General features: G+C 45.2%; 4 protein-coding genes across 6 annotated transcripts; 1 reads left to right on the forward strand and 3 right to left on the reverse strand.

Annotated features, from left to right (window-relative positions):
* Positions 1–16,362: 16,362 nt before the first annotated feature.
* On the reverse strand, positions 16,363–130,988 carry RAD54B (RAD54 homolog B). 3 transcript variants are annotated; one of them, XM_068237663.1, is made up of 15 exons: positions 130,926–130,988; positions 119,440–119,573; positions 111,864–112,011; positions 54,915–55,115; positions 48,506–48,775; positions 45,586–45,748; positions 44,285–44,510; positions 43,126–43,333; positions 37,532–37,671; positions 36,095–36,385; positions 34,576–34,736; positions 33,347–33,608; positions 28,119–28,185; positions 25,549–25,749; positions 16,363–22,840 (listed from the first exon to the last, which is right to left on the reverse strand). In XM_068237663.1, exons 2-15 carry the CDS (start codon positions 119,560–119,562, stop codon positions 22,620–22,622), a joined length of 2,682 nt encoding a protein of 893 aa, XP_068093764.1. In that variant the 5' UTR covers positions 119,563–119,573; positions 130,926–130,988; the 3' UTR covers positions 16,363–22,619. The 3 variants fall into 3 exon arrangements, with proteins under 3 accessions (XP_068093764.1, XP_068093765.1, XP_068093766.1); XM_068237664.1 differs by lacking the exons at positions 111,864–112,011; positions 119,440–119,573; positions 130,926–130,988 and adding an exon at positions 58,847–59,020; XM_068237665.1 differs by lacking the exons at positions 54,915–55,115; positions 111,864–112,011; positions 119,440–119,573; positions 130,926–130,988 and adding an exon at positions 51,997–52,085.
* On the reverse strand, positions 81,664–98,849 carry FSBP (fibrinogen silencer binding protein). Its single transcript, XM_068237666.1, has 2 exons — positions 98,156–98,849; positions 81,664–83,308 (listed from the first exon to the last, which is right to left on the reverse strand). Exons 1-2 carry the CDS (start codon positions 98,533–98,535, stop codon positions 82,774–82,776), a joined length of 915 nt encoding a protein of 304 aa, XP_068093767.1. The 5' UTR covers positions 98,536–98,849; the 3' UTR covers positions 81,664–82,773.
* A 407-nt stretch (positions 130,989–131,395) lies between the features above and the next one.
* LOC137519436 (E3 ubiquitin-protein ligase NRDP1-like) lies at positions 131,396–148,362 on the forward strand. Its single transcript, XM_068238390.1, has 5 exons — positions 131,396–131,440; positions 138,994–139,104; positions 140,292–140,503; positions 145,715–145,854; positions 148,196–148,362. Exons 1-5 carry the CDS (start codon positions 131,429–131,431, stop codon positions 148,360–148,362), a joined length of 642 nt encoding a protein of 213 aa, XP_068094491.1. The 5' UTR covers positions 131,396–131,428.
* Positions 148,363–166,135: 17,773 nt separating this feature from the next.
* Positions 166,136–242,127, reverse strand: VIRMA (vir like m6A methyltransferase associated). Its single transcript, XM_068237667.1, has 24 exons — positions 242,031–242,127; positions 238,730–238,845; positions 236,491–236,577; positions 233,991–234,039; positions 232,754–232,934; positions 228,689–228,811; positions 228,204–228,479; positions 226,027–227,179; positions 208,165–208,656; positions 204,158–204,312; positions 202,739–202,821; positions 194,230–194,323; positions 192,806–193,350; positions 192,483–192,718; positions 189,172–189,421; positions 187,685–187,902; positions 187,427–187,559; positions 185,361–185,510; positions 183,259–183,419; positions 179,372–179,468; positions 178,386–178,549; positions 176,547–176,878; positions 168,612–168,752; positions 166,136–166,573 (listed from the first exon to the last, which is right to left on the reverse strand). Exons 1-24 carry the CDS (start codon positions 242,091–242,093, stop codon positions 166,419–166,421), a joined length of 5,454 nt encoding a protein of 1,817 aa, XP_068093768.1. The 5' UTR covers positions 242,094–242,127; the 3' UTR covers positions 166,136–166,418.
* Between the last annotated feature and the right edge of the window lie 46,231 nt (positions 242,128–288,358).

A 288,358-nucleotide genomic window follows, 5' to 3' on the forward strand; every position in this document is an offset into this window, starting at 1 on the left:
TTTTGAGTTGATGCAAATTTGTATGCATATTTATGCAGCTTGAAAATGAAAAAATTCTGCTGAGGTAAAATTTGATTTGTTCATTTTCAAGCTGCATACATTTGTATAAAAATTTGCATAAATTTGCATCAACAAAGTTATTTTCATCTACTTGTCCATCACTAGCAGGGGGATGGTAGAAGCCCCAAGTAAGTGAAATTCTTTATTTTTCACAGTTAAGGTTTACTTTAAGTGACGAGACTTTGTACAGCTCTACGAATGATGTTGGCACTATATAAATACTAGTCTAATAATAAGTGTATGGCTAGCATTACAATCAACCCTCCCAGGAACAGAGGCAAAGTCACACGTTCTTCCACTGAAATCTATAACCAACATTTACTGTATATTCCTGCGTATAAGACTACTTTTTAACCCTTGAAAATCTTCTGAAAAGTTGGGGGTCGTCTTATACGCCGGGTGTCATTGATGCTGGGTGATACGCCCTATCCTGTTACCGCCTCTCAGATCTCCCTGCAGAGGGAGCGCAATCTATTCTTCCATACCGCTCTGATAAACAGGTAGATAAGGAGAGCTGACCAGTCTACTTAAGGAGAGTTGACCAATGCAACAAGTCAATTGACTATATACTGTTATATACTGGGTAACACATACAGTACAGCACCAGAATTTGTTCATACACAGCACCAGTACATGATTTTTTTATTTTTATTTTAATTTGGTGTGCGTTGGAAGAGGGGTAGTCTTATACGGCGAGTATATCCCAAACTCTATATTTTAACTGGAAAAGTTGGGGGGTCGTCTTATACGCCCAGTCGTCTTATACGCCGGAATACACGGTATTTTCCCACAGATATAAAAATGTAATTCATATTTCAATCATGATACACTTAGCGCTTTCTGCAGTTTGAACTAGACTATTTTTGTTTATACCTCTTCAGAGTAGAGCGATTACTTTAGCAGCTCTTTAATAGATCACGTCCACTGTCGCAATGTCTCAGGGCCAATTACGCTCCTATTGTCACGTTACCTGAAGTCGTTTATAATACATACCTGACGTAGGACCAGTGACCTCTGCTGCCAGTGCCGTGCCCAGCGCTACGCTGCAGGGCATCTTGCTGGAAGCTGATGATTCATACCAGTAAACAGCCAGTTTCAGTAATGAGTAATGGGCAATTATCTCCCGCTTGAGATTGCGCTACTCTGTCGCTGCTTACGTTAGAGCGTGTCGTCTAAACAAAAGAAAGTCCAAGTTTACAAGGGCCTACGGAACAGCGCCTCCGGAAACTAGGTTATTATCTACATCTATACCAGGCACTTGACCCCGTTAAGATGTAGTTAACATTATAACAAGTCTCAGGCGAATACCTGTCATCTCTCAGCACAACGTTGCCGCTGGTTGGCTTCTCGTTTCCCGTCTTTCTCTGCATCTCTCCATGAATGAGATTCTTCTGGGGAAGGTTTTTTTGGCATCTGATTTTTTTTCCGTGATGTAAAATCAGTTCGGGTACAGTCTGCCTCAGTTGATCAACATTTTATTTGGAAACCAGCCATTTGCCCATTACTTGTAGTGAAGGAAATGTTCTTTTTTTATTCCAAGGAGTCTTGTAAAAAAAAAAAAAAAAAAAAAAGAAGAAAGTGTATTTGTGTACACATTTATGAGTACATGAATTAAAAATAAAAATATTAGATTTATTGGTTGGCACTGTAGCCTACTGTATGTTGTGTTTAGGAAGAAACAAGTAAATCTGACTTAATCTGTAATTCAATTATACAGTGTTAACAAATGTTGGCAGGCCCAGATTTACCTCACAGGAGCCTATAGGTACAGAAGTCCTGGCACCCTAGGCTTCACCCTCCATGAATCTACAAACCCCCACCAAACAGCACCGCAAGTGTGCTGGCTGTCCCAGCTTTCACTTATCCCTTACTTCTTTTACCTGTCATAGATAGCTACAGGTACCCTTAGCATTAGGTAGCCAGAAGTACCCTAAGTATTCAGTAGCTAGAGGTGCCCCCGACTGAAGGGAGATCTCGTCCGTGAAATACAGAGAGCAAGGTGAGTAACCTCTCATTTGCACGCTCATCAGGACTCTGCATAGGGAGGGGGAGAGGCACATGGAGAGGGGAGTGAGCCACCTTTCCCTCATAAGGCGCCTGTAGGTACATGCCTACAGTGCCTTATGGTAAACTCGGCCCTGAATGTTTGAGTTTTATCAGGTACAGGGAAGCACGAGCTTACCCAACCGCAAAGAACCTCACAGTGTAATTTCACCACCACAGCTCTACAGATTTACAGACACTATAGTTAGTGCTGGATACAAGCTGATTAAAGTGATCCTGTAACTGTAAGGGTTATTAATACTAGTAAATGGACACAGCAGTTCAAACAAAACCTGAAATAAGAGCAATATTAAGCCGTTGCTGGCTTCCTTTTAAAAATGCATATTGAAAAAAGATGATGCAAAATAAGGAAATTGATTAAAGGATACCCGAGGTGACATGTGACATGAGGAGATAGACATGTGTATGTACAGTGCCTAGCACACAAATAACTATGCTGTGTTCCTTTTTTTTTCTCTGCCTGAAAGAGTTAAATATCAGGTATGTAAGTGGCTGACTCAGTCCTGACTCAGACAGGAAGTGACTACAGTGTGACCCTCACTGATAAGAAATTCCAACTATAAAACACTTTCCTAGCAGACAATGGCTACCGAGAGCAGGAAAGAGATAAAAAGGGTCAATAGTTCATAAATTTTAGCTCTGGCATATTTCAATGAATGTGTCATTTGCAAAAACAATAAAACAGTTAAAGGAATACTATCGATACCCAAGTGTTCTAAAATGATAATGTACAAATAATGGCTAAGTAGCTGTGTAAACATTTTCCTACTTTTCATGTTAAATATCAGAGACAAAAGCTGTAGTTTATTGAGGGTAGGATTTAGCTATATTGGGACAAATAAATTGCAGAAGGGGTGTCTGCTTCAATGCACAGCCAGAGTTGCATATCAGACTACAGAAAGCAAATATCAAACATGTCAAACTCTGAAAGCAAAAACAGTATGAAAAAGCTGTGAGAATTAGTTACATTTCCTCTGCTCTCTTCAGACACTTCAGTCAGAAACACAGGACCCAGGAGCTGCAGCTGTTGGGAGCTCTCTCTCTCTCTGTCACACACAGAGCTACACATAGAGTTAACTGATCAAGTGTGAGGGAAATTTCCCCTCTCCTCATGGCTCAGTCAGCCGTCAGTTTTGGCGTCAGTAAACTTTGAATGTATTTTTTCTAACAGTAAACAAAGAAGTTGCTACTAAAATGTATACACCAGTACTTGGCAGCACTTCCCAGACAATTCCTGTGTCAATTGAAAAACATATGTGAATCGATAGTATTCCTTTAAAACTTAAAAAGTAGATTTAAACATTAGATAAAACTGTGGAATATCTTAAAAAGTCCTTTTTAGGAGATAGATACAAACGATTATTTCATTAGTTTATTTTCGCCTCGGGTGTCCTTTAAGTGAACACTTGTTGCAGGTGTGCGACTCCATCAAACGTGAAGCCAAGAGAGCTACACAACAGGCAGACAAATGGCTGTTATATGACTAGCAGATGTGTGTTTGGGGACAAGGCAAGTAAGGAAACAATGACTTGTAAGTTTGTAAAGATTGTTTTACAAGGGGCAAGAATGGGGGGTGTTATATTGCTTCAGGGAGCAACATTTTCAGAACAGGTGCACTGACGTCTTGTGCTGCCCCTCAACTTGTGCTGTTGCGCATGCGCAGTATAATTTTTTAGGTATCCGAAACAACTGATGATGATGATGAATAGCTGATTTGAAAAAAAAAAAAAAAGATAAGTAGGGAGCATTTTCTATCGAATTCTGATGCTTCTCACTTTGAGGTCTGGGCATGCACATTATTCATTATGAAAACCTATTGTAGATGGATTAATCAAATTTTTCATTTTCAAGTTGCCTAGATTTGCAGTAATAGTTGCATAATTCTGCACCAACTTGGAATGATTTGCATATCTCAAGACAAGTAGAAAGTTGGCACTTACTACGTAAATGCCTTTAGACATCCGTGACACAGGAACATGGGAGAAAAAATGCCAATAGACGCCAACAGCAGGCGGAAGTAGTTTTGTACTAAAAGCCCTTTAAAATTCTGTGGCTTATGGATGTGGAAACACAGAAACGACTAGACATCCATAGCAATCTAAGCGTTCATTTTTAAAGAGGGTCAATGAGATGCAAACAATTTTGTATGCAAATGTATGCTGCTTGAACAAGAACCAATCAAATCCTGCTGAGGTCAAATTTTATTGGTCCATTTTCAAGCTGCATACATTTGCTTACAAAATTTGCATAAGCCTGCAATAACCTGAAACTATTTGCATCTCATTGACCATCACTATTCATTTTATAAAGCCATAGAATCCAGCTTGCAGGCAGCTGATCCAGGCTGGTTTGGCCTTTGTAAGTGCAAGGTATAGATTGATACAGCTCTATGGTAGGACTTGCCAGGCTTTTCAGGGACACAAAGAACTGATTTGCATACTCACTTTCCTGAAGCAATGCATTATGGGAGCATCTTCTTGCTCCTGTAAAGCTGAACACAAATACCTTTGGTTTTAGGAAAGAAAAACTGTACTTGGCATACCTTTGTCAGTGAAAGGGTGGGGTGGGGGACTTTTTGGTTCCTTTTGGCCTGGTGTAAAAACCCTAGTGGTTCTGGTTGGCCATGGATACTCTGTTACACTGTATCTCTAAACTGCAGCAGGTTCCTGCAGGAGAGAAAAGCGTAGACTGCCAGCATATTGCCCTTTGCTTTTAAAACGTATTAAGTTCTTGAGCTGACGCCTATCCAATTACTGTGTTACATAAATAGCACATTATGTTCTGTGTAATTGTGTGCTGCATTGCTACATCAAAAAGGAATGTGTGGATATTATTTTAACCTGTAAGAGGAATTAAAGTTAATGGGAACCGTATTAAAAAAAAAAAGTCAGATACTCACCTAAGGAGAGGGAGGCTCTGGGTCCCATAGAGCATCCCCTCTCCTCTCCCGATCCCCGCTGTTGCGCTGGCTCCCCCGTAGCGGTATTCGACCGTTTCGGTCAAATACAGCTGTTTCCCCGGCGAAGGGAGGCTTCGGAAATGCTTCGGGAGCCTGAGTGCTTCTGAAAACGGGCCACTCCACACTGCGCACGTGCAAGCGCCCTCTATCGCGTCATCGCGCATACGCAGTGTGGAGCCGCCTGTCTTCGGGAGGACTCGGCTCCCAAGGTCCCCTCTGCGGTGGAAGTGACCGGGGGACCCAGTGCATCATGGAGGGCAGCTGGAGAGGAGAGGGAAGGCTCATTAGGACCGAGCCTTCCCTCTCCTTAGGTGAGTATCTGACTTTTTTTTATTGAAATAAGGGTTCCCATTAGCTTTAAAAGTGTGAAAATAATCTAGTGTTTGGCCTTCTAGTCGCAACAAAGTTACTTAAAGTGTATATGAGCCAAAGCACGGGTAAAAAATTACTTAACTAAGAAGAGGGAAGCCGCTGGATCTTGTAGAAGCTTCCCATAGCTTCCTCCGGGCTCCTGTCACAGAGCACAGACCCTCCAAAGATTACCAACAAGGGCTTGTCGGTAATCTGATCCAAGTTCCTCTTTAAGGTGGCCATACACTGGTCGATTTGCCATCAGATCGACCGATAGATCCCTCTCTGATCGAATCTGATCAGAGAGGGATGGTATGGCTGCCTTTACTGCAAACAGATTGTGAATCGATTTTAGCATGAAATCGATTCACCATCTGTGAAGCTGCCGCCGCCCCCCCTCCTGCATACATTACCTGATCCGGCCGGCGTGAGTGCCCCGGTCTCCGCTGTCTTTTTCTCCGCTCTGGGCTCCAGCTTCACTGTACTTCCTGTCCGGGGAAGTTTAAACAGTAGAGGGAGCTCTACTGTTTAAACTTCCTGTCGGGACAGGAAGTGAAGCCTGCCGGAGCCCAGTGGAAAAGGAGCAACGGGGACAGGGGATACGGACCGGCCGGATCAGGAAATGTATTGCCGCTAGCGTCGGCCTGTCGGACATTCGAACGCCGCTATCGATGCACTCCCGACCCGCCGGCGATCGAGCGAAATCTTCAGCGCGGACAGATCGATTTTGGACGGAAATCGATCGTTCGATCAACGTTTGTGCAACGATTTCACAGCAGTGTATGGGCCCCTTTAAGCACAAGTGCGGCTGTACTGCTCCTGTGTGAGAATGGCCACGCCTGCGCATAAAGCCAGCGCCACTCATGCACAAGCCGCTCTGTGCTATGGTGCAGGTGCTGCCACGCTCATGCCAGAAGAGGCGTGTGGCCCTGGTGTTAAGGAGGTCCTGGGCAGCAGCAGAGGACAGCAAGGGGAAACCTAATATTGTGGTGAACCCCCCTCTCCCACCTACAGTGTAATGTCATGACCATGGTCCTGACAGTTTGATGTCTGTGAACCTCGTTACATGGTAGGAAATAACGGCTTTTTCCAACTGCCATGCAACCAGTATCTCCCTCTGTACATAGAACTCTCAGTAATGAACATTCCGTACAGATGACCTGGCAGGACTAAAGCTGTCACCACCAGTGATACATTTCAGAATGTAAATCAGGAAGAGGAAAGATTTTACAATGGCCAAACAAAATCTAAATGATCTACAAAAGGCTCATTTACACTATGTAGGCTGCGAGTTTTGACTCACTGCACATAGTGTGCGTTTTACATGGGAACATGAAAGTCCATAGACAATTTACATGGGAACATGAAAGTCCATAGACCATTTACATGGGAACATGAAAGTCCATAGACCATTTACATGGGAACATGAAAGTCCATAGACCATTTACATGGGAACATGAAAGTCCATAGACCATTTACATGGGAACATGAAAGTCCATAGACCATTTACATGGGAACATGAAAGTCCATAGACCATTTACATGGGAACATGAAAGTCCATAGACCATTTACATGGGAACATGAAAGTCCATAGACCATTTACATGGGAACATGAAAGTCTATAGACCATTTACATGGGAACATGAAAGTCCATAGACTTTAATTTTATCATTCACACTACAACAGTGAGTTGCTGTGCAGTGCATTTCAATTCGTCGGGAGTAATTAAACTCATAGAAATGAGTGGAAATGCACAGCAACTCACAAACCAATTCATGAGCCTTTATTCATGCATTTTAATGCATCTCAACTCTCTAACTAGTGTGAATGATCAATAAATGAATATTGTAAACAAGAAGCAATTTTATTTGTTATGCTATTTTCACTACAGTTCCTCTTTAAATATGGATTGTGCTATTCAGTCAGTATTCACCTGGTTTAAATTGCTTCCTATTTTCAGCTGCTAGCAGCCCATTCTGTATCACGTAAGGCATCTTGTAACGATGGCTAAATCAGACAGATGTGGGTGTTTGGCATTAGCGATAAATACTGTGCAAGGCATAAAGGAAATATATGAATGGGAGCCACCCACAGGTACCACACAGCCTATACGAGTTCAGAATCAGCTACACAATCTCCAGGAAGAAATCTGCTGGACTCCGAAGCCTGTGACAGCTCACACAAATATACAGGGCTTGACAAATCTGCATTTTGTCAGCTCTTTGGCATTGACCTGTAGATTCTGCTTAAAAACAGTGATCAATGGACTAGGATTGTGCATCAATGCTTTCCAGCTGAGCAACGCTTGGCTGATGCACACAAGTCAGAACGTCTGTGTCTTTACCTGGCATTTCCAGTACTGTGACACAGCTCTGTACGCTGTGTACTCTGGCTTTGCCCATTTACTTCCGAGCTCTTGGAGCACTGAGGACGTATTAAATAGGGGTTGGTGCAGGCACCTGACGTCTTGCTATTCATGATGTACTCTATAAATACAAATAAAAGTCACCTAAAATGAACTATAGTGATCACGTCAAGTGACAGGATATAATCGATCAGAGACAAAGAGCCCTTACTGTCCCCTGTAAAGAGGTGGGGGAAAGGAGGAGGGGGGAGGGGCAAACAGGAGCCTCCGTATTCTACAATGGTGGCCATCACAGAACATTTTAACTAGGCATTAGCTGAAGGACCAACTGTTAAAGTGGACCCAAACTCTTGTGCAGCACACAATAAAAAGTCTTCATTCCACATACAGCTGCTGAAGAATTCACTTCTCTGCATCTTGATAAAGAGTGCCAATTTGGGGTCAAGTCAGCTGATTGTGGTTGACATCCTGTGTTGTGTAGATGCTGAGGCATTGCAGAGGGTGGAGACGTTGGCTGGCTGGAGTGCTCAGTTTGCCTGTTGGTACAGAGATGCATATTATGAGAATTGACTAGGTATGGATGGCTATTGTTGGTTGTATCAAACCTACAATAGAGTGTATTCAGCTCATTTGCAAGCTGCAGGTTATCTATCTTTCCTTTTGTAGTTGGTGATATCCTGTAGAGACTTCCATACTGTGGAAGAGTGCATTGTGGTACATTTTTCTTCAAGTCTTTTTGAGTAGTGATGGCGTTCTGCAGTTTGTATCTAGCCGCCTTGTAGAGGACTTTGTTACCTGTATGGTATGACTTTTCTTTATTGAGGCGCAACTTCCTAAGATGCAATGACAACCAAGGATTATGGTTGTTGTACCCAATGCATTTTTTGGTGAGAATGAAGGTCTCCTCACAAAAGGTAATATATGATGACACAGTGTCAGTGTATTTACTTAGATCACTGTTGGAAGCTTTAAATATATGCCAGTCTGTTGAACCAAAAGCAGCTCTGTAGTTTTTTCCACCGCTTCCCTAGTCCATTACTTAAAGAGGAACTGTAACCAAGAATTAAACTTATCCAAATCAGTAGCCGATACCCGTTTTCACACGAGAAATAGTTACCTTTTCTCTAATAGATAATGAGGGTAGCCTCTATGGCTGATATTATGGTGACACCCCTCCCACAGTGTGATGTCAGGACCTAGGTCCTGACATCACACTGTGGGAGCCTTGTTACATTGTGGGAAATAACAGCCATTTCCAACTGGCAAGCAACCAATATCTCCCTTCGTGCATATGTATATCTATAAAAAAAATAACGTTTTAGCCTATCACATTGTCTGCCAGTAGTAAAGATGATGATGTGCCGGCTGATTGTGGATCAAACAACATGAACAAATTACATGGCAAATATCAATCATTTCATGATCTCTTCTATTTTTAACTTCTTACTTTGCAATGTATTTCTTTTTTTTCCCTCCCTTTTGCTAAAGTTACACTTTAACTGTGGGTATTACAGGTTTGGCAGTTTTCGTTTTTTGTCTGTATGTTGGGATGAGCTGTATCACAGCATGATCAGAGTTCCCCAGAGCTGCTCTGCCAATGGAGTGAAATGAGTGCTTAGTCGTGGTGTAACAGTGATCAAATGTTTTACCTTCTCTCTAGTTGCGCTTGTGATGTGTTGCTTTGTTTAGGTTAGCACTGTTGAAATCCCCTAAAGTGATGGTAAAATAATCAGGGTTCCCCCCTTTCCACATGGTGATTTGATCTGTGAGTTCCTGGAGCACAGGCTGCAAGCATGTTTGTGGTGGGAAGTACACAGCAACGGGAATAAATAAAAACTCACAGGGTGAATAGTAGGGTCTGCAGTTCCAGCCCAACAGAGCATGACCTCCTAATAACAGTAACATTCACGCACCACTTATTAATACTGTATAGAAGCAGAGTCCTCCACCTTCGGTTTTGCCAGAGTTAAGTGGGTCCCGGTCATATCAATAGAATGTTAATTTGCAATGCATTGTCTGGAATAAGCTCAAGACAGCCAGGGTTCTGTGAAGAAAAGAGCGGCAGAGTCCTTCTTTTCTCCGATCAGTAGTTGAAGCTCATCTAGTTTGTTGCATATCGACCTGACATTAGAGAGTATAATTCCAGGTAGCAGTGAACGCAGTCCTCTGTGCCAATAGCGCACCTGCATCCCAGAAAGCTTGTCTTCTTCTAAACCTCACTGCCTGATTCAGCACTGTAGCTCCACCGGTTAGAATCCCAAGAGGGTCAAGAGTAGATGAAATATCCAGGGGTAGCTCAGGTACAGCCAAGTTCTGAATGCTCAGTATGTGTTTGCTGGTGAAGGTTATCCCGGTGGGGTTGCATAAGGCAATAATTAAAAAAAAAAAAAAAGAGAGAGCAACTTGCCGAGGCTGTCGCATTAGTCTTCAAACGGGCATTTATGGCTGTAAATGTAGAGTTCCATTTTTGTCTCCACTCCAAAGGACTTTCTTTCAGGAGTTTCGAGGCTTGTCTAAATAAGTACATTTGAAATCGGCGCCAGTAGACTTGGGCGCAGGATACAGCCGGTATATGGCTGATCCTGCTTCTGCACAAGTCCGGGCCGTGTTAATTACTATTCCCCTCCAGGCCACCATGGATAGTGGGGGAATTATATAATTCGGCTTCCAGCGATTGCTGGAGGCCGAATTGTGTTTTTTAAGCAACTTCGGCTCCGTCTTCTGACGGCGCCGACGTTACTCACTGAGCGCCGCTATAGACGGATTCCCATTATAGTCTATGGCGGCGCCGGCTGCGCCCAAATCTAGCAGCGCCGAAAAGCACTGCGCCATGTCTAAATACCGTTTTGCCTATTGTAAGTTGGCACTATAAAGGTTCTTTCTTGAAACTTGACAGTGCAATCCAATTTTGTTCAAGTACTTTTTTTATTGTGCATCTCGAAACAGTAACACCACTTGCTCACAGAGAAGCCTGTATTTTAGCTGAAGTGACTTGTGAGAATTTCTTGGCATCTCCACAAGTGGTCCTGGCAGTTGTGGCTGAAATCTTGGTATACCTGACTGTGGCTGGGCAACAACAGAAAAAACTAACTCTCCAATGTTTTCTTTCTTTATCAGACTTTGAACACTACTGACACGCATCTGCAGATATATTTTTATATGCTGATTTGTATAGTTCAACGACCGTTTTATACATAGCTTTTGACAGTTATTTTGCTTTCCACGTGGCTCTGTATTCAACAGTCATTACAGCTCTGAATGAATTTAAATTGACTAAGGTGGCCACATCTCAATATGTACCTATGGCATACATGTCAAACTCTGGCCCGTGGGCCAAATCTGGCCCTCAGGTGGTTTTCCCAGTTTGCATTATGTTTGGCCCACTTAGGACCACCAGAGAAGCTATATTGGAGGGTAAGCCATAGTTCACCAGAGAAGCCATATGGGGAAAGTACAAGGTACCAGGGAATTGTATAGGAGAGGGAAGGGGGCCACTAGGGAACTGTATAGGGGAGGGAGGACCACTAAACATCACGAAATAGTATCGATGAGGGAGGAGGGCCACTAGACACCAGGGAACTGTATAGGGGATGGAGGAGGGCTATTAGACACCAGGGAACTTTATAAGGGAGAGGTAGCCACTAGACATTAAGGTTAGACCACGACTTGGTCCCAGAGCTCAATTTCGGCCCACTTAGTATTTGAGTTTGACATTCCTGACCTATGGTAATCATGCATGTACTATGCTAATGTGATGCACTTGCAATTTACCAATAATAAATACAGTATATTCAATTGTGCTAGATAGCGTTGCCCCATCCGGCTCTCATGCAGCAGAAGTGGAACTTGTATTTGTGCTTAGTGGAAATGGGCCCTAATTCGGTTGCAATTTTTATGAAGCATAGATCTGAGCCAATAAAATGCAGATGCTACTGATTCCAAGTTGAATATAAATTGCAACAAAATTTCTATAAAGTCAGTAAAAAAGTAGCATGTCATTAATTATCCCTAGTAGGAAAATATCTGTAAGAACACTCAGGCATAAAGTTTATTGAATCAGGGCCTAGCTCACCAAAGCCTTGCATTATGGGAACCTGAGGTGAGTGTGATATGGAGGCCGCCATATTCATTTTCTTTAAACATTACAAGTTGCCTGGGGCAGTCCTGTTAATCTTCTGGCATCAGTATCTGAGTCGCAACCATGAAACAAGCATCAGAATCATCTTTATTTTAGTGCCCGGAAATGGTCTTGGCACAAAACAGGGCTTAAAGTGGAATGAAACCCAGCAATTCTTCTTTGCTCTAATAGATTACTTACAGCATATTATATACAACCAGCATTTTTTTTTTACTAGAACAGCATTCAAAGGGTTAAACACAGGACTTAGCAGTTCCCTGCCAGCAAAGCTGGACGCATCCAAACTTTAGATAATGTTATCTTGTATTTAATTGTACCAAGTGAGCAATGTAAATAAACACTTCTCTGACACTGGAGGCTCTGCTGAACAAAGTCAGACAATCAGAAAACATTTCTGCTTACGTTAGAACATGAATAAAGCAGTTATAAATAAAATGCAAAGTCAGCTCTCAGGGCAAAAAAAAGTGTACTTTGGGAACGTATAATTTATAAATGAATAATAATACTTATGCACAAAAGCAAATATGATAACCGTATGGCATATAAAAAGTAGGAAAACATTGTTTTTATTGAATATTATGTCAGAGTTTTATACCACTTTAAGTACAGGAAAGGACACACAATAGAGATGACAGGGATAGCATACATCAAGCAAATGCAATAATAGTTACATAACGAAAAACATCTCCACAAAAATATGTGGTTCAGCAGAGCAGACATGCTGAAAAGCACAATGCATGTGGGAAATCCAGCCAGATTTGAGTCAGAACACCTGATGTGCATGCTTGTTCAGGGTCTATGGCTAAAAAATATTAGAGGCAGAAGATTTGGGGGTCAGACTGGCAACTTGCATTGTTTAAAAGGAAATAAATATGGAAGCCTCCATATCCCTCTCACCTTGGGTCCCCTATAAGTTAGCCAGCATAAAGTATTCTCTTCACATTGTTTTTTCTAGACATGTAGTAAATTGTCAGACGTCACAGCACCGTCTCCTAGTAAAATCTTGCGATAGTAAGATCTGGAGCAAAGTGTAGCTTAGGTCACAGATCTCGCCCACACGGCAGGAATGCTAATTAACATTGCTGGCTGGTCCGTGCAGTGCACACTCCGACCCATGCCTGTATATAGTTATTCCGGCACAAAGACTGCAATTCCTAGATTTATCATTTATTGTTTTACTTGGCAACGGTGTTTGTTTTCTGGATGCACTCCTCCAGATGCTGTGTAATATTGACTCAGCGCAGTGCGCGCTTTTATTCGTGTCACCGGGATGAGCCTGGACAGCAACAAATGATGTTTAGCGGAACACTCTGGTTACGGCCCTGTTAAAATAAAACAGAGTGGCAGCAAGTAGGAGTGAAAAGACAAGCAGATCCTGCAAGATATGAAATCGGCTCTGGGCGGGGCGCAATTCTTTGCAAATGGATTCGCAGCGCCTCGGCTAACGGGAACTGCTGTAAAACATCCATTCAGATCTCCTGGCTAAAGCAAATGGAAAATAAATAGACACTTAGCCTGTTCACATTAAAACGACGGTGCGGATTTACAGTATTGCAGAGGTGGCTTCAGAGCGTTACCGGCAGGAGCAATCTTAGGTAAATGTATTTCTTATGCCTTTCACGATCTGGTAAATTATTTACAAAGGACCATACAAGCCTGTCATAAATAAGAGTGTGAGATGTAACAGAGCCACGGCCTGACACATAGCTATCGTGAGAACCAGCAGTGATGCAATAAGGCTCACCGGGGCCATTCAAGCAAACCTGAACTAAACTTCCCTCTGCATCAGCCCATCTACTGCTACATAACTTAAAGGGAACCTGAAGTGAAAACAAACTTATGATATAATGATTTGTATGCGTAGTACAGCTAAGAAATAGAACATTGGCAGCACAGATAGGAGTCTCATATTGTTTCCAGTACAGGAAGAGTTAAGAATCTTCAGTTATCTATGCAAAATAGCTTCACGAAGCATTCCGACCCAACTTGGGTCGGCTATAGTGCTGTTTTATAAAGCACTTATCGGAACCTGTCTCTCACGGTTTCTTAAAGAGGAACTCCAGTGAAAATAATGTAATAAAAAAAGTACTTCATTTTTACAATAATTATGTATAAATTAGTTGGTCAGTGTTTGCTCATTGTAAAATATTTCCTCTCCCCGATTTACATTCTGACATTTATTACATGGTGACATTTTTACTATGGGCAGGTTATGTAGCTGCTGCTAGCTGTTTTGGCAGTTGGAAATAGCTGTAAACAGCTGTTTCCCACAATGTAACAAGGTTCACAGACAAGAAACTGCCAAGAGTACCTCGGTCCTCAGAGCTTCTTGTGGGAGGGGTTTCACCACAATATCAGTCATACAGCGCCCCCTGATGGTCTTTTTGTGAAAAGCAATATATTTCTCATGTAAAAGGGGGTATCAGCTACTGAATTGGGATAAAGTTACATTCTTGGTTGGAGTTTCTCTTTAAGGTTTTACGGCCAGGAAGTTCAAAGGGTCATTAGCTATGCTCTATTTCACTATTTAAAATACAGAATGTAAATCTGTAAACTGGAAATGTTAGAGACTGATGCAATGTTATAAAACAAGCTATATAACTGAAAATAAAAATATGAAACTCTTTTCTTGGCTTCTAATATTCTATCAATTATTATTATTTAGTATTTTTATAGCGCCAACATCTTACGCAGCGCTGTACAGAGAATATGGTCTTCTCACTAACTGTCCCTCAGAGGAGCTCACAATCTAATCCCTATCATAGTCGTATGTCTATGTATGTATCGTGGTATCGTGTAGTGTATTTATTGTAGTCTAGGGCCAATTTAGAGGGAAGCCAATTAACTTATCTGTATGTTTTTTTGGAATGTGGGAGGAAACTGGAGTGCCCGGAGGAAACCCACACAGACACCGGGAGAACATACAAACTCACTGCAGATGTTGACCTGGCTGGGATTCGAACCAGGGACCCAGCGCTGCAAGGTGAGAGCACTAACCATTACGCCACCGTGCTGCCAATTATCCGTACTACACATAGAATTCATTATATAATATAATATATTTTTTTGCTTCAGTGTCACTTTAAAGACAAGTAGACTGTAATAAATTATTCAGCATACCTTACCTTAATTTTACTGGTCTCTAAATAAGAAATGCTTCTTATCTATATGATTTTGTATACTGGTAAATAGCTCCACCCTCCCTCCTAGTGATGTATAGTCTAGGGAGGCTATGATGTCATGCAGCCTTCTTCCCCAGAGCACTCAGGAAGGTCATGCAAAGTTCCTGTACACTACTTAGAGAGGTGAAACTCCACCTCCACCCCTAATTCCATAGTGATTCTCCTTGCCAGCAGTAAAGATGTTGGTACAGGATCTCCAATAAATTTAACCACTTAACGACCAGGGGATTTGGCGCAGATCTGTGCTGCGTGGGCTCTCAGCCCCACAGCACAGATCAGGAATCAGCCAGGGCGATCAGATTTTCCCTCTTTTTTTCCCCACTAGGGGGATGTCCTGCTGGGGGTGTCTGATTGCCGCCGGCTACTTGTGCCTTGCGGGGGGGGGGGCTCTTCAAAGCCCTCCTCCGCAGCGATTCCCAGCCTCCCCGTCCTTCCCTCCCTCTCCCGCAAGCTATGGGCGCCACAGGACGGAGATCCGTCCTGCGCCGCCTCTAATAGTCTTCAGCCTATCAGAATTCGACGATCCCCGGTTAATCAGAGGCCGGGGATCGCCGATCTCCTTTACAGCGCTGCTGCGCAGCAGCGCCGTATGATGTAAACAGTGGGGATTTCTTCCCCGCGTGTTTACATTTCGTCTGCGAGCCGCGATCGGAGGCTCGCAGGTAGTTCACAGAGACACCCTCCGTGAACTGACATGGAAAGGCCGCTCGAACAAGCGGCCGTTTCCATGTGAAACCACTTAACACCTAGGTCCGCCGATCGGCTGACCGTGGTCGTTAAGTGGTTAAGAATGTAAGTCTAAAAATCTAAGTATACACCAGTGGCAATGGAATGATTTAAAGCGGAATGAAACCCAGCATTTCTTCTTTGCTCTAAAAAATTATTTACAGCATATTATATACTACCACCATTTTTGTTTTCAATAGAACAGCATTCAAAGGGTTACAGAGAAATCAGTGCAGAGAAATCTGGACGCATGCAAAGTTTAGATAATGTTATCATGTGTTTACTTAATTGGATCAAGTGAGGAATGTGACACATTCTCTGACTGTGCAAAAGCTCCAGGACACAGACGGACACTCAAAGCATTCCTGCCTTCAAAACATAATTAATAAAACCAGTTATGAATACATTGCAAAGTCAGCTCTCAAAGCAAAAAAACTGTACTTTTGGGAACTTGTAATTTCTAAATGAATACTACTACTTATGCACAAATGCAAATATGATAACCGTATGGCATATAAACAGTAGGAAAACATGTCTTTATTGAATATTATGTCCGCTTTAACACGCCTAGTTCAATGATTTAGCTGGGTGTCAGAACACTTTTGGCAATATAGTATAATTTGATGCTTGGAGACTGCTGAAAATTATTTTAGAGAGAAGATGAAAAATAAGTATGATGAGATAAGTCATGAGATAAGTGAATCAGCCCCTATGAGAGTTGGTCTTTAGCCTGCAACCACAAAATGCTTCCACTGAGGCCCATTTCACATTAGCAGCCTACGATAGCTTTGCGATCAAATGATCGAATCGCAATGCTAAAAAGAAGCCTCATATACACCTACGTTGATGCGCAGTAATGTTAATTTTGGTAGCAAAGCAAATTATGAGTGCGGCTCTCTAGAGCTCATTTCCTATGGCCGAAATACAAATTGCATGGAAGTGCATTGAAAACATTTGCTTCCACGCATGCGCACCACAAAAGTTTAAAATATCTTTCATGACTTCCAGTCAACACATGTCACTGCGGATGTTGACCCATAATGCGCTAAAGCGTTTGCATCAGATGCAATACTTCCACTGCAGCGCATCAGGTATGAAATGTCCCACACACTAATTGCTTTAGCGTTAGCCTGCAGTAAAAACGGGTAACGCAACAAAAATACTAGTGTGAAAAGGGGCCTGAAACTTCTGCATTGGAACAGCCTTTACTAAGCTTGGAAGGGTAGGTCCGTTTTGTCTCGATGCTTTCTTAGTTATGCTCATCACTGAGCATTTGGATTACGAAGGAGTGCCGTATCTTAGAGGTCCACTCCAATTCTAACATGGAGTCAAAGGAACTCGCCAGCAAGGCAGGTCTCAGTAATTTTCCATCACTTGCCTCTTCTAGAATCTCATGTGCTCATAATCTAGCGACAGGCCTGCAGTATGCTTGGAAAATGGATTGTATGTATAATGGTACTGCGCTCCTTCTAATACACAGCAACACACAGATCACATAATTCATCCACAACACTGTTCAATCCATATAGGGCACTATGTGGTCTCTCGCCTGCTCACTATGCAAAATGCAACTGAACCTCGTGAACTTTTTCTATGTATTACGGACCTTTTCTCTCTTTCGTTTTACAGTTCACAAGGGATTTTCTAATCCTTTTTTAGTGGTCTTTTCTGTAGTTTATAGTTTTCATTGTATCAGCTTGACCCCATGTTCCTGACCACAGCATGGAATTAATTAATACTTCTTCCTGCAATTTGGGCAAAGTTATTTTTGATCTTCCACCTTTCAAAAATAAACAGTAAAAGTAAACATTTATTGCAAATTTTTTTGCCTAAAAACACAAAACAAAAATATTTATTTGAAACATTTTTTCAGAGCAACAAAAATTATTTACACAATACAACTTTTTTGCAGTTCTATTTATTGTATACTGAAACACCAGCTTCTGAACTACTCCTGGACCCTCAGCAGATCAGCAGGTCCTCAAAGCCCCCCTCCGCAGCATTTTCCGCCCTCCCTGGCTTTCCCTCCCCTCCTTTCCCTGGGCGGCGCAGGACGGACATACGTCCTGCGCCGGAACTGACAGGCTTCAGCCTATCATATGCCGGCGATCCCCGGCCAATCAGAGGCCGGGGATCTCCAATCTCCTTTACGGCGCATGATGTAAACAGCGGGGATTTCTTCCCCACGTGTTTACATTTAGCTTGCGATCGGCGGCTCGCAGGCTGTTCACGGAGACACCCTCTGTGAACTGGCATGGAAAGGTCCGTTTCTGGCAATGGAGCGGCCGTTTCCATGCTAAACCACTAACGACCTGCCGACGCCTATTGGCGTTAGGCGGTCGTTAAGTGGTTACGGTGCATGCAGATGCATGCAGTGATTGTGGACTCGATCCATTAAGTAACATTTTTGGGGCAAGTGGCATACAGACACGTTGCTAAGCTACAGCCTCGCCACTACTATGGAGAGGATAGCAGCGACAACAGCACGGCAGAGCACCTTCCAGCAGGTGCAATCTGGATGGGAACAATGCACTCAGCTGAGATGACCCAGCACTTTGAATCTTCGTCCACAAACCGCGGTAGCCGAATACATTCTTGATTCTTGGCAGAGATGGCCCCAAACAAGGTGGAAACTCTAGCATAATGTGTAAGCACCTTAGAGTGCACTGAGCATCCAGGATACATTTTTTTTTTTTACAATTAACCCCCCCGTAAGGGAGGTTTGTAATGCAGTGTGCTGTTTGGGAAGTGCCCTTGTTTTCCCACGGTTGGCTGCTCCTCTAGCCCATCCATGTAAATCAGATGACCTGTGGAGTTTTCTCCAAGCCACCACAATGCTTCCTGGGAAATGTAGTAAATAGCGCCCGCCCCCTCCTTCTTTACCAGCCTGCTCCTACTGGCCTACTGTCACCATCTCCCAACTAGTGACAGTTGGGCTATGGGAGCTACTTAATGAGGTAAGAGGGGGCGGGCATAATTTATGACGCCATAAACAGTTAAAGAGTAACTGTTAGGCATAAAGTATACAATTAGTTCTACATTGCAGGCTGATATATTAGTAGAAAGGATGCCAATCAGGCAATTTACAAGTTTAAAATTATCCTTACTTTTTTTTCCATGTGCAGTTTCTCTCCTCGTGCCCCCAGGCTCTAAGAGCGTACGCACGGCCACAGAAGAGAAGTGACAAGCATGCTGAATCAGCCTGATTGGCTGATGCCTCTGTCACTTACTTCTCTGCTCTTTGATTGGCCACCTTGGTCTCCCCTTCTCTCCGAAGGTCCTGCCGCTGTAAAAGCGCAGGGAGGGGGGGCCAGAGGCTATATACTGTCACTGTCCTCTGCCCCCCTCCTCCAGTAGCATGTCTGCGCCCCCCCCGCAGTCCTTCTGCCACCCACCGCCGCAGGATTCTCTCTCTTCCCCGCACTGAACAACGGGGAAGGATGAAGGCGGCGCACACAGAGTCCCTGAATAATGGTTCCAGGCACTGCAGTATCCTTCTATATTCTCTGCACTGCCTCCGGTGGTAGTGCAGAGAATACATGGGAACGGCAGCACTTGGATCCATTATTAGGTGAATCTGTTGTTGCTGCATTTATTCCTTCTCGCTGTGCACAGAAACAGTGCAGGGAGGAGGGGGATGTGGGTGGGGGGATCCAGCCAGAGCACACAAGATGGTCCCTGCCAGCAACAGGAGTAATCTAATTTAACAATAAAGAAATCACAGGATTTAAAACGTGGACACTACAATACATCTATTATGTAAGTTGAGCAAGTATTTATCTACTTACATATGTGTTTTGGGCGGGGGGACATTTTTTAGCTAATAGTTCCTCTTTAAGGCCAGGCTCTTTAAGATATTGGGCAATCTTCCTTCAATCCCCATAGAGACAAACCGTGTCACTTGGGTGTTGCCTAGCAACACTAATCTGGTATTAGGCAGCTAGAGGCTGGAAACAGCTCCTTTATAGGGCTGCATTTTCATCTTGCCCCATCGGCCAGTTTACAGGTGAATCTCAAAAAAATAGAATATTGTGCAAAAGTCCATCTATTTCAGTAATTCAGCTTAAAAAGGTGAAACCAATATATGAAATAGTCTCATTACATGCACGGCTTACAGCTTATGAGAACCCCAAAATCAAAATCTCAGACCATTAGAATATTGTGAAAATATTCAATGTTCTAGACTCAAAGTAGCTAATTAATCCAAAACGCCTGCAAAGGGTTCCTAATTCATATATTCGTTTCACCTTTTAAGTTGAATTACTGAAACAAATGGACTTGCACAACAGTCAACATTTTTGAGTTTCACCTGTAAATCTATGTGTTATTACTGGAAGCTTTTGCACAACCTACAGCTGCATGCTTTTTGTGTGTTGTGGATCCAGTACATACAAAAGTGCATGAAAATGCATAGTACCTGAGAGACAAGGGCAGGACAGCTTTTCAGTTTTAATGTATGTGTTTTTATATGCTTTTAGTTTAAAGAACAAGTGACACCTATGCTAACCTAGAAATAGAAAAAAAAACACATATACAGTATAAGTAGATAGATACTAGTTCTACTTACATAACAGATGTATTGCACTGTCCACGTTATGATTCCTGTGAATTTTATAAAGGAAAAGCAGAGAATCCTATTCTAGACAGTTTTTATCTTGGTTACCTTTGAATGAAGCTAATCCTGACATTTTCTCCCTCACTCTTTTTTTCTCCTCTTGCTAATTGTGTATTCGTTACCTGCCCTCCTCCCAGAGTCTTCAGACACTCCCACTGAGGTCTTTACTAGGATGTGCACTGTCTTATGTCATTAGAAGGAGGGGGAAATAAAGGGAAGAGGAGGAATATATTAAATTATGTATTTAAAAGCCCCCCCCCACAGCATGCAACTGTTTGCCAGCCGATGGCAATGGCAATTAAAGGGCCAGTGCTCTTAAGGACTGTGATAACTCCAAACCATAACCGCAGAAAACGTTTTGAAAGGTTTGAATGCAGGATTAGCATCTTTATCATTTAATACACTCTGGAGAGTTGCTGTTGAAATTTGATTTGTATGGTGATAATGAAAGCAGCCCTTACCAGGAGTAACACTGCCTGTCTGCGATTGGCTACAGTTGCCTTGGGGTTACATGGATCATGGCTGATGTTTATATTTGTCCTACTGAAAGGTGCTTAACTTGTTGCGGATATCCTGTTCACAGCCTCTTCTCTTAGTCAGGACTTCGCTTTCAATAACCTGGCTCTCTGCACTCCTGCTGCGATAGCGCATCCATCGCTGCTAAACTCAGCTCTCTAATGACAGCCGAGACCCATGTGCCAGTCAGGAGACAATTTAAGTGGCTCCAGACCATGTGATCGCTGTGAGCCAATCACAGGTATCACAAGAGTAAAAACTAAAAAAAATAAAGCCTCTGGTCCCTAACTACTAGCCGACCGCGTCACGCTGATGGGCGTGGCCGCGGAGGCAGCCCCAGAACCGCCTAACGCCGATCTGCGTGAAGTCTTGGGGCTCTGTTTTTGCAGGAGATCGCGCGCAAGGTGCGCGCGCATCTCCTGCTTGGTGGGCGGAGTGGAGCTCCGCCATCAGTCTCCGAGCGGTGATCGCCGCTTGGGAGACTGTTACATGTACAGCGCTGTGATCTGCAGCAGCGCTGTACTGGGGACAGCCGTGTGATAAGGCTGTCCCCTCCTGAGATCGAGAGGTGATCGGCTGTCATAGGCTGAAGCCTATGACAGCTGATCACAGGGATTGGCTGGAGAGGGTTACAGTAGTAAAAAAAACCAACTTATTTTTATAAAAAACAACAACACACAAACAAACAAACATGGGGGGGGACATCAGACCCCACCAACAGAGAGCTCTGTTGGTGTGGAGAAAAGGGGGGATCACTTGTGTGCTGTGTCGAGTGGCCCTGCAGCATGGCCTTAAAGCTGCAGTGGCCAATTTAATGCAAAATGGACTGGTATTTAGGGGGGTTTAACACTGAGGACCTCAAGAGGCTAAAGTGGACCAGATCTCAGAACTACTTTTCTACTCTAAAAGATAAGCAACTGTATAATAACCTTTAAAAAAATGTCCTTGTTACAGTTTATAGACCTCCTACAGAGATGCTGCAGTGTGGTTGCTTCCTGGTATCCTGGGAGCACAGAAAGGGTTAACCTCCTGTTTACATATTAGCTCACAATTCGGCAGAGAGCTGACAGCTCACATTACACTGGCTCATTAATTGCAGAGAAGGGAGAATAAGACAGACTGTTCTCTTTAAACAGATTTCTGTATGCTTTCCTTCTCTCCTGTGCAAGAGTTCACAACCATTTTAAAGGAAACCTGAGATATAAAAGATGCAGCATTTATACTTACCTGGGGCTTCCTCCAGCCCCATGTACTCCGTTGCCTCACTCGCCATCCTCCCGGGTGGCTCCGCTACAATCTTGCCTGGTAATATAACCAGTCGCCGTCAGTCATGCTGCAGTGCGCGTGCGCACATTCCCATAAGTGCATGGCAGGCGCTCATGTTATCAGTCATTATGAAATATCTGATCATTGCGCACATCAGATAAAGCTACAGGCAGCAAAACGGAGATGAACCACGAGATGCAAACATTCAAGATTTGTTGCAAATAGCGTGAAACTGAGCCAGTCAAATTCAGTAGGTGCAGAGTTTCATTGACTCAGTGTCAAATTACATGCTGTATGATCCACAGTCTACAGAAAACTCGTGTGTGTCTGATCTGTATGATTACAGCTCAGCATTCTCTGCTGTCTGATCTGTATGATTACAGCTCAGCATTCTCTGCTGTCTGGCTGTTTGTTGTGTTCTGAAACACAAAGGAAATACATTCTTTGGCCGGCTGCAGGAAGGGGTCACAACAGTTCTGCTCCACGGAAAAGTGTTTCCACTGCATCAGCTCAGACATGGAAACATTCTTATTAGGCCCATTAAACAGCTTGCGAAGCTGGAAATTTCTGGCCAACAGCTCCCTTTCAGTGGAAAAGCCTGAAATGAGAGAAAGATATATTCGTAACATAACGTTTTGTTTACTGCTCTGATGCATATTTTTCATTCTGATTCATGACGGTCCTCCGCCCCCCCCCCCCCCTCTCCACAGAAGAAGATGCATCACTAGGCTGTAGGCTAGCGACTTGTCTGTACAGCATCACGCCCTGAAATAATGCCCCAGGAATCAAGTCCTGGTCCCTGCTGGGTAACAGGGATCTGTAGTGTGTACGTAGCTTTAAAGAAGAATCATACTGAAAAGAAGCTTTGACTATATTGCACCCACAGCATTATAAATAGAAAATACAACAATCCTACCCAGCTCAGAAGTGGGCAAACTTTTTGACAAAGCGATCTTACATTGCACAGAGGGGCTGGACCATTGTAGGTAGCTGACACTCTCTCCTCCCCATCCCAGAAGCCAGATGCACCCCTAGTCTTAGTTTTTGTACCCAGTTCAGATGCCCGATGAACCCCCCCCCCCCCCCCCCACAGTAGGTAGGCAGGTGTTCCCCAGTATTATCAGGCCCCTCCCAGTTTAGGTTGACTGGTGTGCCCCAGTATTAGCACCCCCTCCCTAAATTGACTGAGGTGCCCCAGTATTAGTTGTACCAGGAGCACACACAATTAACAGCATTTCTCCCCAATGTACAGATAACATTTATCCACAAATATCAGTTGACCAGGTGTATAAGTCGACCCAATACTTCACCCTCTTAAGCTGAAACTTTTTAATGACTCAAATATACGTCTATCCAGCAAAGTTAATGGCTGCACTTGGGGACCAGGAGGGGTTAATAGCTGCACTGCATAAAGTATTGCAGCCATTTACCCCTCATGGCCTTTAAAGAGATCCTGTACTGAGTAAAATTATTTAAAATAAACACACGAGGTAACTTCAAATAAACATTACATAGTTACCTTGCCATCAGTTCCTCTCAGAAGCTCACCATTTTCTTCTGACAATGATCCCTTCCAGTTCTGACAACATTTTGTCAGAACTGAAATATACCAGTTGCTGCCAGTTATATATCAGTTGCTGTCAGTTACAGCTGTGAGGAGAACTGATGTGTCCATGTTTCCCTATGGCTCAAGTGGGCGATATAGCAGTTTAACAGTGTGCTGACCAGGAAGCTGTTATAGGGTAATAGCCATTTTCAAAATGGAGGACGGAGAATTCTATTGATCACAGTGGACAAACAGGATGCAGGAGAGGAAAAATAGATTGAGGAGTAGACTGCACGGGAGGCAAGTATGACTTGTGTATGTTTATTTTGACTTTTAATTTTTAGTATAGGTTTTCTTTAAGTGCAGTCATTAACTTCTCCAGGTCCACACATGCAGCCATTACCACTTTGATCTGTTCTTTCCAGTGTGACCAGAATCTGTGTCTCTCCCTCTTTCCCTTCCTTATCAGTGTGGCCAGTCCTGTGCCCCTCCTCCTCATCAGTGTGGCCAGTATTGTGCCCCTCCTCCTTACCAGTGTGGCCAGTATTGTGCCCCTCCTCATCAGTGTGGCCAGTATTGTGCCCCTCCTCATCAGTGTGGCCAGTATTGTGCCCCTCCTCCTTATCAGTGTGGCCAGTATTGTGCCTTCTCCCCCTTATCAGTGTGGCCAGTATTGTGCCCTCTCCCCCTTATCAGTGTGGCCAGTATTGTGCCCCTCCTTCTTATCAGTGTGGCCAGTATTGTGCCCCTCCTCCTTATCAGTGTGGCCAGTATTGTGCCCCTCCTCCTTATCAGTGTGGCCAGTATTGTGCCCCTCCTCCTCATCAGTGTGGCCAGTATTGTGCCCCTCCTTATCAGTGTGGCCAGTATTGTGCCCCTCCTTATCAGTGTGGCCAGTATTGTGCCCCTCCTTATCAGTGTGGCCAGTATTGTGCCCTCTCCCCCTTATCAGTGTGGCCAGTATTGTGCCCCTCCTCATCAGTGTGGCCAGTATTGTGCCCCTCCTCCTTATCAGTGTGGCCAGTATTGTGTCTCCCCTCCCTCCCCCCCCCATACTCTGTTGCCAGTTTATGCCAACTCCAAAGGGGTGTCACCACTCTCTGGCCGACCTCCGTGTGTGAAAATAATGCAACAGGTTATGTCATGTCACACCTCCGTGTGTGTGAATAACGTGGGCATAAGAAGAGAAATTTGGGTCTGACTTGAATATAGGTTTACACCTATACTTTTAAATTCTGAGTCAGACCTAAATTTCTCGACTTATAGTTGAGGATATATGGTAATTGGAAAGCAGTTTTCCGCAAAATATACATAATACAGGCAGTAGCCTTTCCCCACAAAATGAGGCAGCGTTTCCCCACAAAATAAAAACACATAATGAGACAGAGTTTTCCCCAAAATACATGGAACCATTTCTCCACATAAATACACATAATGTGGCAGTTTCCCCCAAAATACATTACACTTCAGTGTTTCCCACAAGTAAACATAATGTGGCAGCATTTCCCCCCCAAATAAGGTTGGAGAGTAAAAGATGTGTTTTGGAAGGGGATTCCAGGGAGGCTCATGAGAAATCATGTATATGTCAATGCAAGGAGGTAATTCTAGAGGACAAAAAAGGTTGTGTTAATATTAAAATGTAATGTTTATTACTGTGCAGGGCTTGATCAGTTTTTAGTTTGTCTCCACTTTAAGTGTTTGATCTCCCATTTGTGTAGTTCCACTTGTGACAGGCAGGGCTACCTGGATAAAGGGGTTACCTGTATGGTGCTTTGTCTGTGTACAGTCACACTCCAATAAGTCATGGGTGACACAGTCACTGTCTTCATGCAGGGTGAAGAGATCTCGGAGTTCATCCACAGAAAAACGGATATGATCAGACTTCTTTGCCAAATCAACCACTGCCCCAGAAAGTCCTTGTTTGCTAATCTGCCTCTGATAGATCTTTTCCTCTATAGTGCCTGTAATAAGATCACACAGAGAGAGGGTCAAATATACGTCAGGCTAGTGAGCAAATCTGCAGAATACCACTGACTGCCAACTCCCAGCCTATCCAGGAATGACACATCTTCAGATTAGATAAGTGAGCATGCCTGTCTGCCATTATCTGATGGGCAGAGCAATAACCTTATCTACACCGCCATCATGTCAGTGTACAGCACTGTGAGATTATTACAAGCATAGCAATCACATTACACACCATGAGCCACACAAGCTGCTCAGATAGGATCATGTGAAACTTAACAGCAATTTCCAATTCATCAAAAATGAAACATTTTATTTATTGTGTTTTAGACACACAGGGCCAGATTTATCAAAGCATTACAGTTTTTTCTTCTTAAACTGTTCTAACCAGCAGGGGAACTGTTCTGCATAATAATAAAAAGATTCTTAAATCCTACTTAATAGTGACAGTTTAGTGTGCATTTCTAGAGCTGCACTACAGTTAAGAAAAGTGCAAATCCATCCCTAAACTGCTGCAGATTAATAAGTGCTTAATAGCAGTTCTACAGCTTGTGCAGCAGTGCAGGCTAGGCATGATTTGTGACATGCACTGCCCCCCTGTTGCCCAGTGTCCTGTGAAGCTGTGCTGGGCATTGATGCAATGCAGCAGATGTATTGGTCACCTCAGCAACAGCCCTCACACACTGCGCTGTCTGAGAGACCTTACTAACTCCTATTTTACAACAGTTTTAGAAGGAAACTGCACTATCTAGTTATTTCTTAAGGTGCCTGAGACAGTTTTACATGGATTTCTAAAAAACTACCAAAATTTTGTCTCAAACACTCTTGATAAATGTCCGCCAGTATCTTCTAATTATTTCTTCACATAACCACCTCCCTTATTTAAGCATGTATTATATCTTTTTAGACAAGGTTCTTAATCCCTTTAGTATAGCAGAATCACACAGGGATGCTTCATGTTAATGCTGCTGAACGAACAGTCACCGGCATTCTCTAGTCATGTTACAAGTCAGTTCAGGGGGGTGGGGGGGAAGAGGTTAACTGACAGATACAAGCTTAATTACACAGAAAGAATACATTGAGTTGCAGATAAAAGCAGCTGTTACTTTTTTGAAGCCCCTCATACATATAAATCATTACAACACAAAAAAACCAGACATTTCCTGTCTGTTTTATCCTATGTCAAACTTGTCAGTCACTGCAACTTCAAAATCCGGCCTGCACAATTTGTCCAGATGCATTTCTCACAGAAGCCGGTGGTGGAAAAACATCTGCTCTGGACTCTGACCAACCAGACCACAATGCACCATCAGAGCGGACACTGCACTGTACACTCCGGACAACCTGGATCACAACGCACCATCAGAATGGACACTGCACTGTACGCTCCGGACTCCGACCAACCGGACTACAACGCACCATTGCAGCAGACACTGCACTGTACACTCCGGACCTTGACCAACCTGGACCACAACGCACCATCGGAGCGGACACTGCACTGTACACTCTGGACCTTGACCAACCTGGACCACAACGCACCATCAGAGCGGGCACTGCACTGCTCCAGACTCAGAACAACCTGGACCACAACGCACCATCGGAGCGGGCACTGCACTATAGGTTGCCCGTTGGCAATCCGACTATGTAAATGAAGCCTTAAATATTTTCCCTGAATACACTTACCATGGACCAGCTACATACATAGCAGGCAAATGCTTGTCTGGGACATGCTGGGAATTGATTTTGTAAAATGGCCAGAGGATGCCAATGTTGGCTGAAGCACAATTTCACCATCACCATCTCTTACTAGTAACAAACAGTAAGCGGTACAGTACCTAACACAGGTGGTGACATTATTATTATTGATTCATAAAGCACCAACATATTTTGTGGCGCTGCACAAAGCAAGAAACAAACGTTAGCACCTTTTCTCTGCAACCAGAAAGCTCTATGATTCTAGATACAGTCTTGACATGATGGGATGGAGAGTTATGTTTAATCCAGTTGTTTCACTATCCAATCTGAAACCAGTTTTCAAAATCTGAGGTATCTGCAAATACTTAGAAGTGTCTTCTACTGTGCAGTGTTCGTAATTGTTGTCTTGGGTTTCTTTTTAAGTGGACCTGAACTCCTGCATAGGACAGAAGGAAATGCACCCAGTATGTATTTAGAGAGTTTAGCCTGACTAATTACCCTTCATCTGTGTCTAATCACAAGTTGTAGTTTGAACAATGAGACCCCCCCCCCCACCACCCCATAAAGAATGAGTTAAAAAAAAGTAAGGCATCCTTTTGTGTGTATACTGTATGGGAGAGTAACTCAAGCAGCATTGTATACACATGCTTTACAAAAAGAGCGCTCTCACCTGTGGTCAGGAGACGGTAGATGTGGACGGTGTGCTTCTGACCATCTCTCCAAACGCGGGCCATTGCCTGAAAAAGAAATGTTATAACAGTAACATAATAATTTTAAACTATATATTTCCGTTATCAAGCAACATAATAGCCTAAACTGACACAGCGAAAACAGAATTTGGCGATTTTTGCTAATTAAAAGAGCAAACAAACAAACTGAACTGTAATTTGTGGTTAAGCCCTGGTGTATCTCATTCTACCGAGATATTTCTATAGATTACTGATTGTCGAGTATAAATGTAATAAATCCAATCGATTGGAAATATTGAGGAAAGGCAAACTGCTTCTAAGGTCTAGTAACAGAAACCAAGCAATAAGGTTGAAAATTTGCCTTTAAAGCTCGGAAACAGGATTGTGTGTAGGCGTGGTTTTTTCATGTCTTCATAAGTTATTATGTGTAGCTTTATTAAGGAAATATAATTTATTATTAATTTATGTGAGCTTAGCATGAGAGTGAAACACCACAACAAAAAGGGTGTCTAAATACCTTTTGAATGTACTATATGGTTACACTTTAATGACCCCGATAAAGAGCTACACAAACTATGCTTTCAGCTTGCTAAGACATGTGACATGGAGTAGGCCATAGAGTCATACTCTTATGTAAATAACTTAGCTATGAACAACGTGAAACTGACTGAATTGTGTAGTGAATCTACAGTGCATGCTACACAGAGAATGCAACAGCAGTGCCACCTGCTGGCTGAAGTTTATGCATGCAACCCTAGGTGTGAAACTTATGGAAGCTGCCATATTTATTTCCTTTTAAACAATACCACTTGCCTGGCAGTCCTGCTTATTTTTCTGGTCAGTAGTGTCTGAGGCACACGCCTGAAAAAGGCATGCAGCTAATCTTGTCAGATTTTTCATAGACATCTGATCTGCATGCTTGTTCAGGGTCTATGGCTTAAAGTATTAGAGACAATGGATCCGCAGGACAGGCAGGCAAGGTGTATTTGTATTATTTAAAAGGAAACAAACATGTCAGTCTCTATATCCTTCTCACCTCGGGTTTCCTTTAAAGGACAACTGAAGTGAGAAGAATATGGAAGCTGCCATGTTTAATTCCTTTTAAACAATACCAGTTTCTAGTATTCTGATCTGTGTGGCAGTGCTGTAGTAGTGTCTGAATAACACCAAAAACAAGCATCTTGTCAGATCTGACAACAATGCCAGAAACACCTGCATGCTTGTTCAGGGTTTTATGGCTAAAAGTATTAGAAGCAGAGGATCAGCAAGATAGCCAGGAAATTTGCATTGTTTAAAGAACTACTGCAGGGGGGTAGAGGGAAAAAAAAGAGTTGAACTTACTCGGGGCTTCTAATGGTCCCCTGCAGATGTATTGTGCCCGCGCAGCCACTCACTGATGCTCCGGCCCCACCTCTGGTTCACTTCCGGAATTTCCAACCTTAAAGTCAGAAAACCACTCCTCCTGCGTGGCTGTGTCGTCGCTCCCGCTAACATCACCAGGAGCGAACTGCGCAAGCGCAGACCGTAGTAGGCCTATGCAATACACTTTTGGTGACGTCAGCGGGAGGGAGGACACAGGCGCGCAGGCACAGTGGTTTTCCGACTTTAAATTCACAAATTCAGTAAGTGAATCAGAGGCAGGGACTGGACATCGGTGAGTGGCTGCGCGGGCACAGGACGTCTTTGGGGGACCATTTTTCCCCCTACAGTACTCCTTTACAAGGAACTATATATGGCAGCCTCCACATATCTCTCGCTTCAGTTGCCCTTTAAGGATTGGTTAAATAAACCAACCTTCCTTATAACAAAAAAACTTGCTCCGTTTATAACTTTGGGAACTGTGAGTACAGAGTATGGTTTTACAATAAAAAGTCTTTTTTGAAGTGTTAGTGCACATATATATATAAGTGTGGTTAAGCAACCAGGCCCATGGTTAGCTTGTTCCTAATCTTCAGTGATGAAAGTGATCTGCACAAGGCAGAGAAGGTGTACAAAGGGACAGTTTAAAAGTACAAATTGACGTTTACTATGGATATTGAGAGACTAACAGCTTTTCCTCCACAAACTGTGTGCGTCACATTACTAAAATGGGTCTAAAATCAACAATGCACTGCAAACCACTTTATTAGAATCAGAATCAATTTTATTTCGCCAAGTAAGTTTGCACCTACAAGGAATTTGTCTTGGCAGTTGCTTAACAAACGCAAACAAAAACAATACGAGGACAGACAGTGTGTATATTACAAGTCAAGGACATTATCCAAGTATAGTGGCAGTAAGCAATGTGAGAATTGTTCATTTACAGTTCTGTGCTGATTACTATCAACTACAGTATATTCACATAATTGCAGAACCCCTGTGAAAATTAACAATGTGAACATTAGTCTGTGGCTTTTAACTACTTCACCTCTAAGGGTTTTTAAAAATAATGAAAATGTATTTCATTTTTTCTATGGGAAGGTGTATAATAGGGTATTTGGATGTGGTTTTACTTTTTGGCCACAAGATGGAGATACGGAGATAGTGTGTTCTAAAAATAGAAGACAGAACCAAGTGTTTACATGTGTTTATATACCTGGACATAGATACTCCTGCTGGGAGGTTGAAGTGGGAGCACATGGTGTGTGCTAGCAAGCGCCTGCGCTCATTAACCCCTCCCCCTAACTACACTGGTATCCTCACCCGATCCTAAAAGAAGCAAGCATAACATGCGGCATTCTTACCTTGGCTTGTAAAAAAAAAAGTCTCATGCTGCATCTTAGGATGGCAACTGCTGTGCTCAGGTGCAGCGTGCCTGTCCAATGCTGATAGGAGCAGCTGACAGGCGGTGAATTCCGCCTTCAGCTGCCCATGGAAAATAGGCCTTAGGGTTTTCATAAGTAGAAGCCCACATTAACAAGGGCCAGCTATCTACTGCCTTCTTTTTCAAACCAAAAAAATGCAGGGAGGCTGTAAGGCTGTAGAGAATATAAACCCCCAAAACACCTTCAAGTGGCACTAGGGTGTGGGTACTTGTGAGCGTGACTTAAAGGACAACTGTAGCGAGAGGGAAATGGAGGCTGCCATATTTATTTCTTTTTAAACAATACCAGTTGCCTGGCTATCCTTCTGATCCTCTGCCTCTAACACTTTTAGCCACAGACCCTGAACAAGCATGCAGCAGATCAAGTGTTTCTAACAGTATTGTCAGATCTGGCAAGATTAGTTGCATGCTTGTTTCTGGTGTTACTCAGCCACTACTGCAGTCAAATAGACCAGCAGGGCTGCCAGGCAACTGGTATTGCTTAACAGGAAATAAATATGGCAGCTTCCATATACTTCTCGTTTTAGTTGTTCTTTAAGGAGTGATCCAAGCAAATTAAAAAAAAAATTCACTTACCTGGGGCTTCTTCCAGCCCGTAGCAGCCGTCCTGTGCCCTCTCCGCAGCTCCAGTGGCTCCCGGTCTTCTCCGCTGGCGCAGCCGACCTCGCCATATCTGTTTCCGGGTCGGCTTCTTCTGCGCTCCACCGCGCGGGTCACATTGTCTCTCTGGCGTCATCAGGACGGTACTGCGCAGGTGCAGTAGTTCTGTGCCTGCGCAGTACCGTCCTTATGAAGTCAGAAAGACCACGTGACCCGCTCAGTGGAGCGCAGAAGAAGCCGACCCAGAACCCGATCTGGCGAGCTCAGCTCTGCCAGCGGAGAAGACCGGGAGCCACCGGAGCTGCAGCGAGGGCACAGGACGGCTGCCACGGGCTGGAGGAAGCCCAGGTAAGTGAATCTTTTTTTTTTTAAAGCCTGGATGCATCCTTTAAAGACCTTCGGTTGCTTTTGGTGCAAGTATTGACACCAATAGATTGATGAGCGTAAAAAATACTGTATATATTTAACATATACATATGAGTAATAAATAAATCAGGCTAGGTCGACTTTCATACATGGTGAAATGATGAATAACATAGAATGTGATGTTGTCATTGTATTAACACAGCGTGGGCCAGGCCTACGGGCTGGATCCAAGGAGCGACCCGAGCGCCTGCAGGGGGAACGCATGGCTTAATGTCTTCAGGCAAACCGACAATCCTCGGCGGTAACCTGTAAGCTGCGGGACGCCGCAGCAAGGAGTTACTAGAATAAAGCTCTGGCAGGGAGGAGGTAACAACAATGTGCTATGCAAACAATAGCAGACATGTATAGCTGAGCAGATAGCCAGCATAAGTGGGAACTCTACTGTGTATTCCTAGCAAGGACTACTATAATCAGAATCTCTTGTTGAGGAGAGGTAGCTTTAAAGAGAAACTCCGACCAAGAATTAAACTTTATCCCAATCAGTAGCTGGTACCCCCTTTTACATGAGAAATCTATTCCTTTTCACAAACAGATCATCAGGGGGCGCTGTATGACTGATATTGTGGTAAAACCCCTCCCACAAGAAGCTCTGAGTACCGAGGTACTTCTGGCAGTTTCCTGTCTGTGAACCTTGTTGCATTGTGGGAAATAGCTGTTTACAACTGATTCCAACTGCCAAAAAAGCATGCAGCAGCTACATCACTTGCCAACAGTAAAAATGTCACCATGTAAGAATGTAAATCAGGGATTTAAAAGATTTTACACTGACAATCATTTATACATAATTATTGTAAAAATGAAGCACTTTTTTATTACATTATTTTCACTGGAGTTCCTCTTTAAGTGACGCAGCGAGGAGGTAAATTTGGCATTGTGAAGCTGAGCTATAGCCAGCGCTTTGGTGAACTATGACATGGGAAGAATTGGAAAATTGCTGGCATTGATCATTGGACTAACTACGGTCAGACAAATGCTATGGTTTTCAGTTGCTGAAACATCCAGCTATATGAACTGTTACACTGTGCTGCAGTACTAAACAGAATTCTTTAGTTACCTCAGGAGTAGCTGTTTATAAAGTGCCATTGACATAGTGTGAACCCTGCAACAAGCCCTATCTCATCCCATTATATGGATCGGTCAGTCCCATCTTGATGAGTGTGGTGTGTATGTGTGTGGACAATTTAGGGAGCGCTCCTTATGTGTGATTCAGTGCAGTTCTGGGGGTTTTAATAGCTAGGGGTGTTGGGGCATACCAGTGTTCTTACAGATTTTAACACAGAAAAGTGAATTTTACGGTCTTGTGAGTGGCAGTCTACTTGGTGTAAATTTAGTTTTTTGTGTATTAACACAGCAATAGGAAGTAAAACAGATCCTACATACCTGAATGTCATTGGCGGGATTCCAGTCTATGTCATACAGGATTAAATGAGATGCACCAATCAGGTTTAAGCCCACACCGCCAGCTTTGGAGCTCAGCAAGAAGATGAAGTCTGAGGTGTACCTGCTGTTAAATCCATCCACAATGTGCTGCCTTTGGTTGACTGGAGTCTGTCCATCCAGCCTGGTGCACTTGTAGTTATGCTGCTGGCACACAGCTTGCAGTAAGTTTAGTGTCTGAGTATAATTTGATACAAGGACTACCCTGTAAAGCACATTAAATACTGGTCATGTATTTACATATAGTATACAAATACAACCTAAAGTCAAAGTGTACCGTTCAGTCCTTCCCCCTCTCCCCGGGCCACTCCGGTCCCCCGCTGGATGGCCCTGTACTGTGGCTCAGTCGCTCTTCGTCGGACATACACAGCCCGGCCTCGCTCAGGCCCAGGTTGCGGTCTTGTGGTAGTACAGAGCAGACGCAGAACACTCCCGACCATGGATGAAAAGCAGCTGAGCCAATGTACCGGGCCAACCAGCGGGGGGCAGGAGCGGCCCAGGGAGACAGCAAGGGTCCGAGCGGCCTGAGGGGGGCTGGAGGAAGCCCCAAGAAAGTATAAATGCTGGGACAGTATTCGTCTCAGGTTCCCTTTAAACGTTAAATTATCATGTCCGTTTTTTCATTCAGCACTAAAGGTGCCCACACATCTACAGATTTTGCCACCCAATCGACCATCCGATTCAATAATTTTATTGAATCAGATGAAAATCGGTGCTGCAATATGTCTGCACGATCGGCGATTCTATTGTTATTGCATCGAAATTGGACGAACGCATTGATCTTGAAAGTTCTTGGTCAAAAGTTGCTTTATCCGGTGCGTATAGTGAAAAATACACTCTGTAGCATTATTTCAGAATCAAATATCTTCATCATAAATTGTGATTGGAACATAATCTAAGTTTTGTGATAAATGGAAAAAATAGCCAAACAAAATTTGTGGTTTTTACCTACAGTAGCACTTTTTATTTTTAAACTGGAATTGTTAAAACTGAGAAATGTGTTTTTTCTATTTTTTTCCTTTTTTTTTTCACTAAAATTCATAGAAAACAAAATTGTTCGAGGGGAAAAAATGGCATGCAATGAAAGCCTAGTCGAAACTGCTCTGGTCCATAAGTGGGAAACCAGGTCTGGATGCAAAGTGGTTAAATGCAGACCAGCTTTATATACCTACCTCTCAGATGGACTTTGCACTTGTATGGCTGACAACAGTTTCATTAAAACCTGAAGTTTTCCCGACTCACAAAGTTCCTCAGTATTATAATTATGTGGAAACAGATCACCTAAACCTTCATAAAAGCTTTGCTCCTGCTGGTTTGGATTCCCACTCTTCTCCTGGGGAAGAAGGAACCATGGTTACAAGTTTGCACTACTGTTAAATAATGTGAACATATTGCTGGATGTACAAGCAATCAATTTTGAATCAGAATGATACCATTTATTGGCCAACTTAGAATTAATGGAATAATCTTTTGGCTAATAAGTCTTCTTCAGTCTTTGTTCTAAAGGTACTAAATCATCACTTTGTCCAGTCCATAATTTAACCCAGAGTTCTGGTTCACCATAAGCTTGCTGGGTAATCTGTAGCTCTGGGTGTTTCAAGTCCTACCCCATAGAGCCACATTAATCCATGCCATGCACTGATGAGGATCCATCAATCTGAAACAGTCTGTATGCATGTTGGATTATTGTGGCTCTGTAATATTAACAAGCTGATACATCATTTCATTCGAGCGTATCTGGAGGTATGGCTAGCTTCCAGGGACGACAATGGATAATTTGCATATTTCAGCAGTGATGCACTGGGAGACATCTCGGAGCTCACGCCAACCTGAATTATCGCAAATACTTTCTGTTTTTAGAAAGCAAAGGGGCAGCAAGTGAAGGAGGCGCAGCAAGAGAAAATGGCAACAGCAGAGGAGCTCAGACTGAGCCCAGCGCTGACGGAGCCAAGATACTTGTGAGTACCACCACTGTGCATCTCTGCAGGGGTGGGAGAAGGGAGATAGCAACTATTGGAGGAACAAAGGAGGGTGGCCTGAGGGAGGGAAGGAAGAGAGAGATTATACTCCTCTCTGTCAGCTTCCTCTCAAGGTTGCATGATCTGCTGTCATGCTTCCTATGTTCAGGGCCGGATTTAGGCCAAGGCCACATCGGCCATGGCCTAGGGCACCACAGGAGGAAGGGCACCAAATCAGCAGGCTAAACTGGTGCAGCATTTGCCAATACTGCAATGCAGGGAGATCAGGAGAGTGCCTGACCATGGTACTCTGCTGCCAGTGGCCTGTGCAGTGGCCAGCTTGCTCTCTGTGCACGTTTGCATTGTGGTGGGCGGCTATGGACTTGGGCAGCATTGGAGACGGAAAGGAAGAGGAAGCTTCTGCACTGGAGGAGAAATAAGTGACAAAGATGGCTGCTGCGGTGTGACGGCGAGCTGGCTACCTATACTGAAAAATATGTGTGTGTGTGTGTGTGGGGGGGGGGGGGAATTAAGGGAGTTCTCTGGCTACCTATACTGGGGGGGAGGGGTCATCAGGCTACCTATACTAGAGAGAAGGGGGAGGGGGTCATCTCACTACCTATACCGAAAAGGGTCGGCTGATGACAGTGGCCTAGGGTGGTAAAGAGTACAAATCCGGCCCTGCCTAGGTTACTGGTAAGTACAATGCTTTACATACAGACACAGCACTGACCTGGATGGTCTTATACAGAAGACTTGGGTGATTACACAGCTTCTTCAGAGCACCGATGCAGACCAGGTGGGGGCTGTTCTCCCCCAGCCCTTGTAAACAGGATCTCACCAGACCTGAGCTGAGAAGCTTTCTATACAACTCCAGCTGGAACATGGACGGCCTGCAGAACACGATGCTTTCAGTCTTGGGTGGAAGGAATTTATTGATGACCTCCTGTGTTCTGCGCAGGATGAAAAGGCCTGTCAGACGGGCCAGCTCCGAAGCCCTTTCTTCTCCTAAATGTTTTTCTTCCTAAAACAAGAAATAGGACAGAATATCAGCTAACGGGAGATGAAACAGTGCACCATATTAAACAGTTTAGCTCACCAGTTTAAAACAAATTATTAGGTCACAAGAACACTATTCAATTAAGCAAGTACCATTAAAAAGGAACTCCAGCCTAAACAAACATACTGTCATTAAGTTACATTAGTTATGTTAATTAAAATAGATAGGTAATATAAGCTCTTACCCACACTGTTTTAAAAGAACAAGCAAATGTTTGTGATTTCATGAGGGCAGCCATCTTTTTGGTTGAAAGGAGTGACAGGGAGCATGAGACGCAGTTCCAACTGTCCTGTGTCCTGAGCACCTCTCCCAGTTGCTAGGCAACGTGAATAGCAACATAAATTTTTTTTCTTTGATGGGTGGAGCTTAGGTAAAAATGCAGCTAAAAATGATGGGTAAATGTAATGTTTTTGCTTTTAGTTCAGCTCTATAAATTGCAAAGGTTATCGAAAAACATCATTTCAGCATGCTTAGTTTTTTTTTCATGTACGGTACATATAAAACATAGCTATAAAAAATAAAATTCAAGTTCGCTTTAAAGTCCATTAATATCAGTCCAAAGAGAACAAGAATGAAAACGACATTTCGGCGCTGGTTCCTCATAAAATCCCTGCAATGTGTTTAACAAACGCCCATGGTACAAGAGGCACTGTCAGCACACCCCACACAGGTGCTCACTCACTGGAGTTCCAGACAGACCAAACTGTCATGTAGCGTGCGATAAATAGCCTCTCTGGTCTGAATGGCTGTCGTCAAACTGCAACTCTTGAAGTGGTTTCACAGCCCCTGCACCATGTAATGGACAGGACTCAAAAGTGCATTACCTTTTAAATGACCAGAAGCCATGTAAGTCCATGGCGACGCACTTGTTTTAAAACGACCGCCGCAAGCTTTACGTGTCGTGCATAAGCTTATTTTAGCAATACACGTCATCAATTCAGCCACAGGAAATGAGCGTCACTTCCTGCTTGGCCAGCTGCCAGACGGGGATTACCACATATTATTGCAGTAATCCCCGAAGGCTGTTTTGCAGTGTGAAACCAGCCTCAGGATTCTCTTTTCTTACATGACATTTTAGGCATTCAATGAAGTTCCCTCTTCCATACTCACTTGAGCCGCTGAAGGTTCACGAAATTTTAAAATTGGTTCTTCATATATTTTTCTGTAAGTAGACAATGAACCAAGTATTCCTGGATTCACAAAGTTTATCAAAGCAAAGAATTCCTGGAGATCATTCTGTATAGGCGTACCTGGAAGAAAGCAGAAAAACAAGGTAATTCAACTTTTGTGATAAACTGGATAAGTAACCTATAAGATTGCCACACCCTAAAACTGAGCTGCAGCATAGTGGCCAAGACCATACAACGGTTTAAAAGGACAGGTTCCACTCAAACAGGCCACGACATGGTCAGCCGAAGAAGTTGTGTCCACATGCTCAGCGGCATATCCAGAGGCTGTCTTTTGCGAGTGCTAGCAGCCTTGCTGCAGAGGTTACAAACACTGGGACTATAAACACCCCCAAAAAAGTCCTTCCTAAACAGTACTTACAGTACCTAAAATATAACTTTTATTGGTAATCTAGAAAATGGGCCATACAACCACCACCTAACATATAGAATGGGGGGAAGTTGAAGTAAACACATTAAGGACTATCGCATGTGTCGCCACTAATAAATGTACAGTGGCGCTCTCTGTATATAACTGGTAAGGATGCCAATTTTCTCAAAAGGTCATCCAAATACCGTTATCCAGAGACAAAAGGTAAAATGATATATATCTATAGTCCTTATGAATAAAATGCACAAGATTCGTCTCTACCTCAATCACGGTGAACACTTTAAAAATAGTGAAACGCAACTGAGCAAGCAGGATAGGAGGAGACCTTTGTCTCTGTGCATAACCTAAATCCCCCCATGCAGAAGAGATCACCCCTCAAAAATCAGCATGTTTTGACTATTAACATAATTTAGTCTTCATCAGGAAAAATAAAAAAAATGCAGTGCTCAACAGTGCATAGTGACAGTGATATAGAGTATAGCCCAAGTCAGAGCCCTTATAGGTATACGGACTATAGGTATATATCATTTTTCCTTTTGTCTCTGCATAACGGTATTTGGATGACCTATTGAGACAATTGGCATCCTCACCAGTTATATACAGAGTACATTTATTAGTGGCAACACATTCTATAGTCCTGATGTGTTTACTTTAACTTCCCCCTCCCCCCCCCCCCCCCCCCCATTCTATATGTTAGGTGGTGATTGTATGGCCCATTTTCTAATGATTTTTAGATTACCAATAAAAGTTATATTTTAGGTACTAGAAGTGGATCCATCTGAAAATGGCGCCTGCGAATAATGGCGCACGGTGTTGCCGCTAATCCGTTTGCCGCTTATCGCTATTTAACGTTAAAGCCTTATTGTTATTTAGCGTTAAAGCCTTATCGTTATTTAGCGTTAACACACAGAACCCTCTCTGTACCTATCCCTAACCCCCCCTGGTGGTGCCTAAACCTAACCATCCCCCTGGTGGTGCCTAACCCTAACCACCCCCCCTGGTGGTGCCTAACCCTAAGATCCCCTGGTGGTGCCTAACCCTAACCACCCCCCTGGTGGTGTCTAACCCTAAGACCCCCTGGTGGTGCCTGACCCTAAGACCCCCCCCCCCCCCCCCCAGTGGTGCCTAACCCTAACCTTGACAGTGTTACATTAAATCCATTCACCTTTTTGCAGTTAAATAACGTCTGCAGTTTGGCTTATGTAGGGCGCTATTGATAAATAACGTTACTGTGCACAATAACATCTGCTGTTTCCCAAATGAACGGCACTATTGATAAATAACGTTAGTGTGTGCCACTATTGATAAATAACGTTAGTGTATGCCGTTTTTCTTCTTTTTTCCCTGTGCGCCATTATTATGCAGTACTAACGATAAATAGCGATAAGCGTATCTTTTTAATGAGGCGCCATTTTTATGCATAGGCAGTGTGCACCATTATTCACTGACACCACTAGAAGTACTGTTTAGGAAGGGCTTTTTGGTGTGTGTTTATAGTCCCAGTGTTTGTAACCTCTGCAGCAAGGCTGCTAGCACTCGCAAAAGACAGCCTCTGGATATGACGCTGAGCATGTGGACACAACTTTTTCGGTCGACCATGTCTTGGCCTGTTTGAGTGGAACCTGTCCTGTTAAACTGCTTTACTGTTTAGGAAGGGCTTTTTAGGGTCTGTTTATAGTCCCAGTGTTTGTATATGGTCAAACCCAATCCTAGTTCTCTCTAGTGAAGTGTTTTTGCTGCAGAGGTTGAAGGGATGGGGGGGGGGGGGGGGGTCAGTAAATGTCAGTTCAGACCATACACCACACTTATTGGTCTACATGGCTGTTGTCCCAGAACAAAGCCTCTTCTAAACATAATGCACAAGAAAGCCTGCAGATTGCTGAAGACACAGACTAAGGACATGGATTACTGGAATTATGTCCTGTGGTCTGATGACACCAAAATAAATGTATTTGGTTTAGATGTGTCAAGAGTGTGTGGTGGCAACCAAGTGAGGAGTACAAGCTAAGTGTGTCTTGCCTACAGTCCAGCATTGTGGTGGCGAGGGTGTCATGGTTTAGGGCTGCATGAGTGCTGCCGACACTGAAGAGCCATTATTCATTGAGAGAACCATGAATACCAACATGTACCGTGACATACTTAGCAGGGAATAATTACCTCCCTTCGGAAACTGGGGCGCAGAGCAGTATTCCAACTTGATAAGGACTCCAAAAACACCTCCAAAACGACCACTGCCATGCTTAAGAAACTGAGGGTAAAGGTGCTGGACTGGTCCAGCAGGTCTCCGGACCTTAACCCTATTAAGCATCTGTGTGGCATCTTCAAATTGAAATTTGAAGCACTAGTGAATTCCATGTCCAAGATAGCTAAGGCAGTGCTGGAAAATAATGGCGGACACAGAAAATACTGACTTTTTTGGCACAATTTTATATTCTTCACTTAGGGCCGTACTCACTTTTGTTGACAGCGGTTAAGACATTAATGGCCGTGTGGTGATTTATTTTGATGGGACAGGAAACTTAGTGTTATACAAGCTGTGTTGTCCCATAACTATATATATATATATATATATATATATATATATATATATATATAATATATATATATATATATATATATATATATATATATATATATATATATATATATATATATATATATATATATATATATAACCACTTCGTCCACAGGTCAGTAGATATACGTCCTCTGGGACTTCATCTAAGCCACAGGTCAGTAGATATACGTCTTGTAGCAGAAGCAGTGTTGTGCAGGATTGGTCTTGCTCCTGTGCATATTTTTGGCACTATTTGATGCAGGACTAATTGGTGAATGGGAATATAAGTTTCCTGAGCTAATGAGATTGATTTTTACTATTAAAAATACTTGTATTTTCTCATTTCATAGTGAAAAACACACTTTGTAGCACTATTTCAGAATCAAATATCTTCACCATAAATTGTGACAGGAACATAATCTAAGTTTTGTGATAAGCGGTAAGAATAGCCAAACAAAATGTGTGTTTTTTATCGACAGTAGCACTTTTTATTTTTAAAGTGGAATTGGTAAAACTGAGAAATACATGTTTTTTCTATTTTTTTCTTTGTTTTCCCATTAAAATTCATAGAAAACAAAATTGTTTGAGGGAAAAAATGGCATACAATAAAAGCCTAGTTTGTCTTGAAAAAAAACAATATATATTTCATTTCTGTGTCATAAGTAGGGATAACGTTATTTCTGATTAAATAGGGACATAGCTAAACTGTCAAAACTGCTCTGGTCAATAAGTTGAAAACAAGGTCTGGATGCGAAGTGGATACATACAGTGGTGTGAAAAACTATTTGCCCCCTTCCTGATTTCTTATTCTTTTGCATGGTTGTCACACTTAAATGTTTCTGCTCATCAAAAACCATTAACTATTAGTCAAGGATAACATAATTGAACACAAAATGCAGTTTTAAATTATGGTTTTTATTATTTAGTGAGAAAAAAAACTCCAAATCTACATGGCCCTGTGTGAAAAAGTGATTGCCTCCCTTGTTAAAAAATAACTTAACTGTGGTTTATCACACCTGAGTTCAAATTCTGTAGTCACCCCCAGGCCTGATTACTGCCACACCTGTTTCAATCAAGAAATCACTTAAATAGGAGCTATCTGACACAGAGAAGTAGACCAAAAGCACCTCAAAAGCTAGACATCATGCCAAGATCCAAAGAAATTCAGGAACAAATGAGAACAAAGTACTGTAATTGAGATCTATCAGTCTGGTAAAGGTTATAAAGCCATTTCTAAAGCTTTGGGACTCCAGCGAACCACAGTGAGAGCCATTATCCACACATGGCAAAAACATGGAACAGTGATGAACCTTCCCAGGAGTGGCTGGCCGACCAAAATTACCCCAAGAGCGCATAGAAAACTCATCCGAGAGGCCACAAAAGACCCCAGGACAACAGCTAAAGAACTGCAGGCCTCACTTGCCTCAATTAAGGTCATTGTTCATGACTCCACCATAAGAAAGAGACTGGGCAAAAACGGTCTGCATGGCAGATATCCAAGGCGCAAACCACTTTTAAGCAAAAAGAACATTAAGGCTCATCTCAATTTTGCTAAAAAAAACCTCAATGATTGGCAAGACTTTTGGGAAAATACCTTGTGGACCGACGAGACAAAAGTTGAACTTTTTGGAAGGTGCGTGTCCCGTTACATCTGGCGTAGAAGTAACACAGCATTTCAGGAAAAGAACATCATACCAACAGTAAAATATGGTGGTGGTAGTGTGATGGTCTGGGGTTGTTTTGCTGCTTCAGGACCTGGAAGGCTTGCTGTGATAGATGGAACCATGAATTCTACTGTCTACCAAAAAATCCTGAAGGAGAATGTCCGGACATCTGTTTGTCAACTCAAGCTGAAGCGATCTTGGGTGCTGCAGCAGGACAATGACCCAAAACACACCAGCAAATCCACCTCTGAATGGCTGAAGAAAAACAAAATGAAGACTTTGGAGTGGCCTAGTCAAAGTCCTGACCTGAATCCTATTGAGATGTTGTGGCATGACCTTAAAAAGGTGGTTCATGCTAGAAAACCCTCAAATAAAGCTGAATTACAACAATTCTGCAAAGATGAGTGGGCCTAAATTCCTCCAGAGCGCTGTAAAAGACTAGTTGCAAGTTATCGCAAACGCTTGATTGCAGTTATTGCTGCTAAGGGTGGCCCAACCAGTTATTAAGTTCAGGGGGCAATTTCTTTTTCACACAGGGCCATGTAGGTTTTGAGTTATTTTTCTCACTAAATAATAAAAACCATCATTTAAAACCGCATTTTGTGTTCAATTATGTTATCTTTAACTAATAGTTAATGGTTTTTGATGAGCAGAAACATTTAAGTGTGACAAACATGTAAAAGAATAAGAAATCAGGAAGGGGGCAAATAGTTTTTCACACCACTGTATATCTATATATAGGATGTACTCATTTTTGTGAGATAATTGATATATTCTGAACTACAAAATTACAAAATGTCTAGTAACAATACAGTATTTCTCTCATTTAAGGTAATTTTCCTTTCCTCTCCTCGTCACAAACACAAAACAATATTTTGCTATTTTGATGGTCTTGCCAGTTTTTCTGACCGGCTGTGCATATTTACCGGAGAGAATAATTCTTTTACTGCATGACAAGTTGCTGAGTGCTGATGTTGTCTTTATGCTGCTGTTCTTCAGCCGATGCCCTTCGTCACAGATGATGAGGTCGAAGCCCAGGTTCTGAAACTGCTCCAGGGAACGTAACAGCATCTCATAGCTGATGATGAGCACCGGATAGAGGGGAGAGAGAATGAATTCTTCCACTTTGTGATCCTACGAATAATACACAGCAAGAAGACTGTGACAAAAGAGTTTCTCAAAGACAAGACAGCGTGATCAGTGCTGACAGAAACGTGCAATATACTGCAGATGTCTGAGTAGAGCAATTTTTTTTTTTACTTCAAAGGTATTCATTGAAGAAGATGAAATAAAGAGGACAAAAGATAATTACCACAACAAAGCCTTTTAATTCTAATGCTGGATGCACACCATGCTTTTCCGCGTTCGATGCGTCCGTCGATACGCATCGATTCGATTATTTCCGACATGTCCGATTCAAGCTTCGATGGATCGTCAGGTCGATTTGCCATACTTTACATGGCAATCGGCCTAAAAATCATCGAAATGCGTTCGGAAATGCTCGGAAATAATCGAATCGACGCGCATCGACGGACGCATTCGACGCGGAAATGCATGGTGTGTATCCAGCATAATGCCTGGCCAGTATAAATTCCACACCAAAGGGTTAAATGCTTACCTGATCTAACGTTATCAGGACTGAGGTGGCTCTCCTCACGGTCATGTATCCTAAGTGTGCCGGGGTTCTTTGGAAAACTCGATCTGTGTTGCTGTGGCCTGCCCCCAGCTGGGAAGCCACCAATCAGGCTGCAGCTGCTGAAGGTGCCCTGAAGCAACACAGATGGGGGTGACCAGGGCCTTGGCAGAAATTTGAAAAAAATAAACAAAATGTCACGGGTGCAGTTACGAGGGGGTGGGGCAGAGCGATCACCTGCCTGGGTACATCTGATCAGGTAAGTATTTAACCTTGAGAACCCCCCTCCCCAGTACTCTATAATTTCTTACTTTAAGTACGGTACTCTTTTAGGACCAGGAGGGTTATTAAAACTTGAGAGGGTCAAACTTTGGGGTCGACTTATAAGCAAAGTCGACGCATAGTCGAGAATATATGGTAGGCAGATTTAATTTAATGGTATTGGTCTGTACCTGATCGACTGCAAATACTCTCATCCTCTCTGTGCCCAGCCACTTCTGGAATTCCTTCCTCCAGTTCTTCACCAAGCTCCCCGGGGTAACGATCAGAGCTCTCTTTATAACAGGTCTGCCTCCATATGGACCTTGTCGCAGGAGAGTCCAGATCAGGGCAATGCACTGAAGTGTTTTACCTAAACCCATCTCATCCGCCAGGATTGCTCCATACTGACCAGGCACCCTACAGAAAAGAACATTAAGGACATATGCTGTAGCTTCTTGTTCCAAACAGTTTGCTATACATTTCGTATATAATGCATGTCACACTGATTTCTCTATATACCTGTAATAAAAACCGCCTTTGGGTCAAGTTCCTTTCCCGCTACCTGAAAGAGATCTTATTTATCCAGTAGGAGAGGGCCAGAATGACAGCACTAAGCTCTGATGGGATCAGATAGACAAGCTCCACCCAAAAAGTCTCTTGTAAGAGTAAGGGAGCCCGAACTGACCTATAGAAGGGAGACGGGTGGTGTTAGGCGTAGGGTTTACAGGAGGGCTAGATTTAGGTGTAGCATTAATGTAAGGAGGCGGTATAAGCCTTAGTACAACATCACCAGTATAGGGAATATTCTATTAGCGGGTTCACCCGTTGCCCATTTTACATGTATGCACTTTAGGGGCCCTATGTAAAACTTGTACTGGTGCACACTCCTTTGCTTCGCCATTGTATGTGTGCATTGTGTGTGCATTTCCTATTCAGAAGATTAGAAAAGTAAATGCACTTCAGTGACGGAGAAACAATCTCAGTTCAGCTTGTGTTCATGTAGTGGTCAGCTATTCTAATGGTGCCCAGACACATCGATTATTCCATTAGACTCCCTGCAGATTAGTGGTTTCATCTGCTGGGAATCAATTCTGCAAAATGTCAGTTCGATCGAATTTTTATCGACTTTGACCACATGGTTCAAAAGTATACATCAGACAGGACGGAAAATTTACGCCGATTGGGGGCAGATCGATAGCCCATAGCGCTGCACTGCATGGGACAGTGCAACGCTGCAGTTCGATTGATTTTCAATAGACTCCCTGCTGTAATGTATTGGAAATAGATGTGCAGTGTGTGTGGTAGGAATAGATTGCTTCTGTATCGATTCTTTTCAGAAAGGTGTTGATCACTTTGGAACATTGGGTGGAAACCTATAAGTGTACTGCCAGCTTTACAGCTGTGTTGTGAATTCTGCTGCTGCATAAACACAGTGGCAGCATATTGTCACATAAGATCAGTCTGGTAGAAGAAGACAGTCTGGAGTGCTTACCTCATTCCCATAATACACTCATACAGAAAGAGGATGCCTTCCTTTTGATGAGGTCTGAGGTGTACAGCCACATAGGGATCAACCACCACATCTACAATGGGTAAAGTGGACTTGTTATACATCCTCTGGTGTTGCTGGGATGGGCGGGGCATCACTATGGCGTCTTCCCAAAGACAAAGAAGAGACAAATTACTTTACAGGCATTAGATATTTAAATGTAGATACATTGAGTCGTACCTGATTAATCCCCTCCGATTTGTTATAAAATCCTTTGAGGACTACAGATGTACAGTATATTCTATATACTGGAGTGATCTATTGCACTCTGCTAGTAACGAGCAAAAAAAAATAAATTCTAACTTACACATGTACACTGATTAGCAGAGGAAAGTCTAGGGTATGGCACACATGGCATGTGCCTTTGGCTCAAGATGATTTGGTGCCCAGGGCACAAGCTATGCTCTGCCTTATAGCAGCCTGATATCGGGGTGGCTGTGTAACTGGCTGCTATAGAGGGGTGGGACTTATGTGTTCTAGCACTCCTTAACCCATCTCCACCTTGTGGCATCTAACGGCTTCCTCCGCCCAACCTCCCCCATTGTCCAATCGCTGAGGAGGTGGGCAGGAGACTGGAGGGTAGGAGATGAAGTGTGACTGACATGATTGCAGGCAGGGATGATGTCTGAACATGTAAATGCTGTCACAGGATTCTATTGTCACTGAGGGCAGTCTGCTACATTGAGTCTGTCTGTTAGCAGGGCCTGTCATGGGGTGCCGTGTGCTATAGGTGGTCTGTTATGGGCTCTACTCTGATTGACTGGAATGTGTTATAAAGGTGCTATTACTGGGGTCTGTCTGTTATTCAGAGGCCATCATAGGTGATGTCATTGGTGAGAAATGCCCGACCAGTTCTATTATTTTGAAGACATGCATCAGTATACTGGCAATGCCTCATTACAGGCACAGGCACACACACACACACACACAGACAACACACACACAACACACACACACACACACACACACACACACACACAACACACACACACACAACACACAACACACACAAACACACACAAACACACACACACACACACACACACACAAACACACACACAAACACACACACAACACACACACACAACACACACAACACACACAAACACACACACACACACACACACACACACACACACACACACACACACACACACACACACACACACACACACACACACACACACACACACACACACACACACACACACACACACACACACACACACACACACACACACACACAACACACGCACGCACGCACGCACGCACGCACGCACACACATACACACACACACACCTCTTACCCAGCACATTTTACCAAGATACACCCCTGCCAGGGAGGGAAAGTGTTTAACTACTCAAAGCTGGAAAAAAAATATAGCAATCCAATAGAAAAAAATAAAAATCCTGCAGCAATGGATATGCAAATATAGTCTAAAGCAGACTTTCTCAACCAGGGTTCCTTGGCATTTTCCCCTATCTTGGGGGAAGCATAATAGAGCACACTATAATAGGTGGTACTGTAACAGGAAGCACTAACTTGGGGTCTCAGGAGACAGTATGGGTGGCAGTGTAATAGAGAGTAGTGAAATAAACAGTTACACATACTTTTAAAGACCATGCCTCCTGCAAAATAAGTGCGGGGGTTCCTCGAGATCCAAAAGTTATTTGCAGGGTTCCTCCAGGGTAAAAAGGTTGAGAAAGGCTGGTCTAAAGTGATACAGCGCTCACCACCCCTACTAGTAAACATCCAGTGTGCAGCTAGCTGCTAAAGAGCTGCCAGACGCACTGCTATTAGCTCAATGGAAATGCAAACTCCATGGTAGGTGGGCAGGATCCAGAAATATTAATCTTTGTATTTCACAAGTAGAACATAGAGACACATGAGATGGCAGCAGAAAATACACTTTACTTGCCACCAAGTAGCTCATTTTTATATCTGCATACATAAAACATAGCATAGATATACATATAAATGCATTATCTGACAGCTCAAAAGACAGCATGGTATAGGGCTGCATGGGCAACCAGTAAATAAACACTCTTTGCGAGCCAATACTGAGGACTAGACACCAGAATACTGTGAAAATGCTGTTTATTGCAAATAGTGCTCTAGATTAAGTGAGAAAACAGCATACACGTGAAATCCACAAATACCAACACCTCTAGTATACCTAGCTAAGGGCCGGGTCACACAGTCGTTGACGGCATATCTGTTAAAAGCTTTTCTGCAAGCGTGCAGAAAAGCAGTTAGTGTCTTTCGGTGGCTTTTAGTGGCGATCGTAGTTTTTCAACCCCACGGGGTCATCAGCAGAAGCTGTCACAAGGTGAGTTATGCAGGAGAGGAGAGGTCTGGGATCGGTGCCAAAACCGATGGATCAGGTGAGCCAGTGCTACCGCTTCACATTACATGGGCAATGGAGGGGACACAAGGGGGAGCGAAGGAGGAAACGGGGGGACAAAGCAGGGGTTTCGTAAGTTGGAAACTCCCTGTCTTTTGAATATAAGACGCGGGGGCTTTTTCTCCCCATTTTTAGCCTGTATGGATGGGTGCACAATTAGCAAGCTGACCTGAACAGTGGGCTTTTGAATTTGAAAAGCTCAGTTCCAGAGGTTATGCTGGAAATTGACACTAATCAGCATGGTCACAGTGAGAACTTGCCTTGTTCAATTTTGGGTTTAGTTGGGATGAACACAATGTAATGTGAATAAAAAGGTGTCCCTAGTTCCACTGGTAACTGAGATTTTTTCATACTTCTGAAATGTGAGAAGATCCTGAAAATGTGCAACTGCTAATAAGCAATACTATGACAAATAACAAGGCTTCCTAATTATAGTGAATGGGGGTTCATTTATGTACTTTGTGCGTTGGGATCATGACGGGGTTTGCAGGTCTGTAGGTCTCTTGATGTGGTCTCCTTCGTGACATCTTTCAATGGGTTGCAGAATGGTTTCACAAGGCCAGCATCTGAAGAAGCTAGAGTGGATGACACCACTGCTGAATGGAAACATCTGCCACTGGCGTAGTTGTCTGCCGAGATATTTCCCATAACCTCAATCTCTTTCCCGCCAATCATTAATGTGTGCCCTTCTTCTAAGTTCTCCAGGTCCTTCAGCTTATATCCACTGCCTGCAAAAAGATTGCTTATAGTCAATATAGCACCATCAGGTTTCATCTGTGGCTATAAATACGCAGTAAAATAACGAGGACACAAGCTGATTTATGAAATGTATAAAGAAAATACAAAATGCAAGCACGTGTATGTTCCCTTTAAAGAATTAGAACCTCAATTGCACCCATTCAATGATCCAATGGTTTGCTTACAGAAAAACTAAAAGGCCATTATTCCATACTCATCCTTCTTGATCTGTCATCGGTGTTCGATAGTTATGACCAAACCTTACTCCTACAGATACTTTCATCTATAGCAGGGGTCTCAAACTCGCGGCCCGCGGGTCATTTGCGGCCCTCGGTACAATATTTTGTGGCCCGCGCCGGCAAAAGCAACCTTATTTTACCTTATAGTTTGCTTCAGTGCTCCCAAGTAATCCGCCGCATCCCCGCCCCTAAATGAGGGCTGCAGAGCCCCCAAATCCCCCGGGCAAACTTCCACGACTGCGCTGAGGGGCAGAGCTTCCAGCTGTAGCTCTGCCCCTCCTGACGTCAAATCACCGCCTCTCCCTGTGAAGGAAGAGTGAGAGGGGCGGGCAAAGATTGATGTCAGGAGGGGTAGAGCTGAGGTTGAAAGCTCTGCCCCTTCCAGGAAATGCCAGGGGATTGCCCCTTGGGCGATTTGGGGGCTCTGCAGCCCTCGTTTTGCGGCGGGGACACGGCGGATTACTTGTAATGGGAGCACTGAAGCAAACTATAAGGTAGGACACTTCATGTTCAGAAGAAATAATTAAAACTTAATAATGACATTTGAGGACTTTTTTTATGAAATCCCTTATGCGGCCCAGCTTCATCCTGACTTTGCCTCCTGCGGCCCCTAGGTAAATTGAGTTTGAGACCCCTGATCTATAGGTATAAAGGGCCTCATTCTCTCCTGGATATCTTCCCATCTCTCTGGAAAGGCTTTCACAGTCTCTAAAGGGGCCCATACACCGAGCCGATTAGCAGCTGATCGATCGATATGCAGCCGATTTCGATCAATTTCAATCGATCTGACATGCTGGAAAATCTAGGTCGATCTGTTGATATTGCTTATCATTTTGCATTGGACCTAATGGAAATCTGATGGCAAAAAAATGCCATCAGATCGATTTTCAATAGATTTCATACTGAAATCTATTGGAAATCTGTTCCTAGTAAAAAATGTTCCTAAACACATCAGATAGATCAGAAATCTATCTGATGATCTATCTGCTGCTAATCTAACAAGTGTATGGCCACCTTTACACAGATCAGATCTCTTCTCCACATTCGTTATCTGTGGGGGTTATTCAAGGCTCTGCCCCCTTCTCTTTTCCATCTACATGCACGGCCCTGGAAATGTAATCAACTTGTTTGGTTTTCAATACCACTTATATGCATATGATACACAACTGTAGCCCCAGAACTCAACTCCCTCCTCACACATGTTCCCGTCTGCCTGTCTGCTATATCCTCTTTCATGACCTCTCAGAACTAACTATCTTTTCACTGTCTCTGTCCACCTTTCTGCTTGATTTAACAATAAATGTTAATAACACTCCCATGACTTCAGTTCCCAAAGCATGGTGCTTAAATGTAGTATTTGACTCTCTCATTTATTCCACAGATTCGCTCCCTAACCAGCTCCTGTCATCTCCAACTCAATAACACATCTTGTATCCCACCTTTCTCACTCATGCTCTTCCACCTCTGGCCAAGTTGTACTCTTTACTATATAACTTTAGGCTGCTTGCACACCAAGACGTTACAGGCGCACGTTAGTGCGCCTGTAACGCTCCCCCAACGCACAGCAATGTAACACAAGTGGGCTGTTCACACAGCCCACGTTGCGTTACATGTAACGCTGCACGTTCTGTGCAAAGTGCAGCATGCTACGGCGTTGGAGCGGCTATAGCCGCGTTAGACTGTTTGCACATGCGCAGTGGGGGGCGGAGGAGGCGGGGAGAGCCAGCTACAGTAGCCGCGCACATGGCTACTTAATATTCACTGCACTGGCGGGCGCTGATTGGCCGGCGGGACCACGTGATGCGGAGTGTCTCGCTCCGCATCACGTGGTCCCGCTGGCCAATCAGCGCCACTCTGGGAGATATTATGGGCATCGAGCAGCCTAACGCGGCTCACTCTACCGTCGGCTTTTGCAGCACCATACGTTGTGTTAGGTGCACGTTATGCGACCTTAACGTGCCACCTAACACAACGTCTTGGTGTGCAAGAAGCCTAAAAACATAAAACTGCATAAATACTGTATATTACCTCACCTCATGTCTCCCCCCCCCCCCCCCCATTACTTTAGATTGTAAGTTCACAAGGGCAGCCCTTTTGTGTTGTGGTATTTGTTATTCATTCTGCATCTTGCAGTCTGTCTTAAATTGTATTCATCATGATACATTTGTCAGTAATTACTATGTCTACCAATTGTGCATTACGTACCAATGTCTATATTTGGTGTATACCATTGTCTGCATTATTATATACCCCGTGTTCGTTTCTTACTCTGTTCAGCACCATGGAATATGTTGGTACTTTATAAATGATTAATAATAATAATTTATAGGAACCTTGTCACTGGCTTAACTCATTACATTTTTAAACCTATAAGCAATTTTGGTTAGTTTCTGAATATAGGAAACACTGTTTACTATGAATCCCAGGCAATGGGCTACAGTTTGGGAGACATCAGCATCTAAAATGCTTCTTGTGTTGAATTTTATAATGAACTGCCCTACATGCAGCTGCTGAACTTCTGCAGTATGTACATGCAGAACACAGGTGAAAATAAATACCATCAAGTGGCCACTGGGTGGCACTGTCACCATGTTTGGTTACTGAGGACAGTCCATTCGATTCCAAGCCTGAAGCAGAAAAACAGACAGATACTCTGGGGAAGGCTCTGGGTCAGAGAGCCTTCCAGTTCCTCTTACGGTCCCCTCGGTCCAGCGGCGTCACTTTGTTACCAGTATTTGACCGATGGGTCGAGTGCTGCTCTGAACAGTCACAGTAGGCTTCGGAAACCCGAGCGCTCCTGAGCTGCCCATCTTCCTGAAGCCTTCCAAAGCCTTCTGTGGCAGCAGATTGACCGCGCTGGAACGTGGGAACCGTGAAATGAACGGGAAGGCTTTATAGGACCTAGAGCCAACCCTCTACATTGGTGAGTCATTTTTTTCACTTCAGACTCACTTTAAAGGGCCCCCGAGCACCTCTCATGGGCATGTCTTTAAGCCACATGACTTCCAACAAAGTCATGCTATGACCCCTCTGGAGGAGCCTCTAGAAATGGCCATGCGTGTCACTTCCTCTTCCTGCTTTATTCAGTTATGCACTTCTCTAACAGAGAAGACAGGGGTGACCCGGAAGTTATAACATAGCCAAGATGGCAGCCGTGATTTTTAAATTGAAACCGAACGAAAACTATTTGGTGTAGAATGACGATTCAGGCATCAAATGAAAGAGAAGAGCACAAGCTACAGAAAGGTACGCTCGTTAAGTACTTTGCAGTACTGGTCAGAGTCTTAAAGGCATGCCCATGAGAGGTGCTCAGAGTTCCTTTAGTGAGGAAGGAAATAGCTCTCTGCTATCTGGAACATTTGAATGAACAGTCTTGCTTCCTTGAAACAGAATTTGTAAGTATGTGTTCATGAACATCCATAATGCATCACTTCAGTGGGTTGGGCAATGCAAAGAATTCATTTATACCCTTTTAACCATAATTTTCAGTCATATGGCTGCCATCTTCACTTTCACTGTCACTGGCCCAGAAAGAGCATGCAGATCAGATGCTGTGACTCTGGCCAGACTCCACTGGGCTGCCTGCTTGTTGCAGGTGTGCGACTCAAAAACTGAAGCCAAAAGCTTTAAGCTATGTACACACAATCCATGTCATCCATCAGGACCAATTAATAATCAGGGATATACTGAAATCACAGGAAACCAAAAATTAGCAAAAATACTTTTTCTTTTTAATTTTCCAAAAAGTGCAGAATTTTGTATATGTTACGGCCAGAACCCGAAGTTTGGCCACTTCTAGTTCTGGCCGGCCACTTCGGGTTCTGGCCGGCCAATTCGCGAAGTGCCCGCTGCGCTGCGGCCAATGTTAGAAACGGATCGTTTACTCTGATATGAATGTATCTTCTGGCCGCAGCGCAGCGGCCAAACGTATTAATTTGTTGCAATTTTTAAGCCGGCGGCAATGTAACGATTCAAGCCGCCGGCTTTTTCATCTGCCTCATCTCTCTCCCTCTCTCTTCTTATGGCCAGCCGGCGGGGGGGTGACACGCGAGTCCCTCCGGGAGTCGTTCGTCGCAGCAGGGGCAGCAGAGCGGGGAGGCTGCAGACATTGCTTCTGCCAGCACCCGCTCTGCAAGAACGGCAGGCTTCCCTGCCGCGACGAACGACTCCGGAGGGACACGCGTGTCCCCGCCCGGCTGCCCATAAGAAGAGAGAGGGAGAGAGATGAGGCAGATGAAAAAGCCGGCGGCTTGAATCGTTACATTGCCGCCGGCTTAAAAATTGCAACAAATTAATACGTTTGGCCGCTGCGCTGCGGCCAGAAGATACATTCATATCAGAGTAAACGATCCGTTTCTAACATTGGCCGCAGCGCAGCGGGCACTTCGCGAATTGGCCGGCCAGAACCCGAAGTGGCCGGCCAGAACTAGAAGTGGCCAAACTTCGGGTTCTGGCCGTAACATATACAAGAGCTTTAATCCCGTAGTAAAGTGCATATAACTGGTTGACAAAGGCAACAACATCGATTTGTTTCGGGTCGGTGACCCTTCTTCAGGCCTTTATACATACAGTGAGCATCTGCACTATTGAATTACACAGTAGTATCTCATCTGGACAAATATAAAGCCAGGGTAGACCACCACAAGAAGTTTCAAAAGAAGAACCGCATGGGAGCAGGAGATCCGAACCGGGACTGGGACAGTCAGGGATTTACCGGGCCACACTGTGGGAGAACTGGGCAGCCCAGGAGTACAACGAGAGAGCCCACGGCCTACTGGGGCCTGGAGGTTTCCCCAGGTAAAAATAAAATGATTGCACCTGTTTCATCTCAGGTACACTTTAACACTTTCTGTGCTCCTTGCAATGTTAATCCAGTTAAAACTTTTTTTTTAGGATTTCTGTAAACTGTAATGAAGAAATGTTTTTCCCTGAAGATTATCATGCTGTGCCTAATCTTTTATGCTGGGGATACATGGTACGTTTCTGTACCGTGTATCGACCAGCTGATCCGGCCAGCTGATAATATTCAGCTGGCCCGATCATGCCGCTCGACCCCCCGCCGGCGGACAATGGCAGGGAATCGAGCAGCTGATAAGGAGCGCTGGCGGGGACGAACGGCAATCGATCCGCGCGGACGAGCGGGGATGCGCCGGCATCGCGCCGCTGGCTCGATCCGGCGCAAAAAACGAGCCGTGTATGCACGGCATTAGAGCAGAGAGAAAGTTCTGAGTTTAGATCCACTTTAAAGGGGAACTTCAGCCTAAACAAATATACTGTCATTAAGTTACATTAGTTATGTTAATTAAAATAGATAGGTAATATAATCTCTTACACACCCTGTTTTAAAAGAACAGGCAAATGTTTGTGATTTATGGGGGCTGCCATCTTTGTCATGGGGGCAGCCATCTTTTTGGTTGAAAGGAGGTGACAAGGAGCAGGAGACACAGTTCCAACTGTCCTGTGTCCTGATCACCGCTCCCAGCTGCACACGCTAGGCTTCAAATGTAAAATTCAAAATGTAAAAAAAAAAAAATGCACCAAAACAGCAGAACGAGAACAACAAAATCAGAAATCCCATCATGCTTTGCACAGCTTCAGGGGAAAAAGCCCGGGCAGTTTTCTTCTGTGCAGCTAAAAATGAGGCTTGTATAAGAGAAACAAAGTTCTGATGCTGTGAAACTGTTAAAAAAAAAAAACCAAAGCCTTTTCAGTGCTGCTGAGTCGATTTTTTAGTCCGGAGGTTCACTTTAAGTTGTAGAGGACAAAAACCATCAGGCTATGTTGTATGACATCTTGTGTCACAAAAGGAACAAATATTTACTAATTCAGAAAATGACATTTGCATCTTAATGGTTACATATTCAAATAAAAGGGGGTAAAAACCTCCTACCTTTTCCAATATCTTTGCCTTCCATGTCTTTCAGGGTCACGGATCTCCCTCTGGCAATGAGAACGGCATCTCCCTCCCATTTCTTATGCTTCTTCTTGGACGCCTTGCACCACACCACGCTGTAATACTTCACAAGGGGACTCGCCTCCTCTTCCTCCGGAGTGCTGCCACCTCCGGCTCCATTCACAGAGTGCAAAGAAGCTGCAAAAAAAAGGGAGAGTCTTATTCTAGGCTCCTGCTGAAGGACTGCAGATGATACAAAATCATCCTGAATTGTTTAGTTTATAAACAGTAAAAATCTCCACTGCTGATGACACCTTCCCACAACAAAGAGGGAGATCTTTTACTGCTAACACACTTGGGTTGGTTGCAACGGTATGAATATTCACGGTATGATAATCGTCTCACAAAATACCACAGCGTATGGTATTACACAATTATTTAGACCCGGGCCTCCCCCTTACATTTAATGTGACCCCCTCATCACAGTATGGTTGCCAGATGTGCCTCACTCCCTCAGCATACATATGATTAAGCCGCCCGGAGATTTGGGCGCAGGGTAAATCTGTACAATGGCTAACCCTGCTCCTGCAAAAGTCCCAGCGGTGTTATATACTATTCCCCCTCCCGGCCACTGTGGATAGCGGTGAAAGATATAAGATTACAGTGTTTTTATAGTAATTTGTGCTCTGTCATTTGACGGTACCCAAATTACTCACTGAGTGCCGCTATTGCGTAATTCCTATGATGGTGCCAGCTGTGCCCAAATCCCCGCCAGTGTTCTTACAGAGCTCCACTCCCTCATCCCTCTTCCCCCCCCCCCCCCGTTATGTTAGCCAGGTATAGGTGCCTCCAGTATAGCTAGTTGGGTATATAGGTGTCTCTAGTACAAGTAGCTAGGAATAGGTTCCTCAGTATAGCTAGCCAAGAATAGGTGCCCCCAGTATAGGTATCCAGTAATAGGTGCCCACAGTGTAGGTATCCAGTAATAGGTGCCCACAGTGTAGGTATCCAGTAATAGGTGCCCGCAGTGTAGGTAGGCAGGCATAGGTTCCCCAGTATAGGTATCCAGTAATAGGTGCCCACAGTGTAGGTATCCAGTAATAGGTGCCCACAGTGTAGGTAGGCAGGCATAGGTTCCCAGTATAGGTAGCAAGAAATAGGTGCCCCAGTATAGGTAGCCAGGAATAGGTGCCCCCAGTATAGGAAGCCAGGAATAGGTGCCCAGAAATACTGTAGGTGCAACCAGTATAGGAAGCCAGGAATAGGTGCCCAGAAATACTGTAGGTGCAACCAGTATAGGTAGCCAGGAATAAGTGCAGCCAGTATAGGTAGCCGGGAATAGGGGCCACAGTATAGGTAGCGAAGGAATCGGTGCCCAGGGGGCGCTGTTACAGGGAGATGGAACACAGGAAGAAGTACACAATGGACCCCGGCGGAGTATTTATGTAACCCTGCCTCTGCTCGTGCGCCCACTGCTGCGTCCCACCCCCATTGCTGCTCATCTTTGTGGTCAGTAGGGTCCAAATCCCACACCTGAAACAAGCATGTAGCTAATCTTGTCAGATTTGTCATAGACATCTGATCTGCATGCTTGTTCTGGGTCTAGTACTAGAGGCAGAGGATCAGCAGGATAGCCAGGCAATGTGCATTGTTTAAAAGGAAACATGTCAGCCTCCATATTTATTTATTTTTTATTTATTTATATAACGCAGACATATTACGCAGCGCTGTACAGAGTCTATTGTCTTGTCACTAACTGTCCCTCAGAGGAGCTCACATTCTAGTCCCTACCATAGTCATATGTCTATGTATGTATGGTGTAGTGTATGTATCGTAGTCTAGGGCCAATTTTAAGGGGAAGCCAATTAACTTATCTGTATGTTTTTGGAATGTGGGAAGCAACCGGCGTGCCTGGAGGAAACCCACACAGACACGGGGAGACCATACAAACTCCTTGCAGATGTTGCCCTGGCTGGGATTGGACCAGGGACCCAGCGCTGCAAGGCGAGAGCGCTAACCACTATGCAGCCATACTGACCTATAAATGGGAGCCTCTGGGGTTCTGAACATTTGATAAAAGTAACAGACACAAAGGCCCATCTGCAATTCACTATTTCACCTGAGTTTTCTCCTACATGATATTCTCACTATTAGTAACTACAATGCCTTCCAAACCAACAGCAAACAAGAAAATACTCAAGATAATTTTTTTGCACCTTTTCACCCTATTTGGTATTTTTTCAATTGCAAAGCGCTGAAAAATTATTTTAAAAACAAGATGAAAAATGATCTCCTAGGAGAAAACGTTAATTTCATATGGGCCAACAGGGCTGGATTTACCATAAGCCACTGTAGGCACATGCCTACAGGCGCCTGATGATGGAAAGGCGGCTCACTCCCCTCCCCAATTGCCTCCCTCCCTATTTCTTTATACAAAGAGCAGAGCGTAAATGAGAGGTTACTAACCTGGCTCTCAGCATTCCACTGATAAGATCTCCCTTCAATCAGGGGCACATCTAGCTACATAATACTTAATACTGAGGGTACCTCTGGTTAGGCCTGAAAGATAAATCGAATTGAAACCGAAATCGCGATCACCAAGATCACCATTTCGGAATCGTCAAAGCAGAAATTATCGTGATCACGTCATTTTCACATTGGGGACGTTTGAGGAAGTGGCTTAAAACTTCCCCAAAGTCCCGGTGCGTGCGGCCCGCAGCGTCAGATATACCTTTTGCACGACTCGAAACGATGTCCTTCCTCTATCGCCGCCTGCCGCCTCTTGTGTTTGGCAAAACTCTGGGTTCCTAAAAGTCACATGACATACAGGAAGTATTCCGTGCATTACAGCCAGCAGGAGGCGAAGTGGAAAGATGGGCATCGCTGGACTCGCAGAGAGAGACACAGGAGGAACAGAGCGGGTACAGAGACACAAAGGGGGTAAGAGAAAGACCCAAAGGAGGCATAAAGAGGCAAAGAGGGCACAAAGAGAGACAGAGGGGGAACAAACAGGCAAAGAGGGGGAACAAAGCTTGATTTGAAGGAAATCGTGAATCGAATCGAAATCGCAATTTCAGACAGAAATCGCTCAATTCAATTTTTTTCCTAAAATCGTTCAGGCCTACCTCTGGTTACTTAATACTAAGGGGCATCTGTAGCTACCCATTACAGGCAAAGGAAGTAAGGGAGAAGTGACACTTGCGGTGCTGGTTTGTAGGTTCATGGTGTGAAAGGACATCTGTGCCCATATCGGAGCACCTGTCTAGTTGGGAGCGCGTCGCTGTGTAGCGTCCAGTGCCGAAAATGGCAGCGCTCATATCAGCTCTCAGGCTGCTCCTCCAGTCCCACTCTTTTTCTGTTCCCGCTATCAGTGTATGTCTTGCTATGCTATGTGTGTATTATGTAAATTGTACGTGTATGCTGTAACGCTTGGTTTGTATTATGTTACTGTACGTGTATGCTGTAATGCTCTGTTTTTGCTTTGATTTTGCTTTTGTTTATACGTATGTACCTATGCTTAATTGTATACGACGCTCTGCTTAAATGTACGCACAAACTGTAATGTTGCCCTATGTATGCTTGTCCCACGTCTACGTATGTACCATGCTATTTTATGTTTTTCACCAACGACCCTGTATGCGCCAAAACCAATTCCGGGTACAATTCACCGTTGTACTTGGCGAAATAAATTCTGATTCTGATAGGCTCCTGTAATGTAAATCCAGGCCTGTGGGCCAATAAATCAACTAAGAAAATGGGTCTTCCTTGCATTTTCATAGAGATTGAGCATGCCTTGCACTTTAAAAGGAAAGTTACGTTATATCCTCTACAGCTTGGCGCCTAGTCTGTTTGGGTTGATTCAGCAGCATGTTCATATGAAGCTATCTGGAGATTTTTGAATCATGCACGTGTAGAAAAGCCCAACCTACAACTCTTTAGCTTTAGTATGTCACCATTCCTTGAGGTCCACATTAATCAAATTACCACCTCAGCTATTGCTGAAAGTGACAATCAGCCATTCAGGTAAAGCAGTATGCTCATTGGCTGCATGAAATGACCGGTGCTCACTGTACAAAGGAATATTTATTAATAAAACAGACGTGTGCAGCTTAACCTCCCACAGACGCATGTGCCTGATCTGGGTTGCTAGGCAGCGGCTGTGTGGAGATTTCAGGATTAAAAAAAAAAAAAAAAAAAAAAAAAAAAAAAAAAGATAGATTCCTTGAGAGCTAACACTTACCAGTATTAGTTATTTAACGCTGTCTTATTTGCAGTACAATGTAGTTGTGACATAAAACAGATTCCATAAAAGTCCTAGTTTGGAAAACAAGCAGAAGCATCTTAAAAATGTAACCCGCTCCAATTTAAATGGACCACAAAACAAATCCACAATGTACAGTAATTTCATAGGGAAAAACTGAGGCTGGGAACACACTAGGCAGAAACGCTAGCGTTGCGTAAAACGTGGCGTTTGTTTGTGAACGGGACGAATAGAAAAAAAGCATATATAAATGCATATATGTTTTAAAAAATATGGTTTTGTTGCATATTTTTCAAAAACGCATCAAAAACGCACATAATGAAAGTCAACTGTGACGCAATGTAATGCATTTTAGTATGCGTTTTTTATATGCGTTTTTGAAAAATAAACTATGTTTTCTGATGTATTTCCGCTTTCTGTTGACTTCCTAGTGATTTGCATAAAACGCAATAGAAAAACAAATGCAACCGCAAACACATAAAAACGCATGTGTCGGGAACAAAAACGCAACTCATAGAAAACGCATGGAAAAAACAATACCAACGCATATGCATAAAAACGCAACGTTTCCTGCACTGCTAATGCTGGGCATACACGGCTCGACGCTACTTTATCAATTGAGCCGCTGATTGCTCGATTGATAATATCTGACGTGTCCGATCACTGCGGGGATCGATTCCACGCTCGATACCCATGGTCGGACAATAGCGGCGAATCGACTGGAAGATAAGAAGCGCCGGCCGGGACAAGCGGGAATCAATCCGGGTGCACGCGGGGGCACGGCGGGAGTCGATCCAGTGGCTAATCGGCCGCCGGATTGACCCGTGTATGCCCAGCATTAGTGTGCACCCAGCCAGAGACAGTAATATGCATGGGTGTCCTTTGCCACAGTAGGCACCTTTTTTCCTGTTGATTTTGATGTGGAGATATTTTTTTTTCCCAGCTATGCCTTTGTAGGAGGAGCATTCAGAGGGTGTGCACAGTAATTACCGGTACTCGAGTACTTTTGGTATGCAAGGTATTTTCAACACATTGCTTCTTCCTTGTCAATAGACGAAAACCATCCGATTAGCAAAGACAAGACAGAGAACACTTATATTGCGCTTTTCTCCTGGCTGACTCAATGCGCCAGAGCTGCAGCCACTAGGGCTCGCTCAGCAGGCAGAAGCCATGTTGGAGAGTCTTGCCCAAGGTCTTCTTACTGAATAGGTGTTGGAAGAGCCACAATTGGAACCCTGGTCTCCTGTGGCAGTACACTACACCCAGCTACTGTCAAAAGACCTCTTACTACAGCCTAACCCTAAATCCTTTTTACTGTATAAATCTCCTTGCTGACACCTTAACTGATAAATCGAATTAATACTCTCCTTTATCATCTTTCCGACACCACACAATCCCACCATCCATCAGCTTGTAATTTCAGGATTGGCGATTGTGCTTTATCGTAGGTGAATACTGTACTGACATCCAACCCACCAACTGTTGTCAAAAAGTAAGGCTATTGGTATGTTTATTTTTGGTATACAGGAAAACCAACTTCTTCTATCCTCCACTAGAATCATCTCCTCACAATCACACACACATGACTTCTCACAAGACTCCCCATTCCTCTAGGACTCCCCTTCCACAGCATATTAGCCACTCTCCAACTTTTGAATGATTTAAAGGGATGTGAGCAGCCTTTTAAAGGGACTCTGAGCACCTCTTATGGGCATGCCTTTAAGCCTGGCGACTTCCAACAAAGTCGTGCTATGACCCCTCTGGAGGAGCCTCTTGCAATGGCCATGCATGTCACTTCCTCTTCCTGCTTCATTCAGTGATGCACCTCTCTAACAGAAAAGAAAGGGGTAACCCGGAAGTTATAAAATAGCCAAGATGGCAGCCGCGATTTTTAAATTGAATTTGGTGTAGAACGGGGATTCAGGCATCAAATGAAAGAGGAGAGCACAAGCTACAGAATGGTATGCATCTTTAAGTACTTTGCAGTACTGGTCAGAGTCTTAAAGGCATAAGAGGTGCTCGGAGTCCCTTTAAGTAAAATATATTATTATTAATAATAATGATTTATAAAAGTGCCAAAATATATATAAAATAAAGGGAAGTTCATAAATGGTGTGGGTAATTGGTGGGTAGGCAGCAGCATTAACAACCTTCAGGGAGATCGCTCCCAGAGCCCCCGCGTGTATGCGGTTCTCTACCTTTTGGTTCACTGCTGCAGTTCAAACTGCTTGCGATGATAGCACAAGCCTGGCCTCTTCCCTTCATAAGCAGCCTTAAAGTTCACCTTTTCTGTCGAGGATAAGTTAACTGAAGACACAGCTTCCCTCAAGTTCTAGCACCCGCAGAATGTTGACCCCTGTGGCATTCGATACAGAGATTGCTTACTACCTCACCTTGTGTTTCTCACCCATCACTTTAGATTGTTAACTTGCAAGGACAGGGCACCCTTTCCTACGTTTCTTGCAGCTACCGTATACTGGAGAATAGTATGTACTGTAGCAAATGTCATACTGATTATCAATATTAATAAACTTGATTAATACAATTCTACAATATTACACAGTGCTGAGAGAGGCACACTGCAGTACAGCGAGGGCATAGCACCTAATCAGACCTTCTGCATACACCTGATTCAGGGAAGCCACAAGTACAGTGGGATGCGAACGTTTGGGCAACCTTGTTAATCGTCATGATTTTACTGTATAAATTGTTGGTTGTTACAATAAAAAATGTCAGTTAAATATATTGTATAGGAGACACACACATAGTGATATTTGAGAAGTGAAATGAAGTTTATTGGATTTACAGAAAGTGTTCATTAATTGTTTAAATAAAATTAGGCAGGTACATAAATTTGGGCACCACAAAAAATAAATTAAATCAATATTTTGTAGATCCTCCTTTTGCAGACATTACAGCCTCCTAACGCTTCCTGTAGGTTCCAATGGGAGTCTGGATTCTAATTGAAGGTATTTTGGACCATTCCTCTTTACAAAACATCTCTAGTTCATTCAGGTTTGATGGCTTCTGAGCATGGACAGCTCTCTAACTCACACCACAGATTTTCAATTATAATCAGGTCTGGGGACTGAGATGGCCATTCCAGAACGTTGTACTTGTTCCTCTGCATGAATGCCTTAGTGTTGAGCAGTGTTTAGGGTCGTTGTCTTGTTGAAAGATCCAGCTCCGGCGCAGCTTTAGCTTTGTCACTGATTCCTGGACATTGGTCTCCATAATCTGCTGATGCTGAGTGGAATCCATGCATCCCTCAACTTTGACAAGATTCCCAGTCACTGCACTGGCCACACAGCCCCACAGCATGATGGAATCAGCACCATATTTTACTGTAGGTAGCAGGTGTTTTTCTTGGAATGCGGTGTTCTTTTCCCTCAATGCATAACGCCCCGTTATGCCCAAATAACTCCATTTTAGTTTCATCAGTCCACAGCACCTTATTCCAAAATGATCCTGGCTTGACCAAATGTGCTTTAGCATACCTCAAGCGGCTCTGTTTGTGCTGTAGGCAGAGAAAAGGCTTCCTCTGCATCATTCTCGCATACAGCATCTCCTTGTATAAAGTGCACCGAATGGTTGAACGATGCACAGTGACTCCATCTGCAGCAAGATGCTGTTGTAGGTCTTAGGTGCTGTTCTGTGGGTTGACTGACTGTTCTCTCGAATTTATCGCTTCTGTCTATCCAATATTTTTCTTGTTCTGCCACTTCGAGCCTTAACCTGAACTAAGCTTGTGGTCTTCCATTTCCTCAGTATGTTCCTAACTGTGAAACAGACACCTGAAATCTCTGAGACCGCTTTCGGTATTCTTCCCCTAAACCATGATGGTGAACAATCTTTGTCTTCAGGTCATTTGAGAGTTGTTTTGAGACCCCCAATGTTGCTACTCTTCAGACACAATTAAAAGAGGAGGGAAACTTAAAATTGACCCTCTTAAATACTCTTTCTCATGATTGGATTCGCCTGTGTATGGAGGTCAGGGGTCCCTGAGCTTACCAAGCCAATTTAAGTTCCAATAATTAGTTCTAAAGGTTTTGGAATCAATAAAATGACAACAGTGCCCAAATTTATGCACCTGCCGAATTTTATTTAAACAATTATTGCACACTTCCAATAAATCCAATAAACTTCCTTCCACTTCTCAAATATCACTGTGTGTCTCTCCTATATGATATATTTAACTGACCATTTTTATCGTAACAACCAACGATTTATACAGGAAAATCATGACGATTAGCAAGGTTGCCCAAACTGTTGCATCACACTGTAACAGATTAATGCCTTTTGCCTTGATTGCTAAGAGATCCTGGGCAGACTTGAAATGTTGGTACATGACTGATCTAAAGCTGGGGATACACAATGAGACTTTTCAGTCGATTTACAAAAATCATTCGACTCCAACTCCTCAGTTTATTAAACTATCGACTCCGACTCCAGGTACCCAAAATGGCTCCAACTCTGACTCCTCCACTCCGACTCCTTAGTATAATACTTACCAGAGCTGTGGATTTGGTATAAAAATCATCCGACTCCGACTCCTGACACCTCAGTTTATGAAACCAACGACTTCAACTCCGACTGGAGTACCCAAAATTTTTCCAACTCCTCAACTGACTCCAACTCTGACTCCACAGCCCTGGATTTACTGTCCGATTTTCTTATTAATTTCCATTCACTTCTATAAGAAATCGATCACAAAAACTATCAAAAATAAGATCAGATATGTCGGAAATTATCTGTCGAACCATCTATCTGCCAAAATATCTCATGGTGTATTCCCGGCATTACCTGGACAATTTATTTGGGGGGGGGGGGGGGGGGGGGGGGGAGTGCTAGATAATTTAACTATGTACAATTTAGTTAAAGGTATTACCCTGAATCAACATTTGTTGGTTTAGTGTTGGCAGATCTGCTCAACAACCAACATCGGATCACATCTCACTCACTAATAATATTCAGTGGCACTGCATCAATCTGCTTTGGGGGCAGAGGCTGGAAATGTCACATTTGAAGAATTTTCAGCAAATCCATGAAATGACATCTGACATTTTTAAATAGTGGGCAGATGTCTAGGAGTTGCTCTAATTGAAGAGATTTTAGGTATTTCATGACGCTGGAAAAATGGCTTTACCGCATGGTCTCCACTTCTGAAGTGAGAAGTGTACGGAGGCTAAAGAACAAAAATACTGGGTCTCTACCTGGATTTAAGGCCGACTGGTCTGTTTATTGCAAGTGTCACAGTGCAGAGCTCAACGTTTCGACCGCAATGGTCTTTATGAAGTGCTTCAGTGCGAATCACTTGATAAAGACCATTGCGGTCGAAACGTTGTGCTCTGCACTGTGACACTTGCAATAAACAGGCCAGTCGGCCTTAAATCCAGGTAGAGACCCAGTATTTTTGTTGTTTATGCTGAAGTAACCCTATGGTGGATGAGGGGACATGTTGGTAGACTCCCTGGTGCCTGAATGTATTGGTTTGCAGCGTTGGGATATCTTTATTGCTCAAGTGTACGGAGGCTGCCATATTTATTTCCTCTTAATCAATACTAGTTGCCTGGCCTCCCCGCTGATCTATTTGGCTGCAGTAGTGTCTGAATAACACCAGAAACAAGCATGCAGCTAATCTTGTCAGATCTGACAACAATGTCAGAAACGCCTGATCTGCTGCATGCTTGTTTAGGGTCTATGGCTAAAAGTATTAGTGGCAGAGGATCAGCAGGATAGCCAGGCAACTGGTATTGCTTAAAGGAACTCTATCAAACCATGTGTTCTAAAATGACAATGTACAAATAATGTCTAAGTAGCTGTGTAAACATTTTCCTACTTTTCATGTTAAATATCAAAAAGCAAAAGCTTTAATTCATAGCTACGTTTGGAATTTCTCATTTGCAGAGGTATGAATCTGTAAGAATATCTGCAGTCTGACATGCTAAGAACAGTGTAATATTGAAGCAGATTACCTGGCAGGCTTTTGATTTCATATATCAGGTTTCACACACACAATTACAGATGTTTATGTTGCATATAAGATACATTTCCTCTGCTCTATGTGAGAGAAAGCTCTGCCTGTCTCTGCCTGAGCTCTCTGAACACAGAGTTAATGATGTACTGTGAAGGGAATCCTCCCTCCCCTGATGGCTGAGTCTGCTGTCAGAATAACAGTAAACAGAGAGGTAAGGATTCAGATGAATACACCAACACTTAGCAGCACTTCCCAAACATTTCCTATCTCAATTGAAAAAAACATGTCAATCGATAGTGTCCCTTTAAGAGGAAATAAATATTGCATCCCCCATATATCTCTATCCTCAGGTGTCCTTTAAAGAGGAACTCCAGTGAAAATAATGTAATGAAAAAAGTGCTTAATTTTTACAATAATTATGTATAAATGATTTAGTCAGTGTTTGCCCATTGTAAAATATTAAAATATTTTAAATCCCTGATTTATATTCTGACATTATTTACATGGTGACATTTTTACTGCTGGAAGGTGATGCTGCTGCTGCTTGCTGTTTTGGCAGTTGGAAACAGCTGTAAACAGCTATTTCCCACAATGCAACAGGGTTCAGACAGGAAACTGCCAGAAGTACCTCGGTACTCAGAGCTTCACCACAATATCAGTCATACAGCGCCCCCTGATGGTCTGTTTGTGAAAATGAATAGATTTCTCATGTAAAAGGGGGTATCAGCTACTGATTGGGATAAAGTTCAATTCTTGGTCGGAGTTTCTCTTTAAGCTAATGTTGCCCAGTGATGAAAAGGATACTCTTAACTTATGCTTTGAAAGTGCTGCTACCCTTTTTCTCCTTTGATGCCGGTTAAAGTTCCTGTCCTCTGAGAATTTCAAAGTCAAAAAGCCAGAACAACACTTACTACGACTGTTCCCCCTCTTTTTTAGCCAATGCAATTACGGCTGACTTATTCATAAAAAAAAAAAAAAAAAACCTGGAGGTGACAGTTTTATAGAGGCTGCCAGTTGCCTGGCTATCCTGCTGATCCTCTGCCTCTAATGCTGGGCATAAACAGTAGGTTTTTTACTTATCAATCGAGCCGCTGATGGCTCAATTGATAATTTCCGACGTGTCCGATCACCGCGTGGATCGATTCCCGGCTCGATCCCCGCGGGCAGACAATGGGCAAAAACAAAGCGCTGATAAGGAAGTGCCCACAGGGACGAGCGGGAATCGATCCACGCGCACGAGCGGAGACGCGCCGGCATCGAGCCGCTGGCTCAATTCCGGCGCATAAACGTACCGTCTATGCCCAGCATAATACATTTAGCTATAGACCCTGAACAAGCATATACAGATCAGGTATTTCTGACAATACTGTCAGATCTGACAAGATTAGCTGCATGCTTGTTTCTGGTGTACTTCAGACACTACTGCAGCCAAACAGAATAGCAGGGCGACCAGGCAACTGGTATGGTTTAAAAGAAAACAAATATGGCAGCCTCCATATCACTCTCACATTAAGATCACTTGTGTGATTCAATTCTTAACCTAAATACTAACGCAGTGCAAACTGAATTTTTTCCTGTGCTGGCTTTTAAGTCAAATCAATGGTGACAAAGAAAATCCCACAGCAAGCATGGCGTTACGCAATTTTCTTGAGATCCAGAAATTACAAATTTTTTTTCATGCTTTTTTTCCCAGCTCTGTAGGCAACCACAAACAATCCTGCAGTGACAAGACATGTGATTGCAGTTTTAAGTGGGATACGGCCCTTGGCGCTTGTACTATTTCAGTCGTATGCCGTGAAGATAGTTAATTTTGATTACCGTACTTCATTTTTACGGTTATTGAATATTGTTTAAAAAGAAACTGTGGCCAAGAATTGAACTTCATCCCAATCAGTAGCCGATTCCCCTTTTACATGAGAAATCTATTCCTTTTCACAAACGGATCATCAGGGGGCGCTGTATTGCTGATATAATAATTGCAGTATTTGTATAGTACCTTTCTCCTGTCGAACTCAAAGTGCTTGAGAGGCAGCTACTAGAGCGCACTCAGTAGGCAGTAGCAGTGTTAAGGAGACTTGCCCAAAAACCCCTTACTGAATAGGTGCTGGGTTACTGGACAGGCAGAGCCGAGATTTGAACCCTGGTCTCCTGTGTCAGAGGCAGAGCCCTTAACCATTACACTATCCAGCCACTGATATTGTGGTGAAACCCCTCCCACAGGAAACCGTGAGGACCATGGTACTGGCAGTTTCCTGTCTGTGAACCTCGTTGCATTGTGGGAAATAGCTGTTTACAGTTGTTTCCAACTGCCAAAAAAGCAAGCAGCAGCTACTTCCACTGACATCAGCTGCCAGCAGTAAAAATGTCGCCAGGTGATAAATGTCAGAATGTAAATCAGGGAGAGGAAAGACTGGAGTTCCTCTTTAATGAATGGTCTGCCATCGGTGGAGCATGCCCTCACTAAATAGGACACCAATTTTCATGCATGTTCCTCATTCATACACCTGTGTTTCTGTACTGTCTCACTAATACACACATGCAGAAACCCCAAAACAAAGAGATACAAAAGCAGATTTTGACTGGACACATTTTGTAGTCGCTGTAGGATTGCTTCCATGTACAGATATACCCACCCCAACAATCATCCACTATTACAGCTTAGTTTCTCCAGATTCCTGAAGCATGTCCTTGATAAGGATTTACTTGCGTTTGGCACTGACCATATTTCAGCAGCGTTAAACAGAGCACATCGACCCAATCGTCATCCCTCAACAGGATAGGAGGGTTTTCAACATCAATACCTTTGCACTGTACACATTTGATGCAGGAATATTGACTGCAAAAATTAACCCCTAAATTGCCTGATTTTCCACAACTGCCAAGAGCAAGCCATACAGAGTTCAATCCTGTCCAATGTGCTATGAAAGTTTAGGTAAGCTTTTATGTCCTATGAAGGTGGTAAGATTGGACAAAATTGACAACATTGTATGGTGAATGGCCAGATTTACCATCTGCCAGATGATCTGTATGGAATGTTCGTTACCGAGAGTTATATGCACAGAGGGAGATACTGCTTGCTTGGCAGTTGTAAAAAGCGGTTATTTCCCACAATGCAATGTGCTTCACAGACTGCAAACAGTCAGGACCATGGTCATGACATCACACTGTGGGAGGGGTTTCACCACATTATCAGCTATATATACCCCCCTGAGATCTATTCGAGAAAAGGTAAAGATTCTTCAGGGGAAAAGGGGTATCAGCTACTGATTGAGATGAACTTCAATCCTGGGTTACAGTTCCTCTTTCAGCAGTTAACTGACAATACACACTGAATTTTCACCAGAATCTAAAACCACACATCCTGATTCCTTAATAATAATCCCCGTGTCTCTGCGTCCCTGTGTGTGTGTCCGTGCTTTGTGCCACTGCGCATGTGCCGCACGGACAGCCTTGACACAGGGAGCTGGACGGGCCAGGGGGCCATCCGGGCGTGTGCGGCAGGATCGTGCTCCTGCGTAGCGGTGGCCACAGGGGAGGGAGAAGAGGGCCTCCTTCCGACACAGACCTAGAGTCCATTTACATATATCACTAATATTATAAATGCGAAGGTTTGGATGTTTGCTACTCAATCACGCAACAACGGCTGAACGGATTTGAATGAAATGTGGCACTCACATAGTACATTACCTGGAATAACATATAGGATACTTCTCATCCCCATAACCAAAAAGTGGGCGGAGACAAATACAAATTTCACTGGCAAAATGTAAACTGCAGCCATTCTTACACTGTTAATGGCAGGGTTATTACACTTTGCACAGTTGGTCACTGGGTGACTGGGATTAATATTCAGAAAAGTGGGAGGAGCCTACAAAAGCCAATCAAAATTCACCAATTGATTTTCAAGGGGAATATTTAATTGCTGCCATTCTTGCACTGTTAATGGCACAAGCCTCAAACCTGGTAAAATTGGTCATTGGGTGACTGAGGTTCAAATTCAGAAAAGGGGGTGATGCCACAGCCAATCAGATTTGCTTCATTTCAATGCAAATTATTGATGCCAAAGACCGCAAAGCTCACAATCTAGGTCGCTGTGTGTTAGGGTTAGAAAAAGTGGGTGGAGCCAACACCAGCCAATGCCGGGCTATCAGCGTGCGTGCGTTTTTTTTTTTTTTTTCAAACACAAGCTTTCTGCTAGTTCCCTTCACATAAACAAGAAAGATGGTTTGGTTTGCGCGAACTTTCGTGAACCGCAACAGACTTCAATGGGGAGGCGAACTTTGAAAACCAGAGACACTTATGCTGGCCAGAAAAGTGATGGAAAAGATGTTTCAAGAGGTCTAACACCTGAAGGGGGCATGGCAGAGTGGGATAGATGCCAAAAATCCAGGGGAAAAATCTGGATTTGACGCAAAGCAGCATTTTAAGGGCAGAAATCACAGTGATTGCTAAATTGCAGGCCTAAAGTGCTTTAAAACATTTTGCATGTGTATACATCAATCAGGGAGTGTAATTAGAGTACTGCTTCACACTGACACACCAAACCAGCTGTTTGTGTAGTGACGGCCATGCTGGACTGGTGCACACCATGGCCAGAGTGCAGGCCGTGGCGGTTTTCAAGCCCATATGGTCGCCGGGCTGTGGTAGCTCAATGATAAAAAAACAGTGACTGTCAGGTAGGTATATGCAGTGATGGGTATTATAATGTGCACCTGTCACACACACAAGTAGTCACTGAATGTGCTGGGCCTGGCAGTGGCACACACACAGTAGGAATTACCAAGGCTGTCTATGCAACACAAGTGTCAGTGGGACACACGCACAAAAAAAAAAAATAGGTCACAAGAACAAGATTAGCTTTAAAAAGAGCTGTTGTGGGGTGCTCTTTTAGCAATAACAATCAGCCAGGAGCAAGCTAAGAAGCCTACAAGAGCCTAACTAAGCTTTCCCTATGAGAGTCTGCAGCAGCTATTCCTTCTCTAATTACTGCAGGCACACGAGTGAGTCCAATGCCTGACACTGCCTGCCTTTTATAAAGGGGGGTGGGGCTTCAAGAGGGAGTGTAGCGAACTGAACTTCCGGATAAGTTTGCAGTTCTCCGCGATTGCGAACCACGGAAGTTCGCCGGCGAACCATTCGGGCCATCTCTAATAAACAATTCAACACATGCCAATATTTTAAGCTACTCTGGAAAAGGTAACTTTTTCCCATGGAATTTCTGTTGTGAAGAGCTATAAATGTTACCACCAATAAGTTACTGCTTGACCTTGCTGAACCCCTCTAATATACAGTTCCTGAGGAGGCTAGAGGCAGAGATGACCATTTAGTGTCCAGTGTAAATGTTACATAAAACGAGTTGTAGAACAAAGAAAAAGTGTGTTAATTGGGCACACTGAGGGTAACGATACAAATACCTTCATTTGAAAACCATATGTATTCTTCTACGCCTGATAAAATCAATTATTGACAGGAGCCTGCATTGGTTTAACATGGAACATCCCACACTTGGTCAAAAGCCCCCAGACAGATACTCCGCATGAAAGCACAGTAATGGCAAATATTGCTGCTCTGTGTGCTGCGTTCAAGATGTCACATAGAACAATCAGCTGGCCAGCAATGCATGCCCAGTCATTGGGTCACTAAAGCCTGGTACACACTTGCAATTATTATTGGACAATCACTGACCAATTTTACCACCTCTATTTTGTATGAGGGCTTTCCTACACAACCTACATGGAAGTGGTAAATCAGTGATTGACCAATCACAATTGGTGTGTATACCAGGCTTAAAGAAAACCTGAACTGAAAATTAAAAGTCAAAATAAGCATACACAAGTCATACTTACCTTCCATGTAGTATACTCCTCAGTGTCTTTCTTCTGTCCCGTGTCCTATGTGTGTTCACTGTGATCAAAGCAATTTTCCGTCCTCCATTTTGAAAATGGCCATTACCCATAACAGCTTTCTGGTCAGCACACAGTTAAACTGTAACATCACCCTCTTGAGCCATAGGGAAACATGGACATTACCGGCCACATCAGTTTTCCTCTCAGCTATAACTGACAGCAACTGATATTTTACTGACAGCAACTGATATATTTCAGATCTGACAAAATATTGTCAGAACTGGAAGGGATTATTGTCAGAAGAAAATGGTGAGCTTCTAAAAGGAACTGATGGCAAGGTAACTATGTAATGTTCATTTGAAGTTACATCATGTGTTTATTTTAAATATTTTTACTCAGTACAGGTTCTCTTTAAGAAAGGCCAAAGCAGCTGTCACTGCCTGGCAGCAGACAGTCAGCAAAGGCGTAGCAATAGGGGTTGCAGAGGTTGGGACCGCATCGGGACCCCAAAGGGCTCTTCCTCAACTACAATATTAGCTCTCTATTGGTACTGTGCTTATAATAATCACTTCTATAGATACTTTGAATAGTTGTAATCATTAAACTGTTCCCCATCCCCTTCTTGCACCTCTGACACTGTAGTTGCCATTGGCAAGTTTTGGTGCACCGTATCAGTTATGTATAGAGCGCTTGGGGGGCCCCAATGTAAAACTTGCATTGGGGCCCACAGCTCCTTAGCTAAGCCACTGACTGTCAGCCACAATGATCACCAACCATTGTTCTGGTCATCAAAAGCTACCTTTGTACCCTGGCTTTAGTAAATCACTCTTTAGAGTGTAGAACATTCTGCTGCTCACTTTAGACAGTGCAAAAGATTAAAAGAAAAAAGCCAGAAATCTGTCCAATCGCAGAACTAGAGATTAGGGGAGGATATACGGCTTTTATGAAGCATTACATGGTCTGGATTTAACTCCTGCAGCTGTCAGCAAACAAAGCTCCCAGGGCAAGGTGTCTGCAGAGGGGTCTGAACTCTACAGAGGGCAAAAACTCTACAGTGTGCAAAAACAAAATCTCCTAAATGCAAATCTCCACTGTCTGAAGGAGAGTGCTCTAGATAATTAATCTAAACCTAATTGAAAACAAAATGATTAGAAAACAATGACATCTGTAGTCTTAATATACTAAATAACATTTTCAGGGAACGCCATATTTTTATTTTATATTTAAAAACCTTGCTTTATATTTTTGACCACCTCATTTAAAAGAAAGTCATTATTTTATTGTTTCATCGATTTAGTTTTTCTTATATTTAGTTAGCGCCCATACAGACAGATCTTGAACTGTTGAACTTTTTTTTTATCTGCGTCCTGCACGCCAAGTGTTTATGTAAGATACACAGGAGTTTTATGACCTCTAATTAGTAATCAGTGAGAGAAACTGATTTAGAGCCCTGGATTCTTAACCTCTATATCGAGAAAAAAAAAAGAAAAAATGGAACCCAGCCTAGTTCTAAGCAGGATTGTGACTTTTAGTACACATTCCTCTCATCATGTCACATCGCCTTTAACATCTGCTAGCTCAGCAGCTACTTGGCCTGACTGGCTCAACTTCAAATAAATGGAAATTGGTATGACGGTAGAATTTTCTTGCTCATGACTATTGGTGACCTGGTACAACTTAGCGCCTGATTGTAATTCCACTTGATTTTTGTCTAAAATTGATTGTCGTTACAAATCTGATTGTTTCTACAAATGTTCAGTAGTGGAGTTCGGGGGGGGGGGCAGACATGACTATAGCTGCAGGAAAAGCCTTTGTGATGTGCTGCAGCTTTCCCACTATCAGACCAAAACAAAAAAAGTGTTTTAAAATGACAATGTACAAATAATGCCTAAGTAGCTGTGTATACATTTTCCTACTTTTCATGGTAAATAGAGGTAAAAGTTCTAATTCACTGGCCCATATGCAATTCACTTTTTCACCTGAGTTTTCTCCCAGGAGATAATTTTTCATCTTCTATTTAAAATAACTTTCCAGCACTTTTCAACTAAAAAAGTACCAAAACGTAAATGAAAAAGTACTATCAAAATTATTTTGAGTATTTTCTTGTTTTCTGGTGGCTTAAAATGGATTTTATCGACAATTTTAAAAATATCACCTAAGAGAAAACTCAGGTGAAAAAGTGAATTGCATATGGGCCATTGTGTGTAGATTTTAGCTACATTTCGAATGCCTCATTTGCAAAGGTATGAATCTCTCCAGTCTGACATGCTAAGAACAGTGTAATATTGAAGCAGAGTTATATGAAATGCCTTTGGTGTCAGGTGTCACACGCTATTACAAATGTTTATGTTGCACATAAAATGTATTTCCTCTGCTTTCTGCAGACAGCTCTCAGAGAGACAGGCAGCTGCCAGTGAGAGCTTTCTCTCACACAGGGTTAACAGATGTAGTGTGAGGGAATCCCCCCTCCTCTCATGGTTCACTCAGCCGTCATATTTGGCGACACTGAAGAGTGAAAGGAATATGATAACAGTAAACAAAGAGCTAAGCATTGAAATGTATACACCCATACTTAAGAGCACTTCCCAAACTATCCCTATCTCAACTGAAAAAAACATGTTAATCGATAGTGTTCCTTTAACTAAGTTAAGCGAATATTACTCATATCTGGTGGGACTGAGCTGGGTTACCATTTTCTGGACTTTCAACTGCCCCAATCATTGTGTTCCTCTAACACAAGATATAAACTGTTATGAAGAAACTGCAATTACTTTTTCACTTTATACAAACAGCTGCCTACTGATGGCAGAATCTACCTGGTGGACAGGACTCCCATTGTGGGAGGTCATTGTCAGCCTGGGTTTTCCTATTGGTCCAGGATTTTTGCTTTTTTAGATTATAATTAAGGATATCTATGAACTGCCACTTTTTATGTAGTCTACTGTTTACAATTTTGGTTATGATTAGTTAACGCTTAAAATTAAGAGAACACTTCATTTTTGAAAATGACCTACTTAGTAGCTGCCAGGCCGCCCAGTAGGTCAAAGTAAAATAAAATACAGGGAAGGAAGGCTTTTTTTTATCAAACTACTTGAAGTACCCTGTAGTGGGTCACTTCTTTCCTATCAGAGATTAAAGAACAACTGAAGTGAGATGAATATAGAGGCTGCCATAATTATTTCCTTTTAAACAATACCAGTTTCCTGACAGCCCTGCCGATCTCATTGGCTGCAGAAGTGGTAGGTAGGTAGGTAGGTAGGTAGGCAACTCCAGAAACAAGCATGCAGCTAATCTTGTCAGATGTGACAATATTGTCAGAAACACCTGATCTGCTGCATGCTAGTTTAGGGGCTATGGCTAAAAGTATCAGAAGAAGAACATCAGCAGGACAGCCAGGCACATGGTATGGTTTAAAAATATGGAAGCCTCCATATCCCTTTTGTTACAGCTGCCCTTTAAAGTTTATAGCAGGGCTGGACAAATCCCAGGTGAAACACTCCCAAGCCCATAGGTGGCAAAGTGTCAGCGAAAAAACAGAAGATCTGATTATATGGTGATCTGCAGTATCACCAATAATACAGATACTATATCTGATTATGTGGTGATCTGCAGAATCACCGATAATACAAATATAGCTATACAAGTGGTAGAAGACGTGACTGCGGAGTCACCACTTTATTGCACTAAGTGTAATGATTGGTGCACACAGTAAGTTACTGATAGATTCTCTGCGGTAACCTCACCAGAGGAGCTGGAGGTTACAGATAGCTGCACAGAGCACACCTCACCAGTGACAAGGGCTCACTGGTGAGCGAGAGAGAAGTCAGACGGAACGGGTTAGCAACAGACCGGCAGATAAGGTACAGAATCAGTAGGCAGAATCAGAGTGAAGTTTCAGGCAAAGGTCGGCAACAAGATCAGATGGGCAAAGGTACAAGATCAGAAGGCAAAGGCAGTGTCGAGGTCGGGCCAAGGTCGGCAATGAGACAGATAAGCAGAGTACAGAATCGAGAGGCAGAAGATTGGTCAAAAGTTCAGGCAAGGTTCATACACAATAATACACAATGAAGTAATGATATAACTATCAAATAGATTCTAAGCTAAGTTTGAATTCCCGGCTCCTGCCGGTTCTAAAGCTGGCCACTAACGGTCAAATTTCTAGCGAAAAATCGTTCGAGTGATCAGAAATTCTGATCGGATTGGTTGTAAATAATCTCCATTGGTGGACACAATCGATTATGAACGAGTGAAAAAAAAATGTCGCCCGAATGAATTTTCGTCGAACGAAAATTTGGATTTTCTTGGTGGTCGTGATAGATAGGAAGCAATGATTGGTTAGTTGATGGTGTATTGAACGATTTTTCGTCCAATCAGAATTTCTGATCGCTCGAACGATTTTTCGCTAGAAATTGGACCGTTAGTGGCCAGCTTAACACACTTGGGAAGTGACTAAGGTCTGAGAGCTAACACGTAGTCTTCGCAACAAAAGACAGCGAGTTACTGCCAGCTCGAGTCTTTTAATCCTGCAGGGAACCCCCAGGACCGCCCCAGGCTGCCTGGCCAATCAGAAGAGCGGAGCGCGTTATATGACGTCAGCCGACCCGTAGGTCAGCTGACGCGCCTCCGCAATGCATAAAAGTCTCGACGATGGCCGCGCACACACGTAAGATTATGCCTGAGAGCGGGCGAGAGCCCTGCGCGCGGCAAGATTGAGCAGCGGGGATAGCGTCGGCGGGCACGCTGCTCTCCGCTAACCCGCCACTCGTTAAACAAAGTTAAAGGACGCGATTAGCAGCTTTTAGCGATAATTTGGGTGCTGATAAAATATCGGGTGGCAAACTGTTGCTACAAATAGCGAACGCTCACCATTTACATTGCTGCCAATGGCAGAGGTAAAAATAATAATGGGTAGGAGGTGTTTTAAAATTAGGCACCAGGTGGCTTTTAGGGTAAGGCACTGGGGGAGGGAGGTGTACTTTAGGTTAGGTGAGGGATGGATTAGTGGTAGACATCAAGGAGGGCTCGTGTTAGCCTAGGTTCACAGTGGTCAGTTGCATAACTCACACATTATAATGACTGTGAACTGTAATGGAGACTGGCCATAGACTTTAGTACAAAGCCTGCATGCAACGAGTAAGAATAACATGATCTGTTACTGTGAACAGGCCCACAGACTTGTATGGGCAGTGAGTTGACATGCAGAATTATACTGCAACGCAACTGACCACTGTGAACAGGGTCTTAGTGTAAGATTGGGTTAGATCATAGTAAAATATCGGTAAAGATTATTGATATTCTACTATCAGCATTAGCTAGTAGAATGTTGGTAATTTTACCAATATTCCACTAGTGGCCATCTCTGCCACCCTATTTACCGTGTGCCCTTTCCATGTCTGTGGCCTTGTCTAGGTGGTCTAGAAAATTAATGCTAAAGGAATACTGGCTCCTAATAGTTTCCTACTGATCGGGTCCTGATGCCCGTTGGGCGAAATGAATCCAGCATGTGTACAGACCTTAAAGGGGAACTGAATTAAGAGGTATACGGAGATTGCCATATTTAATTCCTTTTAATCAATACCAGTTGCCTGGCAGCCCTGCTGGTCTATTTCTCTGCAGTAGTATCTGAATAACACCAGAAACAAGCATGCAGCTAGTCTTGTCAGATCTGACTTTAAAGTCTGAAACACCTGATCTGCTGCATGCTTGTTCAGGGGCTATGGCTAATAGTATTAGAGGCAGAGGATCAGCAGGGCTGCCAGGCAACTGGTATTGCTTAAAAGGAAATAAACATGGCAGCCTCCATATACCTCTCACTTCAGTTCCCCTCTAAGGCCAGAGTTTCAGGCATATGGAAGGGAACTGGAATGCATGCAAGAAACCCACATGGGGGAGGGGGGGGGGGCAGACATAAAAACTCCATGCATATAGTGTTGGGACTGAGATTAGATCCACAGTACAGCATTATGACGGGCGTTACATTAGATGCTACAAAACATCATAAAAATTTGCATTCAAGTGCCAACAAAATCCATTCAACATTGTATTTGAAAATAAACATTAGTGTGAACGTAGCCTTAGAGAAAACATTTGCAGGGACAGCTGTAGTAGTCCTGTTGGGTTACCAAGGAAACCAGTTGCAGATGTATACAGTATTTTTGGACAAGAGGCCCTGTGGATGTAACATTTAAAGGTCAAAAAGGAGGCAGACGTTAGCTCCAGTACGGATCACAGGTAAGTGGCAAAAACCAAACAACAGGGTTCATTAACACAATGTGTGAGAAGTTGGATTTTTAAACCTGAAGAGGCTGAGTATCTACGGGCAATGACACCCTGGAGAGCGTTTTGCGGGTCTTTTTCCCTTCTTAAAAAAATGCGTCCATTCACTTACATCGAAATTGCGGCAAAATAGCTGCAATAATGATTTATTAGAAAAGTTGTGGTCGCAGCAACTTTGCAGCGATTTTAATGTAAGTAATGGAATCTTATTTTAAAAAACGAAAACGACCCGTAAAACGCTCTCAGGTGTGTAAGAGCCCTAAAAAGGGAGTTTATAATGGAGTCTGGGATTTTGTATCACATAGAGGTGGCAAAAAGCTCTCCTTTCAACCTTTATATTCTTTAAGATCAACAAGGTGGGTCTTCTGAAGGCATTTCTCCAGAAAATGCTGAGAAACACCTGCACATCTTTTCATAAATTTTCTATACAAGGATTATGTATTTATTGGCTACTTTCTTTTGGAGTAGGACAAAGGGGGCACCATGGCTGGCTGGTGTGGACCATTTGGGTAATCAAAATTGATGTTTCTATGGAGAGCTTTAGATAGTTTTTGCCTAATTCAGGTGATAAAGATAAGGCTAACTAGTTCAGCAATGGTAGGAACCAAATGTAAACATCACAAACAGAACTGAGGCTTTTGAGCAAAGCAGATGGTCCAAATGATGGTGCTATTATGGAAGAAAAGTTACCTACAGATGTAATCTTAGTAGCATTGCTGGAGACTAGATCTTATCTTTTACAAAGTTTTGAATCAGGATTATTTTCCTGATTCAAAACTTCCTGTCTTTAAAATAAAAGCTCTGATGTATTGGCTAATTCAAAAGAAAAACAGTAAGCTTTTAGCTTGTAAGCCTTCTTCAGACTCTATTCCTGTTGACTTATAATGTTAGAACATACAATCAGAAGGAAGTAGAGAGATTTTTTTTGCAAATCCAAGTGTCATCCAGAAACATGAATTACAAGGGATCTTGCAAGGATTGTGAGGTATTTATGGCAAACAGAGAAGACTCAGCCTGACATGGAGAGTTTTTTTTTTACAGACCCTTTCCGGTTCACTGTACGCTGCTAGAGCCTGGAAACAGTTAACTGTATGTTACTGTGAGTGAGGAGGGGGCACAGTGATTCCCAGGGGGGCCAGTGCCCCAGAATGCCCCAGTGTAGCATCGCCCATGTATCTATTGTTGTTCCATTGCAGCCTGCCAAGATTTTCTATAGCGATAAAATATAAAGAGAATTTCCACCTTTAGGAGAAACTGCCCGCCATGCCTTCATATTAAGGTGGCCATAGACTACTCAAACTTGGCGGACAATCGACAATCTGATTCAAAAATTATTATTGTATCAGATGAAAATCGGTGCCGCCAAGAGCATGTCTGATTGCCGTTGCGACCAGTTTCAGGCTGAAATTGGTTGCATGTATTGATCGGACATGCTGCAAGATGTTAGGCCGTCGTGGTCGATCGGGTGCACGGCAGGAATGGCGAGTAATTTCGGGATGAGCGATTAACATAATGAACCCCCCCTAGATGTACCCCCAAGCGTGCATTTATACATTACCTGTCCCGTGTCGCCCACTGCACGGTGCATCCGTCTTCCACATCCTCTTCTTCCATTTGCTCTTCACGTGCCACCGGTGTATAGCACGTGGTAAGTGTGTGGCGTCACATGCACCATGTGCTAAAGGTCGGCAGCGTGAGGTGCAAATGGAGGAGCGGGAAGCGGAAGACAAATGGGCACCGCACGGTGGGCGACATAGGACAGGTAATGTATAAATGCACACATGGGGGCACATTTATACACTTGAGTAGCAGCGGCGAGGCAGTGGATGAGGCTGTAATTGATCTGGAATCGGCCTGCAGTGTATACAACAGATCTCTCTAATAAGATTTGAGCAGAGATATCTGTCTCTTGGTCGAATATGACCATAATCTCTAGATTAGTAGAACACACACGGCCTATTCATTCAGTCTATGCTGCTGGCAGCAAAACCTGCATTCAGCATACCACAGTACGATACTCCCCCAGGTGTGTGTGTGTGTGTGTGTGTGTGTGTGTGTGTGTGTGTGTGTGTGTGTGTGTGTGTGTGTGTGTGTGTGTGTGTGTGTGTGTGTGTGTGTGTGTGTATGTGTGTGTGTGTGTGTATGTGTGTGTGTGGCGAGTGAGTGTGTGGTGTGTGTGGTGTGTGTGTGTGTATGTGTGTGTATGTGTGTGTATGTGTGTGTGTGGTGTGTGCGTGTGTATGTGTATGTGTGTGTGTGGTGAGTGAGTGTGTGGTGTGTGTGTGTGGTGTGTGTGTGGTGAGTGTGTGTGTGTGTGTGGTGAGTGAGTGTGTGGTGAGTGTGCGTGTGTGTGTGGTGTGGTGTGTGGTGTGGTGTGTGTGTGTGTGTGTTTTATTTTTTTTTTCCCAAGGAAATGGCATATTGGACAGTTTCTACTTCAAACTAGAATGAAGAAATTAAGTGAGCAGCACTCAATATTTAGAAATTCATATTGTAAAAAAATAAGCAATTTTATTAATTACATTCTTTTCACTACAGTTCCTCTTTAAATCTCTGCAACTGCTTTAAAGTTGTCATAGGCCCCCTTGGTGTCATCTGTGATCATTTTTTTCTACTCTCTTCCATCCAATTTGGAGGGATGGGCTGATCCAGCAAAGGTCCTAGTAGTGCCAACATTTTCCATGCTTTAACTCAATATTTTACTAGGCTCAAAGAAATTGAAAAAGCCTTCGAAAAAAAAAGAATGTGTATCCATCTCCTAACTTGTGCCTGTTCACAACTTTATCCCTGAGAGCTTTTGACCACACTTTACTCATACTACAACTATTCACTGGTGAGCCAATTAGCATGGAGTGCAATTGAGAAGATTATTCCCTATACATTTGGTTGACAAGTATTATTATTATTATTACATTATTTTATCTTAGGAGGGTACATCTTTTAACTAGCTCAGCAATTTTGTTTTTCAATAAGTTATTTCTCTCCTCTGCAGAAGAAATATATTTAGATATGTACTATATTAAATGTTTTTTTCAACATAGTGGGAAGGGAGAATGTGGGATGTGTTGTCCATCCCTTTTGGTTTAACTAATTTTGATCTTAAAGGGAACCTCAACTGTCACCTAGAAAAAGAGCTTCACTTACCTGGGGCTTTTACCAGCCCCCCGCAGCCATCCTGTCTTGCGCTGGTCCTCAACGATCCTCTGCTCCCCCGTCCCAGCTTAGTTTCGGTTCAGTCCACCGCGCCTGCGCGGCCTTGCCATGCGCATCCTCGTATGTGTTCATGTCAGAGAATGCGTCCTGCGCAGGCGCAGTAAGAGGTTCTTCCTTACAGTGTAGGACACGTTTGCTGATGTTAACGCGTACGAGGATGCGCATGGCAAGGGCCGCGCAGGTGCAGTGGACTGAACCGAAACTAAGCCGGGCGGGGGAACAGAGGATCGTTGAGGACCGGCGCTGGACAGGACGGCTGCCCCCCGCAGCCGTCCTCTGGTAGAAGCCGCAGGTAAGTGAAACTATTTTTCTATGCGACAGTTAAAGTTCCCTTTAAGGTAGTTTGTTGCATATTAGATTTTTATAATAAAAAAAAAAAAAAAAAAGACTCTTCTTATATTTATATTAGATTTCAGAAAAATAATAAACTTGTTGGTATAAATGAAGATTATGCCGTCTTAGGGCCTGTACACACTGGCTGTGTTGTGCTGCGATTTTAGAATGGCATGCGATTTTTAATCGCAAAGAGTTCATGGAAATAAAGTAAATCGCAAGGCACTGTACACAGTGGAGCAATGCGATTTTTTATTTTCAGGAAGGCTTTGTGATAAAAAAGTGTGCACAGGCCCTTATATAGATTTCTCAAACTCTCTTTGTAGAGGTCAATTTAGGGCTTTATGGAACATGGGTAGGGTGGATAGAATACAACCTAGGTTCCCAACGTGTACCCAGGGGGTACTTGTGCTTGATATAGTTACCATCTTTTTCGGAATATAAGTCGCCCCGGACTATAAGAAGCACCTAGGTTTGGAGGTCAAAAACTAGGGAAAAAATATATACTAAACCTCATGCATCCATGGTCCAGCAACGTCTTGTAGATGTTCTTCCCCAATTATTGTGCCCCTCTTGCACCTCATATGTCCCCCATGTGTCCTTCTCTGTCCCCTTTTCTCATTTATCCTCCTCTCTCCTCATTTATCCTCCTCTCTCCTCATGTTCACTCCGCTCTCCCGTGTTCTTCTACACTCCCCCTGGATAAATTAAAGCAGCGGCAGCATGTTTCACCTAATCCATAGGAGCCCGTGGCAATCAGAGACCTCTCCTCTCTCTCACTGCTCCCTTAGTGCTGACTTCTGCTGATCGCATCATTAGCAGAAGCCGGGACTAGGGGAGACGTGAGGGAGAGGAGAGGTCTCTGATCACCGCAGGCTCCAATTGATTAGGTGAGAGACGTGCTGCCGATGCTTTTATTTATCCAAGGGGAGCAGAGAAGGACACAGGGACAATACAGGGAGTCCCTGACATCACAGCGGGTCGGCGGTTCGTACTGGCGAGTGTTCAATGGTCGATGACTCCCTGTATTTGGAATATAAGACGCAGTGACTTTTTCTCCCTATTTTTAGGGGGGAAAAGTGCATCTTATATTCTGAAAAATATGGTAATTAAGTATAATAAATTTGAGTTTTAGAAAATGATAAATCAAATAAATCCTATATGAACTACAACATTAATGCTGGGAATACACTGTTCGTTTCTGCCGCTCGATTCTGCAGTTAATTCTCTTATTTTCCGCTCGTTTTTCTTATCTTTTTCCATTCACTTCTATCAGAAAACGAGCGGCCAAAGAATCGAAAGGGAGATCGGACATGTCGGAAATTATCGATCCATCTAATCAGCTAAAAAAAGAAACCGTGTGTTCCCAGCATTAAATAGTATTTTAGCTAATTAAATGGAATACTAAAAGTATGGAAATTGTTTGGAAACAATTGCCATGTACTACTATTAAATCAATCTGTGTAAAGGGGTACTGGAGTATCCCCATACCATGGGGTACTTGGTGAGCACATGCTTTTAAAAGGGGTACATACCAATTGAATGTTGACAACCACTGTAATAGAACAACAAGAATGCACTGGAGGTATCACCTTGAGATCAAGTTCTACAATTATGGAGATGCAAAGTTGCAGAGATTACAACACTGGTACCGATCATAAAGATATTTTATAAGCAAGTCTTCCCATTTAGAACTGAAAGAAAATGGCTTAGCTCACTTGCTGCTGAAAGGTAAGTATGGATCAGGAATGAAATATTGGCATGAAAGATTTTTTTTTCTTTTTTAACAAAATGGGTTTTACTGCAAAGCTGTCAACTGGCTCCCGTTAACACTTAAAGGCTGCTGATAAAATGGAAGTGTTCATCACAGAAGCGTCACACAAATCTGAAGAACCCATTGAGCAGCGCGCAAACATTCTTTTCAATAAAAAGTACGAGTTGGATGAAAGTCTACAAAATGTTGTATTCAGGCAAGTCCCGTCTCAGTTTCATCGCCTTTAACTTCTCCACTTTGATTTTAGCTTTTAGCAATTCCTCTTCCAGCTGTTGCCTTCTTTTTAATCCTTCCCTTTTCTCCTTGATGTAATATCCATATTGTTTTTGGTTGTGTAAAAAGATCTGATGCTCCCTCTTCAGTAAGAGCATGGCTTCGGGGCTGCAGGCGCAAGCTGACCTCAGACTCGGGCGGGGCTGGCTGAAGCAGTCCTCCACACGAGGTAATGGTGGGGATGGCGATAATCTCATGTCCACTGAAGAGAGAGATGGGGATAGTGATCTGTCTAGGGTTGGATCGAACTCCTGATCTTCTCCATCTTCTAATGGCATTCCAGGTGTCTCCGGCAGTGGAGGTATGAGCAAAGCAGGTGGAGGCTTCACATCTTCCTCTGGTTCTGGCTCCAGCTGCACAGTGACTGTGGTTGACTGAATTGGTGAGGTTTCTGCTAAGGAATTGATCACAGGTTCTGGCTCCATATTTAGAGATTCACTGAAATGCAAAGATAAAGATAAGGAATTAGCATGTGTAAGAATACAGACTCGCTTATACCATGGGCTCTCAAATCCTTGCCTCAGGCCTCACCAGCAGAATATAGGTTGTGTATTTTTTCTCCAAAGTACAGGTGAGTTAATTGCTGATTGCACTAATTAGCTAGATCAGAACTGGACAACTCCCAGTAGCCAGGGCTCCTTAAAACTACAGCTGGCTCCTGGCTTTCCTTCTGTCTACGGAGTTGAAGAGATTAGCTCCTGAATTCCAAATTAATTTGTCTGCCTCGAAGTAGTGATGGTCATGTCTGGGAGAACTCATGAAGAAGCATGTGATTGGTTTGATCAGCTGACAGATTTGCAAAGCTCTGATTTGTTGGGATCCCATCCTGCTTTAGCACTGGATCATGACTAGCAAAATCAGATACTTACATATCTATCACCTGACCAAACTGATCACATGCTTCTCCAAGAGTTCTCCTGGACATGATCATCACTTTGGGCTGGTGCACACCAGAGCGGTTCTGGAGCGTTTTTAAAACACTTGCAGGGGGAAAACCGCTTGGCTAATGGAAGTGAATGGGATGATGCACAACAGAGCGGTTCGTTTTTTCCACAAATGCAAACTTGGGGGCTGCAGCATTTTTTAGATTTCTGAGGCGTTTCTGCCTCAATGTTGAGTATAGGAAAATGGAAACCCGCTCTGAAAAACGCTAGATCAGAGTGGTTTTTCAGGAGCTTTTGTTACAGAAGCTGTTCAATAACAGCTTTACCATAACAATATTTGTAATCTGCTACACAAAATCACTCCAAAAAACGCTAGGCATGTTTAGAAAACATGCCTAGAATAGCTCTGAAATCTGCTTCAAAATCCTCTACCGTTTTGCAGATCTGCTAGAGGTTTTTGGTATGCACTGGGCCTACCTCTAAGTGACATCTTCCTATACTTCTTTATGGAAAGCCACAAAATATTCACTTTTGGTAAGGCTTGAGGACAGATGTGAGAACCCCCGCATTAAACAATGTACGTGTGCAACATCAAAATCTATACAAAGAATGATTTGGACAAACGCATCTTGCTTGAAAAATGTACATTTTGTCCAACATTATAAGAGCTTGTCTACACAGCCGGCTACAGATGCAAAAATGCAATCGAAATGCAAACAATATGGCCTCAATTCTGGTAGGGTTACCAAACAAATTAAATCATGTAAGGTAATTTACCTCATGAGGTAATGACATGTAGCAATTCCGGTAGGTTTTAGTCATGTTTTACCTCATGAGGTAAATTATGAGGTAATTTGTGAGTTAATTTACAGAAAATAGCTAATCTCATGGAAATTAGGGGGCATGTTAAATCATTTACCGATCAGTTTGAGATCTGCCTGTACCTGGAGGTAAAGTCAATTTGTATGCATTTTGCAGTTTTTAGTGGCGTTCCTATTGCGGTTTTAGTGTTTTCCGATTCAGGCTGTGTAATATAAAAGAATAGTAGAAATAAAACTCCAAATATTTCCTCGATTTTTTTTTTATAAGGGATGCCTAAAAAAATATACTTTTCATAGGTTGCTACATAATCAAATACACCTTCCCCCCTTCAAAAAAAAAAATCTTCCAAAGACTAAGTTATGGAAGACAAAGATTATTTATTTACTGTATGCTTACCGCTGAAATACCTCACTTTATGCATTTACCTCATCTCTTACCTCATGTTCGGAAATAGAACATGCAATTCAGATTTCTGACTTGTATGCCATTTAACATGCAATTCCGATTTTTGATGTGATATAAAAACGTCCTGCATGCTGCATTTTTCTTTTTGTGTTGCTAGCATCTGGTGAAAATCGGAATCAGAGATCGGATTTGCGATTTGCAGCGTTCCAGCATATTCAAAATACAAACATAGTGCAAACGCATACAAAAACGCGAATCCAAAGTGTAAATGCAGACAAAAACACGCACCTTAAACCGCATGCTTTTCAGCACAGACAGGTATGCTCCCAGCCTCAGTGTGTATTGTATAAAGCGTGCAATGTGTCCATTGAAGGTCACACATTATAATGTGTGCGTTATGCAACACGCAAAGTGTGAATCCAGCTTAATAAATACGATTTGAAGACTCAATTTCCTTCACGTTAAACATCCAATCTGTTGGGTAAAATTTAGAGGGGAGATTTCTTCATGTCTCACTTAGTAAATCACCCCAGTTGTTCATACCTAGCCTTTTCTAAACAAATAAGAGAAAGTGCGGTGCTTTGTCATCTCTTGATGGCTGGAAGGACTTAAGGTGGCGACTTGGCGGCCAATTGACCATCCAATTTGATTATTATAATTGAATATGAAGAAAATCGGTGCCGATAAAGGACAATTGAGGCGACGTGACATAATGAGATAGACATGTGTATGTACAGTGCCAAGCACACAAATGACTATGCCGTGTTCCTTTTTTCCCCTTTCTCTGCCTTAAAGTGTTAAACATCAGGTATGCAAGTGGCGGTTTCTGTCCGCGTCGGGACTGGGTCGGACTATAGTGTAACCCTCACTGATGAGGAATTACAGCCAAAAGAGATAAAAAAGGGTCAGTAGTTCATAGATTTGGGCTCTGGCATACTTCACCACGTGTGTTATTGAGCACAGACAATGAAACAGTAAAAACTAAATTTAAAGAGAATCTGTATTGTTAAAATCGCACAAAAGTAAACATACCAGTGCGTTAGGGGACATCTCCTATTACCCTCTGTCACAATTTCGCCGCTCCCCGCCGCATTAAAAGTGGTTAAAAACAGTTTTAAAAAGTTTGTTTATAAACAAACAAAATGGCCACCAAAACAGGAAGTAGGTTGATGTACAGTATGTCCACACATAGAAAATACATCCATACACAAGCAGGCTGTATACAGCCTTCCTTTTGAATCTCAAGAGATCATTTGTGTGTTTCTTTCCCCCCTGAGGGGGGAGTGCATAGCAGAACCACAACACTGAAGAACTTGGCAGCCTTCCAGACACAGGCTGACAAGTCTGACAAGGGAAAGATACATTGATTTATTACAGAGACTGTGATAGTACAAAGTGCTGCAGTAAGCCAGAACACATTAGAATAGCTTTTGGAACTTGTATGATGATAAAAAACAGGATGCAATTTTTGTTACGGAGTCTCTTTAAATATAAAATAAAACTGCGGGATATCTAAAAAAAAAAAAAAGTCATTTCTAGGAGAAGGAGGATAGATAATTGTTTATCTCATCAGTTTATTTTCACCTCAGATGTCCATTAAAGGGAACCTATACTGAGAAGGATATGGATATTTCCTTTTAAAATAATACCAGTTGCCTGACTCTCCTGCTGATCCTGTGTCTCTAAGGGCCCGTTTCCACTAGTGCGGTGCGGAATCGCCGCATATCACTGCTGACAAAATCGCATGCGGATGCGATTCCGCATGCGTTTTTTGCCGCGATTTCGCATGCGATTTCGCATAGGCAGAGTATATGCGATTTTAACCATGTCACTGCCTGTGTCAATTTACATTACTTTCAATGCGAAATCGCGGCAAAAAAACGCATGCAAAAAACGCATGCGATTTCCCTATTAAATACATTGCCTGCGATTCGCCTGCATTCCACACGCAGGCGAATTCTGCAGGGTCTACCGTGCAGAAAAATCCTGCACATAAAAACGCAAATGAAAACTGACAAGTGGAAACAGTCCCATCCACTTGTATTGCCTATGCGAATCCGCATGCGTTGTCTGCATGCGAATTCGCGCTAGTGGAAACAGGCCCTAATACTTTTAGTCACAGCCCCTCAACAAGAATGCAGATCAGGTGCTCTGACTGAAGCCAGACTGGATTAGCTGCATGCTTGTTTCAGGTGTGAGATCCAGATACTACTGCAGCAAAGAGATCAGCAGGACTGCCAAGCAAATGGTATTGTTTAAAAGGAAACATCCATATCCCTCTCAGTTAAGGTTCCCTTTAAAGCCGATCTGAGATGAAAAACTAAGTATACCAAGTAACTTGTCTATATATCTTATCTAAAGTTTAGATAGTTTACACCGCAAATCTAGCTGAAAACCCTTTAATAGAATATGATTATTTCTTCCTGTGATACAATGACAGCAGCCATGTTGTTTGTAAACATTACACAGAGGCAGGCTTATCTGTATCTTCAGCAAAAAACCTAATCCCCCCCTCCTCCTCCCCTCTGCCTCTGAAATCTCTGGCTAGTAATACCTCCCCCTCCTCCTTCCCAGACTGAGTTCCCATGAGCCCTTGCTACTGTCTAAGAGTGCCTTGGCTCTCTGAAAACCTGTGGGCGTGGCTTGTTTAGTTTATAGGGAATTAGAGTATTAAAGCCAAAACAAAAAAGTATTTGGCTTGAGGAATGCCCTATAAACAATAGGAAAGGAACACAATTATGCAATGAGTAAAAGTTCATCTCAGATCCACTTTAAGGCCATCTGTCCACCAGCACATCTGATCTGCAACTACAGGAGTTTGGTTGAAGTTATTGCTGCCAAAGGAAGCTCAACCAGTTATTAAATCCAAGGCTTCACATATCTTTTCCACCTGCACTGTGCATGTTTACATGGTGTGCTCAATAAAAACATGGAAACATTTAATTATTGGTGTGGTATTAGTTTAAAGAGAACCTGAGGTGGGATTTAATTATGTTAGTGGGGCACAGAGGCTGGTTGTGCACACTAAGACCAGCCTCTGTTGCCCCATGGTGTGCCTCCATGTCCCCCCTGCGCGCCGCTATACCCCCGCAGTGCTGGCGACACGCAGCGTGTCGCCAGCACAATGTTTACCTAAGCGCTGTCTGTCAGCGCCGCTCCCCCGCCTCCTCAGCATCGGCGCTACCCGCCCGTGTCCCTTCCCTCCCTCTGATAGGAGGGAAGTGACGCGGGCGGGTAGCGCCGATACGGAGGATGCGGGGGAGCGGCGCTGACAGACAGCGCTTAGGTAAACATAGCGGGGGCTATAGCGGCGCGTAGGGGGGACATGGAGGCACACCATGGGGCAACAGAGGCTGGTGTTAGTGTGCACAACCAGCCTCTGTGCCCCACTAACATAATTAAATCCCACCTCGGGTTCTCTTTAAGCAGACTGTCTTTGTCTATTGTTGTGACTTATGATCAATTTGTACAGAAATCCATATAATTCCAAAGGGTTCACATACTTTTTCTTTCTACTGTAGGAAAAAGTTACAGTTGTGTACAACAAGCTCTAACAAAATAGTATTGTATTTCCTGTGTACTGGATTTCAATAAGCAACCGAGAGGCAATCAGGCTCTGGTGGTAGAATATTGGGAGATTCTCCTTGTCAGGCAGCAGCCCCCCTCAGCAGAGCTCAGAATAGGATCCAGCCCTTACAAGAGCAGAGCTCAGCAGGCTTGGCAGCTTTATATCCCAGGACTGGAATTTCAGGTTTGGACTGGCATGTGGGAGCGGACTCTGTAGGCTTGCAGAGGATTTGCTGCACTATCCCTGTACAGGGATTTTGCTGAGTGGGGATTTTGTGCCACTACATCAGATTTTAACTGCTTGTGCTCGCCTAGAAGCTGCATACATGTGCCTGGCGCTGTGAGAATGCTGTGAGGAAGATGCAGCAGGCCGGCCTCCCTGGCAGGTTACACATGTTTAGCTCAGATTCATCTGTGCAGGGCAGGGAAGGGGCACAATGGGCTCATGCTCAAGGAAACTCTGCAGTGTAATCAAACATACAGCCTGGCACCTCCAGGTTCTTCATTTTGGCTACGGTCACAGTGGCTGTTGGTTTTCCCTGTGACAGCAGGAAGGTAATGCAACAAATCAGGACGTCGGAGATGTGCTGCGTCGGGTGCAGTGAAGCATACAGTCAATGAAAAGTAGGCTTCACTCAAACTGATCAATGAGGTGCAAAGATTTCCGAGCTCATGCAGATATATGTAGCAGTCTCTGAGTGGGATTTGATTGGACCATTTTCAAGCTACATATATTTGCATAAAAACTGACATAATCCTGCATGACCTCATTTATCATCCCGAAGGGCTCTTTCACATTAGAGCACATTTCCAGAGTTTTAACGCAAAGTATTACGGTGAAATGAAAGTCCATAGACTTTCATTTTACCTTTCACATCCGACGCTGCGTTTCGACGCACCCGGGAGCTTTTAACCGCCGGGAGCCGGCATTTTCCCGTCGGGTGAATTAATAACTATCGCCACTGATTGCATCGCGCCGCAACATCCCGACGACGCGCCGCAGGCCATAAAAGGCATGCAGGAGAATGGCTCCTGCACGCGTTGTTAGATATGAATGAGCCCTAACGCACGCATTTAGCGGCAACGCACCTGTAGTGCTTTACAATGCCGTAACGCATTTTACCGTAACACTCCTGCCGCACAGTGAACGTGGCTGCTGACAAAATGCAATAACCCACAGCAGCCAATTCTCTCAGACCCTCACACACTCCTAGGAATCCTGGTTCACCAAGAGCTTGCTGGGTAATCTTTAACTCTGCGTGTTTCAAGTCCTACGCCTTAGAGCCACATTAATCCACGCCATGCACTGATGAGGATCAACTAATCTCAAGCAGTTTGTAGGCATGTTGAATTATTGTGGCTCTGTATATAAAAGCTGACACATCATTGCATTCCAGTGGTTCTGGAGGTGTGTTTAGCTATCAGGGAACAATAAAGAGATAGTTTACATATTCAGCAGTGATGCATTGTGGGACACCTCAGAGCTCACTCCAATCTGAATCATAGCAAATACCTTCTGTTTTAAGAAGGCAAACTTCTGTTTTACATAGCATTTTAGTAAGGGCCTCATTCACACTACAAGAGTGTTTTGCGATTGATTAGCGTTTTTAAAATCGCTCCCATTCACTTTCATTAAAATCGCAGAAAAAAATAGCGGAAAAATGTTTCCACAATTTTAATGAAGGTGAATGGGAGCGATTTTAAAAACTGCTAATCAATCGCAAAACGCTCAGAAAAGCGATTCTAGAGTGAATGGACCCTAAGAGGGCTTTTTGGTCCTCTGTAGCCCCTTACACAGTCCTAGGAGTTCTGGCTCACCGTAAGCTTGCTGGGAAATCTGTAACTCTAAATTAATGGAAGCAAGAGAAAATACAGATTTAGCTGGTCGCTACGGGTTACCAAACTCCACCATTCACCATACGGTTATGTGCAGAATATGTGCAGCTAGAGAGGATATCAGCAGACACAAACACGTGTGTGTGTGCATTTTGTGTTTGCTTGGGGGTGTTCATTGCGTATGGCAGCTTGCGCTCACTACTGCAAACACACAGGCCGGCATGTGCTGGTGCTGCAGACCTGAGGAGTTAGTTTAGTATGGAAAACAAAATGACTTGAGGCTAATTCACATGATGCTAAAACTGTTAATTATTTACACGCAGTGGATGCTAAATATTTACACGCAGAGGGTAGTAAAGCACCACACATCAGTGCAAGGTTAGGATCCTCTATAATAAAACCTGTGTCCCTGCGTGTGTGGTCTGTGTAGCTGGGTCCATGCTTTTTGCCACTGCGCATGTGCGCAGCACGGACCCAGGCTCACAGACAGGAGGACAGGGAAAGGGCCAGGGAGTCAGGCGGGCGTGTGAGCGGGCGGCCGGGTGTGCAGCGGGTGCGTGTGCAGTACATGCCCGCAGGCGGTGGCGAGAAACACAACAGACCCTAGAGCCCCTTTTCAAATGGGCTTGGGTCTGCTAGTTTGTCACATAAGGTCCATAACAGAGCATAGGGCTGTATGCATTAACCCTTTCCACTCGGAGTTCTTTCCTAAAGGAAGTCGTTTCTGTTCAGAGGTTTTTTTTTTTTTAAAGAAATGCGCTCTCCCTCTTACTCTCTCTCCCATTTTAACATGGAACATAACACCGTAACATGGTATATCCTATTTTAAAGAACACATTATAACGTTTAATTTGATACCTTATTTGGACAGTTTGGCATCTGCTATTGGCTGGTAGCAGAGGCGAAAGCCAAGGTATGGTAAATTGAAAAACAGTTTCCTGGGTGTAATCCGGGCCTGCGTGTGCAAGTTTCGCAATAATAGGTGGTTTTATGCCCGCCACCCGGTGTCTTACTGTCCCTACACACAATGCAATCGTTAGTATTTCGATTGGGCAGATTAGCAATAAAATACTGGCTACTATTTACACCCTCCCCCAGTCCATCCCATAGGATGCCATTCATTATATATTTACTATTTACTAATCTGCAATTATTTTTTTTTTTTTTTTTTTTTTGCAGAATGGAATCTGCAAAAATGAATCACCAACCACTTTTTATTCAAAAAAAAAAAAAAAAAAAAAAAAAAAAAAAGAAAAAGAAAAAAAGGAAAGAAACGGAAGTGACATTTAAATCTAAATGTCACTTCCTTCTAGCGATGATGCCAGCAATCAGGTATGGGGGGCACTACCAGTGTGGGCATGTAGTAATACATGCCCACAAAACGGCACACAGGGATCAGCGCATCGGGTTTTTCCGTATGTCATGCGGGACTTACGAGTGGAAAGGGTTAAACTGCATAAAAGGAAACCAGAGATGACAGATACTTACTTTTTTATACATACCTGGGGTGTCCTCCAGCCCCATGCGCACAGATTACTCCCACGCTGCCGTCCTCCGCTGCCTGCAGTCCCGTAACTTCCTCCAGTCGCAGCCAGTCTGCGCAAGAGGAAATGCGCTCTTTACGTAGCTCTCCAGCGGCTGCTGGAGAGATACTGTATGTAAATAGCGCACTTCACTTGCGTGTGTATGCAGTGGAGAATGCGTCTAGAAGCCTGCGGGGGAAAAGCGGAGGCTACGGACAGGTAATGTATACACTTTACACGGGCAGTGGGGGAACACTGACTTTAGGCAACAGCGGCGGATGCGGTGCACATGGACAATTCCCGAGAGATTTCATACCTGTGGTGTATGGACGGCTGACAGATCTTGCTCTCAGATTCACACCTTTACAGTGATCAGGACGTTAGGAGCCAATGAAAACAGCTCCTGGCTGAGTTACGGAGCTCATATGTTTTTAGACAACTAAGCTGCCTGCGGGGACGCACCATAGTGTCCTGCGCATGGGATCGGGTGGCGTTACAACTATGCCAGATCAGGCTTTGGCAGCCACGAGTGCCGCCTAGTTTTGAGTGTGGCCAGTCCCAAACTAAACAAAACTAGTTGCCTGGCTGTTCTGCTGATGTCTTTGACTACAATAACATCTGAATCACACACCCAAAACAAGCATGCAACTAACAGCATGCAGCTAGCCAGACTTCAGTCAGATCACCTGATCTGCATGCTTGTTTGAGTAAAATATTAGAGTCAGAGGATCAGCAGGACAGCCAGGCTATTTGTATTGTTTAAAAGGAAATAAATGCGACAGCCTTCATATATCCCTCACTACATGCCGGATTTGCAATGGAAAGTTGTGATGCGATGTGCGCACAGCAAAAATTAGGCTTCATGTAACAGTGTGCTACGGTGCGGAGACAGGGGTCAAATGTATAGCACCACCGGGTAGTGACATACTTCCTGCTGGGCAGGAAGTATGTCACTGGGATTTACGTCGGTCTGCGCAACTGCGCCGCACTCTCGTCACGCACACTGTCTGCATCGCCCATTGACTTGCATTACTGTATAATCCGTGTAAAAGATACGGATCATGTGGTAATGCACTGTGGCCTTTGCATTGGCATTGCGGCGATTTGGATACTTCCGGCTGGCTGCATTGCCTAAACTTTACTTGCACAGCCCTTACCGTGGTGCGACGCAGTGTGCCAGGGGCCTCAAAGTAAAATTATATAAGAATGAGACACAGACCGATGATTCTGCCATAGTCTAGGGCCATTTTTTGCATAAGTCAATTAAACGTCTGGTACATATTTGCATGTGGGAGGAAGCTGGAGTGGCCACAGGAAACACTTTCTACCACTAGTACACACACGGTGACAAGGCAGGTGGCAGCGGTGCGCAACTGATGGCTTCATTAGCTTTGATATGCATCAAGTAGTACAAACCTAGAGCCAGCAGTGGTATGAATGATATTACATCTGATCTCTGCTGCCATTAGATCTATTATAATTCATACCACTGGGCAGCAGCCACGCCATTCATTCCACCAATCAAGACTCCATGCTGGTCCTTTATGTAGATTTCTTCACTGGTTTACAGGTACATTCAGGAGTTCAACTGAGTTCACATGCACAATGTCTATGATTTCAGCAACTTACATCTAAAAACTAGAAGTCACTGTGACATGCAGTTTTCTGTGATGCAACCTCTGAGCGCCCCACCCTTGTTGCAAGCTCAGTTACTGACCTGGTGTGTGTGAGAGGCTTGCTTTATAATTGGTATCTATATCCTTTCCTTAGGATGGTACACAAGACAAATAACATTTATATCGCGCTTTTCTCCTGGTGGACTCAAAGCGCCAAAGCTGCAGCCACTAGGGCACGCTCTATAGGCAGTAGCAGTGTTAGGGAGACTTGCCTAAGGTCTCCTACTGAACAGGTGCTGGCTTACTGAACAGACAGAGCCGAGATTCGAACCCTGGTCTCCTGCGTCAGAGCCCTTAACCATTACACCACCCAGCCACAAGTGCACCTGTCACTCATGCCTCTTATCTATAAGCTTCAGCTCAGTGCCCACACTGTTTATTCTTCTTAAGCCCCACATGGAAGCAGCCGGTCTTGGGTGTTAGATAGGGCTCAGCTTATGGAAAGCGTCCAGCTGCATCTGTCAATGAGTCACGAATTACTTGTAATTAAACCAGAGTCAGCCAGTCGGGGTCAAGAATATAGCATGTATACAGCAGCCCGATGCATTGCAGAAAGATCCAAAGTGCTGTATCATCTCAGCCAAGCACACTGTTCCCCTCCTCACCCCACCTGCCAGAAGCTACTCCCATCATGCACTGAACTATATTACCTCCTCCTATCCCCATAGCAACAGCATACGTTCCCTGCCGTCTCAAGCAATACAGGCCAGACACACTGCTTATCCTGCGCTGGCCATACACATAAAGCACACCTGAGGTGAGAGGGATATGGAGGCTGACATATTTATTTTCAAACAATGCAAATGGCATGTCTGTCCTGCTGATCCTCTGCCTCTGAACAAACATGCAGATCAGATCTCTCTGTCTGAAGTCCAACAAGACTAGCGGCATGCTTGTATCAGGTGTGATTCAGACACTACTGCAGCCAAAGAGATCAACAGGGCTGCCAGGCAACTGGTAGTGCTTTAAAGGGAATAAATATGGCAGCCTCCACTTCACTTTGTTAAATAATGCCATGAACAGAATTGAGCGAACCTCTTGCTGCTGTGCACCATCGTCAGTGTGTGCGAGGAGGGGGCAAGTTACCTGCATGACCGCCTCTTGCTTATGCGCTGCACTCTGCGCTTCATCCTCCCATTTCCTCTTTCACAGCAGAAGTAGCGGCTGTGAAGGAGGAAGTGTCAGAAGGATGGAGCGGAGCTTTACGAGGTGATCATACAGGTAACTTACCTCTCTCTGTCAGGCCTTGTTCACATTATAAATCGCAAGCGCCTTGAGCGATTCATCGAGAGTTTTGTAAGCGCTTTTCCCTGCGTTTTGCGCTTTTCTAAGCGCTTTTGCTGAGCGATTCGTTTTTTCACTTCCTGACATCAGTCAGGAAGTGAACTCTTTGACCCGGAAATGAATAAATACAATATATTTATTCATAAAAGCGCTGGGGAAATCGCTACACAAAGCGCATTTTCAAGCGCTTTGCAATTTCCCTATACCTTCTATTGAGCCAAAGTGCTCAGCAAATGCTAAGGCAGCGCTTTTGGAATTGAATTGCCATTATCGGATGAGAAGTCTTTGAAAATTGTACCATTAATGGGCACCTTTAGTAGGTGCAAGCAGTTGGTTGGAGACAGTCGAGGATCGATAACTGCAATACATGCTAACCGTTTTTGTGAACTGGCCCTAAGAAAACGTAAACATTTTAACCATTTCAAATGTAATCTTAACACAATTACATTGACTCTTTTAATTCATGAAGTTCATTTTAACCGATCTCATACAATGTATGTATCAGCATTAAGCCCCATACACGCTCAATCAATCAATGTCGCCCAATGGGGATCCGATCCCTCGGACGACTTTGCAAGGCAAATGAGCGATGTGTTCTGCTGTAAGCTGGGGGAGGGGGTGGAGAATAGTGTGGGTGTGACATCAGAGGGCGGGGTAATGCTCACAGCCGAAGTGATCCATCAAGGCGGATCTAGTGGCTGGATAGTGTAATGGTTAAGGCCTCTGCCTCTGACAAAGGAGTTTAAACCTCAGCTCTTCCTATTCAGTAAGCCAGTACCTATTTAGTAAGGAGTTCTTGGGCAAGACTCCCTAACATTGCTACTGCCTACTACTGCCTAGAGTGTGCTCTAGTGGTTGCCTCGCAAGCGCTTTAAGTCCGACAGGAGAAAAGCGCTATAAAAATATAGGAACTATTATTATCTCTGGCTGAGCAGTCAAGAGGGGTCAGGGGCTGCCATACGCACACTGGATCCTAGACAGTGGCGGTTGTTATTGGCTGAGATTTGTTTAGCATATGCACGGGATTAAGGCCCAGTGCACACTAAAAAGCGCTAGCGTAATTGCAAACGCTTGGCACTTTTTGAAACGATTTTCAGGACGATTCTAGGCATGTGCCTAGCACTTTTCTAAACATGCCTAGCGATTTTGGAGCGTTTTGGTGTAGCTTTATTTTATATTTTGTTACAGTAGAGCTGTAACTGAACAGCTTCTGTAACAAAAACGCTTGGAAAATTACTCTGATCTAGCCCTTTTCCGAGCGATTTTCCACTTTCCTATACTTAACATTGAGGCTGAATCGCTTCAGAAATCAGCAAAAATACTGCAGGACCCGCGTTTGCATTTGGGGAAAAAAGCACATCACTCTGGTGTGCACCATCCTATTCAAATACATTAGCCAAGAACTTTTCAAAGCGCTGGTAATTTTAAAAGTACTCAGAAGCGCTCTTGGTGTACACCAGCCGGTCAGAGTAGTGTTCTAGTTAGTAGAGTGTTAGCAGAGCAAGGAGCTTGGGGTGAAAGCAATGTGCTGCAGAGAGGACTTTGTGCTGCAGAGAGGACTTTGTGCTGCAGAGAGGACTTTGTGCTGCAGAGAGGACTTTGTGCTGCAGAGAGGACTTTGTGCTGCAGAGAGGACTTTGTGCTGCAGAGAGGACTTTGTGCTGCAGAGAGGACTTTGTGCTGCAGCTGCCATCTCTGTCATACTTCCTAAGAAGAGTCAGATCAATAATGCATTATATTTTCATTATTGTTCAGAAGCTCCTATTAAAGCTTTGTGTTAAGACAGTACCAGTCCAGAGATCAGCATTCTTGGAGACGCGTAAAGTACAGTGCCGGAAAAAAATATTTGATGTATAAGTAAATTACCTAGAGAATAAATATTAAATGCCTACATTAACAGCTTTTTAAACCGGCAGTAATGCTATGAAGAGCTGAACAATGAACCGCCAAGAGCGCAGTTAGCAGACGAGGGCAAATATACTGCCTGGCAAGCCTGAGCCATCAGCACTCCGACCGTATTTACGATCACTGAAATAGTTAACGACTCAGTCCTCGGTAATCTGAGGTTTCACAAAGCCGGGGTAGAAGGTCAGAAAGGTATTATCACAGCAGCAGCGACGTGTAAAAAAGACTTTTCATAGTCTCCCTATTTCAGCGGTTACATTTTTACAAAACATTTTATATTACAGCTACAGAGAATGTAAACACTGACACCAAATGCCACAACTTATTATGTTAATGGTGACTTCTGCAACTGTCATTTCAGTATCAATGATACAAGTACAGACTATGTTCAGTCATTCTTAATGCCTCTAGAATAATACAGCCCTATAATGGAAATCCCTAAGCACTACCAGTAACTGTTCAGATGCTAGCAAAACACTTTTATCAATGAAAGCCTACAAACATCATGACCCTTGAGTTGTTTCATGTCTTCTGTTTATATGGCATGCAATTGTAGAAATAGGTAGAGCTGGGTGCTAGTCTACTTTAGGGGACCCATCAGGAATTCTCAAAGGGAAATTCAGCCAACGTGATTGGGTGGAAAGCACCCTCGCTAAATTCTAGGTTTTTGATAGGTTGTAGTAAACTACACCTACACTATTTGGCCAATCACAATGCTTTGTGCTGAAGAGGGTGGTGTGGTAGGAGAACTGTTCCCTATGAGGTTTCCTGTTGGTTCCCATAAAGTAGACTAGCGCCTATATCGGTCTGTCTACATGTACAAATACACACAAGCAGATATGCTCAGGGTATGGCACTAGTACTTAGGAAGCAATGCGATAGAGGGATACTTATGTCACTACTTTAAGACTGAACTAGCTGCAGCTTATTTCTGTCACTGCGGGCGATTTATAAACGGAGATGTACAACGAAGTCAGCCTGTATACATTTTGAACATCCAATTATATAGGCATTTTAGAAGTCCTCTACATATGAATGGACCTTTTGAATCGACAAAGCATGTCTTCCCTGCTTTACAACTCATTGTAATTCAATAAACCAGGCCATTAAGCTAAAGAGAGTTATAGGGTAAGTCTTACAAACAACATCTATAAAAGTTAAACAGGTGTTCCATACTGCTCTCATCAGGGGTTTACTTTAATGTACTGAGACAACCTTCACCTGCTGAACGGCTATTCAGTCACATCAAAAAGTAGCTGAGGACCCTATGTGGCCCACAAGGCACCTGACGGAGACCATGGTCTTGTGGAAAAAAACAAATAAACTGTACATAAAATCAGGTAACTTAAAAATACATTTCAATCTAAAATGTGGTTGCCTTACCTTGATAATGATAATCCTTTGAAGTCGTTTCCAAAACACACATTCCCAAACTGAGGAATAATTTCCACCAGTTTCTTGGTGGCCTCGGACACCGTCCTATGGTAGTCAGACTGAGTGGCCTTGCATTGTATCAGCTCTTGCTTGCCATACTCCTTTAGTCGCTTGTAGAGAGTGCGTAGGCCTTGCGCCGTGCGCGGGGGACGTCCTCCGCCCAGACAGTTGTACTTTTCCGCTATGATCTCCCAGCAGTTGTTCTTCTCTATGATCACCGAATGTTTGTTGGTGTGCTCCTCTAAGACTCCAATGTAGGGCTTCACGAGCCTCAGAAGATCAAGCTTTTCAAACACAGTGAAATTAGAAGACCGAGCCTTGCCCACCATTTTCAGGCCTTCGTTTATTTAGTAAACAGTTCCTGAAACACAATTCAGCCCTGAGCTCTGCACGGCTCTTTTCCCCCACAGACATGCACACAAGGAAAAAAAAAATCAGGCTTAACTAGGTTAGTCTCGCTTAGGCCTACGCCTACCAGGGAGGGTTTATTAAAATTCCTTCAGCTTAATCTGACACAGGTTCAGGAAATCTGTCTAAGACAGGCCTGACCTACATAATAGCTTGAGAAGAATGCCGAAAGATACCAGTAGGGTAAATTACAAATGCACATTGTAATGTTATGTGAACAAGGAGAGCAAGAAGCTCAAACACAAACAGTGACTAAAATATAAGCAGAGATCAACATTGCTTTAAGCACACCATTAGGAAAACAGACACAGATCAGGCACAAACAGTGATGTGTGTTTACAGGAGAGACTCGTGCTTATCTTTCTGCATTTATTAACTCAGACTAAGAGATCAAGGTAACATATTAGGTTATAGAAACAGAAAAAAAAAGCAAAGGAAAAAAAAAAAAAAAGCTATATTGGAAGATAAAAGCGTGACGTGCGTAGCAGAGCCCCTGCCGGAGCCCCAATCAGCCTCTGTTCAGACTTGCGGCATTTGCATAATGCTAGTCCTGCTGTCAATCAGGAATTGTGCTTCCCCTAGCTAGTTAGGTTACACCCAAGGCTCAAACTCCACAGCAAAGCTCAGCCTCGCCTGCATTTTACATTCTGCTGAGCCCTGGAGGATTATGGCGTTAGGGAAATTTCTCTCTCTCCTGTCACACGTTGTAATAAGCAAAAAAACACGTTTCTGTTTCAGCACATTCACAAAGGGTGGTTTTATTTCACAAAGATCCTGAATGTTTTTAGTACGGTGTTCAGTTTAGAGTTTCAGGCCTGCAGGGATTAACCCCCGGCATGCTGAAGGGACCTTGGAACACCTGGACTTTTGACTACATAGCAGGCGAGTAGATTACCTACACTGAAAGATGAGACTTGGCACAAAAGTGATAGCATGGAGAGGCGCAAAGAACAAAAAGAGTAGAAATGCCTGCAGCATATAGGAGGCTTATTCTAATAATGTTGCACCAATTGTAAAGACTGTTCAAAAACCCTCTTCCACAATTTCCAATTATATTTTAGTTTAGTGGTGTCAACACCTCTACTTTCTAACAATGTAAACAGGTCTCAGGACACAAACAAAACAAAAACATGTCATTGATCACAAGAAAAGGCTATTACTTACCAGGCCTAGAACCCTTTCTAGCAGGCTGGTTTTGCTATCTTGTTACAATATGAAGAATAGATGGCTGAACGGGATGTAGTATGATTTTGTTGTAGAAATTAGGTGGTCTTTTCCCCCCAAGAGAAGTATGACACAAGGGGGCATATTCTCTATGCAGTGATAAAACAGTCGCGTACAGCAAGCACACAGCAGTTTTAATAGTATTTCTGACAAGTAAGTGGTGCAAGTTGCAAAATTAGCGTGATCTGCTTTATGTTCTTCAGGGTCAGTCCGCTATGCAAGAAGACTTGGCAATGTCTACTTACCTACCTAATACAGGTTAATACATCCCTGACAGAAGTACCAGGCAGTAACAATGCTGAGTGATCACTGCACACAACAATTTTACTGCTGGAGAGTGACTATGCCCCTTGGAAACATATTAGGATATAAGCATGTCTCTTGTTCAGAATGGTGTAAAAGCCTAATGCTTTAGACATCAGTGCCCATATTCAATCAAGTTTTTCTCTTGAGTGTTCTCCTAGGAGATAATTCTCCATCTTCTGTTTAAAATGACTTTTTAGCACTCTGCAATTTAAAAAGTCCTAAAAGGAAGGTGAAAAAGTACTCTCAAAATTATTCTGAGTACGTTCTTGCTTGCTGGTGGCTTAAAATGCATTTTATTAATAAATGAAGCAACTGTGCCAGCAGCAGTAACAGCCCTTGATTAGCAGCAGCCACTGTGCCAGCAGCAGTAACAGCCACTGATTAGCAGCAGCCACTGTGCCAGCAGCAGTAACAGCCACTGATTAGCAGCAGCCACTGTGCCAGCAGCAGTAACATCCAATGATTAGCAGCAGCCACTGTGCCAGCAGCAGTAACAGCCACTGATTAGCAGCAGCCACTGTGCCAGCAGCAGTAACAGCCACTAATTAGCAGCTGCCACTGTGCCAGCAGCAGTAACATCCACTGATTAGCAGCAGCTACTGTGCCAGCAGCAGTAACTGGTACTGATTAGCAGCAGCCACTGTGCCAGCAGCAGTAACAGCCACTGATTAGCAGCAGCCACTGTGCCAGCAGCAGTAACAGCCACTAATTAGCAGCAGCCACTGTGCCAGCAGCAGTAACAGCCACTGATTAGCAGCAGCTACTGTGCCAGCAGCAGTAACATCCACTGATTAGCAGCAGCTACTGTGCCAGCAGCAGTAATAGGTACTGATTAGCAGCTGCCACTGTGCCAGCAGCAGTAACAGCCCCAGATTAGCAGCAGCTACTGTGTCAGCAGCAGTAACAGCCACTGATTAGCAGCTGCCACTGTGCCAGCAACAATAACAGGTACTGATTAGCAGCAGCTTCTGTGCAAGCAACAGTAACAGCCACTAATTAGCAGCAGCCACTGTGCCAGCAGCAGTAACAGCCACTAATTAGCAGCAGCCACTGTGCCAGCAGCAACAGCCACTGATTACCAGCAGCCACTGTGCCAGTAGCAGTAACATCCACTGATTAGCAGCAGCTACTGTGCCAGCAGCAGTAACAGCCACTGATTAGCAGCAGCCACTGTGCCAGAAGCCGCAGCAGCCACTGATTAGCAGATGCCACTGTGCCAGGAACAGTAACAGCTACTGATTAGCAGCAGCCACTGTGCCAGCAGCAGTAACAGCCACTGATTAGCAGCTGCCACTGTGCCAGCAGCAGTAACAGATACTGATTACCAGCAGCCACTGTACCAGCAGCAATAATAGCCCCTGATTAGCAGCAGCCACTGTGCCAGCAGCAGTAATATCCACTGATTAGCAGCTGCCACTGTGCCAGCAACAGTAACAGGTACTGATTAGCAGCTGCCACTGTGCCAGCAGCAGTAACAGCCACTGATTAGCAGCAGCCACTGTGCAAGAAGCAATAACATGCACTGATTAGCAGCTGCCACTGTGCCAGCAGCAATAACATGCACCGATTAGCAGCTGCCACTGTGCCAGCAGCAATAACATCCACTGATTAGCAGCTGCCACTGTGTCAGCAGCAGTAACAGCCACTGATTAGCAGCAGCTCCTGTGCCAGGAACAGTAACAGGTACTGATTAGCAGCAGCCACTGTGCCAGCAGCAGTAACAGCCACTGATTAGCAGCAGCCACTGTGCCAGTGGCAGTAACAGCCACTGATTAGCAGCTGCCACTGTGCCAGCAGCAATAACATTCACTAATTAGCAGCTGCCACTGTGCCAGCAGCAGTAACAGCCACTGATTAGCAGCAGCTCCTGTGCCAGCAGCAGTAACAGCCACTGATTAGTAGCTGCCACTGTGCCAGCAGCAATAACAGCCACTGATTAGCAGCTGCCACTGTGCCAGCAGCAGTAACAGCCACTGATTAGCAGCAGCTCCTGTGCCAGCAGCAGTAACAGCCACTGATTAGCAGCTGCAACTGTGCCAGCAGCAATAACAGCCACTGATTAGCAGCTGCCACTGTGCCAGCAGCAGTAACATCTACTGATTAGCAGCAGCTACTGTGCCAGCAGCAGTAACAGGTACTGATTAGCAGCAGCCACTGTGCCAGCAGCAGTAACAGCCACTAATTAGCAGCAGCCACTGTGCCAGCAGCAATAACAGCCACTAATTAGCAGCAGCCACTGTGCCAGCAGCAGTAACAGCCACTGATTAGCAGCAGCCACTGTGCCAGCAGCAGTAACAGCCACTGATTAGCAGCAGCCACTGTGCCAGCAGCAGTAACAGCCCCTGAATAGCAGCTGCCACTGTGCCAGCAGCAGTAACATCCACTGATTAGCATCTGCCACTGTGCCAGCAACAGTAACAGGTTACTGATTAGCAGGTGCCGCTGTGCCAGCAGCATTAACATCCACTGATTAGCAACTGTGCCAGCAAGAGTAACAGCCACTGATTAGCAGCTGCCACTGTGCCAGTAACAGGTACTAATTAGCAGCTGCAACTGTGCCAGCAGCAATAACAGCCACTGATTAGCAGCAGCTACTATGCCAGCAGCAGTAACAGCCACTGATTAGCAGCTGCCACTGTGCCAGCAACAATAGCAGGTACTGATTAGCAGCAGCTACTGAGCCAGCAGCAGTAAACGCCCCTGATTAGCAGCTGACACTGTGCCAGCAGCAATAACAGCCCCTGATTAGCAGCAGCTACTGTGCCAGCAGCAGTAACAGCCACTGATTAGCAGCTGCCACTGTGCCAGCAACAATAGCAGGAACTGATTAGCAGCAGCTACTGAGCCAGCAACAGTAACAGCCCCTGATTAGCAGCAGCTACTGTGCCAGCAGCAACAGCCACTGATTACCAGCAGCCACTGTGCCAGCAGCAGTAACAGCCCCCGATTAGCAGCTGCCACTGTGCCAGCAGCAGTAACATCCACTTATTAGCAGCTGCCACTGTGCCAGCAACAGTAACAGCCCCTGATTAGCAGCAGCTACTGTGCCAGCAGCAGTAAAAGCCACCGATTAGCAGATGCCACTGTGCCAGCAGCAGTAACAGCCACTGATTAGCAGCTGCCACTGTGCCAGCAACAGTAACAGCCCCTGATTAGCAGCAGCTACTGTGCCAGCAGCAGTAACAGCCACTGATTAGCAGCTGCCACTGTGCCAGCAGCAGTAACAGCCACTGATAGCCCCTGATTAGCAGCTGCCACTGTGCCAGCAGCAGTAACATCCACTGATTAGCAGCTGCCACTGTGCCAGCAACAGTAACAGCCACTGATTAGCAGCAGCCACTGTGCCAGCAGCAATAACATGCACTGATTAGCAGCTGCCATGGTGCCAGCAGCAGTAACAGCCACTGATTAGCAGCAGCAGTAACAGCCACTGATTAGCAACTGCGCCAGCAAGAGTAGCAGCCACTGAGTAGTAGCTGCCACTGTGCCAGCAGCAGTAACAGCCACTGATTAGCATCTGCCACTGTGCCAGCAACAGTAACAGGTTACTGATTAGCAGGTGCCGCTGTGCCAGCAGCATTAACATCCACTGATTAGCAACTGTGCCAGCAAGAGTAACAGCCACTGATTAGCAGCTGCCACTGTGTCAGTAACAGGTACTAATTAGCAGCTGCCACTGTGCCAGCAGCAGTAACAGCCTCTGATTAGCAGCAGCTACTATGCCAGCAGCGGTAAAAGCCCCCGATTAGCAGCTGCCACTGTGCCAGCAGCAATAACAGCCCCAGATTAGCAGCAGCTACTGTGCCAGCAGCAGTAACAGCCACTGATTAGCAGCTGCCACTGTGCCAGCAACAATAACAGGTACTGATTAGCAGCAGCTACTGAGCCAGCAACAGTAACAGCCCCTGATTAGCAGCAGCCACTGTGCCAGCAGCAGTAACATCCACTTTTTAGCAGCTGCCACTGTGCCAGCAACAGTAACAGCCCCTGATTAGCAGCAGCTACTGTGCCAGCAGCAGTAACAGCCACTGATTAGCAGATGCCACTGTGCCAGCAACAGTAACAGCCACTGATTAGCAGCAGCCACTGTGCCAGCAGCAGTAACAGCCACTGATTAGCAGCTGCCACTGTGCCAGCAGCAGTAACAGCCACTGATTACCAGCAGCCACTGTGCCAGCAGCAATAATAGCCCCTAATTAGCAGCTGCCACTGTGCCAGCAGCAGTAACATCCACTGATTAGCAGCTGCCACTGTGCCAGCAGCAATAACATGCACTGATTAGCAGCTGCCACTGTGCCAGCAGCAATAACATCCACTAATTAGCAGCTGCCACTGTGCCAGCGGCAGTAACAGCCACTGATTAGCAACTGCGCCAGCAAGAGTAGCAGCCACTGAGTAGTAGCTGCCACTGTGCCAGCAGCAATAACATGCACCGATAAGCAGCTGCCACTGTGCCAGCAGCAGTAACAGCCAATGATTAGCAGCAGCTCCTGTGCCAGGAACAGTAACAGGTACTGATTAGCAGCAGCTACTGCGCCAGCAGCAGTAACAGCCACTGATTAGCAGCAGCCACTGTGCCAGCGGCAGTAACAGCCACTGATTAGCAACTGCGCCAGCAAGAGTAGCAGCCACTGAGTAGTAGCATCCACTGTGCCAGCAGCAGTAACAGCCACTAATTAGCAGCAGCCACTGTGCCAGCAACAGTAACAGGTACTGATTAGCAGCATCCACTGTGCCAGCAGCAGTAACAGCTACTGATTAGCAGAAGCTACTGCGCCAGCAGCAGTAACGGCCACTGATTAGCAGCAGCAGCAGCCACTGTGTCAGCAGCAATAATAGCCCGATTAGCAGCTGCAACTGTCCTAGCAGCAGTAACAGCCCGATTATCAGCAGCCACTGTGCCAGCAGCAGTAACCGCCACCGATTACCAGCAGCAGTAACAGCCTCTGATTAGCAACAGCTACTGTGCCAGCAGCAGTAACAGCCCGATTACCAGCAGCCACTGTGCCAGCAGCAGTAACAGGTACTGATTAGCAGCAGCTACTGTGCCAGCAGCAATAACAACCACTGATTAGCAGCTGCTACTGTGCCAGCAACAGTAACAGGTACTGATTAGCAGCAACAACTTTGCCAGCAGCAATAACAGCCACTAATTACCAACAGCCACTGTGCCAGCAGCAGTAACAGCCCCTGATTAGCAGCAGCTACTGTGCCAGCAGCAATAACAGCCACTGATTAGCAGCTGCCACTGTGCCAGCAGCAGTAGCATCCACTGATTAGCAGCTGCCACTGTGCAAGCAGCAGTAACAGCCCCTGATTAGCAGCAGCTACTGTGCTAGCAGCAGTAACAGCCCCTGATTAGCAGCTGCCACTGTGTCATCAGCAATAACATCCACTGATTAGCAACTGTGCCAGCAAGAGTAACAGCCACTGAGTAGCAACTGCCACTGTGCCAGCAGCAATAACAGCCACTGATTAGCAGCAGCCACTGTGCCAGCAGCAGTGACAGCCCCTGATTAGCAGCAGCTACTATGCCAGCAAAAGTAACATCCACTGATTAGCAGCTGGCACTGTGTCAGCAACAGTAACAGCCACTGATTAGCAGCAGCCACTGTGCCAGCAGCAGCAGTAACAGCCACTGATTAGCAAGAGTAACAGCCACTGATTAGCAGCTGCCACTGTGCCAGTAACAGGTACTGATTAGCAGCTGCAAATGTGCCAGCAGCAGTAACAGCCACTGATTATTAGCAGCCACTATGCCAGCAGCAGTAAAAGCCCCAGATTAGCAGCTGCCACTGTGCCAGCAGCAGTAACATCCACCGATTAGCAGCTGCCACTGTGTCAGCAACAGTAACAGGTACTGATTAGCAGCAGCTACTGTGCCAGCAGCAGTAACAGCCCCTGATTAGCAGCAACTACTGTGCCAGCTGCAGTAACAGCCACTGATTAGCAGCAGCCACTGTGCCAGCAGCAGTAACAGCCACTGATTAGCAGCTGCCACTGTGCCAGCAGCAATAACAAACAACACAGAGAAACACAGAACATTTATATTACGCTTTTCTGCTGGCGGACTCAAAGCGCCAGAGCTGCAGCCACTAGGACGCGTTCTATAGGCAGTAGCAGTGTTAGGGAGACTTGCCCAAGGTCTCCTACTGAATAGGTGCTGGCTTACTGAACAGGCAGAACCGCGATTCGAACCCAGTTCTCCTGTGTCAGAGGCAGAGCCCTTAAAGAGAGTCTGAAGCGAGAATAGATCTCGCTTCAGACCTCATATATAGCAGGGGCACTTGTGCCCCTGCTAAAACGCCGCTATCCCGCGGCTTAACGGGGGTCCCTGTCCCCCCAAATCCCCTCCGTAATGCGGGGGGAGCGCTTCCTGGTTGGGGCAGGGCTAACCGCCGCAGCCCTGTCCCACGCGCGTCTGTCAGCGCGTATCTCCGCCTCTCCCCCGCCCCTCTCAGTCTTCCTTCACTGAGAGGGGCGGGGGAGAGGCGGCGATGCGCGTCTGATAGACGCGACTGGAGGCAGGGCTGCAGCCGTTAGCCCTGCCTCCAGGAAGACAAATTCTACGACCAACTTTGCGACCAACTTTTGCGGGGGGTGGGTTGGGGGTGAAGGGACCCTCGTACAGCCGCGGGATAGCGGCGTTTTAGCAGGGGCACACGTGCCCCTGCTATATATAAGAGCTGAAGCGAGATTTAGTCTCGCTTCAGTGTCTCTTTAAGCCCAGAGCCCTTAACTATTACACTATCCAGCCACTACTCATAACATCCACTGATTAGCAACTGTGCCAGCAACAGTAACAGCCACTGATTAGCAGCTGCCACTGTGCCAGTAACAGGTACTGATTAGCAGCTGCAACTGTGCCAGCAGCAATAACAGCCACTGATTACCAGCAGCCACTGTGCCAGCAGCAGTAACAGTCCCTGATTACCAGCAGCCACTGTGCCAGCAGCAGTAACAGTCCCTGATTACCAGCAGCCACTGTGCCAGCAGCAGTAACAGTCCCTGATTACCAGCAGCCACTGTGTCAGCAGCAGTAACAGCCACTGATTACCAGCAGCCACTGTGCCAGCAGCAGTAACAGCCACTAATTAGCAGCTGCCACCGTGCTAAATGTACATGGTAGATGTGTTATTTCCCATGAAAATGTTTCAGCAAAATGTCACAGGGATAGTGTACCTAACTGCAATTAAGAAAAATGGTTTTTAATTTTGTTAGTTTGGCCCCTCAGCACTCTCAAGAATGGCGATATGGTCTTATGGTCACCCCTGACCTAGACTAAAAGATTAAAAGGGACTTAAAAAGGCAATTGAATCGAGAGGGATATGTAGGCTGCCACATTTATTTCCTTATAAGCAATACCAGCTGTCTGGCTGTCCTGGTGATCCTCTGCCTCTAATACTTTTAGCCATAGACCCTGAACAAGCATATGCAGATCAGGTGTTTCTGACATTATTGTCAGATCTGACAAGATTAGCTGCATGCTTGTTTCTGGTGTGATTCACACTACTGCAGCCAAATAGATGAGCAGGACTGCCAGGCAACTGGTATTGTTTGAAAGTAAATAAATATGGCAGCCTCCATATTCGTCTCACTTCAGTTGTCCTGTAATTGGACTTAAAAGGATTATTTGCATATTCAGCACCTTCTGTTTTAAGAAAGCAAATTTATATTTAGCATAGCTTTTTTTAGGAGGGCTTTTAACCACCCTGGCGTTCTGATTAAATCGCCAGGGTGGCTGCGGGAGGGTTTTTTTTAAATAAAAAAAAAACTATTTCATGCAGCCAACTGAAAGTTGGCTGCATGAAAGCCCACTAGAGGGCGCTCCGGAGGCGATCTTCCGATCGCCTCCGGCGCCCAGAATAAACAAGGAAGGCCGCAATGAGCGGCCTTCCTTGTTTTGCTTATATCGTCGCCATAGCGACGAGCGGAGTGACGTCATCGACGTCAGCCGACGTCCTGACGTCAGCCGCCTCCGATCCAGCCCTTAGCGCTGGCCGGAACTTTTTGTTCCGGCTACGCTGGGCTCAGGCGGCTGGGGGGACCCTCTTTCGCCGCTGCTCGCGGCGGATCGCCGCAGAGCGGCGGCGATCAGGCAGCACACGCGGCTGGCAAAGTGCCGGCTGCGTGTGCTGCTTTTTATTTGACAAAAATCGGCCCAGCAGGGCCTGAGCGGCAGCCTCTGGCGGTGTTGGACGAGCTGAGCTCGTCCAGACCGCTCAGCAGGTTAATACCCTTTAAAGTGTACCTGACGTGATATATGACATGATCTATTGTTTCAGGGGCGTACCTAGAAATCCCCGGGCCCCACTGCAAAAAAAAAAAAAAATCTGGCTCCCCACCCCCTAGGGCCCGCTCAGGGACTTTTGGGGGGCAGGAGGGGGTCGCAGCATAAGAGGAGAGTGTGGCAGATAGTACCTCGGGCTCTCCCTCTCAGCGCTCCCCCTCCTGTAATCATTGGTGGCAGCGGGCAGCAGCAGCGGCAGGCTTAATACATTACCTCCTTCTCGCTGGAGGTCTTCCGTTCTCTAAGAGCAAATTCCTGTTTACACAGGAAGTTGCATGAAGCTCTTAGAGAACGACCCGTTCCTGCCCCCCAAAAGTCCCTGAGTGGGCCCCCGCGACGGCAGGGTCGCATCCCCTATTGTTACGCCAGTGTATTGTTTTCTTACTGTGCTTAAAATGCACAGTCCCTAAGGTAACAATTTATAGATTTTCAAAATTCTATCACTTTGCTTTTTGTTTTTTCACAAGTGTTTCATTTCATTACAGAGTATATGAAAATAACAATTTATTGCTTTTGATTCAGTTTGTCACTAAAACAAAAATTCACATGACAAACCTAAACCCTAAAATCTACTCTACTACTTGTCACAGTTAAAATGATACTACATGTTTCATTTGATAGTTAGCTGGACTTTTAGCAGGCCACTAACACTGAAGTGTCCATGTGGCTTTGTACCATTCTTTCTTTGAAGAGCCCCAGTCTGAACATCAGAAACAGACCACAAATATCACGATAATACAAAGGAAACAACCAGGGCTATTCCAATATGGGTAGTTTGTAAGATTTTCCCAAGTTTGTTCATCATTTTGAAAATGACTTTTTTAAAAAAAATATATAGATTGAGATTGTCCATACCTACCGTATATACTGGCGTATAAGACGACTTTTTAACCCTGAAAAATCAACTGAAAAGTCGGGGGTCGTCTTATACGCCGAGTGCCAGGTCTGGTCAGGGTGCCGTGTGTCAGGCAGAACTGTAATTACCTTATGCTGCAGTCATCCGGTAATAAGAAAGATAGATCGCGTTCTCCGTTTAAAAAATAACTTGTTATAACAGCTTCTTGCGAGCAGCCGCTCGCACGGGTAGCAATGCAGCTTCCGGCATCACCTGACTTGTGACGTGTGCGCTCCACAATACAACCCGGCAATCTCTTCCGGCGTGAGCCTCATCATTGGAGCGCACACGTCACCAGTCAAGGGACGCAGGAAGCTGCACTGCTACCCGTGCGAGCGGCTGCTCGCAAGAAGCTGTTACAACAAGTTATTTTTTAAACTGAGAACGCGATCTATCTTTCTTATTACCGGATGACTGCAGCATAAGGTAATTACAGCTCTGCCTGATACCCGGCACCCTGACTCCTACTATGGGGTAGTCTTATACGGCGAGTATACCCCAACCTCTACATTTTAACTGGCAAAGTTGGGGGGTCGTCTTATACGCCCAGTCGCCTTATACGCCAGCATATACGGTATTTTGTATGTGACATGGGTCCAAGTTATACCATATACACTCGAATATAAGTCAACCTTGTGTATAAGTTGACTAAAATATTCAACCCTCTTAAGCTGGAATTTTTATTGAATCAAGTATAAAGGTGGGTACACACGTCAGATAAAAAAAGTCTTTGGAAAATGAAAGATCACAGACCAATTTTACCCCCTTTCATGTAGTATGAGAGCCATACCTTCACAGTCTTTTCTATGGAGCTGAACTCCCCATCAGACAGAAATCTTTGCAAAATGCTGCACACACAGATGCTGTACACATGCAACAGATCAGTATCCGCAAAAGATCTGTTCCTGCAAAAGATCCATTCCTGCAAAATGCATTCATAGTCTATGATATCTGCAGATCTCATACACACCTTGTTTAACGGACAATTATCTGTAGATCAGATCCACCAGGTTGGATCTTCAGATCGGCAGATAATTGTCTGATCTGCAGATGAATGTCCATTAAACAAGGTGTGTATGAGATCTGCAGATATCATAGACTATGAAGGCATTTTGCAGGAATGGATCTTTGGCAGGAACAGATCTTTTGCAGATACTGATCTGTTGCATGTGTACAGCATCTGTGTGTGCAGCATCTTGCAAACATTTTTATCTGATGGGGAGTTCAGCTCCATAGAATAGACTGTGTAGAGTATGGCTCTCATACTACATGGAAGGGGGTAAAATTGGTCTGTGATCTTTCACTTTCCAAAAGACTTTTATCTGACGTGTGTACCCACCTTTAGACTACCCAGCAAAGTTAATAGCTGCACTTGGGGCTCAGGAGGTTTTAATGACTGCACTGCATACAGTATTACAGCCATTAACCCCTCCTGTCCCTTAAGTGCAGCCAATAACTCCTCCAGACCCCCGAGTGCTGCAATGATTCCCTCCCTTTTATGCAGCTCTGCCCCTTTTCTTGGTAATTATTGTGGCCAGGACTTCCAGACCTGTGTATCCTTGGCATTTCCTTTCCTCAAAGTGTCACTTACCCCAGGGTAAATTGCTGCAAACAGGAATGTCACTATCAGTACACACATACCCGTGTTTCCCCGAAAATAAGACACTGTCTTATATTATTTTTTCCTCCAAAATACTGTATGTGCTGGGGCTTATTTTCGGGGAGGTCTTATTTTTGTGGGGGTAGCCAGATACCCAGTATATACCCAGACCTCCCCCCCCCCACCAGAGTATATAGCCTTATCCCCCTAGTATTCAGTCAGATGTGCCCCCCCAAGTATATACCCAGACCCCTCACCCCAGTATATAGCCTTACCCCCAAGTATAAAACGTGCAGAGTAGCCTCTCCCTCCTGCTCCCCCCGCTGCTGCTGCTGCAGCTGATTTACCTCTACTCCCGACCCACCTCCTCCACAAAGTCGGAGTGTGGATGGGAAAGGGTGAGGAACCTGCAGCAACCAGACAGACAGTTTTATTGTTATATTCCATGCACACAAGTCTGTCAGGTGGCAAGCCAGCTTGTTTGTAAATTTGGTTTTCAGTACAACAGTGGAACGTTAAATCCCCTTACCCCTCCATACAGGTTTAGAAAATCCCTCAAATTGTGCTTAAAAAGTACAGGTGTGGCTGACCAATATTTGGTTCATACTGTTATAATGAGAAGTGTCAGTACAAACGGATAGGGATTAAAACATAATTATCTAAGCCCCTTTTAGCCCTGGAAGGTGGTAAGGTATAATACTAAAGCCAGCAACCCCACACACATGGACAATGACGGGGTATTTTCTTCACTAAATTACACGTGGAACTAAGCTTACATTAATTACTCACATCAATAGCAAAACTTTGCCAACATTACAAACATATTGCTCTATTGCAGTGTTCAGTGGTCAATTAAACTTGAGCCTAGGGGCAGCAGATGGGTCAAACCAATCAGGTAAACAAGTTTCAGTTAGATTATCAATGGTTAACTTACCTGTAAGTGGTTTAAACTTTGATGCAGCACCAACCACAGGCTTGCAGCCTTGGGCAGAAGATTGTGCAATATTCTCTCTTGTTGCAGAATTGGTGTCTAGGTCACATGTTTTCGCAACAGTTTTCGAATACAAACTTTCACTCTTGGGCTAGATGAAAATGCATGAAAAGAAAAGGTTAAAAATTTACTTTAGGTTTACTTGATTCTTTTAGGTTTATTACTGTACACGGGGTATAGACCTATCACACCACTTCACAACTAGATGTCCGTTTGATGTCTTAGGTCTACGGATATTTTTTTTGAGGGGGGGGGGGGGAGAGAGATGAGGTGTGTCATGTGACTCGCTGGACACCTCCTGGACCACCAAGCAAGGTTCGACACCTCCCATATATGGCTGTCTGTGTCCTATGTCAACCATAAACAAGAATGTCCCTGGCATCAGAAAGTACTCACTAGTCCATAAGTATTGACTTAAAGCATACTTGAACAGACATAATGGGACAAGCACCGGGTACATGTAGTATCCATCCTACTTAGAACTTGAATGTGTTCACTTTCTATTTTTTACACTGCAAGAGTTCAACCTCATACACACATCAGAGGTGTGCCGATGGAAAGGCAGGGGTGTAACATCACGTGATGGGCAGGGTAAGTAGGGAAAACAATGCTCTCGACGGTCGCCTGGGGTGAAGTCTGCTGTACACACATGCTGGATTATAGGCAGAGGCGACGTCAGCCGACGTCCTGACGTCAGACGCCTCCGATCCAGCCCTTAGCGCTGCCCGGGAGTCATTGGTCTGGGCAGCGCAGGGCTCTGGTGGGGGGGGGGGGGGGGGCCTCTTCCGCCGCTGCGTGCGGATGATCGCCGCGCAGCAAAGTGCTAGCTGCGCATACAGCACTTTAAATGGGGCGAATCGCCCTAGCAGGGGCTGAGATATCCTCTGCGGCGGCTTACCCCGAGCTCACCTCGGGGTTTCCGCTAAGAAGGTTAATCTATGCAAATAAGGCAGTCAAACTGCACTCAAATAAAGGCAACTCTCCGGACAAGTAAAGAGAAAGCAAAACACTTATCTGTCTGCACATTTCCTCCTGATACAAACACATCACTGAAAACTTCAAATAGTAATTACATTTTTCCTCTGGGAGCTGAATGAACCAGATTCTACATTACATTTCACATTACAATTGCAGCCCTTAAAGTGAACCTGAAGTGAGGAAACTTTCTCCAGGTTAGAAACTCACTTATTTAGGGCTCTTTCACACTAGAGGCTGCGGTAGAAAAGGCTGAAAGTCAGCCTTTTGCTTAACGCCAATACATAGCGTTTTCAAAGCATTTTGAAAGAGTTTTACAGCCCATATGAAAATGTCCTTTTTTTTCTTCTATAAAAATAAGTGAACAAGATAGCTGTAAAACGCTTTGAAAAGGCTTTGAAAACGCTGAAGTTGTCGTTTTCCATTGACTATCATTGAAACGCCAACAGCCAACTTCGGCTGTAAACAGCCCTGAAAAAGCTCCTGGGTGCGTTGAAACGCAACGCTCCAAAACGCCGAGTTAGATGTGAAAGGTAAAATGAAAGTCTATGGACTTTCTTTTACCTAGCAAAACGCCAACTTCGGCCGTGGCGTTAAAACGCCGAAAAATTCCTCTGGTGTGAAAGGGCCCTTAGAGGAAGGGCTCTGTATACAATAGAGCCTTTCCGGTCCCCTCTCCTTCACCTTGTTCAACGCTGTCCCCTGTTGAATTTACGCACCTTCAGGAATCCTTGGCAGGCTTTAGAAATGCTCACAACACTAAGAGCTTCCGAACTGCACATGCCCAAGCCCAGACTCATGGCTGCACAGTAACTTCAACAGAGGACAGTGGTGGAACAATGGGAAGGTGCAAGGAACGCTCTATGCAGTGTTCCCAAACCCTGTCCTCAAGGTCCAGCAACAGTGCATGTTTTGTGGAAATCCATAGAGGTAGTTAATCAGCTCTCCTGAGACACTAATTACCTCACGTGTGCATGTTTGTGGTTTTCTGCAAAACATGCACTGTTGGTGGGCCCTGAGGACAGGGTTGGGGAACTCTGCTGTATGGAATCCAGAGCATTCCCTTTACATAAGCAAGTATCTACTTTAGGTTTGCTTTGACCTGAAAGTAAAAATGTGAAACTGCAGGAAAGGCCTATTTACTTTTACCTATACATACAAATAATCTCAAAATGTATTTTCAGTTCAGATATGGTTTACATTAAATGAGAACTGTAGAGAGAGGTGTATGGAGGCTGCCATATTTACAGTGATGTGAAAAACTATTTGCCCCCTTCCTGATTTCTTATTATTTTGCATGTTTGTCACACTTAAATGTTTCTGCTCATCAAAAACCGTTAACTATTAGTCAAAGATAACATAATTGAACACAAAATGCAGTTTTAAATGATGGTTTTTATTATTTAGTGAGAAAAAAAACTCAAAACCTACATGGCCCTGTGTGAAAAAGAAATTGCCCCCTGAACCTAATAACTGGTTGGGCCACCCTTAGCAGCAATAACTGCAATCAAGCGTTTGCGATAACTTGCAACGAGTCTTTTACAGCGCTCTGGAGGAATTTTGGCCCACTCATCTTTGCAGAATTGTTGTAATTCAGCTTTATTTGAGGGTTTTCTAGCATGAACTGCCTTTTTAAGGTCATGCCACAACATCTCAATAGGATTCAGGTCAGGACTTTGACTAGGCCACTCCAAAGTCTTCATTTTGTTTTTCTTCAGCCATCCAGAGGTGGATTTGCTGTGGTGTTTTGGGTCATTGTCCTGCTGCAGCACCCAAGATCGCTTCAGCTTGAGTTGACGAACAGATGGCCGGACATTCTCCTTCTGGATTTTTTGGTAGACAGTAGAATTCATGGTTCCATCTATCACAGCAAGCCTTCCAGGTCCTGAAGCAGCAAAACAACCCCAGACCATCACACCACCACCATATATTACTGTTGGTATGATGTTCTTTTGCTGAAATGCTGTGTTACTTCTACGCCAGCTGTAACGGGACATGCACCTTCTAAAAAGTTCAACTTTTGTCTCGTCGGTCCACAAGGTATTTTCCCAAAAGTCTTGGCAATCATTGAGATGTTTTTTAGCAAAATTGAGATGAGCCTTAAAGAAAACCTGAACTGAAAATTAAAAGTCAAAATAAACATACACAAGTCATACTTACCTTCTGTGTAGTCTACTCCTCAATCTCTTTTTCCTCTCCTGTGTCCTGTTTGTCCACTGTGATCAATGGAATTCTCCGTCCTCCATTTTGAAAATGGTCAGTACACCATAACAGCTTTCTGGTCAGCACACAGTTAAACTGTAACATCGCCCACTTGAGCCATAGGGATACATGGACACATCAGTTTTCCTCTCAGCTGTAACTGACAGCAACTGATATATTTCAGTTCTGACAAAATGTTGTCAGAACTGGAAGGGATCACTGTCAGCAGAAAATGGTGAGCTTCTGAAAGGAACTGATGGCAAGGTAACTATGTAATGTTCATTGGAAGTTACCTCATGTGTTTATTTTAAATAATTTTACTCAGTACAGGTTCCCTTTAATGTTCTTTTTGCTTAAAAGTGGTTTGCGCCTTGGATATCTGCCATGCAGGCTGTTTTTGCCCAGTCTCTTTCTTATGGTGGAATCGTGAACACTGACCTTAATTGAGGCAAGTGAGGCCTGCAGTTCTTTAGATGTTGTCCTGGGGTCTTTTGTGGCCTCTCGGATGAGTTTTCTCTGCGCTCTTGGGGTAATCTTGGTCGGCCGGCCACTCCTGGGAAGATTCATCACTGTTCCATGTTTTTGCCATTTGTGGATAATGGCTCTCACTGTGGTTCGCTGGAGTCCCAAAGCTTTAGAAATGGCTTTATAACCTTTACCAGACTGATAGATCTCAATTACTTTTGTTCTCATTTGTTCCTGAATTTCTTTGGATCTTGGCATGATGTCTAGCTTTTGAGGTGCTTTTGGTCTACTTCTCTGTGTCAGATAGCTCCTATTTAAGTGATTTCTTCATTGAAACAGGTGTGGCAGTAATCAGGCTTGGGGGTGACTACAGAAATTGAACTCAGGTGTGATAAACCACAGTTAAGTTATTTTTTTTAACAAGGGAGGCAGACTCTTTTTCACACAGGGCCATGTAGATTTGGAGGTTTTTTTCTCACTAAATAATAAAAACCATCATTTAAAACTGAATTTTGTGTTCAATTATGTTATCTTTGACTAATAGTTAACGGTTTTTGATGAGCAGAAACATTTAAGTGTGACAAACATGCAAAAAGAAATCAGGAAGGGGGCAAATAGTTTTTCACATCACTGTATTTCCATTTAAGCAATGCCAGTTACCTGGCTATCCTGCTGATTCTCTGCCTCTAATACTTTCGGCCATAGACCCTGAAAAAGCATGCAGCAGATCAGGTTTTTCTGACAATTTTGACAGATATGACAAGATTAGCTGTATGCTTGTTTCTGGTGTGATTCAGACACTTCTTCAGCCAAAGAGATCAGCAGGGCTGCCAGGCAATTGGTATTGCTTCAAAGGAAATAAATATGGCAGCCTCCACATACCTCTCACTACAGTTCTCCTTTAAATAAGGTGTAATGTGAGTGAAACATTGAAAGCATTTATTGACTTCTTTGGACTCATCTGCAAAGGTGACCGTATACAGCATTTGTAAAGTGCTTTTCTCCCGTAGGACTCATAGTGCATAAACTCAGGGAGTTGGCTGTTACTTTGGGATTCTGTAATCAAAATGTGTGTATGGCTTATGATGCATTCGGTATGACATACCAAAGGTGTCACACGAGGGTGTCAAACTCAAGCAAAAAGTGGGCCGACATTGAGCACCGCAACCAAGTTGCGGGCCACCTCAATATCTAGTGGCCACCTCCCTTCCTTATAAGGTTCCCTGTTGTTTAATGCACCCCTCCCTCCAGTACACAGTTCCCTGGTGTCTAGTGACCAGGACTGTGGAGTCAGTACAAAAATCATCCAACTGACTCCTCAGTTTATGAAACCTCTGACTCAGACTACCCAAAAATTGATCCGACTCCACAGCCCTGTTAGTGACACCACCCAATACAGCTCCCTGATGTCTAGTGCAGCCTTTCTCAACCTTTCTACCCTGGAGGAACCCTGCAAATAACTTTGGGATCTCAAGGAACCCCTGCAAACAATATTTTGATCTTGAGGAACCCCTGCATTTATTTTGGAGGAGGCATGGTCTTTAAAAGTATGTGTGGCTGTTTATTTCACTACCCCTATTACACTACTACTCATTATACTGTCTTCTGAGCCCCCAATTTAGTGCTTCTTGTTACAGTACCACCTATTATGATGTTCTCCTTTATACTTCCCCCACGATGGGAAAAATTGCCAAGGAACCCCTGCAGAGTACTCAAGGAACCCTGGGGTTCCAGGGAACCCTGGTTGAGAAAGCCTGGTCTAGTGCTTTCCCCCTCCCTCCCATATGTAGGGCTTGATTCACTAAACCGTGCTAACTCAAATATCACACCTTATCAAAGTTAACACGCCTTATCAGAGTAGCATAGCAAACGATACGAACCCACAGGGGCTCAGGGCAGGACGAGTGCCATTGCCAATTAGCAGGCATAAGTTCGTAGCACTCGCTATCCTACTCTGATAAGGCGTGCTAACTTTGATAAGATGTGATATTTGAGTTATCACGGTTTAGTGAATCAAGCCCATAGCTTCCTTGGTGATCTAGGGCTTTACCTCCAATATAGCTTCCCTGGTGGTCTAGAGTGGGACAAACATAATGCAAAGTGGGGAAACCCCTTGTGGGCTAAATTTGATGACCCTCTGGGCCAGAGTTTGACATGTATGCTTCAGCAGTAACGAAATGCCTTTTATGTTACATACTTTCAATCAACAGGATTGTTATTGTTGTATGCAAATGAGGAGTCGGTGGAATCATAAACTGAGGAGTCAGGGTATTTTTGTACCAACAACTCCACAGCCCTGATTAGAATGCATGAGTTTGTGAACCATTCATGACCAGTAAAAGAAAACATTTGTGCACCTCATTCCTTAGTGCATGAGTGTTTGCTTTTACTGGAAATTTGTGAAGTACCTCATGTGCGAGCAGCAAAAATGTGCTCACTCATGTTTACTGGGAATTGGTGGTTCGAAACATGCCCACATGCTCTGAGTGTATGCGCTGATGCACGGCTACAGGTGCTTCTGGACGACAAACACCAGAGCAGGGGGACTCCAAAGTCATTGAGCAGCAATAAGATGTAGAAGCCGTGGGAGATCAATGGCCACATTACTTTGCACTGCATCGAGCAGTAGAATGCTTTCTATTTGATCAAAGCTCATCAGATTTCAGATGAAAACTGAGCGAGCCGTGCATGTAACAACTGAATAATAATTAAAGGAACACCATTAATTAACCATTTTATTTAACCTGGGATCGAGAGAGTTCCTGAAGTGCTGGTAAATAATGATGTATACAATTTACTTGCTTATCTCTTTTGTTTACTGTAACAAATTACCTTCACTACGAACTGACGGCAATCTGCTCTAATCTAATGGCAGAGTGAGCCATGAGGAGGATGGGGGAATTTCCTCACAGTGCATCTGTTAACCCTATGCGTGTGAGAGAAAATCCTGTGGCCTGTGTCTCTGACTGAAGTGTCTGAAGAGAGCAGAGAAAATGTAACTCGTTGCAAACATTTGTAATTGTCTGTGACACCACAGCTTTTCATACTTTTTTTTGCTTTCAGAAAAAAATACAACACTGGATGTGCATTGAAGCAGACACCCCTTTAGAGAATGATTTGTCCCAACTGAGCTAAATCATACACACAATGAATTAAAGCTTTTGCCTCTGATATTTAACATGAAAAGTAGAAAAATGTTTACACAGCTGCTTAGACATTATTTGTACATTGTCATTTTAGAACACTTGGATTGATCATGTTCCTTTAACCTCCTTAGCGGTAACCCCGTGCTGGACACGGGGTAAGCCGCGCAGGAGGATTTCTCAGGCCCAGCTGGGCCGATCTGCATAATTTTTTTTTTATACATGCAGCTAGCACTTTGCTAGCTGCGTGTTACTCATGATCACCGCCGCCCCGCGCCGATTCGCCGCTAGCCGCCGCATCAGAGGGTGCCCCCCCCCCCCCCGAGCACTGCCTGGCCAATCAGTGCCAGGCAGCACTGAGGGGTGGATCGGGACTCCCTCTGACGTCACGACGCCATGGCGACGGGGGAAGCCCTCATGGAAATCCCGTTCAGAACGGGATTTCCGGATGGGCATATGCGCCGGCGGCGATTGGCGCATACGGGGGGATGCCGCAGGGAGGGGGGAAGCATGTAGCTAGCACTAGGCTAGCTACATGCTAAAACAAAAAAAAAGGTTAAAAAAACCCTCCCGCGGCAGTAAGCCCGCGGGAATCATACCGCCAGGGAGGTTAATAAATCTCTCTGATTGGGATGATGTACTGATACTCGGTTTCTAAGATTTTCAAAGGTTGTGATCATGAAAATATGCTAACTTTTTTTTTATAGAAATGTAATGCATATGTACATAGTCACCTTTAAAAGTGTATTCCCACTTTCAGTAACGTTGTCAGTGTTCGTTTTAGCTGGCGGTATAAAACGTGGCTTTTTCGCAGGATTCCCTAATAACCGCTGACTTGGCGCTGCAGATCTTCTCATGATGTGAACTCCTACAATAAAATATGGTACCAGGTTAGTTATGGAGTGTAAGCCACATAAACCCACAAGAAAAAGTGTATGCCACCTTCCTTCAAATCCCTTATAGAATGTAAAGAGTTTAGGCAGAATGACATCAGAACACTTGGATTCAATAGTTGTTTCAGGTATAGACCAGGCTATCACTCAGGATAGGGCATGCAGTTATCTGAAGGCAACTTTCAGTTGAATATTACTATAGCTCTTCAGATGATTAGTTTTGCCTGGACCATCGATTGACATAGAGAAACAAATCTGAGGCAGATTGACAAAACCAAATGGGCAGCTTGGAGAAAGCTTTGCTAGTAAAGTCTGGTGTGAATGTACACATATACTAAAGCAACAAGTGTACGTAATCAATGACAAAAACAAAAAAAGCAGTGTAAGAAACAGATTCTGAACAAGTTAGGTGTCAAAAGTTTTTGTGTACTTGTTCGTAAAGGTCAATGTCACGACTGATAAAACGTCAGCAAAATACCTTACTTCAAGTGCAATTCTGCTGCCGATGAGTGGCAGTGCAAGCATTGATCAGGAAAAGCCATACACAATCTTATCTTCCTAGCAGGCTTATTCTACAAAAATGAAACTACAGGCCAGGGAGCCGTTTCGAATCCCACTGCAGTCCGAAGTAACCACGGCTGCAAACCTGAGGGAACTAAAACATAAACTCAAGGAGAGGACCTCCAAGGTGGTGAAATACTGCCAGTGCCACATGCTTCACCCGGAAAGCATTTAGCGAGTATGTCGGAACTGGACAGAGTAGAAGACAATGGGAACCTGGGAATAGAGGTTAGAGGGATCAGAGAGGGAGGTGAATAGGTACTGTATAGATGCTGGTTTACTGAACAGGAACAGCCAAGGTTCAAACCCCGGTCTTTTATGTCAGAAGTGGTGCTTTTAACCAGTATATGATCCATTCACTTTCGACATGGACAAAATACAATTACTGCAGACTGAACAAGCTGCAAGCAAACATGGGGTCATAGTTATGGGTGATTTAAATTACCCAGACATTAAGAGTGGGTCCACACTAGACCCGGTTGCAGGACGGACACTGCAGTCCGGATCAGGGGAAGATCAGGGGAAGATCAGGGGAAGTACCCACCGTACTGCAAACTGATGAAAGTGCATCAGTTTTGCATCAGTTTCCGTTCAGGTTTTTCCCTGACAGAAAAGGTCTCCATCATTAGGAAGGAGTGGGAGGATTTTTTTGGGCCAATCAAAGCTCAGGCTATCCGTTTTAACATTCGTTTTTTGCCTGTGGAGCTGGAGATGCGTTTTCTCATTACTTTCACTACCCCTGCGTGTATCCGTGGTCCTGTTCCGTTGCGTGAAAATGCAGCAGATCCGGACCTTCCGTTCAGGTTTTGAAAACGGATCCCCGCAAACGCAGACGGATCCGTTTTTTACTTGGGTGAGGCTGGCTGCTATTTTCAACATTAGTATCCGGGACTCTGTTTTTCATCAGGTTTGAAAAACGCAGCCACGGATACGTTTCCGGACCTAGTGTGGACTGGCTCTAACTGGGATACAGAGCAGTTTCTAGGCTGAATTTCACCCAGGACGAGGGTGTAAAAATTGCAACCCTTCATGGCCTTGCGAACCCTTGATATGCCCCCAGTATAGGTGAGCCAGGCATAAGTGCCCCAGTATAGCTAGCTATAGGTGCTCCCAGTGTAGGTTAGCTAGGTATAGGTGCAGCCAGTATAGGTTAGCTAGAAACTGGTGCCTTTAGTATAGGTAGCTAGGTATAGATGCAGCCAGTATAGGTTAGCTAGGCATAGGTGCCTTCAGTATAGGTAGCTAGGTATAAGTGCCTTCAGTATAGGTAGTAGGGTTAGTTATCATACCATGCACAATTGAGGGCCCGTTTCCACTATCGCGGTTTCCGCCACGATTCCGCAGAGTTTCCCCGCACAGGGAAACTCTGCCATAGGGGATAATGGCGCCACGCCCGAATCGCTTGCGGGAGCGATCTGCCCAGAACCCCCCGCAGAATTTGCGGCGAAGGCTGCGAATTCCATAGCCGTGCATGGCACGGCTCATGGGATTCGCCTGCGATCCCGCCCACCCGCTCAGTGCCGGCGTGCGTCTGCGAGACGCACGCCGCACTAGTGGAAACGAGCCTTTACCAGTTTTCAAGGGGCAGGGTGACGCAGCTGCAGGCGCACAAACAACGGTGGGGATAAATAAATACTCACTTGCTGGCGGGTCTCGCATGTACTGGCTTCTTCCTCCTTCCTGTTCACACGTGTGCAGGACTCGTCGGCTATTGAGTATTTGTACCCACCGCCGCTGCGTCCCTCCTCCCGGCTTTCTATACTGCGGGCACCTATCCCAGGCTCTCTCTGCTGCGGCCACCTACTACTGGCTACACCTATCCCAGGCTCTCTCTGCTGCGGCCACCTACTACTGGCTACACCTATCCCAGGCTCTCTCTGCTGCGGCCACCTACTACTGGCTACACCTATCCCAGGCTCTCTCTGCTGCGGCCACCTACTACTGGCTACACCTATCCCAGGCTCTCTCTGCTGCGGCCACCTACTACTGGCTACACCTATCCCAGGCTCTCTCTGCTGCGGCCACCTACTACTGGCTACACCTATCCCAGGCTCTCTCTGCTGCGGCCACCTACTACTGGCTACACCTATCCCAGGCTCTCTCTGCTGCGGCCACCTACTACTGGCTACACCTATCCCAGGCTCTCTCTGCTGCGGCCACCTACTACTGGCTACACCTATCCCAGGCTCTCTCTGCTGCGGCCACCTACTACTGGCTACACCTATCCCAGGCTCTCTCTGCTGCGGCCACCTACTACTGGCTACACCTATCCCAGGCTCTCTCTGCTGCGGCCACCTACTACCGGCTACACCTATCCCAGGCTCTCTCTGCTGCGGCCACCTACTACCGGCTACACCTATCCCAGGCTCTCTCTGCTGCGGCCACCTACTACTGGCTACACCTATCCCAGGCTCTCTCTGCTGCGGCCACCTACTACTGGCTACACCTATCCCAGGCTCTCTCTGCTGCGGCCACCTACTACCGGCTACACATGCTGCAGCCACCTACTTACTACTGGCTACATCTATCCCTGGCTACCTATGCTGCAGCCACCTACTACTGGCTACACCTATCCCTGGCTACCTATGCAGCGGCCACCTTCTACTGGCTACACCTATCCCTGGCTACCTATGCTGCAGCCACCTACTACTGGCTACACCTATCCCAGGCTCTCTCTGCTGTGGCCACCTAGTACTGGCTACACCTATCCCTGGCTACCTATGCTGCAGCCACCTACTACTGGCTACACCTATCCCAGGCTACCTATGCTGCGGCCACCTACTACTGGCTACACCTATCCCAGGCTCTCTCTGCTGCGGCCACCTACTACCGGCTACACATGCTGCAGCCACCTACTTACTACTGGCTACATCTATCCCTGGCTACCTATGCTGCAGCCACCTACTACTGGCTACACCTATCCCTGGCTACCTATGCAGCGGCCACCTTCTACTGGCTACACCTATCCCTGGCTACCTATGCTGTGGCCACCTAGTACTGGCTACACCTATCCCTGGCTACCTATGCTGCAGCCACCTACTACTGGCTACACCTATCCCAGGCTACCTATGCTGCGGCCACCTACTACTGGCTACACCTATCCCTGGCTACCTATGCTGCGGCCACCTACTACTGGCTACACCTATCCCTGGCTACCTATGCTGCGGCCACCTACTACTGGCTACACCTATCCCTGGCTACCTATGCTGTGGCCACCTACTACTGGCTACACCTATCCCTGGCTACCTATGCTGCAGCTACCTACTACTGGCTACACCTATCCCAGGCTACCTATGCTGCGGCCACCTACTACTGGCTACACCCATCCCTGGCTACCTATGCTGTGGCCACCTATTACTGGCTATGTATGCTGTGGCCACCTATTACTGGCTACACCTATCCCTGGCTACTTATACTGTGGCCACCTATTACTGGCTACACCTCTCTCTAACACCACCAGAACTTTTGCAGGAGCAGAGTGAGCCTTTTTACAGTTTTACCCAGTGCTCCAAATCTCCAGGTGGCTAAGTCATATGTATGCCGAGGAAGTGGGGCACACAACACTGAGATGGGTGGGCACATTATTTAATGTAAGGGGGGGACCGGGTCTAAATAATTGTTTAACACCGTATACCATACCATATACCGTTTTTTAGACGGTTATTATACTGTGGAATTTCATACAGTTACAATCCTAATAGGTAGCTAGGTATAGGTATAGCTTAGCTAGGTATAGGTGGAGCCAGTATAGGTGCCCCCCCAGCCGCGGCCACACTGGGACTTAGGCGCGGGGAGAGGGGACCAACTTCTCTCTCCCCCCTCTTGGCAGTGTAAGCAAAACCGAATACTCAAATGAGTCACGCGGCTGAGTCCCAGTGAGGCCGCGGCTCCCCCCCCCCCCCCATGACTGCGCCCCCCACCCTCCCTCACAGCGCCAGGGCTTCACCTGCCTGGTCCGCCCCTAAAAACAGGGCTGCTTGGACATTGAGAATTCTCCCTCTAGTTTACAAAAGCCTGGTACACACATTTAATTTTAGTTGGCCAATGATTGGACAATTTTAGCACTTCCATGTAGTATGGGAGCTTACCTGTACATAGTATTCAATATCTGTTGATCCTCACACTACATGGAGGTGGTAAAATTGGTCAGTGACTGACCAATCATAATTGAAAGTGTGTACCAGGCTTTACACAAGAAGACAATTATTTCAATTTCAAATAGACATTAATATCTCAGTTGGGACACTTGTTCCATATGAATTGCATGCAATGTTTTTGAAGCTGGGATATACTGGTACTTTATAGCGATGGGAAGGACCCTAAAATAAAAAAGTAGAGCAAGTGGGGGAGAAGCATCCTCATGACAGCATGTATATGACCTGAAAACAAAAACTTACTCCAATTCTGTAAATCTTATGATGGGGGTAGTTGAGTGCAAACAAGTCTCTTGGGTTTTTGGGTAATTTAACTCCTAAATACCGGTAGTTAATATACTTAGGTTGGTATTTAACTCCTACGCCAGAGGTTCTCAAACTGGGTGCTACGGCACCCTGGTGCACCGTGAGCACTCCCTAGGGGTGCCATGGCTGCCCTCCAAAGGGGGATGGAGGACACAGGACAATGCGTAAAATGGCAAGCGTGAATTTGGTAATTATTTTTGACAAGGGGTGCCTTGAAAAAATTTGCCCTGACCCGGAAAAGTTTGAGAACCATTGTCCTAGGGAATCAGCAAGAGCTCTTCCAGAACTATCCGACACATTGAGGGCCATCAACTCAGTCTTCTGTAGATGTAGCTTGAGGCCAGAAATCTTACCAAAGAAGATTCTGTAGCAGTTCAGGGATGGGTGTGTGGGGTGGGGTGGGGTGGGGGGCTTCTAAAAGTTAGGATATTGTGGTTCACAAATATAGAGCATATATATATACTTTTTCACCAAGCTCTACACCATTGTATATACTATGAGCAGGGGGCTCTATTAACCAAGCAAAACTTCCAGGGGACATGGGGCATCCCTGTCGTGTCTCTCTTTTCACTTCAAAGTGCTGCCATTTTGTGGCTGGTAGTTTTAGGTACGCACTTGGGGTGGAGTATATACACATCTTAGAGCTATTAAGAAACAACCCACAAGACCATATTTAGGCAGTGGTGCTTCAAACATGTAGGGCCAACTAATGGCATCAAACGCTTTCTCCGTGTCCAGAGAAAGCCCAGATACTGAAATGCTTTGAGACAAGGCATGTTGTTGGGAGAGTAAATATTTTACGGACATTCTAAGCTGAATGCCTGGAACGATGCCCACCTGGTCCTTATGCAGTAGATGGGGAAGTAATTTATTAAGTCTGGCCACGGGTGTTGCTGTGAATATTTTGCAGTCTACATTTAGTAGAGATATTGGGCTTAAGTTTTTTGGTAGGAGGGAGTGCCTATTAGGTTTGGGAAGGATAGTGATAGCAGCTTGAGATAACTCAGAAGTTGGAGCATGACTGCTACTGAATCTTCTTTGGTAAGATTTCTGGCCTCAAGCTACATCTACAGAAGACTGAGTTGATGGCCCTCAATGTGTCGAAAAACTCTGGCTGATTCCCTAGGACAGTGGTTCTCAAACTTTTCCGGGTCAGGGCAAATTTTTTCAAGGCACCCCTTGTCAAAAACAATTACCAAATACACCATTTAACGCATTATCCTCCATCACCCTTTAAGGGAATACTGTAGGGTTCGGGCGGGTCAGGGGAAAATGAGTTGAACTTACCCAGGGCTTCTAATAGTCCCCCACAGACATCCTGTGTCCGTGCAGCCACTCACCGATGCTCCGGCCCTGCCTCTGGTTCACTTCTGGAATTTCAGACTTTAAAGTCTGAAAACCCCTGCGCCTGCGTTGCCGTGTCCTCGCTCCTGCCGATGTCACCAGGAGTGTATAGCACAAGCCCAATATGGTCTGTGCCTGCACAGTACGCTCGTGGTGACATCAGCCGGAGCGAGGACACAGCAACACAGGCGCAGTGGTTTTCAGACTTTAAAGTCTGAAATTCCAGCAGTAAACCGGAGGCGGGGCCGGAGCATTGGGGAGTGGCTGCGTGGGCACAGGATGTCTGCGAGGGACCATTAGAAGCCCTGGGTAAGTTCAACTCATTTTCCCCCGACCCCCCTACAGTATTCTTTTAAGTCTCTGTGTCCTTGTTTGTCCCATGTCCTCCTTCATACCCCTTTTTGTCCCTGTTTCTTCTGTGTCCTCCTTCCCCATTTGTGTCCGATGTCCTCCTCCTTCGTCCCTCTTTGTGTACCCCTTTTCCCCCACCTTCCTCCTTTGTTCTCTGTGTTTTCATTTGTCCAATGTGTCCTCCTCCATCCCCTCTGCGTCCCATGTCCTCCTTCACGTCCCCCTTTTGTCCCCTATGCACATCACCCCTCCTTCTCCCTCAATAATAACAGATTCATTGCTAACCTGCAGGCTAGTGACACGTCGGTACAGCCTTAACCATAAACTGTCACCTGAGGCATCGAGCCCTGAAGTCTGCCAGATGACAGTCTTCGTATGTGTGTACAAGGCTTTACACAGTAACTCTGCCATCTTCATTTAGCAGCAAGAAGCAATGGGAGAGGGCAGCAAGCATTACACCAGAACAATGCAGCCCAGGTAGTAAGTGCTGTTACAAGCTTTGGCAGGGTTCTGGGTAAATCAATAAGGCCACAAGAGTTTGGTAGAGCACGTATTTAAAGATTCTTGGAGTGTTTCTGAAGAACTCTAAGTACCAGCATTGCATTTTGAATAACACATTGGTATTATTATTACTGGTATTACAGCAACAGAATTATTTTAACTTTGCAAAGCACAAGAGGGCTGAAGTTGAAGGCTGATCAAAAATGTCATTAGGATTCAACTTGAGAACATCAAAACTATTCCAAGGGATACTAAAAGAAAATATTTTAACAAAAAGGTGTTCTGTGGGTTATAGAAAATAAACACTCTGCAAGAAACCAGTACAAAATTCAGCTTTAATCTCAATATACTAAACTCCAAGGGAGTGGGAATACTAGCATTAGCCAGATCCTGCAGATAAACTGCACAGTTGTATACATTTGTCTAGCGCCGAGCAGGCATTTGCAAACACCTGAAAACTGCCAGCTCCAGAGTTATCAAGACTTCCTATTAGGGCTCTTTCACATTAGGGCAGATTTTCTGCGTTTCAACGCAAAGGGTAAAGTTTGCGTTACCCAAGGTGAAATAAATGTCCATAGACTTTCATTTTAGCTTTCACATATAACGCAGCCTTTTTGTGCGTTGCGTTACACTGCACCCAGGCGCAGTTTTTCGGCCGACGCTAGCTTTATACGTTACAATGTTTGTCAATGTAATGCGCGTTTTTAATCCGTTAACGCAGGCAATCAGTCCCAGAATGCAACAGAGGAACAATGTAGAAAGTTGAAAACTAAAAGAAAAAAAAATTACCTGCGTTTTTCTATGTGCTGTAACGCATTGAAAACGGATTAAAAACGCACACTCACTGCAGTGCAACGCATATCAAAACGCATTAAAACGCATACAACAAAACGAATGCTTTGAGCGTTCTCCAACGCAAGCTCTGATGTGAAAGAGCCCTAAGTGATCATCTACAGCAGAAAGTGTTGTGATTAGCTTAAAAGCGTAGGCGTCGTTTACTACAATCTATTGGAAACCTAGGTGTTCAAGTGGGTGCCGCCCACCCAACCACATTAGCTGATTTTAAACTTTTTCTTCTAATTTCCAGAGTCAGGCAAAAACAGTACTGGAAATTTTGGCGCTGCCATAGGCCATAATGTAAATTACGGCTATAGCAGCACTCCGTGAGTAATTTGAGCGCCATCAAAAGAGTGTGTGAGCCACTGTCTACTTACAAGCCATGGGTAGCCAGAGGGGGAGAAGCGAGCCACAGGGAGGACACAGGCCGGTAGAAAAGCCACGAGTCAGGAAAAGTCTGGCACTATAGTTTAATCGTAGCAATACAAAAGATGCAGCAGTGCAGTGTTAAAACATTGTGCGATCATTGAGATCACGACATTGCACATGATGGAAATCTATAATCTGTGCATGGCTTGTGTTGCTGCACCTGGGTGAGGAGGAGGCAGCTGTGGGCATCAATAGGTGCACGGCCGAACGACCATTTCAAGGGGCGGATGCCAAGCTTCATCTGAGGTGTGCACTCTTCAGATGAAGCTTGGCATCCGCCCCCGTGAAACGGTCGTAAGGCCGTGCACCTATTGGTGCCCACAGGTGCCTCCTCCTCACCCAGGCACAGCAACACAAGCCATGCACAGATTATAGATTTTCATCATGTGCAATGTCGTGATCTCAATGATCACACAATGTTTTAACACTGCACTGCTGCATCTTTTGTTCAATGTCATGAACGCCACACAATGTTTTAACACAGCACTGCTGCATCTTATGTACCCATTTTTTCCTACGATTAAACTATAGTGCCAGACTTTTCCTGACTCATGGATATTTTGCACAGACTTTGCCTTTTTGTCTTGAGCACATAGTTTCTACTGGGTGATACTTTTTTGTTGGCTAGTAAATACAGCATAGCCCGAGTGCCTGCCAGCTCTCCCACCAGCTTAGAAAAGCCACGAGGATGACACAGAGGGGAGCCACGGGTAGACACACAGCGGGAGGGGCGAGCCACGGGTAGACACACAGCGGGAGGGGCGAGCCACGGGTAGACACACAGCGGGAGGGGCGAGCCACGGGTAGACACACAGCGGGAGGGGCGAGCCACGGGTAGACACACAGCGGGAGGGGCGAGCCACGGGTAGACACACAGCGGGAGGGGCGAGCCACGGGTAGACACACAGCGGGAGGGGCGAGCCACGGGTAGACACACAGCGGGAGGGGCGAGCCACGGGTAGACACACAGCGGGAGCAGGGGTGAGCCACGGGTAGACACACAGCGGGAGCAGGGGTGAGCCACGGGTAGACACAGTGAAGCAGACAGTGAGCCACGGGTAGGCACAGTGGAGCAGACAGTGAGCCACGGGTAGACACAGTGGAGCAGACAGTGAGCCACGGGTAGACACAGTGGAGCAGACAGTGAGCCACGGGTAGACACAGTGGAGCAGACAGTGAGCCACGGGTAGACACAGTGGAGCAGACAGTGAGCCACGGGTAGACACAGTGGAGCAGACAGTGAGCCACGGGTAGACACAGTGGAGCAGACAGTGAGCCACGGGTAGACACAGTGGAGCAGACAGTGAGCCACGGGTAGACACAGTGGAGCAGACAGTGAGCCACGGGTAGACACAGTGGAGCAGACAGTGAGCCACGGGTAGACACAGTGGAGCAGACAGTGAGCCACGGGTAGACACAGTGGAGCAGACAGTGAGCCACGGGTAGACACAGTGGAGCAGACAGTGAGCCACGGGTAGACACAGTGGAGCAGACAGTGAGCCACGGGTAGACACAGTGGAGCAGACAGTGAGCCACGGGTAGACACAGTGGAGCAGACAGTGAGCCACGGGTAGACACAGTGGAGCAGACAGTGAGCCACGGGTAGACACAGTGGAGCAGACAGTGAGCCACGGGTAGACACAGTGGAGCAGACAGTGAGCCACGGGTAGACACAGTGGAGCAGACAGTGAGCCACGGGTAGACACAGTGGAGCAGACAGTGAGCCACGGGTAGACACAGTGGAGCAGACAGTGAGCCACGGGTAGACACAGTGGAGCAGACAGTGAGCCACGGGTAGACACAGTGGAGCAGACAGTGAGCCACGGGTAGACACAGTGGAGCAGACAGTGAGCCACGGGTAGATACAGTGGAGCAGACAGTGAGCCACGGGTAGATACAGTGGAGCAGACAGTGAGCCACGGGTAGATACAGTGGAGCAGACAGTGAGCCACAGGCAGATACAGTGGAGCAGGGGTGAGCCACAGGCAGATACAGTGGAGCAGGGGTGAGCCACAGGCAGATACAGTGGAGCAGGGGTGAGCCACAGGCAGATACAGTGGAGCAGGGGTGAGCCACAGGCAGATACAGTGGAGCAGGGGTGAGCCACAGGCAGATACAGTGGAGCAGGGGTGAGCCACAGGCAGATACAGTGGAGCAGGGGTGAGCCACAGGCAGATACAGTGGAGCAGGGGTGAGCCACAGGTAGATACAGTGGAGCAGGGGTGAGCCACAGGCAGATACAGTGGAGCAGGGGTGAGCCACAGGCAGATACAGTGGAGCAGGGGTGAGCCACAGGCAGATACAGTGGAGCAGGGGTGAGCCACAGGTAGATACAGTGGAGCAGGGGTGAGCCACAGGTAGATACAGTGGAGCAGGGGTGAGCCACAGGTAGACACAGTGGAGCAGGGGTGAGCCACAGGTAGATACAGGGCGTGAGCCATGGGGGCTATCTGCAGGGGGAGGTGTGAGCTATGAAGTACACTTGGGGTAGGGAGGAAACTTTGCAAGGTAAAGGAAGCACAAGTTTTTAGTCACGTCCCTCAGCTTGGCGCACATTATAGTGTGCCCAGATTCTCCCCATACTGCCTACAGAGGATAGTGCTCTGTATTGTGAGGGTAGTTGGCGCGCACACCCTTGTGATCGCTCAGCGGCACTAGTCCCAGTCCGAGCACACACGGATCCACCACGGATCTGAACTCTCTCTCCCTAGACATCGTGTACAGCAGCCCGCCGCTTCCTGCTCAGCGTCCGTGCTGATGGGATTCCATCCATTGCAATCTAAGTACATACAATTAATTCACACAACAAAAGGTATAGATCTGCCAGACAAAACAATCACTCACAAGTTATGACAAATTCTCCACAGAGCTCTCCCAGGCAGCAGCGCGGGAAATGCAAGAGTGGAGACCGGAGTGCTGATTGGAGGAGCGAGGGGGTAGGGGCGGGGCTCTCCTCCGGGCAGTGTGGCTGCTGTTGGATTTTCTTCATGTGGTTGGGTTGAGACTCGAGGGGGATTGGCGATTATAACAAAAACTTCCTGAGTATGGATGGTGGTGACTTCAGGGGCAGGAGGGCGCTGTCTGCATGGAGCTGTAATGTTTTTACTATTTGTGTGGGTTTTCATTGGGGAGCTCTGTCAGTTTCTTCCAAATCCCTACCCCCCCCCCCCCCCCCACCACCACCACCACCAAAAAAAAAAAAAATCGCCTGAGGGGTATAAGTGGCATTGATGTGGGCACTGTTTACTGTAATGTGTCAGTGAGTCATTCACACCTCATCAGAAGCAATGTAGCTTGTAGCTGATTCTGTTGCCACAACACAGAAGTGCACAAGGTGACTGCGCACAATGTCAATCAAGGTACATGTTGGTCGCAGGGGAGTAGCAATAGGGGTTGCAGAGGCAAGAGAGGCTCCAGCCTCAGGGCACAGTTTAGGAGGGGGCGCACAACAAGTGGCGTAGCAATAGGGGTTGCAGAGGCACTTCCTAAATCACAGTATAAGCTGTTTATTGGTCATGTGGTGGTAATAATCATTTCTATAGATGCTTTGAATAGTAGTAATCATTAACAAACTGTTCCCCATCCTCTCTTGCACCTCTAATACAGTAGATGACCTTGGCAGGTCTTGTTGCGCCATATCAATTGTTATAAATAGAGTGCTTGGGGGGGCCCAATGTAAAACTCGCACCGGGGCCCGTAGCTCCATAGCTACGCCACTACGCACAACTCAATTAGCTATCAATCCGCTACTGTGTTTGAAGCAAAGAGAAAGAAGAAAAGAGGATACATAGCAGTGACTGCAAACCAGACAACGAGATGAAGTGTTGGGAGCCCTGGGGCACCTTTTAGTCTAATAGCAATCAGTGTGTGTCGGCTGGGGTGGGAGGGATGGAGGGGCACAGCAATCAGTGTGTGACGGCTGGGGTGGTAGGGATGGAGGGGCACAGCAATCAGTGTGTGACGGCTGGGATGGAGGAGCGCAGCAATCAGTGTGTGACGGCTGGGGTGGGAGGGATGGAGGGGCACAGCAATCAGTGTGTGACGGCTGGGGTGGTAGGGATGGAGGGGCACAGCAAATCGGTGTGTGACGGCTGGGATGGAGGGGAGCAGCAATCAGTGTGTGACGGCTGGGGTGGCAGGGATGGAGGGGCGCACTTTGGGGTCTCAGCATTGGGTGCTGGAGGGCCTTGTCCCGGGTCTGTGCAGAGGTTGTGACCGCATCGGGCCCAGAGGGCCCGCGAAGGGCCCTCCCTTAACTGCAGTATTAGCGCTCTATTGGTCCTGTGCTCATAATAATCCCTTCTATAGATGCTTTGAATAGTGGTAATCATTAAGGCCTGGAACCCACTGAAATCCGCAAAACGCAACCGCTAGCGTTTTGTCTGAGCGGTTTGCAAGCGGATTCAGGCGCGTTTTCGGTCGTGTTTTGCAACAGTGTAATTTTTTGCTCAGCGGTTGTGTAGCGTTTTGCGTTTCGCGTTTTTATCCTGGTTGGTCCTGTGAATTATTTTTAATTTTGTTACAGTGTGCTGAACCGCAATATGCTAGCAAAACCGCTCAGTTTAGGTTTTGCTGAGCGTTTCTGCTAGCGTTTCAATACTTTACATTGAAGCGCTAATGCTCCCAAAATGCTGCAGGTCCTGCGTTTGCGTTTCTGGGAATTCCTGGCTATTAATGATACCTTTTGCTGAACGATCGTTTACGAACGATTCTTCATATGAACGATCGGAAATTATTTTGGCACCACTAACGGACAAAAATCTTGCTGGGATTAATTTGAAATAAAAAGATTGGGATCGATTCAGAAATCAGATTTGATTTCATTAAAGTACACCTGAGATGGGCAGGAGAGAAAAAAATATACATACCTGAGGCTACCTCCAGGCTGATAACTCCCTCGCCATCCTCCTGTGCCGTCTTGATCTTTGGCAATTGGCCCCGGAAAGAACCAATTGCAAACTATGGTGGAAAATTCAAATATCCCATTGCTGGGAGTCTCCATTCTGCTTGCTAGGAATCTACAGTAACAGGTGGTAGAAATGTTGTTGTTCAAGTAAGATAGAAAATTTACACGTGAAAAACACTTGGAAAGGAGATGAAACACAGACGAAGAACAGACAAATTACAGATGAACACAAAAGATAAGCTTAGGCTGGTTGCACACCTAATATTAGCGATGCCGTGCAAACGGTGCAGAAATCAGCCTTCATATGACCCTGCGCCATGGTGTGACGACAGGGCCATATGCATAGCACCGCCCCCGACTAGTTATGTACTCCCTGCAGGAAGTGTGTCAATGGGATTCCCATCGGTCTGCGCATCGCACCGTGCTCCCATCATGCACACTGTCTTTGCCACTCATCGACTTGCATAATCTATGTGGTAGGCACGGAACATGCAGTAACGCTCTGGAGCCTTTGCATCGGTATTGCGACGATTGGGATGCCCCTGACACACCGCGTCGCATGGCATGAGGTGTGCAAATCTCCGTAGACTTGCATGGTCCTTGTGGCGGGGAAGAGTGATGCGGTGCGACGCAGTGAGCAGGTGTGCAAGGGGGTTTCAAACACATCAGGCAAACACAGCATTGCGGAGAACGCTAGCATTTTTACCACCAATAAAAGACTATGGGCAAACACGACGACACATTAACCACTTCAGCCTATGACTCATCTTACCTTAAAGTAGATCCGAGATGAATCACTAACTATAACAACAAGTAACTTGTCTATATATCTTTTCTAAAGTTTAGGTAGTTCACACAGCAAATCTAGCCGCAAACAGCTTCAACAGTTTATGATTATTTATTCCTGTGATACAATGAGGGCGGCCATGTTCTGTTTGTCACATTACACACAGGCAAGCTGATAGCATCTCCAGCCCTCAGCTCAATCTCCTTCCTTCCCTCTGCCTCTGAAATCTCTGGCTAGTAACCTTCTCCTCCTCCTGCCCAGACTGAGCTCCCATAAGCCCTTGGTACATGAGTCTGAGAATGCCAAGGCACTCTGAAGCTGTGGGCAAGGCTTATTTAGTTTATAGTGAATTAGAGTGTTAAAACAAAACAAAAAAAGTATTTGGCTTGAGGAATGCCATATAAACTATATGAAAGAAACGCAATTATGCAATGAGTAAAAGTTTATCTTGGAACCACTTTAACACCAAAAGCCATTTTTACCTGTTATCGCTCCTCCTATTCATTTGGCCATAACTTTATTAACTTAGTCTCATACTTGAATGATCTATATCTTGTTTTTTTGGCACAAATTAGGCTTTTTGTGGGTGATACTTGTTTTCAGTAATTACTTTATTTTCTATGCATTTTATAGTCAATTACAAGAAAAAATACACAATTTCTTCAATTCCATCCCCTAGAGTTTTAAAATAAGCAATGATACTATAAATAAAACTCGCCTATTTTATTTGCCCATCAGTCCCGGCTACCAAAAAACTTAAATTACGTCCCTAGTACAATGTATGGTAACAATATATTATTTGGAAATAAAGGTGTATGTTTTTCAGTTTTTTTGTGTGTGTGTCCTGTCAATTGCCACAAATAACAGCAATATACCCTCATGACATATATATTTTTTTAAAAAAAGCCCTAAGGCAATTATTTATGGATTTTGTTTTTTACTTTTTTATAACGTTTGCTTGGTAAATGGGGTGGGGCTTTGAAAGGGATTAATTTCATTATTTCTTTTAGGCCTCTTTTCCACGGACAGCTGAACTGTGTGCTCAGCAAGCAGCTACCAGGCAGCAGCAAGCAGTTGTGAGAGTTTAAAGAGACTCCGTAACAAAAATTGCATCCTGTTTTTTATCATCCTACAAGTTCCAAAAGCTATTCTAATGTTTTCTGGCTTACTGCAGCACTTTATACTATCACTGTCTCTGTAATAAATCAATGTATCTTTCCCCTGTCAGACTTGTCGGCCTCTGTCTGGAAGGCTGCCAAGTTCTTCAGTGTTGTGGTTCTGCTATGAACTCACCCTTCCAGGCCCCTCTCTGCACACTGCCTGTGTGTTATTTAGATTAGAGCAGCTTCTCTCTTATCTTTTACAAGCTGGATAAATCGTCCTCTGAGCTGGCTGGGCTTTCACATACTGAGGTATTACAAACAAGGGCAAAGCTGTTTGCAGGAAGAAAAGAGCAGCCTGAAACTTCAGTGCATGGGGGAAAGAAACACACAAATGATCTCTTGAGATTCAAAAGGAATGCTGTATACAGCCTGCTTGTGTATGGATGTATTTTTCTATGTGTGGACATACTGTACATCAACCTACTTCCTGTTTTGGTGGCCATTTTGTTTGTTTACAAACAAACTTTTTAAAACTGTTTTTAACCACTTTTAATGCGGCGAGGAGCGGCAAAATTGTGACAGAGGGTAATAGGAGATGTCCTCTAACGCACTGGTATGTTTACTTTTGAGCGATTTTAACAATACAGATTCTCTTTAAGAGGCATTTCACTGCTTATCAACTGTCTGTGGAAAAGAGGCCTCATGAAAAGTGTGTGGTGTCTGCAATTTAACTTTTCGCCACTAGATGGCTCTAGAAACAATCCTGATTTATCAGGATGTTTCTTTTTTTTTTTTTTCACTTTCGTTTCGTTACGTTCTTATGAATGGACATGGCCCCTGTTCGGGGTCATGTCCATTCATTACAAGCACTGTGATCGGTTCGGGGAAGCTTTTCTTCTTTCTTCCCTTCCCCAATCACCAACACGGTAATTCTGCTGGGTAACAGCGGGGGCATGCGTGCGCACCAGCCGCTTAAACACTGGAGAGATATGTAAATACCGCACTTCACTTGCGTCAGGCTTTTGAACTCAGGGCCCTTTCACACGGGCAGCTGACAAGCAGTGAAGTCACCGCCTGTCAGCTGCTCTCCTGCACCGGCCAGGCACTTGTTAGTGCAGACATGTCACAGTTCTCTGTCGTCCAGTAACACCACGTTCTGCACTGGTGGGCGGCAGAAAGGAGGCTGAACTGCTCGGCAAATGCACAGTTCAGCCGTCCGTCTGAAAGGGGCCCTAGGGCCCTTTTCCACGAGCAGTTGAAAACACTGGTAACTGCTCGCTGCAGCCTAGTAACTGCTCACTGCTGCCTGGTAACTGCTTGCTGCTGCCTGGTAACTGCTTGCTGAGTACACAGTTCAACTCTCCGTGGAAATGAGCCCTAGCGAATATTCCGCAGAAATCACCTGTCAACACTAACCTCCTTTGATAAATTTCAGAAAGTAAACCCTGACTAATTAATTTATAAATTAACCCATTTAGGATTTTTGGTACGCATATCTACGCCCCTTTAAACTTCACGTGCGGATCAGGGGGGTAGATATGCATACTGTTATCTTACCGTCACGTTCACGATCCCCGCGCCATTTTCGTTTGATCCACCGTTGCAGCCCCCTCCATCTGTGATCAGGATGTGAGAATCTTTTATTCTCAATCCCGATCACCGTTCCCGTGTCTTCTGAGAGCTTGATAAAGTCACACAAGCTCTCAGAACCTAACACTTCAGTGTTTCTTCAGTGTTCTATTAACCTCCCTGGCTAAGCCGCCGCGGAGGATTGCTCAGGCCCTGGTTGACCGATTTTCACAATTTTTTTGTTGTTGCACGCAGCTAGCACTTTGCTAGCTGCGTGCATAGCTCGATTGCCGCCGATTCGCCGCTACCCGCCGCGTTAGAGGCCCCCCCCCCAGACTCTGTGCACAGCCTGGCCAATCAGTGGCAGGCAGCGCTGAAGGGTGGATCGGGACTCTCTCTGACGTCACGACATCGGTGACGTCATCCCGATCGTCGCCATGGCGACGGGGGAAGCCAAACAGGAAATCCCATTCTGAACGGGATTTCCTGTTTGCTCTGATCGCCGGAGGGGATTGGAAGGGGTATGGGGGTGCCGCTGCACATCGGCTATTATGTAGCTAAAGCTAGGCTAGCTACATGATTAAAAAAAAATTTTAAAGTGCTGTGCTGCACCCTGGCGGTTTTAATAGACCGCCAGGGAGGTTAAAGCGGTATCGTCACCATAAAAATCAAATTTCAACAGCAACTGGTCTGAGTGTATTAAGTGATAAAGATGCTAATCCTGCATTCAAAACTTTCAAAACTTTTTCTGCTGTTATGATTTGGAGTTATCACATACTTCAAGAGGAACTCCAGTGAAAATAATGTAGTAAAAAAAGTGCTTCATTTTTTACCATAATTATGTATAAATGATTTAGTCAGTGTTTGCTCAAATGTAAAATCTTTCCTCTCCCCGATTTACATTCTGACATTTATTACATGGTGACATTTTTACTGTGGGCAGGTTATGTAGCTGCTCCTAGCTGTTTTGGCTGTTAGAGACAGCTGTAAACAGCTAATTCCTGTCTGTGAGCATTGTTACATTGTGGCAGTTTGCCCACAGTATCGCGGTACTCAGAGCTTCTTGTGGGAGGGGTTTCAGCACAAAATCAGTCATACAGCGCCCCCTGATGGTCTGTTTGTGAAAATCATTATATTTCTCATGTAAAAGGGGGTATCAGCTACTGATTGGGATAAAGTTAAATTCTAGGTTGCAGTTTCTCTTTAAGGAACACTGGCCCTTTAGTAGTCGTGCCAAAGAATTTCATGCTGGGGGTTCTTTTTATCTATAATCTATTCCTCCTCTTCCCTTTATTTCCCTGCCAGCTTCTTATCTGAAACCTGATCCCCTACTCACTATTGTTTACAAGCAAGACTGAGGCGACTCAGCGATTGGAGGAGACAAGAAAAAAGTAAAGGGCAGAAATTACATCACAAGTTAGCCTTAACTGTGGGCAAAAGACATGGCCCCCACCAGGAACAGAATTATCGTAATTTACTATATAACATTCACTGAAATCAAAACGTGGGCAGTATAATACATGTGTAATGTAAGTAGATCCAGTATTTATCTACTTATATATGTGTTTTTTTTTCCCTGGCATAGTATGGCTGATCCTACTGCTTTAATAGAAACACGGTCTCAGTAGCACCATCTTGTGGCCAAAAAGTAAAAATGCACCTAATTATACCAGTATATTGTTTTACATAGAAAGTTTATTATTATTTTATTTTATTACTTTTAACCCCTTCCAACCCTGCCCCAAAGTTACAGAAATAAAACACTTGTTAAAAAAAAAAATGAAAAATATTACATCATTTAATTTTTTTTTTACATAAATAGTTATCTTAGGTACTTTTCTAATATGGAAGTCATGAGACTATATTACTGTTTATTTTGCCCAAAAAAAGTCTTGTAATAAGTGAAATAGTTACAAAAATCCCTAAACGGAAAAATGCTGCTTTATTTCCAGATAAAATATTATCATCATACATTGTACTAGGGACACAACTAAAACGTTCTAATAACTGGGATAAATGGGAAAATAAAATGTGTGGGGTTTATGTATCAAAGCACGTTTTATTTTAAAACTATAATGGCTGAAAACTGAGAGATAATTATTTTTTTATTTTTTTCCTTATTATTCCATTTACAATGCATATAAAATAAAATAATTCATAGCAAAAACTACCACCCAAAGAAAGCCTAATTTGTGGTGAAAAAAACAATACATAGATCATTTCAGCGTGATAAGTAACAATAAAGTTATCGCTGAATGAATGGGAGGAGCGCTGAAATGTGAAAGTTGTTTTGGTTTTTAAGAGAAAAAAACCTGTGATCCTGAAATGGTTAATATTGTAAAACAATAATCAATTTTATTATCTTAAGTCGGTTACAGTTCCTCTTTAAGTTCCTCTTTTTCCGAACCTCTCAGAGTTTTGCTATCCAGAGATTGGTTTTCCCAGTGAACAGTGGTGTATTGTTTACATGGCTGGTCCGGGCACGCTGGCCACTGGAGAGCTGTCTCTTAGGAAACACAACAAGTCATCCTCTTTCTTTGTTCTTAGGATGGGGAAGGGAATAAAACGCCAGAGAACTCATCAGTGCAGCACGGCCAGACTCTGCCAGCTCCTGCACAAACTCTCTCCAGCTCTCCTGCTGCATTCCGCTCCCACTGGGTAAGTTTCATCATGAAGGGGGCAGGTTGTGGTGTTTTATTATACTATGGGAAGATAAGATGATGAGCTGTGGATAGAGTGGGAATTATTGAAGACTTTTTAGAAATGGAAGAAGACAACATGTCTGTGATGGCTGAAGACTCCTCCTGGCAATATTTAGTTATTATTTGCTGGGCCTTTCAGCCTGTGCGTGCATTTATACTTTACCTGTCCGCTGTCACCTGCTGCAGGGCCCGTGTATTTTCCACTTCCGCCATTTGCGCATCATATGCTGCCGATGTATAGCATGTGGAGCGTGTGTGACGTCGCACATGCGCTACATGCTATACATCGGCAGCGTGTGAGGTACAAATAGAGGAAGCGGAAGAGGCATGGGCAACGCAGCTGGCTACAGCGGACAAGTAAAGTATAAATGCATGCACAGGGGCTCACATTTACACTAGGGGGGCAGCGGTGAGGAGGCAGATACAACGTCACAAGACCAATTCCTGAGAGATTTTATGTTGAAATTTGGAATCGGCCTGTGGTTAACGGAGGCAACTAGATCGATCAGAGTGATCAGTCGATCACCCGCCAAAATGGATAGATATATGGGTACCTTAATTGTAGCTAGAACAACAAAAATCAGTTTTCACATATGTATAGATATATACATTAAACCATGGGGTCTAATATCAAGGCCAGTGTTCTCCCCAGGCTCTTTTAGCCGGGTGCTCCACCCGACTAGTTTTGGTGAGCACCCGGCTGTCATCTCTTCTGAGTTGTGCAGAGAAACACCGGCCCAGTATTCCCTCATCTTGCCCCACCCGGCTACTTTTCCATGCCACCCGGCTGGAAAAAATTTCTGGGGAGAACACTGAAGGCTTCTGTGATATCCCCAGTCTCCTAGTACTGTATCTGGAATATGACATGTATTGTAATAGGTAAGTGTCCCCATTACATTAAACAAGAGCAGAGAACAGGCACAAGGGTACTGCTTGCTGTGCATGGGTCCAGCATGTTGGGTGGCTGGACAGAGGTCTGAGCTGCAGTGATCAATACACAGATGCTTAGTATGAAGCCTTTTTTCTGCTGCACAACACATGTATACTTCACCAACGTGACACATATGGACCAAGCAGAAGTAACGTGATGAGATCTGAGTGATACGATCAGTGTCTGTCGTTGTGCTGTTACTTCTCTTGCAGACAGTGATGGGTTACGATGTTGAGCGATTCCTGGGATATGTGAACGATGGTCTTCTGTGCTGTATATGCCGGGATGTATTGGAAGAGCCACTGCAGGCACCCTGTGAACATGCCTTCTGTACAGCCTGTATACATGGATGGCTTGTTCTCCACAATAATTGTCCCGAAGACAGACAGCCGCTGGCTGTTACCGACCTGAAGCCCTTACACAGGTAATATCCTACCACTTGCGGTCCTGTGCACTGCTACCGGTAGCACAATATTAGGGCGTCACTCAGATTAAAAAAGAGTCACATGCAGCAGAAAATTGCGTCATGTATGCAAATCCCTCTAAGGTTACGTGGGATGGCTAGAGGGATACGGATGTGATCGCACATCACAGCAAGTGCTACAGTGGAAACAGGCCCTTAAAGGATAACTAAAGTGGCACTAAGGTGCCCAGTTAAACTTACCTGGGACTTCTTCCAACTCCCTGTAGTCATCCTGGTCAGGGCCAGTTCTAGACTTTTTGCTGCCTGAGGCAAATTCCCCCCCCCCCCCCCTGCCCCCCACCCATTTTGGAATTATTGCACAGCACTCGACTATTTACTCTGCTTCAATTAATGTTCTCACATAACATGCTGCAGCTCAACACAATAGCACACTGGCTGTGAGTCTGTGACAAACAAACTGCTCACCCTCAGCCACTCCATTCCTCCTCAGTCCGGACAGCAGTGCCACCTCCTCCCTTCTGCTGTGCAAGTCAAATGAAACACTGCTGCTCTCCTTCCTCACTCACTGTCATACTCCTAACACAGCACAACAAGCTGCTTTTCCCCAATGATGACCTCTTCACCTCGTTTGCTCTCCTCTCACTTCTCCTGCTACTCTGACTGCATGCTGTTAGTGTAAACACAGTACAAACACGCTGCTCCTGTAATCTCTGCATCTGATGCAAGTGTTTTACCTTGCTTCATGAGAGAATTGGTCCTGGTCCCACGCAACCGTTCCGCTCTTCTCTGTACAGCAGCTGTGTCTTCCAAAAGCTGTCTGATTGAGCCAGTCGCGGGCTACTGCACATGCGCAGCTCAGACAGCACGCCTCTTCAATCATGCTCCTGCAGTTGCAATTTTTACTAACTGCGCAAGCGCATAATGCTCCTAGCTACAGGTGTGCTATTGAGGAGATGTGGCTGCTGTACATGCAGTTAAAGAGGATCTTCACCAAAAAGGGGTAAAAAAGAAATCAATACATTGCAAAATGAGAAGTTAAAAATAGAGGAGAGATCAAGAAATGATTGACATTTTCCATGTAATTTGTTCATATTGTTTGATCCACAATCAGCCAGCATGTCATCATCTTTACTACTGGCAGACATGAAAAAAAGACAGACAGCACCAACTGCCATTATCTATAACCATGCCCCCTAACAATGCAATAGGCTAAAATGTTGTTTTTTTTAAAGTACATATGCACAGAGGGAGATACTGGTTGCTTGGCAGTTGGAAACAGCTGCTATTTCCCACAATGCAACAAGGCTTACTGACAGGAAACTGTCAGGACCACGGTCATGACATCATACTGTGGGAGGGGTTTCACCACAGTATCAGCCATACAGACACCCCTGATGATCTATTTGAGAACATTTGAAGATTTCTCATGGGAAAGTGGATATCAGCTACTGATTGGGATGAAGTTCAATCTTTGGTTACAGTTCCTTTTTAAACTGGGTACCTTAGTGTCACTTTTAATGCCTTAGTAAGTTAGTTGCAGACAATGTCAGTCACGTTGCCCACAATAACAAGGTGGTTGTCCTCTGCAGACTCACAGAACCGCCACAGTCCACCCTTCCCCATGCTGCCTGCTAGACATGGTCAGTGAGATGCTAATAATCACACAAATTGACTTGAAGTTGTATGCATATTGAAATCTTGCCAATCTAAACTGTCAGGAAGTGCTTTCTATTGGCCTAGTGCATTTATGGTGACGAGTTTCGGTGTAAAACGGCCCAGACTTTTGTGATTTAATCTGTGCTGCCTCCCAGCACGCATGCTGCATAGTCTGTAAAACTGGGGAATAATATGTCATAGCTGTTCTTGTAAATGACTCCACACTCACACAATAACAAACAATTTACCCCAAATCCCATTCAGAATTCCAGCGTGCGTTGCTTAGCGATGTACCAGTTAATGGTGTTTCTGTTTGGATAGCCAGTGGGTGAATGCTCTGCTGTAGTGTTAGCAGATAGCTTTTAGTGATGTGCATTGTGATCTGTACACAACATAGGCAATAAACCCTCAGCCTTTCTTGTCCTACCAGAGAAGGACTGAAAGCAAAAAATGCTGTCATTTAAATGGTACTATTATATAGGGCTACAATATGCACAGAATGGGACTTGGAATGTTGACAAGTGAAGATAAAATCACTGTTGTCACGACCGAAGCGTTTTGTACCCCTATAAAAAAGATCTGCATGCAAGGCTTGCTGTAAGAATAAATGAGTTCCCAAGACAAATACAACCACCAACAGAGATGCTAGCCATCACTCTGGTGTAATGGAGATCCAGGCATCGGCCAGATTTATGGACAGGAAAGCCGACTGCAAACCACCGCCAACGTACCCCCGGGACTGGGAGCAGAGAATGCGGAAGCCAATATGTGTAGAGAAGAAGGGAAACTCTGAAGCACCGGATAGCAGTAAATAGTTCAATCTTTATTAAGCACAATGTGGACAGACAGCAAATCGTAGCTTACGCGTTTCGGAGCGAGCGTGGCGCCTTAGTCATAGCTAAAGTACAGAATTGTCAAAGGTAATCTTTAAAGGCAGGTTGGAAACACCCACAATGCGAGTCACACCTGTCTTAAAGAGACATATACATGTATGGTTAAAAATCATGCAGCTGATTAATCAGTTAAAAACCACAGCTGTCTCTTACAAAGAAAGCTCTTATTCAGAGGGATGGTGTGAAGTGTGACTTCTCTGTAACGATTGCGGAATTATTTCCGTGGTCAGCGCACAGGACGCGCGCCGACACTACGGAAATCCTCCACAACCGTGTAAATTGAGAGAACCCAGCTATGGTGCTATGCAGATGAAGCTGTGGAGCGCAGAGGAACACAGCCTCTGCACTGCCACAGACGCCAGATGGGAATTGTACGAGTTGAAGCAATGCAGGGCAAGATCGCCCTTAAAGAGAGAGAGAACACAGAGACAGAATGTATATGTGTCCACCAATCTAGTCGCCACCCAGCAACGGTGAACACACAACAATGGAAATTAAGTGGGAACGCAATCGCCATAGTGGCGATTGCCAACAGTGACACAAGACCGAGCAGGACAGAGCACGAGAGTAGCAAGAAGGCACAACCAGTAACAGCAATAAGAACAACAAGGAAAATAACAAACGCTAACTAAACGCAAACACCGCACTCATTCGCAACAGCGAACGTGTTTAATCACGATCACCGCGCGTTAGGTGCCCAGTGATAAGCGTGCCACCCTAACTAACCAAAGAAAAACAGACACGAAATAGAGAACGCGAACGCTTGCTAAACGGTTACCTCACTGAGCCTACAGCAAGCGTTCGTACAAGACAAGACAGACAGATGGGGCTACCAGTAGCAATCGCTGCTCTGGCTAGCACCCCTAAGACAGAACACAGAAGGAACCACCGCTGCTACCGCTAGAGCGGATGCGATCCAGACAGATGGAGCAGCCAGTAGCAACCGCAGCTCTGGCCTACACTCCCAGACAGACAGAACGATTTCCTGTCAACCACCGCTGGCGACAAGACAATCGAGACAGAGAGACAGAACAAGGCAATACAGAATACAACCTGACTGCACTAGAAGGGATGCCTAGTGCAGTCCCCAGGAATTACTCTAAGATAATCTTTAGCAAGCAAGCAAGGCTGATTCTCCAGGAGAGTTTTGCAGGAACAAACCTTCATGACCAGCAAAGGATTCTGGGAGAACAAGGTATTTATACTGCAAGCCTTCAAAGGAGGCGGGTAGACAATTTGCATGACAAGTGTATGCAAATTCCTCAGCAGAGCAACTCTGAAACTTGCAAAGAAAAGACAGGTCTCTTTTCCAAAGACCTGCAGCCCTCAGACTTAAAGAATGGACAAACAGCTGTCTGCCCGTGCAGACAGCTGAGCAGATCATTACATTCTCTAAACTGTTTGATGAACAGTGTCCTATTTCCCATCCCCCGCTGATGAAAACTTTTGTTTGCTCTTAATTATAATTAATTACAGCATTCCTTATCTGCCTGCTATTTCTGAAGATGGCAGGCCACAGAATTGGGTAATAAAAGCCTCTTACAAACATTTAAATGTCAAAAAAGAGGTATGTCAGAATTCTAGCGGTTTATTTATGCAGGAAAAGCTGTCATATGTGTATGTTTTAAGTTTTAATGTCCTATGCAAAATGTCATTGTAAACTGTAAAGTTGGGTTACTTCTTTAAAATATTGCTCTCGTACTTCTCAGCATATTCCAGGCAGTGAAACTCATAATTAGATTATTTTAGTTTAGAAGCTAAAACATTCTAAAACATAAACAAGAATATGTTAGAATCATCTTTCAAATGTCAAGGTTATAGATAAGCGTACTGTGTGACTGTGTGAGGACTGAATAGAAACAAGTCACATTACTGCACCAATCATATATATATATATATATATATATATATATATATATATATATATATATATATATATATATATATATATACACACACACACACACTCAGTTATTACACATAAATATTAATAATCAATACAGTCCTTCTAAAGAAAGAAATAATTATTAGCCTATTGAGGCTTCCCCCATTCTCCTCCATCCCACGGTGGCGGCGAAAATCCTCCCGGAATGAAGGGGATGTAAATATTTACCTCCCGGGCTACAGCACAGAACAGCTACAGCGCAGTAGGGCAGACCCAACAGAGATTGGCTATTGTCGCCTATCTCCGTGCGGAGTGCCGCAACATCGCCCCCGCTGGAGCCAGCGCTTGTTAGCCTTGTCGAGGGAGGATTCCGGGACACTTCGGGGGAGCCAGCGCTGGACTGCCTGCAGCTGCAGCGGAGGGGGAAGCCTCATTCGGACCCCCGGTGAGTACCCCCCAGGGGGCGTTTTTTTTTGTTACAGGGTCTCTTTAACAGGAAGATTTGGATTTGGGATCATCAAGAAGAGGTTAACAATGGGGGCATGTGGAAGGTATGCTTTGGTATTTGACTTGTATATTGTCAAAGAACCAAATTTTAATATATGAGACCCCAGGTGCTTAGTTTTAGCACCTGTGTTGAAGACAATAAAAAACTAGTATCCGTTATCGTTAACTGTGGTTTCAGGAGTTCACCTTAAAAACTCTGTTTATTGCAGCTTTAAAATATGCTAGAAGGACACAGGTATGAACTCATGTTTTAACTGTAATTTCTTTAAGGTACATGAGAAATGATCTGAGCAGACTTCAGATCCAGTGTAAGAACAGCCGAGGTGGATGCGGCATGGTGAGCTCACTGGAGTCTATAGACAGACACGAGAGAGAGTGTGACTACGGGCGCATGTCTTGTATAAACGCTGGTAGGTATACACATTGTAAAGATCATGATGTTTCCATGAAAACCAAGCTTTCAGCCCAATAATAATCAATTCACTTCACTACTGAGGGGGTTTTCCCCTTCTGTACAAGAGCAATTTTCACCTTTCAGCACTCCTTCCATTCATTCGCCTATTACTTTATTACTACTTATCACAACAAAATGATCTGTATCTTGTTTTTTTTTCACCACCAATTAGGCTTTCTTTGGGTGGTACATTTTGCTAAGAATTATTTTATTCTAAATGCATTTTAACAGAAAAATAAGAAAAAAATGGAAAAAAAATCATTATATCTCAGTCTTCGGCCATTATAGTTTTAAAATAATACATGCTACTGTAATTAAAACCCACACATTTTATTTGCCCATTTGTCCCGCTTATTGCAACATTTAAAATATTTCCCTAGTACAATGTCTGGTGCCAATATTTTAATTGGAAATAAAGGTGGATTTTTTTCAGTTTTGCGTCCATCACTATTTTACGTCCATCCATATTTTCAAAATTAACAGTAATATACCCTCTTGACATGCATATTAAAAAAAGTTCAGTCCCTAAGGTAACTATTTATGTACTTTTAAATTTTCATTTTATTTTGGTAATTAAGGGATAGTATGGGAGGTAAGTTGTTAATTTTAAATATATGTGCGAGTCTTTTTTATTAAAATAAATGTATGTACTATAGGTGTAATTTTACTATTTGGCCACAAGATGTACTTGCATATTATTTCCTGTTAGCGTACTATTAGTACACTAACAGAAAGCAATGTGTGGATGTGTTACTTTGTAGTTTCAATTACCGCAGACATCTCATTGATGCCCGGCTATCATTGACACTGGGACTTAAGCCCAATCTACACGATACGATTCTTTATACGATTCGATTACGATTCTATTTACGATCCAATTGAATCCGACATGTCCGATCAGGATTCGATTCGATTCAATTCGATTTGCCATTGTTTTGCAATGGCAAATCGAATTGAATCGAATCGAATCCCGATCGCACATGTCGGATTTAATCGGATCGTAAATAGAATCGTAATCGAACCGTATAAAGAATTGTATCATGTAGATTGGGCTTTAGATCAGCGTTCCCATTCATTCATCTCCCATCTAACGGGCGGCGTCGAGAATGCACGTGGGAACGAGCGGCGGCTGTTGGATTCAATAGATGATTATCTACATGCCTGGGCAGAAACTGAAGTCCTGTAGGACGTAGATAATACGTCTCAAATTACACAAGTGGTTAAAGAGGCACTGTAGTGACATATAGTAGAAAGCAGTAAATTATTAAGGATAATTTTCCTAGTTTCTGCATCAGAAACGCTATATATTTTGTACTTGCTTTGGAACTAGCAGTAAACAAGCATTCTGTAGAGATCTCCTGACAGGGCTAAATTTTCAATCTCAGCGAGGAAAGTTTGCACAATGGGCAGACACTGACTAAATAATTTTTAAATTAATATTGTAAAGAAGAAAAAAAAAAAAAACAATTTTATTCATTAAATTATTTTCACTAAAGTTCCTCTTTAAAGTGACCCTAAGCAATTTAAATTCCTAGTTCAGCCTTCTATTTTTGTCAATGTTTGTGATTGTAAATAGTGTAGTGTTATTGGCGAGACAGCTGTCCATACACACCTTCTCCTATCCTATCATCACTCGTACAAGGTATCCAGGCAGCAGTCCATTTCTGTGTGCGTAGATCAGCAATACTCCTGATGCTTGTATGACTATTGTGTCTGGGCTTATAATTGGTTCTGTCTTTCTCAGTCCTCTGGTGGGATTGTGTCTCTATGGTAGCAGGAAACTTGGGTGCCGATAGCAACGTAAGTTTTGGGCACTGTCATAGGCGCCCTTTGAAATAGCGGTATTGAGGGTAAATTTGGGCACCCAATAAATAGAGGGTGCTAGGTCCAGAGCTCAATGCTTATTGGATGCCCAAATTACCCCTCAATGCCACTATTTCAATGGGTGCCTATGGCGACACCTGAAACAAATGTGTTTTTGGAAATATTTTTTGTGGTGACTGGCCGGGGATAGGGGACGGTTAAGGTTGGAAGGCGGGAAAGGTTGGGCATGGGGGGAAATGGTTAAGGTTAGGCATCAGGCAGGGTGCTTGGACAGAGGGAACAGTTAGGGTTAGGCACCAGGTTGGAAATTTGTGCATGGATGGGGGGGGGGGGGGTCTGTTATGGTTAGGTGTCAGAAAGCAAACACTTTCATTCATGAAAAACTGATGCCAACCATCAAAAACTGACAGGACTGGGCACCTTTTTATGTGTGAACCAAGCCTGAATGTACATGCCGCCCATTCTCCCAACAGGCTGTCCTGCCCAGTTTGATCGGAGAAACCTGGATGGCCACCTGGCAGTGTGTGAACATCGGAATCGGGAGTGCCCCGATGGCTGTGGTTATGCCATTCTTAGTGCTGAGGATCTACAACATAACTGCATAGCTGAACTGAGGACAGAACTTGAGCTTCTGAGGTAAGCACCTTTAAATTACTGTTACAATTTACAGTCTTTTTCCTGGTCAGACTTTTGACTAAAATGTTTCGTGGGGAAATCACAATCTGCTGTGTGCAGAAGCACCTTGTACAGAGGTCTCCTTGGACTTTGTACAGAGGTCTCCTTGGACTTTGTACAGAGGTCTCCCTGGACTTTGTACAGAGGTCTCCCTGGACTTTGTACAGAGGTCTCCCTGGACTTTGTACAGAGGTCTCCCTGGACTTTGTACAGAGGTCTCCCTGGACTTTGTACAGAGGTCTCCCTGGACTTTGTACAGAGGTCTCCCTGGACTTTGTACAGAGGTCTCCCTGGACTTTGTACAGAGGTCTCCATGGACTTTGTACAGAAGTCTCCATGGACTTTGTACAGAGGTCTCCATGGACTTTGTACAGAGGTCTCTTTGGACTTTGTACAGAGGTCTCCTTGGACTTTGTACAGAGGTCTCCTTGGACTTTGTACAGAGGTCTCCCTGGACTTTGTACAGAGGTCTCCCTGGACTTTGTACAGAGGTCTCCCTGGACTTTGTACAGAAGTCTCCATGGACTTTGTACAGAAGTCTCCTTGGACTTTGTACAGAAGTCTCCTTGGACTTTGTACAGAAGTCTCCATGGACTTTGTACAGAAGTCTCCTTGGACTTTGTGCAGAAGTCTCCTTGGACTTTGTGCAGAAGTCTCCTTGGACTTTGTGCAGAAGTCTCCTTGGACTTTGTGCAGAAGTCTCCTTGGACTTTGTGCAGAAGTCTCCTTGGACTTTGTGCAGAAGTCTCCTTGGACTTTGTGCAGAAGTCTCCTTGGACTTTGTGCAGAAGTCTCCTTGGACTTTGTGCAGAAGACTCCTTGGACTTTGTGCAGAAGTCTCCTTAGACTTTGTGCAGAAGTCTCCTTGGACTTTGTGCAGAAGTCTCCTTGGACTTTGTGCAGAAGTCTCCTTGGACTTTGTGCAGAAGTCTCCTTGGACTTTGTGCAGACGTCTCCTTGGACTTTGTACAGAGGTCTCTTTGGACTTTGTACAGAGGTCTCCTTGGACTTTGCACAGAGGTCGCCTTGGACTTTGTACAGAGGTCTCCCTGGACTTTGTACAGAGGTCTCCCTGGACTTTGTACAGAGGTCTCCCTGGACTTTGTACAGAGGTCTCCTTGGACTTTGTACAGAGGTCTCCATGGACTTTGTACAGAAGTCTCCATGGACTTTGTACAGAAGTCTCCATGGACTTTGTACAGAAGTCTCCTTGGACTTTGTACAGAAGTCTCCTTGGACTTTGTACAGAAGTCTCCTTGGACTTTGTACAGAAGTCTCCTTGGACTTTGTACAGAAGTCTCCTTGGACTTTGTACAGAAGTCTCCTTGGACTTTGTACAGAAGTCTCCTTGGACTTTGTACAGAAGTCTCCTTGGACTTTGTACAGAAGTCTCCTTGGACTTTGTACAGAAGTCTCCTTGGACTTTGTACAGAAGTCTCCTTGGACTTTTTGCAGAAGTCTCCTTGGACTTTGTGCAGAAGTCTCCTTGGACTTTGTACAGATGTCTCCTTGGACTTTGTACAGACGTCTCCTTGGACTTTGTACAGACGTCTCCCTGGACTTTTCTACAGAGGTCTCCTTGGACTTTGTACAGAAGTCTCCTTGGACTTTGTACAGAGGTCTCCTTGGACTTTGTACAAAGGTCTCCTTGGGCTTTGTACAGAGGTCTCCTTAGACTTTGTACAGAGGTCTCCTTGGACTTTGTACAGAGGTCTTCTTGGACTTTGTACAGAAGTCTCCTTGGACTTTGTACAGAGGTCTCCTTGGACTTTGTACAGAGGTCTCCTTGGACTTTGTACAGAGGTCTTCTTGGACTTTGTACAGAGGTCTTCTTGGACTTTGTACAGAGGTCTCATAGGACTTTGTCCAGAGGTCTCCTAGGACTTTGTTCAGAAGTCTCCTTGGACTTTGTACAGAAGTCTCCTTGGACTTTGTACAGAGGTCTCCTTGGACTTTGTACAAAGGTCTCCTTGGACTTTGTACAGAGGTCTCCTTGGACTTTGTACAGAGGTCTCCATGGACTTTGTACAGAGGTCTCTTTGGACTTTGTACAGAGGTCTCTTTGGACTTTGTACAGAGGTCTCCTTGGACTTTGCACAGAGGTCGCCTTGGACTTTGTACAGAGGTCTCCTTGGACTTTGTACAGAGGTCTCCTTGGACTTTGTACAGAGGTCTCCCTGGACTTTGTACAGAGGTCTCCCTGGACTTTGTACAGAGGTCTCCCTGGACTTTGTACAGAGGTCTCCCTGGACTTTGTACAGAGGTCTCCCTGGACTTTGTACAGAGGTCTCTTTGGACTTTGTACAGAGGTCTCCCTGAACTTTGTGGAGGTCTCCTTGGACTTTGTACAGTGGTCTCCTTGGACTTTGTACAGGGGTCTCAAATCTCCTCCATGCAGTTGTGATATGGCTGCTACTGGCAACTCGCACAGGCAGCTAGAAAGACTGGGACAGTGCTACAAGGTAATGAAAGAGAGGGGAGGACTGCCCAGCCAATGCTAATTGCGATAAAATAATTATTTTGCGCAATTACGACCATACATAATTATGATTTGGAAATTCAATTGATTTCCTGTAATCCATTTGTAATTTTCGTGTAATTTTGTGCCGACTTTAGCGGTCCATAGCCAAGCCCCCATACTATGCTAAGGAGAATAGTGGGGACAAGTAAAAAGAAACTGATTTTGAAAATGCAAATGAGAAATGGTTTTTAAACTCAGAAAAATGACAGTTTAAAAACAATATTTAAAATCAATTTTCAAAAACTACAAGGTCTTTTTGAAAAAAAAAATTGCCTTGTACTTACTATTCTCATTAACATGTGTAGCAATATTGGTGTTGATAGCATGTTCAGGTGAAACTTGAAAAATTAGAATATCATATAAAAGTCCATTTATTTCAGTGATTCAACTTAAAAGGTGAAACTAATATATTAAATAGGAACCCTTTGCAGGTGTTTTGGATCAATTAGCTGATTACAGTCTGACACTCTAATCAGCTAATTGAACATCTTCATTTCCTAATTAATGGTCTGAGATGTTGATTTGGGGTCTTCATAAGCTGTAAGCCATAAGCATCAAAATTAACAAATAAAGGCTTGAAATATCTCACTTTGCATGTAATGAGTCTATTTCATATGTTAGGTTCATTTTTTTAAGTTGAATTACCGGTACTCTTTGCCTCCTCCTTTCCCCTTGCGTACACTTCCTTCACTCACCAGTTCTTTCTCCCCCTCTGGAACTCCTGCAGCCCTGTTCTGTAGTCCTATATCAGTTATGAAAGACATTAATTACCATGGGACTACGGGGGAGTGGAGGAGGTGGCAGAGCAGACACAGGTTTGCTAGCAACATTGATGCATGTGGTGCCGCAGCAATAGCCTGCGGGCCTCATGCAATTAAATATTCAAAAGAATTTCAGGGCCCAACGGGAAAAGGCTCGGCAGGCCGCATTTGGCCCCCAGGCCTGACTTTGGACATGCCTGCTATAAACAAAACACAATTGCCATATGAATAAGCCATACAGTATATGGGTGGCTGTCTTCTCTTGTCTGCATTTTTTTCTGTAAGGACTGCTTAGCAGGCATGGTCGGAATAGGCGATTTCCATTTCCGGCACAATTCCGCATTCCGACATATACAAATTCCGTTACCGTTCCATTCCGACGGTGACGGTATACCCGGGCAGTTCCGCGGAATTCCGATTGATACGGAATTCCGTCGGAAAAATTTTAATCTCTCTCTCTCTCTCTCTCTCTCTCTCTCTCTCTCTCTCTCTCTCTCTCTCTCTCTCTCTCTCTCTCTCTCTCTCTCTCTCTCTCTCTCTCTCTCTCTCTCTCTCTCTCTCTCACTCTCACTCTCACTCTCACTCTCACTCTCACTCTCACTCTCACTCTCACTCTCACTCTCTCTCATGCAGTAGGGAATTGCAGATTTTCAAAACAGCTTATATACCATAGCTGGCATTTGAACCCAGAACCTAGTGTGTAGTAGGTATCTGTCTTACCCTCTAGACCATGACCCACACTACATGCTAAAGCTGGCGGTAGCATAAACCATACTTCCATTATGATCAATTCGATAGAAAAAGTAGCATGATTAAGGATTTGTACTTTTTGAAAAGCATGCTTATATACCATAGCTGGGATTTGAACCCAGGACCTAGTGTGTAGTAGGTATCTGTCTTACCCTCTAGACCATGAACCACACTGCATGGTAGTAGGTATCTGTCTTACCCACTAGTAAGGCTGAGGCTGGAGAGGCTGCAGCCTCAGGGCGCAGTGTAGGAGGGGGTGCACAATTCATTCAGCTGTCATTCCCAATTGTGTTTGAAGCAGAAAGAAATAAGAAAAGGTGATACATGGCAGCGACAGCAAGCCAGATAAGTAGAGATTAAGGTGTTGGTGGTGGGGGGGGGGCCCTGGGGCACCTCTTAGTGTAATAGCAATCAGTGTGTGACAGCTGGGGTGGGAGGGATGGGGGGGCGCACTGCTGTCTCAGCCTTGGGTGCTGAAGGACCTTGTCCCACCTCTGACCACACTACATGCTAAAGCCTGGCCCTGAGTGTGGTTGATGGTCTAGAGCAGTGGTCCTCAAACTAAGGCCCACGGGCCGAATGTGGCCCCCTAAGGCTTTCTTACCGGCCCCCCACACAGAAAATGTATTGCTTATAAATGCAGTCAGCTACATCTTTAAATATTGGTGGTCCACATATGGAATAGCAGTGCAGCACCCCCCATCCACATGGAAGCCAGAAAGCAGAAATTTTGCTGGTTTCCAATCAAATTCCACATCAGGTGACACTTGCTGTCCAATTGGCTTGCAGATTGTCACCTGGGTATGCTTCACTGTCTGGTCCGCAAAGACTTCTACATCATTTTATGTTTACTCCGGCCCACCAGCGGTCTGAAGTATGTTGACCCGGCCCTCAACCCAAAACGTTTGGGGACCCCTGGTCTAGAGGGTAAGACAGATACCTACTACACACTAGGTTCTGGGTTCAAATCGCAGCTATGGTATATAAGCATGCTTTTCAAAAAAGTACAAATCCTTAATCATGCTACTTTTTTCTATCGAATTGATCATAATGGAAGTATGGTTTATTCTACCGCCAGCTTTAGCATATAGTGTGGGTCATGGTCTAGAGGGTAAGACAGATACCTACTACACACTAGGTTCTGGGTTCAAATCCCAGCTATGGTATATAAGCTGTTTTGAAAATCTGCAATTCCCTACTGCATGAGATGGATGGATGAGATGGATGGATGAGATGGATGAGGAGGAGGAGGAGAGAGAGAGAGAGAGATATATTTCGGAAAATTCCGTCGGAATTATAAATTTTCCGCGGATTCCGTTTGAGAGGTATAGGAATTCCGATTTGACTACCGGAATCGGAATTAACCTAATTCCGTCCGGAATCACAAAACCAAGTGATGAACATTTGATCTCTACTTGCTATACAGTAATTCCAAAGCCCTGTTTGTAACACTCAGGACAGTGCTGGCCCCGGAATACAATCACTACTAAATCAAGGAGACCCACCATGTTCAAATCGGGGTTTAAGTGCTTTCCGATATTTAAGATCAAGGCCTATCAATGTTTCTCAAAGTCGACTTCCAGGTCTTTTTTTAGTTTGTTTTCTATAGTATGTAGAAAAGTAGTAAATCTATTACTGACAATGTACCCGATTAGAAATGTTCCCTCACTTCCTTGACCTGAGAGTGGGACCTCCATGGAGCTTTGTGGTTTTCAGTTAAAACTGGTGGTCCAGAAACAAGACACAGCAATAAAAATAACAGAGCAATTAGAACCAACGAAAAACAAAAACAAACAGATTCTCTATAACTATAAAAAAAAAACTGAAATGAAAGTCTGGAAGCAAATACCTAGGTTTTATTGAGAGCATATCTATGTATACTGTAGTGTTGTTTGGAAAGGGCTGATATTCATGTAGAAGGATCACTGTACCTGTGGGAGCACTTATCATACAAGGGGGGTATCTACGCCTGTAACGAAGGGGTGTGTGAGAAACACAGCTTTTACACAAGTGTCTGAACTCTTTCATCAGGTCAGAATGATCTGCAGAGTTGAAGAACGAAGCGGGAGATGGAATCCAGGCTGGACTCGCAGAGAAGACATATGGTGCAGAAAGAGAGCGTTCTCCAAAGTGAGACTGAAGAGCTGAAGGTAACCCCCAGTACTAAGTAGCCACCCAATATAGCTAGCCAGAGGTGGCCTCCAGTATTAGTTATAAGATTTATAATCCCAGCTAGGTCAGTATCTGTAAGAAGTTTGTATGTTCTCCCCGTGTCTGTGTGGGTTTCCTCTGGGTACTCCTGTTTCCTCCCACATCCAAAAAACATACAGATAATGTTAGTTGGCTTCCCCCTAAAATTGGCCCTAGACTACGATACATACAATACATACATAGACACAGGACTATGGTAGGGATTACATTGTGAGCCCCCTCAGAGGGACAGTTAAGTGACAAGAGAATATACTCTGTACAGCGCTACGGAAGATGTTGGCGCTATGTAAATTCTAAATAATAAATAAATAAGAAGCCCCCAACCTCAGTGTAGGAAGTTAGGGAGCACCCTCACCCGCCGGTGTAAGTAGCCAGAGAGCCCCCCTGTTTAGATGGACAATGATGCCCCCTCCCCGTTTAGTTAGCTAGAGAGCGCCCCCCCATTTTTAGCATTAACTCACTTTTCCGTAATCCACACGTGGCTCATGTCCTTCCTAGTCCTAGGTGTCCTGTCTCCCTGCAGGTAACAGCGCCCTCTGTGATAGGGAGGACCTGCAATGCCTGTGCATTCCAGAGAGGTGAGTTAACTTCTGTGCACTCAGCAGGCCTCCCTCCCCGGACCCTACAAACAGGCATGCTTATAGTGTGCGATAAGCACGGACATCAGAAGTACATAGACTGCACTGTCTGACGTTCTCAAATACACACCACTGCATACATTTTGATACAAACGCAGCGATGACCCATCCATTGCTAGTGAGTGGGATAAGCACCGCAACGGAGATACTGTGTGTCAACAACCCACGGCCACCTGCATTGCATAGTGAATGAGGCCTAAACGTAACACAAACAACATAACAGCTGTTTTGGGCTCAAGCTGACCTTGCTGCAAACTATTGCAGTCACTTAGTAAAAACACTTTGAAAGTATGACAAATAATAATGGCAGCATGGACAATTCCAGTGATTGGAAACAGAAATATGTCCAGTATTAACATTCCTGTTTCTGAGGCTTCCCCATCATTTTTCACATAATCTGAATCTCTGCTTATTATTATCACATAAAAATGCTGCCTGCTTCTGCCCATTTATGTACACATTTACATAAAGCACATTTTTGCAGCTGCTGCGATATCGGAGTATATGAATGGCCAGAGAGCAGGCTGTATTCTCCTACATCCAAACTCTTCACATAGATATTTGTGTTACAGCTTCTTCAGTCACCTTCCTGGGAGTAGATTTGCTGCAGCCAGAGATCAGCAGGACTGCCAGGCAACTGGTATTGTTTACAAGGAAAACAAATATGACAGCCTCATATCTCTCATCTTGGGTACATTTTTAATACACTGCTTTAAAGGACAACTAGTGAGAAGAAAATGGAGGATGCCATATTTACATCCTTTTAACCTGGAGACCGCCTAACGCCGATGGGCGTGGCCACGGCGGCAGCCCCAGGACCGCCTAACGGCGATTGGCGTCAAGTCCTGGGGCTGCAGTTTCTCAGGGAACGGCCGCGTGATCGTTTCCTGCCATTTCACGGAACAATCGCGGCTAGCAGGCTGCTTGTAAACGAAAGGGGAAAGAAATCCCCTTTATTTACATGCGTACAGGTCCCCGGCAGCGCTGTACGAGATCGGCGATCCCCCGCCTCTGATTGGCCAGGGAGCCCCGTCCTCTCATAGGCTGATGCCTATGAGAGGCGGAACGGGACGGATAGCCGTCCTGTTCCAATTTAGATACCGGAGGGGAGGAGGGAGGGAGAGAGAGCCTCGTAGAGGCTGAAGGGAAAAAAAAATAGTGCTGCAGCGATCGGACCCCTCCGGCGGCATGTCTCCTTAGGGACAAAAAAAGGAGGTGAGTCCGATCGCTGGGCTCCCAAGCTGGGCTGTGCAGGAGGCTGAAAAGCCTGCACAGCCCAACACAACAAAAAATGGCCTGGTCTTTATGGGGGGGGGGGGGGGGGGGGTTAGCACTGTGGGCGTCAAGTGGTTAAGCAATACCAGTTGCCTGGCAGCCCTGCTGATCTATTTGGCTGCAGAAGTGTCTGAATCACACTAGAGACAAGCATGCATCTAATAATGTCAGAACCACCTGATCTGCTGCAAGCTTGTCCAGTGTCTATAGCTAAAAGTATCAGAGGCAAAACAACAGCAGGATAGCCAGGCAACTTGTATTGCTTAAAGGACAACTGTAGTGAAAAGAATATGGAGGCTGCCATATTGTTTTCCTTTTAAACTATACCAGTTGCCTGGCAGTCCTGCTGATCTATTTGACTGCAGTAGTGTCTGAATCACACTAGAAACAAGCATGCAGCTAATCTTGTCAATTCTGACGTCAGAAACACCTGATCTGCTGCATGCTTGTTCATGGTCTATGGCTAGAAGTATTAGAGGCAGAGGATCAGCAGGGCTGCCAGGCAACTGGTATTGCTTAAAATGAAATAAATATGGCAGCCTCCATATCCCTCTTCAGTCGTCCTTTAAGGATCGCATGTGAAATGCCACCTCCGTTTTGGCTTTTTTCTATCGTTGCTGGACTGGTGTACCTTGTATGAGGGGTTGGCACTGGCTAATCCTGCCTAGTGGTAGAAGCTGGGAGTGTTGTGGCCTGGAAATCCCTGTCTGAGACACACAAAGGAAGTGCAATACAATTGCAGCAGAATTGAAGGGTGTATTGCCAGCATGGAACACCATGGCACAAACTGTGTAGGCATCAGAGGTAATTCTTTCAGAGCATTGGCTTTCCTGGCAGTTCTGAAGCCGTTATTACCTTGTCTTATCTGCTTGTGAATACTGCACAGGAAGCTACAAGTTAGTATATAATATTTGTCTCCACAGAGTCAGTTGTCCCGGGTGATGTCTGACGTGAGAACACTCATGGCCTCAGAGAGGCAGCACCGACAGGATTTGGAGCAAGCAGACCTGGAGAAACGAGAACTGATGGAGCTTCTGAAAGGCTTACAGCGCGATTGCAGATTGAAGAATAACGATGGCGTTCATAAACCATCGGATAGCCGTCCTCTAACTCGCCTAGAAAGCGTAAAGAGGAAACCCAGGGAAGTCACAGTTATCTAGCATTCTGAGTAAAGCACACGTAACATCAACACTGGACCAATACCAAAGTCCATCCGCGAGCGTTAACCGCGCTTACTGGTTTCACATTCCTTATGCTACTTGCCAAAAAAAAAGTATTGGTGATAGTTGCCTTACCTTCATCTTCTCAGGCCAATAGCTGCAAGTTTCCTCCCTTAAAAAAATTCATCCTCCTTTGGATAGTCACATTTTTCTAGTAGTAGGCTTATATTCAGTAGAGGGATTTTTCCTAGGAGAACCTCTCTTTCAAGGAACATTTGTGCAGAAACATATCAATTTGTCGGATGATGGATTTGTATTTCTGATTGGCTGGTAATGTTCTTGTGAACATTTCTCATTTTTGCTTCCTGTGTAGGCTGCACACGAGCAGCCAGTCGGAGAAGTGCTAATAAATTACCTAATAAATTGACTGTGTTTTTTGTGAATTTTTCCTGCAGGAAAACTTAGGGCCCGTTTCCACTATCGCGAATCTGCATGCATTTTCTGCATGCAGATTCACACAACCAATACAACTTAATTAGCCTGTTTCTACTTGTCAGGAAAACAGAGCATTTTTCTGTGCAGGAAAAATCCGCACAGCAGAGCCATCAGAATTTGCACAGCGCAAGGCAGTGTGCGATTCGCATACAATATAATGGATAGAAAATTAACATGCGAATTCGCGTACGTTTTCACCTAAAATCAATGTAAAAGCACACATGCACTGACATTGTTAAATTTGCATAAAAAAAAATGTGAAAACATACCTGAATTCGCGGTAAAATTCGCATCCGTATGTGAATTCGTTTTCGTGTTTTCCGCAACGAATTTGCAGCGCATAAGTGGAAACGGGCCCTTTACTCTAGGACAGGGATCACAGACCTTTTTTTGTCTGAGAGCCATAAACGCCATATACAGGATCTTCTGCTAAAAATAAGCATATTGTGATAAAGTTCATTTTTTTCTGTAATGTACTGATAAACATTAGACTTTCATATATTTTAGATTCAAATACACACAACTGAAGTAGTTCAAGCCTTTTATTGTTTTAATATTGATGATTTTGGCATACAGCTCATGAAAACCCAAATTCCCTATCTCAAAAATTAGCATATTTAAAAAGAAAAGTGTTTTTAAAACAAACAAAAAAAGTCAACCATCAAATAATTATGTTCAGTTATGCACTCAATACTTGGTCGGGAATCCTTTTGCAGAAATGACTGCTTCAATGCGGCGTGGCATGGAGGCAATCAGCCTGTGGCACTGCTCAGGTGTTATGGAGGCCCGGGATGCTTCGATAGCGGCCTTAAGCTCATCCAATTGAGCACAGTAATACCATGGTCAGTAAACCATTTACCAGTGGTTTTGGCACTGTGAGCACGTGCCAGGTCGTGCTGAAAAATAAAATCTTCATCTCCATAAAGCTTTTAAAAGCAGATGGAAGCATGAACCCACTTTTGAACCAGAAACAGCGGCAGAAGCGCCTGACCTGGGGTACAGAGAAGCAGCACTGGACTGTTGCTCAGTGGTCCAAAGTACTTTTTTCGGATGAAAGCAACTTTTACATGTCATTCGGAAATCAAGGTACCAGAGTCTGGAGGAAGACTGGGGAGAGGGAAATGCCAAAATGCCTGAAGTCCAGTGTCAAGTACCCACAGTCAGTGATGTTCTGGGGTGCCATGTCAGCTGCTGGTGTTGGTCCACTGTGTTTTATCAAGGTCAGGGTCAATGCAGCTAGCTATCAGGAGATTTTAGAGCACTTCATGCTTCCATCTGCTGAAAAGCTTTATGGAGATGAAGATTTCATTTTATAGCACAACCTGGCACCTGCTCACAGTGCCAAAACCACTGGTAAATGGTTTACTGACCATGGTATTACTGTGCTCAATTGGCCTGCCAACTCTCCTGACCTGAACCCCATAGAGAATCTGTGGGATATTGTGAAGAGAAAGTTGAGAGACGCAAGACCCAACACTCTGGATGAGCTTAAAGGGATACTTAAGCGAAAAAAAAAAATGATTTTTACTCACCTGGGGCTTCCCTCAGCCCCTGCAGCTGTCCGGTGCCCTCGCAGCCCCGATCCGATCCTTCTGTCCCCACCGGCGGCCACTTCCGGGTTCGGCGACAGCCGCCGACAGGCTGGGAACGCGGGTGATTCTTCGCGTTCCCAGCCACAATATATCGCCCCCTATGCTGCTATTGCCTTCTTGCCGCAAAGTAAAAGTCATTTACTTGAGTAAAAAATCATTTTTTTTTTCGCTTAAGTATCCCTTTAAGGCCGCAATCGAAGCATCCTGGGCCTCCATAACACCTGAGCAGTGCCACAGGCTGATTGCCTCCATGCTACGCCGCATTGAAGCAGTCATTTCTGCAATAGGATTCCCGACCAAGTATTGAGTGCACAACTGAACATAATTATTTGATGGTTGACTTTTTTTTGTTTTGTTTTAAAAACACTTTTCTTTTATTGGTCGGATGAAATATGCTAATTTTTTGATAGGAAATTTGGGTTTTCATGAGCTGTATGCCAAAATCATCAATATTAAAACAATAAAAATGCTTGAACTACTTCAGTTGTGTGTAATGAATCTAAAATATATGAAAGTCTAATGTTTATCAGTACATTACAGAAAATAATGAACTTTATCACAATATGCTAATTTTTTGAGAAGATCCTGTATTTTAAAATGAAATTCCATGAAAGCCAAACAATGTTTCAAACTGGGACAGTAGGGCTCACGTCCCTGTTGCCATGGTGATGTGTATACAGCTGATCCTCCGGGCAGTGGAAGTGTCAGACACATCTTCAGCTTCTCTTGGGTTTTAGCAACAGCAGCAATTTCCCCTAGAGCCAGACAGGAGAAATACTTACTAACAGCTTGTACAAGCAGCTAGCTGACTTGGGGGTTGATTAACTTTGTAGGACGAGATCCCTGCACTTTGGTCCAATAGGCTGCCTGTCAAGTGACAGGCAGCCTATTGGGCCAATCAAAGTGCGGTGATATTGTTCTACTAAGTCACTGTGCCCGACAGGATCCAGTGTGGGACAATTGGAGCGGCCATTCCTTTTGGAGTAGCGCAAGTAAGTTAGCAGTGGATGCTACAGCAGTAGCGTGCACTACTTTGAAAATTTTACATTGCGCTGCCACAGTAAGCTGTGCTGCTTGAGCAGTGTAGCTTAGTGAATCAGCCCCTACTGATTTGTCTGTGACCCAGATGTAGCCATCAAAAGAACCAAATCTGGTTCCCGGGCCATAGGTTCCCTACCCCTGATCTAGGAGAACTGGTTATCTCTACTATCCATTTACCCCCAAGTCCTTCTAGTGTCCAGAACACTGAAGGCCATTGAAGCTAGCAAAGAAGCTGGTTGGTAAATGTAGGCTTGGCAGGATGTAACACCCACTTCAAATAAGGTATCATCGATTTCCTTTATAATACACCTTAAAGCAGTGGTTCTCAACCTGGGGTCCGCAGACCCATGGGGGTACATCAGTACCTGTCAGGAGGTCCCCCAGGGGCCGCAGACAAAATGGCAGAGAACCACTGCATCACAGTTTAGAAGTGAATAATAGCAGGCATAATAGCAGGCAGCTGTTAAATCTCCCCTGTAGCGCCGCTATGCCCCATTCACAGGCGCTCGTGTGGGAGATGTGTAGTAGCCTAGCTCTCTGATTGGCCCAAATGCTGTCTGTCATAGCAGCACGTGCACCCGCCCGCACCATCATCGGAGCTGCTGCTGTGACAGACAGCATTTGGGCCAATTCGAGAGCTAGGCTACTACACAAATCCCGCACGAGCACCTGTGAATGGGGCATAGCGTGCGCTACAGGGGAGATTTCACAGCTGCCTTCTGTTATTCAATTCTATACTGCACTGCAGCGCCTAGGGGGAGGGGGTTGGCAATTTAACTGCAGCAAGCGTGCATGAGTGTTTCGGGGGGGCTGAGCAAGGAGGAATAGATCTGCTCTGACCACCATTTACCTGTAGCCAGGAATAGAGGAGCAGACCACGGGGAGGAGAAGGTAAAGGAGGTGGCAGAGGCTCTTCCGTCCAGCGCCATTTGCAGACTGTTGCTGCATGTGGCTGGATGTGTGAGAGGGAGCTCTCACTGTGTATCACTGTATCAGAAATACTACTCCCAAAAGCTTTTATACAAGCTATTAGGAAGGGTGTAAAATGTGTACAATTTGTTTTTTTTTTTCAATCTTTTTCCTTGCTGAGGCCCATAGATTTTCATTGTGTGCGGTTATACTGCGTGGCTAGTGCACCTGTATTTCGCTAGTATTTGGCTCTACCCACATCATGTCATGGCCACACCCACTTCTTTCGCTGCTTCGCACACCACCTTATTCAGTAGGGGGTACATTTGTTTAGGGATAACCCACAAAGGGGTACATGTGCTGAAAAGGTTGAGAACCACTGCCGCAAAGAATCATAATCCATGAAAAAAGTCAGAGCACTGTCCTCAGTTGCTGTTTGTTTATTATTCCATTTTGTTTAACATACCTGGCGGTAACCCCGAACTATTTCGGGGTAAGCCGCGCAGGGGGATTTCTCAGGCCCTGCTGGGCTGATTTGCATAATTTTTTTTTACAGCACGCAGCTAGCACTTTGCTAGCTGAGTGAGCACACCAACCGCTGTCCCCCCGGACCCCTTGCGCAGCCTAGCCTATCAGCCGCGGGCAGCGCTGAGGGGTGGATCGGGACTCCTGATGACGTCACGATGTCATCCCGCCCGTCGCCATGGCGACGGGGGAAGCCCTCCAGGAAATCCAGTGCTTTGAATGGGATTTCCAGATCACCGGAGGCGATCGAAGCAGGTGGGGGGATGCTGCTGCACAGCGGCTATCATGTAGCGAGCCCTAGGCTCACTACGATTAAACAAATAACACTTAAAAAAAACTGCTGCGCTGCCCCCTGCCGGTTTTTAATAGACCGCCAGGAGGGTTAAAAAACAGCATGTGCTGTGCACGGTATGCTGGTGCTGGAGTGAGACAGATGGAGGTGGTAGTGGATGGGCATATCAGCTACCACCATACAGCCCAACTGTCACGATATTTAGCGTGACAATCACGCTGTGGAGGCTGTCACGTTGTTACAGGCAGGGCCTGATCTAGACTTTTTGCCACACGAAGAAATACATTGTGAGGACGTCCTCACAATATATTTGAAGAAAAATTGACATTTAAAATGTTATTATATGCTGTGAGTGGAAGCTGTATCTGTGTAGTTAGGAGACAAACCTAAAGTGAGTACAGGTGTCCTACAATGTCGCTGGTCTCGTCTTCCATGATCCATCTGGATGGATTGCTGTCCCTGTGTGGTCTTGTTTTTTTTAGGATCAGCAGGGCTTCCAGGCAACTGGTACTGCTTAAAAGGAAACAAATAGCGCAGCCTCCATAGCCCTCTCACTTCAGTTGTCCTTTAACCACTAAAAGACCACAGCCCCCCCCCCCCCCCCCCCCAGGACATTTTCTCACTAATTAGGCCACTGCAGCTTTAAGGGCTCACTGCAGGGCCGCACAACTCGGCTCACAGGTGATCTCTCCCAACCCCCCCCCCCCCTTCCTTTATGCCCACCAACAGAGATTTCTGTTGGTGGGAGAGGGTCGCTCCCAGGATGTTTATTTATATATTAAAAAAAAAAAATTGGGGGGGGGGGTGTTAATATTTAATTTCCTTTTTTTAAAATAATAAAACTGACTATTTATATATTTTTTCCCCACTACCCTCCCTCACTCCCCTAGCCAGCTTATGACAGCGATCGGCTGTCATAGGCTTCAGCCAATGAGAGCTGATTGCTCTCCTGCGTCCCAGGGGGACAGCCGTGTCACACTACTGCCCCCTGTACAGCACTGTACTATGTAAATAGACAGCAGTTTCGCCGTCTATCAGTCTCCTAGCGGCGACCGCCACTGGGAGGCTGATGACAGAGCGGAGCTCAGTCATTCAAGCGGAGATGCGTGTGTGATCTCCTGCAAAACACCCCTCCAGGACTGCACGCCGATCGGCGTTAGGCGGTCCTGGGGCTGCCGCCGTGTCCACGCCAATTGGCGTGGAGTGGTCTTTAAGAGGTTAAAGCTGCTGCATGACCTAATCTTGCAGAATATTATTTAGAATATAAAATGTTGCCTCTACCCAGAAACCTTTCACAGGTAAACAGGACATTAAAACAACCTGGATGAACGAGCTTCATAGTAATCAGAGGTGCTTATATGCTGAAAACCTGTTAAAGGGAATCTGAAGTGAAAATAAACTTACAATATAATGATGTGTATGTGTAGTACAGCTAAGAAATAGAACATTAGTAGCACAGATATGAGTCTAATATGGTTTCCAGTACAAGAAGAGTTAGAGGAGCTGTTAGCCATCCTATCTCAGAAAAAAAAACGCACAAATATAAGTATGTAAATACTTGCTCTACTAACATAAGATGTGTATTGCACTGTCCACATTTAGATTTTTCTATAGTAAAGAGAAAAATCCTTAGGATTTTCCATTTTGACTGTATCTTGAAGCCAATCCTGACATTTCTCCCTTACTCTGTCTGTGTATCATTGCGCGCCCTCCTCCCAGTCTTCAGACACTCCCACCCAGCTCTGCAGTAGAAAAAGTGCATTGTCTCAGCATGAGAATTATTGGCCAGAGAGGAACAGAGGGAAAGAGACTTCAGCCAATCAGGCTGCATTAGTTATGTCTGATGGGAAAGTAAAGATGAAAAAAAGAAAACCCAGCATGCCCTGCAACTTCCTTTGTGCAGCAGATGTACCAAATAAGAGCCAGGGAAACTGGGGACTGATGTTTTATGGAGGAGAAAAGTAACAGTGATTTTTAACTTTTGGATTGCCTGGCTAGCATCCTTATTACTGGTTTACCAGCTAAAAATAAAGTATTGATTTTTCATTTTATGCCTGACAGTTACACTTTAAGAAACTTCCGTTATCTATGCAAAAGCGCTCTGAGCTATTTGACCCAACTTGGTTGAATATAGTCCTGTTTTCTGAAGGATTTATACATCAAACGGTGAAAGGCAACTTCATATAAGGTTTTACTGCAGGATAGGGATGATCCATGATATGCAAATTTTTCCAAGTTACATGCAGCTTGAGAATGGACCAATCAATTTAAACCTGGGTGGGACATGATTGGTCCATTTTCAAGTTGATACATTTGCATAATGTACATATATTTGCATATCATTGATCATCCCTATTGCAGGAAAGTTTAAAGAGATTCTGAAGCCTAAAAATATTTGTATCTGCTACATATGTAAAGCAATATTACCAGTGCTGAAATGCTGCACACCCACGGCAAAACGAGGGCTTTATACCCCTAATCCCAGGGCAAGCATCCACAACTTTCAAAGTCCTACCCGGACTGCCCGGGGAGGCAGAGTTTTGAGCTGTAGCTCTGCCTCTACTGAAGTCAATCTGCACGTGGATCTCCGCCTCTCCCCGCCCTCTCAGTGAAGGAAGACTGAGGGGGCGGGGAGAGATGGCGATCAGCGGCGATTGACTTCAGTAGAGGCAGAGCTACAGCGCTAAGCTCTGCCTGGATCAGGAAGCGCTCACCGATTCTTGGCCCAAGGATTTGGGGGGTATTGAGCCCTCATTTTGCTGCGGGAGTGCAGCGTTTCAGCACAGGTAATATTGCTTTACATATGTAGCAGATACAAATTATTTTATTAGGCTTCAGATTCTCTTTAAATGGTCAATAACTTCTCTATTTTATAGTTTAAAATACAGAGTGAAGTTTGTAAACTGCAAATGTTAGGAGAATGAGGCCAAAAAAAAAAAAATAAAAAAATAAAAAGAAATCTATAAAACTAAAAATAAAAAGGATTTCTCTTTGCTACTAATGTTCTATTAATTATTTGTACTACACATACAGTTCAGTATAATTTTTTTTTTACAGTGTCACTTTAACCTCCTTGCCGGTTATCCCGAGCTCAGCTCGGGGTAACCTGCGCAGGGGGATTTCTCAGGCCCCGCTGGGCCGATTTGCATAATTTGCAGCACTTTGCTAGCTGCGTGTGGTACGTGATCGCCACCGCTACCTGCCGATTCGCCGCTACCCGCCACGGCGAGCCGCCCCCCCCCCCCCCCCCAATCAGTGCCAGGCAGCGCTGAGGGGTGGGTCGGGATTCCCTCTGACGTCCCGACGTCATCCCGCCCCGTCGCCATGGCGACCGGGGAAGCCCTGCAGGAAATCCCGTTCTGAATGGGATTTCCTGCTTACTCTGATCGCCGGAGGTGATCGGAGTGGGTGGGAGGATGCCGCCGCTCAGCGGCTATCATGTAGCGAGCCCTGGGCTCGTTACATGATTTGAAAAAAAAAAAAAAAAAAAATGTGTGTCCCCAGCTCAGCATAATAATCCTTTAACATTTGTAAACTCTGGAAAGTCCCGATCATCTGACACCAAAGCTGATATTTTACGGTTTTATTAAAAAATGTCCCAAAAGGAAAAAAAAAAAAAAAAAAAAAAGACAGACAAACAGAAAAAAATTACTATACTGTACATAAAAATAAAATGTTTTACACTTTGACTTTGAGCATGTGTGTATCAAAATCCGTAGACTGTCTGCAGGCCCGATAATGGGCGATGCTGCAGTACTAAAGCATTTGGCCTATTGGTCCATCAGTGCTTCATGTGCCAGTTTCCAACAATCCCAGAATATTCACATTTGTAAAGGTGTCCAGAGCAGCTCCTATCTGGTGAAGGTGCGCATGTGGCGCCCTCTGCCGCCATTTCCCCCAAGAAACTTTCCACGCGAAGCGTTTCCACCACCTGCAGCTGTAGTCCAGGATGGGCCCAGCCCCCCGCGGCCCCTGGCAGCTCGCTCACGTGGGCTTGGACGGTATCCTAATGGAAGAGAGTATTAGTTAGGAAGCAGTGTAAAGTAAGCTTCAAAATAATAAAATAAAAGACGAATAAATCCTGTATTGCAACTTTTTCTTCCCAAATGTTGACTGTGTACCACTTGGATTTGGCATCTAATGCCTAGTAAACACAATGAGATTTTCTGGCAGATTTAATGTCAGATCAATTCTTTCCAACATGTCGGATCTGATTTCCGATTGATTTTCCATAGAAGTCAACGGATAATCGATCAGAAATCAGATCAGACATGTTGGAAATAATCAATCTGACAGTAAATCTCAGTCTGTACCAGGCATGAGAGGACAATTTGAATAAACTAATGTAAAAAGACTGCAGATTAAAGGTACATAACACACTTTAGAAACTGTTACTCAGGGATTCCTGATGGTTTCATCTGACAGTTTAGGGCCTGTACACACTGCTGCGCTTTTAAAATCGCAAGTCTTCATGAGAATAGAAAAAGCGCATCGCCCCAGTGTGTACAGGTCTTCATGATTTTCATTATTTTTCAAAAGACCTTGCGATTAAAAAGCGCATGCGCTTTGAAAAGCACGGCACAAGCGCAGCAGTGTGTACAGGCCCTTAGGGACGATCCCTGTACATACACAATGCTTATATCTCTGCCTAGTAGGGTGCACCCTTCTATAGTGAGATATCAGAATCTTTTATTTCGCCAAGCACGACTGGGCCGTGCCCGGAATTGGGTTTGGCAAGTACAGGGCTAGGTGAGAACGAGCAGGACATAATGATACATATATGTAAGCAGACAATATACAGACAATATAAAGGGTACAGTTACAGCATTTGAACACGTATATATGAAGTGTGCAGCCGTGCGGTCAGGCTGGGTGCTACCAGACATCCTGTCGTGGTAGGATGAGGAGGGATCTAAGAGTTCTAAGAGTTCAGATAATTTACGGCTGAGGGGAAGAAACTGTTCCTGTGTCTTGTGGTCCTGGTGTAGATGGATCGGAATCTCCGGCCTAGGGGGAGCCTACTAAAGAAGCGGAAACCTGGGTGGGACGGGTCATTAGCGATTTTTTGAGCTCTGGAGCGCAGTCTAGAGTTGAAGATCTGGTCGAGAGAGGGGAGTGGTTTCCCGATGATTCATATGGGGTGGGAGTGGCATCCCTTAGTGGGAACTACAATGGAAGTTCCTTCAACAATAGCTATTGGGGCATAAACCATTCATCTTATTAGACTACTGGAGAGGGAGGCCACCTGCAACAATCACATGTGTTTTTCAGCCAAGATCTAATGTGTATACACAGCTTAACTCGCTTGTGTTTGCAACGCTACCTTACTCATAAAAGTTTGCGTGAGGATAGGCTCTATACAGCTACCAGAGAAATAAAAGCATTGACCAGAACAGTGGTACTGGTGGTCTGGCACTTTGCACAGTCTGTAGCAAGCATGATTCTAGTGCTAAGTGCGTCCAGATCAGGACTAGGTGCAATCACCCACATGCTCCTTTTGGCTTTATTGATCTCCACGGAGCCATCCTCTGTCAAGGTACAGTGCTGTCTGACATTATTGATGATGGAAGATGGTACATTAGATGGTACAGGTGGACTTACCTCACCACAGATGGCACGTCAGTAATGTATCGTAAACAAGAAAAATAGTGTTTATTTCATACTTCCATAAACTCTGCAACGCGTTTCGTGGGGCAGTCAACAGTTTCCTCAGTCAAAGTACAATAAGGAGCAGCTGAATCAGTGTCAGGACGTGTATAGCGCGCCTCTGTCAGTGGTTGCAACCCACATTTGTGAGTACATTTCTTATTTCTCAATACCCAATTATATACCAACAATAATACACTACTTGGGGGCCCTCAAACTTTCTCTTGTCTTTAAATACTTGATCACAGAGCAGTGTATTTTACCAATATCGAGTATAGAGGTGGTCAGGAAGCCAGTTCTGTGTTTCTAGAATATCCAGTTCTCTGCCTCCATTCAGTGGTGGGTAGCAATTTACCAAATCCGTACATAAAGAATTGTGGAAGCCACATGATACTAACCTGCAGAGCTTTGTCTCAGAGGTGGCAGCGGTCCTCTATCAAAGTTGCTTTGGCCTCCTCGGCTCTCCACATAGGTGGCTCGGGGAGCAGTTTGTGCTGTCCAGTTCAGGACACGGACTCCTTCACGGCGACTGTAATTCACTACACACAAGACAGAAACACGTGTTTACAAGTCAGGTCTTTTGTTCACCCGTACTTAATACTGTACTCAGCCGTCCTTCAGCATTTTTCCCAACCCCTCTAAACCACATGCTGCCCATTCCCTACTATACAAAAGCTTGTCTTATAGTAAATCTAAAGAATCCCCCCAAAAGGTTTAAAAATTGAAATGAGTCAGATACTCACATATGGAGAGGGCCGGTTTTGGGTTCCATAGACGTTTCCCAGTCCTCTCTCCATGCTGTTGTTCCAGCACCCGGGCAGCAGTGAGGTTCTTTGACCAACTTCATGCCTAGAGCAGCCTTTGGAAGCACTTGTGACCACGAGTACTTCCTATGACAAGCAGATCCACACTGTGTACACACAAGTCTGAGCTCGCACATGTGCAGTACGGGTCTGCCTGTCTTCAGGAGAACTCAGGGACGCGAGTGCTTCCAAGAGCAGCCAAGGAGTCCCAAAGGGGCAGAACCTCTCCAGACAACAGTGCAGAAACGAGACGATGGAGCAACTAGGAAGGCGCCCATAGGCAAGTATCTCGATCGGCAAGTATCGATCCCACACACTTTTTTGTGAAGCTTTAGATTTAGTTTAACTTCTTAAGGACAGTAGGCTTAAACCCCCCTAATGACCAGGTTTTTTTTTTTTTTACAAAATGGTGCTCTGCAGCTTTAATGGCTTGCTGCAGAGCACTGTATATTAGCACACGAGTGACCCCTCCCCCCCCCCCTTTCCCCTTTTCAGCCAACCAACAGATTTCTGCTGCAACCTGTCTTTTTAACCACCCTAGCGTTCTGGACGAGCTGAGCTCGTCCAAGAAAAAGTTGCTGTTAGTGTTTAGGACGAGCTCAGCTCGTCCAGCGCTGTCCCCACTCACCAGCGTGCACAGCGTGATCTCCGCCGCCTCCTCTGTGCTGCTGCGGCTGCTGCGGGGCTCCCTCTCCCTCCTGCTGGCTCTGATCGCCGGCGCCAGGCTCCCCAGGCTCCTCCGATCCTCCGGTCCCCAGGCTCCCCCGATCCTCCGGTCCCTGCTCCCCTCCTCTCCGCAAGCCTACGGAGATCCGGCAGTCAGGGAAGATGGCGTAGCCCAGCCACTTCCTCTGACGCCGGCTCCTGCGCCCCCTAGTGTCCGTCGCGGCGACAGCATCATTGGATTACATAGGGAAACAAACTCTATGTAATCCAATCATGCTACAGTAATTCAAAAAGTTGTTTGCACAAACACAAACACCTGTCAGCTCTCAATAAAAGCCCTGAACAGTTACTGGCTCTCCCTCTTTCAGAGTCCTCAGCGTCCAGTGTTAGTCTGTTTACAGCTATCATCTGTGATTTCTGTGCGATTTCTGTGCGATTACTGCTTTTTTTCCAGCCTTAGCTTCGTTCATATTACTGTCAGATTGCGTATTGCTTTCCGTCTTTTTCAAGACGCTGTGATCCCTGTGCGTTTGCTTTTGCTGGTTTTTTTTTTTTTTTTTTTTTGTCGCTGCTCGTGACCCCGTACCCTGCTTGGGGTCATGGCCTCGTCCTCCCGGAGGCGTGTGCGTGACGAGGAGTTGTTGGATGTCCTCGAGGCAAGCGACAGCGAAGACGAGCTCCTAGAGGAATCGACAGACAGCGATGTTCCCGGTAACCTGTCTTCGGAGACGGAGACCAGTGATGAGGAAGCCGAGGAGCCAGTGACGGTCGCACGCACCTGGTGTGAGCTGGGGAGCCCCACTCAAGCTCCGCCACCCAGGTTCCCCTTCACAGGGGCACCCGGGCAGAAGATCGCGTGCGACGAGAGTCCGCTGTCCTTTCTGGAGCTCTTCCTGACTGATGACGTCATCCGCAAGATTGTTGAGGAGACGAATCGCTATGCAGCGCAACATCAGCAGGGATCTTCTCTACCCAGGTTCTCGCGGAGCAGGAAGTGGGAACCTGTGACCAGCAACGACATCTGGGTGTTCCTGGGGCTCGTCATCCTCCAGGGAGTTGTTGGTAAGCCGCTGCAGAAGTGGTACTGGACCACTAATAAGATCCTCAGTACGCCCTTCTTTGGATCTGTTATGTCCGAGCCACGGTATACCCTCATCATGAAGTATTTGCACTTCGGAAACAACGAGGAGTTTGATGAGGCCACCCATCCCGCACCCAAGCTGAAAAAAATTTGGGACATATACCAGATGATTGTTGCGAACTTCAAGGCTGTGTATGTTCCAGATCGCGACATCACGGTTGACGAAAGCCTCATGGCATATAAGGGGAGACTGAGCTGGGTGCAATTTATTGCCTCAAAAAGGGCACGCTTTGGGGTGAAGTCGTATATGCTCTGTGAGGCCAACTCCGGGTACATCTGGAACTCTGTAATTTACACAGGCAAAGGCACCAAATTTGCCCCTCAGTTCAGCCAGTTTGGGTGTGCCACCTCCTCTGTCCTAACCCTAATTGAGCCATTGCTGGATCAGGGGTACTGCCTGACGACAGACAATTTCTACAGCTCCCCTGAACTTTTTGATTACCTGGTCCAGCATAAAACCGATGCCTATGGTACCTTGAGGGCTAACCGTCGGAATCTGCCGCCGGCCTTTTCTGCCAGGAAGCTGAAAAAGGGGGAGGTCGTTGCCTGGCAGAAAGGCAAAATGATGGCTCTAAGGTGGAAGGACAAACGTGATGTCTGTGTCCTCAGCACTATTCATAATGCCGAGACTGTCCGCACCACCAACAGGAGTAAACAGGAGGTGGATAAACCCAAAGCCATACTGGATTATAACAACACTATGGGGGGTGTGGACAGGGCTGATGGAGCCATGACTTTCTATCCGGCTGTCCGCAAGCAGCAGCGGAAATATTATAAAAAAAATTTCCGCCACTTACTTGAGCAGTGCTTGTGGAATGGCTATGTGCTCTACAAGAAAAGGTGTGTAAGGCCTGTACCCCACCATGACTTTGTCTGGCAGCTGACGGAAGCAATCTGCACGAAGTACCCCGCACCAGAGTCAACATCTAGACCGGGGCGCAGGGCATCATATGTCGTGAATCCGGCACGGCTTTCAGGGAGACACTTTGTGGAGTACTTGCCACCGACCCCACAGAAAGCAAACCCTACAAGAAGGTGCGTTGTTTGCTGCAATAAGAAGGACAAGGATGGCAAAAAGATGCGGAAGGAGACCCGCACTTACTGCCCAGATTGTGACGTGGCACTTTGTGCATTACCATGCTTCAAGATCTACCACACTAAAGAAGTGTTCTAAGGTACACTTGTAGCCTGTATAATTTTGTTTCTGCCTTCATTTATTTATTTCTGCATTGATTTATTTATTTCTGCATTTTCTTTATATTTCTGCATTGAGGAAAAATGCAAGGTATTTCAGTTAGTTATTCATAAATTTTATTTTATTTTTGACAAGAATTAGTGTTTGACACTTTTATTATACTCAGAATGTATACTAAACTCTTGCTTGGCTCATTTTGGTAAGTTACAGGAAAAAAGGTGCTGAAAATTAAATGTACCGCTTTTTGCACAGAAATCCTTGGGAATCAGAACGCCGAGGTGGTTAATAGTTTTTTTTAAAAATAAAATTGGTCTATTTTCATTTATCCCCCCCGCAGCCAATCACAGCGATCGGCTCTCAGACATCAGCCTACGAGAGCCAATCGCTCTCTGAGTCTCATTTGACACTGTTACATGACAGAGCTCCATTAGAATCAGTAAGATTTTTCCTTTCAAGGTAAAATTACAGATAATCTAAATTCTTGTAGTAAAATATCAGTAATCTTTACAGATATTGCACTATGACCTGACTTATGATAACCTTCTCACACAGAACCCTCCTTCTACCAATGCCTAACCCTGGTGGTGATTCCTAACCTTAACCCCTAAAAATCCCCCTCCACTCCGTGGTTAGAGGCAACGCACAAAAGGTTTGATGCAATGAATGTGTTTGCATGTCTGCACTATGCATGTTACAGGGCCAGAGTTAGGACACCTATGTTTACCTGGGTACTTCTGCGCAGTATAGGTGACTAAGCGTAAGAATGCATTCTTCTGTGAACTAAAACCCCGGCTTTTAACTTTACATAAAAAAAGAGAAAAGCCATCCATACAGCAAAGAACAAATAATAAGATAAACAATTTTCTCAAGATAAATATAAATGCTTTTTATTAACCACCCTGGCGTTCTGATTAAATCGCCAGGGTGGCTGCGGGAGGGTTTTTTTTAAATAAAAAAAAAACTATTTCATGCAGCCAACTGAAAGTTGGCTGCATGAAAGCCCACTAGAGGGCGCTCCGGAGGCGATCTTCCGATCGCCTCCGGCGCCCAGAATAAACAAGGAAGGCCGCAATGAGCGGCCTTCCTTGTTTTGCTTATATCGTCGCCATAGCGACGAGCGGAGTGACGTCATCGACGTCAGCCGACGTCCTGACGTCAGCCGCCTCCGATCCAGCCCTTAGCGCTGGCCGGAACTTTTTGTTCCGGCTGCGCAGGGCTCGGGCGGCTGGGGGGACCCTCTTTCGCCGATGCTCGCGGCGGATCGCCGCAGAGCGGCGGCGATCAGGCAGCACACGCGGCTGGCAAAGTGCCGGCTGCGTGTGCTGCTTTTTATTTGATGTAAATCGGCCCAGCAGGGCCTGAGCGGCAGCCTCCGGCGGTGTTGGACGAGCTGAGCTCGTCCAGACCGCTCAGGTGGTTAATGAGGAACAACCACATACAAACAATTAAAACCACAAAGTACAGCGCAGAGCGACGTAATATATAGAATACAATGAATATTGTAGATACATAGATCTCACAATAGGATATATGAAATGAACATGGGGTCTACCAGTAAGAAATATATAACTATGATAAACTGAGCAAAAAAACGAATCACACACATGATAAATGTCTGAAAGAGACAATAACCCAGTCTGGGTATGAAAGAAAGTGGATAGTGAGTAAGTGTGAGTCAGAAAGATGGATATAAGAACCTCCGCAAGTAATGCAATAGAGTATGGAAAGTATCTTACCAGAGAACGCCCCAAGGAATAACGTCCGCCGCGCTGTCCCTCACATGTATCGCAGCTAACTGCTGCTTCTTCAGAGGATCCTCTTATATCCATCTTTCTGACTCACACTTACTCACTATCCACTTTCTTTCATACCCAGACTGGGTTATTGTCTCTTTCAGACATTTATCATGTGTGTGATTCGTTTTTTTGCTCAGTTTATCATAGTTATATATTTCTTACTGGTAGACCCCATGTTCATTTCATATACCCTATTGTGAGATCTATGTATCTACCTTTTTTCTTTTCTTTAAAATTTCTCCCAACTGCTCTCACCTACAACCTCCATCTGACTGGTGAGATGCAGGGGACACAGGCATGCAGCGCAGGCTGCCTCGGCTGGTCGGGTTGCTCTGCCGCAGGAGACCGACTGCAGGGGAAGCTCACCAGCTTACCAGCATGTGGACCATCCGCTGGGACCTGTGAGCGGGGAGAGACCCGGAGAGAGACGCGCGCTGACACCGCCGGTCCGGCCTCCGCATTCCATGCAGGCTGTTGAGTTGGGCCACTGCACCGCCGCTGCCGGGAGACCAGGACGCCTCTTGGAGGTTGAACGGGAGACCGCTGGGATGGACGAGATGTTGGGGGCCGGCCGCCCTCCTCCATTGGCCCATCTGCCCGAGCGGGAGCTCCCATCTGCCGCTACAGCCCCGCAGCTGCATCATCATAGAGCCGAGCTCCCATCTGCCGCTACAGCCCCGCAGCTCCATCACATAGAGCCGCAGCTCCGTGATCTCCGCGCTCTCTATCGCCACGTGACTGCCAGGACACCACGGGGCCTGATCAGCTGAGCGGCGGCGGCCGCCACCCACGTGGAGGGACGATCAACCATCGCTGCTGCCAGGCACAGGTAGGATGCCTCCCCATCCAGACCGCAGGGGAGATCACATCATCCCCTGGTGGCACATCACTGCTGCCCTGCCCAGGTGAGTCCTCCAGCTTGGCCACCAGCTCTTTTTTTCTCCCAAAGGCACTGGGTCCCCTCTGCCTGCAACCACCATAAATGGATTCCGGGCAGCATGCCAGGGCTTGGACTGATTGTCGGACTGTACCCAGGATTTTTAAATCTGTAGCCCTAATAGGGATGCTCTCTCCTCCTGTTTTGGCTCTCTCCTTCTTTCCTCATTCTCTTTTTAGCTATCCCCTCTCTCTTTCTCTATCCACTCTTTTCCAGGACACACTGCGGGGCATCTGGAGCTGCTGTGGAGCGAGCGAGCGCCGTCGGTAGTTGGCAGGCTGCTCCCCTCACATAGCACTCCAGACTTCCCCACGCGTTCTTCGTTATAGTTATGTGCTGTTTGTACACACAGGTATATGTTTACTTTGTACTACTGTATATGACTGTATGTGTTGAAGATCGCATGTAAGTGTTTGTACCATCACCGACCCTGTATGAGCCAAAAACAATTCCGGGTACAACCCCCGTTGTACTTGGCGAAATAAATTATTCTGATTCTGGGGTATTCTATATATTACGTCGCTCTGCGCTGTACTTTGTGGTTTTAATTGTTTTTATGTGGTTGTTCCTCATTAATAAAAAGCATTTATATTTATCTTGAGAAAATTGTTTATCTTATTATTTGTTCTTTGCTGTATGGATGGCTTTTCTCTTTTTTGATGTATAGTAGCTCATTTCATCCTAGGCAAATGTTACTCAGGTGGCTCTTGTGTTGTGTTATTTGCCCGGCTTTTAACTTAGCTGTAGGGATAACAGTGGTGCCTGGATGAGTGAATCTGTGAATGTATTTGTTTAAACATTTGCATGCGAGTGTGCGAAGGGTTACTGATTTTTGCTAATTTTCTGGCCACACTCCCTTCAGCTCTCCCTTTCATTAATAACTTATTTAATGTCCTAACTAGAGGCAATGTGCATGGATATATGTTTTTTTTACACAAAATTTTGGGCACCCCATAAATAGCAGCAATACACAGAATGGGCAGTCGGGACACCAGCTATGCAAATTGCGGTTATAAATGGCAGACGTAGGGCTACCCGCTATGCAAATTGTGGTGCTCACCATTTATAGCCACTATTTTATTGGCAGTGCCCTATTTTCCCTGTTTCAGCAGAAGTCACTTCCCTGAATCACATAAAGCAAGTTTTAGAGTGAAGCCAGAGGATGGCCACTGCAGTCAGAAAAGTGTTCTATTTTATTTTAGGTAACTAGCATTATATAAACATTTTAGAAATTATAAATAACATACTATGCAACATAAAGAAAAATCCAGTAAATCCTTCCTCGAAGACTAAATTGCATTAAGTCTTTAGAAATCAGCAATGGTAGAAAAGTTTCTAAGGCCCAGTGCACACCAAAAACCTCCAGCACATCTGCAAAACGCTAGAGGTTTTTGAAGCAGGTTTCAGAGCGATTCTAGGCATGTTTTCTAAACATGCCTAGCGGTTTTTGGAGCGTTTTTGTGTATCAGATTACAAATATTGTTACAGTAAAGCTATTACTAAACAGCTTCTGTAACAAAAACACCTGGAAAATAGCTCTGATGTAGCGTTTTTCAGAGCGGTTTTCCACTTTCCTATACTTTAACATTGAGGCAGAAACGCCTCAGAAATCTAAAAAATGCTGCAGCCCCCGAGTTTGCGTTTGTGGAAAAAACGAGCCGCTCTGGTGTGCACCATCCCATTCACTTTCAGTAGCCAAGCGGTTTTCCCCCTGCAAGCATTTTAAAAACCGCTCCAGAACCGCTTGTGTGCACCAGCCCTAACAGAAGAACCATTCCTATGGTAACAGACCTACCTTTGGGAGCAGGTGGTGTGAAGAAGCGGCTCTGGCTGTGGAAAGCCCCTCTACCACCACGGTTTCCAGGGAAACCACCCCTATTAGAAACCTTTGGAGCTGCTTTAGGCGGCCGCTTAGGAGGCACAACTCCAACAGGTGGTACCACTTCTTTACGCTCAGCAGCCACAAAATCGTCCACGTGCATAGAAGGTGGGCGGCTCGTATTCTGCTTCCTCTGGCGAAAGAGGTCATGGGGGCGCATCGCTTGTCCAAATCCTCCCCTGCCCCTCCCACGAGGAATGGGCACAAAGTGAGCTCTCTTTGCAGGTTCAATGTATTCAGACTTGCCACTGTGTAAAAAGAAAAAAAACAGAATATTACTTCTAATAACAGATGCTTTCACTTCCAATGGCATAAAGCTTTTTCTTAGACATTAAGGGCTCATTCATACTAAGAGCTTTTCTAAGCGCTTTGTGATTTTAAAAGCTCTTGCGGCCACGTTTTTCAAATCGCGAAAATAGAGAAAACTAACATGCGTAGGGTGACGATTTAGGTGTCGCCAGAAAGAGGAGGAAGAGAGCTTTAAAATGATATCCATCTTTCCATAGTTACATTGTATTACACAGGGTGAATTTTTCTGCTGAATGGAGCTGCTGACTTTGAGAAAAAGTCGCCCTGAGTAATACAATGTAACTATGGAAAGATGGATATCATTTTAAAGCTCTATTTCTCCTCTTTCTGACGACCCCTAAATCGTCACCCTACGCCTTTTAGTTTTCTCTATTTTTGCGATTGAAATCGCGGCCGCGGCAATTTCAATTGCGTAAATCGTGAAAACTAGAAGGCGTAGGGTGGCCGGTTTATATATCATTGGAAAGAGGAGAAAGAGAGCTTTAAAATGATGTGCATCTTTCCATAGTTTCCACACTGCTCGGAGTCCCTTTAAAACCCATGTATTTTATTTGCCCATTTGACCCGCTTATTACAACATTTAAATTATGTCCCTATCACAATGTATGGCGCCGATATTTTATTTGGAAATAAAGGTGCATTTTTTCAACTTGCGTCCATCACTATTTACAAGCCCATAATTTAGAAAATTATATTAATATACTCCTTTGACATGCATAATTAAAAAGTTCAGATCCTTAGGTAACTATTTATGTTGTTGGTTTTTTTTAACTGACTTTTTTTTATTAAAAATGTTATTTAGGTAATTTGTGGTGTGGGAGGTAAACAACTAATTTTAAATGTAAAATGTATTTGTTTAATAAAAAATAGATGTGGGTGTAGTTTTACTATTTGGCCACAAGAGGGCCATAGTCAAAAAGTCCTGGAAGCGTGATTGTATGCTTCCAGGAAGCATTAGGACGAAGGGAAACATTTTGTAACTCAGAAAAACCGCAGCTTCTTAATATTTTAAGTATGCCCTGGAGTGGTACTCTGCAGGTTGCCACATTTGGTGAGGATTGGCATGGCTGTGGGAGAGGGGGGGGGGGGGGAGGCCATACTTAGGCGGCATATTTAAATCCTTTTAAGTATACCCCGGAAAAAAAAGTGAATTATTGTGCAGAGGACGTTACTATTAAGTTTTGCACATTCACTCAACTTTTTCTGATTCTCATCTGGCTTCTTACTCATTCTGATTGGTTCTGTGGCCTTACTTTACATGATTTTAGTAAGGCACTGTAGGCTTGTAGCTACAGGCGGCTGATGTGGGAGAGGCAGTTCACTTGCCTCTCAAAGTGCTTCCTTCTCTCCGTCCCCTCCCTATGCAAAGTATGTCTGATTACGTTTTCTACAGAAAAGTAGTACAGTAGAGTGCAAATTTGAGGGAAGAACAAAGGGAATTCTTACCTTGTAATGAAGGTCTCATGTTTGTGCTTCCCCAGTTTAAATCCTTTTGAGGCCTTTGTCCTTCCAGGAGATGACGGCTCCAACAAAAAGGATTTCTCCAGTTCTGCTTTTAAGTCAAAGTCGCTGCAGCATTTTGCAGATAGATCGATTAAATCTACTTTCACCTGCAAATAAGATCAATACTCAGTACTAGCACACTAAATTGGGTCAGATTTTTCAAGGTACCATCAAAGAGGGCAGCACAACTAGACAGCTGCCTCGGCTGAGTGTCATCTAGCATGTGATACAAGACTATTCTATAAGCCAGGGAGTCACACTTTCCAGTATTGTGGCCCCACTCCTGCACAACGAAAATGCACAGGAACACAATGCTTCCCAATGCAGAATCGCAGTGCAGTGGGAGCAATGTACAGTTTCTCACTGTGGGAGAAAAGATAATAGTAAGGGTTTTGCATTTTCTCACACAATGTGTGCAATTCCGTATTACAATCAGCTGCCGTCGGCAAAAACAGAGCAGACGCTGCAGATTCATCCGCGGAAAAATGCTGCCATGAATGTGAACTGAAAGGTCCATGAATACTAGCCTCTATGATGTAGATTTGGAGTTGCCAGCTAAAATCTGTCTGCTGGGGGCTATTGTCATCAAAGGATGCCAATAAAGAACGAATCCATACTGCACATGCGCGAGTCTGGGCTCGTGCCTCCACGGTACAGATGGGCCCGTCTGTGGAAGGACTCGGGTACACAGCACTTCCAAAGGCTGAATGAAATGTACCGAAGACAAAGCAGTTTGCAGAAGTTCAGTGGTGGACTGAGCTGTAGAGACGGTACAGATTGAGGTCTGGGGAGCTCTATGGTATCCTGAGCCTTACCTCTACATGGGTATGTATATAACCTTAAGTCCTGACTTTGGGTTTGTTTTAAGAAACCTTGATAAAGCGATCATTATAAAGAGAAGCAAGAAGAGAATAAAGTGAGGCCTGTACCATGTCTAAGTCCACATCTGCTTCCTCTGGCTGGAATGGTGAAAACGATAACGACTTCAGCTGCTCATCCATTACATCTGCTAGAACGTACACAGTCCTGCAACACATCAAACAAATAGCTGTATAACACTGCTTGATACCAAATACAAAAATGTAGCAAAATATTACAACCATAAAAGTCCAAAACAGCCGGCATATGGCTGTCAAAGAGCACCTTACGGTTTATACATGTTCAGATAACCACCAACACTTGTTTTCATGGCCATGTAGGGTCCCCCTTTCTCAAGGCAATCTAAGAAGCAGTCACTCTGGGTTAGATGTCAGCCACCTTCTCATGCACCCTACTGTAGCAGTGGCTGGATAGTGTAATGGTTAAGGGCTCTGCCTCTGACACAGAAGACCAAGGTTCAAATCTCGGCTCTTCCTGTTCAGTAAGTCAGCACCTATTCAGTAGGACACCTTGGGCAAGACTCCCTAACACTGTTAGTGCCTATGGAGCGCACCCTAGTGGCTGCAGTCCTGAGGCTTTGAGTCCGCCAGGAGAAAAATGCAATATAAATGTTCTGTGTCTTGTCAACTGTAAAAGAACCAATGGTCTGTCACTACTACTAATTGACTGCAAGCAGCAGCACACACAGGGTAGCCACAGAATGGCAGCTGTCTCACAGACAATGGAAGAGAGTAGAGCAGCACCACCAGGGCACATAGGCCTCAATTCACTAACCTTAACTCCTGTCTTTAATAACTCTTCAGAGCTGTTTTACAGTTATCACAATTATATCACCATGGTGATAACTGTAAAACAGCTCAGAAGAGTTATTAAAGACAGGAGTTAAGCTTAGTGAATTGAGGCCATAATGGTCTTTTCTTACCATTGCAGATAGTTAATGAGATGCTAATTTAATGAAAATTGTATTTGGCCAATCAGAATGAATAGGAAGTGGATTTGATTAAGCCAGTTTCTATTTTGCATGCAACCCGGAATTATTAGCATCTCATTGCCCATCTCTGCTCTTCATATTGGCCGAATGAAGCACATGGGGTTTGAGTCTTTCTTCAAGGTAAAGAAAATGATCAGAGCTCACTTGCTGCCATTTGCAAATCTACCAATGTATTCATGTGAGAATGAGAACTCAAAAACAAATGATAGAGTATTTCTCCAGGGGGTCTAAGGAGAAGGGACGTGATGACATCACCCCATGTTGCCCAGCTTCACAAACCTACAAGGGGCGAGTCCGAAACCAGCCCTGCAAAAGTGATGCAACAGGAAGACTGCCGCCATGCATTCCATCCACTACACCTGGCATGTGGTTTCCAAAACTGTAACCATCGAGTGGCTAAAGATTGGCCTTCTGATAACTCAAGGCAGCCACATCAGAAAAGGTAAAACGTCTTGAGTACAGTAGAGCTTTAAAGTAAAAACCTAAAGTTCAAAAAAGGAAATGGAATCCACCTCCGCTAGTGGCGGAAGCGTCCATTCTTCTTTCACTGGGGGTCAGTGTACAATAGTGATCATGATTTTGCAGCACGAATTTTCATGAGTTTGCCACTAGTTGCGACTCCCGTTCAAGAGAACAAGAATCACATCCTGATAGTTGCCAAGATACCGCATGCATTGCATACACTGCAGCGAGAATGATCCCATAGGGATACATTTGCACAGTGCTTTTGCTGATCACCGACAATCAGCAAAGCAATGAAAAGCGTCCCAGAGTGAACCAGCAAACCCAAACTAAATTCACCTTCACATAATCAGTGTCCAATCAATTATATCACATTGTGGATGAGGGCTTCATTTTAAGAAGTACACTAACATTTTTAGCACCAATCAGAGATTTTCCAGTTTCACATAAAGATGGCCAGAGTCTATGATTGTTTAGCTCTAAACAATATTGCAAAATGAATGAGCGCTTATAAGAAATCAGGACTGTGTTATGGATAGCAGGGCTGTGGAGTCGGTCCAAAAATCCACCGACTCCGACTCCTCAGTTTAGGATTCCACCGACTCAGACTCCGACTCCTCTAATTTGCATATTACAATTTTGTTGATTAAAAGTATGTAACATGAAATTTGTCTCTTAACCAGCTGAGCGGTCTGGACGAGCTCAGCTCGTCCAACACCGCCAGAGGCTGCCGCTCAGGCCCTGCTGGGCCGATTTTAATGAAATAAAAAGCAGCACACGCAGCCGGCACTTTGCCAGCCGCGTGTGCTGCCTGATCGGCCGCGAGCAGCGGCGAAAGAGGGTCCCCCCAGCCGCCCGAGCCCAGCGTAGCCGGAACAAACAGTTCCGGCCAGCGCTAAGGGCTGGATCGGAGGCGGCTGACGTCAGGACGTCGGCTGACGTCCATGACGTCACTCCGCTCGTCGCCATGGCGACGAGGTAAGCGAAACACGGAAGGCCGCTTATTGCGGCCTTCCGTGTTACTTCTGGCCGCCGGAGGCGATCGGAAGAACGCCTCCGGAGCGCCCTCTAGTGGGCTTTCATGCAGCCAACTTTCATGCAGTGGGCTTTCATGCAGCCAACCCTCCCGCAGCCACCCTGGCGATTTAATCAGAACGCCAGGGTGGTTAACTGCCAACGCTTAGGAATTTTACAAGACAACTGAAGTGAGAAGGATATGTAGACTACTATATTTATTCCCTTTAGTCTAAATTTAGTCCTTGGTAAGAGTACTTGTAAAAGGTACAAACCGGAACAAAGAACATCTATCAGGCCCTAGGCAATGTAACTGTGGGTACATGTAAGAATGAGGTGCAGGTACTCTGCAGGGGAATGAGGAGATTCTTCCTCTATTACACATTCTTCATGCACAATCTGAACAAGGTTTATGGGTGACAGACAACACCTCTGTGTTCAATGTGCACAGCATTCTCAGTGGATTCCCTGCAGCTCTGTGGGGAGTGCATATGTAGAGTATAGTACTACTATGTAACCAAGTAAACCCGAGACAGATGAAATTAAAGTTTTATACATACCTGGGGCTTCCTCCAGCCGTCTTAAGGATAATCAGTCTCTCGTTGTCCTCCTCCACCACCTGGATCTTCTGCTATGAGTCCAGGTACTTGAGCCAGTTGGGCGTAGTGCGCATGCACACACTCCGCCGCCAGGAGCATACTACACCTGTGCAGCACTATTGCGCAGGTGCAGAATGTTCCTGGCTGTGGGAGCGGCATGCGGCCGGACAGCGCTGACTGGCTGAATTACCAGGACTCATAGCAGAAGATCCGGGTGGTGGAGGACAGCAAGGGACTGATTAGCCTGAAGGGGGCTGGAGGAAGCCCCAGGTATGTATAAAACTTTACTTTTCATCCGTCTCAGGTACCCTTTAATTTGTAGTCACCAAACCAAATTGTAACAACATATCAAATTATTTGATTTCATCAGCAAAGGGAGTGCATACATTTGCATAAATCAGCATCAGTGCAGAATTATTTCCATCTCGTTGACCATCTCTATTAGTGACACAGCTACACATCAGGCTTTATTCTTACAGCATAGATGTTATTTAGTATATATAAGAGATTCCTGTGTACACATCATATATACAGTCACAATCAGATATGTATATCTGACCTTAAAAATACGGGGACTGCTTTATTGAAGCAGCACAAGTAACTAATTTTGATTGGTTTATTTCATTTTTGTGGACTAAGCACAGCTATTACTGTATATATACTGTATATATACATTATTTTTAATGACTATTATCTGAGAAATAGAACATTTTATCATATTTTCTATTTTAATTACAGTTACAAATTCATTAGGAGTCGGAGTCGGTGCATTTTTTCCCGACTCCGACTTCAGGCACCCAAAATTGCCCGACTCCACGACTCCGACTCCACGACTCCACAGCCCTGATGGATAGGAAGAGTTCTGGGTTACCTGTTGTTGAACAAATTCTGCAAAGGCTCTGCTACAGGCAAAACTGGTTCCACATCCTGGTCACTAAGTGGCAGCAGCTCCTTTGCAGATTCCAGAATCTGCCTCAATCCAGAAACGTTGTCCAACAAAGACTCCAGACTGTCATCTTCTTTGGATTGCTTCTACACCAGGAGAAAAGTAACTGTTAAAACTGTGATCCTAAAACATTGGCCAGTTGTACAGCACCACTGCAAGCATTGCCATCAGTGCCATATGGGAGTCTGCCAAGCAATACTTACAAAAGTGCATTCACAGACTATATCATCTGCTTACAGTGTGACAAATCCTTTGCTTAATATACTTCCAGGTGCTGTCTGTCATCTGTGTAAGGTTTCTGCTCACTATCCTGCTAGGTCTATGGTGCAGATATAAAAGGATTACAGGTAGTCCCCGACTTACGAACAACCCGCCCATACGAACGGCATGGATTCTCTGTTTCCATGGGAGCAAGCCAAAACATTTTTTTTTTCAAATTGGACTTGTAGTTTTTGAGAAAATCGATTTTAAAAAACAAAAAGATAAAATGGCTTTTAAACTTGTATAAAAACAAAAGTTTGCTTTCCTAAAACAGAAAGAATTTGCGATAATTCAGGTTGGAGTGAGCTCGAGATGTCTCCCAGGCACCACTGCTGAATATATGCAAATTAACCATTGTACCCTTAGAAGCTAAAGGGTACCCTTAGCCTCTAAGGGTACAATGGTTAATTTGCATATATTCAGCAGTGGTGCCTGGGAGACATCTCGAGCTCACTCCAACCTGAATTATCGCAAATTCTTTCTGTTTTAGGAAAGCAAACTTTTGTTTTTCTTAACATCTTAGTAAGGGGGCTTTTAGGACCATTGTAGTCCCTTACACACCCCAATGAGTTCTGGGTCACCATGAGCTTGCTGGTTAGTCTAAACTTGTATAAACAGGTACAAAGGGCAGAAGTGACACAGAGGGGGACACTGGAGACACAGGGGACTGAGATGGCACAATGTTCCGACTTAAAGGGAACCAGAGATGAACGTTTCACACAAAATAAACATATCAGTCGATAGCTTGTAAAGAATAAATGCTCTACCTGATAATTTCGCCGCTCTGGGGTGCCTTTTTTAGTGTTTTTTTATCCATTATTGCTCCAGGAAAAATCAAACATGGCCGCCGGCTCAGATCCCTTCTGCTTCCGGGTTATGAGTTGTTCTGGATGTGCTATTTAGGCTATATGAGAAAGGCTGCTGCAGCCTTTCATCTGTGTGCTTTCATTTTGGTATGATGTGCAGCTGCCTGTAGGAAGTGTCTCATAGGAATGAAACTGCAGTCATTATCTATGCTCGGATTTCCTCTGATCAAACCTAGATGTCCAATTTTAAAACAGTTATTTTTAAAACGCTAAGGCTTACAGTCCACTGCCCCAGACAATCGCACCAAGTGTGAAACCAGCCTTAATGGGAAAAAAATTCCTTCTTGACCACAGGTGGCAGGCTGATAAAATCCCTGGTTCACCTCTGCTGGGAATGTACTAGTTATTATAGCTGCAAATGTCCTTCGATGCAAGGAAAGCATCCAAACCTCTTCTAAATGCAGGTATAGAATTTGTCATCACTACTTCTTGTGGTAAACTATTCCACATTTTCATTTTTACAACTTTTAATGTAAAGATCCCTAAATAGGATCCATTCAGACAGGTCCATTATGGTGGTGGAACACAATTCCTATCTTGCATGACTTTTCTGGATACTGGACGGAAGTTGGACAAGTCATATATAGCATGCTATCTGAGACATGTATGTTACATTGAACACACTGGCCATGGGGAAAACTACAGGGGTTGCGTAGTGGATGGTCACATCGGATATACTGTGACTGTCCACTGCACTATCCTGCCCAGTTGTCTGGAATGATCACAAATGATCATTCCAGAAGACAAATATGGAGTGCCTGTGCATAGCTTTAGGCTAGCCTGGTCATGTACCATTAGTGTTTTGTGTTATCACATTGTGTGAAATAATGCACTACTACATCAATCATTCAGGTTGATTTATATGTCGGAAGGAGGTAGTTTAAAATGTTCTATGCATACCAAGACGTGCTTCTCCAGATCGAGAATCAGATTCTGGGTCGGGTCTTCTTTGCTCAGGAGCAGCTGCTTCATCTCACCGGGGCTGAGCCCGAGGGTCTTAGAGGGGTGGGTGCCATCCACTTCCATTATTCCACCATCATCACCTGAAGGCTGTACAATGACAGATGATTGGCTTTAATGTAACTTACAGACCAATCACTGCAACCCATGTAAAAGACTTTGCTTGAAATATCCCGTCATACTCCATATTACGAAATGAAGTTCATTTGCAGCAAAGTCCCTTATATAGTTACATAGTTATTTGGGTTGAAAAAAAGACATACGTCCATCGAGTTCAACCAGAAAATAAAGTACAACACCAGCCTACTCCCTCACATATCCCTGTTTATCCAGAGGAAGGCAAAAAACCCTTACAAGGCATGGTCCAATTAGCCCCAAAAGGGAAAAAATTCCTTCCCGACGGCAATCAGATAAAATCCCTGGATCAACATCATTAGGCATTACCTAGTAATTGTAGCCATGGATGTCTTTCAACGCAAGGAAAGCATCTAAGCCCCCTTTAAATGCAGGTATAGAGTTTGCCAGAACTACTCCCTGTGGCAATGCATTCCACATCTTAATCACTCTTACTGTAAAGAACCCTTTCCTAAATAAATGGCTGAAACGTTTTCCTCCATGCGCAGATCATGTCCTCTAGTCCTTTGAGAAGGCCTAGGGACAAAAAGATCATCCGCCAAGCTTTTATATATGTGAATTAGATCCCCTCTAAGGCATATTTTCTCTAAACTAAATAAATCCAGTTTATCTAACCTTTCTTGGTAAGTGAGACCTTCCATCCCACGTATCAATTTTGTTGCTCTGCACCTGCTCTAAAACTGCAATATCTTTCCTGTGATGTGGTGCCCAGAACTGAATTCCATATTCCAGATGTGGCCTTACTAGAGAGTTAAACAGGGGCAATATTATGCTAGCATCTCGAGTTTTTATTTCCCTTTTAATGCATCCCAAAATGTTGTTCGCTTCAGCTGCAGCGGCTTGGCATTGAGTATGATTATTTAACTTGTTGTCGATGAGTACTCCTAAGTCCTTCTCCAAGTTTGATGTCCCCAACTGTATCCCATTTATTTTGTATGGTGCTAGACCATTGGTACGACCAAAATGCATAACTTTACATTTTTCAACATTGAATTTAATCTGCCATTTATGTGCCCATATAGCCATCCTATCCAGACCCTGTTGCAATATGACACGATCTTCCTGAGAGTTGATGATTCTGCACAATTTTGTATCATCTGCAAACATAGCAACATTGCTCACTACTGAAACAACTAGGTCATTAATAAATAAATTGAAGAGCACTGGACCCAGTACAGACCCGTGTGGGACCCCACTGCTAACAGTCTCCCGGCACAGGCTGGAGCAACAGGCCAAAAAAAGCACAAACCTCCCCCCGTGCAGCAGAAACTACTTACAAATCCTCCAGGCACAGTCTTCTACACTTCTTGTCTGGGCTGTGGAGTTGGTACAAAAATCATCCGACCCCCGACGTTTATGAAACCACAGACTCCAACTCCAGGTACCCAAAATTGCTCCGACTCCGAGACTCAGACTCCACAGTCCCTATTGTAGCTCCCACCCGCTTTCCAATGTCCTCTGTGTACGTTTCCCTACGTGTCACCTGACCCGCCGAGAGCCGTGCATGGATGCCAGAAAGCCACTGGGAGCTGCAGGAAGCGTAGAAGTTGGCACCTAGAGGAATAAGTAGTTTCTGCCCTGCAAACCCCCAAAAGTTCTGTCCCCGTTATCCCCCTTATGGCATGTCTGTTAGTTGAGAGTTCCTATTGCCAGAGTTCCGAATAACGGAGTTTGCTGTATATCACAAACCATCAAACTGACTGGATCACTTTTGAACTTTGTCAATTAAAGCACAAGACCACTTGTCAATAGTGTACGCAAGTTAATAAAGTACAGGTGCTACATATTTTGTCATGATGGCAACATGCGTACAGGCACACACACATATAGACTGACACACACACAATGGTAAACATCAAATGTATACTTGCCACTGGTTCAGAGATAAGGATCTGTCTCATGAAATCCAAAAATGAGGAGCCCAGGTCTCCTGAGTCCTTACCAATCCCACACACTATTCTCTTCAGCAACAAGTAGAGGGCATTGCTGTGTTTCCTTAGAGCACTGCAGAATATGAAAGCAAAATAAGCACTACTTAACAATTCAACGCAATCCTCTGCAGATTCCCATCCACTGACGTTTCTCTTTTCCCAGTAAAGAAGGTGACCCTGAAATGGTCTTTGAATTACCTCTTTAAGTAATAGAAGCCATAATCGTGTTCAGAGAGGAACATCATAGTCCTTACACAGGTGACAAGCGAAGTGTAACTACTGTCGTTATTGGATAAGGTCTCCATCAAGCTGTCACAGATGGGAGAAAGGACGTCTTTGCTAGGTAAACAGTTGCCGAGCTGGTCTAACTCTGGCAATGGGTTTTCTCCGGAGTTCGGCAGAGCGAGGGTGATGTCCTGATAAAGGGAGGAGAGCCGATGTTAGGAATTAAAGTGGTAAGAAAATGGATGGAATTAGGAAAAGCGCTCAGAGTGTCCAGTTCCTCAGGCAATAAGCCTTAATGAATTTTCACAGTAAAGCTAATCAGTAGATACAGTGGGCAAGTGATACTCCAGTACCACTCCCCCCCCCCCCCCCCCCCAAGCAAAACGACTCACCAGATGGAGCGGCCTGATTGGGCCCGTCTGCACCTCAGGGGTATTGGCCACCCCTCAGCCTCTCGTGGCAAATCTCCTCCGCTGCGTCTCCCGGATAGGTGGATGCTTCAGGAAAGAGCACACAAGACGCTTCACATAGCGTAAAAGGGGGAGGACATCCCGCATTTATTTCAATAAAAAAGTAGGTTTAAAAACAAAGTCACAATCACTGGTGCGGTGTGGGGTTAGGCAGTTGGCAACTGGATATGCCTATTGCGGCAGGTCGCATATACCCAAACTTTCCCACAAGAACAAACAACCCGCCGTCAGTAACTGCAGAGCGGAGCTACGGAGCAGCGTTACGCTTGACGTCATCGGACGCGGTGACAGGTCGGCGCACGTTTTCCCCTGCAGTTACTGACGGCGGGTTGTTTGTTCTTGTGGGAAAGTTTGGGTATATGCGACCTGCCGCAATAGGCATATCCAGTTGCCAACTGCCTAACCCCACACCGCACCAGTGATTGTGACTTTGTTTTTAAACCTACTTTTTTATTGAAATAAATGCGGGATGTCCTCCCCCTTTTACGCTATGTGAAGCGTCTTGTGTGCTCTTTCCTGAAGCATCCACCTATCCGGGAGACGCAGCGGAGGAGATTTGCCACGAGAGGCTGAGGGGTGGCCAATACCCCTGAGGTGCAGACGGGCCCGATCAGGCCGCTCCATCTGGTGAGTCGTTTTGCTTTGGGGGGGGGGGGGGGGGGGGGGGGGGGGAGTGGTACTGGAGTATCACTTGCCCACTGTATCTACTGATTAGCTTTACTGTGAAAATTCATTAAGGCTTATTGCCTGAGGAACTGGACACTCTGAGCGCTTTTCCTAATTCCATCCATTATCTGAACTGTTTAACAGGCCAGCGCTCCACCTACTCTGTTGGTGTATATCCAGCCTCCACTTCATTTATAGTGCTTGTACACTGTTGTTTTTGTCAACCTTCACTGTAATATTTGTGAGCGCTTCTATACGTTCTTGTATTAAAGTGGTAAGAAGAGAAGTTATCTTGTGGCACAGTGCTTTCATAGAGGGCTTTACCTGGTCACAGAGGTACTGCACAATGGAGGCTATATACTCTGCACACTGCTGGTGGATGACGTTGTCACTTGCAGACTTCATGATGCTCAGCATCTCGTGGAAGATTTCACTGTAGCGCTCATCGCCTTTCCCTCCGCTGATGAGGTGCAGAATGGCTACTTTGCAGCATCTGTGGGCAGCAAGTGAGTCAAGCAGAGCAAGGAGTCGGCCTGTCTGACCTGTGTAGTGCTTCTCTTTTTCCTCCGGACCACTGAAACCATAGGAAGCAAATACGTTTTTATCACTAACAAAACGTTCCATCAATTCTCTTGTGCCACCTAGTGTTAAATGTAACTCAGCACCTAAATAAAATAAAAGATATAAAATCTACCTCTCCAAAAGGGAGATTCAAAATAGAGTGTCAATTGGGGAGGGGGAGAGAGATCGGGAGTTATCAGTATTACTTACCTACTGGGGCTTCTCCTCTGCACCAACCTCCCTCCCCCTCCTCCTCCTCCTCCACAAGGGAACTGCCACCTTCTCCAGGGAGAGGAGACAGGTGCTTACACTGTTAATGGCAGGGTTCTCAAACTTGGCACAGTTGGTCAATGGGTGATAATATTCAGAAAAGTGGGTGGAGCCTACAACAGCCAATCAAAATTGACCTATTGATTTTCAAGGGTAATATTTAAATATCTGCCATTCTTCCACTGCTAATGGTAGAGGCCCCAAATGTGGTACAGTCGGTCATTGAGTAACTGGGGGTCAAATTCAGAAAAGGGGGTGGAGCTACAAACAGCCAATCAGATTTGATTGATTTCAACAGAAATATTTTAACTTCTTCCATTCTCACATTATTGATGCCAAGGCCCCTGAAGCTTACAAACTTGGTCATTTTCGTCATTTTTAAGGTTACAAAGAGTGGGCGGAGCCAACAACCAAATACATACCCGAGCAATGCCGGGTCATCAGCTAGTTTTATATATTTTTACATTTAATCGCTCAGGTCCCTTTACTCTCAAACAGGTTGGAAACAGCAGAGGAGATGTGGTCAGGGCTACAACATGGGGAACAGGTTTCCCACCACTGTATACAGAAAATAGCAGCTCTGACATGCAGGGCAGTAGTGGTCAGCATTAGCTCAGCTGTTTTAGTCTAGACACAGTCAATTAGAAGTACATTAAAGGACTACTATGACAGAAATCTAGAACAATTAGAATACAAATGCACATTTGTCCCAGAGCAATACTGGAACTGCCTGTATTTTAACCCCCCTGGCGGTATGAAAAATTCCGCCAGGGGGCAGCGCAGCAGTTTTATTTATTTATTTTTTTAAATCATGTAGCAAGCCCAGGGCTCGCTACATGATAGCCGCTGCTCAGCGGCATCCCCCCGCCCGCTTCGATCGCCTTCGGTGATCTCCGATCAGGAAATCCCGTTCAAAGAACGGGATTTCCTGGAGGGCTTCCCCCATCGCCATGGCGACGGGGCGGGATGACGTCACCGACGTCATTGGGAGTCCCGATCCACCCCTCGGCGCTGCCTGGCACTGATTGGCCAGGCAGCGCACGGGGTCTGGGGGGGGGGCCGCGCGCCGCAACAGATAGCGGCGATCGGGCGCGGGCCGGCGGCGATCAGAGTGCTGGCGCAGCTAGCAAAGTGCTAGCTGCGTCCAGCAAAAAAAAATTATGTAAATCGGCCCAGCAGGGCCTGAGCGGCACCCTCCGGCGGCTTACCCCGTGTCACACACGGGGTTACCGCTAAGGAGGTTAAGACCAGCCTGAAGCTGTCGGTAACTCACAATCAACATTCAGTAAAATGAACAAAAGAGACAGCCAATATGAAGAGCCACCCTGTCCTAGACCACACTCCATTTGATCTGATGCGCTGCCAGGTGGGACATAAACAAAAAAACAGATGCAGGAGCAATATACAGTCAGAGGCTTTTTTGTATCCCTTTAGACGTGCAGATCTATGGACTGGTACACAGATGAGGGCCCTCTAGTGACATGCATGTACATCTAAAGGGATGCCAGGGACACACTTTTCTCTTAGAGCTGTCACAGCACAGATGCAGGAATGCTCAGGCAGACCAGTATTACTGTAGGAGAAGACAGCTTGCTGCAGAGACCTACTCCTCAACTGGTTAGTCTTCTACTGTTTATTGAGCAGGTCTTAGGGCTTCTTTAACACTAGCTTACGCAAGCACGAACTTGATTTTGTGCATGCGTTATAACGCATGGCATGACGTTGGGAAGTTGCAAGTTCTAATTCACCCAACGGGAAACAGCTTGCGTCCTACGATTAAAAGCTCCCAGAGGCATTACAACACAACTCTCTAGATCAGGGTTAGGGAACCTATGGCTCGGGAGACAGATGTGGCTCTTTTGATGGCTACATCTGTCTTACAGACAAATCAGTAGAAGTTGATTCACTAAGCTACACTGCTCAAGCAGCGCATCTTAGTGTGGCAGCGCAAGTAAAATTTTCAAAGTAGGCACGCTGCTGCTGTAGCATACCCAAAACTAACGGCTGCTCCAATTGTCCCACTTTGGACCATGTCAGGTCCAGTGACTTTGTAGAACGATATCACCGCACTTTTATAGGCCCAATAGGCTGCCTGTCACTTGACAGGCAGCCTATTGGTCCAAAGTGTGGGAATCTCATCCTACAAAGTGAATCAACCTCCAAGTCAGCTAGCTAATTGTGCAAGCTGTTAGTCTGTATTTCTCCTGTCTGGCTCTCGGGGAAATTGCTGATTTTGCTAAAAGTCAAGCTGAAGACGTGTCTGACACTTCTGCTGCCCGGCGGATCAACTGCATACACATCACCATGGCAACAGGGACGGGAGCCCTCTGCTGCGCATGCGCACTGTCCCAGATTCAAACATATTGTATGGCTCTCACAGAATTACATTTTAAAATATGTGGTTTATGGCTCTCTCAGCCAAAAAGGTTCCTGACCCTGCTCTAGAACGATCTGTCTAATGTGAACGGTAACATGAAAGTCAGTAGACTTTCATGTTACCTTTCTTACCGCATCCTAGGTGCGTTCTGTCAAAACTGACAGGACCGCTCCTAGCGTGAAAGAGCCCTCAGTGAACTGAAGCAACATTTTTCGGTACATTACCAAACTATTACCACATGAGTGGAAATCTAAGTGAATAAGGGGGAAAAAAGGTCTAAAATACAGTATTTTACAGACCTATTTTTTTTTTTTTTACTAAAGAGCCCTCAGTGAATTGAAGCCAATGTCTCTTATTTCCCAACCTTCGGTTTCTTTTAAGCTCGATGATTACACCAGAAAAAAAATAAAATAAAAACTGGCCATACCCCTGCAGATCATCCACTATGAGGTCCAACACTGCGCGCATAATCAGAAGCGCTGTGGGTGAGGCCAGGTCACACAGCTGAATGCAGAGCCGCCTGATCATGTGCAGAAGAGGCTGGCAAGTAGTTCCAGCGAAGGACTTCACAATATCCTGGAGCAGCTTGGAATGCCCGTGAAGGTGCATGCTCCACAGCTTCCTGGTGTTCAGAGCCACTGCTATGTCCTGTGCTTCCAGGGCCTGAAAGACAATATAAATCATCAATCATTCCTGGCTTACTTAGGATGAATGCCCATTATTATGGTTCACCAAGCCTGAGCCTTTTACCTGAGTTGTCTGCATAGGAAGAGGGAAAGGTAAAAGCTCTGACAGTATGATGAGTCCAGAGAAGAAGCCTTCAGGTATTTTTAAGACAGAAGAAAGGACTTCTTTGAGCATTAATGACCATGTGTTATTAGCCAGTGTTTCCTCTGAGATAGTCATCTGCTCATTCACTCCTTGTGTAAAAGTCAATAAGATGTCTACAATGTCATTCTGGATCTTCTGCTCCTCTCCATCCAGCCTTCCAGAAAGAGGTATGGAGCAGAGGAGCATGTGCAAGGTGACCAGTGTGGACGGAACACGCATGTCTTTGAATTCAAAAGAGCCACCTCGCAGCAGCTCTGTCAGCATTGTCTTTAGCAGAGAGAGCGTGCAGCGGGCCACAGAGATGGTGATCACTCTGTATAAGGTGGTTCCAAGGTTCACATGGAGTCTCCATGGTTGGATGAGGATGGAGTTCATTTTCTGCAAGATTTTGATGAAGGTGTCCATTCCCTCAGCTGAGAAAAGCTGAATGACGGCAAGATTCCACTTCAGATCTTTCTGTTGTCCTGAATAAGAATGACATAAGACTACATTAAGAGACCTTCCATATCAATGCTAAAAAAATAAAATTGCACACTTCCAGTTACCCAAGTAGGAAGCACTGCTCATACTCACACAGAAGAAAAACATGACTGAGCATTTAAAATAGCGTTAAGTCTTCTGTACACAAAAAGTAACTGGATGGGTTGAATATTTTCAAAACAAGTAATTAAGGGTTACCCACTAAAATTAGGTGCCACCATAGATTGCAATGCAAAATTGTGGCTATGTCCACTAGATGGCGCTGAATACGCAAAGAAAGCTGAAACACAGCTTTCTTTGCAGAAACAAAAGTAAAAGTTAGTGGGTTTTTTTTTTTTTTTTACACTTTTAAAGAATGATCTCTGCTGCTCGTTACAGCAGAGATAATTAGTTAATAAGGCACTTAGATTGGCTTTGGGAACATGCGTTCCCATTCACCAATCTGTCCTCTAACTGCTGCCACTGGGGGCAAGTATGCGTGCACACACCGCTCATAAACATCAACAGACGGGTATCTAAACCAATGGGACAATAAGTGAAGTTCGGAGGGGCGTGGATATACTTCCTTTTGTTCTGTGTGATGGAAAAACAGTTGATATAGCTATTTTATGCGTCTGAACTGTATGAATGCTAGCTGCATTATTGATATGACTGCTGTTCCACTTCTTATTCTATTGTGCTTTGGATGGATTGTGGCACAGTCTTATTTTGTGTGTTCAATAAAAGTCCAGATTTGAAGACTGAAATTTCACTGACATGAATGCTGTGGATTGAGCTCCCATACAGAGAAATGATGACATTATGCCTGTCCATCCTGCTGTGAGAAGTATTTGAAGAAGAACCACACAGATTAATTGACATACCCTGAACAGGCGTTGGTGGGCATGCCACGTGACAGAGAATCCTCAGTGCAGTTAGCAGTCCTACACCCTCCGGGGCCATCAAATTGTCAACATTCTAAAACGGATGAAAAGGTTTTAAGATGAGTACAATTTTACAACATGAACACAAATATATGACTGATAAAGACAGATACCACCTACCCAGGTTAGTTTTAAAGCAGACTCCTAATGCAATTACTTAGATAAAATACAGTGAAATATCACTTCTGTTGATAAATAAGCAAGCCATTCATTTATTGTTAGGATTATTGGTACATAATATTTTCGATTGCTAAGAGTATATAATGAAAATTTAAATGCACAGCTACTCCACACTAAACTGTTAAAGTGGGATTGAACTCTGAAATCAAATTCAATAAAAACGTGTTTGCCTACCTTTTATTACCCATACAGTTATATTTGCTTTTGTGCATAACTATTATCGTCAGTTTACAAATTATAGGTTCCGAAAGTACAGTTTATCTGCTCTGAAAGCTGCCATTGCCATTTATTGCATAGCTGCTGTATTTATATATTATAATGTATCTCCTGCGAATTTGTCTCTGTACACTTTCCGCATGTGTTCAGCTAATTCACTGCTAGGAATGTTTACTAATAGTGGCTGATAAAGAAACAGAATGTAATTATTACTGCAACTTTGGATTTAGAGCCAAGCTTCCCACTGAAGAAGAATATGCTGTGTTTATTTGTTGGAATGCTGTTCTGCAGCAAATTTTTTTCTGGTAATAGGTTTTATGCTGTAAAGAATTGTTTAGAGCAAAAAGGAGACGCCAAAGTATGAAAATATTTCATACCACTTTCAGGATGCTGTTAAAATTGGAAGGTTCAGAGCAGCTGAACTCAGTTAAAGCAGGTGTGGAAAATAAGCAACAATAACCTCTACTTTGTGCAGCAAGAAAAGTAATGCAACTTGGGCTTACAGTCAATTTAGGAAATTCATATCTGGCTGCAAATTTAAATGAAAAGATATTTTTTAAGAACGTTAAATTGCAAGGAAAAAAAAATGTACAACCATGATACATGTAGTATGTACACAGCGAATGTTTTGTAAAAGTATATTTTCACTTTACCAGTGAATCCAGCTATGCCCAGCTTCCCTGCTCCAGAATTAAGAAGCTGGGAAGGCATACACACATCTCAACTATGGGTTTTACTTTAGGACAAAGGAGATGTGCATACAACAAGGCTTTCTGTAGCTCACAAAAAGGTGGTGTGAGCAACTGTACTCAACTGCACAGAAAAGATCACTGCATAGTTGCAACAAGCACAGCTACACAAATGATTTTTTTTTTAGTTTGAGGAGGTTTTTTTTTTGAAAGCTAATATTTCGAATATAAACTACTCAATACGATTTCAGTCATAATGTGCCTTGTCCGGGTTTAAGGTGCGTACACACATGCGACTATAGTCGTTTGTAACGATCGTTCCCCGATCTTTACCAACTACGATCGTTACAAAAAACGAACCACAGACTATTAAGGCAAACGACGAACGAGCCAAATCGCTACAAAAGAAAGTTCTGTCTCGGCGGATTTTAACCAACGACGATCGTTTGCAAAAGTAGTACATCGTTGGAAATGGTCGTTCGTACTAGGCTTGACATGCGCATTTCACAATTTCTCTGTGAAACTTCTCATTTTTATGCGCAGGCGCAATAGTTGCTTTACGTGATGTAACGTTCGTTCTAACGATCAGATCGTTACACACTTTTTTAAACTATCTTTACATAGGTCGTTCTTTCATCAATTAAAAGTTCGTTCGTCGTTCTCAACGAACGATCGTTGTCGCATGTGTGTACGTAGCATTAGTCTGGCATTTAACTTTTCCACGGAACATGGTGTATGAGGCCCCTTTGACGCATACACATTGCGTCAGGGTACGCTCCGCCTCCTCCACTCCCGATGACAAAGACTCTGCAGTGTGTTGCTGAGTGTTACCACGTGGCAGGCATGTGCATTGGAGTCTATGGCACCACAACATTCTAGATTGTTGCAGTCGGGGTGCAGAGTACATGCGCCGATCGGCAGAAAACCAGTGACGTACTTCCTGTCTAGCAGGGGGCAATCTAGCATGTCAATGGTGGGGGGGTGGAGCTATGCATATTATCCGTCGACACACTGTTGCAGAGTAATGTGCAAGGGGAAATGGTGCGGGGCAATTGTCTTGCCCCAGGCTCCCATACCGCAGGACACTCGCACTGCACCATGGCCCATACGCAATTCACTTTTTCTCCTTAGTTTTCCCCAAGTTGATATTTTCACACCATGTCTAAACATGCATACTAAACCCCCAGCAAGCAAGAAAGTGCACAAAACCATTTTACAGTAGTTTTTCTACTACTTTTGGTACTTTTTTTCAGTTGTAAACTGCTGAAAAGTTATACTAATAGAAGATAAAAATTATCACCTAGGAGAAAAGTGAATTGCATATGGGCCCATTATGTGAAACCATCCTTAACCTCCTTGCCGGTTATCCCGAACTCAGTTCGGGGTAACCTGCGCAGGAGGATTGCTCAGGCCCCGCTGGGCCGATTTGCATAATTTTTTTTTTTGTTACAAGCAGCTAGCACTTTGCTAGCTGCTTGTAACTTCCGATCGCCGCCGAGCCGCTCCCCCCCGCCCCAGACCCCTGCGCTGCCTGGCCAATCAGTGCCAGGCAGCGTTGAGGGGCGGATCGGGATTCCCCATGACATCTGTGACGTCATCCCGCCCCGCCGCCATGGCGACCGGGGAAGCCCTGCAGGAAATCCCGTTCTTAACGGGATTTCCTGCATACTCTGATCGCCGAAGGCGATCGGAGTGGGTGAGGGGATGCCGCCGCTCAGCGGCTATCATGTAGCGAGGCCTCGGCTCGCTACGTGATTTAACCATTTCCGGACCGCAGTGATAGAGATCTACGCCCTGTTTTGATGGGCTCCTGGCTGGCAAGGCGTAGATCTCTATCACCGGCGCCGCCGCTCCCCGCCGCGATCGCGCGCACCGAACCGGCTGCACTTAGCTGTCTTATGACAGCTAAGGCTTCCGGGTATCGGCAGGAGCCGTCACTGATTGGCTCCCTGCCGTGTGATCGCTGTGAGCCAATCACAGCGATCACCCTCCGAAAGGCAACATAGTTGCCGTTCCGCCTCCCTCTCCGCCTCCCTCTCCCTGTCACTGTGGATCTTGTGTGACAGGGAGAGACGCACAGCCTGCAGCCGTGACAGGCTGTGCGATTTTAGTGTAAAAATAAACTTTTTTCCAGCTCTCCCCCCCCCATGTATCCCTTGATCCCCTCCCAACCACCTATATATAGATCTATATATATATATATATAGATCTATATATATATATATATATAGATCTATATATATATATAGATCTATATATATATAGATCTATATATATATAGATCTATATATATAGATCTATATATATATAGATCTATATATATATAGATCTATATATATATAGATCTATATATATATAGATCTATATATATATAGATCTATATATATATATATATATATAGATCTATATATATATAGATCTATATATATATAGATCTATATATATATATAGATCTATATATATATAGATCTATATATATATATAGATCTATATATATATATATATATATATATATATATAGATCTATATATATATATAGATCTATATATATATAGATCTATATATATATAGATCTATATATATATAGATCTATATATATATAGATCTATATATAGATAGATCTATATATAGATAGATCTATATATAGATAGATCTATATATATATATATATATATATATATATATATATATATATATATATATATATATATATATATATATATATATATATATATATATTACTGGATTGTGATTTTAAACACTTGCCGGCCGCCCCTACCTAGGGGCGGCGGCAAAGTGGAGCCCGCAACGACCGCGCAATACGCCGATCGGCGGCGGCTCGTTGCGGACTAGCTGCCGGGGATCGCACGCTGGATGTGCCCACCCGCGACGTCAACCCGCCAGCCAATTAGCAGCGGCGGCGGGTTGTTAACCCCCGATCTTCCGCATGTAAAGCGGATAATACGCTTTGTAATGTATACAAAGCGTATTATACAGGCTGCCTCCTGCCCTGGTGGTCCCAGTGATTGAGGGACCACCAGGGCAGGTTGCAGCCCTCCTAGTAAGTACCCAAGCACACTGATCCTGCCCCCTGATCGCCCACTGCACCCATCAGACCCCCCCTGCCCACCCCTGGGACACCTGTTTGCACCCAATCACCCCCCTAATCACCCATTAATCACTCCCTGTCACTATCTCAACGCTATTTTTTAGATTAGGTCCTAAACTGCCCCCCTGGGGGCTCCTGAACACACCCCCCCACACCCTTAGATCCTCCCTAGACCCTCCCCCCTGTGTACTGTATACATCTATTCTTCCCTATAATCACCCACTGATCACCTGTCAATCACCCATCAATCACCCCCTGTCACCACCTGTCACTGCCACCCATCAGATCAGACCCTAACCTGCCTTTTGTGGGCACCTGATCACCCACCCACACCCTCAGATTGCGTGCAGACCCACCCTCAGATCACCTCTGAAAGTGCATTGTTTACATCTGTTCTCCCCTCTAATCATCCACTGATCACCCATCAATCACCCCGTCACCACCTGTCACTGCTACCCATCAGATCAGACACTAATCTGCCCCTTGCGGGCACCCAATCACCTGCCCACACCCTAAATTAGCCCCCCAGACCCCCTCTGATCAACTCGCCAGTGCATTGCTTGCATATATTCTCCTCTGTAATCACCTACTGATCACCTATCAACCACCCCGTCACCCCCTGTCACCACCTGTCACTGCTACCCATCAGATCAGGCCCTAATATGCCCCCTGCGGGCTTCTGATCACCCGGCCAAACCCTCACCCGCCCCACCGCAGTGACAGAAATTTTTTTTCTGATCACTGCTGGTACGACTTAATTGCCATGTCCAGGTCATGATTTGAGAACATTCCTGCACTTCAGTGCCAATACAACCTGTCATCTAAGAAGCCACCCTGCTTATGACCGGTTCCACAAAATTCGGCCCCTCATAGACCACCTGTCATCAAAATTTGCAGATTCTTATACCCCTGAACAGTCATTTTGAGGCATTTGGTTTCCAGACTACTCCTCGTGGTTTTGGGCCCCTAAAATGCCAGGGCAGTATAGGAACCCCACAAGTGACCCCATTTTAGAAAGAAGACACCCCAAGGTATTCCGTTAGGTGTATGACGAGTTCATAGAAGATTTTATTTTTTGTCAAAAGTTAGCGGAAATTGATTTGTATTGTTTTTTTTCACAAAGTGTCATTTTCCACTAACTTGTGACAAAAAATAAAATCTTCTATGAACTCACCATACACCTAACGGAATACCTTGGGGTGTCTTCTTTCTAAAATGGGGTCACTTGTGGGGTTTCTATACTGCCCTGGCATTTTAGGGGCCCTAAACCGTGAGGAGTAGTCTAGAAACCAAATGCCTCAAAATTACCTGTGAATAGGACGTTGGGCCCCATAGCGCACCTAGGCTGCAAAAAAGTGTCACACATGTGATATCGCCGTACTCAGGAGAAGTAGTATAATGTGTTTTGGGGTGTATTTTTACACATACCCATGCTGGGTGGGAGAAATCTCTCTGTAAAGGGACAATTGTGTGTAAAAAAAATCAAAACATTTTAATTTACAGAGATATTTCTCCCACCCAGCATGGGTATGTGTAAAAATACACCCCAAAACACATTATACTACTTCTCCTGAGTACGGCGATACCACATGTGTGACACTTTTTTGCAACCTAGGTGCGCTAAGAGGCCCAACGTCCTATGAGTACCTTTAGAATTTCACAGGTCATTTTGAGGCATTTGGTTTCTAGACTACTCCTCACGGTTTAGGGCCCCTAAAATGCCAGGGCATTATAGGAACCCCACAAGTGACCCCATTTTAGAAAAAAGACACCCCAAGGTATTAAATTAGGTGTATGGGGAATTCATAGAAGATTTTATTTTTTGTCACAAGTTAGTGGAAAATGACACTTTGTGAAAAAAACAATAAAAATCAATTTCCGCTAACTTGTGAAAAAAAAATGAAATCTTCTATGAACTCCCCATACTACTAACGGAATACCTTGGGGTGTCTTCTTTCTAAAATGGGGTCACTTGTAGGGTTCCTATACTGTCCTGGCATTTTAGGGGCCCTAAACCGTGAGGAGTAGTCTAGAAAATAAATGCCTCAAAATGACCTGTGAAATCCTAAAGGTACTCATAGGACTTTGGGCCCCTTAGCGCAGTTAGGGTGCAAAAAAGTGTCACACATGTGGTATCGCCGTACTCAGGAGAAGTAGTATAATGTGTTTTGGGGTGTATTTTTACACATACCCATGCTGGGTGGGAGAAATATCTCTGTAAATGGACAATTGTGTGTAAAAAAATCAAAAGAAATCTCATTTACAGAGATATTTCTCCCACCCATCATGGGTATGTGTAAAAATACACCCCAAAACACATTATACTATTTCTCCTGAGTAAGGCGATACCACATGTGTGACATTTCTTTTGCAGCCTAGGTGCGCTAAGGGGCCCAAAGTCCTATGAGCACCTTTAGGCTTTACAGGGGTGCTTACAATTTAGCACCCCCCAAAATGCCAGGACAATAAACACACCCCACAAATGACCCCATTTTGGAAACTAGACACTTCAAGGTATTCAGAGAGGGGCATGGTGAGTCCGTGGCAGATTTCATTTTTTTTTGTCACCAGATAGCAGAAATGGAAACTTTTTTTTATTTATTTTTTTTGTCACAAAGTGTCATTTTCCGCTAACTTGTGACAAAAGATAAAATCTTCTATGAACTCACCATGCCTCTTAGTGAATACTTTGGGGTGTCTTCTTTCCAAAATGGGGTCATTTGGGGGGTATTTATACTATCCTGGAATTCTAGCACCTCATGAAACCTGACAGGTGCTCAGAAATGAGAGAGATGCTTCAAAATGGGAAAATTCAATTTTTGCACCATAGTTTGTAAACGCTATAACTTTTACCCAAACCAATAAATATACACTGAATGGGTTTTTTTTAATCAAAAACATGTTTGTCCACATTTTTCGCGCTGCATGTATACAGAAATTTTACTTTATTTGAAAAATGTCAGCACAGAAAGTTAAAAAAATCATTTTTTTGCCAAAATTCATGTCTTTTTTGATGAATAGAATAAAAAGTAAAAATCGCAGCACCAATCAAATAGCACCAAAAGAAAGCTGTATTAGTGACAAGAAAAGGAGGTAAAATTCATTTAGATGGTAGCTTGTATGACTGAGCAATAAACCATTTAAGCTGCAGTGGTCTAAATGGAAAAAAGGCTCTGGTCCTTAAGGGTGAAAAGACTGCGGTCCTTAAGTGGTTAAAAAAAACAAACAAAAAAAAAAAAACCTCCTGTGCTGCCTCCTTGCCGGAGGAATTGAACCGGCAAGGAGGTTAAGGACCCACCACCCATTATATAAACTTTGTCTGAATACACAGTAGAGAGGTGGGTCCTGTATGTGTTAGCACCAATGCGCAAGAAAATTAACCCAGTGTGCTCTGCTCCCCAGAATTTTTTTTCCAGCTGGGTGGCATGAAAAAGTAGCTGGATGGGGTGCTAGGGGGAATGCAGGGCCTGTGCAACTCTGCTTACAGCATAGGAGGAGGCGAGCCGATGACAGCCGTGTGCTGACCAAAATTAGCCGGGTGGAGCACCCAGCTAAAAGAGCCTGGGGAGAACACTGTTACCCGCTAGGGCAGTGATCTGCAAACTTGGCTCTCCAGCTGTTAAACTACAAGTCCCACAATGCATTGCAGGAGTCTGACAGCCACAGTCATGATTCATAAGGACAAATGCATTGTGGGACTTGCAGTTAGCTGGAGAGCTAAGTTTGCAGATCACTGCCCTAGGGTACGTCCACACATCACTCCCTCACAAGTGCTTAAAGGGAACCTTAACTGAGAAGGATATGGATGTTTCCTTTTAAACACCAGTTGCCTGACTCTCCTGCTGAACTCTTTGGCTGCCGTTGTTTCAGGTGTGTGATTCAGCCACAAGCATGCAGCTAATCCAGTCTGACTTCAGTCAGAGCACCTGATCTGCATGCTTGTTGGGGGCTGTGACTAAAAAGCATTAGAGACACAGAATCAGCAGGAGAGTCAAGCATCTGGTGTTATTTTAAAAGGAAAAATCCATAACCATCTCAGTTTAGGTTCCCTTTAATGCAGACAAGTGACTGCAGATATTCAATGTATGCAATCGGTAAGATTTAAAAAATGACAGCTTCGCAGTTGACCAGTAAACTAACTACATACTGCGATTAGTACATTAGAGAACCCTGTGAACAGTTGTTCTCTTAGAAATGGATAAAGGCATGTTCAGGGAGATGTACATATAGGAATACAAATATTTCTATCACTTACCAGTTTAATGTAATCAATTAGACTAGGGATGCAGTTAATCTCAAAGCGAATACTTTTCAAAGGCTCCAACCATTTGGCAAGTTCTGTAAAAGAAAACAAAAACTGCTCATAGTGGAAACTTAAAAACAATTACTAAAATCTTGAGCTGATGAAATGCTTAAAAACCCTGAAATGCCAGGTTCAGCTGCTGGTATGGACACTATGCTGAGTTTGTATCTTGTCACTGTATTTACATGTGTATCATCTGGGCAATCTGGTTCCCTCCATCTCAAAAACATACTGGTAGGTTAACTAGCTTCCCCTAAAGTGGACCTGAACTCTTGCAAAGGACAGAAGGAAAAAAGAGACATGTACCCGGTATGTAGGTAGAGAGTTTAGCCTGTCTAATCCCCCCCCCCCCTCGCCCCATCTGTGACTAATCACAAGTATAATTTGATCTCTCAGCTGTGTCAACTCAGAAATCTTGGATACCTCAGCAGAGCAGCTAATTTGTAAACACAGGATTTTAACCCTATGTCTGCTTCCATAAAAGCAGGAACTAGACACTGCAGATTTACATCAGCTGTAACAAAAACAATTTTTCTTTAAGGCCTTGTTCACATTGCGTTCCGTTCGCGCAGGTCTGTTTTTGAGGTGTCTTCCCCGATTCCCGCCACTTGGGTAGGCGATTCGTTTTTGTGCTTAGCGGTTTTCTAAGCTTTTTTTCCAAGCGGTTTTTCCAAGCGGTTTTGTAATGCACTCCCTGACTCTTTGACCCGGAAAAGAATAAATACAATGTATTTATTCTTTAAATCGCTGCACAAAGCGATTTTGTGAGTGTTTTGCGCTTCTCCTATACTTTGCATTAAGGCATAATCGCCTCAAAACTGGTACACGCACCACTTTACTGAACGGACAGCGCACGACCCGCGCTGATATGAACCTTCTCATAGACATTCATTGCACAAGAGTTTGGTGGGAGATTTTAAAAATCGCTCACGTGTAAAAAAAAAAAAAACCCCGAAAACGCCTACAGTGTGAACGCACCCTAAAGGGTATTATGGTGTTGCCTAGCTTTTAGAGCAGAGAGGAAGTTCTGAGTTCAGGTTCGCATTAAGTTAGCTGACCACTAGACTATGGTACCGGTAGCAGACTATTTGTGACATAATCAATGTGGGTGCTGCCCATGTGCTTCGAGTCCCGCAAGGGACACCAGCTTTGTATGTCAGCCCGTTCCATTATTCCCAAATTACAGATGACATCACTCTCCACTGCTTAAGCATGGTGGCGTAGTGGACAGCACTCACAATGCATGCGTATTAGTCCTCAGCTCTCTTCCATTCTGTGTAATGAATGGAGCCAGGGCTGCAACAGAAGAAACATAGGGGCCATGCTGTATAGCAAACTGCCACAATGCCACCTGCGTTACCCAGAACCTACCTTGCAGCTTGGCATTGTTCTCATCTGCTTTACACAATTTCAGAAGAGATGCAGAGTGACTTTCTAACATCTGCACGTCACTGGATGTCTGCACCACCAACAGCACAAGCAGGCAAGCATAGTTGTATGCCACAGACTTCTTTGACTTCGTATCACTAGAAAAAGAAAAAGAGCTTTTATTTATCTATTACATTTACAGTACATGACTGACATTTCAGATGACAGTCTATTATTAATTTAAAACAATCAAAATAGAAACCATGCTTAAAGGGAACCTTAACTGTGGGGGAAAAAAATTCACTTACCTGGGGGCTTTCCCAAGCCTCCTGCAGCTGTCCTGAGCCCGCGCCGGTCTCCCTCCGCGGCTAAGTTTCGTTTTCGGCCGACTGCCTGTCGTCCTCCGGCAAAGCGTCCTCTTCTTCCGCATTCCCCGTCGTAAAGAGCCGTAAAGCGCGTGTTGCGTCATGCGGACGCGCTTTACGGCTCTTTACGACGGGAAATGCGGAAGAAGGAGGCTTTGCCGGAGGACGACTGGCAGTCGGTCGAAAACGAAACTTAGGCACGGAGGGAGACCGGAGGGCACCGAAGGACCGGCGCGGGCACAGGACGGCTGCAGGAGGCTTGGGAAAGCCCCCAGGTAAGTGAATTTTTTCCCCCCCACAGTTAAGGTTCCCTTTAAAGCAAATCTGAACTGACAATTAGCTGATGAGATAATTGTATGTGTAGCAGAAATAGTCTATAGAACCTGAAGTCTCATATTCCTATTCAAATTAAAGGGGTTAAATTTGAGGTTTGAAGTATGAACAACAACCATTTCACTATGATATTCTGATCTAGTTCACTCAGCTGCCAAAATAAATAAATAAAATAGGATTACATTTATCAGCTCTTTTCAGCAGTTCAGCAGTGTTTGATCACCCAGCTAAAACTAATCTGCAATTCATCCTCCCACCCTTTGATATAGCCGACGCGGGCCTCTTTTTGTAAAGACAGAAGAAAGACATCATAGGTAACGGACATCTCCCCACTAACTACTCTGGCACATAATCCAGAATTTGGTCCAGCTAGAGACAAGGCATAGTTCACTCATGGCATAGTTCACTCATTGCCAACAATCTAAGCACAGATCTGGGGATTGTACATATACAGGGAAAAAGGAAGTCCGGGCCATTTTCTGAATGATCGCAATCACGTTGCAATGGCATTTCTCTCCAATTTACAATATCGCGATTTTGCTGCAATTCATCAGAATTTCCCTATTTGGCAATTTCCTACTTTTTTTTTTGTAGTGTGTTCTGCACAAGAATAAAAAAAAAAAAAAACAAGTAGGAAATTGCCAAATAGCAGGGAAATTCCATAGCGGTGCGATTCCTACACGATATTCCTCCACTCCTATACATAGTATAGCATCAGTGATTTGCGCTCACAGTATAAACCAGCCCTTAAAGGGAACCTAAACAGAGGGATATGGATGTTTTCTTTTAAACAATACCAGTTGCCTGGCAGTCCTGCAGATCTCTTTGGCTGCAGTAGTGGGTGAATCACAGACCTGAAACAAGCATGCAGCTAATCCAGTCTGACTTCAGGCAGAGCACCTGATCTGCATGCTTGTTCAGGGGCTGTGGCTAAAGGTATAAGAGACACAGGATCAGCAGGAGAGCAAGGCAACTGGTATTATTTTAAAAGGAAGAATCCATATCCTTTTCAGTTTAGGTTCTTTCAAGTGTACCTGAAACCAGAATAAAGGAAGATTTGATACTTACCCGGGGCTTCCTCCAGCCACTCCCTGTCCTACCAAGTGTCTCAGTTCTCCGGTTATCGGTCCCCGTAATCTTGCTCAATTGGGGTCTTTTGCGCATGCACAGAAGAGCCCGACGGGCGCGGCTGAGCCATTTACCAGGACAGATAGCCGGAGAATGGAGGCACTCGGGAGGACGGCGAGCGACTCAGCGGTGCTTTGGGGCTGGAGGAAGCCCCAGGTAAGCATCAAATCTTTCTTTATTCTAGTGTCAGGTACACTTTAACAATACTTAACCATTTCAGCCCGCGGGTATTTTTCACCTTATGCATCCGAGCAATTTTCACCTCCCATTCATTCGCCAATAACTTTATCACTAATTATCACAATGAATTGATCTATATCTTGTTTTTCCGCCACCAATTAGGCTTTCTTTGGGTAGTACATTTTGCTAAGAATTATTTTTTTGTAAATGCATTTTCACAGGAATATTAAGCAAAAAATGCATTTCTCAGTTTTCGGCTATTATAGCTTTAAAATAATACATGCTACCATAATTAAAACCTATGTATTTTATTTGCCCATTTGTCTGGGTTATTACACCATTTAAATTTAAATGTCCCTATCACAATGCATGTCATCAATATTTTATTTGGAAATAAAGGTTCATTTTTTTCAGCGTCCATCACTATTTACAAGCTTATAATTTTAAAAAAAATTTCGGAACATATCCACTTCACATGCATATTAAAAAAAGTTCAGACCCTTAGGTAACTGCTTTTTTGCTTTTGTTTTTTTCTAATTGTAATTTTTTTTTTCATTAAAAATTTTATTTGGGTAATTTTTGGTGTGGGAGGTAAACAGTTAATTTTAAATGTAATAATGTGGGTTTATTTTATTAAAAAAATGTATGTAGATGTAGTTTTACTATTTAGCCACAAGATGGCTACAGTGACTTTTTTTTTTTTTTAGCCCTGGAAGCGAAGTGCTCGCTTCCAGGAAGCTTATGGAAGACGGGAAACTTTATTTGTCAGAAAGACTGTGGCTTCTGAAGAGAAGCCGGTCTTTCTACTGGGGACTTAGATCAATAAATGGGAACTATGTTCCCATTCACTGATCTCCAGGCTAACAGGGGGCGGCTCAGGAGCGCACAGCAGCAGCTGCCTGGACGTGACAATCATGTCCAGCCGGCTTAAATGGTTAAGAGTTTCAGATTACCCCCAGTAAATGGTGTTGTCTTCTATGCATCATTCAATAAAAATGCCATTTCCTTAATATTTAACCAGTTCAGCCTTTCTGGACGAACTTACTCGTCCAGATAGGCTCTGACGCCACATGGGGCGCCTGCCGCTAGCCCCCCGATCAGTGAATGGGAATATAATTCCCATTCACAAGATCTAAGTCCCCAGGAGAAATACCGACGCTTTCTATTCAGAGAGCAGTATTTCTGCCCCCAGGAAACTTCACCTTCTTCTTTTTAGTTCCTGGATGCGAGATCGTTCGCATCCAGGACTTTGACTGTGGCCATTTTGTGGCCAAATAGTAAACTGCACCCACATACATTTATTATTAAACAATTCTATTTTACATGTAAAAATAGCCGTTTCCCTCCCACACCAAAAATACATTTTTTATTTAAAAAAAAACTAAAACAAAACAAATAGTTACCCAAGGGTCTGAACTTTTTAAATATGCATGTCAAAAGATTGACGCAAATTGAAAAAGTGCACCTTTAATTCTAAATAAAATATCGGCGCCATAAATGGTAATAGGGACATCATTTAAATGGTGTAATTACCGGGACAGATGGGCAAATAAAATACATGCGTTTTAATTACGGTAGCGTATATTAATTTCAAACTATAATGGACAAAAACTGAGAAATAATTATTTTTCTTCATTTCTTTCTAAATCTTCCTGTTAAAATAGATTTAGAAAAAAATAATTCTTACCAAAATGTACTACCCAAAGAAAGTCTAATTAGTGGCGGGAAAAACAAGATATAGATCAATTCATTGTGATAAGTAGCAATAAAGTTATTGGCAAATGAATGGGAGGTGAACGTTGCTCAGATGCATGCGGTTTTCGACACTGTGGCGCTGAACCGGTGCAGAATAAAAACAGGAACTGATTAACACCCTAGTAGCTTAAACAAAAAGTTCTGTTTTTCACAATAATGTCCCCTTGAGCTCATTAACCTGTATGGGTCCCTCTGAGCTCCCAGTCCTAAAAAAAAAAAAAAAAAAAAAAAAAATTTACTAAAAATTACCCTAGTGCTTCTTTAGAGCAAAACTCCATCAAGGTTATGAGGCATTGTAGATTCTTATCCAGGCTGAAGACATGAGCTACAGCAGTCCTTCCTATGGGATTGAAGCTGATGAGATAGAGGTTGTGCAGAATCCCCAGCAGATTGGCCTGATCCGCCTCCTCTGTGCCGTCACAGTGCTGGAAGTGATGGAAGAGTTCAGAGATGTACTGAAGAGCCTGGGTGGCGTGAAGAAGCCACAAGGCACAGGGGTCATCAGTGTTCCCCTCTGACTGCAGATTGTCCTCCTGGTCCTGGTCAGGCACCTGGCACATGGCTCTAGCAATCAAGCTGGTTGCCTCGTTTTCAAACAAGAGGAAAAGGAGCCCTTTCTGAGACTGCGCCAGAAACCGCAATATTTCCCTTACAGTCTGAACAACCCCAGAATACACACTGGTCCCTGGAAGAGACAGAAGCAGTGTAGCCGACTCCAGAAACTGCTGACTGTGCAAGAACCTGAGAGGAGAAAGAATAAAGTTATACAACACACGACTATGGTATGAGGCAGGACTTAAAAACCAAAAAAAAAACAAAAAACAGATGAAATAAATTAAAAGATCTATACATACCTGGGGCTTCCTCCAGCCCCATCCACATTGTTCGCTCCCACGCTGCCGTCCTCAGTCTTCTCCAGCTCTTCTACCAGGTCGCGTAACTTCAGCCAGTCTGAGCATGCGCAGTGCGCGCTCTCCGGCAGAGAATAGTACTGCGCCTACACAGTACTATTCTCTTCTCCACCGCAGAGAGTACACTGCGCTACACTGCTGAGTTACTGCTGCCACACTTATGAAATAAAGAGCTTTAAATACATAACAGTGGTGCCAGTCCTTGTGTGTTGTGTGATAATGAAATGGTTACAGTAGCATGCACTACAAAACCATGAATAAACAGACCTGCCTGCAACTCTGTCATTAGGAATTTACTGACATATCAGAATGATAAATGGTCTGAAACGAATCAAATGTGTATAGATGTGCAATGTGGCAAATCAATATGCTTAGCAGTGGAGTATTATACGATGTTAGCCTTCAGTAAAAGCAGGAGGTTTTGAATTTGGATGATACCATTTATTAGCCAACTTGAAAGAAAGAAAGAGTACATTTTTGGCTAATAAGCAAACTTGCGACTGCACACAGGAATATAATGTCTGAAGACGGCTTATAAGCCAAAAGCTTATTTGTTTTCTTCCAACAAGTTAGCCAACAAATGGTATCCGGATTCAAATTTTTCTTTATTTTTTTTTTTTACAAATACAGGCTTTATTAAAACAAAAAAAAAGTTACACAATACAGTCAATGAACAGTATTTTAAATTGAAGAAGGTGGCACATTAGGGTTTTACAGGCAAACATTGAGATGTTTAAATATAACAGTGTTGGTATTTTCAGAATTTTTACATAATAATACAAAGAAGCAAATAACAGAAAACAAGTGTTTTCTGGAAGAGGTATATACAAATGAGTTGATAAAGATTGGCAGGTGGAGGGGTACACTGAGCCAGGCACGTTCTGGATCCGCAGACTTGATTAGAAAGCTTTAAAAATCAAGGCTCATCTTTCCCTCCATTCATCCCAGATTTTGGGAAATGTAGGTAGGGTGCCTTTGTGAAAGTACAGCAAATTGTAGGGCAGGCTGCTAGCTAGCTCTGTATATATCACATGTTTGATCAGCCAAAACAGAGAAATTACATTTTTTGAGTGTAAGGGCAGAGACACACTGCAGAGGGCTTTTCAATCCATTTTTGTTTTTACCCACTTGAGGACCACAGTGGTAAACCCCCATAAAGACCAGGCTGTTTTTTTCATAATTGGCCACTGCAGTTTAAGATCAAGCTGCAGGGCCCCACAGCACAGGAGTGATCCCCCCCCCCCCTTTTCTCCCCACCAACAGAGCTCTCAGCTGTGTAGCGCAGAGCTCTGTTGTGTTTATTTTATTTTTTTTATAAATATTTATGTTCATATTTTTACTATCCGGTTTTTTTTTTTGGTTCCACCAATCCCATCCCTTGCCCCAGCCGGCCAATCAGGTGATCGGCTGTCATAGGCTTCTGCCTATGAGAGCCGATCGCTCTCTTGTCCCCCAGGGGGACAGCTGTGTCACACAGCTGTCCCCAGTACAGCGCTGCTGCTGATCGCAGCGCTGTACTGTGTAAATAGACGGCGAATACGTCTAACAGTCGGAGACCGAAGAAGGGGCGGAGCTCCGCCCCCCGAGAAGGAGATGCGTGCGCAGCCTGCGCGCGATCTCCTTCAGTAGCCGGCTCTAGGTCCTGATGCCAATTGGCGTTAGGCGGTCCTGGGGCTGCCGTCCATTGTGGTGGAGCGGTCTTAGAGTAGTTAAAAAACACCCCCCCCATTGACTTACATTAAAATTGCGGTATAATCACTGCAAAAATTTCCCCAATCACAATTTTTCTAAAAATTGCAATCATGGCATTAACAAATTTAATGCAAGACAATGGGAGCGCATTTTTAAAAACAAAAAGAATAAAAAGCGTTCCGCAGTGTGTTTATGCCCTTAACCCTTAGACTGCCACAGAGGTCTATAGGCGTTTCTTTGATGTCACACCCATACACCACGGATGTTAAAGGCGTTTTAGAACGAAACTACTTCCCCCTGCCACGGACGTCTACAGGAGTCTTCATCTCCCCATATTCCCATGCCATGAATGTCTAAAGGCATTAACTATAAAGTTTTGACTCAGTGGCAACATTTAACTGGAGTCAAAATATGCAAATAATATGCAAACCAGAGTGAATTTTAGATGAAACAACTTGAAGTTTAGAATTTTGGCTTTAGCTCAGTGGGGTGAACAAAACAATTGCATAAAAATTTGAGGCAACTAAAGCATTTCTTTTTAAAACACAACCCATTCGTATCAGTGGCTAAAAAGTAATTGGACAACTGACTTAAAAGCTATTTATTGGGCAGAAGTGGGCAAGTCCACCGTTATGTCATTATCAATTAAAGGACCATTATCACGAACCATTTCATTTTCAATTACCTCACAGTACATATATGAAGTATACAGATGCCTTGCCGTGTCTTTTCTTCTTTTTTTATTTATTTTATAGTTTTAGTCATGGCCCTTTTATTAAACATATTTCACTGTAGTCTGTGTCCGTCAGTCCCTGAAGTAACACTGACGGACTTTTGTAACTAAACAGTAATAGCAGGGGGAGCATTGTCAGGTATTGGAGAAAAAACAAAACAAAAAACAGTTGGTTTAGCCCTGCTCTACCTAACTGCCAAACTATACAATGCGGCTCACTTGCTGCCGTCTTCACCATCATCAGCCTCACCCAGAAGGACCCCCCCCCCGCACTCAAGCAGACCACAGGCGTTGAGGGAGGCAGCGGTCAGGCAAATGAGCCGCTCTTCCTCTCCATCCAACCGCTGTGGGTCTGCCAGTGATGAGTCGTTTTGTAATAAGGCGGTGTGGTTCTCCTCTCCATTCATGTGGAGTAGTGAGCCGCTTTGTAATGAACCGGTTCTCCCCTCTATTCATATGAATAGAGGGGAAGGGGAGAACTGGTTCATTACAAAGCAGCTCACCGCATGCATGTAGGAGAATCAGCTCATTACTCCATGAATGGAGAGGAGAACCACACCGGCTCATTACAAAGTGACTTATTACTCGCACCTCAACACTGGCAGACCCGCAGCGATTGGATGGAGAGGGAGAGCACCTGCCTCCCTCAACGCCTGTGGGCTGCCTGAGTGCTGGGGGGGGGGGTCTGATGTTGTGAAGAGAAACCTCTTCACAACAGCCAAATGAACAACGCTCTCCAGGGGGTAGGCATATCGATATCCAAGTCTACCATAAAGAGAAGACTGCATGAAAGTAAATACGTAGGGTGCACTGCAAGGTATACAGTGGTTTGCAAAAGTATTCGGCCCCCTTGAAGTTTTCCACATTTTGTCACATTACTGCCACAAACCTGAATCAATTTTATTGGAATTCCACGTCAAAGACCAATACAAAGTGGTGTACACGTGAGAATTTGAACGAAAATCATACACGATTCCAACATTTTTTTTTAAAAATAAATAACTGCAAAGTGGGGTGTGCGTAATTATTCAGCCCCCTTTGGTCTGAGTGCAATCAGTTGCCCATAGACATTGCCTGAGGAGTGCTAATGACTAAATAGAATGCCCCTGTGTGTAATCTAATGTCAGTACAAATACAACTGCTCTGTGACGGCCTCAGAGGTTGTCTAAGAGAATATTGGGAGCAACAACACCATGAAGTCCAAAGAACACACCAGACAGGTCAGGGATAAAGTTATTGAGAAATTTAAAGCAGGCTTAGGCTACAGAAAGATTTACAAAGCCTCGAACATCCCACGGAGCACTGTTCAAGCGATCAGAAATGGAAGGAGTATGGCACAACTATAAACCTACCAAGACAAGGCTGTCCACCTAAACTCACAGGCCGAACAAGGAGAGCGCAGGTCAGAAATGCAGTCAAGAGGCCCATGGTGACTCTGGAGGAGCTGCTGAGATCTACAGCTCAGGTGGGGGAATCTGGCCATAGGACAACTATTAGTCGTGCACTACACAAAGTTGGCCTTTATGGAAGAGTGGCAAGAAGAAAGCCATTGTTAACAGAAAAGCATAAAAAGTCCCATTTGCAGTTTGCCACAAGCCACGTGGGGGACACAGCAAACATGTGGAAGAAGGTGCTTTGGTCAGATGAGACCAAAATACAAAACGCTACGTGTCGCAGAAAACTGACACTGCACATCACTCTGAACAAACCATCCCCACTGTCAAATATGGTGGTGGCAGCATCATGCCCTGGGGGAGCTTCTCTTCAGCAGGGACAGGGAAGCTGGTCAGAGTTGATGGAAAGATGGATGGAACCAAATACAGGGCAATGTTGGAAAAAAACCTCTTGGAGTCTGCAAAAGACTTGAGACTGGGGCGGAGGTTCACCTTTCAGCAGTACAACGACCCTAAACATAAATCCAGGTCAACAATGGAATGGTTTAAAACAGGGGTCGGGAACCTATGGCTCGCGAGCCATATATGGCTCTTTTCATGCCCGCATATGGCTCTCTGGCTCGCTAAAGAGTAACTGTCAGGCTGCAGAAGCTAATTTAACCACTTGCCGACCGCCCACAGCCCATGGGCGGCGGCAAAGTGGACGCCTAAAGGACCACAATACGCCTTCAGGCGGCGCGTCCTTTAGGCATGCCGGGGGAGCGATCGCGTCATTGAAGACGCGCGCTTCCCCCGGCAACTGGCTCCGCCCACCCGCCGTAACATCCCGCCGGCCATACGGAAGCGCCGGCGGGATGTTAACCCCGCGATCGCCGCATACAAAGTGTATAATACACTTTGTAATGTATACAAAGTGTATTATACAGGCTGCCTCCTGCCCTGGTGGTCCCAGTGTCCGAGGGACCACCAGGGCAGGCTGCAGCCACCCTAGTCTGCACCCAAACACACTGATCTGCCCCCCCCCGCCCACTGATTGCCCACAGCACCCCTCAGACCCCCCCCTGCCCACCCCCCAGACCCCTGTTTGCACCCAATCACCCCCCTAATAACCCATCAATCACTCCCTGTCACTATCTGTCAACGCTATTTTTTTTTTATATCCCCCCCTGCCCCCTCCTGATCACCCCCCCACCCCTCAGATTCTCCCCAGACCCCCCCCCCGTGTACTGTATGCATCTATCTTCCCTGATAACCTGTCAATCACCTGTCAATCACCCGTCAATCACCCATCAATCACCCCCTGTCACTGCCACCCAACAATCAGCCCCTAACCTGCCCCTTGCGGGCAATCTGATCTCCCACCCACACCAATAGATCGCCCGCAGATCCGACATCAGATCACCTCCCAAATCCATTGTTTACATCTATTCTCTCCTCTAAACACCCACTAATTACCCATCAATCACCCATCAATCACCCCCTATCACCACCTGTCACTTTTACCTATCAGATCAGACCCTAATCTGCCCCTTGCGGGTACCCAATCACCCGCCAACACGCTCAGATTGCCCTCTGACCCCCCCTTATCAATTCGCCAGTGCATTCATTACATCTGTTCTTCCCTGTAATAACCCACTGATCACCTGTCAATCACCTGCCAATCACCTATCACCCATCAATCACCCCCTGTCACTGCCACCCATCAATCAGCCCCTAACCTGCCCCTTGCGGGCAATCTGATCTCCCACCCACACCATTAGATCGCCCGCAAACCCGCCGTCAGATTACCTCCCAAATGTATTGTTTACATCTGTTATCTTCTCTAAACACCCACTAATTACCCATCAATCACCCCCTATCACCACCTGTCACTGTTACCTATCAGATCAGACCCTAAGCTGCCCCTTGCGGGCACCCAATCACCCGCCCACACGCTCAGATTGCCCTCAGACCCCCCCCCCCCCTTATCAATTCACCAGTGCATTAATTACATCTGTCCTTCCATGTAATAACCCACTGATCACCTGTCAATCACCTGCCAATCACCTATCACCCATCAATCACCCCCTGTCACTGCCACCCAACAATCAGCCCCTAACCTGCCCCTTGCGAGCAAACTGATCACCCACTCACACCAATAGATCGCCCGCAGATCCGACATCAGATCACCACCCAAGCGCAGTGTTTCCATCTATTCTCTCCTCTAAACACTCACTAATTACCCATCAATCACCCATCAATCACCCCCTATCACCACCTGTCACTGTTACCCATCAGATCAGACCCTAATCTGCCCCTTGCGGGCACCCAATCACCCGCCTACACGCTCAGATTGCCCTCAGACCCCCCCTTATCAATTCGCCAGGGCATTATTTACATCTGTCCTTCCCTGTAATAACCCACTGATCACCTGTCAATCACCTGTCAATCACCCATCAATCACCCCCTGTCACTGCCACCCATCAATCACCCCCTGTCACTGCCACCCATCAATCAGCCCCTAACCTGCCCCTTGCGGGCAAACTGATCACCCACCCACACCAATAGATCGCCCGCAGAACCGACGTCCGATCACCTCCCAAGTGCAGTGTTCACATCTGTTCTCTACCCTAAACACCCACTAATTACCCATCAATCACCCCCTGTCACTGCTACCTATCAGATTAGACCCCTATCTGCCCCTAGGGCACTCAATCACCCGCCCACACCCTCAGAATGCCCTCAGACCCCAGCCCTGATCACCTCGCCAGTGCATTGCTTGCATCTATTCCCCCCTCTAATCACACCTTGAGACACCCATCAATCACCTCCTGTCACCCCCTAGCACACCTACCCATCAGATCAGGCCCTAATTTGCCCCGTGTGGGCTCCTGATCACTCGGCCAAACCCTCAGATCCCCCTCAGACCCCCTTCCGATCACCTCCCCAGTGCATTGATTGCATCTATTTTCCCCTCTAACCACCCCCTGAGACACCCATCAATCACCTCCTGTCACCCCCCTAGCACTCCTATCCATCAGATCAGGCCCAATACAACCTGTCATCTAAAAGGCCACCCTGCTTATGACCGGTTCCACAAAATTCGCCCCCTCATAGACCACCTGTCATCAAAATTTGCAGATGCTTATACCCCTGAACAGTCATTTTGAGACATTTGATTTCCAGACTACTCACGGTTTTGGGCCCGTAAAATGCCAGGGCGGTATAGGAACCCCACAAGTGACCCCATTTTAGAAAAAAAGACACCCCAAGTTATTCTGTTAGGTGTATGACGAGTTCATAGAAGATTTTATTTTTTGTCAAAAGTTAGCGGAAATTGATTTTTATTGGGTTTTTTTCACAAAGTGTCATTTTTCACTAACTTGTGGCAAAAAATAAAATCTTCTATGAACTCGCCATACACCTAACGGAATAACTTGGGGTGTCTTCTTTCTAAAATGGGGTCACTTGTGGGGTTCCTATACTGCCCTGGCATTTTAGGGGCCCTAAACCGCGAGGAGTAGTCTAGAAAACAAATGCCTCAAAATGACCCATGAATAGGACGTTGGGCCCCTTAGCGCACCTAGGCTGCAAAAAAGTGTCACACATGTGGTACCGCCGTACTCAGGAAAAGTAGTATAATGTGTTTTGGGGTGTATTTTTACACATACCCATGCTGGGTGGGAGAAATTTCTATGTAAATGGTCAATTGTGTGTAAAACAAATCAAACAATTGTCATTTACAGAGATATTTCTCCCACTTAGCATGGGTATGTGTAAAAATACACCCCAAAACACATTATACTACTTCTCCTGAGTACGGCGGTACCACATGTGTGGCACTTTTTTACACCCTAAGTACGCTAAGGGGCCCAAAGTCCAATGAGTACCTTTAGGATTTCACAGGTCATTTTGCGACATTTGGTTTCAAGACTACTCCTCACGGTTTAGGGCCCCTAAAATGCCAGGGCAGTATAGTAACCCCACAAATGACCCCATTCTAGAAAGAAGACACCCAAAGGTATTCCGTTAGGAGTATGGTGAGTTCATAGAAGATTTTATTTTTTGTCAAAAGTTAGCGGAAAATTGATTTGTATTGTTTTTTTCACAAAGTGTCATTTTCCACTAACTTGTGACAAAAAATAAAATCTTCTATGAACTCACCATACTCCTAACGGAATACCTTGGGGTGTCTTCTTTCTAAAATGGGGTCATTTGTGGGGTTCCTATACTGAACTGGCATTTTAGGGGCCCTAAACCGTGAGGAGTAGTCTGGAAATCAAATTTCGCAAAATGACCTGTGAAATCCTAAAGGTACTCATTGGACTTTGGGCCCTTTAGCGCAGTTAGGGTGCAAAAAAGTGCCACACATGTGGTATTGCCATACTCGGGAGAAGTAGTACAATGTGTTTTGGGGTGTATTTTTACACATACCCATGCTGGGTGGGAGAAATACCTCTGTAAATGACAATCTTTTGATTTTTTTACACACAATTGTCCATTTACAGAGTTATTTCTCCCACCCAGCATGGGTATGTGTAAAAATACACCCCAAAACACATTGTACTACTTCTCCCGAGTACGGCGATACCACATGTGTGGCACTTTTTTGCACCCTAACTGCGCTAAAGGGCCCAAAGTCCAATGAGTACCTTTAGGATTTCACAGGTCATTTTGCGGAATTTGATTTCCAGACTACTCCTCACGGTTTAGGGCCCCTAAAATGCCAGGGCAGTATAGGAACCCCACAAATGACCCCATTTTAGAAAGAAGACACCTCAAGGTATTCCGTTAGGAGTATGGTGAGTTCATAGAAGATTTTATTTTTTGTCACAAGTTAGTGGAAAATGACACTTTGTGAAAAAAACAATAAAAATCAATTTTCCGCTAACTTTTGACAAAAAATAAAATCTTCTATGAACTCACCATACTCCTAACGGAATACCTTGGGGTGTCTTCTTTCTAAAATGGGGTCATTTGTGGGGTTCCTATACTGCCCTGGCATTTTAGGGGCCCTAAACCGTGAGGAGTAGTCTGGAAATCAAATTCCGCAAAATGACTTGTGAAATCCTAAAGGTACTCATTGGACTTTGGGCCCTTTAGCGCAGTTAGGGTGCAAAAAAGTGCCACACATGTGGTATCGCCGTACTCGGGAGAAGTAGTACAATGTGTTTTGGGGTGTATTTTTACACATACCCATGCTGGGTGGGAGAAATAACTCTGTAAATGGACAATTGTGTGTAAAAAAAATGAAAAAATTGTCATTTACAGAGATATTTCTCCCACCCAGCATGGGTATGTGTAAAAATACACCCCAAAACACATTCTACTACTTCTCTTGAGTACGGCAATACCACATGTGTGGCACTTTTTTGCAGCCTAACTGCGCTAAGGGGCCCAAAGTCCAATGAGCACTTTTAGGCTTTACAGGGGTGCTTACAAATTAGCACCCCCCAAAATGCGAGGACAGTAAACACACCCCACAAATGACCCCATTTTGGAAAGTAGACACTTCAAGGTATTCAGAGAGGGGCATGGTGAGTCCGTGGCAGATTTCATTTTTTTTTGTCGCAAGTTAGAAGAGATGGATTCTTTTTTTTTTTCTTTTTTTTTGTCACAAAGTGTCATTTTCCGCTTACTTGTGACAAAAAATAATATCTTCTATGAACTCACTATGCCTCTCAGTGAATACTTTGGGATGTCTTCTTTCCAAAATGGGGTCATTTGGGGGGTATTTATACTATCCTGGAATTCTAGCCCCTCATGAAACATGACAGGGGGTCAGAAAAGTCAGAGATGCTTGAAAATGGGAAAATTCACTTTTTGCACCATAGTTTGTAAACGCTATAACTTTTACCCAAACCAATAAATATACACTGAATGGGTTTTTTTTTATCAAAAACATGTTTGTCCACATTTTTCGCGCTGCATGTATACAGAAATTTTACTTTATTTGAAAATTGTCAGCACAGAAAGTTAAAAAAATCATTTTTTTGCCAAAATTCATGTCTTTTTTGATGAATATAATAAAAAGTAAAAATCGCAGGAGCAATCAAATAGCACCAAAAGAAAGCTTTATTAGTGACAAGAAAAGGAGCCAAAATTCATTTAGGTGGTAGGTTGTATGAGCGAGCAATAAACCGTGAAAGCTGCAGTGGTCTGAGTGGAAAAAAAGTGCCTGGTCCTTAAGGGTTAGAAAGACTGTAGTCCTCAAGTGGTTAAACCTCTATTCTCCTGTGTTAAACAGTTTAGAAGGAAGCCATAAAGGCATTATTGAAGATAAAAATCTCTTTTACCTTTGATGTGTTCTTATCAGAAAAGCTGTTAGACCTAAGAGGACGCAAGCCGCATACTATACTGCAAAGCATTCTGGGGCCCTCCCCTTGGCTGCTAATGAGACGTTTCAGCAGCTTGTAACTCAGTCCAGCCCGTAGCACTGATAAATCTCTGGGGCAGAGTACACTGCAGGAGTCAGCTATTGTTCCTAGCCACATGGCTCATTAATATTCACTGCACACTGTGTTGTTCAAGTAGGAGCTTATCTGTGATCAGGAAGCAGGCAGGACATGACGACACATTTGACAGAAAAACATGGAGCCTGCCATGAGCTGTCAGGAGCATCTATCTCTGCATATACTATATACAAATTCTGTGAAGTACAAACGTGGACAGTGAAATGCATATGTAATGTAAGTACAGCCAATCTTTAGCTACTGATATATGTGTTTATTTTCTCTGAGACCTTATACCTAACAGCTCCTCTTAAAAGACGTGTGACAGAGCGGCCAGAGAGCCTGTGTTTACTTTTGAAATCTGCGCCGCCGCTAGGGCTGCACGATTTCTCGGTTTTAAACCGAAACCGCAGTTCCTGTGAAGACGATCTGGGGATCGTCTGTATCCGGTGGTTTTCGGTTTTAAATGAGCGGGGCGGGAGAGGCGCGTCCAGTGCAGAGCGGCACACAATTCTAGCTAGGTACGCCGTACGGTACTCGATGGGCGGATCCAGTGGCATAAGCAGTGCATATATATGATGCTAATGAGCCGGGCAGCGGAGGGAGGCGAGTCCAGTCCGGAGCGGCGCTTCACACACAGCTTCTCCAATCGCTGGATAGCAATGGAATGACGGAGGCGGTAGGCGGAGCTGTACGCTCTAGTACAGCTCCACCTACCGCTGCCGTCATACCATCGCTATCCAATGATTGGAGAAGCTGTGTGTGAAGCGCCGCTCCGGACTGGACTCGCCTCCCTCCGCTGCCCGGCTCATTAGCATCAGATATATGCACTGCTTATGCCACTGGATCCGCCCATCGAGTCCCGTACAGCGTACCTAGCTATTCATACTGGGCACTATACTAGCTATACTCGGCACTATACTAGCTATACTGGGGCACTATACTAGCTATACTGGGACACTATACTGGGGCACTATACTAGCTATACTGGGGCACTATACTGGGCACTATACTAGCCATACTGGGGCAACTAAACTCCCTGTACAGGGGCAACTATGCTAGCTATGCCGCCACACCCAAGCCCCCCCTCCCCCCAAAACCCGCTGTGCACGGCACTGTACACTACACTAGGATGCCACCCACATTCTCCTCCCCCCCCCCCCCCCCCCCGGTGCCTAGAGAAAAAAATTTGGTCAGAAAGTGGTCCCTGGGCCGGAAAAGGTTGGGGACCCCTGCCGTACGCCACAGTCCACACACTATTGTTCAAGCTCAGGGGTACATTGTGAATTTAGTGCTAAAGCTTGTTTTGGAAAAAATCGTGAAAAAAAAAATCGAAATCACAATTTGACATAAAAATCGCAATTTCAATTTTTACCCAAAATCGTGCAGCCCTAGCCGCCGCCCCCTCCTCCATGCCGGGTCTTTATATTTACGTGTGCCTCCTTCATCGGCACCGCCTCCCGTGCCAGAATTCCGCCTTTTCTGCCCAATCTCCTCCGAGATGGATGCGCTGATGCTAGCGCTGCCTATAAAAGTGATGTCACACGTTACGTATGACACGCAGCCAGCGGGAACAGAGGCAGCTTGGCGGGGGGGGGGGGGAGCCGACCCGACGACGTGCGACCCAGAGGCAGCCGCACCCATAGCTACGCAGCCAGCCACTACTGCCTCCGGAGCGTGTACTAAGCCAGCAGCAGCGAGTGAGAGCCTACCGGAATGCCGCCGTTGTGGTCACTTCAGGAGGTCACTCCAGGTCCAGGAGGTCTCTCCAGTCCACTCTCCTCTGGTCAGTTCATTTGTGGGGGAAATCTGCCAATGAGATTGCATTTGTGGGGGAAATCTGCCAATGAGATTGCATTTGTGGGGGAAATCTGCCAATGAGATTGCATTTGTGGGGGAAATCTGCCAATGAGATTGCATTTGTGGGGGAAATCTGCCAATGAGATTGCATTTGTGGGGAAATCTGCCAATGAGATTGCATTTGTGGGGAAATCTGCCAATGAGATTGCATTTGTGGGGGAAATCTGCCAATGAGATTGCATTTGTGGGGGAAATCTGCCAATGAGATTGCATTTGTGGGGAAATCTGCCAATGAGATTGCATTTGTGGGGAACAGCATAACAATGTTATTAAAAAGAATGCAGACACTTATTGTACTTTAAAAGTGTTTGTTTTGCATAAAATGTACACATTACCTTGCATTTAGTTTTAAACATATTGTATGGCTCTCAAAGAATTTCATTTTAAAATATGTCGTGTTTATGGCTCTCTCGGCCAAAAAGGTTCCCTACCCCTGGTTTAAAACAAAACATATCCATGTGTTAGCATGGCCCAGTCAAAGTCCAGATCTAAATCCAATTGAGAATCTGTGGCAAGATCTGAAAACTGCTGTTCACAAACTCTGTCCATCTAATCTGACTGAGCTGGAGCTGTTTTGCAAAAAAGAATGGGCAAGGATTTCAGTCTCTAGATGTGCAAAGCTGGTAGAGACATACCCTAATAGACTGGCAGCTGTAATTGCAGCAAAAGGTGGTTCTACAAAGTATTGACTCAGGTGGCTGATTAATTACGCACACTCCACTTACCAGTTTTTTTGTTATTTTAAATGTTTGGAATCATGTATGATTTTCGTTCCACTTCTCATGTGTACACCACGTTGTATTGGTCACGTGGAATTCCAATAAAATGTATTCATGTTTGTGCCAGTAATATGACAAAATGTGGAGACCTTCAAGGTGGGCAAATACTTTTGCAAACCACTGTATAAAGCTGAAAGTCTAAACTTCAACTGCATCTGAGTGGTTTCATTTACAGATCATTGTGGTAATGTACAGAACCAAAATTAGGAAAAAAAAACCAAAAAACTATTTGCACCTCAGTGACAACCCCTACTGTTCACAAAAGCTTGTTTTAAATAGAAACCGTAACCAAGAATTGAACTTCATCCCAGAACCTCAGTAGCGGATACCCCCTTTCCCGTAAGAAATATATCCCTTTTCTCAAACAGTTCATCAGGGGGCTCTGTATGGCTGATTTTGTGGTGAAACCCCTCCCACATTGTGATGTCAGCGCCTCACAGCACTGAGGTACTGACATCACACTGTGGGAGCCTTGTTGGTATTGTGGGAAATACCAGCTGTTTCCAACTGCCAAAAAGGCATGCAGCATCTCATTCCAGTGACATCGCCTGTCAGCAGTAAAAATGTTACCATGTGATAAATGTCAGAAAGTAAATCAGGGAGAGGAAAGATTTTATAATGAGCAAACACTGACTAAATCATTTACCGTATATACTCGCATACAAGCCGAATTTTTGACCCCCAAAAAGGGGGTCAAAAGTTGGGGGGTCGGCTTGTATGCGAGTCTTCCCTGGTGGTCTAGTGGTGGGTGGTCGGGTGGTCCGCGCCCCGCTCCCCCCCCCCTCCCCGCCGCTATTTTACCTTCTTAGACAGCGGCCGCTTCCTAATCCGCGTTCCTCTTCTTTCTCAGAGTGTCAGTGTATCACAGCAGCGCGCCAGGCGCTGCTGCTGTGACGATGCAGGGGGCAGGAAAGAGCGGTTCCCTTGGTAACGGCGATACAGATCGCCGTTATAGGGAGCCGCGCTATTTCCTGCCCCCTGCATCGTCACAGCAGCAGCGCCCGGCGCGCTGCTGTTAAACACTGACACTCTGAGAAAGAAGAAGAACGCGGATTAGGAAGCGGCCGCTGTCTAAGAAGGTAAAATAGCAGCGGCGGCCGCGGGGGGAGCGGGGGGGGGGGGGGGGGGGGGAGCACTACCCACCTATGCTGGGCACTATACTCGCTAAACTGGGCACTATACTAGCTAAACTGGGCACTATACTAGCTAAACTGGGCACTATACTAGCTAAACTGGGCACTATACTGGCTAAACTGGGCACTTTACTAGCCATACTGGGGCACTATACTGGCTAAACTGGGCACTATACTGGCTAAACTGGGCACTATACTGGCTAAACTGGGCACTTTACTAGCCATACTGGGGCACTATACTAGCTAAACTGGGCACTATACTGGCTAAACTGGGCACTATACTAGCTAAACTGGGCACTATACTAGCTAAACTGGGGCACTATACTAGCTAAACTGGGCACTATACTGGCTAAACTGGGCACTATACTGGCTAAACTGGGCACTATACTGGCTAAACTGGGCACTATACTAACTAAACTGGGCACTTTACTAGCCATACTGGGGCACTATACTAGCTAAACTGGGCACTATACTAGCTAAACTGAGGCACTACCTACCTATACTGGGCACTATACTGGCTATACTGGGCACTTTACTAGCTATACTGGGCACTATACTAGCTATACTGGGCACTACCTACCTATACTAGGCACTATACTAGCTATATTGGGACACACTGGGGGGCTGCACCAATCCAGCATTTCCTACCCCCGGCTTATATGGGGGTCAATCATTTTTCCCTGTTTTTTCAGGGAAAAGTTGGGGGGTCGGCTTATATGCGGGTCGGCTTATATGCGAGTATATACGGTATACTTAATTATTGTAAAAACAAAAGCAATTTTTTAATTACATTACCCGTGTTTCCCCGAAAATAAGACACCGTCTTATATTATTTTTTCCTCCAAAATATGTGCTAGGGCTTATTTTTGGGGTGGCCTGATACCCCTAGTATATAGCCAGATCTGCCCACCCAGTATATACCCAGCCCCCCCACCCCAGTATATAGCCTTATCCCCCTAGTATTCAGTCAGATGTGCCCCCCCCCCCCCCCAAGTGTATACCCAGACCCCTCACCCCAGTATATAAAGTGTAGAGTAGCCTCTCCCTCCTGCTCCCCCCGCTGCTGCAGCTGATTTACCTCTACTCCTGACCCACCTCCTCCACAAAGTCGGATCCCCCCTTTGGGTTGCGGCTGTGGCTAATGCTGTGCAGTATTCAGGTCTCAGATCAGCGTGAATGCAGCTCAAGTTGTGCAGTAACAGAGCCGGTATACAGGAAGTGATCTCTGTTTACTTCCTGTAGAGGGCGGCGCTGTTACTGCATAACTTAACTTTACCGAAGCTGCCTTCACCGCTGATCTGAAAACTGAATGATGCAGTATTAGCAGCAGCCCGCAGGGAGGATCCGACTCTCTGGAGGAGGGGGGCCAGAAGTAGAGGTAAATCAACGTCATGACGCAGCGGCGGGCGGGGGTTTGAAGCAGTGAGCATTACCCCAATTTCCCCAGCGCCAGCCGTCCCTGCAGATGGGGCTTATTTTCGGAGGATGTCTTATATTTCAAGGGTGCTTGAAATAGAAGATAGGGCTTACTTTCGGAGGATGCCTTATTTTAGGGGAAAGACAGTATTTTCAGTGGATTTCCTCTTTAACTACTTTGAAAGCCTTGGCGAGATGAACTTTGTAGGGCTGCACGGTTTTTCGGTTTAAAACCGAAACCGCGGTTCGTGGCAAGACGATCTGCTGATCGTCAGTACCATCGGTTTTTTCGGTCTGCTGTTTAATACTCTGCTTCTGGCCCCGCTGTGCGCGGATTGGCCAGAAGCAGTGAATATGTATGAGAGTTAATGAGCGGGGGGGGCGGATCCACTCCAGCGAGCGGCCGGGCACATACAGCATTACCAATCACTGGCTAGCATGGAATGACAGCAGCGGTAGGCGGAGCTGTATGCTCTGTACAGCTCCGCCTACCACTGTCGTCATTCCATCGCTAGCCAGTGATAGGTAATGCTGTATGATGTGCCTGGCCGCTCGCTCTAGTGGATCCGCCCCCCGCTCATTAACGCTCATACATATTCACTGCTTCTGGCCCCGCTGTGCGCGGATTGGCCAGAAGCAGTGAATATGTATGAGTGTTAATGAGCGGGGGGCGGATCCACTAGAGCGAGCGGCCAGGCACATCATACAGCATTACCTATCACTGGCTAGCGATGGAATGACGGCAGTGGTAGGCTGAGCTGTACAGAGCATACAGCTCCGCCTACCGCTGCCGTCATTTAAAGGGATACTGTAGGGGGTCGGGGGAAAATTAGTTGAGGTTACCCGGAGCTTCTAATGGCCCCCTGCAGACATCCTGTGCCCACGCAGCCACTCACTGATGCTCCGGCCACACCTCCGGTTCACTTCTGGAATTTCAGACTTTAAAGTCAGAAAACCACTGCGCCTGTGTTGCCGTGTCCTCGCTTCTCCTGATGTCAACAGGAGCACACGGCGCAGACACAGACCATACTGGGCCTGCGCAGTACACTTCTGGTGACATCAGCGGGAGTGAGGACACGGCAACGCAGGCGCAGTGGTTTTCTGACTTTAAAGTCAGAAATTCCAGAAGTGAACCGGAGGCGGGGCAAGAGCATCAGTGAGTGGCTGCGTGGGCACAGGATGTCTGCGGGGGACCATTAGAAGCTCCGGGTAAGTTAAACTCATTTTCCCCCAACCCCCCTACAGTATCCCTTTAATCGCTAGCCAGTGATTGGTAATGCTGCATGTGCCCGGCCGCTGGAGTGGATCCGCCCCCCTTCCCCGCTCATTAACTCTCATACATATTCACTGCTTCTGGCCAATCCGCGCACAGCGGGGCCAGAAGCAAAGTATTACGGACTGGACCGGGCAGTGCGGACCAACCTCTCCCCCCCCCCCCCCCCCCCCCAGCATTTGGGGGGAAAAAAAAAAAAAAACGGGGAAAAATCGAAATTGCAATTTCTGAGAGAAAAATCGCAATTTCGATTTTTCCCTAAAATCGTGCAGCCCTAGAACTTTGGCATTGCCTGTAAGTGAAAGGTACAGCTGAGAGAAATCGCATTCACAGCTTTCCAAAACAAACTACATCACTTACCATAATGTAACAGACAACTTATGTTCTGCTCTTTTGCCTTAAAATTCCAGTTCAGGTACCCCGATGTAAGCACTTATGAGGGCAGGATAAGAAATCGCATTCATGGGAAATATTGTACAACTCTCTCACCTGTAGATGATAGGATACGGATCGTCTCTTTCTGGGGGGCCAGTAATTCTGGCAGTGGTTGGGAAAGACTTCACGGGTGGCTGGATCATGCTGTAAGGTGCCGTCTCCAGAACATGGTAAATCTCATTCAGTAGTCCCACCAATCTTTCCAAGTCTCCTTCACCAATACTGGCGGTCTCCAGAAAATGGTCCATGTCCATTGGAACCTCCCCATCATTGCCATAGTCACGGCTTGACTTGGCTGTTGCAGCCACCATCTCTTTTTCTCCATCCCCGGTGTTTGCAAGAGGTGGTGGAGTACTTTCAGATAACTGGTCTGCCATGCTCTTTATATCAGAAAGAATTTCATAAAAGTGACATTTCTGCAGAATAGCAGAACAGGCTGTGAAAACTCTGACCGTCTGAGCCGACAAGACCAACTCTAAGAGCTTTTGGTAACCAGTCTTCATCTGTGTCTCAGTTTGTCGTTTTAAAAACCCTTCCATCCCTTCCGCTGTACTTATGATGCTGTCCAGGGATTTAAATGCATTTAATTTGAGTGAAGAAGACACGTGATCCGCAAACAGCAAATCATACAACTTTCCAATCACATCAGCCTTAAGGAGAGATTCTACAGATCGAGCACCACATTCGGCCAAGGAGGACACCAACTTGGTGCCTGCTTTCAACTGTCGGACATTCAAAGCAATAGGCTGCTGTAGAGCAAGCTGCAAATCCAACGCTTGCATGGCCCAATCGATTAATTGACTGAGGTGGTTCCGTCCTGGTTCTTTCAGCTGCAGAAAGCTCAGGCCTTTGACTATTAAGCTGGGTACTTCTTCTAAAGCTGTAACCCACCTAGCACCTCGGTCATCATGATACAGGTCCAATAACTCCAACAGTTTAACCGAGGTTTCATTGGCCCCAGAGCTTTCTTTGTCAAGGTCCTGATCACGAAGCTTGTTGACTTCATTCTCAAAAGCCGTTTTGTGTGGACAGCTAAAGTAAAGGAGAGGCCCCAGGTCACGGTCATATGGATCATAGGTCATAGTGGGGACAGATGCCAAGTCTTCAGGAGTGTAGTCAATATCAAAGCTTGGGTATTTAAAAGCTTCCCTTTCAAAATCCGCAATTCCATCTTCATCACTTGAGATCTGCTCATAGCCATCATCTCCTATAGAAAAAATAGATAAGAAAGGAGTAACTCAGCAGCAAGAAGGGAATGCCATAACTGGTGATACGTATACTACACTTCCTGTATCCCTGGAAGTCAGTGGTATAAACATCGGTTCTCCATAATAAGCATCACAAGGATCCAAACAACAACACAGAATCCTGGGGACATTGAACGCCAGGGAGGTGAATAGGTGCTGGCTTACTGAACAGGAAGAGATGAGATCTAAACACAGGTCTCCTGTGTCAGAGGCAAAGCTTTTAACCAGTACACTATCCAGCCACTGCACTACTAGTGGGGAGGATGGGCTGGCTGCATGCTTGCTCTGTGTGTGGCTCAACCTACTAAGGCTTAGCCACTCTGCAGCCGCCTAACGGCGATCAGCAGCTGCAGAGTGGCTAACCCAGGACCTTATGCCGATCGGCGTGAATCCTGGGGGCGGAGATTAGCGGGGATCGCACGCATCCCGCTGAGTTACGAAGCTCTGCTCCGTAAACAGCCTGCCAGCCGCAATCGGCGAAAATACTTGTACAGCGCTGCAATCTAGTGCAGCGCTGAACGGAAGACAGCTCTGTCACTGAACTGTCCCCAGGAGAGGCTCAAAATCTGATCCCTCTCATAGGCATCAGCCTATGAGAGGCGATCCTACTGCTGGATCTCGGAGGGAGGAAGGAAGGGGGGAAAAAATTAAATTAAAAAAAAAAAAAAATACTTTATGAGGAAAAAACAACAACATTGCAGCAGCAATCAGATGCCACCAACAGAAAGCTCTGTTGGTGGCAAGAAAAGGAGGCAAGAATAATTTGTGTGGTAAGTTGTATGGCCATGTAATAAACAGTTAAAGCTGCGCAGTGCTGAATTGTAAAAGTCTGGTCACTAGGGGGGTGTAAGCCTGTGGTCCACAAGCTGTTAAAGTTCTGCATGACAGCCAAGCACCGATCATTTGTAGAAAGCAATAAAGATGGAAGCCTCTGTACTCCTTTCACTATAGGATAACAATCAAACAAAATCAAAAGCTGACAACCTTCAATTTCCTCCTCATCGCCCTCCTCTTCATCCTCTTCTTCATCAGCAATGCTTTCTCCTGTTTGAACATCCTCCTCATCATCTTCATCATCCTCAGCATTGAGGTCATCGTCATCATCTTCGTCGTCCTCCTCGTCATCCTCCCCATCATCCTGGGGATCGTCATCCCCTTCCTCTTCAGAGTAATTGCCATCAGGGTGAATAGACACCACATCAGGAGAGATGGGCTCGAAGTAGCCTTCCCTTGGTTCTCTCTCATCTTCCTTTTCAGCACCTAATGCAAAAAGATAACAATAAGACACAATGAATATAAATGTAATTAGTATACCAAGAACTTGATGAATCACCTGTGAGAGCAATGTAAACAAAAAGGAAGAGTCTGCTCAGCTGCATGCCACAAAAAAAGAGAGAGACTAGCTAAGGCACTCTTCTCTGGCTAAAAGAAATTTATACATAAAAAATAAAATTAATTTTTATGAGTACCCGCAGCTGGCATTGGCTCATCATCATCGTCATCTGGTGGAGGAGGACCAGGAGGGGTTCGGGGGCCTCTTGGCTGTGGTCTTGGTGGACTACCATTGTACTGGTCTTCTTTCTCCTCTTCAACTAAAGGAAGAAGGACAGATTCAGCCTACTCAATTAACCACACAGAATAGAGAGATGCACAAGCGCGTCACACAGAATGGAGAGAGGCACAAGCGCGTCACACAGATTGGAGACAGGCACACCACACAGAATGGAGCGAGGCACAAGCGCGTCGCGCTGAACGGAGCGAGGCACAAGCGCGTCACGCTGAACGGAGAGAGGCACAAGCGCGTCACGCTGAACGGAGAGAGGCACAAGCGCGTCGCGCTGAACGGAGCGAGGCACAAGCGCGTCGCGCTGAACGGAGCGAGGCACAAGCGCGTCGCGCTGAACGGAGAGAGGCACAAGCGCGTCACGCTGAACGGAGAGAGGCACAAGCGCGTCGCGCTGAACGGAGAGAGGCACAAGCGCGTCGCGCTGAACGGAGAGAGGCACAAGCGCGTCGCGCTGAACGGAGAGAGGCACAAGCGCGTCGCGCTGAACGGAGAGAGGCACAAGCGCGTCACGCTGAACGGAGAGAGGCACAAGCGCGTCACGCTGAACGGAGAGAGGCACAAGCGCGTCACGCTGAACGGAGAGAGGCACAAGCGCGTCACGCTGAACGGAGAGAGGCACAAGCGCGTCACGCTGAACGGAGAGAGGCACAAGCGCGTCACGCTGAACGGAGAGAGGCACAAGCGCGTCACGCTGAACGGAGAGAGGCACAAGCGCGTCACGCTGAACGGAGAGAGGCACAAGCGCGTCACGCTGAACGGAGAGAGGCACAAGCGCGTCACGCTGAACGGAGAGAGGCACAAGCGCGTCACGCTGAACGAAGAGAGGCACAAGCACGTCACGCTGAACGGAGAGAGGCACAAGCACGTCACGCTGAACGGAGAGAGGCACAAGCACGTCACGCTGAACGGAGAGAGGCACAAGCACGTCACACTGAACGGAGAGAGGCACAAGCACGTCACACTGAACGGAGAGAGGCACAAGCACGTCACACTGAACGGAGAGAGGCACAAGCACGTCACACTGAACGGAGAGAGGCACAAGCACGTCACGCTGAACGGAGAGAGGCACAAGCACGTCACGCTGAACGGAGAGAGGCACAAGCACGTCACACTGAACGGAGAGAGGCACAAGCACGTCACACTGAACGGAGAGAGGCACAAGCACGTCACACTGAACGGAGAGAGGCACAAGCACGTCACGCTGAACGGAGAGAGGCACAAGCACGTCACGCTGAACGGAGAGAGGCACAAGCACGTCACACTGAACGGAGAGAGGCACAAGCACGTCACGCTGAACGGAGAGAGGCACAAGCACGTCACGCTGAACGGAGAGAGGCACAAGCACGTCACACTGAACGGAGAGAGGCACAAGCACGTCACACTGAACGGAGAGAGGCACAAGCACGTCACACTGAACGGAGAGAGGCACAAGCACGTCACACTGAACGGAGAGAGGCACAAGCACGTCACACTGAACGGAGAGAGGCACAAGCACGTCACACTGAACGGAGAGAGGCACAAGCACGTCACACTGAACGGAGAGAGGCACAAGCACGTCACACTGAACGGAGAGAGGCACAAGCACGTCACACTGAACGGAGAGAGGCACAAGCACGTCACACTGAACGGAGAGAGGCACAAGCACGTCACACTGAACGGAGAGAGGCACAAGCACGTCACGCTGAACGGAGAGAGGCACAAGCACGTCACACTGAACGGAGAGAGGCACAAGCACGTCACACTGAACGGAGAGAGGCACAAGCACGTCACGCTGAACGGAGAGAGGCACAAGCACGTCACACTGAACGGAGAGAGGCACAAGCACGTCACACTGAACGGAGAGAGGCACAAGCACGTCACACTGAACGGAGAGAGGCACAAGCGCGTCACGCTGAACGGAGAGAGGCACAAGCGCGTCACGCTGAACGGAGAGAGGCACAAGCGCGTCACGCTGAACGGAGAGAGGCACAAGCGCGTCACGCTGAACGGAGAGAGGCACAAGCGCGTCACGCTGAACGGAGAGAGGCACAAGCGCGTCACGCTGAACGGAGAGAGGCACAAGCGCGTCACGCTGAACGGAGAGAGGCACAAGCACGTCACGCTGAACGGAGAGAGGCACAAGCGCGTCACACTGAACGGAGAGAGGCACAAGCACGTCACGCTGAACGGAGAGAGGCACAAGCACGTCACGCTGAACGGAGAGAGGCACAAGCACGTCACGCTGAACGGAGAGAGGCACAAGCACGTCACACTGAACGGAGAGAGGCACAAGCACGTCACACTGAACGGAGAGAGGCACAAGCACGTCACACTGAACGGAGAGAGGCACAAGCACGTCACACTGAACGGAGAGAGGCACAAGCACGTCACGCTGAACGGAGAGAGGCACAAGCACGTCACGCTGAACGGAGAGAGGCACAAGCACGTCACACTGAACGGAGAGAGGCACAAGCACGTCACACTGAACGGAGAGAGGCACAAGCACGTCACACTGAACGGAGAGAGGCACAAGCACGTCACACTGAACGGAGAGAGGCACAAGCACGTCACGCTGAACGGAGAGAGGCACAAGCACGTCACACTGAACGGAGAGAGGCACAAGCACGTCACGCTGAACGGAGAGAGGCACAAGCACGTCACGCTGAACGGAGAGAGGCACAAGCACGTCACACTGAACGGAGAGAGGCACAAGCACGTCACACTGAACGGAGAGAGGCACAAGCACGTCACACTGAACGGAGAGAGGCACAAGCACGTCACACTGAACGGAGAGAGGCACAAGCACGTCACGCTGAACGGAGAGAGGCACAAGCACGTCACACTGAACGGAGAGAGGCACAAGCACGTCACACTGAACGGAGAGAGGCACAAGCACGTCACACTGAACGGAGAGAGGCACAAGCACGTCACACTGAACGGAGCGATGCACAAGCACGTCACACTGAACGGAGCGAGGCACAAGCACGTCACACTGAACGGAGAGAGGCACAAGCACGTCACACTGAACGGAGCGATGCACAAGCACGCCACACTGAATGGAGCGATGCACAAGCACGCCACACAGAATGGAGAGAGGCACAAGCACGCCACACAGAATGGAGCGATGCACAAGCACGCCACACAGAATGGAGCGATGCACAAGCACGCCACACAGAATGGAGCGATGCACAAGCACGCCACACAGAATGGAGAGAGGCACAAGCATGCCACACAGAATGGAGAGAAGCACAAGCACGCCACACTGAATGGAGAGAGGCACAAGCGCGCCACACTGAATGGAGAGAGGCACAAGCACGCCACACAGAATGGAGAGAGGCACAAGCACGCCACACAGAATGGAGAGAAGCACAAGCGCGCCACACTGAATGGAGAGAAGCACAAGCGCGCCACACTGAATGGAGAGAGGCACAAGCGCGCCACACTGAATGGAGAGAGGCACAAGCGCGCCACACTGAATGGAGAGAGGCACAAGCACGCCACACAGAATGGAGAGAGGCACAAGCATGCCACACAGAATGGAGAGAGGCACAAGAAGCCAATGAGAGCCAAAGCTAAAAACATAGCAGTCCAATCAACAAACTGATTGCAGGAAAATGTATTTTCAAACATAAATGAAACTTTATCACTGTGTTGGCAGGAAGGAAATACACTAAAATCTTTCTTCCAAAAATGTGTAAAAGGCCCATTAAAATTGTAGCACGATAAGCACTTCTGACAGCAAAATGGAACGTCAATACAAGTGACGTAGTTGGCCAACTTATGAGCTGCAATCTTCATAGCAAAAACAGCCGGCAACCATGACATTTTGTTTTAAAATGAGATCTGCCTACCACATTTTATTTCCATTCTCTCCGGCTTGTTCTGAAGGATCATCTTTCCAGTTACTAAGTCCCTATATGAAGCTGTTTAACCCCTCCTCATTAGTGACATGAGAGCACAGGATTGTGCAGAGATAAGCCACACTTACCATGCTTTGGATTCCTCTTCAGTCCGATCTGTGGGTGCTGCTGCTGCGGAGGAGGCGGGGGTGGGGGCGGAGGCGGGGGAGAATCCCGTTCATGATTTATAATGACTCTGTCTACTGATCCATAGACGGCTAGAGTGAGGCAATTATACCATCCCTTCAGTACAAGCCCATCTGTGTTAACCTGAAAAAACAAAAACGGAGAATCAGGAAGCTGTGACTGCTTTATTTATTAGTTCTTATGAACATATCTAAAATCACAACATCATGAAGTCTATATTAAAGGACCACTACAGGGAAAATAGTAAGCAGTTAAAATCTGACAGAATCGACAGATTTTGAACTAGACCATCTCCTCATGGGGGATTCTCAGGGTTTTCTTTGATTTCAAAAGTATTGCCTGAACAGAAATTGCTAGGTCTAACAGCAACTGCCATTTAGGAAATGCTTTTAAAAACAAAGAAAACCCCTGGGAATCTCCCATGAGGATTCTAAATACACTGAAAAGTGAGAAGTTGAAAAAAAATAGAAAAAATAAATAAATCAAGTAATGATTAAATCTAGCCGTGTAATCTGTTCATGTTGTTTGAACCTGCAGGTCATCATCTTTACTACTGGCTGAAACAAACAAAAAATTGTGCCATTAGCTAAAAATATACCATCTAACAATGTGATGGGCTAAAAGGTGGCAATGAGCTTCATGGCCCTGACATCACACTGTGGGAGGGGCTTCACCACAATTATCAGCAAACAGGCATCCCTGATTCTAGGGTATTCAAGAAAAGATAAAGATTTCTCATTTGAAAAGGGCATGAGCTCCTGATTGGGATGAAGTTGAATCCTGGGTTCCTCTTTAACATTTTTCCCAGAGATGGGATGTAAAAACCAGTTGAGGTGAAGTAGGCACATGTAGTCAGACTAAAATCCCCTTGACCTTCACTACTTGCAGTATGATCCATTATCCAACTCCCACCATGACTAGAAACAACTTCCGTGGTGTACAGTATATATCTGGCCAAGTCATGTTGGTTAGTGAAAGTTGAGATATTTCAGTAGGATCCCTCCTCTAACAGAAGGAAACACCTCCCAGTATATTATCCTGTACCCCCTATTTGAAATCAGGAATAGATATATAGATTACATTGAAGAGAAGAATGTTGACTGTTCCAGTGACCCATCAAAACTTTTGTTCAATAGTGATTACATTTGAAAAATATAGCTAAAACGTTAACGTCATTACCTTTGAATTTGGCCGGAAGATGATAGCATTGTTTTCATCATAGTCGAGACTATTTATGAACAAGGGAAAGATAACACGTTAAATTATATTACAGCATTCACTGTAAACATCAGTATGCTAGATAGAAATAGACAAAAGGAGGACCGCAGTGCAAAGAGACATAAGAGCCCATATGCAGTTACATTTTTCACCTGCGTTTTCTCCTATGAGAAAAAGTGAATTGCATTAGGCCCAAGATGTCAGATAGGCTACCAGGTCAAGAAAAGATTGATAGGTACGTGACATTTCCATAAATAAATGTATGACATTTTGAGTCTGGCTTCCTTTGACAGCTGTACTTTTAACATAAAATTCACACATGGAGAAAATAAGGGTCAACAAGTCTGTAACTTGAGGTTTAAATTCCAGAAGTGAACCGGAGGCGGGGCTGGAGCATCGGTGAGTGGCTGTGCGGGCACAGGATGTCTGCGGGGGACCATTAGAAGCCCCGGGTAACTTCAACTCATTTTCCCCCGACCCCCCCTACACTATTCCTTTAAGTACTTCATTGCAATTTATCAATGTATGCATTTATTTTTAAATTCTGTATGTTGTAGCACACATTAGGACAAGTACTAGGAGCAATTTGATTCCTCACACAGCTGTTCCTCTCAGCTGTAAAATCCTCCATCAGTTTTAGATACAAAATGTATCTAATACTGACAGCTCCCAGAGGGCTAGACCATGTCTCTGCACAGGGGAGTTGCTATCAACTCCTCAGTTTATAGTTTAATTATCACCTTGCTGAAAGAATCTTATTGATATGGTGGTAAGGGGTTAAAGATTCTAGCAATGTGTGTTTATTATCTTTGCTTCTCTTGACTGATAAAGATACTAATAATGCTAATTGTAAACAGTGGTCTGCCCCTCTCAGCAGCTTGTAAAGTGGATGTAGCCTGGAGTGAATCACCACAAGCAGGCAGCCAGGCAACCAGTCTGAGTGTAAACACAGACTAGTGTTATAGCTACTTATATTCCAGCAATATTACAGCTCATTTAGTTACTGGTTACCACCTCAGACCAGCCTATTTCTCCTCATGTCTCCTACATGCTGTGAGTGACACAGTGAAATATATTTGTGAGCTGTGTGAGAAATGAATTTTTAAGCAGGGATAGAGGGAGAGAGACCCGGGTGAATAAATAAAGTGCCCCTAGCACTAGTGGTAATGTGTACACTAATATACAATAACATTTCTATAATACAATAACATTTCGATAGCGCTTTTCTCCCATAGGACTCAAAGCGCTTAGGCTCTCTCAGATTCAGTAATTGGTAGTAGGATGAAGAATTCACACAACAAAAGTTATATTTCTGCAAATGCCAAACTGAACAGGTGGGTTTTCAGTCTGGATTTAAACACGTCCAGGGATGGAGCTGTCCTGATCTGTTGAGGTAAGGAGTTCCAAAACGTAGGGGCAGCATGACAGAAGGCTCTGGGACCAAAAGATTCCAAGTGGACTCTGGGTATGACTAGATTATTAGAACCTGTGGATCTAAGAATGCAGGGATTGCTACGTAGCTGCAACATATCTTTCATGTATCCAAGGCCTAGATTATTCAGGGATTTAAATGTCAGTAGGCCGATCTTGAATAGGACCCTCCATTCTATAGGTAGCCAGTGAAGGGAGTGCAGGACTGGCGTTATGTGGCAGTGATGGGGTTGGCTGGTTAGGAGTCTGGCAGCAGTATTCTGTATCAGCTGTAGGCGGTACAAGGCCTTTTTTGGAAGGCCAGTGTAGAGAGCATTACAGTAGTCCAGTCGGGATGTGATGAAGGCATGGACTAAGGTTGGCAGATCTTCTGGGGGGATGAGGTGCTTAATTTTTGCAATGTTCTTCAGGTAAAATATAGAGTATTAAAATAAAAAAAAATAAAGTTGTTCCAATCGATAGAATTCCTTTAAGGGTTTTTGTATTGAATACAAAACAGGTCCCATCTGATTCCCGATCGTTTTTCTGAACAATTTTCTGATCAATTATATACAAAATGGTCAGAAAAAACTATCGGAAATCAGATCGGACCTGTCAGAAATAATTAATTCGACCCATCTATCTAACAGATAATTGGATAGTGTGTACCAGGCATGAGGCATTTTCCGAGCCTCTAAACATCTCGGTGTGAAGCAGCCATGAGTCTCTTTATCTACAGCGAGCAGTTAGTCCCTTCCAGCTATGTTTGTTATACTCCTTTTTATGCGAATGGGCTGCAATCCCAATACTGATTCCTGATCCTGAATAGCAAAGTATCACCAGAAACCGCTTCTTGAATCAGGAAATTAAGAAAAAAAACAAAACACCATTCTCTTTGAGGCACTTTTATGTTACCATTTGCCCCAAGAATCATGGCCATTTTATATTATAGACATCCCTCCTCTCCAACATCAGTGTACTACTCTATAAATGAATATCTTCCTACACACTTTAGAACAGGTCAAAATTCAGAAGCATAAAATATACACACCTGCCCAGTCTGTCAAATACGGTGGCGGTTGGCTTGGTGACATTGTTGAAAAACAAATCCAAATGAAAATTGTGCGGTGAGGTCTCACTGCCGGAAAAAACAACAGAGACATGTTAGGAAGCATGTGGGGAAGAAATTTACAAAACTGTAATTTCTTGCATATGAAGTGGCTTTTTGTTCCAGGCCGCACAGAGTGGAGGAAAGGGCCAGGCCTCACATTAATAAACTAACACTTGTACTGAGGAGTTATGCCCTCTGTTATAGCCAGCAGTGCAGCTGTGCAGTGACACCGGGAATGAGGTCTCACGGGACAGTTTATATTCATGTGTCTGAAGCAGCTGCTGTAATCAAGGCAAGATTCAGAAAAACCCTGACCCTCTCATACACGAGGCAGCTCATACAGAGTGCTGTGAAAAGGTATTTGGCCACTTTCATGATGACCTCTACTACTGCTTATTTGTCACATTGAGAGATTTCTTAAAAAAAACAAAAAAAAAAACAAAACACCTCTCTCTCCATTCATTTAAAGAATTCTACTTTCAGAAAAACAAACGTAATAAACGTCATCAACATAGATGGGTGCTGTGCAAATCTTTTTGGAATTATTTATGAAAAAACAGCTCTCAGTTGCCGGAAAACGAATCTAACCCGTGTCGGGGACTGGAGGACACTCGAGGTCCGGCGAGGGCACGGGACGGCTGAAGAGGGCTCCGGGAAGCCCCAGGTAAGTAAAACTTTGCTTCTTTGTCAGGGTTAAAGTTCCCTTTGCAGCAAAACTGAGGAACCCCCCCCCCCCCCCCCCAAAAAAATGCCATTGTCATGGACTCTTAGTTCCCAGCCATGCTTCAGGCAGAAGTGCAGCCGTAGTGTGCCTGCGCAAGTAAGGCCATGCCTGGACGTGTGGCTCCTGCCTACTGTGCATGCATACTCGCACATGGGCCGATATGTTTAGAGGGACTGCGCCTGGCAATGGTGGGAGCAAGGAAGACACGGGAAATCTCTGGACTATCCACAGGCTTCACTGTACCTAGGTCTAAGTACCTAACTTTTTTTTTAATTGGGGGGGGGGGGGGGGGTTTAATACCTGGCCAGTGCATTTATGATGGAATGCTCCGCCCCCATCACAAGGCACTACAATGCACAAATTGTCATTCATATGACCCTGCCGCTGGCGGTGTCATATGCATTGTGCTGCCCCCCACCCAGTGATGTACTCCCTGCTGGACAGAAAGCATGTCACTGGGATTCCTGAATTTCCAGTCATATTTGCGTCATTCCACAAATGCGCCCTGCACAGCAGTGATTAAAAAGTATGCATCGCTTATTGACTTACATTACAGCGGAAGTCCACCAATAACACGCTGTTGACTTTGCAACAGCTCAGCAGCAAATCAGGCACTCATGGCACAACAAGTTGTGATGGAGTAAATTTATCAGGCCCCACAGACTTTCATTGCAGATGTGTTACCCTGCGTGCAAAAAGGGCACTGCAACGCAGTGAAAATGGCCTAGAGCAGTGTTTTCCAACCCTGTCCTCAAGGCCCACCAACAGTGCTCGTTTTGTGGAAATCCACAGAGGTAGTTAATCAGCTCTGCTCAGACATTAATTACCTCACCTGTGCATGTTTGTGGTTTCCTGCAAAACATGTACTGTTGGTGGGCCTTGAGGACAGGGTTGGGGATCTCTGGCCTAGAGTAAAAGGGGCCTCTATGTTTTTTCTTTGTAGCCTTAGCGACAGTACTTTCTGTACTCTTAAGAATGGCACTTGTTGCGCCACAACCAGATCCACCTTAAAGGGACTCCGATCACCTCTCATGGGCATGCCTTTAAGACTCTGACCAGTACTGCAAAGTACTTAAAGATGCATACCATTCTGTAGCTTGTGCTCTCCTCTTTCATTTCATGCATGAATCGCCATACACCAAATTGTTTTCATTCCATTTTAATTTAAAAATCATGGCTGCCATCTTGGCTATGTTATAACTTCCGGGTCACCCGTCTTCTCTGTTAGAGAAGTGCATCACTGAATGAAGCAGGAAGAGGAAGTGACACGCTTGGCCATTGCAAAAGACTTCTCCGGAGGGGTCATAGCACGACTTTGTTGGAAGTAGTCTGTCTTAAAGGCATGCCCATGAGAGGCGCTCGGAGTCCCTTTAAGATGAAATAGTAAATACAATTTTGCTGTAAACCTGTGCTGTAATAGAACATACATACACTAGTTTGAGATGTTCCACTCACCCATAAGCTCTGCTGTCCGGGAGCCCACTGTGTGCTCTAATTCCAGGAGGGATTACCCGAACCTCGTTGATGTAGACCAAGCATGGAAACCGGATCACATCGACATTGCTGCCTTGCTATAAATGCAAACACAGAAACCAACTAAATATGCATCCGTAATAAACTAAAGGTATTTAGTTTCAGAGAACAGATTCTACTGTCTTGTAATTAAACACAAAAATGTGGAAACGGGTTCACCTCTCATCACATTTTTTTTAGTTAAGACTTTGCAACATGTATCTGCAACACTACAGGAACGTCTGATGGCCTTACAGGTAACTTATGATGGTCTTAGAGGTAGAACCAGGCCCAGATGGGGGAGAATCATTCCTGCACTGTTTCTGCAGAAGACAATTGGCCCCAGGCAAATTAGTCTGGGCCCTGTACCTCTCTCCTCGGTTTATTTTTACAAACAAAATTGCAGTGCGATGGAATATGCAAGGAGCACATTACCAATCTTCTAATGATAGCTCAGAGGCAAGTATTTACAAAATTACAACCCATCTGTTCATTCCATTCTCAGCATCCACCAGCCAAAACCTTATGGCCTAAGCACACTAACTGGCTTCTGTCCGCTTTTCAGAATCATATCATTGTTAGATTGAAAAAAAGCATACAGAAACCTTAGTGAGCTCAGGCCCTTACTGCTTGAAGAATTAATGAAGCCGTATATAATATTTAAACAATCATTAACTTTCGAAATTCCCCCAAAGCATCTTTATAGTCTCTATTAATTAAAAAGTGTCACGTCAACCTCTACCAAAAGCAATCGACTGAGATTTATGAATATCAACGGTGTTCTCCCCAGAATATTTTTCCAGCCGGGTGGCATGAAAAAGTAGCCGGGTGGAGCGAGATGAGAGAATGCAGGGCCGGTGTTTCTCTGCACTACTTTAGGAGGTGAGCCATGACAGCCGGGTGCTCGCCAAAATTAGCACCCGGCTAAAAGAGCCTGGGGAGAATACTGATCAAATATACAGCATATAAAAGAAGCAACGCGCTCTAATGCATAAGTAAGCACTGAAGACTGTGAAACGCACTAGGCTTGCTTCTATTGTACATGCTATTCATAAATCTCTAAGTCAGCACTGCTGGTACGTGGATCGATTGCTTTGGTCTGTAAATTGGGCTTATAGCCCCTGGTGCACACACCTGTCAGTGAGTGAATAGAGTGCGGATGGCCACACGAGTTTAGCGTCTTCTCCACTTTCCAAGTTAACCTTTACAACACATTTCAAATGCAAATGAAGCAACATGCACTAATAATAATAACCTAGAGCTAGCACTCAAAATATAAAAACGTGTTATTTCAATTGCATGAGGGCTGCTTTCGTAACATTACCGCATACTGGCTGGATAGTGTACTGGTTAGGCTCTGCCTTTGACATGGGAGACCAGGTTTCAAATTCTGGCTATGGTCAGTACCTATTGAGTAAGGAGTTCTTGGGCAAGAATTCCTAACACTGCAGGGTGGCCCCTTGCGTGCACTCTTAGTAGCTGCAGCTCTTGAGCGATTTGAGTCCAACAGGAGAAAAGAGCTGTACAAATTTTCAGATTGTTCAGAGATACAATTAAAGTATGGTCGGGTGTTAGTTGTGGAGCAGATATGCAGACATTAAACCAACAAATGGTGATTCAGGTAATACTGTTAATGACACACTGTACATGGTTTAATGCAAGCTTTAGAAACTCTTTGTATGGTTCTGATACAGTTCTTCATGCCTGAAGAAGAAACTTTAAGGAAACTTTAACTGAAAAAAAAAATGGCTAATTACTTACCTGGGGCTACTTCCACCCCTCTGAAGTCCTGCTTGTCCCTCGCAGTCATTCCATGCCGCGTACCTCCGTTCCACGCTTCCGCAGAAAGTATAAATTGCTACAGTGCATGCACAGAACACACCCAGCCAAAGGTGTGCCAATGAGAAGGCGCATGATTGAGAAGGTGTGCAGCCGGGGCCATACATGCGCAGTAGCCAGCACTTAGCCAAGTTGCCCTGGCTTTCAGAGGAGGACAGCGGAGGAACGGTGCAGCGCAGAATGACAGCGAGGGACTGGGAGGACTTGTGGGGCCTGAAAGAAGCCCCAGGTAAGTAACTGGCTATTAAAGGGACCCTGAGCAGTCCAAAACTAAATTGGTACTTACCTGGGGCTTCCTCCAGCACACCGCGGGCTGCGAGGGTCCCCGGCGTCCTACTGACTCCTCTCCCGGTCACACTGGTGGCTCCGATACCGGCTATTTATGGGTGAAGGTTGGCCGGATACTTCCTGAAGGGTGATGCTCTGTGTCAGCCGTGACAGTCCTGTGCATGCGTGGTTTTCTAACTCTGAACCGTGCATGCGCAGGACTGTCATGCAGGCCAGCACGATGAAACGCCGTGTCCCTTTTCAGGAAGTATCCGGCCAACCTTCAGCCTGAAAGTCGCCGGTAATGGAGCCGCCAGCGGGACCGGGAGAGAAGCCACGAAGGAGGGCCTTGCGGCCTACGGTGGTCTGGAGGAAGCCCCAGGTAAGTACCAGTTTCATTTTTTTCCAACTGCTCAGGGTCCCTTTAACGAAACATATACATACCTAGGTAGAGGACGTCACTACCGAGGACCATCCCGAAGATCATGCGCGGGCCTGAAGAGCAGCATGGGGCCTCTGGTGCAGGATAAGCTCTGGTGTTCCAACAATTCAGCATACCCATCAAGCCGCGCTCATGCATGAAGAAGTATGTGGTCGCGATCAGAAATCTGGCAAGCTCTTGTGGGATTTCGTTTGAGGGGTCCACGCGTGGCAACGGTGAGTGGCCCAGGAACATGTGGGAAACCTCTGCAGGGTCCAAAAACTTCTTCATCTTAGGCCAATACCTTTCTTTCCAAGAGCATGCCATAAACCCCATACAGTTAGTCACTAACGGTATTACCTGAATTAACGTTTGTTGGTTAGATGTTCGCACTTACAAATACAAGAGACATCAGTGCAGAGGAGACATTCATCTGACATAACGCAGAGGAAGGTGGTGAACTGATATAGGAGCTGCCTCACTATGCCCCGCATCATATTCTGCACAAGCAGCATTCATAGATACATTATAAGCCCCTATGCTGGAGATTTGCAGCACATTTCCGGGCAGGCAGCTCAGTGAGGGTGAAGATGTCAGGCCTCAGCCCCCTCCAGTCCACTAACACACTGCACAGAAATCACGCCTTTCCACTCGTGCTTCGCCTCCACAGACACTCCACGCACAGGGAAGCGGCGCCCGGCCTCTCCCTCCTCTCACCTCCGTGTTCTGGTGCTTGAAAGTGTCCAAAAACAGCAGCTCCATAGCGGCCTCACCCGCCATGTTTGGTGTGGGCGGGCAGGCGAGTAGGCGTGTCTTCCGCTGCATTGGGAATCACATCCGGGACAGCGAAGCGACTAGCGAGCTCTGCGAAGTTATTTTGGATTCTACGGCGCGGCTGAGCTTGTGTCGTCGCTGCGGGAGTTGGTCGCCATTTTTATGGTTTGATAACCCGATTGAGTGGCCTGAGAAGCTTTTATCAAAATCACAAGCTATGAACTGGACGTTATCGGCTCATTGCGAACAATTTTTTTTTTTGTGCGAATGTTAGGCCTGGAACCCACGAGAGCGTTTTTTTTGAGCGTTTATTAGGGCCCGGTCTCACCTGAGCGGGAATCGCGCGATTCCCGTTCACGGCAAACCGCTAGCAGTTCTGCAAGAACCGCTACACAATGTAGCGAGTGGCAGTGTTCTCACTGCCGCGGTTGCGGTTAGCGATAACCGCAACCGCGCTGCATGCAGCGGTTTGCCGGCGACGAGCGTTCCGCGATTTGCGATCGTAATTAGCGTGGGCACGCTAATCGCGATCGCTCCAAAACCGCCGCAGTGTCCAGTGATTTTTCCGCGCTAATCGCGGGAAAATCACTCCCGCAAAACGCCGGCGGTAATCGCCGGCGTTCTGCGATTTTAAGTGGAAACGGGCCCTTAGGGATCACTTTAAATCGCTAGCGATTTCCCTTAATGCTCTGGCAATGTAAATTGATGTAACAAATTCAACAGTAGCGATTGCAATTAGCAAAATTGCAGGACATGCAGCATTTTGGGATCGTTTGCTCTTCAATGTAAAGTATTGAAGCGCTGGCAAATCGCTCATGAATCGGTACACAGTGGCGTAGCTAAGGAGCTGTGGGCCGGGCCCACTGGGCCCCGATGCAAGTTTTACAATGGGGCCCCCCAAGCACTCTATACATAACAATTGATACGGCTCACCAAAACCTGCCAATGGCAACTACAGTGTCAGAGGTGCAAGAAGTGGATGGGGAACAGTTTGTTAATGATTACCACTATTCAAAGTATCTATAGAAGTGATTATTACCAGCGCAGGACCAATAGTGAGCTAATACTGTAGTTGAGGGAGGGCCCAAGGGCCCCGATGCGGTCGCTAACTCTGCACCTCCTATTGCTACGCCCCTGCCGCTACACATAGCCATTTGTGTGTGATTTCCAAATTACTGCAAAGTGTAAAAAAAAAAGTGAAACGACCAATCAGAATTAAAATAGCTAATCATAAAATACACACATAAAATAGCTACCAAAATTACTGGAAAACTGCTGTGTTCCTTTATTTATACTGCTGTGTTCCTTTATTTCTTTCTCTGCATCAGAGTTAAAAATCGAGTATGCGAGTGACAGTCCGCATACTTCCTTATACCATTGATAAGGAATTACAGCCATAAAACACTTTCAGGCAGAAAATGGCTTCTTAAGGCGCGTACACACACCATACTTCCGCAAACAACGGGTCCGCCAGACCCTCCCACCGGGCGGACTTTCTGCCGACAGTAGCATGTGTGTACGCGCTGTCAGCAGATCCGCTAATCGTTCAGAAGCAGCCTTATCAGTCTGCCGACAGTGCGTACACACGTGCTACTGTCGGCAGAACGTCCGCCCAGCGGGAGGGTCTGGCGGACCCATCGTTTGCGGAAGTATGACGTGTGTACCCGCCTTTAGAGCAGGAAAGAGATAAAAAGGGTGAATTGTTCATAGATTTTAGTTCTGGCATACTTCAATGCATGTGTCATTGAGCAGAGACAATAAAACAGTAAAAACTTTAAAAAGTAGCTTTCAACAAAAACAAGTAAAACTGTGGGATATCTAAGAAGGTCATTTTTAGGAGAAGGAGGATAGATACAACTGTTTATCTCATCAGTTTATTTTCACCTCGTGTTTCCTTTAACCCGGCCATCACGACTGAACTATTAACACCGTACAGTTAATTGGTTTCAGCATTACTATTCTGTTACTGGAGACATATATTTCCTGGAACTACTGGCTATTAACTCTGATTCACCACCATTCTGCTTTTTGGTCATTTACATAATTACTGGTTCCAAATTATAGTTGGTTCTATGAAACTATAATTTTATTGTAATCCATCTTTTCCATAGAGTTGGGCCGAACGGTTCGCCGGCGAACGTGGTTCGCGCGAACGTAGGTGGTTCGCGTGCGGGTACCGCACGCGAACCTTTTGCGGAAGAAGTTCGGTTCGCCCCATAATGCACTGAGGGTCAACTTTGACCCTCTACATCACAGTCAGCAGGCCCAGTGTAGCCAATTAGGCTACACTAGCCCCTGGAGCCCCACCCCCCCTTATATAAGGCAGGCAGCGGCGGCCATTACGGCCACTCGTGTGCCTGCATTAGTGAGAGTAGGGCGAGCTGCTGCAGACTGTCTCTCATATAGGGAAAGATTAGTTAGGCTTAACTTCTTCCTGGCTGCATACCTGTTCTGTTCAGTGAGCCCTCAGTCCACTGCATACCTGTACTGTGATCCTGCCACTGCATACCTGTTCAGTGATCCTGCCACTGCATACCTGTTCTGTTCAGTGAGCCCTCAGCCCACTGCATACCTGTACTGTGATCCTGCCACTCCATACCTGTTCAGTGATCCTGCCACTGCATACCTGTTCTGTTCAGTGAGCCCTCAGCCCACTGCATACCTGTACTGTGATCCTGCCACTCCATACCTGTTCAGTGATCCTGCCACTGCATACCTGTTCAGTGATCCTGCCACTGCATACCTGTTCTGTGAACCCGCCACTGTATACCTGTTCTGTTCAGTGGACCCGCCACTGTATACCTGTTCTGTGAACCCGCCACTGTATACCTGTTCTGTTCAGTGGACCCGCCACTGTATACCTGTTCTGTTCAGTGGACCCGCCACTGTATACCTGTTCTGTTCAGTGGACCCGCCACTGTATACCTGTTCAGTGAACCCGCCACTGCATACCTGTTGTGTTCAGTGAACCTGCCACTGCATACCTGTTCTGTGAACCCGCCACTGTATACCTGTTCTGTTCAGTGGACCCGCCACTGTATACCTGTTCAGTGAACCCGCCACTGTATACCTGTTCTGTTCAGTGGACCCGCCACTGTATACCTGTTTAGTGAACACGCCACTGCATACCTATTGTGTTCAGTGATCCTGCCACTGCATACCTGTTCTGTGAACCCGCCACTGTATACCTGTTGTGTTCAGTGGACCCGCCACTGTATACCTGTTCTGTGAACCCGCCACTGTATACCTGTTCTGTTCAGTGGACCCGCCACTGTATACCTGTTCTGTTCAGTGGACCCGCCACTGTACACCTGTTCTGTTCAGTGGACCCGCCACTGTATACCTGTTCTGTTCAGTGGACCCGCCACTGTATACCTGTTCAGTGAACCCGCCACTGCATACCTGTTGTGTTCAGTGAACCTGCCACTGCATACCTGTTCTGTGGACCTGCCACTGTATACCTGTTCTGTTCAGTGGACCCGCCACTGTATACCTGTTCAGTGAACCCGCCACTGCATACCTGTTGTGTTCAGTGAACCTGCCACTGCATACCTGTTCAGTGAACCCGCCACTGCATACCTGTTGTGTTCAGTGAACCTGCCACTGCATACCTGTTCTGTGAACCCGCCACTGTATACCTGTTCTGTTCAGTGGACCCGCCACTGTATACCTGTTCTGTTCAGTGGACCCGCCACTGTATACCTGTTCTGTTCAGTAGACCCGCCACTGTATACCTGTTCAGTGAACCCGCCACTGCATACCTGTTGTGTTCAGTGAACCTGCCACTGCATACCTGTTCTGTGAACCCGCCACTGTATACCTGTTCTGTTCAGTGGACCCGCCACTGTACACCTGTTCTGTTCAGTGGACCCGCCACTGTATACCTGTTCTGTTCAGTGGACCCGCCACTGTATACCTGTTCAGTGAACCCGCCACTGCATACCTGTTGTGTTCAGTGAACCTGCCACTGCATACCTGTTCTGTGGACCCGCCACTGTATACCTGTTCTGTTCAGTGGACCCGCCACTGTATACCTGTTCAGTGAACCCGCCACTGCATACCTGTTGTGTTCAGTGAACCTGCCACTGCATACCTGTTCAGTGAACCCGCCACTGCATACCTGTTGTGTTCAGTGAACCTGCCACTGCATACCTGTTCTGTGAACCCGCCACTGTATACCTGTTCTGTTCAGTGGACCCGCCACTGTATACCTGTTCTGTTCAGTGGACCCGCCACTGTACACCTGTTCTGTTCAGTGGACCCGCCACTGTATACCTGTTCTGTTCAGTGGACCCGCCACTGTATACCTGTTCAGTGAACCCGCCACTGCATACCTGTTGTGTTCAGTGAACCTGCCACTGCATACCTGTTCTGTGGACCCGCCACTGTATACCTGTTCTGTTCAGTGGACCCGCCACTGTATACCTGTTCAGTGAACCCGCCACTGCATACCTGTTGTGTTCAGTGAACCTGCCACTGCATACCTGTTCAGTGAACCCGCCACTGCATACCTGTTGTGTTCAGTGAACCTGCCACTGCATACCTGTTCTGTGAACCCGCCACTGTATACCTGTTCTGTTCAGTGGACCCGCCACTGTATACCTGTTCAGTGAACCCGCCACTGTATACCTGTTCTGTTCAGTGGACCCGCCACTGTATACCTGTTTAGTGAACACGCCACTGCATACCTATTGTGTTCAGTGATCCTGCCACTGCATACCTGTTCTGTGAACCCGCCACTGTACACCTGTTCTGTTCAGTGGACCCGCCACTGTATACCTGTTCTGTGAACCCGCCACTGTATACCTGTTCTGTTCAGTGGACCCGCCACTGTATACCTGTTCTGTTCAGTGGACCCGCCACTGTACACCTGTTCTGTTCAGTGGACCCGCCACTGTATACCTGTTCTGTTCAGTGGACCCGCCACTGTATACCTGTTCAGTGAACCCGCCACTGCATACCTGTTGTGTTCAGTGAACCTGCCACTGCATACCTGTTCTGTGGACCCGCCACTGTATACCTGTTCTGTTCAGTGGACCCGCCACTGTATACCTGTTCAGTGAACCCGCCACTGCATACCTGTTGTGTTCAGTGAACCTGCCACTGCATACCTGTTCAGTGAACCCGCCACTGCATACCTGTTGTGTTCAGTGAACCTGCCACTGCATACCTGTTCTGTGAACCCGCCACTGTATACCTGTTCTGTTCAGTGGACCCGCCACTGTATACCTGTTCTGTTCAGTGGACCCGCCACTGTATACCTGTTCTGTTCAGTGGACCCGCCACTGTATACCTGTTCTGTTCAGTGGACCCGCCACTGTATACCTGTTTAGTGAACACGCCACTGCATACCTATTGTGTTCAGTGATCCTGCCACTGCATACCTGTTCTGTGAACCCGCCACTGTATACCTGTTCTGTTCAGTGGACCCGCCACTGTATACCTGTTCAGTGAACCCGCCACTGCATACCTGTTGTGTTCAGTGAACCTGCCACTGTATACCTGTACTGTTCAGTGAACCCACCGCATCAGTGCGCATACCTGTGCAGTTAAGTGAACCCACCTACCTACGTGAGTGCACGCAGTGTGATATACCACTCCGTGCATACCCGATATGGACAAAACAGGTAGAGGAAGAGGAAGAGGTAGTGGCAGAGGCAGAGGAAGGCCACCCGGCAGGTCTGCGCGAGGTCGTGTAAATGTAATTTCGTGTGGACCTGGCCCACAGTACAGTGCTCGGAAGAAGGCACGTCCCATCACCTCCCAAGATTGTCAGGACGTGGTTGAGTATTTAGCGACACAGAACACCTCATCTTGCTCAGCCACCAGCGCTACTACTAGCACCACTTCCGCTGCATTTGACACTTCGCAAGAATTATTTAGTGTTGAAATCACTGATGCACAGCCATTGTTGTTACAGCCAGATGAATTTTCACCAGCTAATATGTCTGAGTTACGCGGCAACACTATGGATGTAACGTGTCAGGAGGATGAAGGACCTACTGATGGTGCAAGTTTGGATTTGTCTGAGGCAAGCGAAGCTGGGCAGGATGACTACGATGATGACGGTAATAGGGATCCTCTGTATGTTCCCAATAGAGGAGATGAAGAGGGGGACAGTTCAGAGGGGGAGTCAGAGAGTAGTAGGAGGAGAGAAGTTGCTGAAAGAAGCTGGGGCAGCTCTTCGTCAGAAACAGCTGGTGGCAGAGTCCGGCACCATGTATCGCCACCTATGTACAGCCAGCCAACTTGCCCTTCAGCATCAGCTGCTGAGGTCCCCATAGTGCCCACATCACAGGGTGGCTCAGCGGTGTGGAAATTTTTTAATGTGTGTGCCTCAGATCGGACCAAAGCCATCTGTTCGCTCTGCCAACAAAAATTGAGCCGTGGAAAGGCCAACACTCACGTAGGGACAAGTGCCTTACGAAGGCACCTGGAGAAAAGGCACAAACAGCAATGGGATGGCCACCTGAGCAAAAGCAGCAGCAGCACACAAAAGAAAAGTCACCCTCCTTCTCCTCTTCCTCCTTCAGGTGCATCATCTGCTTCTGCCGCTTTCTCCCTTGCACCTTCACAGGCACCCTCCTCCACTCCGCCTCTGCCCTTGAGCGGTTCCTGCTCCTCTGCCCACAGCAGCAGTCAGGTGTCTGTGAAGGAAATGTTTGAGCGGAAGAAGCCACTTTTGGCCAGTCACCCCCTTGCCCGGCGTCTGACAGCTGGCGTGGCGGAACTGTTAGCTCGCCAGCTGTTACCATACCGGCTGGTGGACTCTGAGGCCTTCCGTAAATTTGTGGCCATCGGAACACCGCAGTGGAAGATGCCAGGCCGCACTTATTTTTCGAGAAAGGCCATACCCCAACTGCACCGTGAAGTTGAGAGGCAAGTGGTGTCATCTCTTGCGAAGAGCGTTGGGTCAAGGGTACACCTGACCACGGATGGCTGGTCTGCCAAGCACGGGCAGGGCCGCTACATTACCTACACAGCCCATTGGGTGAACCTGGTGGTGAACGATGGCAAGCAGAAAGCGGCGGACTAAATTGTGACACCTCCACGGCTTGCAGGCAGGCCTCCTGCCACCTCCTCTCCTCCTGCTACATGCTCTTCGCTGTCCTCCTCCTCCTCCTTGGCTGAGTGGCAGTTCTCCTCTCCAGCTACACAGCCCCAGCTCCGCAGGGCCTATGCTGCATGCCAGGTACGACGGTGTCACGCCATCTTAGACATGGCTTGTCTCAAAGCGGAGAGTCACACTGGAGCAGCTCTCCTGGCTGCTCTTAAGAAACAGGTGGATGAGTGGCTGACCCCGCACCACCTGGAGATAGGCAACGTGGTGTGCGACAACGGCAGCAATCTGCTTGCCGCTTTGCATATGGGGAAGCTGACACACATACCCTGCATGGCACATGTCATGAATCTAGTGGTTCAAAGATTTGTGGCAAAGTACCCTGGCTTAGCGGATGTCCTGAAGCAGGCCAGGAAGTTCTGTGGGCATTTGAGGCGCTCTTACACAGCCATGGCACGATTTGCAGAAATTCAGCGTAAAAACAACATGCCGGTGAGACGCCTCATTTGCGATAGCCCCACTCGCTGGAACTCGACCCTGCTCATGTTCTCCCGCCTGCTAGAACAGAAGAAAGCCGTCACCCAGTACCTCTACAACTGGAGTAGAACGAAACAGTCTGGGAAGATGGGGATGTTCTGGCCCGACAACTGGACACTGATGAAAAATGCATGCAGGCTCATGCGGCCGTTTGAGGAGGTGACCAACCTGGTGAGCCGCAGTGAGGGCACCATCAGCGACTTAATTCCCTACGCGTACTTCTTGGAGCGTGCTGTGCGTAGAGTGGCGGATGAAGCTGCGAATGAGCGTGACCAGGAACCGTTACGGCAGGAACAGGCATGGGACCAATTTTCATCAGACCCAGCTGTTTCCTCAACACCTGCGGCAGCACAGAGGGGGGAGGAGGAGGAAGAAGAGAGGTCGTGTGCAGAAGACGAGTCAGACTCAGAGGATGATGAGCAAGGTGTTTCTTTGGGGGAGGAGGAGGAGGAGGAGGAGGGGACAGCGGCAGGAGAACAACCGCAGCAGGCGTCGCAGGGGGCTTGTGCTGCTCAACCTTCCCGTGGTATTGTTCGCGGCTGGGGGGAGGAGGTTGACTTACCTGACGTCACTGAGGAAGAGCAAGAGGAGATGGAGGGTACTGGATCCGACTTTGTGCAGATGTCGTCTTTTATGCTGTCCTGCCTGTTGAGGGACCCCCGTATAAAAAACCTCAAGGGGAATGAGCTGTACTGGGTGGCCACACTACTAGACCCTCGGTACAGGCACAAAGTGGCGGACCTGTTACCAACTCACCGGAAGGTGGAAAGGATGCAGCACATGCAGAACCAGCTGTCAACTATGCTTTACAATGCCTTTAAGGGTGATGTGACAGCACAACGCCAGCAAGGTACCACTGCCACTAATCCTCCTCCCGTGTCCACGCAGTCAAAGACAGGACGCTCCAGCGATCTCATGGTGATGTTGGACATGCGGACGTTCTTTAGTCCAACGCCTCGCCGTAGCCCTTCCGGATCCACCCTCCACCAACGCCTCGACCGGCAGGTAGCCGACTACCTGGCCTTAAGTGTGGATGTAGACACTGCTGTGAACAGCGATGACGAACCCTTGAACTACTGGGTGCGCAGGCTTGACCTGTGGCCAGAGCTGTCCCAATTTGCCATCAAACTTCTCTCCTGCCCTGCCGCAAGCGTCCTCTCAGAAAGGACCTTCAGCGCAGCTGGAGGCATTGTCACAGAGAAGAGAAGTCGCCTAAGTCACAAAAGTGTTAAGTACCTCACCTTTATCAAAATGAATGAGGCATGGATCCCGGAGGGCTGCTGCCCGCCCCAAGACTAAGTCAGTCCCCGCACACACAGCATCTCTGCCTGCACGCCGTGTGACTGGCTGCCTGGCCTGCCCCAAAAAGACTAAGTCGCTCCCAGTCCCTCCACACAGCATGTCTGCCTGCAGGCCGCTTCACTACCTTCTCCGCCACCACCAACAGGGTCCGGGACTCCAGGCGGATTGCTGAATTTTTTAGGCCACTGCTAGCAGCGGCCGCTGTAATAATTTTTATGGTGCGTGTACATGACTGCCTAATTTTTCTGGCTGCACTGAGGGCAGCTGCAACAACAAAAGAAAAGGCATGTACATGCGCCCATTCCCCTTCGTGATCATTACCTTGCCGTGGTGAAGGGGCTTGCGTATCACAATGAAGCAATGACCGGCGCCTAGATGAGTGTCTCGGGGGGCACACAAAAGATAATAAGGTCGTTGCTTCATTGTGGTCAGACCAAATTTGATCAGCTGGACAGTCACTGTTCTGTCATTCAGCTACATCAGCCAGGCCGACCATATGGGCTGTAAAGCCACCAAAACCTGCACTCTCGCCATGGTGCGCACCAGTCCAGCACGGCCGTCACTAGTACAAACAGCTGTTTGCGGTGCGTTACACGGTGAGTTTGGTGTGTCAGTGTGAAGCAGTACCTTAATTACACTACCTGATTGATGTATACACATGCAAGATGTTTTAAAGCACTTTAGGCCTGTCATTTAGCATTCAATGTGATTTCTGCCCTTAAAACGCTGCTTTGCGTCAAATCCAGATTTTTCCCGGGGACTTTTGGCGTGTATCCCACTCCGCCATGCCCCCCTCCAGGTGTTAGACCCCTTGAAACATCTTTTCCATCACTTTTGTGGCCAGCATAATTATTTTTTTTTTTCAAAGTTCGCATCCCCATTGAAGTCTATTGCGGTTCGCGAACTTTAACGCGAACCGAACGTTCCGCGAAAGTTCGCGAACCCGGTTCGCGAACCTAAAATCGGAGGTTCGGCCCAACTCTACTTTTCCAACCTTTAAGGTCTGGTGCACACCAAAAACCGCTAGCAGATCCGCAAAATGCTAGCAGATTTTGAAACGCTTTTTCGTATTTTTCTGTAGCGTTTCACCTAGCATTTTGTGGTTTTGGGAAGCGTTTTTGGTGTAGTAGATTTCAGATATTGTTACAGTAAAGCTGTTACTGAACAGCTTCTGTAACAAAAACACCTGTAAAACCGCTCTGAACTGCCGTTTTTCAGAGCAGTTTGCATTTTTCCTATACTTTACATTGGAGGCAGAAACGCCTCCGCAATCCAAAATCTGCAGCAGCCCGGGAGTATGCGTTTCTGCTCCCGCTCTGGTGTGCACCAGCCCATTGAAATACTTTACCCTAGCGTTTCCACATCCGCAATCGGATCTGAAAACGCGACCGAACTGCTCTTGTGTACACTAGGCCTAAGTGCTATGCCTTAATTATGTTTTATTAGCTGTATTTATGATGTAATATCTACGTAGGTTTTTTAATATATTTTCAGAACAAAGGCGTAGTCCAATAATAACAAATATTTTATGATTATTATTTAGTCCTGTATTAACAAATATTTATTATTATTATTATTATTCAGCAAATGGTTTTGTATGTTTGTATGAGCATCTCTATTTTTATTTATTTACATTGACTAAAAAATGTCTGCTATTACCTTACCTGGGTCACATCAGATCATAATAACACCTGCCAGAAGGAGAGTAAAAGTGCAGTTGTGTATTAGCAGTCTGAGGAGAAATATTAATAATCAATTCAGGTTCCCCCATAAAGGCTGGGTGCACACTTGTCAGTGCGTGAAAGGTTGCGTTTTCTGTAATGTGCGTTTTTGCGTTTTTAATGCATTTTTGTGCGTTTGGGTTTTTTCTGCATATGCGTTTTTCTTGCGTATTGCGTGCGTTTTAAAGCGTTTGTGGTTCGCATATACAAAACACAGGAAGACAACAGGAAACGGATATACATTAGAAAACATTGTTTCTTTTAAAAAAAAAAAACATTTAAAAATGCATGAGAAAAGCATACAAAACGCAATACATTGCAATACCATTGACTTTCATAATGTGCGTTTTTGATGTGTTTTAAAAAAATATGCAACAAAACCAGCGTTTTTAAAAACGCATGTTATAAAATGCATACAAAACGCATATGTGTTTTTATATGCATATTTTATGTGGTCCATTGACTACCATTGCAGGCAAAGCGTTTTCCGCATCGCTAGGGTTTCTGCTAATTGTGTTCCCAGCCAAAAGGACAAAAAGTCCTCGCCAAAGGTGCCCATCAGGGATGAGTGAGCACTGTTCTGCGAGACGTAAACCTGTACCTGCGTGCGTTAGGAGATGGTCCTGGCAGAAAGAGTTAACTTACCTGTATCACTGCCTGTTGCCACTGCGTCAGGAGGATGAAGTTTAGCGTATCGGTAAGAGGCGGTGATACAGGTAACCATCTCTGTCGTAACCCCTCCGCGCAGACACGCAGGTATAGCTTTGTTTTTAGCGAAACTGTGCATGCTCTTCCAAAGTGTGCAGTTGCAATTATTATCACATACATTAATCTCTCTGCTTTTCTCCAGACGGTTTCCACTGAGCTGACGTGTGTCTTGTACGCATCCGAATCGCTTAGCTGTGCCATGCACTGGACTGGAATCCGCCTTCCTTTTTCCCAGACAAACAATCTGAGGGAGTCTCCAAATTGTCCTGTTCAGTATTGAATGGATTTCTCACACTCCTTTTGGGAGATGGAGAAATGCATCATGGAGCACCCCTTTGCCTTTCCTAGTACCTCATGAAGAGGAGTGGCCTGGACCCTAAATGATTTCCCTGCAAAAAGGGGGTGTGACTTGGACTACTGGCTGCAGAGAATGCAAAAGGGGTCCTCTTGTACTGGTTAATTATATGCAGCCTGCAGTCTTATGACCATGAGCGCATGCTTAAAATTAAGACCGGCACTTTTTTTGTAAAGTATCCGATGCTTATTTCTGGGATGTTTGAATACAGAGCCAGGTGTTTTTTTTGTTGTTGTTAAAGTAGTACAGAGGCGCCAACAGGGTAAAAACAATATTTCTTTAAAATGGACCTTGTTCGGAGTATGTAAATAAACTGATTTTTGCTTAAAACAGCAATTTTTGTGTCTGTTTTGGAGGGGTAAGTCCACCGCTACCTACTTCATTTTATCCATTTTTAAGAAATATTGTTTTTACCCTGTTGGCGCCTCTGTACTACTTTTGCAGTTGTTTCCACCCCTGGTGGAGGGGAATTCTTCTTTTTTCCCGATCTACAGAGAGCGACTTCTTAATCCTGAGTGGGGACAGGTCTAATCTCCTCACCTGCCTTCATAGTGGTTACCTGGACGGTAACCCTTGTTTGTGAGTATAACCTACCTATACTTACCTTCCATACCCAATTTACAGTACATACTACACTATACTGGGCTCTCAGCGTCTTCCCTTATATTTTTGTTGTTGTTGTTGATTCTATCACTTCATCATCTCCTGTGATGCTGTACATTGTAATGTTAACAAAGGTGAGTTAGACAAAAGCATAAAATGCTTCCAATAACGCGATACACCCACAACAGTAACAATGTAGAAAAAAAGAGCCACGCTTATATGATCCTATAATCCCAAGGCATTTCTTCAAAGGAACTGTTACCCAGACACTGTTTATCCGTTTAACATCAATGCTGTAACGGACCAAGTTACAGACGCTTAATACAATATGTGGAGCTAACAAAGAATGTAATACAATACATTTCTGTAGAGCATGCAAACAAGTGAAATAAAAGAATATCCACTAGGATGCAGCAGTGAATAATAATACTCATTGCCACAAGGTGGCGACATAATACCAGCTCAATGCATACAGGTTACCAACAAAAGTAAAGTACACTCAGGCCCTGTTCACAGTGCTCAGTTGCTGCGCAGAATAATTCTGCATGTCATCTCAGTGCCCATACAATTCTAAGGCCTGTTAACAGTAACGGGTCACGTTATCGCTAACTCGCTGCATGCAGGCTTTGTATTGTAGTATATGTTGGGCTGTTGGCAGAGTGGCATAGAGGTTATCACTCTCGCCTTGCAGCACTGAGTCCCTGGTTTGAATCCCAGCCAGATCAACATCCACAAGAAGAAGTTTGTATGTTCTGAATGGGTTTCCTCCGGGCACTCCAGTTTCCTTCCACGTCCCAAAAACATGCAGATAAGTTAATTGGCTTCCCCCTAAAATTGGCCCTAGGCTATGATACATACACTACATGCAGTGGTGTAGCAATAGGGGTTGCAGAGGTAGCCACCGCATCGGGGCCCTTGGGTCCGAGGGGCCTTCTCTCAAGCACAATATTAGCTCTGTATTGGTAATAATCACTTCTATAGATGCTTTAAATAGTAGTAATCATTAACAAACTGTTTCCCATCCCCTACCTGCACCTCTGTCACTGTTGTTGTCCTTTGCAGGTTTTGGTGCGCCGTATCAATTGTTATGTATAGAGTGCTTGGGGGGCCCCATTGTAAAACTTGCACCGGGGCCCTTAGCTCCTTAGCTACGCCACTGACTACATGATACATACAGTGGTGTGAAAAACTATTTGCCCCTTCCTGATTTCTTATTCTTTTACATGTTTGTCACACTTAAATGTTTCTGCTCATCAAAAACCGTTAACCATTAGTTCAAGATAACATAATTGAACACAAAATGCATTTTTAAATGATGGTTTTTATTATTTAGTGAGAAAAAAAACTCAAAACCTACATGGCCCTGTGTGAAAAAGAAATTGCCCCCTGAACCTAATAACTGGTTGGGCCACCGTTAGCAGCAATAACTGCAATCAAGCATTTGCAATAACTTGCAACAAGTCTTTTACAGCACTCTGGTGGAATTTTGGCCCACTCATCTGTGCAGAATTGTTGTAATTCAGCTTTATTTGAGGGTTTTCTAGCATGAACCGCCTTTTTAAGGTTATGCCACAACATCTCAATAGGATTCAGGTCAGGGCTTTGACTAGGCCACTCCAAAGTCTTCATTTTGTTTTTCTTCAGCCATTCAGAGGTGGATTTGCTGGTGTCTTTTGGGTCATTGTCCTGCTGCAGCACCCAAGATCGCTTCAGCTTGAGTTGACGAACAGATGGCCGGACATTCTCCTTCAGGATTTTTTGGTAGACAGTATAATTCATGCTTCCATCTATCACAGCAAGCCTTCCAGGTCCTGAAGCAGCAAAACAACCCCAGTCCATCACACTACCACCACCATATTTTACTGTTGGTATGATGTTCTTTTGCTGAAATGCTGTGTTACTTCTACGCCAGATTTAACAGTACACGCACCTTCCAAAAAGTTCAACTTTTGTCTCGGCGGTCCACAAGGTATTTTCCCACAAGTCTTGGCAATCATTGAGATGTTTTTTTTTAGCAAAATTGAGACGAGCCTTAATGTTCTTTTTGCTTAAAAGTGGTTTGCCCCTTGGATATCTGCCATGCAGGCCGTTTTTGCCCAGTCTCTTTCTTATGGTGGAGTTGTGAACACTGACCTTAATTGAGGCAAGTGAGGCCTGCAGTTCTTTAAATGTTGTCCTGGGGTCTTTTGTGGCCTCTCAGATGAGTTTTCTCTGCGCTCTTGGGGTAATTTTGGTCGGCCGGCCACTTCTGGGAAGGTTCATCACAGTTCTATGTTTTTGCCATTTGTGGATAATGGCTCTCACTGTGGTTCGCTGGAGTCCCAAAGCTTTAGAAATGGCTTTATAACCTTTTCCAGACTGATAGATCTCAATTACAGTACTTTTGTTCTCATTTGTTCCTGAATTTCTTTGGATCTTGGCATGATGTCTAGCTTTTGAGGTGCTTTTGGTCTACTTTTCTGTGTCAGATAGCTCCTATTTAAGTGATTTCTTGATTGAAACAGTTGTGGCAGTAATCAGGCCTGGGGGTGACTACAGAAATTGAACTCAGGTGTGATAAAAAATTTTAACAAGGGGGCCAATCACTTTTTCACACAGGGCCATGTAGGTTTTGAGTTTTTTTTCCTCACTAAATAATAAAAACCATCATTTAAAACTGCATTTTGAGTTCAATTATGTTATCTTTGACTAATAGTTAACGGTTTTTGATGAGCAGAAACATTTAAGTGTGACAAACATGCAAAAGAATAAGAAATCAGGAAGGGGGCAAATAGTTTTTCACACCACTGTACATAGACCTATGACTATGGTAGAGACTAGATAGTGAGCCCCTCTGAGGGACAGATAGTGAAAAGACAATATACTCTGTACAGCGCTGTGTAATATGTTGGCGCTATATAAATACGTAAGTAAATATATGTCCAGTCTCTATTGCAGTTCACAGTCATTATAATGTGTAAGTTATGCAACTGACCACTGTGAACCTAGCCTTAAAGTGAGAGGGATATGTTGGCTGCCATATTTATTTTCCTGTTAAAGTGAACCTAAATCAGACAAAAAAAAAATAAAACAAGTTTAAGTTACCTGAGGCTTCTACCAGCCCCATGCAGCCTCCCTGTGCCCACACCGTCACTTAGCGATACTCCAGTCCCTTTCAGTCTTACTTTCTTTGAATGCACATCCCTGGTCTGTGCGCCTCCTGATCGTGCTCCTGTGGATGCTAGCGCTCTCTGTGCATGCGCAATATAGTGAAATCTCTACTGTGCTTGCTCAGAACTCTACCTGCAACGGGAGCGTGGCCAGCCGCACATGCGCAGTAGTTGTAGACTTGCTGAGTCACCTGGCCAAAAGAGGGACGCTGCGGGGGACTGGAGGATCGCTCAGTAACGGCGCGGACGCAGTGTGGTTGCAGGGGGCTGGTAGAAGCCCCAGGTAAGTTGAACTCACTTTTTCTGTTCGATTCAGTTTTCCTTTAAACCAGCCTTTCTCAACCTTTTTACCTTGGAGGAACCCTGCAAATAACTTTTGGATCTCAAGGAACCCCTGCAAACAATTTTTTGGTCTCGAGGAACCCCTGCATTTATTTTGCAGGAGGCATGGTCTTTAAAAGTATGTGTGTCTGTTTATTTCACTACCCCCTATTACATTGCCACTCATTATACCTTCTCCTGATGCCCCAATTTAGTGCTTCTTGTTACAGTATTACCTATTATAATGTGCTCTATTATACTTCCCCCACGATGGGGGAAAATGCCAAGGAACCCCTGCAGAGTCCTCAAGGAACCCTGGGGTACCAGGGAACCCTGGTTGAGAAAGCCTGCTTTAAACAATACCAGTTGTCTGGCAGTCCTGCTGATCTCTGTAGCTGCAGGAGTGTCTGTTGAGGGCACATGCGGCCACTTTCCGCCACCAGTGGGCAGTTGGGAAATGGTTAAACTCAATGCAAGTTGAAAATGGACTAATCACAGGTCAGTTTAGCTGTATATGAGAATCAGTAGCGCTCTATACGAGCAAAGTCTTTAACCACTTATGTGGTATGTGACGGTATATCTACGTTCTGCAGGACTTTAGTTCCTGCCCAGGGACGTAGATGTTTGTATATTGCGGTGAGTAGCCTCCGCTCCCTTTTGCGCGTGTAATCACCGCCGCCCGTTAGTAGTAGCAGTTCCCATTCATTAATCTAAGTCCCCGTGTCCCCGTGTCACTGATCGCCGCCATCAATGAGATGCCGCGATCATTGTAACTACTGAAGTAACACATCCACCCATTACTTCCTGTTTAGCGTATTTATAGTACGCCAATAGGAAATAATATGCGAGGACATCCTCTTCCATAGTTACCTAAATAAATTATATGCATATTAGAAAAAAAAATTAACAAATAAAAAAATACATAAATGGTTACCTTATGGACTGACCTTTTTTTTTTTGTATGTCAAAAGGGTATATTAATGTTATCTATGAAATTATGGGCTTGTAATTAGCGATGGACGCGAAAAAATGTACCTTTATTTAAAAAATAAAATCTTGTCGCCATGCATTGTACTAGGGATGTATTTTAAACATTTTAATAACCAGGACAAATTGGCAATATGTCCGTTTTAATTACGGTAGCATGTATTATTTTAAAAATATAATGGCTGAAAACTGAGAAATAATGATTTTTTCCAATTTTTTTCTTATTTTTCCTGTTAAAATACATTTAGAATAAAATAATTCTTACCAAAATGTACCACCCAAAGAAAGCTTAATTGGTGGCGAAAAAAAAAAAGTTTCATTGTGATAAGTAGTAATAAAGTTAAAGGTGATTGAATGGAAGGAGTGCTGAAAGGAGAAAATTGCTCTGTGTACATAAGGAGAAAACACCCTCAGTAGTGAAGTCTGAAGTGGTTATACCCCGTACAACAACACAGGACACATGTCAAAGGCTGGCTGAAACCTGGAGATGTTTTGTGTTCAGTAGTTAATGTAACCTAGCCTATTGCTCTGTAATTGTAGGAGCCTTTTCTCACTGGTTTGTTGCATCAAAATGCGTTATACTGTATTACTATTAAAATGCCTGAGTGCCTCATCTTTGCACATAGGGGTAAATGTGAATGATCTCTATACAAAACAGTGAATTATCACAAAATGCCTCTCCAGAGCAGCAATTACCTGTAATCGTCTATTCTCGCAGTAATTCTATTGTTCTGCTCTGTATGCTGTTTATCTACCGGTATACATCCCTGTAGAATATGACTGATCATCATATTCCTTTGTAGCAAAAATTCCGAGGTTTTCAGACTTCAGAACACGCCTGTCATTTTACCGCTCCTCGACCAGGGGCGTCATCAGGGGGTCACCGGAACTTCACAACTGCTGCTGACAGACAATTACTTCTTTTTTGTGGTGACTAAAGGGAAAATATCAGGTCATTGCGGCACGTGGATTGGCTGGCATCTAATTGGTGCTTGTGTAAATTATTGGTAATTGGGCGCTCAAGCGGTGAGTTGTGTGCCAGATGTGGGTAGTACCTGATCGGCTACTACATAAGAAATAATGGTTGTAGCCGGTCATGATCTGCTACAACTAATGGTTGTTTTGGTGCAGGGATCAGTGTCAGAGTGTTAAGGTGGCCACACATGATACAATAAAATGATCCGATTTTACAGTAATTCAATAAAAACGATCGTATCTCCCGAAAAAATCGAAAGCTTTTGTTTTCATTTGACTGAAAAATCCGATCGGATTTCCCGTTTTCTTCGATTTTAATCGATCCGGACTGCCAGATATTTTTCTGCAATCTTTCTAAAGATTGTATGGTGTGTGTTGGATTGTCAATTTATTAATATACACATCCTAGAAATTTTGTTAGAGTTTCCAATCATTTTTATCATAATTGGGGAAAAATTGAACATAGGTGTGTGGTACATTGGTCATATTTTTGAAATGTTACAATCAGTCAGAAAAATTGATTGCAATTCTTAAATTGAACAGATATTTAAAAAATTGTATGGTGTGTGGCCACCTTTAGGCTCTAGGAGGCGGAGATTAGTTTTAGGCACTTGGAGGAAGGCTTAGTATTAGACATTAGGTGGGGATGGCTTAGTTTTATGTGTTAGGAGGGAAAGATTAGTTGTAGGCACTCGAAGAAGGGGCGGGGTTAGTGTTAGGCATTATGTGGGGAGGGGCTAGTTTAGGCACTAGGAGGGGGAGATAAGTTTTCGGCATTTGAAGGGGGGAGTTAGTTTTAAGCATTAGGTGAGGAGGGGTTAGTTTTAGGCACTAGGAAGAGAGAGTTTAAGTGAGTGCCAGGTAAGTGCTTGGTAAAATATTGGTAATGTAAGTTACCGGTATTTTTAACTGGCAGCACCCACCTCATGCAGCGCCACAGCACGTATGCTTGAGCACAACGGAGGTGTAACAACCTTACCTTCCAGCAGCAGGTCCCGCGGCATCTCTGGCGGAGTCCGTGCTAACAGCGAAGTTTCTGTGCTGGCATCTTCCGGCGGCGTCCCCAGCACCCCTGCGGCGGTGAATCCGAGCGTGCGCATGCGCAGTGTGTGCAAATGGACGCGCGCGAGACCTGAGGGGCCTTATAGCCTAAGGAGGTGCGTCTGAAGTGATGTCAGCGGTGATGTCACCAGGTGACATCCCCAGGCAGGAGGTGCTGCCAGTTCTGGGAGTGGTTAGGTTAGTTGAATAAAAACTTGTAATAAGAACATATAAAAAAATGTTCCAGCAGTCTTCAGAAAGAGAAGGCGTGCAGACACCAATTATGACATAAACATTGTCACCTATGAGTAACATATCTAATCTGAGTAGGAAATTACCAGAAAATCTGTGTCATAAAGTAAGTTCACACCTTTCTAAGACTTGTGTACATAATGGAAATATTTCTGTTTTGCTTTTGTCTGGCATTTTTTTAAGTGTACCTGAACATATTACTATTACAGTATTAAAATAAAACTATTGGACCCAGCAGTGATATCTTTATGGCTCACAGTAGTTAGCTGCCACTTCAGAGGCAAATTTCCAAATACAGTGTATTCCCAGAACCCTTTGTGACCACGCTCAAGATTAGCAATTGGTCAAGCATCGTGCTAGAGGAAAAAGGACTCACACAAGAAGTACCAAACAAAGCAGGAAGTGACACACACAAAGCAGGAAGTACCACACACAAGCAGGAAGTGCCATACACAAAGTAGGAAGTACCACATACAAGCAGGAAGTGCCAAACACAAAGCAGGAAGTACCACACACAAGCAGGATGTGCCGTGGAAAGTGGCACCCTCAAACAGGAAGTACAACGCAGAAGCAGGAAATGCCACACAAAGCAGGAAGTGTCACACGTAAACAAAATGTACCACAACAAGCAGGAAGTGCCACGGGCTAGGTGAGCCATCAGAACCCTGAAGAGGGGGAGAGTGTAAATGCCACAGTTGGTGAAGGCTATGTAAAGCTGTCGCCAGATTTTTACTATTGTGGAAGATTCAGCGTTGTTTTAAAGAGGAACTGTAGTGAAAATAACATAATGAATAAAACTTATTATTTTTTACAATATTCATTTATAGATTTAGTATTTGCTATTGTAAAATCTTTCCTCTGCCTGATTTACACTCTTATGGTGCCCATACACGGTAAAAAAAAATGTCATCCAATCTTACCATTTTTATGTAATATAAGGGAACTGCCTAAATTATCCTTTCAGTACATTCACTTAATTTACCCTTATACTACATAGAAATGGTAAGATTAGATGAAAAAAAATTGTACCATGTATGGGCACCATTACATTTATCACTGGTGGTGACATCTTTAGTTCTGCCAGGTGATCTGTACAGAATGTTCAATTACTGAGAGTTCTATGCACAGAGGAAAATATTGCTTCCTCAGCAGTTGGGAAAAAAAATGGACACAGAGGCTAGCATCTTTATTCACTCGTAAACCACCATTTCAGCTACAAATGATAAGCCTGCATTCTGTTATTAATGAATCCTGAATGTTATGCATAGTTTTAATAAAAAACAAAACACAAACATTTTATTTGTTGAAAAAATGACAAAACAAACAAAATAGTGCAGATATTTCTTCAGTTACTGCATAACAATTGTTCTGACTGGTGTTGATTTCAGACTCTCCAGCAGGTGGCAGTACATTGAGATGTTAGACAAGGGAATTTACTGTACAGTATAATGTCCATGGCCGTTTCTAGGGCCGTGCGGCCCATGCGGGCGCCCTGAGCGCTGTTGGGAGGGGGGCGCTGTGATGGAGGGGGGAGCCGTAGCCGCAGGGAGGGCAGCCCGACCTCTCCCTCCCTTCCTCTCCCAGGCCGCCCTCCGTGCTCCCCCCTCGGACTGCAAAGCAATGCGCAGGGAAGCGCTATACAAAACTACTCACCTCCCTGGTTCCAATCGCTGCTCACTCGCCGCCAGTCTCCTCTCTGCATAGAATACATATATCCAGGCACATCGCATCTAGTTAGGACATTAAATAAGTTAAGGAAAGGGAGGTGCTGAAGGAGGTGTGGCTAGAAAACAGGAAAAATCTATTAACCCTTCGCACTCTCACATGCAAATGTTCAAACACATGCATTCACAGATTCACTCATCCAGGCACAACTGTTATCCCTACAGCTAAGTTAAAAGTCGGGGTTTTAGTTCACAGAAGAATGCATTCCCATGCTTAGTCACCTATACTGCGCAGAAGTACCCAGGTAAACATAGGTGTCCTAACTCTGGCCCTGTAACATGCATAGTGCAGACATGCAAACACATTCATTGCATCAAACCTATCAATGGATTAGGAGCACACATCCTGACGTCCTCTCCTGGGACAGATAGTGCATCTTACCAATCACACAAGGGAGCTAACGTAATGTATCCATGTGCACCATGCACATACACCAGCATAAGCTGTGTGCATGCTGACAAACACATACAGGGGAAGGAGGGAGTGCACTGAATTAGACCCTAGCCACGGGGGGGGGGGGGGGGGGGGGGGGGGCAATTTTTACACCTTTGCCCTGGGTGCATTTTAGCCTAGAAACTGCACTGATCATGTCAGTAACCTATTAAAATAAAAAAGTTGGCTAGTAAGAGGAGGGAAGGCTCTGAATCCTTTAGAGCCTTCCTACTCCTCTCTGTGTCCCCTCACTCCACCACCGCCCCCCATCTTCCCGTTCCCTTCCCCCAACCTCCGCTCCACATTCAATACTCCCGCGAGCTGCATCTTCGGGTCTCCTTGGAAATACTGCGGTCTACTTTCAGGGTGTTTGCATTTGAAGGGGCAAAATCACATTCCTTCAAATTGTTCCAAAAATTACGGTGTTCTTTTTGATACAAATCGCAACACTTACCATTTGCGCTTGCTATCCGCAATTGTTAATGGGTCCCAACCCCTAAACTGAAAATGAAACTATGAGACTCCAGGAAAGTTTTATTTACCATTAATACTACACATAAAGCTAATCATTTCATAAGATTATTTTCAGTTCAGATTTGCATTAAGCCCTGTACATTGACTAGATCCGCGCCAACCAAAATAATGGTTCTTGGTTGTTTGCCACCATCCTTTTCCAGTCATGCATATCTGGCTTGGTCAAATCATATGCAAGTACTGATGCACTTTAATGCCTAGCAATTAATTGGAGAGATAACTAGAGAGACATATCGCTTGACCGACAGATCCAGATAATAGGAACAATAACGTGTGTGGCTTTTGGCGAGGAGAAATGGCTTATCTTTGTTTCCACAGTAGAAACAACTTCTGGAACTTTAAACCCTGGTCATGGCAGTTTTAAGGTGCCCATACATCTACTGATTTGGCGGCCGATCGACCATCCGATTTAAATCGGATGAAAATTGGTGCTACCAAAAACATGCCCAATTACGATGTGAATGATTTTGGGCTGAAATTGGTAGCATGTATTGGTCGGACATGCTGCAAGATATCGGCTGACTTGCTAGATCGGTGTATGGCAGTCATGATGTGTGATAGTCGTGAACAATGAACACGGCAGAAACCCCTGGCTGCGGTTTTCCCTATTGTACATCTACCCCCCGTGCCCCTGCAATAATACTTTACCCCTCTGCCGCCTGCCGGACCCTTCTTGTAAGTTGTCCTGGGTTCTTGCCCCACCATGCGGTTGCCAGCAGGAGGTAGAGAGGTAAAGTATTAATGCAGGGCATGGTGGGGTTCATGTACACTAGGGAGGACAGAGGCCGGGGGTGGCATGGCGATGAGGCAATGCAACAAGGCCAATGGCTGAAAGATTTCTTGCTGAAATCATTCGGGGATTGGCCTGCGGTTTATAGCAGCCAACAGATCTCTCTTCGATCAGAGAGACATCTGTCTATTGGTCAATTGCCCACCAAAATGACTCGATGTATGGCCACCTTTAGGGCTTGTTCACACTAAGGGCATGATTCACTAAAGTGTGATAACTGCTATCAAAGGTTTGCGCACGGCAGGTCGCATGATAACTGCTGTGATAGCAGTTATCACGCTTTAGTGAATCATGCCCTAAGACCGATTTTGCTCTTTTGTTAAGCACTGGTGTTTTTAAAAATCGCCTTAAAAGCGCTAGTGCAATGGTCACTTGCACTAGTGCGAGTGTTCTCACATAAGCGATCCGCTTTCTACTGAATCGCAAATGCGGCTCCTGTGCCATTTACTCAGCATTTGTGTTAAATAGAAAGTATAGGGAAATTGCAAAGCGCTTGAAAAAGCGCTTTGAGTTGCGTTTTCCCTAGCGCTTATATGAATAAATACATTGGGCTTGATTCACAAAAGCGTGATAACTCAGTTATCACACCTGAAAGCTTTGCATGTGCAAACTAGGGTGCTAAGTAGTTTGCACGTGCAAACTGCTTAGCACCCTAGTTTGCACGTGCAAAGCATTGAAATCAATGGAGCTTCGCCCGCACAGTAAAATAGAGTATGTTAATGTAATGAATGGTGGTTACATTAACATATGCGGTACTGTAAAGCGGTGCGCGCAAAGTCTTACACGCGCCGCATAATGAAGTATATACAGTAATATTCAATGTTTTATATTGCGCTCGCGTGATCTGCAATGACTTCACGTACTAACTATCATCATGTGAAGTCAGTGCAGTTCACAGTACTTTGCACGCTAAGCGTTTGCACGCAAAACTTTACATGCGAAGCACAAAACTTTATGCGCGCAAACTCTTACGCGCATGTTAGGACGTACAAAGTGGCTTTTCACTGGTGCGCTTTAGTGAATCATGCCCATTGAATTTATTCATTTCTGGGTCAAAGAGTTCACATCCTGACTGACGTCAGGAAGTGTAAAAAATCATAGCTCCACAAAAGCGCTTGGAAAAGCGCTTTTCTACGCTTAAAGTGCAGGGAAAATCGCTCAGCAAATCGCCAGAGCTTATTACTTGTAATGTGAACCAGGCCTTAGTCAGAGCGAACAATGAGCAATAATAAAAAAAAAATTAAATAGTAAAAAAGTTAATGGACCACAAGTACAAAAATTGTTTCTACCTAATATTAGCGACAGCGAAATAAAAACATTTATTTATGAAAACGTATTTATAGTGCACTTTATTCTTGGAGAAATATACACCTTTTATGTATGTGTGCGCAGGTACTTTACTGTTTTTTTTACAGTTTAGCTATGGTGATTCTTTAAACAACTTGGGGGTGCTTTTGTGGGATTCTCCTGTAAAAGAAATAGTTAACAATCTCCATACCACTTTGGCTACAAGTTTGGTTTAACTACTTGTAAAACTTCAACCCACAAAAACTTAACAAGAGGAAGGTAGAGCAGAGCTATTAAAAATACTTTGCTTTGCGTCGCATCAGCCATTATTATTATTATTATTGCTGAAGCTGAGGGGTGTGTAGTCTGGGGCAGAAGACCTTAATCTTATCCCTCCCTGAAAGCCAACACCTTACTAACAAATTAAAGTCGGTGTCCAAAAAAATGACTTACTACAATGTTGTTGGGGTGGTTTTTCCAGCTCCTTCTAGGCGCTCCACACCCTCAGAGCATGGCTGCTCATTCTTACACCCAACCTTTTGACCTTAAAGATCTTCTAAGTAAGTAGAAAAATGTGGGGAGTAGTTAGGACACTTTGTATATATCCTGCAGCAGTGCAGAGAAAGCAGAAGAAGTGTCGGTACAGAACACACAGGCCAATAACCACTCTAAAAACTTTCAGAGGCTTTTGTGCTGCCATAAGTCAATAGTCAGAGGGCAAAGTACACAGACTGGTGTGTCCGCTCTGAGAAGCCATTGTTTGCTGACCAGTGTTCTCTTATAGCCTTGTTACCAATCTTTCTACATCAACATGCCGTATCAAGTTCTAATTCATATTATTAAATTATTTATAGTAGCAGCATATGCATTTATATACTGTAATTCTGACATGTTCAGACTGCAGCATTGTACAAACATACTGGACAAACAATTAGAGATGGCCCGAACGGTTCGCCGGCGAACGGTTCCCGGCGAACTTCCGGTGGTTCGCGATCGCAGAGAACCGCAAACTTTTCCGGAAGTTCGATTCGCCCCCATAATGCACCATTAGGGTCAACTTTGACCCTCTACATCACAGTCAGCAGGCACATTGTAGCCAATCAGGCTACACTCCATCCTGGAACCACTCCCCGTTTATAAAAGGCAGGCATTGCCGGCCATTTTACTCACTCGTCTGCCTGCAGTAAATAGAGAGGGACTCTCATAGGGAAAGATTAGTTAGGCTCTTGTAGGCTTGTTAGCTTGCTCCTTCCTGATTCTTATTGCTAAAATAGCACCCCACAACAGCTCTTTTGAGAGCTAATCTTGTTCTTGTGACCTATTTTTTTTTCTGTGTGTCCCACTGACACTTGTGTTGCATAGACAGCCTTGTAAATTCATACTGTGTGTGTGCCACTGCCAGGCCCACCACATTCAGTGACTACCTGTGTGTGTGACAGGTGGACATTGTAATACCCAGTACTGCATATACCTACCTACCTGTTGTTCACAGTGCACCCACCCACCTACCTATGTGAGTCGAGCGCATGCAGTGCCACTGTGCCTATCCGCTACCTGTCTGTGTGTGACAGGTGCACATTGTAATACCCGGCAACAAGTAGACAGTATGGAGGGACATTTTAAAAGTTTGCATCATTTAATGTTAAATTTATTATAAAGGATGATGACATATAGAAGAATGGAAAACATTATTCATGATACCCAGTTTTTCATCAGTTATCCTTGTTTCCGCTTCAGGAACACTTCCTATTCAATGCAGTATATTGGTATGTAGCCCTGGCCTCCCAGTTATATTTAGCATAGGCTATTTAGTTACACAGCCTTCTGCCCCAGAGAACTCTGGGAGGCCAGACTGTTTCTGCTCGCTTTAGAACAAGCAAAACATTTTTGCCACCTGTGATAAGCTGCTATAGGAATGTTAATCAGGTTAAAGATTTTACAATGGGCAAACATTGAAAGTGAGGGGAGCCCTGTCTTGTACCTAATATCTTTATGCAGAATGCGTAGCGGAAGCCTAATATACATTACCTGCTCCCAACGATCGCCACGTCTCCTCCACTTCCTGGTTAGCAATGTGCTGTGCAGCCAGCCACTCACCATGTGGGGACTAAAGCCACATGGAGATTGGCTGGCTACACAGCACTTTCTAAATAACCAGGAAGTGGAAGAGACGCAATCGCAAGGAGCAGGGGGGCGTAGCAATAGGGGTTGCAGAGTTTGCGACCGCATCGGGGCCTTTGGGCCAGAGGCGCCCCGAAGAGCCCTCCCTCAACTACAGTATTAGCTCTCTATTGGTCCTGTGCTCATAATAATCACTTCTATAGATGCTTTGAATAGTGGTAATCATTAACAAACTGTTCCCCATCCCCTTCTTGCACCTCTGACACTGTAGTTGCCATTGGCAGGTTTTGGTGCTCCGTATCAATTGTTATGTATAGAGTGCTTGGGGGGCCCATTGTAAAACTTACACCAGGGTCCAAAGCTCCTTAGCTACGCCACTGGCCAGGAGTAGGTAATGTATAATTGGGCTTCTGCTGCGCATTCCCCCCAGCTCCCGGGTGCAGTGGCGGAGGAAGCTATAGCTACACCATTGGTATGGGTGGGGTGCAGTCACTCTGCACAGGTGCCAGTAGGTTTGCGTCTGTACAGTGGTACAGAGCCGCTCGTGCACTGAGAAATAAAGCCATGGAGGAGGGGCTCCATGCTACTGCACAGGCATGGGCCATACTTTACACCTGCTCAGTACAGCCACACTCCTACATGGAGGGGAGCACAGCCCCGAGCAAACGTCAGTGTCGAAGATTAGGGTCTCAACGTAGTGGCAGAACACTCCTGGCCACATGAACGTGTCCCCAAGCAGCGCATTTGCACACTCATGCAGAAGCCGCCGAACAGGCCGAGTTGGCGGCCGCTCCAAGGCGACCACAGAAGAGTGGCTGCCAGCAGACCTGCGATGAGGGGCACAGAGACTTCAAGGGGATGGAGGAAGCCCCAAATAAGAAGATCAGCATTTATTTATTTAGCTTATGTATCCTTTAAAGAGGAACTCCAGTGAAAATAATGTAATAAAAAAGTGCTTCATTTTTACAATAATTATGTATAAATGATTTAGTCAGTGTTTGCCCATTGTAAAAGCTTTTAAATCCCTGATTTACATTCTGACATTTATTACATGGTGACATTTTTACTGTTGGCAGGTGATGTAGCTGCTGCATGGTTTTTGGCAGTTGGAAACAGCTGTAAACAGCTATTTCCCACAATGCAACAAGGTTCACAGACAGGAAACTGCCAAGAGTACGTACTTTTCTTGTTTCTTGTGGGAGGTGTTTCACCACAATATCAGCCATACAGCGCCCCCTGGTGGTCTGTTTGTGAAAAGGTAAAGATTTCTCATGTAAAAGGGGGTATCAGCTACTGATTGGGATAAAGTTCAGTTCTTGGTTGCAGTTTCTCTTTAAAGTAAACCTGAGATAAAGAAAAAAATATACAAACACAGGGCTTTCTCCAGCCCCCTTCATGCTGATCGATCCCTCACCATCCTCCTCCGTCCCCTGGATTTTCCGATACAGGTCCCAGTACTTCAGGCAGTTGGGGCGTAGTGCGCATGCGCTTCCCGGCCAAACATGCGCAACCTTTTGCTCTCCCCTTGCCAGGAGCGTTCTGTGCAGGCGTAGAATGCTCCCACCTGCGGGAGCACTACTGGGGAGCATGCGCGGCTGGACTGTGTCTGTGCCAACTGGCCCCGACTGGCCAAATTACCAGGACCCGTAGTGGAAGATCCAGGGGCCGGAGGAGGATTAGCCTGAAGGGGGCTGGAGGGAGCCCCAGGTATGTATAATTTTTTCAAAGCAAGTATTCACATTACAGCTATTCACAGAACTGATGGAATTCAACAAGGTTCCATCTATGATCACCGGGCAGAACATAAAGATATTCTTTCTGCCTTAGAATAGGCAGGAATCATTTTAGTTCTAATATATGAGTAACCTTAAAATGTATAAGAAACCGAAAATGTATACACAGACTTTGGGACAACTTTAAAGTATACAAGTCATTAAAGAGACTCTGTAACAACATTTTCAGCCTTATTTCTTCAATCCTATAAGTTCCTATTCCTCTTCTAATGTGGTCTGGATTACTGCAGCCTTTTCTATTTGCATTGTCTCTATAATATGGATCCATCTGAAAATGGCGCCTGCGAATAATGGCGCACGGTGTTGCCGCTAATCCGTTTGCCGCTTATCGCTATTTAACGTTAAAGCCTTATTGTTATTTGATGTTAAAGCCTTATTGTTATTTAGCGTTAAAGCCTTATCGTTATTTAGCGTTAACACACAGAACCCTCTCTGTACCTATCCCTAACCCCTAAACCCCCCCTGGTGGTGCCTAACCCTAACCATCCCCCTGGTGGTGCCTAACCCTAACCACCCCCGTGGTGGTGCCTAACCCTAACCACCCCCGTGGTGCTGCCTAACCCTAAGACCTCCCTGGTGGTCCCTAACCCTAAGACCCCCCTGGTGGTGCCTAACCCTAAAACTCCCCTGGTGGTGCCTAACCCTAAGACCCCCCTGGTGGTGCCTAACCCTAAGACCCCCCTGGTTGGTGCCTAATCCTAAGACCCCCCTGGTGGTGCCTAATCCTAAACACCCCCCTGGTGGTGCCTAACCCTAAGACCCCCCTGGTGGAGCCTAACCCTAAGACCCCCCTGGTGGTGCCTAACCCTACGACACCCCTGATGGTGCCTAACCCTAAGACCCCCCCTGATGGTGCCTAACCTTAAGACCCCCCTGGTGGTGCCTAACCCTAAGACCCCCCCCCCCCAGTGGTGCCTAACCCTAACCTTGACAGTGTTACATTAAATCCATTCACCGTTTTGCAGTTAAATAACGTCTGCAGATTGGCTTATGTAGGGCGCTATTGATAAATAACGTTACTGTGGGCAATAACGTCTGCTGTTTGGCAAATGAACGGCACTATTGATAAATAACGTTAGTGTGTGCCACTATTGATAAATAACGTTAGTGAGTGCCGTTTTTCTTCTTTTTTCCCTGTGCGCCATTATTATGCAGTACTAACGCTAAATAGCGATAAGCGTATCTTTTTAATGTGGCGCCATTTTTATGCATAGGGGCTGTGCGCCATTATTCACTGATCCGCTATAATATATCTAATCTTCTTTTCTTTGTCAAGCTTTGTCGACCCAGAGAGGAATGCACTGCCTCTGCTGTGATAGGGAGAAGTTATGCACGCCCGCTGCAATCTCTGTGTGTGTGCTTTGTTTATTAGTCACAGACAGCGTCTCTGCTCTCAATTTCAGCTTGTCTGAGGGGGGAGGGAGCTGAGAAATGCTGAGAAACTGTGAGAATCCCTGACTGGAGTGCAGAAAATTCACTATGTAATAAAAACTTGTAGTATACTGCAAGATACATGTATATATATATATATATATATATATATATATATATATATATATATATATATATATACAGTATATATATATATACATACACATACATCATTTCCTGGCTAGTGGCCATGTCTTTTGTTTGTAAACACTGCTTTAAACTGGCGATTAAAAGAAAGGATCACGGCGGGGATCGGCGGAAGCGGCAAAGAGTGATCCAGGAGATCACAGTGACTCAATTGGTATGTTTTTTATTGTACAAATTGGACAATACAGATTCTCTTTAAAGGAAATTTTCAGTTTAATTTTACAAGGAACTATTACTTTTTTTACATTCAGATGAGTACCGTACATTTCACATAGAATAATACAGAGACACTAAAGGTCACACCTGACAGTATTATGACACATCCATCAACACACACTGCCATTCAGACCTGACTGGTGAGCTGATGCTGCCCCAGGCAGTGTGGCCAGATACTATTAAAGACAGTATTTATCACCTGCTGAAGACTACAAAGGAATGGTCATTAAACTTAAATATTTTACATTTTACTATTTCTAAACATTATTTTTGTTTAGTGTTTTTTTTATTAGTTCGCCACAAAAATAGAAAATAGAAGAGAAAGCAACATGAAAAAAAAACAATTTCTGTTCTTTATGCATCATGTAGTAATAATACTAATAATAGTATTATGGCTAACTCAGACAAATGCTAGCTAGCTGCTCATTTTGTGGGAGGTTTCCTTCTTGAGAAGCCATAACTTAGCAGCTTAGTACTGTTGAGTGTAGTATAGTGCAGTCAGTAGGAGCAGAAAAAATAACAAAATTAACTGATTAAAAATGTAAAAAAAAAAAAGGTTAAAAATTAGTTTCAGATATTATGCAGTGCGATCGTCCTGCGGCAGAGGAGCCTGGGCTGACGATCACACCACGCCATGTTTCTGTCCATATTACCCTTCGGCTGAGTGCGCCAACCGGGTAATTTGCGTAGCTCCGCCCCCCGCTCAGTGACGCACTCCACGCTGGACAGGAAGTACATTACTCAATTACTGGTGCTCTCCATGCCGCTACCACTTAACGTGTTGCCATACATCCCCATAAACTTGCATAGCTGCATATTCCGTAGGTAGGCACGGATCACGTGGCAGTGCAGAATTTGCGAGGGGCTTGTGGTGATTTCACTACTCCCCTTGCGCTGCATCACAATAGTGTCTAAGTCCCTATAGATTTACATTGCCCTTGCAATGAGCTGAGGCAGGGGAGAGTACTGCTACCCGATGTGACGTGGTTAGTGTGAAAGTAGCTTCAAGAGGAACTATACTGAAAATAACATAATTGATAAAATTGCTTAATTTTTGCAATAATACTGTTTTTTTTTTGTCAGTGTTTGTCCATTATAAAATCTGTCCTCTTCTGCTTTCCTTTCTGAAATGTATCACAGGTGGCGACACCTTTAGTCCTGGCAGTGGCAGGTGATTTCTGCACAGTATTCATTTACCGAGACTCCTAAAGCCAGTGGAAAAGATCTCTTGTCTCTCAGAATGCTCTGGGGGAAGAGAATACTGCATAATTACCAGCCTGGGAAAAGCCTCAGTGGGAGGGCAAGCTACATACCAATACACAGCAATATATAGCTATCCTATAATAGAACCCCTGTGTCCCTGCGTCCTCCCCTTTTCCTGTGCCATGGCTTTTTTTGCCACTGTGCATTCACACCATGCAGCCGGACATTGGGCAGTACAGGGGGACCAGTGTGTGTGCACACGCCATGGCACGTGGGCGCATACGCGTCGCGAGTGTGCGCAAACGCGCTAACCTGCTGACGTTAAGGCTGCCCAGGTGGGGGTGGGGGGGCAGGCGTAGTGCCCGTTTTTAAAGGGGCGGGCTTAGTCCTATTAAGAAATGTTTCTGATGCTGAAACCAGAATGTTTAGGGCTGGTTCACACAGAGTTTTGCCGGTGTGTTGGTCAAATGCTTTTGTGCATGCGCGCGTTCACACAAAGCACAGAAAATGATGGTACAGGCGCTGCCTATTCAATTGAGTCATTATTCCCCCTCCGAGTCGTAGAACCTCAGTAATTCAGTGTCCGGCGATCACCAGAACCCCGTATTACTCTTACGTGCCCCGCGCACTAAAGCATTACTGCTATAGTGCCGCCCAGCTTCAGCGCTCGGTGCTAAGAGATCACTTCCTTTGTCATTAAATCCCCAGACGCTATGACATTAAAAGTATTTGACATCGCGTAAACAAGAAGCATCAGTAACCAGAATTTAATGACACAAACTGCATTGTTCAAAAGACAGAACATATGAAAGTAAATAAGAATCAACTTAAACAGTATGAACAATCTCCCAGTGCAGACAGACTTAGTAAAACATCTGGGCTGAAATTTCCACATTACTATCCGCCTATATGCCCAGGAACTCTCAGCGGACATATACATCATCAAAACCCAGAGAGGAGGGTAGGTAACTCACAGATCCAGAGAGGAAAAACTTAAGCTACATCCGTGAAGAGCCACATACAGTTTAGCATATGAAATATCAGAACAAAAACAGCGCAGCTGCATTAGTACAATAGCATCATCTAGTGACTAAAGTGGTCCAAAACCCGCACAGAAATGAATAACAGTGAGAATGTTTAATCCTGCATCAACACTAAATATGGCAAGACATAAATCATCATGAAGATATGGTACAAGATCTAGAACATGGCGAAATCAGGGGCAGCTAAGCAACTAGTCGGTGTCTTTCCAAATCTGAGGTAATGAGAGCAACTTGTATATCATTAATGTACAAACTGGTAAACGTGAAAGTTTCTGCTACAAGGTAGAAAATACTCAAATACATAAACTGGGTAGAGCATGGCTTTGGGCCTTAGTTTACTCAGAGTAACAGAGTTCAGATCTGTAGATCACAGGAAATATTTGAACCAGGCATGAAAGAGACCAGCAGGGCATCATCATCACATACTGCCCTCAGGGGAGAGATGAAGTGGAGCGGGGTATGGGGTGTCCAGTGATGGGGAACCTGACAGCCTCGGGGTATAGACAAGTGGTTCAGTGACGGGGAGGCCATAGTAGTAGCAGAACCCCTTTTAGCCGAGGCTCCACTTGTGTAAAACACCTCTGTAAGACACCAGTGGAAGCACAACCAATATCGGATAATACTAGTAGGGTCCCTTTTACTTAGACTCCTGCTAAGCATACAATTGGTAATAAGAAACTAGCAGCAACAACTATAATGAATATTTGTGCAGATTAGAGTGTGCAGGCCCAGAATTACATCAAGAGAGCCTATAGGCACAGATGTCCAGGCACCCTAGACTTCACCCTCCATGAATCTACAAACCCGCACCAAACTGCACCACAAGTGTGTTGGCTGTCCCAGCTGTCACTTCTCCCTTGCTTTCCTTGCCCCTCATAAGTAGCTACAGGTGCCCCTTAGTGTTAGGTAGCCATAGCTAGCCTCACTATTAAGTAGCTAGAGGTGTCCCCAAGTATTAGGTAGCTAGAGGTGCCCCCGGCGTAAGGGAAATCTGGTCAGTGGTATGCTGAGACTCTGGTGAATATCCCCTCATTTACACTCCACTTGGGACTCTGCATAGGGAAGGAGGGAGAGAGGCACTTTTGGAGGGGAGTGAGCCGCCATTCCATCATCAGGCACCTGTAGGCACTTGCCTACAGTGCCTTATGGTAAATCCGGCCCTGAGAATAATAGATAAAGATTTTTTTCTTGTGTAACAATGTTGAGAGTGGTACTTACAAACCATATGCCAAAATGTGTTTAATGATGTCTTATGTAATAGAAGTGGCATGGTGGTGTATTAAAATATTGGAGGTTAAAATAATACAAAGTACTTTGTACATTGCAAAATACAGATTAGTAAGTGTTGTGCTGAACTAGTGCCATCAACCCTTCCACTGGTGTTTAGAGTTGTTACCCAGAAGTGAAATTGTGGATCTTGTTACTATGGGTCTTCACCAGAATGTCCAGCAAGGGAGGATAGACATAGCAGCCTAATGCCCACCAGGTCACAAATGGTATAGCCTCTACTACTGGTTGAGAGAACAGAGTCTCAATGGGGAGATTCTAGATAGTAGTTAGTGGATGGGAATAATGAAGGGCAGACTGGCCTGGGTGGAAGGGAGAGTTTTTCCCTCGGGTTTATTCCTCCTCTAGCAATCAGGGCTGGCCAGTGGCAGTACCTAATACAATTGGGCCACGCCCCTTCTGCTAAGCCTCAACCCCATACCGGTCCAGGACTTACATTACCATAGAAATATTTGTGCACAAAATAAACATTTGGGCTGGGGCTGCCATGAAAGGGCCACTAAGTTGTGTTCCCCTCCATCCAGAAGGTCCCAGTCCTCCCCTAGAAGAACACTCCAGAGAGAGGTCGGGATACAGGCAGAGTCGTAGGCAGGTGGCAGGCAAACATCATCAATATCCAGGTTAAGGGCAGCGCAGGCTGCTAACGGACATAAATGAGCAGCCCACGATCAGGGCAGGCAGCAAACGGGCAGATACCAGGAGCAAGTCATGGTCTAGACAGGCAGCAATCAATGTTGTCTGAGTCACAAGAAGAGGATAACCAGAAGAATCTGATGAGGGATAGTCAGACAAGCCAGGTCAGAAAAGGAATCAACAAGACAAAGGAAGGGCCATCTGGACTAACAGGTGGACCACTATATGGCAGAACTAACAGTACCTGCCAGACTGCCACTGAGGAGATTGGCCTTTTATATCACAGGATGTGCTTGCACAGAAATGCGTGCCATACCTCACGCACTCTCTCCTCCAGCCACCCTCATTTAATCATGGTGGCGCGGCTGCTCGTGTACAGAGAGCCGCGGATGCCGGAGCAAGGACACGTGAGTACGTCAGTAAGATTAAAACAATATATTTAGAATAAGTACAATGACGTAATGCAGCAACATTTATTAAAACAATATAGCACAACCCACTCTGTGTCAGAGATGGCAGGGTTACAAAGGATTATAATGAGGCTTTGGCCCAAAAAGGGAATTTAATCAAGTTCAATAATGCAAAGATTGCATAAATAAATACATGATTAAATAAAGCAAATAAATTAATGAATAAATAAGTAGATACTTGACTGAAGGAATCAAATAGATAAATGATTGATTAAATAAATAAATAAATATACATGATTATATCAAGACATAATTAGCAAAATCAGAAGGGGGGGGGGGGGGGGCAACCTTCAGTTCCTGGATTTGGCGGTAGAGGCCAGAAAGAGTCTGTTAATCCAATGAGACAATCCCGGACACCATACTATAGCTGAGCCCATAGGGACGATTCTAGACCTTTTTGCCACCTGAAGAAATACATTGTGAGAATGCATCCCAACCCCCCTCCCCCCCAGACATGTGTGTGCAAAGTTGGACCAGAGAGGAGACACATCGGGCTGTGCATTGCCGGCACTGGCACTACACTTACCTCGCTCTGCTTCCTCCAAGACAGCATCTCCTCTCTGCTGGCCCGCAGTATCCTGACCCACAGTCGGGGGCCCTGGACTCTCCCACAGGCCGGGTCCCCCAAACCACCATGCTATACTTAGAGGGAGGGCCCCCGGCTGTCCTGCGAACCAGTGTTTGTGGTTTTACATTTCTTTTTTCGCAGCTTCCAGGATGCGGTTGATAGGTGAGTGGTTAGGGAGTCTCCCTGCTAGTGACATCTACGATTATGTCTGACTGAAGCCTCCCACCTGAACGCTGCCTAATTTATATGCAATTCCTGTTAGATTTGGTACAGCAGGCAAAGGATGTATAACTGAAAAAAATAGGAATTACGCATGTGAATTTGCATGTAAAAAATGCAACCAATAGATGCAACCCCATTGGCTGCAAGGGGGCCCGGGGGCCTTCTGGGGCCCGCCAGCCGTGTGCGGGGGAAGCGCTGCCGCCCCCCAATTGTGGGACCCCCCAGCCGGGTGTAGAACTGGCCGCAGCCCGCAGTCTCCTGGGAGGCAGAGCAGGGCTACGGCAAGATGGCTGCCAAAGCCCTGCACTCGAGACTATTTATGTTATGTGCCTGCTGCCCACATTACGATTTTCTGGTAACTGCTGCCCACATTGTGATTTTCTGGTAACTGCTGCCCACGTTGCGATTTTCTGGTGTCTGCTGCCCACATTGCGATTTTCTGGTAACTGCTGCCCATATTGCGATTTTCTGTTGTCTGCTGCCCACATTGCGATTTTCTGGTGCCTGCTGCCCACATTGTGATTTTCTGGTGACTGCTGCCCACATTGCGATTTTCTGGTGACTGCTGCCCACTTTACGATTATTTTCTGGTGACTGCTGCCCACATTACGATTATTTTCTGATGACTGCTGGCTGCTGCCCACATTACGATTATTTTCTGATGACTGCTGCCCATATTACGATTATTTTATGGTGACTGCTGCACACGTTACGATTATTTTATGGGGAAATGTTGCTCACTTTACGATTATTTTATAGGGAAATGCTGCCCAATTTGCAATTAATTTCTGGTGAAATGTTGCCCAATTTATGATTAATTTCTGGTGAAATGCTGCCCAATTTATGATTAAATTTCTGGTAAAACATTTCTGCATTAGGATTATTTTATAGTGAAACGCTGCCCCATTACGATTATTTGGCGCCTATGGAGGGGGGCCCATCCTCATTTTCGCAGAGGGTCCCAGTGATTTCTAGTTATGCCCCTGTCAGCAGGACTGGTATTGTTTAAAAGGAAATAAATATGGCAGCCTCCTCTTGTCTCAGGCGATGTATGGGCAGATCGACCAAGAGACAGATCTCTCTCTGATTGAATCTGATTGGAGAGAGATCTGTTGCTTCTTGTCCATACACTGCAGGCTAATTCCCAATCGCTTTCAGCATGAAATCTCTCAGGAATCGGTCTTGTCACACTGCATGCACTGCCTCGCCGCCCCAGCGCTGTCCCCGCTAATGTAAAATGTGCCCCCTGGAGCCCACTGCAGTATACGTTACACTTACGTGCCCACCAGAGCTGCTCATATCCGGAACCGGGAGACATGCGGATAGTTTTATCCGGATATCTCCCAGTTACCTGTGCGGGGGGCGGGGGGGGGGGGGGGGGGTAAGTTTTACCTGTCTGACGTCTTCTTCGGTCCGTCCCTCGGCGCCTCCCACGATGCGGTCCAAGTGGCAGTCACGTGTTTACAAACACTTCCTCCTTCCGGGTTGAAGGAGGAAGTGTTTGTAATCGTGGAGCGCATCGTGGGAGGCGCCGAGGGACGGACGAAGAAGACGTCAGACAGGTAAGATTGACCCTCCCCCCCGCCCACACCGCACAGGTTTACTGGGAGATATCCGGATAGCAACAATCCGGATGTCTCCCGGTTCCGGATTTGAGCAGCTCTAGTGCCCACGAATATGCTGGCAACCACGTAGGGTGCTTATATGGATAAGGATAAATTGCTGAGCCAGTGGTGGACACAGACATGTATACTGCATGGGGCCAGTGGCGGTTTCAGGAATTTTTTTTTAGGGGGTGCTATGCAGGTGCTGGACCAAAAAAATGGGAGTGGCTACAACCTGCGCCGCGGCGAAAAAATGGGCGTGGTCATGACTGGATGAGGGTGGGGCTAACTGTAATTTAAAGTGAACCCAGGTGAGAGTGATATGGTGGCTGCCATATTTATTTCCTTTTAAACAATTCTAGTTGCCTGGAAGCCCTGCTGATCTTTTGGCTGCAGTAGTGAACTGAATTACACCAGAAACAAGCATGCAGCTAATCTTGTCAGTTCTGACAATATTGTCAGAAACCCCTGACCTGCTGCATGCTTGTTCAGGGTCTATGGTTGAAAGTATTAGAGGCAGAGGACCAACACGGCAGCCAGGCAGCTGGTATTACTTAAAAGGAGATAAATATGGCAGCCTCAATATTATTCTCACTTCGGGTTCCCTTTAAAAGTGCGACGCAAAGACAGAGGGCCCAAGTTTTGGTGACCCTTTCCCCAGAAAATTCACATAATTGTGCAGGTTTTCTCAAGAAAATACACGTAATGTGATCAGATTTGAACAAAAAACACGTTCAATGACCCCAATATGCACAATCGTTATCATATATGACCCCAATATGCACAATCGTTATCAGATATGACCCCAATATGCACAATCGATATCAGATATGACCCCAATATGCACAATCGTTATCAGATATGACCCCAATATGCACAACCGTTATCAGATATGACCCCAATATGCACAACCGTTATCAGACATGACCCCAATATGCACAACCGTTATCAGATATGACCCCAATATGTACAATCCTCAGCAGATCTGACCCCAATATGCACAATGCTCAGCAGTTCTGACCCCAATATGCACAATGCTCAGCAGTTCTGACCCCAATATGCACAATGCTCAGCAGTTCTGACCCCAATATGCACAATGCTCAGCAGATCTGACCCCAATATGCACAATCCTCAGCAGATCTGACCCCAATATGCACAATCCTCAGCAGATCTGACCACAATATGCACAATGCTCAGCAGATCTGACCCCAATATGCACAATGCTCAGCAGTTCTGACCCCAATATGCACAATGCTCAGCAGATCTGACCCCAATATGCACAATCCTCAGCAGATCTGACCCCAATATGCACAATCCTCAGCAGATCTGACCACAATATGCACAATGCTCAGCAGATCTGACCCCAATATGCACAATGCTCAGCAGTTCTGACCCCAATATGCACAATGCTCAGCAGTTCTGACCACAATCAGCAGCACCACCTGAAAAAGAAAAGAAAAACCCATTTATATTTACTCACCTAGTCAGAAGACCTCCTGTTCCGACCTCCTCCTCTCCCGACCTCCTTGTGGCACGCAGCTCCCACGATCCTCTTCCTTCAGTGACTTCCTGCCTGCAGCCTGCATTACCCGGCGAGCAGGGCTACGGGAAAATGGCCGCACGAAGCCCTGCACTGCAGACTCCAAGTCTGAGAGCAGGGTTTCGGGAGGCCATCTTACCGTAGCCTTGCCTGCTGCTCCGGGCTGCCGCTGTGAAATGACTCGGCGTCTCTTAGACGCTTGAAGTCAGTTCACGCCAGGGGGTGCTTTGGGGGTGCTTGGACAATTCTAGGGGGTGCTTGAGCACCCCCAAGCACCCCCTGGCGCCGCCACTGCATGGGGCACATTTTACAATAGGAGGGACAGCGATGGGCGTTCCATCACATTTGTCGCTCGTCCCATTATCGCTGCTCACCCGATCAAGCATGTCGGCCCTACATCTTGCAGCATGTCCTATCAATACATGCGACCAATTTCAGCCTGAAATAGATGCATCATCGATCGGGCATGCTCTTGCTCCGATTATAATAATCAAATTGGATGGTCAATCGGCCACCAAGTCACCTGATGTTTGGCCACCTTAAGTTTTTAAAGCACCAGTTTACTTCAGATCTCACAAACAAAATTAGGGGGAGCAGAGTACCTTCTACATAATTGGCACAATTTTGTGGATTCATAGCAGCAGATAGTGAGGAAGCAGTAAAAAGAGATGATATAAAAATGTATTTCCCTGCCCAGTTTTTAATTATAATTAGAGAGAAGTGTTTGTGATGACTTGGTGGGAATGGGCAGAGGTTCCCCTTGGTTTTTGGCCCCACCCTGCATGCCCCACCCATGACATGTCATAAACCGCATTTAGTAGAGGGCAACTTTCTTTCATAGCAATTTATAGCCTCTTTAATATATAGGTGAGTGTCATCAGATTGGTGTATGTAAACTTACAAATGTGTGGTTGGCCGGGTCACTGACAGGTTGTATAAACAGTTGCCAAAACACATGGACTGGCTGATCTGAAATCTTCTCAGTAACATGGAGATGAGAAAGCTGGAGGGCAACCTGCTGCTTAAAGCCACCATACAGGGATTTAGGCAGGAGGTCGGTTACCGGAAATATGTTTACCGATATTTTACTATTGTACAGTGGTAGTTCTGATAGTAAAATATCGGTACATTTTACAGATATTTTGCTATTGATACATACACTTATCTCTATTCTCACACAGAGCTCCCCCTCTGCCGATTCCTAACCCTAGCCAAGCCCCCACCGATGCCTAACCTTAACAGACCCCCCGATCCCTAACCGATCCCACCACTGATGCCTAACTCTAACCGATCTCACCACCGATGCCTAACCTTAACAGACCCCCCGATCCCTAACCGATCCCACCACTGATGCCTAACTCTAACCGATCCCACCACCGATGCCTAACCTTAACAGACCCCCCCCCCCATGCCTAACCCTAACCGATCCCCCCACTGATGCCTAACCTTAACAGACCCCCCGATTCCTGGATCTCTGGTTCAGATCCCAGCCAGGTCAACATCTGTAAGGAGTTTGTACGTTCTTCCTGTGCCTGCGTGGGGTTCCTCCAGGCACTCTGGTTTCCTCTCACATTCCGAATACATACAGATAAGTTAATTGACTCCCCCTAAAATATTGGCCCTAGACTACAATACATGCACTACACAATACATACATAGACATAATACTATGGTAGAGATTATATTGTGAGCCCCCTGAGGGACAGTTAAGTGACAAGACACTGTGCTCTGTACAGCGCTGTGGAACATGTCAGCGCTATATAAATAATAATAATGAAATGAATTACCACGCTGCTAATTTATAAGCTCTGAATAGCATTTTGATTGATATTCAATTGGAAAAATGATCACATTTTAAAAAAATGTTATACCTGTGTACTATAGCTTTCTTCTATATATGATCGATGTCAGTTCTTAATATTGATCAAATGTCTCGCACGAAAGAAAAATTTGCCATGAAATCTTCTTATGTGTATGAGCCCTAAGATCGTCATTTAAAACGATCCTGCATGATCAGCTGGGAGTGACAATGTCTGGTATCTGTGTGAGGTCTTATGCTTTATGGCTTCTGTTATCTTATTTCTAGACTGTAGTTATCTCAAATCAATAATCATTCATTTCATAAAATAGTATCTCAGGATGGTTTATTTGTGAGTAATTAACATTATCTGCACTGACACCTTCTTCCCCCAAGCTGTTCGGTTTCTGAACTCCAATCTCCCCCTATCGGGCCCACATACCAGCATACCCTAGCTGGGTTGTCAACCGGTCCTCGCCGCTGCCGGCCTGGGCTCATCAAATCGAATCGAGGCCACTACCTGCATCCTTACTATTATCATTAGCTTTAGTATTATTTGCCTGTGTTTTTGCACAGCAATGTAAATGGCCGCTACGAACTGTCTACTGCATTTCAAGTGTACGTGTGTTGTGTCTGTCTTGTATTATACAAATTATGCCTATGCCATGTGTACCACAATTAATTCCGATTACAGCTCTTGCTGTACTTGGCGAAATAAAGTGATTCTGATTCTGATTCTGATTCTGATTCTGACTTCCACTAATAATACTCATGTATTAACTGAACTGTTTAAAGGGAACCCGAGGGTGAGAGCCATATGGAGGATGCCATGTTTAATATCGTTTTGAATAATGCATAGTGCCTGGTAGAGGTGTACCGAACGGTTCGCCGGCGAACGGTTCCAGGCGAACATTGGGGGTTCGCGTTCGCCTGCGCCAGGCGAACTTTTCCGGAAGTTCGATTCGCCCCATAATGCACTATGAGGGTCAACTTTGACCCTCTGCATCACAGTCAGCAGGCACATTGTAGCCATTCAGGCTACAGTAAGCCCTGGAGCCCCACCCCCCCTTATATAAGGCAGCCTCCGGCGGCCATTACAGTCACTCGTGTGCCTGCTAGAGAGAGGAAAGGGACAGCTGCTGCAGACTTTTTCTCTTAGGGACAGATTAGTTAGGTTCTAGGCTGCTTTGCTTGTTCCTGACTGATTAATATTGCTTTTAAAGCACCCAGCAACAGCTCTTTTCAGAGCTCAACCTGTATATTTTTTTGTTCTGACACTTTTGTTGCATGCACAGCCTTGCTAATTGATAGTGTGTGTGCCACTGCCAGCAGCCCAGCACATTCAGTGACTGACTGCATGTGTGTGTGACAGGGAGCTGCACATTGTACTACCCAGTACTGCATATACCCCAGTACCTGTTGTGTTTACTTAACCCACCTCATCACTGCATATACCTAGCTTTGTGTTGAGTGAACCCAGCTCACTGCATCTAACTACCCAGTACCTGTTGTGTTTACTTAACCCACCTCATCACTGCATATACCTAGCGTTGTGTTGAGTGAACCCAGCTCACTGCATCTAAGTCTAACTACCTGTTGTGTTGAGTGAGAACCCACCTCACTGCATCTTAAGTACCTTTACTGTATACTGTTCAGTGAACCCAGCTCACTGCATCTAACTACCCAGTACCTGTTGTGTTTACTTAACCCACATCATCACTGCATATACCTAGTGTGGTGTTGAGTAAACCCAGCTCACTGCATCTAACTACCTGTTGTGTTGAGTGTGAACCCACCTGGCCACCTCACTGCATCTAACTACCTGTTGTGTTGAGTGAGAACCCACCTCACTGCATCTTAAGTACCTTTACTGTTGAGTGAACCCAGCTCACTGCATCTAACTACCTGTTGTGTTGAGTGTGAACCCACCTGGCCACCTCACTGCATCTAACTACCTGTTGTGTTGAGTGAGAACCCACCTCACTGCATCTTAAGTACCTTTACTGTTGAGTGAACCCAGCTCACTGCATCTAACTACCCAGTACCTGTTGTGTTTACTTAACCCACCTCATCACTGCATATACCTAGCCTTGTGTTGAGTGAACCCACCTCACTGCATCTTAAGTACCTTTACTGTTGAGTGAACCCAGCTCACTGCATCTAACTACCCAGTACCTGTTGTGTTTACTTAACCCACCTCATCACTGCATATACCTAGCGTTGTGTTGAGTGAACCCAGCTCACTGCATCTAAGTCTAACTACCTGTTGTGTTGAGTGAGAACCCACCTCACTGCATCTTAAGTACCTTTACTGTATACTGTTCAGTGAACCCAGCTCACTGCATCTAACTACCCAGTACCTGTTGTGTTTACTTAACCCACATCATCACTGCATATACCTAGCGTGGTGTTGAGTGAACCCAGCTCACTGCATCTAACTACCTGTTGTGTTGAGTGTGAACCCACCTGGCCACCTCACTGCATCTAACTACCTGTTGTGTTGAGTGAGAACCCACCTCACTGCATCTTAAGTACCTTTACTGTTGAGTGAACCCAGCTCACTGCATCTAACTACCTGTTGTGTTGAGTGTGAACCCACCTGGCCACCTCACTGCATCTAACTACCTGTTGTGTTGAGTGAGAACCCACCTCACTGCATCTTAAGTACCTTTACTGTTGAGTGAACCCAGCTCACTGCATCTAACTACCCAGTACCTGTTGTGTTTACTTAACCCACCTCATCACTGCATATACCTAGCCTTGTGTTGAGTGAACCCACCTCACTGCATCTTAAGTACCTTTACTGTTGAGTGAACCCAGCTCACTGCATCTAACTACCCAGTACCTGTTGTGTTTACTTAACCCACCTCATCACTGCATATACCTAGCGTTGTGTTGAGTGAACCCAGCTCACTGCATCTAAGTCTAACTACCTGTTGTGTTGAGTGAGAACCCACCTCACTGCATCTTAAGTACCTTTACTGTATACTGTTCAGTGAACCCAGCTCACTGCATCTAACTACCCAGTACCTGTTGTGTTTACTTAACCCACATCATCACTGCATATACCTAGCGTGGTGTTGAGTGAACCCAGCTCACTGCATCTAACTACCTGTTGTGTTGAGTGTGAACCCACCTGGCCACCTCACTGCATCTAACTACCTGTTGTGTTGAGTGAGAACCCACCTCACTGCATCTTAAGTACCTTTACTGTTGAGTGAACCCAGCTCACTGCATCTAACTACCTGTTGTGTTGAGTGTGAACCCACCTGGCCACCTCACTGCATCTAACTACCTGTTGTGTTGAGTGAGAACCCACCTCACTGCATCTTAAGTACCTTTACTGTTGAGTGAACCCAGCTCACTGCATCTAACTACCCAGTACCTGTTGTGTTTACTTAACCCACCTCATCACTGCATATACCTAGCCTTGTGTTGAGTGAACCCACCTCACTGCATCTAATTACCTGTTGTGTTGAGTGTGAACCCACCTGGCCACCTCACTGCATCTAACTACCTGTTGTGTTGAGTGAGAACCCACCTCACTGCATCTTAAGTACCTTTACTGTTGAGTGAACCCAGCTCACTGCATCTAACTACCCAGTACCTGTTGTGTTTACTTAACCCACCTCATCACTGCATATACCTAGCCTTGTGTTGAGTGAACCCAGCTCACTGCATCTAATTACCTGTTGTGTTGAGTGTGAACCCACCTGGCCACCTCACTGCATCTAACTACCTGTTGTGTTGAGTGAGAACCCACCTCACTGCATCTTAAGTACCTTTACTGTTGAGTGAACCCAGCTCACTGCATCTAACTACCTGTTGTGTTGAGTGAGAACCCACCTGGCCACCTCACTGCATCTAACTACCTGTTGTGTTGAGTGAGAACCCACCTCACTGCATCTTAAGTACCTTTACTGTTGAGTGAACCCAGCTCACTGCATCTAACTACCCAGTACCTGTTGTGTTTACTTAACCCACCTCATCACTGCATATACCTAGCCTTGTGTTGAGTGAACCCAGCTCACTGCATCTAATTACCTGTTGTGTTGAGTGTGAACCCACCTCACTGCATCTTAAGTACCTTTACTGTTGAGTGAACCCAGCTCACTGCATCTAACTACCTGTTGTGTTGAGTGAGAACCCACCTCACTGCATATAGCTAGCATACCCCCGAGATGGACAAAATGGACAAACCAGGTAGAGGAAGAGGTAGAGGCAGACCCAGAGGAAGGCCACCAGGCACCGGCAGGTCTGTGGCTGTGCGAGGTGGTGTTGCTGTGATTTCATGCGGACCTGCCCCAAAATACAGTGCTCAGAAGAAGGCACGTGCCATCACTTCCCAAAATCGTGAGGAGGTGATTGAGTATTTAACACAGAACACCTCATCTCCCGCAGCCACCAGCGCTACAACAAGCACCACATCCGCTGCATTTGACACTTCGCAGGAGTTATTTGGTGGTAGTGGTGAAATCACTGATTCCCAGCCACTACTGCAACAACAACAAGAAGGCGCAGGTACACCACCTCATACGTCTGAGTTAGGTGGCGATAGTATGGACGTAACGTGTGTGGATGGGGATGATGGTGGACCACCTGAAGTTGGTGCACTTGAGGAGGTGTCTGAGGAAAGCGCAGCTGGCCAGGAGGATTATGATGACGATTATACGGATAGCACATATATTCCCGGTAGAGGAGATGACCAGGGGGACAGTTCAGAGGAGGAGTCAGAGAGGAGTAGGAGGAGACGACTCCATGATAGAAGCAGAGGGAGCTCGTCCTCAGAAACAGCTGGGGGCAGTGTCCGGTGCCATGTATCGCCAGCTATGGCCAGGGAGCACACATGCCCTTCAACGTCAGCTGCTGCTGATGCCACCGTAGCGCCATCACCCCAGGGGGCCTCAGCGGTTTGGAAATTTTTTCACGTGTGTGTCTCAGATCGGAGCAAAGCCATCTGTTGTCTCTGCCAGCAAAAATTGAGCCGTGGAAAGGCCAACTGTCACGTAGGGACAAGTGCTTTACGAAGGCACCTGGAGAGAAGGCACAAACAGCTATGGCAAGAACACCTGAGGAAAAGAAGCACCCCTCAAAAGACAAGCAGCGGAGAACAACCGTGGCAGCCGTCACAGGGGGCTTCTGCTGCTCCACGTTCCCATGGTATTGTTCGTGGCTGGGGGGGGGAGGAAGAATGGATACACTTTTAAACAATTTAAAAATACAACCATCTAAACTTTCAAACAATTTAAAAATACAACCATCTAAACTTTCAAACAATTTAAAAATACAACCATCTATCATTTTCAAAAAATTTAAAAAAAGGGCAAAAAAACTTGCCCTCCGTAAAACATTCTTGGCAAATGCTTTCGACTTGGTTTGTCTTCCGCTGGCTCAAGGGTCCATCTGACCACAGATGCCTGGTCTGCAAAGCACGGTCAGGGCAGCTACAGCATGGGTCTCAGCAGGCTCCCACTTCGGGCCGCAATCCAACCTTCATTCCCCGCGGTGACAATGGCAGACTTGCCCTCCATAACGGATTCCCGTTAAAGGATTTAAAGTTAATTCATTTCAAATACACAGCAGGGCCTCGAAAGTCCGCCTCCTGTATTGTTATTTTTGATCACTACCTCGGGGCGGGCGTGCATGCCTACCTGCTGCCCTCCTTGGATGTGTAGTGGTAGCCGTTTCTCAGGCTCCACACTGGATTCCATCCCTCATTCCCCGGCCATTACCCGGGGTCACAAATGACAGACTTGCCCGCCTCCATATGATTCTCGTGAAAGGAATGTGGTGTCATCTTTGCCCGCCATAACTGGTTCTCGTTAAAGGATTTAAAGTACATTCATTTCAAATACACAGCAGGGCCTCGAAAGTCCTCCTCCTGTATTGTAATTTTATGTCACTACCTCGGGGCGGGCGGGCGTGCATGCCTGCCCGCTGCCCTCCTTGGATGTGTAGTGGTAGCCGTTGCTCAGGCTCCACACCGGATTCAAACCTCTCATTCCCCGGCCATTACCCGGGGTCACAATGGCAGACTTGCCCGCCTCCACAGGATTCTCATTGTAGCGGTACTGAACAAGTACACAGCAAGTAGAAAATGTAAATTAAAAACAAAACGTAAGCTTTTTAACAATGCCATGGAAAGTTGAGAAGGAAGTCACACATTACCTGACATCACTGAGTGAGGAAGAGCAATCACGCCATGTTGCGCAGTAGTCCAGCATGGCCGTCACTACACAAACAGCTGTTTGCGGTGCGTTACACAGTGAGTTTGGTGTGTCAGTGTGAAGCAGTACTCTAATTACACTCCCTGTTTGATGTATACACATGCAAGATGTTGTAAAGCACTTTATGCCTCCAATTTAGCATTCAATGTGATTTCTGCCCTTAAAACGCTGCTTTGCGTCACATCCAGA

Source organism: Hyperolius riggenbachi, chromosome 5 (assembly GCF_040937935.1).
Source record: "Hyperolius riggenbachi isolate aHypRig1 chromosome 5, aHypRig1.pri, whole genome shotgun sequence".
NCBI lineage: Eukaryota > Metazoa > Chordata > Amphibia > Anura > Hyperoliidae > Hyperolius > Hyperolius riggenbachi.

Coding starts and splice junctions, on each gene's coding strand:
- FSBP (XM_068237666.1), bottom strand. CDS start 98,535: ATGGTGGGCAAGGCTCGGTCTTCTAATTTCACTGTGTTTGAAAAGCTT. Junction 83,309..98,155: donor AAAGGATTATCATTATCAAG/GTAAGGCAACCA, acceptor TTTGCATTTCAG/TGAATCTCTAAATATGGAGC.
- LOC137519436 (XM_068238390.1), top strand. Junction 139,105..140,291: donor CTGCATTCCGCTCCCACTGG/GTAAGTTTCATC, acceptor CTTCTCTTGCAG/ACAGTGATGGGTTACGATGT. Junction 145,855..148,195: donor CATGTCTTGTATAAACGCTG/GTAGGTATACAC, acceptor TTCTCCCAACAG/GCTGTCCTGCCCAGTTTGAT.
- RAD54B (XM_068237663.1), bottom strand. CDS start 119,562: ATGAGAAGATCTGCAGCGCCAAGTCAGCGGTTATTAGGGAATCCTGCG. Junction 44,511..45,585: donor GAGTGTATTATGGGAATGAG/GTAAGCACTCCA, acceptor TCTTTTCTGTAG/GGTGCCTGGTCAGTATGGAG. Junction 36,386..37,531: donor GTGAACCTTCAGCGGCTCAA/GTGAGTATGGAA, acceptor TTCTTGTTTTAG/GAAGAAAAACATTTAGGAGA.
- VIRMA (XM_068237667.1), bottom strand. CDS start 242,093: ATGGCGGGTGAGGCCGCTATGGAGCTGCTGTTTTTGGACACTTTCAAG. Junction 227,180..228,203: donor CGATGAGGAGGAAATTGAAG/GTTGTCAGCTTT, acceptor TTTTTTCTATAG/GAGATGATGGCTATGAGCAG. Junction 202,822..204,157: donor GAACAATGCCAAGCTGCAAG/GTAGGTTCTGGG, acceptor TTTCTTTTACAG/AACTTGCCAAATGGTTGGAG.